General features: G+C 42.8%; 1 protein-coding gene and 1 long non-coding RNA gene across 2 annotated transcripts; both read right to left on the bottom strand.

Annotated features, from left to right (window-relative positions):
- Positions 1–42562: 42562 nt before the first annotated feature.
- On the bottom strand, positions 42563–198779 carry dnah9 (dynein, axonemal, heavy chain 9). Its single transcript, XM_039787828.1, is given in 79 exon segments — positions 42563–43589; positions 45370–45505; positions 45589–45842; positions 49622–49804; positions 52765–52935; positions 56610–56801; positions 56942–57133; positions 59245–59472; positions 64134–64261; positions 69659–69807; positions 70522–70715; positions 73782–73904; positions 74066–74236; positions 75417–75557; positions 77720–77884; positions 83346–83550; positions 84992–85114; positions 85198–85433; positions 85970–86158; positions 88311–88430; positions 89419–89613; positions 91191–91421; positions 91968–92147; positions 92445–92525; positions 100909–101142; positions 101406–101567; positions 103477–103619; positions 106286–106409; positions 106848–107010; positions 107984–108026; positions 108029–108182; positions 109520–109681; positions 121901–122140; positions 124094–124196; positions 124845–125010; positions 125602–125809; positions 126582–126755; positions 127578–127752; positions 128885–129032; positions 129295–129403; positions 129598–129725; positions 129806–130016; positions 133098–133385; positions 135109–135247; positions 136430–136587; positions 139723–139827; positions 140883–141039; positions 147460–147620; positions 153305–153544; positions 160803–160928; positions 161361–161513; positions 161899–162025; positions 162124–162254; positions 162579–162856; positions 163778–163910; positions 166851–167006; positions 167100–167259; positions 167424–167567; positions 168804–168970; positions 169137–169359; positions 170908–171069; positions 171752–172014; positions 172382–172578; positions 175222–175357; positions 175808–176049; positions 180303–180411; positions 181766–181912; positions 182626–182752; positions 185099–185167; positions 185350–185464; positions 186321–186471; positions 186685–186801; positions 188870–189037; positions 189191–189424; positions 191997–192208; positions 192415–192545; positions 194943–195101; positions 195263–195459; positions 198257–198779. Coding segments are annotated over 79 exon segments (13398 nt in total). The 5' UTR covers positions 198611–198779; the 3' UTR covers positions 42563–43361.
- Positions 116779–118663, bottom strand: LOC120550901. The gene is made up of 3 exons (XR_005637801.1): positions 118176–118663; positions 116982–117133; positions 116779–116825 (listed from the first exon to the last, which is right to left on the bottom strand). It is a non-coding gene; the product is annotated as an uncharacterized LOC120550901 (long non-coding RNA).
- Positions 198780–233317: the final 34538 nt, after the last annotated feature.

Raw genomic sequence — 233317 nt, 5'->3', positions numbered from 1 at the left:
CACTGTGAGTCCTAGCTTCACATTCTGCAGCCGTTTGCAGTGAGGGACAAAATACTTCACTGGTTGAGTATAAAACCAGTTTTCCTTGATAAAGGGAAATTAGACAGAATCACTATAAATAAGGCTGGAGGTATTAAACGTGGTACATTACACAACCTAATGGTGTGTTTGCGGTCTAGGTAACCCCCAGCTTACCAAGGTTTTACTGACGTGTCTCAATGGTCAGAGGAAGACACGGCAGCAACCCTAGCCCACAAAAAACATGCTTGGTTAAAGGGGTGATAAAATGGTTATATTGGGTATTTCACGCTGTCCCTTAAGGTCTCCTAATAGGGTATGTAACATTGGCTGAAAATTACTCTTTTGCTGTTTTCTTTGGCCCTTCTCTGACCCTGTTAAATGGGACTGGACTGAAACGAAAGCTTTTCTGCCTTATATGGTCTGCTCATGAATATTTTGATGAGCTCCACGCTGATTGGTTGAGCTTAGAACGCACACACACACACACACACACACACACACACACACACACACACACACAGACACACACACATCCAAACTACAGACGTAGTGTCCAGGTATGCCCGCTATGCCGCTGGCTTCAAACTTGATTTCTGCCCTGAGTCCCTGACACATAAACTCATCAACTAATCTTACTGTACAAAGCACCAGATACAGAGTTTCGTTACAGTCTATTCATCCTCCTGTGTGTTGCGCGCACACACACACACACACAAACACACCTATGCTTTCGGCACTGTTCGCTGAGGATCCATGTTGGAAAAAAAATTAACGTACCGTGAACCGCTGCCGGCAGGCAGCTCCTGCACACCGCCCATTCGAGTCCACTGTGCCACTGATTTAAATCCACACTCCCGCTCAATTGTCCGATATCTACTCTTTTTCTCTGGGCCAGTGTTCCGTATCTCCTGAGAGAGCTCCAGCCAGCGTGCAGCGGGGTCGGACAGTCCATGCAGAAAGCCAGCGATCCGGGAAAGCACAGCGCCGCTGTCACGGCAAACTGTGGAGCTCCTGAACTCCGAAACAATCTCACTAAATTTGCAATTAGCCATCAATTTTTGTAAAACGGCCCATATTTGAGCTTTATATAGTTGATTTCTCGCATAAAAAAGTCTCAGAAGTGAATTTAGTAATGCAACAGCAGATGAACAATGTATAAAATGTCTGAGATTTGCGCGAACGAGATTTAGAAGACTAAATGGACTGGACTGTTTTTATATACGTTTGCACCAAGATCCTGGTTGCAGCTGTCGCCGTGGTCCTGCTGCACGCCCTGCTGAGCTCAGCGATGCCCTGCAATGTCATGCTGCGTCCTGCTGAACCCTGCAGCTTCCCGCTACATCCAGTCACTGTTCCATTATTAATGTGACTACTATCGCCACTGTTCATCACACCCCCAACCGGCTCGTCAGACACCGCCTACCAAGAGCCTGGGTCTGTCCGAGGTTTCTTCCCAAGAGGGAGTTTTTCCTCGCCACTGTCGCACTGCTTGCTCTTGAGGGAATTACTGGAATTGTTGGGTCTTTGTAAAATATAGAGTGTGGTCTAGACCTACTCTATCTGTAAAGTGTCTCGAGATAACTTATGTTATGATTTGATACTATAAATAAAATTGAATTGAATTGAATATAGCGCTTTTCTAGTCTTAACGACTACTCAAAGCGCTTTTACATAGTACAGGAACCATTCACCATTCACACACATTCATACACTGTGGCCGAGGCTGCCGTACAAGGTGCCACCTGCTCATCAGATAAACATTCACACACATTTACACTCCGATGGCGCAGCATCGGGGGCAACTCGGGGTTCAGTGTCTTGCCCAAGGACACTTCGGCATTGAACTGCAGGGTCAGGGATAACTGACCTCAGAGCAGTTAGTGGTCTATGTAAATTTTGGGGCGTTACAAAGATAGAAGGTAGAGCCAAATGAGGAGGATTTGAGGTAAAGGAAACATTGTAATCATTGTTATGAAAGAAATGAATGTTAACCATTTGTAGGACAGAATATGGTGTTACTTCGACTTAATTGTAACCAGGCTTACTTGGCCTGGTTGGGCTGAGAAGTAATGTTCTTTAGAGGTTTAGGTTACATTGTTTCAGTGTTTCAATTTCATTATGTAGGGCCTGCTTTCCATTTAAGTGAAGTACAGGGTTAATGAAATGGAGCTTGGCTACCAACTTAATGGTAATGTCCAATTATATCTGTGTGAATGCTGATTCAGCAGAATTCACAGTTTCACAGACATTATCTGATTCTTTCGATTTTGGGTCGCCTACCACTTTCAGCTACGAAAAACCATTCAAATAACATGTTCAGTTCTTTAAGGACATATGTGCTTTTATTCGTATTTTTTCTACCATTTATACATTTTAAAATATTAAGCTTTTTTCTTTTTACATTGAAAGTCAATGGAGCAATCTATAAATCCTCTTCAGGCTTTTTCCACTTTGAAATGCTACTCCAACATACTTTCACCTACAGACATCATTCAAACAATTCACAAAACCTTCAGCTATTAGAATGATTCAGCTTTTTGATATCTTTTACAGTTTTTGTGTTATCACTGTTTAGGTTTAGATCTTCTTTAGGCTGTTTCTGCATTTTTAAGGTCTGCTGAGTGTTCGTGATGTCACAGCTACAGTGCAGATAAGATAGAACATTGTCTTAAAACTTTCTCTTTAACTTGCTCTCACAGCCACAATTCTTACTTCTCATACACCATTTTTATGTCAAAACTTGGATATATTTGTGTACTTTCAGCCAATATGTCATTTAAGCAATTTGCCTTATACATTTGGCTCAGTGAGCCTTCAAATGACAAGAGCCACAAGGATTCCTTCTTTTACAGTTTTTGTGTAATCACTGTTGAAATTCAGTGATTCTTTCAGGCTTTTTCTGTTTTTAATGGGTTTGAATTGCTTAGACTTTTTGTGTGGAGTTTGGATGTTCTTCCAGACTTTCTATGACTTTTTTTATGACTTTTTTCAACATACTATACTATGACTTTTTTAGACATATTTTACTATGGCTTATTGCGATATACTACACTATGAATTCTTTATCACTTTATTCGACATACTACACTATGACTTTTTTCAAGACTCTGACCTTTGGTTTGAGTTTGCACGTTCTTCCAGACATTCTTTGACATACTATACTATGACTTTTTTGTCACTTTTTTCAACATACTATACTATGACTTTTCATATCACTTTTTGGACATAATATACTATGACTTTTTATATCACTTTTTGGACATATTATACTATGACTTTTTATCACTTTTTTGACTTTCTATGAAACAACTTTTTAGTGGCTTTTTTCCGACATACTATGCTATGACTGTTTTCAACTAACTATTTGGTAGCATGGTGGCGGCAGATTGGTTAGCACTACTCCAACTAGCACCAGCACGTAGGCACTGTAGACTCTGACCTTTCGTTCGATCCCCACTCTGGGCAGGGCCTTTCTGTGTGGAGTTTGCACGTTCTTCCAGACTTTCTTTGACATACAACACTCTGACCTTTTTCATCACTTTTTTTGACATAATATAATATTTCAATCAGGAGAGACTTCCTTGCAAATATGAACATGTTTATTGTACAGGACAAAATATGATAAATGAAATGTGCAAAGTCTCTGGAGATTAGACTCCATCGAATCCATATGTTATAAAAGGGGTAGTGAACCCAAACATATCCCACGATGGAGTCCAGACACTGGTGGTGGTGATGAAGATGCCCAGGAACCAATTAAGAATGCCATTCAGCTGACGATCCCGTGGGTGAGACGACCGGTGGTTGAAGGGGAGGAGGCGGGACACACTCTATTCCTGAAACGACAGCTGACAACCGCAGAGGAGAGAGAAGATTTAAAACAGGATGTCATGCTGTGATTGGCTTGTGATACATGGCTGAATCTGATTGGTTTAACTACAATGAAACAGCTGAATCCGATTGAACAGCTGATCAATTAGGAGTGATGAAAAAAGAAATTTGAAGTCTTCCTGAAAGAACTTACGCTGAGCTTCATTACTTTTTATGTCAATTTTTTGACATACTATACTATGACTTTGTAATGTTTTTTTTTTTCAGTATGCTATACCATGACTTTTTATCACTTTTTTTTCGAAATATACTATACCCATGACTTTTTAATGGATTTTTTTGACATGCTATAGTATGATTATTTTTGACATATGACTTTTTAATGTCTCTTTTCCACATGCTATACTATAACTTTTTATCACTTTTTTCGACATACTGTACTAGGACTTTTTAATGGCTTTTTTTGACATGCAATCCTATGACTTTGTATCACTTTATTCGAAAAAACTAACAATAAAACTAAAGCATAGCATAGCATGTTGAAAAAAGTGATAATAAGTCACAGTATAGTATGTCGAAAAAAGTGATATAAAATCGTATAGTATGTTGAAAAAAGTCATAGTATACTGTATAGTATGTCAAAAAAGGAAAAAAAAATGAATAGTATAATACCGGTATGTCGAAAAAAGTAATTAAAAAGTAATAGTATTGTTTGTTTGGGGAGGTAGTATCTCAGTCCGTAGGGTGTTGGCTTGGGAACCAGAGGGTTGCTGGTTCAAGTCCCCGTATGAAGTGTTGACTGGAAGGTAGGCAAAGTGCTCTTAGGCACGCCACAGAATGTATAGGGCATGTGTGTGTATTTCAGGTGTCTGTGTAGGTGGGTTCTAACAAACAGTAAAGTTTCTCCACTGGGGATCATTAAATTATAAAAAAAAAAAGTTATCAAAAATTAACAGTATAGTATGTTGAATAAAGTGATAAAAATTCATGGTATAGTATGTCGAAAAAAATCATAGTATAGTATTTTGAAAAAAAGCTCAGTCCGTAGGGTGTTGGGTTGGGCACTGGAGGGCTGCTGGTTCAAGTACCCGTATGGACCAAAGTATGGAGTGTTGACTGGAAGGTAGGCAGAGTGCTCTTAGGCAAGGCACAGAATGTATAGAGCATGTGTGTGTAGGTGTGTTCTAACAAATAGAGTAAATTGTAATTTCCCCACTGGGCATCATTAAAAAGTATAAATTAGATAAAAAGTCACACTTCCATGAGAAGTAAGTTTGAACATGGCTGGAGGTATAAAAAACCACAGAGTTTTTAGTTCACACCTACATATTTCCTGCAAGAACACCGATTTCCTATTGGCCAGGTTCCTTGAACGCCACAGGGGGCTCCGACTAGGTGACCTAAGGAATAAAAGTCCCTGTCACCCAGTTCTAATTGTCATTCACTGCAACTTAAAGTTGCATGACAACATGGACACCACTCTGTTTTTCTTAAGTCAACTGAGCTGCATTCTTCACTGCCTTTGAAGAGAGACCATCTTTTGGTTATAACTGACGAGTGATACGGATCCATTTGTTTTTCCCATGGGGCATCTATGGGACCAAACAAGCGGAAACACTCTAAAAGTAAGGAGGCTTAAGTTCTGGGCAGAGAAATATTTGTGTTCTTAATGTCAGTAACCGCTTCTGCTGCAAAATGTTACTACATTGAGGGCTAGATTTATCAAGCCGTTTGCGCCTGTTTCCAGGCGCTAATTGGTCGCAAAGACGGACGTAACCGATGCGGGCTATTTACAAACGGGGCGCACTTGGGTAAAATCGCAGATTGCCTGCCACATGAGCGAGAAAAGACAAGTTGCGCTTTCAATATGCGTTCGTGGGAGGGTCATGGGGAAAGTGGGAGTTCCACCCAAAAAGGTGGGAGGATAAGCGCAAAGTGCGCCTAATTATATATTCTGTGGTATTTACAAAGACTGTCAGTAGGAGTGCGCCTCTATTCTGCGGGGGAAATTCTCCGCCTCTTAAAAGCAGGTCTGAACCAGAGAGCGCATTTCCTGTGTGTTCAAATTTACCTCAATGGCAGCAGTGATCCGAGCAAGGCGAAGAAATAGGCCAAGACGGCGAGCAGACAGGATTTATGCCACGAGATCACTCCTCTTTTACTAAGCGAACAACAAATCATCCGACGTTACAGATTAAGCAGCGATGCAATAATTCAATTACTGGACGAAATCAAAGATGACCTGGAATCTCTCACTCAGCGCTCACATTCCATCCCAGCACACGTTAAACTCCTGGCAACATTACAAATATTGGCATCAGGATCATTTCAAATGGTCAATGCATCAGCTGTGGGAATATCGCAGCCTTCACTCAGCCACATACTCACCCAGGTACTCAACGCATTACTACGGCGCACTGGTCAATACATACATTTCCCTACTACTGACGCCAAAATAAGACGCATCAAAGAAGATTTCTTTCACATTGCAAACTTTCCAAACATTATAGGAGCCATTGATTGCACTCATATCCCTATACTCCCACCTTCAATCAACGAGCACGTTTACAGAAATAGGAAGCATGCATACTCAATGAATGTTCAAGTCATATGTGATGCCAACATGTCAATCACCAACGTCGTCGCCAAATTCCCTGGGTCGGTCCATGACAGCTTCATTTTCCGTCATAGTGCTATCTATCTCATTATCATTACTTTCGTAGAATGTGCTATATCTGTAATGTTATATATTTTGCTGTAGGTGATGGTGGGTATCCCTGACAGCCATGGTTAATGACTCCAATTAACCCCACAACTGCAGCACAACAAAATTACAACAAAGCACACATACAGACGAGGGGGGTGATTGAGCGCACTTTTGGCGTTTTGAAAAGCCGGATGCGCTGCTTAGACAGAACAGGTGGAGCGCTGGCATACGCACCGGAGAAGGTGTGCAAAATTGTGGTGGCTTGTTGCATAGTGCAAAACATAGCCATCCGCCAGGGTATACCCCTGGAGGACATGGAGCCACCGGAGGACATCGCGCCGGCAGAGGACATCGCATTCCCCCCCCAACAATATGACATGGCCGAAGGCAGACGTCTACGACAAGAAATTATTGGCAGATACTTCAGTTAATCTTTGTTAGGTAGAAATTGAAAATACAAAAATGGAGTAAATAAATCAAGCCAGACTGGAATAATTGCTTTTTGTGTTCTTATTTTATTTGACAATGTTTTAACTGGGACTGTTTGCTTAGTTAGGCCTTTTTCTTTTTCTTAGAACACGTGTGGGCATAGATTTGGCTGGAAGAGGCTCATGTGTCACTGGGGTGAATGGCGGATTGTGCCATGCCTGGAGGGTACAGGTGTAGGTGGCGCAGAGCGTGGAGGCTGCACATGTGGATGCTGCAGGTGTGGATAAGACGCCAGAGGTCCCCTGCAGACCACCAACCATGCCTGCAGCAATGGTCCTTAGGCAGTCGTTGGTCTGTTGCTGGTGACGACATAATCTGGTTACTGCCCTGGCCAATCCATTCATTGCACTAACCAGTTCCTTTACCTGCCCGTTATTCCGTCTCATTTCACGGTTCATCTGCTGCACATTACCAGATATATGTTGAAGGGCCTTTGTCTGGGCGCATTGCTCAGTCAACAGCATTTCATCAATATCATCTATCCTGCGTGCAGGACGCTGAGAGCGAGGCAGGTACACAGGAGGCTGAGACAGGCCAGGCGGTGCAAGTGGTTCCCCCTAACGCTGTGACAGGACAGGTTACAAACATAGCATCAAATACACTTGGCACAAAGAAAAAGCCTCCATGTCTGTTCCATTTTTGATAAGCAATTTTGCGATTATTTAACTATATAACACTCTTTGATTACGTAACCCCATTGGTTGGGTTGAAATATTAACGATATAGGCTAAACATATGCATTTATACCCAACGCCAACACAACCGTATCATAACAGACCACACATACCTTCAATCTCTACAGAGACCTCAGCAGTATCTATGCCGTCAACACCTTCCACCTGTTCGGCAACGAGTGTTTGCTGCACCACCTCTTCTGTAGTAGTTAGCGTGTCTATATCTGGTGGACCTGAACCGGTTCTCCTCGATTGTGCCCGGGTTGTAGCGAACCTTCTCTTTGTCCGCGGCTTTTATGTCTTGCCACCGTTTTTTTACCTCCTCCACTTCACTCCGTGTAGATGATAACGAGTTGATTTTATTTGTTATGGTAATCCAAATTGCATTTTTTTCCGAGGGTGTGGATGTTCTGCCCTGTAATATGTTCAGGTTTGCGGTTACTTCATGCACTAAGATGTTAATTTCTTCTTCACTAAATTTAAGCTTGCGCTTTCTTTTTCCCGTAGGAAGATCCATGATAGATACATACGGGCCCATTGTTTGCTCTTTTAGAGGCGCGCTAATGGAGGGCGGAGTATGCGCTGATTGCCTGATGGGTGTCAGGGTTGATAAATACTACGCAAAATGTGGAAGCATAGCGTGCGCTATTACCGAACTCGCATAAACAGACGCAGCGCAAACTGCGCCAGTGTTAGTAAATCTGGCCCTGAATGTGATTTTGGACCTTGTGTCCTCTTATTGCTGTGAAAGTATTTGATCACGGTACTGTTGAATGTTTTCTGTTTGATACTGAATTATATTATATATATATAATATAACGTTACCCCCCGCCGCAGAGACCACTGTTGGCGGAGTTTATAACTTTCTTTCAGTCATTCAAAATGTTAACACTATTGCGGCAACACAACCTTGCAGCGGAGCTTTTAAGTAGACTGAGAGAGAGATTATTTTTACTGCTAGCCAGAAGTCAGATGTTAGCCACCAGAGGTAGAATAATAAACATTCCTCCCGTTTGTCAAACATCTCAGACCACTGACCTAACGTCACGTTGGGTGGGCAGCCTGAGTGGACGCAGAGATTGGTTATTATTGCTCCTCCCGAAACCAAGATTCCAAGTGTTTCTCTTTCTCTAAAGTGTGCTTTTCTGTCCTCTTAAAACACTAACCTTACATACACCGTACACACGCACACACATACACAGATCAGCTGACGGCCACCATACAGTCACGCGGTATTGCAACCAAGTTTCACTATCTGAATCTTTGGGTTAAATAGCCAGTTTGTGTATTTCCTCGAGTAGCCACTTTGTGTCTTGTGCTAAAACTACAAAAAGCCTAAAATCTTGCGGCATTTCATCCGCCATCTTAAGCTCACGTTGCTTAGCTATCCACATGATCTCGTCATCTCCCTCTCTCTCTCCCCCTTTCACACACACCCACACACACACACACACTCCTACCAAGTTTGCTTGTTTTGCCTTTGTTGTAGTGGTAGCAAGTAAATAGATGATTATTGATTGAAGAACTATTGATTGACAATTAATATTACTGAAGTTAAATAAATTCTATTATACTTTAAATAGAAGTTGTTTGTGATTATTTGTGTATATGTTGTAATAACAGTTGGTTGCATAGGTCAATGCTCAAATTTCACCCTTCACCACAGTTCAGTTAATGGTCCCTGATTCCAGGATGGTGCCCCGTTTTGATTGTTTGTCAATTTGATAAAGTTATGCATACACTTATGCATAACTTTACTAATATTACTCATATATTAACTAATATTGATAAAATATCTTTGATACATTGATAATAATTTAATATGGACCTTCATAAATCCCAACAATAGTATGTTGAAAAAAGTGATAAACTAGTCACAGTATAGCATGTCAAAAAAAGTCAGAGTATCGTATGTCAAAAATAGTCGAAAAAAAGTGATAAAAAATCCATTAAAAAGTAATTCTATAGTATGTTGAAAAAAGTCATAATATAGCATGTTAAAAATAGTCATAGTATGGCATGTAAAAAAGTGATAAAACATCATAGTATAGTATGTTGAATAAATTGATATGAAACTCAGTACAGTATGTGGGAAAAAAAGTCATAGTATAGCATGTTAAAAATTTGTCATAGTATAGCATGTAAAAAAAAGTGATAAAAAGTCATATATAGTATTTGGAATTTATAAAAAAAAGTCCTAGTATAGCATGTTAAAAATAGTCATAGTATAGTATATCGAAAAAAGTGATAAAAAGTCATATATAGTATTTGGAATTTATAAAAAGAAAAGTCATAGTATAGCATGTCCAAAAAAGTGATAAAAAGTCATACTATAGTATGTCAAAAATAGTCATGGTATAGTATGTCAAAAAAGTCCTAGTAAAGTTTTATGAAAAAAGTGATAATAAAGTACTAGTATAGTATGTTGAAAAAAGTGATTAAAAAAAGTCCTAGTATAGTATGTCAAAAAAGTGATATCAAAGTCATAGTATACTATGACGAAATAAATTGATAAAATAGTCATACTATAACATGTCGAAAAAAGTGATTAAAAAGTATAGTATGTCAAAAAAGTGATAAAAACATCACAGTATAGTATGGCGAAAAAAGCCATTAAAAAGTCATAGTAAAGTATGTCGCAAAAAGTGATGAAAAAGTTATACTATAGTGTCAAAAACAGTATGTTGAAAAAAGCAATTAAAAAGTCAGAATTGTGTGTCCAACAAAATGATAAAAAATACTTTAGAATGTTAAAAATAGTCATACACATAGCATGTGGGAAAAAGTGATTAAAAAGTCATAGTATAGTATGTCCAAAACAGTGATAAAAAATCTATAGTATAGTATGCCGAAAAAGTCGTAGTATAGTGTGTTGAAAAAAGTGATAAAAAAGTTATAATATAGTATGTCGGAAAAAGTCATAGTATAGGAAGTCAAAAAAATGTGATAAAAAAAGTCATAGAATAGTATGTCGAAAAAGATCATAGTATGTCGAAAGAAATAATGAAAAAGTCATAGTACAGTATGTTGAAAAAAGTGATAAAAAAGTTATAATATAGTATGCCGGAAAAAGTCATAGTATAGTATGTTGAAAAAAGTGATAAAATAGTCACAGTATAGTATGTCGAATAAAGTCATGGTAAAGCATGTCAAAAAGTAATAAAAAGTCATAGTATATGTAGAAAAAGATCACGGTATACTATGTTTAAAAAAGGGATAAAAAAGTCATAGTATACGATGTTGAACAAATTGATAAAATAGTCATACTATAACAAGTCAAAAAAAGTGATAAAGTATAGTATGTCAAAAAAAAGTAATGCAAAAAGTCATGGTATAGTATGTCGAAAAGAGTGATGAAAAAGTCAAAGTATATTAAGTCCAAAAAAGTGATAAAGAAGTCATAGTATAGTGTTGAAAAAGATCATATTATAGTATGTTGAAGAAAGTGATAAAGTCGTAGTATAGTATGTTGAAAAAGGTCATAGTATACCATGTTACCAATAGTCATAGTATAGCACATCAAAAAAGTGATAAAAAAAATTCATACTGTAAGTATGTCCAAAAAAGTCATAGTATAGTATGTCCAAAAAAGTCATAGTATAGTATGTCCAAAAAAGTAATAAAAAAGTCATAGTATGTCCAACAAAGTCATAATATAGTATGTTGAAAAAAGTCATAGTATACCATGTTAGTAATATTCATAGCATGGTATGATGAAAAAAATTATGAAAAAGTCATAGTATAGTATGTCGGAAAAAATCATATACCATACCATGAGTTTTTATGACGTTTTTAACATTCTATACCATACCATGACTATTTTGGACATACCTAGGACTTTATCACTTTTTTGAAATGCTATACTATGACTAATTTTAACATGCTATACTAAGAATATTCGACATACTATACTGTGACTTTTTCATCACTTTTTTCGACATACTATCGATATACTATACCGTGAAATTTTGTATCCCTTTTATTTGACGTACTATACTATGACTTTTTTATCAATTCATTTAACATACTATACTATGATTTTTTTTGTATACATTTTTAGACATGCTATACTGTGACTATTTTTAACATACTATACTATCTCTTTTTTAATCACTTTTTTGGACACAATATAAAATGACTTTTCATCACTTTTTTGGACATACTATACTATGACTATTTTTAACTTGATTTAATATGACTTTATCACCTTTTTCAACATACTATACTGACTTTTTTATCACTTTTTGGACGTAATATACTATGACTTTTTTATGACTTTTTTCGACATACTGTTCTATGACTTTTTATCAAATCATTCGACATACTATACTATGACTTGTAATTTTTTAAAGACTATTTTTTTGGCATTTTAGTCCTTTATTTATATAAAACAGCTGAAGACATGAAAGGGGACAGAAAGGGGGAATGACCTGCGGCCGCTGCGTCGAGGAGTAAACCTCGATATATGGGCGCCTGCTCTACCAGGTAAGCTAGCCAGAAGCCTGTGCTATGATTTTTTTACCACTTTTTCGACATAATGTAATATGGCTTTTTTATCACTTTTTTGACATACTACACTATGACTTTTTATCAATTTTTTCAAAATACTATACTATGACTTTTTGTATCACTTTTTTCGACATAGCCTTTAGTAGACAGGACAGCTGCAGACAGGAAAGCGGAGAAAGAGAGGGGGAAGACATGCAGCAAATTCACAATTTTATTTATAGTATCAAATCATAAGAAGAGTTATCTCAAGAAACTTTACAGATAGAGTAGGTCTAGACCACACTCCATAATTTACAAAGACCTAATAATTCCAGTAATTTCCCCAAGAGCAAGCACAGTGGTGAGGAAAAACTCCCTTTTAGGTAGAAACCTTGAGTGGTGAGGAAAACTTCCTTTTAGGGAGAAACCTCAGACAGACCCAGGCTCTTGGTAGGCGGTGTCTGACGGTGCCAGTTGGGGATGTGATGAACAGTGGCAATAATAGTCACAATAAAGATAATGGAACTATGACTAGAAATAGTAGTTGTAGTAGTTCATGGCGTAGCAGGGCACTGCAGGGCGTTACAGGGAGTAGCAGAGCGTAGCAGGGCAGCAGGGCGGACTCTAACCCTGAGCCGCTGCGTCGAGGACTGAGTCTCTGCATATGGGCGCCTGCTCTATCAGGTGAGCTACCCAGGCGCCCACTATAGTATAACTTTTATAATTTTTTTTGACACACTATACTTTTAACTTTCAATGTTTTTTTTCGACAAAGTATACTATGACTTTTTTATCACTTTTTTCAAAATTCTGTACTATGAGTTTATCACTTTCTTCGACATACTATACTATCACTTTTTGTGACTTTTTTAGACATACTATACAATGACTTTCATATCACTTTTTATCATACTATACAATGACTTTCATATCACTTTTTATCATACTATACAATGACTTTTTTTATCACTTTTTCGACATACTATACTATGACTTTTTTCGACATACCATATTATAACGTTTTAATATCTTTCTTTGACATTTCTTCGGCACTCTAAATAAAGTCATGAAAAAGTCACATGACTTTTTCATGACTTTATTTAGAGTGCCGATGTGCTGCAATAGCAGCGATTTCGGCACAATGACTATTATTCCTCAAACTTAATAATATTCTTATTGTGTGCATGCTGATTCAGCAATATTCACAGTACTGTTATCCGATTCTTTATTATTCCCCTTCCGTATGTTTTTCGGTCGCCTACTACTTCTGCATACTTTCAGCTTCAAAGACTATTCAAATATAAAAATGTTCTTCCACTTCAAAATGCTACTCTTCCTACATACTTTCACTTACAAACGTCATTCAAACTTTAAACTTTTCGCTCTCTCTTTTCTACTAATTCATACTTTCAGCTAGAAAATAAATTCAGACCATACAATGTTTTACATCTTTTGGCATTATTGACCTTTTAAAGCCAATAATTCAGTCCCCATCTTTTCCCATGTTGCAACCATTTTTAGTATTACTGTTAATGCAAATGCAATGCCTTTAAAATAAATATATATTTCTTTATTTTTTTTATTCAAATATTTCTTTATTTTTTGCTCCCCCTGTTTCTTAAATTCATTCAATGTACTGTCACACTACAAAGGTGGATGGGAAGTGGTGGGAGGTTGGGAGTTATGAAAGGCATTGTTAACTGCAACCAATATGCTATTTGAATTATCATTGAACTCTTTTCCATGTTGCCTAAAACAATAAAAAGATCATTAAAAAAAGAAAGAATGAACAAACTGCAAACCTACCACATTTGGCTAGAGTTTCTAGAGATTAGGTTACATATACTGTAACTACAGATTGATAGAAAACACAAAGCTAGCTTTAAAAACTGGAGGTGTGGATTTTAAAAGCGTGAGTTGCATCATGGGTAGTGTAGTATTTATTGGAGCTTGACCCATAGAGACCTTATGGAAGTGAAATACTAAATCTCTGGAGTACCCTGTAAGATATTTGTAGCAGTATGGAAAAACGTTTTTCCATCTTCTCTAACCTGCTAGATTCCCCCAGTCCACTTCCTCCCTCCTCCCTCCTACCAACCCACTTTGTCAACTATTTTGTAAAAAAGATAGATGACATACGCTCTTCATTCTCCACCACACCTTCTATCACCTTACCATCTGTCACATCCAGTATTCTTTCCTCTTTCACCCCTCTATCTCCAAATCAAATTCTTACTTTGATTACCTCTGTCCGCCCAACCACCTGCCCCCTGGATCCTATCCCTTCTCACCTTCTCCAGTCCATTGCTCCTGACCTCCTTCCTTTCCTTGCTCATCTCATTAACATCTCCTTGTCAACTGGCCTTTTCCCCGATGCCCTCAAGGAGGCAAGAGTGACCCCACTACTCAAAAAACCAACACTTGACTCCTCTGATGTCAATAACTATAGACCCGTCTCCCTTCTTCCATTTCTATCTAAGACTCTTGAGCGTGCCATTTATAATCAACTCTCTACCTATCTCCACCAGAACAACCTTCTTGATCCCCACCAGTCTGGCTTCAAGTCTGGCCACTCAACAGAAACTGCCCTCCTTGCTGTCACTGAGCAACTTCACATCGCTAGAACGACCTCTCTCTCTTCCATCATCATCCTTCTGGACCTTTCTGCTGCCTTTGACACAGTGAACCACCAGATCCTCATTTCGACACTCCAGAATCTGGGTGTCTCAGGCTTTGCGCTCGCATTTCTCACATCTTACCTGGCAGACCGAACCTATCGGGTAACTTGGAGAGGATCTAGCTCAGATCCTTGCCCACTCAAAACTGGGGTTCCTCAGGGATCAGTCCTGGGTCCCCTCCTCTTTTCTCTGTACACCAACTCTCTCGGGTCTGTCATTCAGTTGCACGGCTTTTCTTATCACAGCTACGCAGATGACACCCAACTAATTCTCTCCTTTCCTGAGTCTGAAACTCAAGTAGCAGCACGTATCTCGGCCTGTCTGACTGACATCTCTTCTTGGATGTCCGCACACCATCTGAAACTCAACCTTGACAAGACTGAGCTCCTTTTCCTTCCAGGGAAAGTCTCTCCTACCCAAGACCTGACTATAACAATTGACAACTCTGTGGTAGTCCCCACCCAGACTGCTAGAAACCTGGGTGTGACACTTGACGACCAACTCTCCTTCACTGCTAACATTGCTGCAACCACCCGATCGTGTAGATACATGCTGCATAACATCAGAAGGATACGTCCCCTTCTAATGCAGAAGGCGGCTCAGGTTCTGGTTCAGGCTCTAGTCATCTCACGTCTAGACTACTGCAACTCCCTCCTGATTGGCCTGCCTGCATGTGCCATCCGACCCCTGCAGCTCATTCAGAATGCAGCAGCTCGGCTTGTCTTCAACCTCCCCAAGTTCTCTCACACTACTCCGCTCCTCCACTCTCTTCACTGGTTACCAGTTGCTGCCCGCATCCGCTTCAAGACACTAGTACTTACAGGACCACAAACGGATCGGCCCCAGCCTACATCCAGGACATGGTTAAACCATATACCCCAACACGCCCACTTCGCTCTGCATCAGCCAAACTGCGAGGAAGAACTAATCACTCAACGAAATCCCGACTGTTCACTGTCCTGGCTCCCAAATGGTGGAACGAGCTCCCCACCGATATCAGGTTGGCTGAAAGCCTACACATCTTCCGCCGAAGGCTAAAAACACATCTCTTCCGACTACACCTCGGATAAAAAAAAATAAATAAAAACCTTGAACCTGCACTTTCATTTGTCTCTTTGTAGCTTTGCTTATTTAAAGCTAATGTACATGCACTTACTACCTGTTGTCTGGAGTTTGAACCTTCACAGTTGAAAGCACTTCATTGTAGCGTCAGCTATATGACATGTGATGTAATGTAATGTAAAAGTATGAGAATGTGACGTACTTCCTGCTTTGAAGCTAAACATAACAGGTTGTTTTAAGGTTCTGACACGCCAACCCGACGGCAGACCGTCAGCAGAAAACTGACTGATCAGTCGGCTCCCTTCTTCAGAAAACACTGAAACGCCGACTTGAGCGTACGTTCTGCGCGAGACGTAATAGGTCTCCATAACAGCAGGCGGCGCTAATCTGTATTGTCGCCCCAAAAAATGAAAACCAGAAATGACGGAACATCTCTCTAGACCTAGTAAACATAGAGCACGCTATTGTCAGTCATTGTTTTCATTAGAGAGTGTTGATAGCAGTCAAGAAGGATCGTTGTTGTCATTACTTGCTGAACGGAAGAAAATGGCTAGTAATAAGAACATACTGGCGTTGTCAGCTCTCGGGCTTCTTCTTGTGGAAGAAGCACTGATTCGCTAGTCAAGGGCTAGCACTGGTCATTGAGTCCGACTGCCCACTGGCCGATTCAACAAGTAAAATCGGCCAAAATGGATGCTGACGGCTCCTCTGGCTGACGACGGCACAGAACACACCGAACAGACTCGAGTCACCGACCCCGCCAGACTGTTCGACGGCCGATAATCGGGTTGGTGTGTCAGAGCCTTTAAGCAGCTTGACCAATAACCTTTTTAATGAGGATAGATATGAAGATTAAATTCAATTTATTATAAATATAACTTCTTCATAATTTCCAGGTAACGAGCTTGCAGGGTGTACGCATCCTTTTTGTCCCCGCCCACTGAAGTGTTACGCAGCCACTGAGATATTTTCTGCCTCTGTTGTACCCTTAAAAAGGGGAATAGTAACGGGAGAAGGATGAGAAAAACACACACGCAGCTCTTTCCTTCACTCGTCTGTATTGAATACATTCCAAACAACACACACAAAACAACAGACAAATGTATATATAATGTATATATGCGCACACTCAGCTCCAGGACCACAGGCACAATGAATGCATCCCCAACATGCTCCAAATTGTCCAAACTACTGCTTCAACCAAACAAACATGACATGCAAATTACATCTCCAACAAGCCAAACCATCATGGAACCTTCGAATAAGGAGATGCATTCAATTTTTGTCATTATGACGTGAAGCAGACACAAATATACACATATACAAATGAACGACGCAACTCCCCAACATCAACGTCAACACTCAGACTCCCGCGGTTATTACGGGGTATCCGGCTACTAGCTTACTAGCGTGAGTTAGCAAGAAATTCAATAACAAATAAGTCCCACAAAACGTATTTTCCATGCATTTAAAACCACAGTAACATAAAGAAAAATACTATCAACATGTGTTCATAAGTATACAGTGCTTTGCAAAAACGCTAATTACCTTAAAAGGGGGAATAGTAACGGGGAAGGATAGAGAAAACACACAACGCAGCTCTTTCCTTCCTTTCGTCTGTATTGAATGAGGGAAGAAGGAGCGATCCCCCTACTGGAGCCCCTAGGCATTACCAACACATCGACGATACACACAAAGGATCTGAATTAGCTATCTGCATACAAATGAAACCACACATTTTGAAAACACATACTATGTTCAACTCAAAACAAATTGTATGTCTGAATACGTTGTCATATACAACCTGTCACATACTCCCCCTCAAAACAGATGTTGTCCCCAACATCCAACAACTTTGACCTTTAGTGCAGACAAGGCGTTAAACCGTACAACATTAATAGATACACAATGCACCACTATTTCAGACCAACAATTCAGCTGCATTTTCTCTTATATAGTGCAATATTACAGACTGGAACTCTTTTCAAACATTCTTTCATATTCGGATAAACATCCAGTGTCCCTCAGTGTCCTAGTTCTCTGTTTCGGTACTTGTTCTGACCTACAGTGTCCACGTAGTTACACAGAGTTCATTGCCGTCTTGTTGACGGTTCTTATAGTATGTCCAAGTTAAGTGCACTTGCCTTTAATACAGGTCCATGAATGTGCTGTGACTGACAGCAACAATGTCATATAAATGTGTATGTTGAGTGTAACCACAGTCCATCTCATGTGCAACAGTCCATTTAAATGTGGATTCTGTGCTGAACAGTCCATTTTGAGTGTAATGTGTATGTACTAACTCAATTCAGTGGCGTGTAATGTTTCTGTCTTCCACATCTTTAATGTCGGAAGTGCTGGAAGTGGTATGGCTGCACAGTGCATGTCCAAGGCACCATACAGTCTTGCCGCTGTAGTGTCCTAAGGTTGTAACAGGCTGGTGAGCCAAGCCGGTCATATGTGAAGATCTTAGGCTGTCTGTGTTGACGTCTAGGCCGCTGACGCTCCTCACCACTGAGATCACTTGGCACAGGCGAAGGAGCAGCGTCCTCCAGTTGCAGGCCCTCAACATAACTGTCCTCTTTCTCCTGTGAGCTTTCCATTTCATCCAATGCTTGTTCTTCCTCAGGCGGCATGTTTTCTTCAGATTGTATGCGTTCGAGCTTGGGAGGTATACTAGTACGCATAGGATTGATTGTCTCAGAAAGGCACGGTTCAGATTGGTGCTGAAGTGGAACTGGATAATACTCGTCATCGTCCTCTTCCTCTGACTGCTCTGTTTCCTTGATTTCCTCCACATTTCTCTGCCTCGCTCGTGGCTGTACTGAGGTTTCCAGTGGCAGGTGGTCACATGGGAGGAGAAGATTGCGATGCAAGATCCTTGATCTCCCTTTTCCTTTCTCAGGCCTCAGTTCATAAACAGGGATGTCCTTACTCACTTGGCGCACAACTGTGTGGATAGTATCCTCCCAGTGGCTCCTCAGTTTTCCTGGACCACCACGAGGTGTCATGTTCCTGATTAAGACACGATCACCAGGCTGTAGTACTGAGCTTTTCACTTTACTGTCATAATGTCTCTTACTCCTTACAGCAGCTTTATGAGCATTTTCTCTTGTGATCTCATAGGCTTCTTCCATGCCTTGCTTCCACTTCTCCATGTAGTTACTGTGATTACAGTTTCCTTGTTCCAAGGTCAAGTTGAACAACATGTCAACTGGCAGTCGTGGGGAACGCCCGTACAACAGGTAAAATGGCGAGAAACCCGTCACTTCACTGCGAGTACAATTGTACGCGTACATCAGTTTGTTTAGTGAGTCTTTCCAGTGAGTCTTTTGTCTCTCTGTGAGGGTCTTCAACATCTGGAGTAATGTTCGGTTAAACCGCTCTACCTGTCCGTTCCCTTGAGGGTGGTAGGGAGTAGTCCTCGACCCAGCAACTCCACAGTACTTTTTCAGTTGTGTAAACAGTTGATTTTCAAATTCACCACCCTGATCGTGGTGTATCCTTGTTGGGAAGCCAAATTTCAATGCATAGTCATTAAATATTTTGTCTGCCACTGTTTTGCCTGATTTGGAAGTTGTGGCGTAAGCTTGTGCAAAACGTGTAAAATGGTCAATGATTACAAGAATATATTCATAACCACCTTTACATTTATCAAGGTGCAAGAAATCCACTGAGACAAGCTCAAACGGTTGAGTGGTGACAATGCTCGTCAGCGGTGCTCTTGTCTCATGACTTGGCTTCTTGTGTTTGAGGCACACACATCTTCTTGCAACATAATCCTCTATCTCTCGCTGCATGTAGGGCCAGTAAAATCGGTCTCGTATCAGTGATGTTGTCCTGTTTACACCTTGGTGGCCCATTTCATCGTGAAGTTCCTTTAACACTGTACTTTTATGTTTTTCAGGAAGAACCAACTGTTTTCTGTTTGCAGTTTTCCTGTACAACACTCCACTTTCATTAATTTCCAGTTTGTCCCACTCTCTGAGAAGACATGTGATCTGTGGACTGAGTTGTTTTAGTTCTTGACCTGATGGCTTTTTGTCAGCCAGTTTGAACTGAACCACCGATCCAATAGTGGAATCATTCCTCTGGTCGTGTTTAATTTGTCCTGTTGTTAGTGGAATGAGAGGTGTGCCTGTAGCAACTGCCGCGCATTCAACTGAAATGCCCATGGACCAAAAACCGCGTTGGATTCATCCTGATTTTCCACTGCCTGTGTAGCTGCACCAATCACATCATATGCCATTTCCTCTGAACACTCTTTCATGAATGTCTCCACATCCAAAGGCATTCTGGACAGACTGTCTGCGTCAATATTTTCTTTACCAGGGCGGTATTTGATTGTGAAATTGAAATCTGCTAGTTCTGCTACCCACCGGCACCCTGTTGCATTCAGCTTAGCAGTGGACAGCACATAGGTAAGTGGATTATTGTCACTGTAGACGGTGAAGAATGGTGCATAGTATAGATAATCACGGAATTTCTCTGTGATTGCCCACTTGAGAGCTAAAAACTCTAATTTGCCTGAATGTAGATGGTAATTCTTTCGGCTGCAGTTAAAGTTCGGGAGCCATAGGCAATTACACGAAGCTTCCCATTCTGTCTTTGGTACAAAACTGCACCTAGTCCTTGGTTGGAAGCGTCAGTATGGAGGATAAAGGGCTGTGAAAACTCTGGGAAGCCTAGAACGGGAGGCTGAATGAGACAGTCTATCAACTGTTCCAGTATTGACTGGTGTGCATCAGTCCACTCAATGGGTGTGTTGGATGGCATTCCTTTGCTATTTCGTTTAGTTTGCCACTTCCTCTTTTTGTTTTGCAGGGTCTCAGTCTCTAGAGGTTTTTAAACAGTTCATACAAGGGACAGGCAATACGTGAAAATCCTTGATGTACTGCCGGTAATAACTCAACAGTCCTAATATTGCTCTTAGTTCACCGACAGTACCTGGCTGCTTGTCTTTCAGGGCCCTTACTGCAGCAGTATCAGCAGAGTCCATCCTGTTTCCCTCAGCAGACACAATCCTCCCAAGGTACCGTACTTCCGCTTTAAACAGGTCACATTTCCTGGGTTTCAGTTTTATCCCATGTTCCCTCAGTCGCGCGCGCACCCTTCTGACATCACTGACATGATCCTCAAAGGTTTTGCTAAACACAAGAACATCATCGAGATAAGGCACACATATTTCATCCCTTAAGCCCTCTAAGCAATGTTCCATGCAGCGCTGGAATGCTGAAGGTGCGTTCATGAGCCCAAACGGGATTCGGACCCACTCATACAGGCCCCAGGGGGTCACAAAAGCTGTTAAGTGTCTACTGTCCTTTGACATGAACCCCTGGTGATATGCCTTACCCTGGTCCAGCAGTGAAAAGTGGGTGTTTCCCCCCAGAGTGTCCATAATGTCCTGTACTCTGGGGATGGGGTGGCGATCTGGGTGAGTTTTCTTATTGAGCTCCCTGTAGTCAATACATAGCGCCAGAGTCCCGTCTTTTTTCTTACACATACAACTGGGGAGGAGTAGGAAGAGGTAGACTTTTCAACCCACCCTTGCGCTATCAAGTCCTGTAAGTAGTCTTTCATCTCCTTGTACAAAGGCTTTGGAACAGAGAGATATGCTTTTGACACCGGTTCAACATCTTTTAGTGAAATGTCCATTTGTAGGTTTCCGACACAGCCTATGTCATCATCAGACCTGGAAAATGACTCTGATTCTTCTCTTAACATCTGACTGACTATTTGTCTCTGATGTTCCTCAAGGTGAGTCAGATCAACAGGAGGATCCCACAGTTCATGTGCAGAGAGGCTTTCACTGGAACTCTGGGCCTGGACGTGGTGAATGGATGTGGTTGGTAGATGATCTGTTTTGAATATGTTGGCAGGATACACTGACCTCACTGACTGTACAGTTCCAATAACAGACCTTCCTGGCAGTGTAATGTCATGACCTGTAGGGTTTTGCACACTAACAATGATTTTTGGAGCCACGCCTGCCTTCACTGACACAAGGGTATCACAAAAGTCCAGTCCTTCAGGCCACTGTGGATTCTCATGAGGTTCGAAAATCAGAGTCTTGTCCTCTTTGAAAGGCGGGGCCTGTACTCGACACTCAATTTGGATGGAGCTCTGTTTAGGCACACTGATTCTCTCATTTGCTGTCCTTACATTATGATCGCATACCTGCCCTACACTCACTGCATTAATAAAGGTTTTTGCTTTGTTCTTCCTGAGATGAGGAAAAGCCATTTTTACAGCCTTCACAAGTTTCTCTTTGTCTCCTTGCTTTGTCTGATCTTGCAGGCTATCTAGGACAAGGTGTTCAATTACATTAAAGCCAATAATAGGACACTGTTGTTGGTTGCCTTTCAGCACTAGCATAGGTATTAGCAACTCATGATCACTAGCGGTAAGCTTAAAGGACACTTCAAGCCAGCCAACGTATGGCATTTCTGTCCCATTGGCTGCTTCAATTTGTAACGGATCAAGTGGGTTGACTAGCTCTGCTACATCTCTGAGTGGCACATCAGGTAAATGGCTTCTTTTCCATTGTTCGTCTATAGCACAAACCTGTGAGCCTGTGTCCCAAAGCGCCTGAATCTTTTGTTTGTGCAGGAGACACCTGATTAAACACTTCTTCCCTACTAGCTCTCTTACAGTAGGTGTTTTCTCCAGAGCACTATTTTCTTTGCATTTAATTTTCTCGCATAACTGTGTTGTCTTTTTCTTAACATTTGAACATGCATAGGGCTTACAGTGTCTTTTGTGTGCTGGCCAATGGGTTTCCTGGCACTCTTTTGAGCAGTACAGTGTGGTTTTACAAACTGAACAACATTTTAGTTCCTCATTTCCTTTTTCTTTTTCACAACTTGTGCAAGCTTGGGACTTATCTATGTTACTGGTCGCTCCATGTCCCGTGGGAGCAACCCCTCTTAGTTTAAAGGACTCTTCCTAACTGGCTCTACTGGTCTCTGTGCTTTACAACCCTCTCGGAAGTGTTCACTGCTTCCACACTTAAAGCAATGCTGACAGTACTCTTCACCTGCTTGCATACAAGAGAAACACCTTGGGCGAGAGCGTGGTGCTGGGTAGAACCGCTGAGGTGCAAACCTTTGCTGAAACTGAGTTGTCTCCCTCATTCGCCCAGGACCGAATGCTGGACGGTACTCCTGTACCACTGTTGGTGACTGCTGTCTGTAAAAGGGCATGGGATCTGATTCATTGTTACGATGTGGGGGCTGTGGGGGCGAGAAAACTGGATATGGGGCAGGCATATTTGCTGGTTCTCTGCTTGGTTGGGGATATTGTGGGGGTGCAGGTGTGGATCTTTGGATGGTTTCCCTGATCTGGGAGACCTCAGTTCTCAAGTCCTTCAACAGGACCATGTCAGAGCGCATTTCTTTTATCTCAGAAAGCAGATCCGGAGGGAGTGTAGCTGTGCGTTGTGGGATGGTGCTTTTCTTTTCCACTGGAAGTTCATTTGACTGAACTGTATTCACATTAGTTACACGTGATGGAGCAGCATGTTTCTTTTTGTCCTGCCTCTCTTTTTCGTTGCCACATGCAATGTTTAATTTCTCCAGCAGCAGCTCATCTGAAGTGTTCGTTTGCAGGAGGTAAGGCTGCAGGTCACTCTTAATGTTGTCACTCTGAAGGCCAGTTAGGACAGTGTGCATGAATAGACTCTGGACTAGCGCTGGGTCATATTTTAGACTTGAATCAGCTTCCTGAGAAGCAAACAGGATCTTCTGTCTCAGGTCCATTGTTCTTATCAGGAAATTCTGAGGGGTCTCCTTACCGTTTTGGACCTCAGAGGTGAGTTGTTTATATAACTCTGTGGCACCTTTCTCCTGGTAATGGGATCTGAGGATCCTCGCGAAGGCGAGGCAGGGTAAGTTTGTCTTTCCCTTCAAGGTAACTTCGCAACTGCAGACCTGGTGTGATGGCGTGGATTACAGCATCAATAATCTCTGACTCTGGATAGTCCTTGTTGAGCCCACTTTCAATTTGTCGGGCTAAACTAGAAAAGGTTAGCCTATCTTTTTGCCCTGGCTCACCTATCTGGCCAGAAATCTTAAAATCTTTGCGCCACATGGAACCATTAGAGGGTGCTGGGGCCATATTCTTTGCTGTTTTGCTGGGACTGGCAGGGTTCTTCGTACTTGATTTCATTAGGCCATGCATTGCATCCTCTTTTTCTTTCAGTGACAGCCTCAACGCGCCTCTACCTCTTTCTGGAGGTTTTCCTGTTCATCAATTTGACTTAGGATTTCACATTCACTTAGGTTTGTTGCCATATGGATTTTGTCTATTATGTCCTGAACATTAAGGAGGTCTGACATGCCCTCATCCTCCAGGTCGGCCAGTTCTTCCGGCTCAAGATACTCTATTACATGAGAAATTAACTGACTGCGAGGTTTTACCAGCCACATGTTCTGTTCCTGATCCCAAAATCTGAAGTGTGTTGCATAATTTAATCAGCTGTTTGACAGTCAGTTGGTACAATTTTCCTTTAATCTCCAGTTGCAGCTTCTCCAATTCAGACTCCATTTTAGCAGAAGAGTTGGCACAAGCAGTAAAGTAAGTGTTTATCTGACTTAATTGGTTTTTTTTCTTTTCCCTAGTGGTCACTTTTGCTCACTTCAGGATACAAGTTGCCAGTATATGTCCGAAGACCACCTTGACCGCCTTGTCAGACTCTTCTCTCTGATGCCTGGGTTGTTTTATGGGATGATGGATGCGAGGATTCCACTTAGAGCTCAGGGATGGTCCTCAAGCCAAACATCCCAGCGGTGCCTCCAAATGTTGTACCCTTAAAAGGGGGAATAGGTAACGGAGAAGGATGAGAAAAACACACACGCAGCTCTTTCCTTCACTCGTCTGTATTGAATACATTCCAAACAACACACACAAAACAACAGACAAATGTATATATAATGTATATATGCACACTCAGCTCCAGGACCACAGGCACAATGAATGCATCCCCAACATGCTCCAAATTGTCCAAACTACTGCTTCAACCAAACAAACATGACATGCAAATTACATCTCCAACAAGCCAAACCATCATGGAACCTCCGAATAAGGAGATGCATTCAAATTTTTGTCATTATGACGTGAAGCAGACACAAATATACACATATACAAATGAAACGGCAACGCTCCCAAACATCAACGTCAACACTCAGACTCCCGCAGTAATACGGGGTATCCGGCTACTAGCTTACTAGCTTGAGTTAGCAAGAAATTCAATAACAAATAAGTCCCACAAAACGTATTTTCCATGCATTTAAAACCACAGTAACATAAAGAAAAATACTATCAACATGTGTTCATAAGTATACAGTGCTTTGCAAACGCTAATTACCTTAAAAGGGGAATAGTAACGGGAGAAGGATGAGAAAAACACAACGCAGCTCTTTCCTTCACTCGTCTGTATTGAATGAGGAAGAGGAGCGCGATCCCCTACTGGAGCCCCTAGGCATTACCAACACATCGACGTATCACACAGATAAGGATCTGAATTAGCTATCTGCATACAAATGAAACCACACATTTTGAAAACACATACTATGTTCAACTCAAAACAAATTGTATGTCTGAATACGTTGTCATATACAACCTGTCACACCTCCAGAGCAGTTCTGCCTTAGACAATTGTTTATATAATTACTCCAGGTTTGATTCCACACACACACACACACACACACACACACACACACACACACACACACACACACACACACACACACACACACACACACACACACACACACACACACACACACACACACACACACACACACACACACACACCTTATCTGACAGTATGTCACAGCCAGGAACACATTTTAAACTGACACTTTCACCATAATATTTGGCACCAACGTTGGCCGGGTCAGTATTTCAATTTGACATGTGAATTAATACGTTTGACTTTAATGCTGGTCAATGCAATTTCAGACCTTCTATAAATTCATGACAATACATAGGTGTGAACGACAATTCTCACAGCAAACAACGGTGCCTGCAATTGCACTCCTCCACAAACACACAAGAAAAAAACTGAATAAATTTTGTTTTCCAATTTACACTGATCCTCAAGCCCATCAGCATTTAAATGAAAATATGAGTCTGCAATCTAAAAGAATCTACGACTGGGAGAGCAGCTGAAGCGTGAGAGGTAAGATGGATACGATAGCATGGGACAAGCACTGCAACTCAAGCTGAGGGAGGAGGAGGAAACTGGCCAAGAACAGGGCTTTCCATTAAATAATCAGCTACTTCTCATATGGCATGCGTTTCCTCAACAATGTATTTCATTACCCATCTCTTCCACTTTTACTGCAAACATGACCTCGGCTTATTTGTTGGTTAAAAATTTAGTTTGCCCTCTGTAGTTTTCCATTTGTCTCTTGCTTTTGTCAGAGAGACTGTCATGTCTGGATTTAAAATAGAAATAAATCTTTCAGTTTTGATCCTCAGAAGGTTTCCCAGTGACATTCAGAGGATGTGGTTTTGACAAACAAAGAAGAAATGCTGTTCCATTCTGGATTTTACCTTCCTCATAGAAAGTTAACATTCTCGTCTGGTTTGGCCTGCAAACTCAAGGAAGGATGAACAAGGTTGAAAAGCATTCTGCTGCACTAAGATGACAATAGAGGGAAACATTAATGCTTTTCAGGTTTTTAAAAAGCTGCTGTGCATACCTTGCAAAAAGTGAAAAGAACATTCCAGTGGCCCAACCCCTGCCAACAGACATACAGTGGACTGCAGTATGCTCAAGTGCATCATTTCTTCAGTCTCTTGAACCTGCATTTTAAGTGCTTGTCACTCTCTTCTCGTGCCACTTCTTCCTCAAACACTTCTACCTGCTGCACTTGAGAATGGCTAGCATCGAAAATCTTTCTTTTTAGTGCAACACACGCTGACCCTGCATCGTCTAGTGCCGAATGACATCAGTAGCACAACCAGACGCATCACGCAGACAGAAGTAGTTAAAGCAACACTTTTTGTAACTTAAAATAATGTCTCCAAAATCGTTTCAGTGGTTCATCAACTCGTAACAGAGTGAATGGCACTTCTGCATTCGCTTTGCGGCTCTCTACCGGCTATAACCGCACTATGCAAGTTTGCCAGATCGGGTAGAGGATCTGTAGTTCAAATGAGACATAATAGGACAATTCTACTTCCAACCTACAGGGGGACAGAAGCGTGAAAAGTTCTCTAGTGTTGCTTTAAGACAAGGCATTGGCAATCTTATATAGTTGCTTTACATAACGAAGCTTAAAAGAAAAACACCGGTTAGGGTACAGTAGTCAGGATGTGCCAATACAAGGAGTGAGTGGGACAAGATTTCTGCTTTTCTGAAGCATGTCACTGGTGTGTTGAAACTAGAAATGTATCCCCAGGGGAAATTGCACTTTGCACATTGAGTCGATTTGGACAGGTAACTGTAGCTTGATGGTGCAATCGACCATCATGTCTGTTTGACTACGATGTAGTGATGTGTACTCTCATGCTACTTATTCCAGCAAAAAAGTACATAATGCAGGTTGCCACTCTGTCCTGTGTTCCATTACAGCAGATCCATATCATACTCATGAAAAGGTAGGCTGGTACTCAGTAGCAAATACATCACCCCCCTCCCTCCAATTTAAAACTACTGTTGATCAGAGCAGATCCCTCATAACCCACCAGTAGATACTGAGCCTGGGAAGACTGCCTTCAGCACTTTAGAAATGGAAAGAACTTCAAAGGACACTGAAAGTTGAAAGCCTCATCTCTTCGGATGAATTTGCTGCGTTTTTGCGTGTATTATCTCTCTTCTTATTTTTCTTGCTGTGCCCTGCCTCTCAGGAGCTCAGTGAGGTTACCTGGTCAGAGAAAGGTTACATAGCTGAACAGCAACATTTCAGGTGGCAGCAACCAAAAACAAGAGCTCAGGTCAGTTTGAATTAAACTAAAGGTGTTATTTTAATAGATTGAAAATTCAAAATCAGACCAAAAAATGAATAATTGCAACTATGCTATTCACAAAAATGTCAATGTGCGTGTTGGAGCACAAGTGGCAGCCTAAATGTGAATAAAGCTGATCATTGGCATTATGACATGCACACAGTTATCTCCCTGCATGCAGGACCTGACCACAGTTATTTGTGATAATGCACAGATTGTAGGCAGCTAACAGACATTTGCTTTACGACAGATGCCAGATTCAGATAAACATGTAATTAGCAACTCATCAGCTCCGTCAAAGCCAATTAGCCCAGTCTCCAGCCCCAGCCAGAAACTGCTCCTCTTGCAGTTTTTGTGCACAGCAGCTGACTCTCATAGTGGACCAGGATTGAGAGCAGCTAATCCAGCCATTCTGCCACTGCCGACTCTGGTGGGTCAGAGCAGTGAGGAGAATGGGTTAGCTGGAATTACAGGCTGAGACAACATTGTGCTATTTATCAGCATTCTACATGCCTGCTGTGAGAACAAGTGCGAGCGAGGTGTCTCGCCAGCGCTTTTGGTTGTCATGACGGCACATTTCTCAGCACTCTGGGGGAGTGTGATGTGAATTTTGGAAGGCATGGCAGACACACTGTTTGGCTGACAATTGATCTCTGGGAAGTGTAGTGCAAAAACAGCACAGAAGTGACCGCTTAGGAGGAAAGAGGTTGTGTATTTTTGGGCTACCATTAGATCCGTAGTTGAGATACACCTGATGGTGTTAGCCATGCTGCTGTAAAGGGTTGGGCTAATAAATGGTTAATATTCCGTCGTAGTCTGGATTTTCATTGTTATATCTATTAACATGAAACAGTGAAGAATATAACAAAAGATTCAGCTGATTCAAGAAAAAACTGAAAGTGGTGATGACAGTCTCTCCTACACCAAGTGACCGCGAAAAAGAATTACAAACCCCAATTCCAATGAAGTTGGGATGTTGTTTAAAACCTAAATAAAAACAAAATAAGATTTTCAAATCCTTTTCAATCTATATTCAATTAAATACACCACAAAAAAAGAAGATATTTAATGTTCAAACTGATAAACATTATTGTTTTTAAATATTCACTAATTTCAAATTTGATGCCTGCAAAACGTTCCAAAAAAGCTGCAAAAGGGGCATGTTTACCACTGTGTTACATCAACTTTCCTTTTAACAACACTCAATAAGTGTTTGGGAACTGAGGACACTTATTGTTGAAGCTTTGTAGGTGGAATTCTTTCCCATTCTTCGCACTGATGTACGACTTCAGTTGCTCAACAGTCCGGGGTCTCCGTATTTTGTACTTTATAAGGCGCCACACATTTTCAATGGGAGTCAGATCTGGGGCCTCATTTATAAAACTGTGCGTAGATTCTATTCTGAAAGATTTCGTGCGCAAAAAGTAAACAACAACCTGCTTGCGTTGTTGTTGTTACAAATAAGACATACCAGAATTTTCACGCACACCAGTGATGCGGTGCGTGCTGCGATGTCTCAAAGTGCGTACTGGTGTGCGTGAAAATTCTGTTATGTCTTATTTGCTCTAACTAACAACAAACGCAAAAATGACACAAAACATACAATGCGGCAAAGCATACATGTCGTGCACAGCAGCAAACAAAGCGCGATATATATGCAATCCATTTAAAGCGTAACTCTCGCCACAATGCAACCTAGGATCTTTTTGTGAATGTACCAGAGTCAAACTTCGTTTAAAAGCATAATTAGGACGGAAACGCCACTTTTAAGATTGATCGTACTGTCGTTTTCAGGTCAAATGGCCCTTTGAATGGGAGAACTAGAGGCTACTTTTATCGCATCAAAATCACTATATGTAAAACACTAAGAAGGCTCGACACAACATGAAACTTTGCACAAAGTCTCACCAGGGGATTTACACATGAACTCCAGCATTGAGAACATTGTTTGTGCACAAAGAGTTTACCAAAAATAAAATATTTTGAACAAGTCGCTGCTTGACTGGCAAGATGGCGACGAGGGGAAAAACAAATGCTGAAGTGAGTTGTTGAACCTTTTTTGGTCAACCTGATTAAAACCGGAATATAACAAAGCATTACGAGGGAAAGGGCTAACGGTTAAACCCAAACCGTTGCATTACAACCATAACATCATGAAACTGTAACGTATTTCACTTACTTTTTGTGGAGATCGTTTGCGAAAGCAAATAAAATCTTCTTTCTTTGTCCGTTGGTGTATCGTATCAAACGCAAACGGAAGTCAGGAGGACAGGACTTGAATCGGTCACCTGAGAGCAGAGGCACGGTCTTCCCCTACTGGCGGGGGGGTGTAACGGTTGGATTTAAACACTGAACTGATTGAGCCACTTGTTAGATGTGAAATGGAAGAAGTGAATTGTCTTAGTTGTGAAAATCGATAGATTCTTGTTTTAAGTATTTTCACCTAATACAGTTAAAACAACGAAATCAAGCACAAAAGTATAGTTTTTAGCAAAATTGATTTCAGCCTAAAAGTAAATATATTATCTTGCTATGTTGTTTATCTTACTTAGATTTTATAAGACCAATAATTTTTGAGTGAATCTAAATCAAGTGACTGCAAACCTTTTATATGCTACTTCAAAAACGTAAATGGAGCTGGTTTAAATAAACATTTCAAAACCGCACTCAGAACAACCAAAGGGCCCTGACCGCAGGGCCCTAAAGTATAATCCGTTTTTCGTTTTAAACCAAAAACCAAAAAACGGAAATATGAGCTCCGTTTTCCCGTTTTTTCAATGTCCATGCAATTTCAAAATTAAGTGGAAAATTGCTCGTTTTTCAACTGTTGCTTTTTTGTTATTTATCTTTCCGTTTCAACCCAAGAGCGAGAATACGGGCTCATTTTTATAATGTGCATAATCATTGAAAATCTGATGGAACACAGGTCTCGTTTATAATGTTATTTTGGTCTTACGTCTTAAGATCAAAGTTGACTAAAAGAAATCCGCTCTGGACAGGAAGTAACATTAACGTGTCAAAATAAAAGTATAAGAGCTTTAATAACTGCCAGAAGAACAATGTACTTTAGCTTTTGCCTGTAGCTTGTCAGATTAAGCTACAGTTAATTATTTAGGGCTATATAAAGTATTTAATTGAGCAACATTCATTAATATAAGCCACAAAGGGAGTAAGAATGGATATTGTTTTAAAATAGAAATAGGATTATAATATTTTTTGCCAGAAGAATGAGGCACTTTATGAATACATTGTTTGCCTGTAGCTTGTCAGATTAGGCTAAAGTTAGCTATTTAGGGTGATATAAAGTATTTAATTATTAAATAATATTTTTTAAATCACATGAAATATGCATTCATATATTATTAGCCTATGTGTGGCAGTTATTGACTAGTTACTCTAATCTTACACCAGCCAGTAAAAAGGCATCTAACACTTGTGTTGTCTTCGGGTTAAATTTGTCGTGTTTTCAAAGTTTCTTATAAGAAATTTGGGTTTCTTTCAACCAAATTAACCAAAAATAACATGCATTGTTCCCTTCCAATGCACTTTGCAAGTAAATTAATATTCACAACTTTCATAACATTTTGGGTGTTTTATTCAAATTTATAGTAGATATGGTCTTCCCGGGTGAATTTTGACCTGGTAGTGCAATAAGGCACTATTGAGCTTTACAGAAGATATATTTACAAGATACAAGACACAGACAGACACACACACACACACACACACACACACACACACACACACACACACACACACACACACACACACACACACACATACACACAATTGTTGGGTCTTTGTAAATTATAGAGTGTGGTCTAGACCTACTCTATCTGTAAAGTGTCCTGAGATAACTCTTGTTATGATTTGATACTATAAATAAAAGTGAATTGAATATACCAGTCTGTTATAATCCAAAACAACTAATAGTATATCCTCATCTTACTTAGAAATTAGGTATAATTCATGTAAATGAGGTCTGTTGACCATGAATGCAAAAAATAAGTAAAAAATAAATAAAAAATAAACTAATGAGTGGAATGAAGTTGGATAAAAGGGGTAACCCAGAATTGAGTGATAAATTACTTCATGCTTTATGAAATGGTCAATTTAGTTATGCCAATAACATTTATAATGACCCAATTTATAAGACAACACAAGGGCTAAACCACTTGACCACTTAAATGAAAAGGCTTCTTTTTGCAACTCTGCAGAATATTCATGTGACATGGTTGACCAACTTAACTGCCAATACAGTTTTTTACAATCACTTTGGCACTAATTTCAGAACCTTGACGTCACTCTAGACACAAAACTCAAAACCAATGATAATTTTTCAAAACTCTAACACTTGTTTCAATTGCTTGCATACAATACACATAAACCAAAGATCATTTGTTCATTTAACAAAGATCATCTGTTCAATATGACACAACTTAACATCAAAGTACTACTATTTCAAAAAGCAATTCACACATTACAGTTCAGATGATTGTCTATTCATTCCATTACAATCATCTAACTATCAATTGATCCAACTACTCAAAATGATAAGTAACTGTTTAATTATCATTACAGTTTTTTACAATCACTTTGCTACTAATTTCAGAACCTGGATGTCATTTTTCAAAACTCTAGACACAAAACTCAAAACGGTCATCACTTGTAACACAGGCTGTCCAATGTTCAAAACATTGCATTGTGCATTCATATCTTTAAAGAAATATTGCACTTGCACAATCACTGGTTCAAAAAAATATATATTGTGAAATACCATTGAAACATTACTTTAGATCACCCACACACAAGCTACCCATAGTTTCACTGGGTCATCGTGTCGTACAATCATTAAATATTGTAGTACAAAATAGGTGATACATGTTTCATTATGGTACTACAAGTAGAAGTAGTACTGCGCAGTAGTAGAGAGAATACTACAGACCAATGTGGTACAAGTATGTATATATATATATATATATATATATATATATATATATATATATATATATATATATGCCCACACACACACATACAGTACTTTATATATAAAGTATATATAAATTATATATCTCAATCATCAGTAACAAGTTGCGGGAATTGGACCAGCAATTCCAAGGGCCTGCATCCATACAGTGCAATACTGTCAATACAGTCAATAGTCTTAAAGGTGGTACATGGGAGCATAGCAACAGTGTCTGATAAACAGTAGTATATTACAGTAAAGAAGGATGATGAAAATTTACATCCATAAATAATGTAGTCTAATTGGTTCATGCTCCACGCTAAGTGGTGACAATAAATCTTGTTATCTAGAAACTTTCATGATCTAAACATGGAATATTGTTTGTCTGTTTCCATACAACTATGCATTAAGAGTAATGCAACAGTTACTTATCATTTTGTGTAGTTGTATGAATTGATAGTTAGATGATTGTAAGGAAATTAATAGATAATCATCTGAACTGTAATGTGTGAATTGCTTTTTGAAATACTTTGATGTTAAGTTGTGTCATAATGAACAGGTGATCTTTGTTAAATGAACAAATGATCTCAGCTTTTGTGTGTTGTATCCAAGCAATTGAAAAGGTTTAAGAGTTTTGAAAAATGTGCATTTTGATCATTGGTTGTGAGTTTTGTGTCTAGAGTTTTGAAAAATTACGTCAAGGTTCTGAAATTAGTGCCAAAGTGATTGTAAAAAGCTGTGATGATTGTACAAACGATGACCCAGTGAAACTATGAGTAGCTTGTGTGTGGGTGATCTAAAGTAACGTTTCAACAGTATTTCACAATCAATTAGTTTTTTGAACAGATGATTGTGCAAGTGCAATATTTCTTTAAATATATGAATGCACAATGCAATGTTTTGAACATTGGACAGTCTGTGTTACAAGTGATGACCATTTTGAGTTTTGTGTCTAGAGTTTTGAAAAATGACATCATGGTTCTGAAATTAGTGATTGTGAAAAACTGTAATTTGAGTGTGATGAAGAACTCTGTGATGCAGATACAACTGGGCCACATTGCAAACTTCTCAACATATTAGTGAGGAAGCTGCCATGTTGCTTCTCTCATCCTGGTCTCCTCAAGCCCTGCAGACTGGACCACACTTGTGGTTTACTTCTAGAATATTACAGTAGGCCACTTTGCTGATTCAGATTTGCCACTTGAGTCCACAGCACCATACAATATATGATAAACATGCACCAGCCTTTGTGAAAGTGTATGTTCTGAGAGAGAGAGAGAGAGAGAGAGAGAGAGAGAGAGAGAGATCTCGGTTGTAACATTAAACATTTGCATGATTCTGTGCCATCTGCTTCTCCTCCAACAATACAATGGCAGTAAATATTTATATTGCTTACGAGGAGATGTCAGTTATCTTGATCAGAAAAATAATGCATTGCAAAGTCAGGACTGGTACCAATTATTTAATTTACAACACACAAAAGCACATAAGCAAACAGCAGCACATCGTTTTTGTTATTTAGTTCTTTGAGTTTTATGTTATTACGGTGTTATGTTCTAAGTCTTATTATATGTGCTTTAGTTCACTTGTTTATTTCTATTACATTACATTAAATGACATGTCATTTAGCTGGTGCTTTTATCCAAAGCGACTTACAATTAAGTAAAAGGGAGAGGGAAATCGGAGCACCTGGAGAAAACCCCACGCAGACATGGGAAGAACATGCAAACTCCAAGCAGAAAGGCCCCGGGCCACCAGGGTTCCAACCCAGTAGCTTCTTGCTGTGAGGCCACAGTGCTTACCATTGACCATTCCTTATTGTAATTCAACCACACAATACCTATCATGAATTATATTTTATTATCCAATATTGGCCAACTACTGTTTCAAGGGCTTAGTATGAGCAGTGAACATCTAACGAGCAGGATGATCCAGGCACAGGTCCAGCAGTGAGGAGGTCTACCATGCTCACCATGAACTCTGGTCCAGTCTGCAGGGCTTGAGGGGACCAGACGAGGATGAGAGAGTCTCCAGTACACTTTAAATTGTTTATTTAAAAAATGTTCTTCATCACATTGACATGTTCACTGGTAACTAATGTGGTCAACCATGTCACATACAATATTCTGCAGAGCAATTTATAAAAGCCCTTATATTTTTTGCCTTTTTTTTTACTGGCTGATGTAAGATTAGAGTAAAACTAGTCAATAACGCCACACATAATGCTAGGGGAATGCAGATTTTATTTAAAATGTGATTTAAAAATTATTATAATCCTATTTCTATTTTAAAACAATATCCATTCTTACTTAATTTGGTTGAAAGAAACCCAAATTTCTTATAAGAAACTTTGAAAACACGACAAATTTAACCCGAAGACAACACAAGTGTTAGATGCCTTTTTACTGGCTGGTGTAAGATTAGAGTAACTAGTCAATAACTGCCACACATAGGCTAATAATATATGAATGCATATTTCATGTGATTTAAAAATTATTATTTAATAATAATATACTTATACTAATATACTAATAATACTTTATATCACCCTAAATAGCTAACTTTAGCCTAATCTGACAAGCTACAGGCAAACAATGTATTCATAAAGTGCCTCATTCTTCTGGCAAAAAATATTATAATCCTATTTCTATTTTAAAACAATATCCATTCTTACTCCCTTTGTGGCTTATATTAATGAATGTTGCTCAATTAAATACTTTATATAACCCTAAATAATTAACTGTAGCTTAATCTGACAAGCTACAGGCAAAAGCTAAAGTACATTGTTCTTCTGGCAGTTATTAAAGCTCTTATACTTTTATTTTGACACGTTAATGTTACTTCCTGTCCAGAGCGGATTTCTTTTAGTCAACTTTGATCTTAAGACGTAAGACCAAAATAACATTATAAACGAGACCTGTGTTCCATCAGATTTTCAATGATTATGCACATTATAAAAATGAGCCCGTATTCTCGCTCTTGGGTTGAAACGGAAAGATAAATAACAAAAAAGCAACAGTTGAAAAACGAGCAATTTTCCACTTAATTTTCAAATTGCATGGACATTGAAAAAACGGGAAAACAGAGCTCATATTTCCGTTTTTTGGTTTTTGGATTTAAACGAAAAACGAAATATCGACCCGTTTTTTAGTTTTTTCGTTTTTGGTTTAAAACGAAAAACGGATTATACTTTAGGGCCCTGACCCCTGGACTGCAGACAGGCCAGTCTAGTACCTGCACTGTTTTACTATGAAGCCACGCTGTTGTAACACGTGGAGGCATTGTCTTGCTGAAATAAGCAGGGACGTCCTCATCTGTGATGGTATGGGCATTGACATATATATTAATGGACCAATAGACCCTGTTGCTCTGGACGGAGACCAGTGAAGGCTATTAGAAGCACTTTTCCAGTGATCCCTTGCTTTACTGCGCAGCCTCCAACTGACAGAGACAACGTAAATGTGACGTGAGCAACGTGTCTGAAAGTTGTAAGTCTTCTGGTAGCTGTGCCAAGAGAAATCTCAATCATTCCCAATCTTACAGAGACGGAGAGCGTAGGTATATGTAAGGAGATAACATAAGCACAGGCTAATTATTGCTAACTAACATGCTAGTTAACATTCGTAATTAAACCTAAACAGCTAATGTAAGTCGAAACTGGCTGCGAGCTTCTCCTGTACTATACGGTAATTCCTCTACTGTGCGACAGTAAGTCACTTGGTTATGACACAATCGTTAGCGTATTTTTACAAAAACGTCTGCTACGGAGCCATAACGTGAGGTACAAGGTAATGGAGCCTTTTATACATTGTCGTGTTTCTTTAGAACTAAACAACGGACAAATAGAGTCTTTAAACGCTTCAGATGTAAAGTTATTCGCAGTCAAGTGACGTAAAAAAAAAATGGCGGTCAGTGGAATGCTAACATGAGGTGATACTTTTGTAGCAACTAAATGGCGCCATCGGAGGTTCGCGTTCAGAAGCGAAGCTTACCCCCTTGGGTATGGGGGTCCATATGTCAGTACCCGATCCGTTCCACCGGCACGATCCATTCTGCGCATGCGCAAGATGTTCACGCATGCGCAATGGTACGATGATTTACGACACTACCCAATCTGTTCCCACGCTAGCCTCCAGCTAACGTTAGTTTAGCTAATAGCTAATTCGGCGGACCGCTAGGTGATTATAGCGGTCTGCCGTTAGCCTCCACAGTTAAGCTAACGTTAGTTTAGCTAACAGCTAATTCGGGTAACCGCTAGCTGAGACAGCATGTAAACTTTAAAAGACCCTCAAAATAAAACTTGAAAATAAACGTTAACATATATAACAGCTGTTACGTCAGTTCTACTTGTGCTCATTTAAAATACAATCACTCAATACTTGTCTTTATTGTTATAACTGTAAAGTCTTAATTTAGCTGTAGCCTGCTTTTCCCATTATGTTTGACTTAACGTTATTTTAGACTGAATCTAGCTGTACGTTCTGCCTGCACGATCCGTTCTGCGCATGCGTTATTTTAGACTGAAGGCTGTCGGCTAGCGGTTAGCCGAATTAGCTGTTAGCTATCCCGGTGGAGGCTAGCGTGGAACAGATCGGGCAGGTCGTAAAACGGTATTATCATCTGCGCAAACGTCATGGCATACGTGTCATCTTGCACATGCGCAGAACGGATCGTGCCGGTGGAACGGATCGGGTACAGACACCATACCATCACAGATGCTGGCTTTTGAACTTTGTGCTGATAACAATCTAGATGGTCCTTTTCCTCTTTGGCCCGGAGGACATGACGTCCATGCTTTCCAAAAAACAATTTGAAATGTGGACTCATCAGACCACAGCACACTTTTCCACTTTGCGTCAGTCCATCTCAGATGAGCTCGGGCCCAGAGACGTCAAGTGTTCCTGAGCCCAGGTGGAATATCCTGTACATAATGATGTCGATTTTTAACGCAGTGCAGCCTGAGGGATCGAAGGTCACGGGCATTCAACGTTGATTTTCGGCCTTGTCACTTACGTGCAGAGATTTTTCCAGATTCTCTGGATCTTTTGATGATATTATTGACTGTAGATGATGAAATCCCTAAATTCCTTGCAATTGAACGTTGAGAAACGTTCTAAACGTTCTTAAACTGTTGGACTATTAGCTCACGCAGTTGTTCACAAAGTGGTGAACCTCACCTAATCCTTGCTTGTGAACAACTGAGCCTTTTAGGGATGCTCCTTTCATACCCAATCATGACCAATTAACCTGTTCACCTGTGGAATGTTCCAAACAAGGGTTTTTTGAGCATTTCTCAACTTTCCCAGTCTTTTGTTGCCTCTGTCCCAGCATTTTTAGAACGTGTTCCAGGCGTCAAATTAAAAATGAGTGAATATTTATAATATAGTTTGAACATTAAATCTGTGTTTAACTAAATATAGGTTGGAAAGGATTTTCAAATCATTGTATTCTGTTTTTATTTACGATTTACACAATGTCCTAACTTCATTGAAATTTGTACACTTCCTTCTGTGAGATGGTCACTGTGTAGGTGTATGAGTAGAACATGTGATGTGGTGGATAACACATGTAGTCAGAAGCGAAGGTGGGATTTCAAGGCATCCTCTTCATGGTTATTAGTTATTGTTGAGCGCTGCAATAGCATTATCGCATCTCACTGAAATTAGGTCTCTGGATGCTTACATATTATGCACACCAAGGCATCTCTACAGCATTCGCATTAGAAGCTTCTCTGCACTGACCTGTAACCTAGCAACCGCCTGACGTCTCACCCAAGCAGATGATTAAAGGTACCTTCTTTTCCATTCCGAGCATGAACCCTTTGATAGATTCCCTCCTTCGACTCCAGCATTCTCACCTCAGTAGCGTGCCACAAACACTCGTATTACCTACAAATACATAATATGAATCACCACACAGTTTTTAGCGTTTTGAGACCAGGGTCTGTAGCTGGCGTAGTCTGCAAAGCCCCATCATTAACTGCTCCAAAGCATCTGGTTTTTCATGTTGTACCGGGACAGCGCAGTCGGTCTGCAGGGGCAGATATTCTGGGCCTGAAACACTCCATGAGCACCAATAAACGGCACACATGGCAGCGATAACAAATTAGGAAGGTGGTCTTTTTTTAGCCTTTACAAAACCAAAAGCACAGACGCAGATTAACAGATTAAACCGAAACGTACGATACAAACGGCAGCATGCAACTAACTAGTTACAGTAGTAATATATGTGGACCGTATCTTTAGCTACCTACATTATTTTGTGGGATTATATGTCACTTTATGGCTGGAACAGGAGTGGAGATACTACTATATCAGAGCTTAAGCTAACGTAAACAGATCTGTGCTCTTCATTGGAGCTGAGACAGCGTTGTGTTTGCCAAACACATTGGTTCATCCTTACAGCCTTACGAATAATAAAGTATAATCTGTGTGTTTCTTGTCCAAGTATTCTCATTAGATATTAGATTAGAATAAATCACACTAATTACGTAGCCATGGCTCTATGGACGGCCAACGGTCAGTGGGTCAGTCCACCATTTTGGTCCAGACTGAAATATCTCAACAACTATTGGATGGATTGCCATGCAATATGGAACAGATATCCATGGTGGAGATGATTCATCCTAATGATTTTGGTGATTCCCTACTTCATCTCTAGTGCTACCATGAGTTCCAAATGTTATTTAGTGAAATATCTCAACTATTTAAAGGATTACAGTGACATTCATGTTTCTCTCAGGATGAATTGTAATAACTTTGTGATCCCTGACGTGTCATTTATCTCCATCATCAGGTGTACTGCACATTTTAAGTGTTCCAGTAATTGCTAATTAATTCCTGCAAAACTAATGACATTCCCATCAGCCTCTGCTGTAATTTGTCTTTAGTGCTATTCGCAAATGTTAGCATGCTAACACAGTAAACTTCATTTATAATACTAACTGGCTGCAACACAAGAACAAGACTGCTCCTTTATTTCCATGTCTTATACACGGTTCATCAACTGGTGATGATGGGACACGTAGACTCTTTTAGCATGATCCCATGTATGTAACTGTCAGGTGCATTTAAAAGGGCTTTTTACTGGGCTTTCTCCTTTAAACCTGGAAACACTAAAAAAACAGCTGTAGGAGGACTTAGGCAACTAGCTAACGCTGGCTACACATCATTTCAGATGGTCACCAGCTGGAAATGAAAGACTGCTTTTGTTTACTTATGTGCAAAATACTTTGAGAAGTGAATCTGCCACCATTATCATTGTAAATATCTCTCTCTCTCTCCCAACCGGCAACGGCAGATGGCCGCCCACCATGAACCAGGGTCTGTCTCAGGTTTCTGCCTGTTTAAAGGAAGTTTTTCCTTACCACTGTCACACCAAATGCTTGCTCTTGGGGGGAATCGTTGGGTTTTTGTAAATTATAGTCTGGTCTAGGCCCACTCTATCTGTTTAATGTCCTGAGATAACTCCTGTTAGGATTTGACGCTATAAATGAAATTGAATTGAATTAAATGGCATATATGCCGTGCTAGGACATAGCAACAGTAACTAAGGGAATCATGGCTTAGCAAAGGGTCAATTGGAGGAAGGTATTAATACTTGAACACATTAGTTTTGCTGCACTACAGGCCAGAATATGTCTCCTGTGCAATGCCACACTACAGCTGCATGTGTGCACAAGCAAAGCTATTTTCATAACGCCACCTGAAGGAGTCATTTTGGAGTTCTACATAAATTGCCTCACGCTCCTTTCCTCCTCCTACTTCCCCTCACCTCCTCCTCACACCTCTTTGTTAAGGCTGTCCAATAACCAGATAAAGGAGACGCCGGGGAGCCTGGGCTGGGGCAGCGAAGAAAGAGCTGGCTTATACTGTACTGTTCGTGCCGTTGAGGGATAAATCTTTGAGACTCCACACTTTCTGATTTGCAGAGGGTTGTTTCATCTCAAATGGGGGAGGAGGGAGAAAGAAAGGAGAGAAGTGGGAGGAGGGGGAGAGAGAGAGAGAGGAGGCAGCATTTGGAGACTGGAAACAGGAGATAGAGGATGAGTGCATATTGGCACTTATATGGATATATTATGTCTATCACATAGTTATTGCATTATGTGAAAATAAAACCAAATGCATAATACTGCAATGATGAGATAAAACATCTTTACTGTGGAGGTTTTTGGGAAGAAAGTAGAAATGTAAAATGATTTGAATACATACAAAAATATATACTGTATATGATCAATTAAGACATGATTAGAAAATGTGCACATGGCGTAGGTAGTTTTACAGATTTGGATTCAGCTCAAATGTGTGAAATCACCCAATAGTTAAATGTATTCTGTGATATTCCACAATCAGCTGCAGCGTCATAACACCTCCTCATAAAGTGACTCACAGATACATGATATCGCTCAAATTTCTCCTCAAACACATACAGATAATTAACATTTTAGTAACTTACACAATACACTTACATACAGTAGTTCAAACAAAGTTTACAAACTAGTCATGGATGATTTAATGGTCTTCAACTACGCAATGTGACATATTGTATTTTGATGAGTCCAGATTTCCTGCCACTGGACATGACACCAGAAATGAATATGGGCAAACAGAGAAAATCTACAAGTTCTGAATCTACAAGTGAGATGTCATTTCACCAGTATTTTTGTTTTGCGGTAATTACAGGATATGGCACATTGCATTTCTAAAGACAATCATTAGGTGAACAGGGTGGGTGGAATGAGGAAAGTCACTATCTGTGCCCGGCTGCATAAACTTCAGTGTCTCCCTGATGCTAAATACTCCCCTCAGCTCTGCAGGATTCATTTAGGAGCATAAAGCCTTAACATATTGTTAGCTATGGTTGGGCGATTGGATTGGCTATCGGTGATCAGATGATCAGCAACTCTGGTTTGATAAAATAAAATCCTTAATTCTTATCCTTATTCCAGCTCTACACACTGTTCTCCCATCTATCACAGGTCGATGTTTTTGGGCAATTTCTGCCTGCTCGGTGGGCAGAACAGTGAGTAGAGACGGAATATTTTCACATCTAACTTGGTGAGTTAAGGATTTTATTTTACCAAACCAGAGTTGCTGACTGTTGGAACAGAGGAAAGACCAACCAAGACAGGTTTGTGGAGTTTTATTTTGTTTCTGTCCACTTTGAATAAAGTGTGTTTTACGATGAGTAACAAGGTAATTAAGTTAGTCTTAGTCTGGTGAAAGAGACATCTCCAACCGACTGGAGTCCCTCATGCAGAAACCTCAAGGCAATCAACACTTGCAGGGCTGCTGGTGAGGCAGGGCTCCTCCTAGTTTGGTGTTTAAGGTCCGGTTCATGGTTGTAGACAGTTTGAAGATCGGTCTGGTAAACTCTTAACAAGTTAAGCAGCGCAGGGTGTCCAGTGCAACACATCAGGGAACACTGAAGGAGCTGAAAGCAAACACTTAGAGGTCAACATCCTAAATAAATCCTTATGGGGATTTTGGAACTCATTTTCTTCTGAGGCATCGTTGGAGGAGGCCAAGGTGGAATTAGGCCACACAGCATTCCTGGATGGAAGAAAATCGTGCTCTGGTTTATTGGCATTTCTTTAAACCAATCACAATCGTCTTGGTCGGTGCTAAGTGCCGGACTCAATGACGGTGCCTCTGCAAAATAGCTTCGGGAAGGAACTTGTTTTGGTGGAAGATGTGTATGTTCAAAAGTTAGTCGTGCAACAGAAAAATCAGATTGGAGTCTAGCTAGCTGTCTGGATTTACCCTGCAGAGATCTTAGGAGCAGTTTACCATGGAAGGTCCAGCCGAAAATGAGGGACATCCGGCGGGATTTCCGGCGGCACCTGAACAATCCCGGAAATGGAACGTCGTGGATATAGACTAGGCACTGATTAACTAGACTAACTGTTCATGAAGGGTATAATAACAATAATATATATAATAATCATATTGTGGAGAAAGGCTGGCTTGCTACATTTCTGTATTAGTTTGTTTCTCTCATGAAAATAATTTGAATGGATTTGAAACTAAGCGATAAGGTGCTGCTTTGTCTAAAGTTAATCGAGGTGAAAGATAAACATCTCATCTCACCAGGTGTTTCCCTTTGGCGTAGTGACTTTTAATAATTTTTTCAAGTACAGTTGTGTTGCGCGATTCTACACTAACTACATTCTTACAGTAAGTAACTGAACTAGCTTCCTACTGATGCCTTCAGCTGTCCGTCATGCTGCTCCCACAGTGGAATGGTACCACAAGAAACATGTCTCCCCAATATTGAAAGCTACAGTGTGTTTACATCTTCTTTTACTTTGGTCACATGCTAAATGTGGAGCCATAAAGTCAGAACACTGACTTAGTAATCACTGATTACTGATTATCAGTCAGTCATGCAGCAATATCTACCATTGGCCTCCATAAGCTGCTGGTCATTGAGTGTATGGAGTTCCGTAGTCTCTGCCCTGTTGGCACCACAAGAAAGTTCATCAAATCTGGCTAGATCTGCAGAAGCAAGGCCACTCCAGCTAAAGTCCACTTGGAGGGATTTTCTTTGGTCTTCAGGTTGAAGGTCCATACGTAGGTGGGTCCCCTCTGGCGGGTCTTATAGACAGGACACTGGTACACATTCCTGCTGTCCTGTTTGTCCACAGGAATGGCCCTGATGAAGATGACAGGAACGGTCGGGGTGAGCTCTTTCCGGCGGGCGTCTACAATCATGCCAGTCTGAAAGAGAAAGGAAGTTTGGAGGAGAAAGGAGAAGGAGGGAGGGAGGGAGAGAGGATGACAAACCAGTCAACCACAGACATAAACATTTCACAGAGCTGAGGGAAGTTAGGAATTGGTTTGAGGTGCAGTGAAAACGTCGTCCCGACACTGTACTTGCCATTGAGGCTGCCATTTAATAATGTTCCTTTGTGAGAGAAAAGAAAAGGTGTTTGACTAATCTTGGTCAGCACAAACGGTGTTAGACGTCCAGTTTGCAGAACACAATGTTGTGGTACCCTTGAAGAGTGGTGAAAGTCAGCAGAGTGTGAGTGGAAGTCGAAAACACACCGAAACAGAGCGGTCCGTCTCATTAATTAATCCTCCTACGCTTAGCGCCTGACAAACACAAGTTTCACCATGCATGCACAGTGACTTTCAGGAATAAATATAAATCCCGATGACTTTGGAAAAAACTCAGAGGACAAAGCCCTAATTACATCTGCATTTGCTATAAACTTTAGAGAGCTGTTAAACACCATAATGTCTGTTTGGGTAAATACACATAATGGTATCTTACATCAGGCCATGTGAGCTCAATGAGATTCATTGGATTAGTTAAATGATAATGTTACTATGGTAACAGATATCTACTTTTATTGTATAACCTAATATACATACTGAGAGAATAACAATGTATTACTCAGCTGGAGTATTCATCACTATTCATTGGTGTCCATCACACAAACACAGTGTCATGTCTGCGTTCTGTCATATCGTTAAAGGCTTTCGAGTCAAAAATGAAAGAATTCCGTGAGATATCTACAAACTGACTCCCTCCTCTAATGTGCCTTCCCTTTGCTTGATTTCTAGCTCCTTTTAATGTTCTTTAATGTGTCTTTTGTGTTTTCTGTCTGTAGCTATGTGTTTGTTTTCATGCGGCTGCCTGTCTCGACCCGGTCTCCCTTGAAAAATAGAATCTTAATCTCAATAAGACTCTCCTGGTTAAATAAAAACAATATCCTTTCAGCACACAAGGTGTTTATCACGTAGCTGTTTTTGATGTCTGAAACCCCTCTGAATAAACGGCAAGCTTCATTAATAAAGATGAGCAGGTTTATCACAGATCTGTGACTTGTATGGCTGCTCAGAGCTGTGTCCAGATGGAGCACTGCTTTCTCTCCGCGGCGCTCTCGGCTACTCGCCGCCAGTGATCTTAAGGGCTGAGTGGAGGACATGAGGAGGAGAGGAGGAGGAGGAGGAGGAGGAGGAGGAGGAGAAGGAGTTGTGAGGAGCAGCTCGTCTGTCCGCCTGTCTCTTTGCCTGTGTCTCCAACTTTAATGAAGTAAAAGGAACCACTCCTCTAAAGGGTGATCTAAGTGTTCAAGTGTACACTCTGCACTTTCCCTAATTAAGAAGTCTACAGGGATGCTCCTTGAAAGACAGGCGCGTATACAGTAGCTGTATGTATGTAGATAGATAGAGCCCTGGGAAGCTGGGTAATGCACTGCGCTCCGACAGCTGAACGCAAGCAGGATGCAAAGCAGAAAATTAAACCACAAAGGGATTCTGGAAAATATCAAAGTTACTTTACTTGACTCAGTTTAAAGATGCATTTTGAGGTGAGCCCACCTTATGTTCATGTGCTAGTCTGCCATCCATCATCACAAGTGGTGTGTAAAGGGATATTTCTGTGTGAGGTGCCTGTGAATCAAAGTTTGCTGTTGTGGATCTTGTATCCACGCCTTCCCTGGAGACGAGGCGTCAGCTGAACAAAACCATCAGTGAAGAACTTGTGTACCTGTGTGTCCCAGCGTGCGCCCTCCATGTACAGCCCATGCACGTAGGCCCCTTCACGGGGCGGTAGAGTGAAGTCCTCGCGACTCTTCTTGGTGACATCACACTGCAGACACATCCTGTCCAGAGGCCACTCATTCCTGCCATTCAAAGAGAGAGATTTAATGTGGTTACTCATCGTCTACATTTACAACCTCCATGTCCTAGTGCACCACAGCCCTACCTGCGAGCCATAGCCTGCATGATGGCTGTGAGGAAGGACTGTGGGTTGAAGAAGCCAGCCAGCCACACCGCAGATGGTAAGGCAAAGTCCGTGGACCAGGCTTCCAGCTCCTTGATCCTGGCCAACAGGTCGGTGAACCACAGGACCAGGCCACACATGGAGGGGTAGGCCCGCTTGGTCCAACTGTCTGGCACCATGTCCAGGAAAATCGCATCCTGAAGGTTCTCCATGTCACTGGTCATGGTTAACTCTCCCTGGGGGGGGGTGGGGGAGAATATTCAATAACCAACTGAAATCATCCATTTTGCAGCCAAACATCATTGCCCAGGCGATTGCCAAGTTTATTGTTAATATTTGTATTGCTGAAAGGACAAACGATCATCAGCAAGGATCCTTTATTCCCTGGTACAGTGAATCTCATCCATGTGTCCTCATAGGGCTAGTTGATTAGCTGCTGTGGATGGAGAGCTAACTGCTAACATGCAAGCCAGCCTGGAACATGCTAGCACTAGTCTAAGCTAAGGGTAGCACAAGGCTAAGCTACAATGGCTTTAAGCTCTCCGGCTTTTACGTTCCCTCAAAGGTTCAACGAAGTTAAAAGATTTTCATGGATCCATCAGAAATGACCGTCCACGTCATCCCAGAGAATATAGTTTACTTGTGGCACTGACGTCTCCGTAGCATTTAAAGGTCCCATGACATGGTGCTCTTTGGATGCTTTTATATAGACCTTAGTGGTCCCCTAATACTGTATCTGAAGTCTCTTTTATATAGACCTTAGTGGTCCCCTAATACTGTATCTGAAGTCTCTTTTATATAGACCTTAATGGTCCCCTAATACTGTATCTGAAGTCTCTTTTATATAGGCCTTATGGTCCCCTAATACTGTATCTGAAGTCTCTTTTATATAGACCTTAGTGGTCCCCTAATACTGTATCTGAAGTCTCTTTTATATAGACCTTAGTGTCCCCCCTAATACTGTATCTGAAAGTCTTTTTATATAGACCTTAGTGGTCCCCTAATACTGTATCTGAAGTCTTTTTTTTATATAGACCTTAGTGGTCCCCTAATACTGTATCTGAAGTCTCTTTTATATAGACCTTAGTGGTCCCCTAATACTGTATCTGAAGTCTCTTTTATATAGGCCTTAGTGGTCCCCTAATGCTGTATCTGAAGTCTTTTTTATATAGGCCTTAGTGGTCCCCTAATGCTGTATCTGAAGTCTCTTTTAATATAGACCTTAGTGGTCCCCTAATACTGTATCTGAAGTCTCTTTTATATAGACCTTAGTGGTCCCCCTAATACTGTATCTGAAGTCTCTTTTATATAGGCCTTAGTGGTCCCCTAATACTGTATCTGAAGTCTCTTTTATATAGACCTTAGTGGTCCCCTAATACTGTATCTGAAGTCTCTTTTATATAGGCCTTAGTGGTCCCCTAATACTGTATCTGAAGTCTCTTTTATATAGGCCTTAGTGGTCCCCTAATGCTGTATCTGAAGTCTCTTTTATATAGACCTTAGTGGTCCCCTAATACTGTATCTGAAGTCTCTTTTATATAGACCTTAGTGTTCCCTAATACTGTATCTGAAGTCTCTTTTATATAGGCCTTAGTGGTCCCCTAATACTGTATCTGAAGTCTCTTTTATATAGACCTTAGTGGTCCCCTAATACTGTATCTGAAGTCTCTTTTATATAGACCTTAGTGGTCCCCTAATACTGTATCGGAAGTCTCTTTCCTGAAATTCAGCCTTGGTGCAGAATTACAGACACTAGAGCCAGTCCCACAATGAGCTTTCCTTAGTATGTGCCAATTCTGAGAGAGAGAGGGGGGGGGGGGGCCTTGACCAACTGCCACTTTGCTTGTTTGAAAGCCATGATGTCTCTCTCTCATGGGTGGGCTAAATTCTCTGGGCGGGCAAAGCAGAGAAAGGGGAGGTAACCTTGCTCCTTATGACCTCATAAGATGATTCCAGATCCTTTCATTTTCTCAAAGGCAGAGCAGGATACCCAGGGCTCGGTTTACGCCTATCACCATTTCTAGCCAGGCTGGGGGAACGCATATTAATGTTAAAAAACTTGAAACATGGCATGAAAAAAACTGAAATTTTCATGCCATGGGACCTTTAAAACATATACTAATTCCTTTTGAATAAACCTTTTTGGGTCAAAATCAACAGTTTGTTGCCAAATTGGTTTGGTTGAAGTTAAAGTTCAGGTTGGTAGCTAATATTGTACAACAGCACTGCCCTTATAAATAAAGATCTTGCCACAATAAAAAATGAGAACAGAGTGAACCTCTCACCTTGGCAACACACCGTGCTTATATGAAGCTGCATCATCTCACTGAGGCAAACTTTCTGATAGCTCCTATTTATTCCACTATAAAGACCAAATATGATTCCGTTTGCTGGTACAATAGTCTACAAGGCTTTTAAATCACTGATCTGATTTATTGAGGCTTGTAGTGTCGGCAGATCCAAGCCTCATAACTCCCGACAAACACTTTTACACATTTCCTCCTCTTTCTCTTTTCGTCTCATTCCTCTCTGCTCCTCTGCAAGCCAAATCTCTGACTCATTCTGACGAACAACAGAGAAAAAGGTTTAGTTACGCAGGAACACTAATGCAGCAGCCCGTCGCCGAGCCAACGGGTGGGAATCATAGGGTTTGAGGAGAAGTGAGGGTTTGCGCTGGATTTTGAGGGACAGTTCACTTGAAGTTCATGACCATGCTCTGAACAGCATCCCTGCTGGGTCAGTGGTTCTCAGGATGGGATCTGTGGACACCCCCGAGGGTGATTTAGGGTCGAAGTCAAACGTCTAAGTAAACTTTATTACCCCACAAAGGGAAATTCATGTGGTCTTACACATCTCCTTAAACGAAAAAGACACTTTAAAATATGGTCAGTACGCACAATACAATATACAACACATACATAAAACACTAGAACAATAAAGCAATTCATAACTAACACTAAAAAAGACTATCTAAAGGGCAATAATCACAGTGATAAAAGAAAAGGTAAAGTGCCAGAGAGTTGCATTATTGTGCAAAGACACTTTCAGTCGTTCATTGTTCTTATAGCTGTAGGCACAAATCATTCGCTGAACTTCGTAGTTCTGATTTTCTGCTGCAGAAATGGCCCGTTTGACCTGCTGCTGCTTCATGAATTTGTGATGTAGAGGATGAGCAGGCTCATTGAGGATCTGATCTGTCTTAGAGCATCCTTAACAAAATAGGAAATAAGACCCATTCGGTCTAAAAAAAAGCTATTGTCAGCCATGTCAGTGTGGTCACAGTGGTTACCAACACAGTCCATGCAGTTACCATGGTGATTATGGCTGCACAATATAGGCCTATCTTTTCTTTAAATCGTCATCGCAATATCAACTGGTGCAATAAACACATCGCGAAAGACGCAAAACTGATTTTTTAGATGGTTGAAAGAAGAAAATATCAGTAGAAAATGGCACTTTAAAATGTAACTGTCTCTTTTTTAAGTGCTGCCTTTTATGTTCAATAAAAGAAAAATGGAAATAATTCGCTTTAAAAAGGTCCAATGTGTAGGAATTTCTCCCACCTAGCGTTGAGAGCATATATCATCAACTCTCTCGCGCCACGCAGTTCAAAGTACGTATTACAGCTACAGTATCCTTCACGCTTGGAGCGTCTCCCCCAGTTCATGCAAATGCAAATGTAAAATTTCAATCCAAAAGGAATACTTGGAAGTGATGGTGGTGGTAAATATTCATTAAAAAGGACAAGTTTGTGAACACAGATTTTGATAATGAACAAGTAAACACGTTACACACTGGACCTTTAATTTGTTTTAAATTCAACAAGCAAGTTTGTTGTATTTCAGCAGAATACTGAAAGCAGCAGAACCGAGAACACTTTAATATCTGTTTATTTATCGCAAGTAATATTGTTATTGCAATATTCAACAACGTTATCGCATGTTGCATATTTTCCTCCTATCTTGCAGCCCTGCTGGTGATCATACCAGTCACCATCACCATCCCCTGTTCTCACCTTGAGTCCCAGGCTGAGCTCGCTCAGGGAGCGTCTCATCTCCTGTGTGAGCAGGTTCATGCGCTCACACTCCTGCAGCGCCACCACCTGGTATGGAGTCCTCTCCTCCGCCTTCGCCAGCAGCTCGGCCATGTTGAACTCCTCCGGGAGCTTCTCCAAGATCTCCTCCAGCACCACACGCACCTGATAGTGTGGGAGCGAGGGATTTGTTTAATTCATCTTACTGTTACGAAGATACTCAGGTAAGACCCAGAAGAGGAGAGAATGCTCCATGAAATCAAAGACTCACGAGAGATTGGGGTTATCTGTGTCAGATGAACTCAGTAGTGCCAACGCTGACAGCCTGAGAAAGCGTTACAGTTTGAAATAGACAGTTTCATAAATATTCATGAAGATATATTTTGCAAGGCAGCTCTTTGTTTTCAATAACAGTCTAATCCCTCCAGAAAATCAATGCCCACATCATATTTTTGTGGGTAAGTGATGAAAGCTAATGCCCGTGTCAACATTTTCCCAAGGCAGCCAGCATTAGCGATCAATCAACGGATTAGGTGCCCAACAAAGGATATGAGGTCATCATATCTATGGATTTTTCAGTTCAAATATCTGATCTTGGTTTGGCAGCTACTGGGCATGCAGAATACAAAGTGAGCCTCGTTGGTAAGCATGGCTGTCATCACACGCAGGCACACAAATTTAGTGGTTACCATGGAAACTTATTGTGAAAAGTCTTAAATAAACCAAACAAACTGAACCAGGATGAAGCTTAAATCTGACTCAGAGCTAATGAGACCAAGTCAAGTCTGTTTATGAACTGATTGTTCGTGCGATGTTCACAGAGCACCACATATAGTGTTTAAATGTACAGTGATAATACTTTTGAACAAAGGGTGTTTGCATGAGGTTGGAAAATAAATAGTCACTATACGTTATTTGAGACAGTGTTGCTATTGGAACGTTAGCAGGAGGAACAGAGTGAGCAGTGCGGCCAAACTTGCATCTTGAACCTGGCCGATAGAAGCAGCTGCCGGCCGGGTATAGAGCTCTGCTGCGCTCTGCCTTTATTTAATGCTGTGAAGGTCATGGATGTAAAATAAGACCAGTGACAGAAACCGTCTCTGGTGACAGCAGGCTCTCTGATATACAGTATGTCAGTCTTGCCATACAAACTAATGCTAGACTAGGCGAACTGTGTCAAATGGTGTGTTATTTAAAAAAAAAAAAATCACATTTCAGCATGATTCCAAAAATACCATTAAAGTGCCCATATTATGAAAAAAAAAACACTTTTTCTGGGATTTGGGGTGTTATTTTGTGTCCCACACACATACAAACTTTGAAAAAAATCCATCCATGCTGTTTTGAGTGAGATAGCCTACGGTTTCTGAATGTGTCCTGCCTTCAGTCTCCTGGTGAGCTGTTCAAAATCGGCCCGGATTGTGACGTCACAATCTGAAACGAGCTGGCTAACCACAACAGTTAGCTCTTAGCGTTAGCACGCTAACACTAGCATGCTACCTCGTTCTCAATAGCAAAGCACTGCTACAACACACACAAGTTCACTATATTCTACAAAAGAACTACTTACATGTGCGCCCTCATTTAGAAGAAGTCTCCCAGCTAATCCTGCCTTGTAACTGACCGAAGTTGGAGAAACAACCTTTCTTTTACTGTCTCTAGAGTTAGCTAGCTGACATGATCTACATCTGAGCTACTGCACATGTGCGAGTGCAATCAAAGATAGTACAGAAGGAGAAGATGAAAAGAGGTCTCACTCTGTAGCTAAAACAGAGACCAGGTGAAAAGAGGATCTGCAGCAGTGAGAGAGAGCTGTGCAGTACAACAAAAATATGGTGTTTTTTGAAAATTAAACCATGTAAACCTATTCTGGTACAACCTTAAAATACAGTTATGAACCTGAAAATGAGCATAATATGGGCGCTTTAACCTTGATGTTGTTCTATTATGTTTTTGCTGTTCTGCATTAAACATATAATAAAGATGTGTGAAACAAAAATGAACCAAACCACTGTAGATGAACTCTGTTAGCTTGTAATCATGGCATCATGGGTTCAAGTCTGACATTTCCTTGTATCATTAGTGCTGAAACATTCATACACAAATAACACACATAACATTTTCTAGGAACTAATGCTAGCAACATACTTTAAGACTTGTCTGCTCCGCTGGTGTCATTTAGTGATTTTTAAAGATGAAAATCACAGTAAAACATCAGCCATTGGCCAAAGTTGTTTATTGGCGTTATTTTAAACTGCAGTGCATTCAAAAGGACAGTGTGATGTTCACAGTGCAGAGATATAGAGGAACTGTTGGGGAGGTTTTCAGGATGAGAGGGGACTGAAATGTAAATGTAACCTTATCACCAGTAATTTACACTGAAAAAAATACATTCACAAGCATAATTGCCTTTATTAAAAATAAGGTTCAGAAAAGAAATCAATCCGATGGTAAGAGAAGTAAAAGAAAGCCTGATACATAACTCGCATTGTGCAGCTTGTTTCAGGCAACAGTAAGCAGGAATGACTTTTTAACAAAGCTAACACTACAACCAAGACCCTTATTCATGATATTAAAAAAGTGACACTTGCTCCATTGAGGGAGTGCACAAGGCTGCACTCTCTCTGACAGAACATTTGTTTAAGCTTTTACACTCAAATAAGCTTGATTTCAGAGGAGTACTGAACCAGAAAACGCCATCCTCTGTAAAATCACCCTGGGTGCTGCCAGAGGCCCCAAACAGTTGGTCTGCAATTTATTTTCTATTCAGTATGCAGCAGCTACAGAGAATGTCACCTGTTGTCAGCATACATTTAGGATTTGGTGCTCAGCCCAGAGTTTAGAGAGACCGTCGGCTTGGTGAAAGCCTTTGGTTTACGTATCTGTGGCGGTGTGAGGGGTGAATATCACATCAGAATCATAACTTTAGTTCAAATGCCACCATTTTACCCCCGAAACCTCACTGACCTGTGAGTGGGTGTGTCATAACATTCACACCCTTAGCGGTAACACTGGCTGCAACAGCAGCAGATTTATGCACATGGATTTGGAGTGAGATGTTCAACAATCACTCATGTTTGGTTGTCTGCATACTTTTGGACATGTAGTATCCAATAAACACTAACCTTTTCCTCACGCGTGGTCCCACCACCCTCTCCGACTCCTCCGTCCCTGGGCTGCATCTCCAGCACCGTGCGGAAAAGCTTCTCCGAAGTTTGTGTGAGGAAGCCGATCTCTGCGTTGGGATGAAGGCCATACAGGTAGGGCGACTCGGCAGGAAGGGTGTGATCAATGTACTGGAGCAGAAGAAAACCCATGTCAGAACTCTCGTGTCATCAAAATCAATCCTCACCTACACTTTATGGATTTCTGTGTGAACCTCAAATTCAGAACTTGTAACTTGAAATGTTGTGAAGCCTGAAAATGACAACAACATACTTTTTTTTTTTTTTACATTTTTTTAACACTAATCCTAATTATTTTTTTGAAAGCATACAGTTTGGCAACTAAATTACTTTGTGGCAGAAGAGTAGTCTTTTTCTCTCTCAGATGTTTTTTAGTACTGCTGACAAAGGACAAGAATGGAAGTGTATACATGATGAGATAGTTCTGGGTGAGAAACAAACACTCAGGATCAATTGACAGACTGTTAATGACCACAACAAGAAGGAAATGTGGCATTTCCCATCTGCTAGTCCATAATGAATTTCAATATGCTTTTAAGTTAGTGCAGATGAAAGTGGAAGCTCAACTGAAAAAGGCTGCTTTTTGTGGGGCACTTACATTATACAAAAATCCCTTTAATCATAATGTCCTGATTAAAGTTTTGATGGAAAATAGATTGGCTTTTAATACAGAAACACTTTGTAGTCAGCTGGTTTGATCTCCTCTGTACCTGCTGGCTAACGTTTGCCGATTGCATACACCTGTATATTGTTGAAAGAGGAGTAAAACTGCTGAGTCACCTTCCTTCTTGGTGCCCCTCCCACCCCTCTCCTCTCCTAAATATACTGTAAGTTTGTTTCGGATGGTTGTGAGGGAGGCGATGGCCTAACAGACCCCCGGGGACCCACAGGCCTTTACGGTCCCTGTTCTTCGGCCAAAATCTGAGCCACTCTGCCCTCGGCTTGGCTGTGTGGTGACAGCCAAATGTAAAACGCTCCAGTGCTTCCCACCGGAGCCACTATGACAGCCAGGATGTGACCGTCGAGTGCCCGAATTTGGGGGAAATTGAAAACAAGTGGTACACCCCACTCCCTCTGCCTCCCCGGGGACCTCATGCGGGAAATCTGGACTGTCTGCAAGATCACTTTTTCTGAACCACTGTTATTCATGGAAATGTTGGCAGTTGGCAGTTTTTCTTAAGGGACACCAGTAAAACTGGTTGCAGCTGTCAGGAAATGAAGTGTTAAAAAAAACAAAAAACACTCCGAATTCAAAAGTGAAACGACCACAGAATGTCTGGCCTTGCTTCTTTATTCATCTCCGAGAATTATACATAACATCTGACAGTGTTTCCCGGGCCCGCCCCCCCTGAAAGAATGACAAAATTATATAATGATGCTATATATTCCACATAAAAAAAAGTGAAATTCATTTTAACTTTATTCGCGCAACCTTGCCCCCATTTTCACCTGTTGCTGAGTAACTTACATTAACATTCCATGGTCTCGTGCAGGATCCGAAACTAACACTCGCCAGTCGCCGAATGCGGGCAAATTTTCCGCTTGGCGAGTTCATTTCAGAGGACTATCCGCCACATGACGAGTAAATGTTTGTACCAAAATAGTTGTCAATTTTCAGTCTTCATTTAGGTCAAGCTGCAGCTACTTTCTTCTGTTTCTCTGCACGTCGGTGCTTCACGGGAGTGGGCCGACACGCACAGACACACACTGGCGCACACACCGGAATGCCAGCCACCACGTCACTTCTGTTTACCTCAGGTAGCATTTAATCAAGCTTTGTGTTAACTGATAAATAACAATATCTGATGGACAAGGTGAGGCGAAGCAGTAACCTGATGTTGCCAGGAGCTCAAGCTCATGAATGTGCAGAGATTGTAGGAAGCAAGAATTTGACAAAACATAGGCACTGTTACAAAACACTGTTATAGAATGTAATATATGGTTTATTATAGTGAAGATCTTGTTTGGGGATAGGGTGGAGTGACTAGGGGAGGGGGTTGTGCAGTGGCTAGCTCCATTCATGGCATAATTGATAAGAAGAGGAAAGAACTATTGGCATTGAGCTTTAAAGTTCATTCTTGACTTCGGAAATACAGAAGCAATTAACTAAACAATATTAAGTCAAGGTCCTCTTACTAAATTGTTTAATATATGGTACATATATATATGGTCTTCATCAGCAAATGGAGGTTGCTCAGTTGTCATGGAGATGGCACTGCGGTTGAAAACTCCAGAATAAGCAGATAAGAGGATCTTGAGATTTTTTACAGTAACTACAGTTAGCACTGCTTCTTGTTGGGCAGAGCAGGGTTATATAAAATGTCAACTAATAAGATACCTGAGCAGGTAGAGTACAGAGTACCTGAGCAGGTAAAGTACAGAGTACCTGAGCAGGTAGAGTACAGACTACCTGTGCAGGTAGAGTACAGAGTACATAGGCAGGTAGAGTACAGAGTACCTGAGCAGGTAGAGTACAGACTACCTGTGCAGGTAGAGTACAGAGTACCTGAGTAGGTAAAGTACAGAGTACATAGGCAGGTAGAGTACAGAGTACGTGAGCAGGTAGAGTACAGAGTACATAGGCAGGTAGAGTACAGAGTAAGTGAGCAGGTAGAGTACAGAGTACATAGGCAGGTAGAGTACAGAGTACCTGAGCAGGTAGAGTACAGACTACCTGTGCAGGTAGAGTACAGAGTACCTGAGTAGGTAAAGTACAGAGTACATAGGCAGGTAGAGTACAGAGTACGTGAGCAGGTAGAGTACAGAGTACATAGGCAGGTAGAGAACAGAGTAGCCGAGCAAGTAAAGTACAGAGTACCCGAGCAGGTAGAGTACAGAGTACCTGAGCAGGTACAATACAGAGTACCTGAGCAGGTACAGTACAGAGTACCTCAGCAGGTAGAGTACAGAGCACCTGACAGTAGGGTCATCAGAGTGGATTTAGCGCTGAAAGCAGCTGCCTGCGGCTCTAGATGGGTTGATACGAGCAGTGAGACGAAACTTAAAGATTAAAGTTGCGGTCTGTCAAACCAAAACAATGAGAATTGTCTACATAAATGATAGCGCTGTAATGGACTGGTGTTGTTTGTCCTAAGGCATACTGGGATAGGCTGACCCACCTTCCATAGAGTCACATAGCTGCAAGCTCAAAATCTACAGCATTTTGTGCTGCATCTACATCAATATTATGTGTGTTCCATGACTCATCTCGTTCCACTTATTGTTATTTCATCTTTCCCTGTTAGATGACTTTGTAAGAGTTTGCCAGTTAGACTTACAGGCACACTCTTTCCACCCACAGAGCTGCTCCACCTCACAGAAACATTTATACAACAAACTACAAGCTGTTATGTCCCAGGCACCCATATGGGAAGAGTTTTATTATTATTGATTTAGCATTGAATTGTAAAACTCTACACTGTACATGGGGAATAGTGATGGTAAAAAAAACCTCTCAATTATAGTGATTCAATTTTAGCAATATTAAACCACCATTAATTTTGGTGGAGGCCACATAGAAGCCCCTTGGGGGGAAACACCTACTGCTGTAATCCTTTCTAACATTGTAACTATGGGTTATATTGTAGTTACTGCCTGAATTCACCTTTTATCAATTTTTCTTTTTCTTTTCTGTTGTATCTGATATCAATTACATTCCTGTTTTAATCTAGTACTTTAACCGAGTATTCTTTAACTTTTTAAAAAACTTTTTGTAGCTTAAAGAATTTTAATTTCCTTTCTATGTAATGAAAGGCTAGGATTTGCCTGATCTGAGTGCACCTCACCTGGTGGTAGCTGTTGTAGTCCATGTTTCCAGGCAAGGGGAAGCCAGGTGCTAGGTGCAGCTCTCCCTCCATCATCTCGGGCTTGATAAATTCTTCCAGGTAGGTCCGACACAGACGGCGGTCCCAGTCATCCGTGATGTGACCCCCATACATGATCTCACCGAACAAGTAGCGCAGGTCATCATATGGCACCTGGGATAAGAGACAGGGGAGATGGTGGCTTTGTGTTGTTTAGCTAAGGTCACATGTGTTTAGATTTCCAATTAAGATTACAAACGGTGTTTTTTGTAATCCTTTGCAAAGGAATTAAAGTAAAAGAGAAACACATGTACCTTAGGATTGGCCTCCAGGTAGTTGTAGAGGACGTTGATAGAAATGGTGAGGTCTCCAGTGTTAAAGGGGTATGATCTGTTCCAACCCTGAGGACCAAACTTCCTCCTCTCTGCCACCACCGCATGGAAGTAGCACAGGGCAAACAAAATGCTCTTAAACTCATTCTCGCGCGCACACATCTCCAGCGTGTCCTGGAAAACAACAAAGCAAAGAGCCTCCTGAACTGTGCAGCCGCATTAACTGAGCCACGGCGGTGTGTTGCAAAAGTTGTGGCAGGCAGCGCTGTGATCTGTTTTATTTTGTCAAGTCCCCAGCCGTGCCGCACACTAACAGACAGACAATGACAATGACTAGATAGCAATAAACCCAACAATGAGATTCCCTTTTAATTGTCACAACTTGTCAAGCGCTTTCAGCCTCCAACTGTCTCCTGGGCTCATTATTCCAGACAAGCAAATAAAAAAAACTGGACGTAAATGTCATTGTAATCCTTGGGGGGAGAGATAGTTAAATAAGCATGCCAATAACCCCTATGGAAATAGGAAGACTAAATTCTCTTTATTCCTGCATGTGTCATGGCGAGTGCTACACTGAAGGCCCTTTAACTTCCCCTGCTGCAGTGCCCTGGGGAGCTGACTCCTACCGCACACACACACACACACACACACACACACACACACACACACACACACACACACACACACACACACACACACACACACACACACACACACACACACACACACACACACACACACAGAGATTTAGTTAATATTCTGCACGGGACTCCTCTGCTCAACACAGCTGAAAGAGATGCATAGCCTCCCTATTCATGACCTGTGGACTGGAGAGAAACAACATCCAGTGAGACTGCAGCGAGGACACAAAAACACACACAGGCATGCCCATGCACTGAAAACACACCTCAATATGTCTGAACTGACAGAGGTCCAAGATTAGCATCAGGGTATGTGTGAGTCTGAATAACTAGAACATTTGACGGATAAACTGAATCGATCAGTTTCAGCAAACTGAATTGCAAATCCATAAGAGCTTTTTTCACAACAGTATTATTCAAGTGTTATCTCAGCAAAAAGCTAAAGCATTGTGCCTGACGTTAACTTTAGCACGCCCAGACTCCATCTCAGAGGCTTCTGGGGGGGAAATAGGCAGCAGAGCTATACGCGTCAGTCATTTCTCTGGCTTAGCGCTGGCTTTAGCCACACGGGTGGGCTATTACAGAGAGTTAGCCTAACATTGATTAGCTTTCACTGAGTGCACACGATTCAGGAATATTCCCCCATCCTTACCTCAGTGGACGTCGCTATGGGTCTGCACAAGGCAGGACTCACAAGCACGTAGCACTTATCAGGCAGATAGACATCAGCGAACTAAGGATCATGGAAATGGACTGGGAAGAAACCCGAGCACTCAGGTAATGGTGCGGAGGAAGATGCATTGGCAGCGAAGCACTGTGGTAATGGTAAGGCTTAGATAGAGAGGAGAACTGATAAGGTAGAGAAAGGGAGAGGCCACTGCAGCACACAGATCCATTCCAGCTATAGAGGCAGCAGCATGATATTGTCTCTCCACTAACAAACAAAAAGTAGCAGATAGACTTGGTTGTGCTCTCAGTAACGCACCAACGTCTCCATGCAGAATGGAACCGCACAAACGTTTGGTGTTAGCATGTGCTACGTTACGTTCACATCTGTCCTCCATGGGTCAGAGGCAATTCCAGGGTGAGTGAAAGGTGACTCTCCCCATCTGCCGGCTCCTACTTTTCTGCAAATTGGCAACTTGATGAGAAATCCGGAGTGAAAATTGGCATGTGTTGTCTCAGCTGCCACTCATGGCAACAGTCCTTCAGAGGAAGGCAGCATGTATCAACACGAAGTATCCGTAGCCCTGATATACTAAAGATACCATGAAATGGGCTCTTTAACTGTTACTGGAGTCACTTCTTGCGTCTTCAGTTGTGACCTAATCTTTTGTACACTAGTGGGAATAACTGAAATATTATCCCTGAACTGTCTCCTTTCAAAGCGTTCTATCAAATTAAATTGTATGATTTCACACAGGAAATACTCATGTTAAGGAAGTAATGACATCATTTGATGGGACCTTTCAAATCAAAAAGCCCCTTTCAGAGTGCTATATTGAAATACATACATTGGAATATAATTACGAACAACTTGTAGGCAGCATGTTAAAGTATGTATCTGACATCATTGATGGATTTTCTTTGTGAGTAAATGGTTTCAGTTCTTATCAGATGACGTGCAGAAATGCCTCTGGGTACCTGGTTGAAGTTGTCCAGGGCCTTGTGCAGGTTGGCGTGCATGCCAGTAGGCGGCTCATTGGTGATCTTGATGGAGTTCTCCAGGATGCCCTGCGGGATGATGTGGCCCTCAGGGGTGGACGAGGGCTCAGCACTGACAAACACCCTGAAGTTGCGATGGCTTCCCTCTGCGTGCTGCTCCAGAAGTTTCTCTAAAGTACCCAGCCAGCGAGCCACCAAGTGGATGTTCTACAAGCAGCAGAATCAGCAAGTATAGGGTTAAGAAGGAACATTGCATGATATTGGTAGGCAGCAGGCTTGTTGTTAATTCTCCTCTGTGAGGGTAGAAAGCCTAATCTACACCTAGATGATGTTTTCTGTTGGATATCTGTGAAGGTCTGTGCTTTAATGGATAGTACATAATAGCTTAATTTGGTACTTGATGCTGGAATTGCCCATATGATTTATGTTTGCAATGACAACTAGCAAAAAGGAGCAATTAAAATGTTGCATATTCTCCTCTCTGCACTGTGACTTTGATGTGGCACCAAATTATATGGTACATAGCACTTGAAACCCATTTCTAGGTTGCTGACATTAAGCAAGCTTTCTCCGGTGTAACTTCAGCCGGACTTTTCTGCATATTCATCTCTCAGTGTGGTGCAAGCAGTGGAGCTGACTTGTACTATCACACAAGCATGGTTGAGCTCAATTTTCCATCTCAACTGTCCTGACACTTACAGGATATCCTGTGAATGATAAGGAGTCAGCCAAGCCCCCCACATCTTACCATGCAGCACTGCCCATTCCCTAAATCTAATTACAGCACTAATAACTCCAGTCATTAATTCATAAGCCTCTTTACTTTCTCATTTCCCTTTGCTCTCCATATTTAATCTTCCTTATGATGGCTGAAGTTAGCCCTCTTTCCGAAAGACGGGACATGACAGGGAGAGGAACGTCAATTTTTGGGAGAGTCGTTGAAAAAGAAAAAAAGAAACAATAGAAAAAAGTTTTACATTCTGTGAGAGAGAAAGTCCAGGAGGAGCTTGAAGCTGAGACGGGGATAAGTTAGTTTGCCTCTTGAGAATAATGAATGGTATACAAATTAAAAGTCTAAATTCAAGCGCTTTTTCATCAAGCCAGTACAACCCTTCCTCTTGGCATGTAAATAGCTTGGCAATAAAGAGAGCCAACAGAGGAAGTCAGAGACTGCCTCAGAACTTGTCACTGTAATGAAACCATTCATCCTCTGGCTGCAGGGGGAGAAGAGCGGGAGGAACAGAGAGAGAGAGAGAGAGAGAGAGAGAGAGAGAGAGAGAGAGAGAGAGAGAGAGAGAGAGAGAGGGAGAGAGAGAGAGAGAGAGAGAGAGAGAGAGAGAAAAAAAAAAAAAAAAAAAAAAAAAAAAAAAAAAAAAAAAAAAAAAAAAAAAAAAAAAAAAAAAAAAAAAAAAAAAAAAAAGAGAGAGAGAGAGAGACCAGCAGGCCAACAGACAAACAAACAAGACAGAGGAGCAGCCACTTTTTTTATGGCTTTTTAATTAACTTTCAGGTGCAACATTTTTTGTTCCCTCAATGTCTTCTTGATAAGGGCCTTCCAGCCCCTGTGATGACTGCGCTGATACTACATCAAACAGCCACCTATTTACATAATAATATAAAAGTTGAATCTAAAACCCATTAGAAGACACAACTGGCAAGGTCTTTGATGCATTGCTATCAAACACAACCTGAGGGAAAGCACAATGGCACATTGGACTGCCTGTCACAGTGCCCGTGCACACATACGCTGGCTCCTAAACAAGCAAATACCAACACAGGCTGGTGCGCGCACACAATATTTCTCTTTCGCACACGCAAAAACACATTCATCAAGGAGCAGCGCTGAAGACAGCTGCACAGCTGGGCTCCAGCACTGAAGAGGCGGCCCTGCAGGGGAGGAGCAGTCAGACTCCAGACTGATAGAGGAAGACAACCAACACCACTGAGGGACAAACAGGACTGAGGGACAAACAGGACTGCATCACACCGCAGGACTGTATGAAGGTAAATATGATGCAAAATGCTAGAGCTTGTAGACCTGACGTGAGCACTTGTAGAATACGATGTGAGAACTTGCAGAACAAAAATCTGAAATTGTATGTTAAAATTTTCACTTCACCACCCGCTTCCTATCCAGTGTTTCAGTTTCACTATTGAAGAGTGTTTAAATGATTTAATTAAATTTATTTAAAAGCCAACTGGCTAGTTAGCTAACGTAATAATAATAATAATAATAATAATAATAATAATAATAATAACAACAATAACTTAGATTTATATAGTGCCTTTCATGAAACCCAACAACACTTTACACAAGTACAGGGGAACAAAAAGAAAATAGGAGATTAACTCCTATTTTCCACCAGGCATGTCTGCGCTGCGTTCCATAGGCGCCGCGGCCCCCACGAGCAATCGCAAACATTCAACTCAATGCTTGATATTCCAGCTCTCCGCTCTCTACTCAAGTCTGTTTTCCCATGAGCCGCGGGGCGTGAAAATAGACAGACCAGATTGTAAAGACTTACAAAGAATATATGTTTAAGGCATTTCCTCTCTAACAGGGATGTGCAGGGATGTTTGCCCCCATTTTCCAAGCATGGCCCATCATCTGCAGCTAGTGAGGGTAATGTTAAACACAGAGACATGGTGTAAAAGATAATTGAGGACCAGGTAAAAACCCTGCATTCAAAGGGAGGGAGGGTAGCTTGCAGCTTAAACCGAGCAAGATAAAGACAGACAAAACAATTTCTTCTGGCCAGTTCTCCATCGTATACGGTTCACAAGAAACATTCGTTGGCAACGATAGATCGAGAGCCATCCTGCAAATGACAATGTTTTGGTACCAATGGGCAGGGATTGCTGTGGACGAAGTACACACAGCGATACACTGGTAAGAGCAAATGAGGTATGTATTCAACTAATTTAAATAGCTCACGTTACTGCATTGTGTGAACAGTTAACTTCTTTTAATACGGTATGTTCCACCAAAACAAGCCAGAGCGTTTTTTTCTTAATGTATGGTGTAGCCAGAGCTTACTGCCCAGCGCTGTGGAGATAGATCTGGCAATGCAAGACCAATGGTCACTGCATCAGATTAGGCAATTATAGAGTCATACATTCTTGGCGTGACTCAGCCAGAGACATTACAGACCAATCACAGAATCAATAATGCAAACAAACAATGGCATCCAAAGCAGTGTGTATGATATTTGCTGTCTTGTGTTAAGAAAGCCTATAAACTGAGAAAAGGAGAATCTTGGTAGCCCAATGGTTACAGAGCATGCCAAATAACTGCAACGTTCCCACTTCATGAAATCCTGTAGTCTGAAACTGGCATTCCAAAGTACAGTGAAGTAAGGACATTGAGGGAGAGGATTTTCATCAAATTGTCTCTCCTGCTTTCTCTGCTACAGTATCTGCACTTCTTTCTGCCACCGGCTGCAAATGGGGTGGCTTTAGCAGTAAATGTGCAAAGAAGGTTTAGGCCACTTGATTGACCCACTGCCTGGTCCATGTGGGATTTTCAACTCCAATCTGCGCGATTGATTGCCTCTCCATCTCTCCCCCTCCTCCCTCCCAATGGGCTTCTTTCAAAGTTTCTGCATCTCTGTCTCCAAAGCCCATCTGAGCAGAAGCTGCTGTTCTGCAGTATAATTACCCGTCAGCGCAGGGGAACCTGCCATTGAACTGGCTCTCCACTGATGGAGCCGGGCCTGGCAGCGGGATAGTAAAGGTGGACTGTGAGATGAGGTGGGGGAGGGGAAGATAAAGGTGGGTACACGTGAGGATTGATAAGAGGATAGTTGGGTATGAGAAAAGTATGAAAGTTATGTGGCGGAATGAGAGAGTGTGAAAGGCAATAGAAAAGAGAAGATGGAGCATTATATCAGGAGAAGACACTGTTGGTAAAAACAGGAGAGAGACAAGAATATGATAGCTCCCCTCGCCTAGATTTCCCTCTCCCTGCCCGGCCGGTGCCGGGGGTGGCTCTCAGCGGGCAGACAAACAGACAGCTGATGATGAAGCGAGTGGGAGGTTTGTTGCCAGGGGGACAAGGCCTTTTTAAGCATATCGATCAAGATTCTTATGCAAAAGGTAATTAAACAACTGCTTGTCTTTGCTATAATGGGTCTGGAGCAGAGAGTGATGGCAACCCAATCTTTTTTCCTTTTTTTTCTACCAGCTAACATTCACACAGAATGAAAAGAAGAGTGTCCTGCAGTGCTCGGTCACGGTTCATATCTGTCGATACTTCCCATTAGAATTCCATCGAGGTTTCCACTTAAAATGCAAACGCCAGCCTTGCCCTCCAGATAAGAGAACAGACACCACATAGAGATTGTACTGTATAATGCCCTTTCAGTTAGGAAATTTCTGAAGAAAATTTAATTTTCTTTTCCATGCAGACAAACCTGGGAGGAAAGCAAACATCCCATTGAGTGTGCAATGAAAAACAATGTGATAATAGACCTCATTCACAACATGCACAGATAAAGGAAAAGCCACCTAAAACCACTACTGAATAGAAAATCCTTGACACAAAAATGAACCCTGTGTTCATTCTGCAAAATGTGTTTGATTAACCATTTTTGTGTCTGTATGCCATTTTGTATCACAACCATATTTCTTTTATGATTTGGCACTTTTGTGCAAGGTGGATGGGCATGGGACACTGAATAGACAATCAAATCCCTTCCACCCGAAATAACTCTAATTGGATCTACTTAATATGCATATTCTCCCATGTGTGGTCTATCTGTGAATAATGAATTTATGTGGCAAGCATAAAATACTCAGCAGTATTTATTGTGCATTATACGTGAGATCTTTCTGTCTGTGTACAGCATATGTGTATGGTTATACCGTACCTGTAATATCACCCAGTGGCCGTTCCTAGCTGCCAAATCGAGGGCCTGTTCTGCTATAACCTCCTGACCCTGACCCAAAGAAACATTGTGGAAGTTCTTGTCGTCAAATGTGTAACCCAGCCTCTTCCCTGAAAGAAAACACAGAAGTAACATTTCAAACACATTGTTGAATACAGTGGTATGCAAAAGTTTGGGCACCCCTGTAAATTTTCATAATTTTCCTTTATAAATCATTGGTTGTCTGGATAAGAAATTTCAGTTAAATATATCATATAGGAGACAAACAGTGATATTTGAGAAGTGAAATAAAGTTCATACGATTTATGTAAAGTGTGCAAGAATTATTTAAACTAAATTAGGCATGTGCATAAATTTAGGCACCCTTGTCATTTTATTGATTTCAATACCTTTAGCACTAATTATTAGAACTCAAAATTGGTTTGGTAGCCTCAGTGACCCTTGACCTCCATACACAGGTGAATCCAATCATGAGAAAGGGTATTTAAGGAGGCCAATTGTAAGTATTTCTCCTCTTTGCATCTTCTCTGAAGAGTGGCAACATGGGAGCCTGAAAACAACTCTCAGATGACCTGAAAACAAAGATTGTTCAACATCATAGTTTAGGGGAAAGATACAGAAAGCTGTCTCAGAGATTTAAGCTCTCAGTTTCAACTGTGAGGAACATTGTGAGGAATTGGAAGACCAGAGTCACAGTTCTAGTTAAGGCCCGAAGTGGCAGACCAAGAAAAATCTCAGATAAGCAGAGGCGCAGGATGGTGAGAACAGTCACAGTCAACCCACAGACCAGCTCCAAAGACCTTCAACATCATCTTGCTGCAGTGGTGTCACTGTTCAACTATTCAGCGCACTTTACACAAGGAGATGCTGCATGGACGAGTAATGCGGAAAAAGCCTTTTCTCTGCACACGCCACAAACGGTGTCGCTAGAGGTATGCTAAAGCACATTTGGACAAGCCAGCTTCATTTTGGAATAAGGTGCTGTGGACTGATGAAACTAAAATAGAGTTATTTGGGCAAAACAAGGGGCGTTATGCATGGCGGAAAAAGAACACAGCATTCCAAGAAAAACACTTGCTACCTACAGTAAACTTTGGTCCATCATGCTGTGGGGCTGTGTGGCCAGTGCAGGGACTGGGAATCTTGTTAAAGTTGAGGGTCGCATGGATTCCACTCAATATCAGCAGATTCTGGAGAACAATGTCCAGGAATCAGTGACAAAGTTGAAGTTGCGCCGGGGCTGGATATTTCAACAAGACAACGACTCTAAACACTGCTCAAATTCTACTAAGGCATTCATGCAGAGGAACAAGTACAACGTTCTGGAATGGCCATCTCAGTCCCCAGACCTGAATATTATTGAAAATTGTGGTGTGATTTAAAGCGGGCTGTCCATGCTCGGAAACCATCAAACCTGACTGAACTGGAGATGTTTTGTAAAGAAGAATGGTCCAAAATACCTTCCGCCAGAATCCAGACTCTAATTGGAAGCTATAGAAAGCGTTTAGAGGCTGTTATTTATGCAAAAGGAGGATGCACAAAATATTGAGTTAATTATTCTTTTGTGGTGCCTAAATTTATGCACATGCCTAGTTTAGTTTAAATAATTCTTGCACACTTTCCATAAATCATATAAACTTTATTTCACTTCTCAAATATCACTGTTTGTCTCCTATATGATATATTTAACTGAAATTTCTTATCCAGACAACCAATGATTTATAAAGGAAAATCATGAAAATTTACAGGGGTGCCCAAACTTTTGCATACCACTGTACATAAGCTTCAAACTGTAATCTGATATTTTGGAATTTAGATGAGAAGATTAATATAATTATTATTTTGTCAATGAGTTTGATACAGCGGTGTCTCTGAGACATGCTTAGTCAAGCTGAGCACTAGAAGCTGTGGTAAAGAGCTAGCCCTGATCAAACACAAAGCGGTCTCATTTACATGTTGCAGGCTACCTTGTTAGCTAGCTAGCCAACCCACCACCAATACACAGTCAGGAGTCCCTGGGCAGTGCACACATCAATCATGACAACAGGACTATTTAGATGTAGCATGGCTTCAGTGAGTAAGCTAAATATTTGTCCTTTTTTTTTTTTTTTTCCTGTTTCTACATGTGTTACACACTTGGAGTTGTTGTTTAGAATTACGCCAGGGGTTTCCCCATAATGTGCTTCCAGTCTCTGTGATAAGCTAGGCTAAAACTGTGGCTGCTAAGGGGGGTCAGTACATTTACAAACCAGTATTTAACACAATGCCCTAGCTTTAATAAGCGTAGGCTACAGAATATTCAGCTTTATGGCCAAGCTAGCGGCGCTAGCATATGTTACTTGTACTTCCTGGTTAAAAGCCCAGTGAAAGACTATGAAAGCCACAAAAGGGATTATTATGAGCTAACTCTGGTTGGTGACTGTTAAACAGTGCTTATTCAGGCATTGCACTGAACTTAATAAACATACTGAACTGAAAAGAGTTAGAAACACGCCAGGGGTGTACGTTCAAAAGTTATTTTAGTCATGCAACAGAAAACTCAGATTGGACAGATAGTCTAGCTAGCTGTCTGGATTTACCCTGCAGAGATCTGAGGAGCAGTTAACCATAGTCCTCACAAATCCACCGCAGTTTAGAATGCCAACACAAAGGAAGAGGAAGGTAATGGACCGAAAATGAGGGACATCCGGCGGAATTCCCGGCAGCACCGGGTCAATGCCGGAAATGACACGTCATTGATAAAGACTACAGTTTTTCTAATGTGATACTTCAAAATGTGCATTAAAATACTTGAAAAAAAACAAGGCTAGTATCTTACCATCTAATTCTCATAAAGACATTAAATAAGCTGATTTTCTCAAAAGTCACAGTCTGCGTTTAGCATCATAATTAGCAGATGGTCAATGACTTGGCCTTCCTTGCCCACCTTGAGAATTTACTCAGACAACACATTATTATTTCTGTCTGTGTCATTAAAGCTCCAACCTGAAACCAGGCAGACAGTGAGGTTTTGTCTCAGGGATATTAGTCCCCTGCAGAGCATACAAAATCACATCATCTATCTAATGGAAATCTAATTGAATCCTAATACCAATGAGAAAGCCAATAGTCACAGCTATAATGGAAAAGCAGCTCTTTGTGCTTCAGTGTAATGTGGTGGCGGTTACTCCTCATCATCACTGTGCTCTCTCTACAGCAGCAGTTTGATTGGTTACTTTAAGCTTTGATGTGATTGACTACGCTCAAACCGAGGGTGTTGATAATCCATAATCACACCCCTTACAGGCAGTTCCAGTAGGAGTGCTCCTTCTTATCATATTAGGAGAGGATGGTGGATTTCACGTGGGCCGAAGGTCTGTCCATGGTTGATTTCACCACCTGCTGCTGCCTGGGATCCAAGTTTTTATAAAAATGAGGCATCTAAAATACTCACAAATGCTCGCTGCTGTGTATTCTGGATAAAACCAGCTGCATCATGTTGAAATAAATCTATGGCATGGATTTATTTGGTTAAGACAGACTTTCAAGCAGAACCAGAAATCAAAGAAAGTCAAATTGGACAAAAACAGTAAATGAATTATGATGAATTACTTAAATGCAAAAAACACTGAAAATGAATGTTCCAGTAAACTGATACAATCCCTGCAATCTGTATATTTCATAAAGCTGACTTCAAATATCCACAGACTGAATTATTTGGTGGCAGATTTAGAAGAGTCAGGCCGTGATGGCGCCCTGTTCCAGGTCAGTACAAAAGCTTCAGTTTTGGCATATTTCTGTCAGGTCCATAAAGTCAAGAACACACATGACAATAAAAATGATTTAGGACATTTTTATTGAATAATTGCATTTCAGCTAATAAATTCTGAATTAAATTCTGGCGGTATGGCTCTGTTCAGGGAGTCCTTTGACCTTTCATGAGCACCATGAAATAGCAGAGAGTCAGAGGACAGCAGCAGCATTAGGGAACGCTCACACAGTTTAGGACTGTGTGAGCTGAACTATTCCCCCACATGAACAGAGCAGCAACGATGACATAGAAGCAAATGCCACGTTAGACACGACAAGGAGGAGCTGGGGAGGTGGTGGGCGGCAGAGAAGCGAGCAGCAAGCAGGTAGGAGCAAACTGAATCTGCTTTAAATAGGGCGTCCTGTTTGAGAGTAGCCATTGAGCAGCGAGGGGTGTTGACCAGCTGATGCGCTAATCCAGATCAGCTGATGCAGCTCACCTGGAGCAGATCAGCTGATGAGACCGTGTTGATGGCCAATAGCGTTAGCAGCGTCTTGACTACCTGGCCTGCCAGAAGTGACGTTGACGCTCAATTTGTGGTCACAAATCAAAACACTATGTCCTGCTGCCATCCACATTATTCAAACAGGGTTTTAAAGTAACTCTAAAACCAATGACATTTACTTTCTGCTGGCCCTAATACACCAGTGGTGTCGTCTCATATATTTGTGACCTTTAGCATAATCCCTTCAATCTACCAAGAGCCTGTTGTGCATTGGCTGTGATGGCGGATATCACAGCAGAGACACACAGCAGATGTGTTGGGATGACTGATAATTATATGAAGTACGAATCAAAGCGGAAAACCATGCATGTAGGTATGCCTGTTAGTGCTGGGTACTGAAATCAGTACTTTTTAGGCACTGACCGAATTGCCTCGAGCATCGAAAAATGTCATTCAATACCTAAGGAGTAAATTGCATCAGCGTCAGTGAGCCAATCAGCATGCTTCTACCAAGATCTAATAGTGTCTGTGATTGGCTGTCTAATGTTACACGTAGAGCTGGGCAATATATCAATATTATATCGATATCGTGATATGAGACTAGATATCGTCTTAGATTTTGGATATCGTAATATGGCATAAGTGTTGTGTTTTCCTGGTTTTAAAGGCTGCATTACAGTAAAGTGATGTCATTTTCTGAACTTACTAGGCTGTTGTAACTGTTCGGTTATTTGCCTTTACCCACATTACTGATGATTATTTATCAAAAATCTCATTGTGTAAATATTTTGTGAAAGCACCGATAGTCAACACTACAATATTGTTGCGGTATCGATCGAGGTATTTGGACAAAAATATCCTAATATTTGATTTTCTCCATATCGCCCAGCCCTAGTTACACGTCGTAGAGACACACAGGAAAAACTCTACGTTACAGGCTCAAGTAGTAGGAGCTGAAACATAAATAAAAAGATTTGTGCCATATGTGTAATGTTGTAATTTCTTAATGTTTTATAAATTTGGTATCGAAAAAAGTATCATTTAGGAACTGGTATCAAAATCACGGTATTGATATCGGTACCCAGTATTGAATATTTTTTAACGATACCCAGCCCTAATGCCTGTACTTGCCTTCAGTAGGCTATTCCATGCAAATCCTGCACGTTCCCACGACATAAAGAAATGACAGAAAAACTGGTAATATGAATGCTCTAATAAAACTCCAGAACACAGTCGTACAGCTTATTAAACATAAAACAAGCAGAGCGTTACCATGTTTCTCCACATCCTTCAAAGGGTCAACTCCAGGAGAGAGGATGAAGAACATGGGCGTAGCTGGAGCCGACTCTTCAAAGGAGACGGCAAAGTCCAGTGATCTGCCAATCACATACTTGCTTCCCAGCTTCTCCTCTACAAAGTCTCTGTGGGGAGAATACGACTCAGTTCTCCTCAACACTTTTTTTATGATCTTTGACCGACATGCTGGACAACTTGAAGAGAGGGAATCTTAGTAGTACAGAGATATAAACCCTAGTCACGGCTGTGTTGGCAGTGGCTCGCTAACATCTGTGCATTCAATCCTTTAGCCTTTCAAACATCAGGATTTTCTTACCCTATACAGCGCTGATGAGATCAATGAGAGTGAACCAAAAGAGCAAAGTCGGGGATCATAAAATCCAAACAATGAGAGCTGAGGGGGATTTTTAGAATACTGAATTATTATAGATTTTTTTTATTTATTTATATTATTGGTCACTGTTACACATCCAGTCATTCTGTCTTTTGTTCCATAAACATTTGGATTAGCGCAGCTTTAATATTTGTTCTCCAACGTTAAGATATTAAGTAAAACATATTAGTAGATCCAGGCATTGCTTTATCTCCTTTTTGTATGTTTTACGTAATATCCAGAAAAGATATCCGAGTAGAGATTGCATGTTAACACCAGGTAGAAATGGGATCTGAGTTTGATACAATGACGTTGGTTGACAGGGCTACTAATGAGGCTCATCGATTGTTCTTTCTGAGCTGTGTAACAGACTAACGCCTTGTCAACTCAAACTATAGGCCAAAGGTTAAGACCTTTACCAGGTCAGATCACAGAGCAAAGGGCAAGCTATGCTTCCAGCTCTCACCTGACGGCGTACGTCATGCGGTCAGGCCTCAGGGCCCTCATCATGCACAGTCTCTGAAGAGAGCTTTTGTTCTTCCATTCCTGTGGGAATTTCTCTTTTTCTGGACACTCAGACTCCACAAACTTCTTCCAGCGTTTGGCCGAGCCCTCGATGTCTCGGTCCAGGTTCCGGAACTCTTCCATGGAGCACAGGGACTGGTGGTTGCGGAAAGAAAAATTATTCATATAGAAAACCTAGTGTATTTTAAAAAGTGACCCGTGATGCACATTTAACAGTTTGACCACTTCAGAAACATTTCACAATACACAGCAAAAGGACTAACTTTGTTTGCAAAAGTTTGGGAGAAAAAAAAGAGACAAAAAAACTTAAAAGGAGTGCTTATCTTTCCTCCCGCCAATAATTTCTTTCTTTTTTTTCAAACGGAAATGCTGAGTAAACACTATCCTTTCATAACGGGACGGGGGGTTGGGGGACGACTGAATATGCATCCGCTGCAGAACTAGTAGGGGGGCTTTATTGTAACGGCCCAGCTGACAGACACCTTATCTCATCTGTGGAGAACGCAGTGTCACGCAGCACACGCACGCACACACACACACACACACACACACACACACACACACACACACAAAGCACTTGATACCCAACCAGGGGTCTGTACATGGAAAAAGTGTGGAGCGGAATTTGAAAAAATATTAATTATGATTTGATTAAAAGAATATATCAGCTGTAGGACCTGAACACAGGAATGTTAAACAGGTAGCTAAAAGTCGATTCACCCCGAAGTAGTAGTAAGATTGCTGACCAAACCAACCTAAATATTGACAGTTCAGTTGTATGACTTTTGTTTTTTTTATAATGAAGTGAGTTATATATTTGGAACACATTGGACATTGATGAAGGGGTACGTGAGTTCATCTGACAGGGCTGTGGGGGAAACCACTGACATTGAGTACAAGGAGTCATGGAAAAACTATCCATGTGAATCCATAAAATCTGCTTTTCCACAACTGCTCACCGCTGGGCACGAGGTGGTAAACTGGAGTGAGATGAAGTTGCTCAGCACACCGCCCATCACTCCAACTCACTTTGTTTAATTACCACAGGAGGTCGGCGAGCCCTGAGCCCCGGTGAGGGGAGATACACTGGGTCTCATGGGATTCATGCTCTGCTAATATCATCAAGAGAGCCAAACAATCAGAGGATCTTACCCTCCTTTAAAGCTATCCAACTGATTATGTTTCCAATTGCGATAAGAAAATCGAGTGACAGAATTTGATTAGCAGGGCCTTGAACATCCACAGGAGGTTGAGTGCAGTTGGGGAAAGGCCGTCTCCAGACCCTCAGAGGGGTTTAGGTTTAGTTAATATTCTAGGCGGTACAGACTGAAAAATTCATGAGCACCAGAGAGGCTAAAAAAACATGCTGCCGTTAGGGTTTAATTTGCTACTAAACTGATCTGACAAGAAAGGGAACCTCTGCTGCTTGACGTCCACAGGGCTGCATCGCCAGGCACCTGTTCTTTAAGATGGAATACGGGAATGCAGAGTTGTTCTGGTGCCCTTTCAATGTTAAAACGCACCGGGGTCTCACTTTAATGCAAAGTAGTTGTTGGGAGACTGGCATGCAAAAAATGCATCATAAGAAGCAACTCAAAGCAGCTACGTAAGTGCTAAAAGCACTTACGGCCATTTCTCAGGTGACAGGCTGATGAAAACTATGGAGCCCCCCTGGGGTCAGCTGATAAAAAAAACAACCAAACTGTGCGATTCATAATCTGTGCTCTCGGTTTTATAAACGTAAGCAAAATTAGAAAGATATTCACAGATTTGAACTTCTGGGATCAATTCTCTATAGCGAAATGTTATTAAATCACTAACGACGCATCTTTCCTAAAGTAGTAAGGTTAACAACAAGCTACAAACTAATTTTCATCAAAATGAGCCATCCTCCGACCTGGAGAAATAACATTATTGGTCTTATGAGCAGCCGGTGGTGCGACGGCAGTCAGTCAGACCGGGGCGTGATCTATTATTATTTATTTATTTAGTTTTTTTGAGATTTCAACATTAAGGAATGGGATTCTAAAGATAGAGCTGGTGTACAATTTAACACTCTTCATGCATGTTTCAATACATCTCTATAAATCTAAAGAGGACACTTCTGTCTTTATGAAAAATGGTGTGAACAACTAAACATCTCTTTTGTACTGATTCTTTGGCGAGATGGTTTGCAGTCGCACCAGCATTTCAGTCAGCCAACTCATATAGCATGAGTTGGCAGATAGTCACTCCCCAAAAAAAGCCGGCTAGCTGAGCACAGCAGGGAGAGCTCTCTGACTGCCTTCATTAGAACAGCAACGTTGAGAACTAAATTCATCCATTTCAACTGCAGCAATCAGTGGGTTTGGTGAAGTTTATCCGCGCAGAGCTTTCTTGTAGAAATAACTTTAACTACAATGGTGACCTTTGACAGTGCTGACCTTTAAGGGGACGAAAAGCCGAAGAGTCCAAAATGAAGTATAAACACTTTTTCATAAAGTAGGAATTGTTTGCAGGAGTTACGTTCTTATTAGTCTCGCTTTGCCAGACCTTCCTCCACAGTGCTGCGGAGGAGGGTCTGGCTAGTCCACACAGCATTCCTGGTTTATTGGCATTTCTTTAAACCAATCCCAATCATCTTGCGCGGCGCTAAGCTCCGGTGCCGCTGCAAAATAGGCTCGGGAAGGAACTTGTGGAACGTGTACGTTCAAAAGTAGTTTTAGTCGTGCGACAGAAAACTCAGATTGGACAGATAGTCTAGCTAGCTGTCTGGATTTACCCTGCAGAGATCTGGGGAGCAGTTAACCATAATCCTCAGAAATCCACCGGGACTCAAAGAAAGAGGAAGGTGACGGACATCTGGACGAAATTGAGGGACATCCGGCGATGAAATTTCGTCGATATAGACTATGTTCTTGTAAACATGCCAATGTGGTTAACTAACAGTTACTTTCATTAATCTGCTTCTTATCTTTGTGATTAATTGACTCATTGTTAGGTCAAAACAATTAATGTTATCATCTTCCTTGATCAATGACCACAAAAAGATTCATACAACCTTCAAAGTCTTTGAAGCCTAATTCTGTCAATTCAAAGAACCACCTGATTTTTTCAGCTGAGCTGTACTTCTGCTTTGATCACACACTGAGAATACATGGGAGCTAGCTCTTTGAATTCCACAGCATTACACTGGAGTAGCAGAAAGAATCTAGTCTGTACCTTGACCCCTCCCCAGGAGAAGTTGGATAAGAAATCCACTGGTGATATCACACCTGGTTGGACAGGGTACCTCAGGAGGAAGTCCAGCTCTGCAGGATCTATTTCTTTATTCATCAGAAGGATCTAGGGACACAACAAACAGGAAGGACTTTGAATTGTTCTATTTCCAGCACAAACCACATTTCCTTTCCACTTGATTAGATCCAAACCGGGCCACTGGTCTCTGGAGCAACTGATTCAACAAAACAAACCATGCAGAAGATGAAAGCTGCTTTCCTCCCTACCTGGAAGGCCAGCTGAGCGATGTACGTGAGCTTGTCACATTCAAACAGGCCTCTGGTGGTGTACTGGAACACTGAGGACGTGATGCTGTCAATTAGGTTGGACACCCGCTGCTTCAGAGCCTCGTCCGGCTCCGCCTTCAGAACTGCTTTCTGGAAGACCACACTGAACGCCTGGGGACGCAGGACAGGTACCACACATACAAGTCTTACTAGCAGCAATGGAACAATGCAGAGTGGACCAATGCTCAAACAATATTAACCAATATCTGGCTCATATGAGCCTTTAATTATAAATCAGATACCCTGATTATTGGCGATTATTTTCTGGATGAATGGATTAGTTATTTGGTCTCTAAAATGTGGATCAGTGTTTCCCAAAGCCCAAGATGACGTCTTCAAATGTCTTGTTTTATCCACAACTCAAAGATATTCAGTTTACTGTCACAGAGGAGAGAAGAAACTAGAAAATATCACATTTAACAAGCTGACATCAGAGAAGTTTTACTCTTTTTTTTGCATAAAAATGACTCAAACCAATTAATTGATTATCAAAAGAGATGGCGATTAATTTAATAGTTGACAGCTAATCAATTCATCTTTGCAGCTCTAGGACAAATACAAGAGATTTTCCAATATTCCTAATTGTCAACACATCCCGTAAAAGACCAAAGTCTGCTATATCTTTTCTTATCAATAAGCACGCTGTTGTACAGGGTGACATGTTCCTTCAGCACCATGGACACACACACACACACTTTAGTTTACACTGTCCTGAGTATTTACAGGATAAGGATGTTCCTAAACAGGCTCTGAAAAGAATTCACAAGATTCAAGCTGACCGCTCTGAGCCTGTGATTACTACAGAGAATGAATTCTATACATCTAACTACTAATCAAAGTCTAGTCAAACTGTCACGCTTTGAAAAACTGGAAGGGACCGTAAATTGAAACGCTACAATAATAATTGTCATAATCTTCTTCTCTGGTGTCATTTCTGTCACACTTTGCTGTAACATTTTGTGAAGAACAACATATACTCGGCGTGTGTTTTCATTCGATTATGTTGGGAGATACCATGGGCCAGGGCAGCTACCTGCCGAGTTGGGAATGATTGCAAACCATATCTCAGGCTGCCTCCTCTCAGTGCTCGCTGGCTGACAATATGAAAGACATAATGCTCTACATAACCACATTAGGGAGCCACAAACACAATGAAAGCGGGGCAAAGAGCATAAAATACGGTGAGCAAATGGAAGAAAGAGGGGGGGAATGGAGGAGTGAGCGTAAAGAGGGCTCTCACTGGGGGCCGGTGAGGCGGGGAGGAAACATGGCATGTCAACAGACAGGCTACCTTGAGAGAGAACTGGTACATGGGGTGGATTTTATTGAGGTCGTTCATTATGAAGTACAATAAGGAAGCCCGCGCTGCTGCTGGCCGGTAGTGCTCCCGAGCCTCGTTGATTTTGGCCTCTGTCACTTTGGCTTCTTTCACCTACAGTAAAGATAGTGCAAACACAATGAAGTCACACTCACAGACAGCAGCATGCATGTGCTCGGACATGCACACACTCAGGGTTCATTGATCAGCTGATGGGGAAACTGCACCATCCAATAAAAGAGCAGAGCTGTTCCAATTTCACGCTTCCGGACAAAATGTTCTCACACTGCACCCAACGCGACAATTATGTCACATTTTTTCTAAGGAAATATCTAGGCAATTATGCTTAAGGATGAACATCTGCAGACACTCTCACATCATCAGACAGCTACTCCTCGCAAGAAAGTAACAATCTGGCATGCTGAGCAAAGAAAGAGAAACAAAGTAAGGCAGAGGAGAAAAGGGATTACACTCTTATCTACTGTGTACATATGGATTGCCCATCAAATACTTACTGTACCTGCAATAGGGACAAGGGAAGAAGTACAGACAAGAAGGGGTTAACATGTTTGTGTTAAAGGGATACTTCACCAATTCAGCATTAAGCTTTGTATCAGTAGAAACCCGGCAGTATGTTCGAATGACCGTGCTTCCCTCCCTCATGTCCACCTGAGATGAGAGATCTCTGTATTGTGGGTCTGGAAAAAATCTTCCGATGACGTAAAATGTTGATTTTTGCGTCATCGGAAGATTTTTTTGCCCAGAGGCAATGGACTACAGCCAGTAGTAGGAGCTACTTCCGCATGTTTTCAACCCGCCAATAAGGAGTTGGACTGTCGTCTTCTGAAGCAAAACGAGTGTCAGCCATCTTGAAGCCTCGCTAACAGGCTCCGTCTTTTCAACAGAAAACTGCAATTATGTGCATTCAAACTACCGCACGTGTACCACCGGGAAACATTGGTACAGATCGGAGAATATGCAGGACACTTTATTACAGACGGAATACTCAACACACTACCCGAGCTTCGCCTGCTACGGAAACCAGCACCTCAGCCTGGGGAAAGGGACCTCGACAGCGGTGTGCAGGAGTGGCAAGCAGCTAGGTGGAAAGCTAACGCTAGCCGGCCACCTGTTCCATCAATCCTGCTTGCAAGTGTCCGCTCATTAGACAAACTGGACTACATCCAACTTCAACGAAACTCAGTTCAGTGACTGCTGTGTTTTTGTTGTTGGGGAAACATGGCTGAACAACAGTGTGCCGGACTATCCAGCTACCAGGCCAGCTGCTCTGTCGCTGGGTAAGACTAGAGGAGGTGGGCTGTGTTAACACGGACTGGTGCAGAAATGGGGTGATTTGTATCCAACTAACTGCTAACTGCTGGTGGAGTTTGTGACTGTTAAATGCCGACCATTCTACATTCCACGCAAATTTACGGCTGTGTTTATACTCTGTGTTTACAGCCCACCAAACGCTAATGCTAGTGAACTTTACGGAGCATATAATGTGTGTGCACTAAATGTAGTCTGTTTTGTATGTTGTTTTTATATAATGTCGTTTTTTATATATTTTAAATGTGTAACAACACTTGAGCCACGGTGAAACGTTGTTTCGTGTATATGGTTGAAATGACAATAAAACACACTTGAGTTGAGCTCATTCTGGGATTTGGTGTCTTTCATCCATATGAGCCAAAAACACATTTTATGGCTTATCTCGGCCTAGAAGGCACCAATTTAAAAAAAAATATATCACATTTCTACTACATAAGTGACCCAATTTAAAGATATATTCGTCTTTCCAACGGTGAAATATCCCTTTAAGGAGGAGCTTAGAAAAAATTGACACTGTAAAAGTACTTTTTTTAAATGACATAATAAATAATTGCAGGGTACAGACAGGCGATCAGCCAATGTGTCCTCTTACAACAGCTCCATGGAAGACATCTATGTGCGGCCCTTTCACTTACAGAGAATCTCTGTTGCAGGAGTGTGTGCGTGTATGTGTGTGTGTGTGTGTGTGTTACACCAGGGACTATCTTCTTACCCAGTAACATTATTTTTTGTACCCTAAATATTTACAGAATAATTATTTTTTAATAATATAATAGCAATTAAAATATAATAATAAAATAAGTATTCTCATCTGCCGCTGTACTTATATATTAGTTCCGGCATAGACAGAAATATGTTCTCTGCAATCTAAAGAGTTACTAGAGAAGTGATGATGAATAAACAGAATAAAGAGTAGTAAAGATAAAAAAAACAAAAAACAGGACCTTCTCTTCGATCTCGGCTGCGGTGCGTTTGGTCGTCTCCAGGTTTTCCACCAGCTCTGTGTCCCCCAGAAAGTTTCCTGAAGCTGAGGACAAACGGGACAGCAGGTTGTCCTCCAGCGTCTTCAGAGTGATCTTGAAGCCATTTTGCTGCTTCGTCAGGTCGGACTAAGAAACACAAAAACACAAACAAGACTGCACATGTCAGTGGGTTTCTCAGATCTATGCTTGTTGTCAGCTTCCTTTCTGGCCTCATCATCATATCGGAGGCAGTGGGAGATGTTCAAGGTGTGGGTCAATATGAGGACATGAATAGTGAAGGGCACGTCAAAGGCAGAACTGATCAATATGCTCTGCATTGACCGTCTGACCCATGAAGGGAGTGCTCTGGGCGGGATTAGCCAGCTTCTGTCTGGCAAACATCAAACCTCTGTTGAGCCACCTCACCTCCATGTGATGACACCGTCGATTCCAGCTAGAGGGGAAGTAGCTTTGATGAGAGGCACGCACAAACGCACGCATGCACGCACGCCCACGTCTCTTTGTTCTGGCTGAAAAACTAAACTTTTCACTTTTCAAAGTGATGCGTTTGAGAGGCGTCGGGAGAACAAAGCGGCGATGGCGCAGCTCCTTCTCTTTATTGCTTTGTCCTTCATTATAGTCTGCTGCCGCTCCTTGTTTCTGCTCGATAATAACTTTGCTTTATTGAAGTTTCCCCTAACAGAAGCCTCTGTGACCCTTGAATGGTTGGAATTACGGGAGGGGGGGCAGTTGTGAGATTTAAGTGCTCCGGTGTTGTCGCTGACTGATAATAGCTGAGGGCTTCTGAGTGGCATGATCCCCGACAGACGCTGGTAATACGGCTCTGGCGCTGGCGTTTTTGCCAGCGTGTAATCGCTGGGGGAGGGGGGGGCTCCTCCCTGTGGCACAGTGTTCCCATGACAAAAGACATACTTTGCTCAGATCGCGCCAGGGGAGCAGATAGTTTAAGAGATCACACTGCTTAATTGCTCTCTTTATGACAGTATTTCCTAGTGTGGTGATGAGAAGTCTTTTACACCACTGTTAAAACTAATTGAGCCTCTGCCTTGTTAAATCTTGTATCTCTGAATTTGACGTTATTACCAACTCGGTAGTTGAAAAGTTCTTCTCCAACAGCACAGGCAAAAAGATGATGTGATTGGTGGCATTTCGAGGAATGAGCTGACAAGCTTTGAGGAGAGAGGAGAATCCCAGAATGGGTTGAGTGGTGTGAGTCAACTGTGACCTTCTACTTGCCCACACTCGGGAGCTTTTGAGAGGAAAAGCTATCCACCCTTTAAACACTCCCAACTGGAGCCAGTAATGAGTCGGTTTAACGATTAGCTTTCCTCTGGCACATTGTACTTGTAATTACCCTTGCTTAGAAAAAAACAAACAATTAACCAGTCAGCAGAACACTCTAATTGGGATTAAAATGCGGTAATACATGTATCATTTTTTCAGGCAAATGATTACTGAGTGCCACAGAGCAGCCCTGTTAAGGTAATTTGGGTAGTGGAACATTTGAGTTCTCATTAACGCCGAAGGTCTCGGTAAGAAGTTACACACACAAGGATGTAGACATGCACACTCATATGCGCACAGGGAGGAGCAGAGGGGCTAGTTATTGTGCTAAAAGGTTGTAGAGCGCTCCCCCTGCGCTCTCTCCAAAAAGGCAACTTGACATTTTAAGCTCCTTAGCCGTCTTTGGTTCGGGTAAATGAGAGCTCTTTCAGCTGCCGTCATCTTACGGCTGAGCGGCAACGCTCACCTCATTAAAGCTATAATGGGACCGAGGCATTCGGAGAATAGAAACAGGTTTTAACTGATTGTTATCAGTCCGGGCTGTTTACCTGCAACAAAATCCGTTCAGCACTCCATTCTACGGGCCGCGTTTTGACAGGAGTGTGCCCCACACACACACACACACACCCACCCACACACACCCCACCCACATTCAACTCTCACTGTTAATTAAAATGATAAGTGAGTTCCAGATCTTGTTTTTTTTTCCCTTAGCCTCCAATCTCAGTGAAATGCTAATTAAACAAGCTTCATTAAATCACATTTCACTTCTCCGTTGGATTTTGCTGAGGGGACACAAGGCTTAAAATAACTCTCCATTTATCAAAAATGCTGATTTGTCTGTGAAGAAAGCCTACAGGTCTGACTGAAGCACTGCCTACAGAAGCCCAGCGCAAACACGGACAGCTCCAGGAAACCATCAAAAAATAGCAAATAGCATTGAGTTAGAGTAAATCTGCCCGACCCGTTCACGGAGTTCCCACGTTATCTTCCGTTGTGATCTCTCAGAGACGCCGCCGTCAGCCAGACGTGTTCTGGACCGAGAGGGATTTCGGATTTTCCTCTCCCCTCCACTAACAAGGTCCACGTTTAAGGAACAGTGGAAGTGTGTCAATGTGTTGTCTAATTGCTGTGGGACAGTGGCGCCACCGGCTAATCCATTTCAAACAGCTGACATGAAAAGCACAGATTGTCCAGGAGATGAGTGCGAGGCATCATTAGGCGCTGGAGCTTTGATCAAGTGAGTTTTTCGCTTAATTGTGAACATTTAAATTCACAGCATACTGTGGATATATATCTGTAACTATCTGCTGCTCATTACTTCCCAGCAGATGCCAGGAAGCTGCTGTACTGTACAGGGTGTAGCGGCCATGACAGCGACAGCTCATCAACAGTCCAGAGTCCACACAACAAAGACAGAGATTTACACTGAAAAGGAGAATACAGCTTAAAGCGTCTCCTATCTGCCTCTCCTTTGATTTTAGAGAGGTGGATGTGTGATCATAAATGAGTCTGCCAAAGTGATAAAGAAAGATGAAACTCCCTTCAGAGGATAGCATCAAGACACAATTACACAACTCCTGGAGCACGGTGATAAATGGAACAGTATCCAGGCTGAATGCGACACAATGGGGGAGTGTCAGTGTTTCAAAAGGTCGTTTGATTTTTTGGGGGATTAATGGATTATTGCCTTTATGGGTTATTGGTCACGGATGCTACGGAGTAACAATCCATGACATTCAATTATAAATAATTGATCTTTTGATATTGCCTTTCATTATTAAAGATGCTGATACTTCAAACTAACCAGTTGATGAAAGCTTTAGGATTTTCTTTTACAGCTGTTTGTCTGGTAGGTCGTGCACTGTAAGTAATGTGTTGTAATTACAGGAAGTGTTTTACTAAATGCCTAACGTAGTAGGTAGTATGGGAAGGGATGGTCAACATGGCTGAACAGAAATAATGACCTTTTAAGATGTTGTGTTGTTCACATCAATCAAGAAATGAAATCATAGCCAAGACAGTTGGTTGACTTTGGTTTAGCAGCAGCAGTAGTTTTTCCCATAATGCTTCAGTCTGCACTGGCTTCACTAAGAGCCACTGTGCTGTAAAGCAGTCCAGTAGATTTCCAGCCAACAGTTAAAGCTGCACAGACATGTTTTATTACATCAACTATTAGCTAACTAAAATACTATTCTTGTCCTTCAACTCATAGTTCTGGTTCAGTCCCACAGCTATCCACACTCTGAGAAAGTCTCTGTAGCGAGTGCTTTGTTGTTGCAGAAAACATTCTGCTATACCTGGGCAGTTCAGTGCTTGTGTCAGAGGCACTATCACTCTGAAGTGAAATGAGTCTGGCTAAACAGGAGGTTTCGTTTTTAGAGCAGCCTGAAAAAGAGTTAAAATATAGCTTGAATTAGCAGCCTGAAAAAGAGTTAAAATATAGCTTTAAGCGATAGAGGCAGTGAGGTTTCCTGTTTCCTGTACGGGTCTCTCACACCGCCTCAAACCATAGCTCAAAACACACCGACATGTCTGATCTCCGGTTACATGATTGGCCTCCGCAGCTTGACGTGGGGTTGCGTTTCTCCAAAAGTTGAGCCTGTCTCAACCGCATGCCCGCTGTGTTTTTTTCCATGCCCCCCCTGCGGAAAGCACACTACCGCCGTTTTTGCCGGACCGTCAGACGGCCGACGCAGGTTGTCTGAAAGCAGCCTTAGAGACGAGCAGGTGAACATAGTGGAGCATTTAACAGCTAGAGAAGATATTTTCTTAAGGAGCAGCTGGACACCAAAATAAAGATAAAACTAGAAGGGCACTCGGATATGCAAACCTCCGCCAAGGCATGCCCTATCTCGCAATGTTAAAAAAGGGAGAAATGATTTGTGTATCTGCCCCGTGATGTAGAACTGCTCCAAAATCTAGTGGCTTCTTCCTCGGCCAATGCTTAACCCTTCCACCAAGTTTCATGCAAATGGGGCCAGTAGTGTTTGTGTAATCCTGCTGACAGACAGACAGAACCGCACTGAAAACTTTGAGAGGAAAACAAAGGCATATATTCCCATGCAGGGCACAAAGGCTCACCGATTGTTTGAGGAGAATGAAAATGATAAGAATCACATGTGGCAGCCTTCACAGTTCCAGATCTCAAGTGAACGCCTAAACAACCTAAACAAAACAGAGGCCAACCTCAGAGAAGCAGCTCCACAGCGCTACCAAAGGTCAGACACTCCACAGGGCACCTTTGGTTCAACAACAGCTCATTGGAATATACAGTACAGGCCACACTTTCTCATTCAATGCATTTCCATTTATTTTTTTATGACTATTTACATTTTAGATTCTCAGTGAAGGCATCAAAACTATGAATGAACACATAGGGAATTATGTACTTAACAAAAAAGTGTGAAATAACTGAAAACATGTCTTATATTTTAGATTCTTCAAAGTAGCCACCCTTTGCTTTTTTTATTAATAAAAGGGAAAAACTTCCACTAATTAACCCTGACAAAGCACACCTGTGAAGTGAAAACCATTTCAGGTGACTACCTCATGAAGCTCATTGACAGAACACCAAGGGTTTGCAGAGTTATCAAAAAAAGCAAAGGGTGGCTACTTTGAGGATGTTTTCAGTTATTTCACACTTTTTTGTTAAGTACATAATTCCATATGTGTTCATTCATAGTTTTGATGCCTTCAGTGAGAATCTACAATGTAAATAGTCATGAAAATAAAGGAAACACATTGAATGAGAAGGTGTGTCCAAACTTTTGGCCTGTACTGTAGAAAACTTAAGAAATCATGGATAACTATTCAAAGTAATTGTTATGCCACGTGAACACACAGACACACTTGCACACACAGCCGTGCAGTGTCACTTTCTCCCTTAGTGAGGGATAACAAGAATCAGAAAAGGTTTTTTTTAATTATCACACATCCACTCAGTTTGCCGTTAATTAAAAGGCACCGGCTGATTGTTTTGGAATCAAAGAGCCCGGATCTGCAGCCTCTTGTGATGTTTCGGGCAGACAGCGTTTTTCTTGCAGAAGTGTAGCGTTAAAGGCGCTAATGAGGAGCGAGAGTGCTCCGCCCGGCTCCTGGAGGCCCCTGACTCCTCTCATTGTTTCTTTTAATTACGCTTGCACAAAAAAAGAAGATAGCAGCGGAACGTGGACCGCTTGTTTGTTCTGTGATAGACACCTGACAGAGACTGCTTTCATGTCGGCTCAGGTTCACTTTTAGATTACGTCAGATTCCTCCTTGCAGTCAAATACCTGTATGTGTGTGTGTGTGCCTTCCTCACCTTGAGCTGCTCCAGGTCCGGTCTCTCCATGCTGACCACCGCGGCCAGCAGCTGGTCCTCCAGCCCGTCCCTGGTCACGGTGAAGTTGATCAAGGTGCACTGGGCCTGCAGCTCGGGCTGGTAATGAGGGCTTGCCAGCTTGGTGTGCAGGATGAGGCGGAAACTGGGGTTGTACTCGCACTCCTTGTCTCCGATCTTTATGTACCTGTTTAGGGCAAAACGAGGACTGGAAGTGTTCTGATCATTGAGAGTGGCTAAATGGAAGTAAAGATTCTAAAATGGGAAGATGTTCCCAAAACAGAGAGTAGTTAAAGGGTAATTTTGCACCCCATTACCCCATGCATTGGTGTCTAATAGACTCAAGTGAACAAACATCTTACAAATTGGTCCAGTATTGAGCCAGATCACAGTGACGAGCCGGTGTGAACCGAGCTGCAATGTAAACTAAAAGGGAACCCCCGATTTCTGTCCACTAAAAGTGATTGTTTTTACCACTGGACAGGCTCAGATTGTAATTAAAAGTGTCTGACAACATTATCCATCTCAAGAGGTGACTTCTTGTCCAAAGACAAGAAGTTGAGTGTGGAACGCGAGTCGGGTGAAAGGCATTCTGGGCAACCCGGTCTCACGCCAGGTCGTGAAATAGTCACGTTATTTTGATTTATTAATTTGTGTACAGGTCATGATTTTGACGTTTATTTCGTGTACACGCCACGAATTTTGAACGTGTACAGGTCACAATTTTCGAACCTGCTCTGGGGGACGCAACAACGGGGAAATCAGGCGCCACACGCCGGCCACAACAACAGGCCGGACCGCAACATGTGGGATGCGATCCCCGGGCGCATCCCCAGACGCAGGGGCACACAACAAGCGCCCGAGTAGCAGTGCTTCAGCTGTAGCCTTCCACCAAATATAGTCTCAAGTCTTAATCTGCCTAGGAAATCATCTAGTCTTAATCTGCATTGCTATTTGTACTCGTTGTGAATACGCAGGCCACAAGAAGTAATTAGGTTTTGTTTTTGTTGTTGTTGGGACACTTTTACTCACGACATGCTAACCGGCAACATAGGATTCCATTCACTACGCTAAGCTAGCGGCGGCGCTGCCGGACTAAGACAATGCATGCACTGAGACAAAAATTTGCCCACCTATATAAATATAGAGGAGACGGTGAATAACCCTATTTTGACAAACGGTATTCCTTTAAATGATTTTGAGAATGTGGATGAGGTCATAATAATTGGATGGCTGCCAATGACAAAGAAAGAAAGAGAGAGAGAGGCTACAGCTGCGGAGTGTTTTGTGCAGTCAATAGGCTATAATACATCCATGGTTTCGTGTTATCTAAAAGATTTTTAATAAAAAAACAATGGTTCATATTTGCTCATGTCTCTATCACAGCCCTGTTGATTAGAGGGGGCAAATCCTCTGAGGTGGTGACACAGTGTTATGAAGTGTACGAGGTATATCACTGGACACATCAAGACCAGAGATATCTGGCGGCAGCAGGTCCCACTCCTGAGAACATAGGATCTGTAAAGTGTCCTGACTGAACTTGTGTTAAATGTCTGACACTATAACGAAAATTGCATTGAATATCCGGGTCTGACTCACAACGTAAAGAAGTGAAAGGTCTTCTTTACCTGCCCTTCTTAATGGTTTCTCTGCCCAGCAGAGGTCCAAGAACTGGATCCAATGTTTCCTCCAAGTTCTCGATCAGAACCACATCACCTGCTGCCAGTGCTCTCTCTACGGCATCCAGGTAGCTGAGGACAGGACAGCAGAACCCCTCTGTCAACATCTTCTCCAAAATATGACCATGAGCACATTTCACCGTAAAGCCTCTTACCCTCTCTGTCCGATGCGGATAACGCGTAAGTTCTCGCCGTATTTGGTTTTGATCCACTTGATGCCTTGCAGCTGGGGGTCCACCATGAGGGGCCAGCGCTGGCAGGAAGTGAGAATTGTGGCGTTCTCAGTAGACATCCTGTCGGCGGGCAGCCCCTCGTTCTGCCATGCCGCGATGTCGGCGCCGTCTGTCAGCATGGTCAGAGGGTCCAGGTCAGGGGTCACTGGGATGGGAACCTTAAAGATGATAGCGATGGTTACGTATGAAGTTTTAATTATTTTTACCACAGTGGCTAAGTCTAAAGAGTGGAACAAGTTTATGTTAAGCAAGTTTTACATATAAAACAGTGGGTGGGTCTCTCTCTCTCTCTCTCTCTCTCTCTCTCTCTCTCTCTCTCTCTCTCTCGGATTGTTCAGGTGCCGCTGGAAATTCTGCCGGATGTCCATCATTTTCATAAACCAATCACAATCGTTTTGGCAGTGCCAAGTGCCAGACGGAGCCACGGTGCCTCTGCAAAATAGCCTTGGGAAGGAACTTTTGTTGTGTACGCTCAAAAGTTGTATTTTAGTCGTGCAACAGAAAACTCAGATTGGACAGATAGTCTGGATTTACCCTGCAGAGATCTGAGGAGCAGTTAACCAGAGTCCTCATAAATCCACCGGAGTTTAGAACGCCAACACTAAGAAAGAGGAAGAGGACATACATCCGGCGGCACTGGAGCAATCCTGGAAGTGGAACATCGTTGATATAGACTAACTTTATGGCCACCCACCTCCAGCTGACTGAGATATGGCCTCCAGGTGTTGTCCATGAGCTGGAGCCGGTAGTGTTTGGTGAAGTATCCCAGGTAGGAGATGAAGGCGGTGATGAGGAGCACGTCCCCACACAGAGTCCTCTCCTGTTTCTTGAAGTTTTCTACGGCCTCCGCCCAGCGCACATTTTCCGATGCTAGACCCCCCACCTGAAACACAGGGACAATGTTTTCCATTATCTATTCCTCCTGGGCATCCTGTCAAATTAGATCTAAAGGAGCTTTACGGCTGCCGTCATCGATGCGATACACAGCCTTGTGAACATCAGGAAATCTCCAGAACAACAATGCCTTCCTACCTTCAAGTCCATTTTTATTAGGTTTTCATATTCTTTATCACCTCTCTGCTCGTGTACCAACACCTCTACTCTTTACTGCAGCAATGATCCTATTTCCCTTCAGGGATCAATAAAGTTCACCTTAATATCCCATCTCTTCCAAACTGGAGAGGCCCTGCACTTTACACATACTGTAACTTCGCAGCATACATCACAGAGACACTGCACACTTCAGCACGTTGACTGCATTTGCAATGATATTTGTGACTGACAAGCAGACGTGCACAACCTTTGTGCTTTTGTTGCTCCCGTCAGGCCTTTTGAAATCTTCCTCAGAATAATTTAGATTATCATACTAACCGTGTCAACAATCTTTTTTGCTGTGATTTACACACTGCACGTGGTGGTCAGATTAATGTGTGTGTGTGTGTGTTTGTGTGTGCGTGCGTGTAAACATGTGCACCTAAGAAAGCGACAGCTGCACTAACAAGCAGATATAAAAATAGCTTTTGGGTATGGTGTGTATAAATGCCTGGCCGTATTTATTTTTCTGTTCAGAATTATGCGGTGGATGTGTAAGGAAAGCTGCTTACAAAACAACATGTATGACATAATATTTTCCCCATGTACCTACATTCATTTTAATATTTCTTTGACACATACATAACATACTGTAACAGTTGTTGTCTAACCACCACTTACAACATGATAGACTTATATATTTTAGTTTTCTTCTGGTAAAATGCTACGCACCATGTGTGTATTACAATTATGGGTGCAAATACGCAATTGTGCGATTATTAATTGTGTAAATATCTGCAAAAGCGAAAGGTGTATATAGCCACTTTATTTTATTTGTATTTTTGTCTTTGTCTTTTATCAATCAGTCCCTTTTTTCCTTTGCTTTTTGACTCTTGAGTTGCTGTAACAACGTGGGATCAATAATGATCTCATCTTAGGTTTGAATATCAGCCAAGCTTTATCCTGCACTGCACAACAAATGGTGAAGAAGACTGGTGAAAGTTATTGAGGATAAACATTGTGAAATTTCTGAATATTTAACGGTTTAACTATAAAAGGTCCAGTGTGTAACGTGTTTCGTTGTTCATTATCAAAATCTGTGTTGCCCGTTCACAAACTTGTCCTTTTTTCATGAATATTGACCACCACCATCAATTTCAAGTATTCCTTTTGGCTTGAAATTTTACATTTTCATCCGCATGAACTGGGGTAGGCGCTCCACATTCATGCGCCATCTTGAAATATGTTAGCCGGTAAGGGACATACAGGACATACTGCTCCGCCTTTCGCGTTTTCGCTGTCACATGATAAACTCACAGGTGCTGCTAATGCTGCTAATGGGTATCGTAGCTTCCCGGCCCCGGGAAGTTTGAAGAAGGAAACAAGGAAACATGGAGGACTACACATATTCAAAATCCAAAATCTTCTTCTTTGCCCAGAAAAAGAAAAAAGGACATTGAAAAGAGCAAGAGACCGGCTTTTTGAAGCGTGAAGGCTACCGTAGCTGTAATACGTACTTTGAACTGCGTGGTGCGAGAGAGTTGATTGCGATATATGATTGAAATTCCTACACATTGGACCTTTAAAATCATATGTTTAAAATTGGAAAACTCTGGTGATGACTGTGAGCCAAGTTATGAGAGTGCGTTTTTGCATCTGTGGACAACGGCGAGCGTGACAACACTGTAAAGGAGCATGATGCCAGTGCGTCTGGATTTGACTGAGACTCTGAAGAGCTGTACGATTTTTAGAATTTCATCAGAATGCATTTTCTTTTCATAACAATGTATTCATATTGGTTTTCACCCGTACATAACATGTGCATTTAGGAAAGAGAGAAACAAGTTTGTGGGTATACCTGTGTATAAATACTGGTTTGTACCCATCTACATTATATCTATCTGAGGGAAGGAGCATGTGGGTCGGATGGGAAAGAGAGAGTGTGTGTGTGTGTGTGTGTGTGTTCATGCGTGCGTGTGTGACCCCGCTGTTGCCCCCCTCACCAGGCGGTTGGCCAGGGAAATGGTGCGTGCGGTTGACTCGGCTTCCTGTTGGCACTTCAGCTTGTCTGCAGTGGCTTTCTCAAACTTGGCTGTCAGCTTGGCCAGGTTCTCATTAAGGTGCTGATAGGCCACAAACACAGACACAGACACACACACACACACACACACACACACACACACACACACACACACAGAAAGAGAGACAGCGTCATAAAGAATCCTCAAAGACAAAGAACAAACATAGCTAAAGTCTCCCTATGAAAGAAACTTGGGAGTGTGCAAAAAGTTGGAAGCAACTTATCATTCCCTCTGCTATGGATTTATTTGGCATATGGAAGCAATTAGCACAAGGACAAACAGGATTAATCGGTGGAGAGGCACACAGGTTCAGTAGATTAGTTTGAGGATTGCTAATTCCCCTTGGCTCCGAACCCACTCTCCACTCAAGTAATCTGAGTGAGGGCTGAAAAATGACAGCGACAAGTCATGCTGGATCTTATTAGGAGGAGTCCTCACTCGGCAGAGTTTGATGTGAGCAGCCGATGCAGCACCCCGAGCGCCGCACTCTGCTGGGGCTGATGTGCTGAATGTCAAACGCCAATGAGGAACAATTATTTACAGCTGCTTTTATCAATAGGGGTTTTAGGTCGATGGGTTGGGTTTTAGATTAATGAACAGTAAAAGGTTTTGATAGCACTTACAGTAGCGTTGTATCGATGAAAAGATGCTGGTCTATCATTCACTACTGGCAGAGCTTGTGGGTCAACTGTCACTCAAATAATTCATATCCTGAATCTATCTTTAACTTATTGCCTTTGGTTGTTTTTATTTTATTTCTTTTTGAACGGCACATCTTGTGGGTTTAATAGAGTTGGCGATGTAGCTAGGTGCTGACATTTCTGGCTCCCACAAGTCATTTGACAGCCCACATTGTGTTCTGTACAAATGTCGGCCCACCAACAAAGATTACTCTTTAGTGTTAGTGTCAGTGAAGAGCAGCAAGTCCTTTGTTGAATGATATATCCTCAGGATTTTAGATATTTAAATTGCCATTATTTAAAATAGATACTAAAATTTCCTGTATCCTCAATCCAATGTGAAGGCTTACGTTGATCTTGCTCTTGATGGCGGCGAGCTTCTCCTGTGCAGCATCCAACTCTGCGTTGGCCTTGCTCAGAGCCTGACGCTTGGGCTCCACCTCGCAGTAAACCTCGTAGAACTTGACAATGTTTAAAACCCAGGAGCACAGGCCGGCCGCTGCGTTCGACTTGGAGGCCACCAGGTCTGGCTGGAACTCTGGATCCTGGAGAAGATCCAACAGATCAACAAATACAAAGTTAAACACGGATTAAACCCTCCACCGGTACCCAGAATCTGGCTTTCTAACATTTCTTCTACGGTATAAAAATTATTATGCAACCGCACTCTCAAGAAGGTTCCAACTGCAGAGCTCACATTTAGGGACCCCAGCTCTGTGAGCCAATAGGAGGAGAGCAGGGTCTCCATAGGTGAGATGTGTCACTTCCTTTAGGGTCCCCATACGCGAGATGCGTCCATAGACTGTAAAAATAGGGGACATAGCAGCAATGACTGTTTTTGGACTGCCGTTTTGAAGCCTTGGGTTTGGCAATTTGGGCGTCACCATCTTGGTATTTTGAAACCTTACGTGACGTTTTTGCGAGAGGTTGGAGCTGGGGAGGACGACGCATCCAAGCCAGTGTTGTTTATGTTTAAACTTTCCCTTAAGTTACCAGCTAACGCTTGGCAGAACGCTAATGCTTGGCAGAATGCTAACGGTTGGCAGAATGCTGAACAAGACAATTCTAGGCGACCAAAATGTTCCAGTTAACTTTGCTGAAGTGAAAACACACAGTGAGAGGGTCAAAGTTTAAGACGAAAACACGGAACAACAGCCAAAAACAAGTTGAGGTTTATTTTAAGATTATTTTTTGGGGCCTTTTTAGGCCTTTATTTGACAGGACAGCTAAAGACATGAAAGGGCTGCAGGTCAGAATCGAACCCGGGCCCGCTGCATCGAGGAGTAAACCTCTACATGTGGGCGCCCACTCTACCGACTGACGGTTTAGCTATCCAGGCGCTGTTGAGGTTTATTTTAATGTCCCCAGTGTTAGCATAGCTAGCATTGCTAATCCTCTGTCCTGATTGGCAGGTCCTAAAGCATCCACTGCTTTATCTTTATTTTTAAAACAATTGGGACCATCATTTACTAAATGAACATCTTGCTGAATTGAAGAAGACTTCAAACTAGCGATTGAGACCATAAACTCATTATGAAAATGTTTACTGAGGTAATAAATCAAGAGAGAAGTAGAGTCATTTTCTCATAGACTTCTATAGAAACAGGAGCCAGTGGAGTGTCCCCCTGCTGGATGTTAGAGAGAATGCAGCAGACCTGGAAGCTTTGTCTATTTGTTTTACATGGATGTGTCACTTTCTTCCTTTCACCAGATTTCAGTCATGTTTCTCTACTCAACTTCTCTGTTTTTTGAAAATGAGCTAAATATTCTTTCTTGTAGTGTGATGTTTGTTGTGTGATGACCTGGATTTATAAAATCCTGCTACATCGATAGTGTGAGACTGAATCAGTGTGGCGCACATAGTGGATTTTGGCTCTCTGCTGCAGTGACATACCTACTATCTGCTTCGTTGAACTTCATAATCAGGGTGGCTGTTAAATGTGCCGCTTAATTACCGAGACATTATTAAGGGACATTTGGCAGCTGTAATGTGCCACTGTCATGGTAGTCACGCCCCTGCTAAATGTATGACTTATTAGTTGAACTTGCCAAGCGGCAGACATTCACACTGTGCGCTGTTAGCGTCTAACTTTAATGAATCAGGGCTAATTGAGACGCTCACCTGCAGGTAGGGCCTAATAGCTTTCAGGCAAGCCTCTGGGATGTTCTCCTTGTTGAAGTTTATCAGAGAGTCCAGGAACGTGTCCACTTTGGCCATCATCACCTTTGCAGCTTTCCAGCTGCGGTCCTTTGGGACTTTGCCGCCGGGCGCAGACAGTACCATGACTGCCGCTGTAACGTTGGTCACTGCCGCCACCGGAGAGCCGAACGACTTCAACTCTGTCAGGTTGTTCTGTGGTAGAAAAGATAGAGGGAATAACGGATGGAAAATGAAAGAACTATGATTTAATTGAGTTTAAACAACTGCATATCTCTGCTGCCTGCTGGGGGGAAATAAGAGAGAAAAAAGGATAGGATTAGACTAAGGGAAGAAGAACCTGTGCTGACTTTGAGAAGACAACAGAGACTTCTAATTAGGGCATCTTTAGAGAGCTCCACGCATGGATTGAACCGTCTGTTCTGCTTGTTTGAACAGAGAGCACCTTTTAAACACAGAGGGTGTTTTTTTTTAAATCCCAGAGGCTGCTCATAAACCTACAGGGGATGCGAGGATGAAGTCAAATACCCACAGAACATAGAGAAGACATTATTTTAAAGCCTGTGATTCAATAAGCTAATCTCCAGTTCAAGGCTGTGTGGACAGAACTTATTCCACTGACGCTGAAAACTAAATCAAACAAAGAGAAAAGAACACAACTCTGAAAAAAGAAATAAACTAAGAGAGGAGAGTCTGATGGAGCAAATCAATAGTACACGGCGGGATATGAGAGTAAGTGACCTTATTAAGAGTGTTGAGGGCATCCTGAGCAGCGAGCAGAGCTGGTTCAGCCTTGGCTAAGTCCTCCTCGCAGTCTCTCTGTTTGCCGCTGACCACCACAGCAATTGCCGCCACTTTTTGCTCTTCCTCATCTGCTACTGCCTTCTCCTTGGACACCTTCTCCGTTTCTATCCCAACCACCTGGGGACAGCACACCGGGTTAATATCAGTGGCGTACTGTAGCTTTCACAGCAACATGTCATCTAGTGCTCAGTTAAAAGAGTAGAGTAGAACTACAACTAAAGTTTGCACAACACAACTTTAAATGCTGATCAATTTCCAGTGGCAGCAACAAAAGTACAGCATGCAGAAGATATAAATAAATCCCAATAGAGATGTTAACCTATGTGCATGTACCACGAGCGCTACTGTATTTTAAGTGAGAAAATATTCAACAATGATATATTTTGCAGTCTAAAAAGGAGCACGGGTTCTTGCCTGGATCAGCTTGTCAGCGTCCTCGTTCTTGTGTTTGAGTTCCACTTCCTGAGCAGCCAGCTTGGCCTTGAGCTCATCCACCTATCAGAGGACAGACAGGTCAGGGGGCGGGGCCTGTACATTTGGGTCAACTGGGGATCATATTCACTGGAACACAATCAAATCTCAGGCTTCCCACTTCAAACTTCCACGTGTGTGTGTGTGTGTGTGTGTGTGTGTGTGTGTGTGTGTGTGTGTGTGTGTGTGTGTGTGTGTGTGTGTGTGTGTGTGCATGCGTGCTTGCATTTAGGTGTGTGCGTACGTGTTTGTGTGTAGGCTCATCAGTCAACCAGTATGTACTTGTACTTTACTTTAGCATTTTCATGTTATGCTTTTTTTCATACTTCTGCTCTTTTTTTTAGAGGGAAATATCGACTGTTACTTTATCAATGTTATATACAAAAATATGATCTACTTACAAAGAATGACGTATCAATACACTTAACTAACCAACAGTATAGAAAGTATGCTTGATCATTAAATGCTGTTTAAATCATTGCTGCAACAATAACCAAAAAACTATTATTTCCTTCCTCATGCATCTGTAACCTGCATGTTTCCATCAGTTTGCCTTGCCTTTGACAGAGGTCATATAGTTCCCTTGTTTATTATTAGCGATTACCTGACTGGAAGAAGAGGCAACAGTATCAAAATTACACTATGAAGACAAACACTTTTTAATATGATTTAATGTTTATTATGAACAAAATCAGAAATGTGAACAGCTGCTGGTTTTAAGGGAAATTCATACTGCATTATTTAAAAAGGGAGGTGGTACATGAGACAGGATAAGATGCTAGTAGACTTGGCAACCCAGCTGCTGTTCACACAGAAACACTTCTCTCACTGCACTCATTACACCACAGTCATTGTGTTAATGTATTGTGGTAGTTTTGTTTGTTGTATTCTGAAGTTTGGACAGGAGAGCATTCTCCCTGCCTATTCTGTTCATGCTAAGCTACGCTAACCACTTCCCCACACCAAAGACCTGAGCTATATATTCATTTCCTCATCTCACTCTCGGAAATAAAACAAGATAGCAAATTCCCAAAACATTTAAGGTCCCATGGCATGAAAATTTCACTTTATGAGTTTTTTTTAACATTAATATGCGTTCCCCCAGTCTGTCTATGGTCCCCCAGTGGCTAGAAATGGTGATAGGTGTAAACCGAGCCCTGGGTATCCTGCTCTGCCTTTGAGAAAATGAAAGCTCAGATGGGCCGATCTGGAATCTTCTCCTTATGAGGTCATAAGGAGCAAGGTTACCTCCCCTTTCTCTGCTTTGCCTGCCCATGAGAGAGAGACATCATGACTTTGAAACGAGCAAAGTGGCAGTTGGTCAAGGCCACACCCCCACCCTCCACCTTGCCCTGCTACTACTGCAATTCTATTTTCACCTGTCTCAGCAAATCGTCACAGGACCGTTTACAACTAGTCCAGAATTCTGCTGCAAGGCTGCTAACCAGGTCTAGCAGGATGTCACACATTACTCCAGTTTTATACTCATTACATTGGCTTCCGATTAACTACAGGATCAAATTTAAAGTTTTGGTTCTGACTTATAAAGCTTTGCATGGTCAGGCTCCGTATATATCTGGGACCTGCTCCATTCATACACTACAAATAGGCCCCTCAGGTCTTCTAACCAGGGATTACTGGTTGTTCCACGCACCCGTTTAAAGACTAGAGGTGACCGTTCCTTTGAAGCGGTGGCTCCAAACCTGTGGAATGCGCTTCCTATTGCCTTACGTTCTGCAGTCTCTGTTGAAGCTTTTAAAAAGCAGCTGAAGACGCACTTGTTTAAATTTGCTTTTGATTCATTCATGTAAAATGTTGCCTTTTAATGACTGTTTTTATTCTTTTATCTTTATTGTTGTATAATTCACTATGTTTTGTACAAATTTTTATCTTGTGAAGCACTTTGTGATTCTGTCTGTGAAAGGTGCTATATCAAATAAACTTATTATTGGGGGAATGCTGTTCTACAGCATTCCACCTATTGTTATTCGGTTCTTTATTTATTTTTAATTTTAACTTTATTCCGTACGTTTTTTGGCTCTCCGTAACTTCTGCATACTTTCAGCTATTTAAACCATTAAACTTTTCAAATGTTCAGCTCTTTCAGCTAATGATGGGACTTCTTCAACTTTTTTTCTACTATTTATACTTTTTTAAATTTTAAGCTTTTTAACACTTTTTTTTACATTGAAGTCAATGAGAGCAGACTTCAACCCCTTAAAATCTTCTTCTGCTCCCAAAAGTTTCAACTCCTTCATACTTTCACCTACAGACGCCAAACAAACTTTAAAATGTTCACAAAATATTCAGCTATCCGGGGTCTACTTTTCAGTTTGATATCCTTTACAGTTTTTGTGAAAAAGCTGTTTAAGTTTAGTGATTATTTCAGGAAATTTTATCGATTAAACAGGGTGTGTATTGCGCTTGCTAGAGTGGATGATGTCATAGCTAGAGGGTGAAGCTTCGAAAAAATTATCTTAGTTCCTTGTCTGTAAACTGCTCTTACGCCCACAATATCTACTTGTCATACACAATTTATACATCAAAACGTAGGTATTTCTGTCTAGTTTCAGAAACTCTGCTCTATTAAGCGATATGTCTTATACTTTGGGCTCAGCAAGCTTCCAAATGACAAGAGTATCAATTTCTTCCCCATCCGCAGCAATGGTAAAACATCTTTATATTTTCCAGTGAAAGGCACAGAGAACCACTTTTTAAAATCGCTGATATGCCCACATTTTTACATTTATCCATATAAATTTTACACCCATACATTCACAAAGGCCTTGTGTCTCTAACGGTCAAGTCGCTGTTTCGATAGCATGTACTGTTGTGGATTTATTAAGGATTGTTTGAAGGGTTCTCTCACACTGTCTCTCACTAATCAGGTGTGGGGATTAATGATCAAAGAGAGGCTTTATAAATACTAAAGGAACAATGTTTGTCTGTTCTGAAGATGGCGCAGTGCTTATGGCACATGGCTAGGGTGTGGGGGGCCCGGGTTCAAATCCCACTGTGGCATATCAATCAGCGTGTCCCTGGCTAAGGTGTTATTTAACTTTTCAACTACTCTCACTACTTCAACTTATTTTTACGGTTTTAAGCTATTCATCCAGTTTAGCTTTAGCAATTCAGCTATTCATGTTTTATTTTGCCAACACACACATGCACACACGCAAACACACACACATATACACACACACAGACACACAAACAGACACATAAACACACACACACACAAACACACACACACAAAGACAGACACACATGCAAACACACACACAAACACACACACACACACACACACACACACTACTCAAAAACAAACACACACTCCTCACCCCCCCCACACACACACACAAACACACTCCCCACACACACACACACACACACACACGCCGGCTTGTCGTACACACACCACACTCTTCTCTCTTCTCATCTGTTCTCTTCTGCTCTCCTTTCTTCTCTCTTTCTCTCCCTCTCTCTTTCCTCTCTTTCTTCTTGTTCAGCCCCATTCTTTTCACCTAATATATTTCACATCTCATCTCAGCTAGATTGATGCTTTTTCGTTCTATGCAGTATATATCTGATAATAATAAAAATATTTCTTCTGCTCTCAGTGTCTGAAGTGCTGGCGTGTACTACAGGAGACATATTAAGAGCAGGTGCTATCGTTATCAGATCAAAGAGATGTTTATAAACATTGCCCAGGTCCTTAGTAACCATGACAACCCTTTCACAGACAGTCTACTGATTACTCCAGGCTTGCTGTAGGAGTCAACTAACTAGACTAACTATGATCATCAGTCTAGATCATTTGCGTTCCACTTCTGTCTGTCTGTCTGTCTGTCTGTCTGTCTCCTTATCTGTCTGTGTCTCCCTCCCTCCCTCTGTCTGTATCCCTCCCTCTTGTCTCCCTCTCTTTCTCTATGCCTCCCTCCTTCCTTCTTCTGTCTCTCCCTCCAGGGTCATTTGTGATTTCATTCATATAGCCCGTTTCTTTTCAGGCAATATATCCACCTCTCAGCTCTTTAGGGTCATGCTTGTTTGTTCTACGCAATGGATATGGCTGATAATAATACAAAGTCTTTAAACTTTCAGCCTTTTTAGTCTATTTTAGTCAAAGTTGCTATCTGTCTTTTCCTCTCCTCTCTTTCCTCTCTCTCTCCTTCTCTCTTTATTCTCTTTCTCTCCTCTCTCTTTCCTCTCTTTCTTCTTGTTCAGCCCCATTCTTTTCACCTAATATATTTCACATCTCATCTCAGCTAGATTGATGCTTTTTCGTTCTATGCAGTGTATATATCTGATAATAATAAAAATATTTCTTCTTTCAGCCTTTTCAACTTTCATCTTTAACAGTATTACAGTATTATTTTGTTTCATATTTCTGCATATGTGAGTCATTATCAGTTAGAAAATCTACTCACACCTCACAATGTTCTACACATTTTGTCATTATTCAACATTTAAAGCAAACAGTTCAGTTTAGCATAAAGTTTTAACTTTTTAATGAAATTCATACTTTAATTAAAACTATTTCGGCTTTTTCAACTATTTTGACTACTTCAACTTCTTCTTACAGATTTAAGCTATTCGACCAGTTTAGCTTTAGCAATTCAGCTGTTCAGCATTCCCACGCATTTTCCGCAGGAAATGCATTTTCTAGTTATTATTATTATTGCCCCCCCTCTCTCCTCCTCAACAGCATTAAAGCTACAGACACAGCAATGACACATACTAAGGAAAGCTCATTGTGGGACTTGCTCTAGTGGCTGTAATTCTGCACCAAGGCTGAATTTCGGGAAAGAGACTTCAGATTCAGTATTAGGGGACCATTAAGGCCTATATAAAAGCATCCAAAAAGCAGCATGTCATAGGACCTTTAAAATGTGAACTGACAGAGCGTGTGCAGTCTACATACGATGGAAGGAAAAAAAGAACACCTGCATTAATACAAAGCACAGGCTGGGCTTCTGACAATAATCTACTGCCGTCTCATTTAATGATAAATGTAGCAATAAGTGTGTATATCATGGCCACTAATGAATCTATTGCTATCATCTAATTGAATCTCTCAGGCGGATTTGAAGGGCCGATCGTTTTTTTTATTAGTAACACACTCACTGATTGAGCCCGGTGGCAGTTTTAAAGTCAGTTTTAATGAAACCTAAACATCGCCTCTATTCTTCACAACAATGAAGACAAAGGGCCTGAACCTGTGCACGGAACATTTATGTGCCTTGCTGGATTGTGCCATGGACCAACCATGTGACCATTTAATCCATTACTAGAAAAGAATCTTAGATAAAGGGGCAGAAAAAGATGGATGGCATGCATATCTGCACGCACACATGCCCCCCCCCACACACACACACACACAAATGCACAGACCAAGGTCAGTCGTAAAGATAAATTAAAGCTGTTACAAAATGCTCATAACTCCCTGACAAATAGGACTCTGCGTTAGTGTCAAACTCCATCACAATGTTGCACTGGGGAAATAAAAACAGACAGTTTTTCATGCCTGTCTTTCAGCTAATTAACAAACAGAAAATCAGGCCAGAGGGGAGACGGCCCTTTCGTGTTGCGCCGATTCCGTGCAAAAGATTCAGTCGAACATTAGACGAGCACCAAGTGAGCCATCAACATGATGAATGGAGGGGAGGACAAACTAATTGGTAGGAGACATGGGTGATATTCAATACATCTGAGCGGCTTCTGTGTTTATCCCCTGCAGATGGAAATCCATCTCTGCTCCTGACTGTAGAAGACAAGCTGCTGACATGTACATTAGAACAATTGTTTCTTAGGCAGGAAAAGAGACGGTACCCAGGCAGTTCGCGAAATAGTCACGAAATTGAACCTATTGATTCTTGTACGCTGACACGATTTTTCTGTTTTTTTCATGAGGCTCAGCACGATTTTTTATTTTTTTTTTCTGTCTGTCGGGACTGCAGCAGAGAAGCTGTATGACTTTGCTGTCATTGGCACTGTTAGTACTATAAATCTACATAACAAAAAATTTGTTCAAGAGATGTTATCATGGTTTTCATTTCTTTAATTTAATGTTGTTATGTCGGTCCAATTACCGGTGAAATATTACAGTATGCAGGGCAGCCTCTAGCTCACTCAGCGTGCGCCACATGTATGCAGCGGCGCAGGTTTGAATCCGACCTGCTGCCCTTTGCTGCGTGTCATTCCCCCGTCTCTCTCCCCCTTTCCTGTCTATCCACTGTCACTATCTAATAAAGGGAAAAGCTCCAAAAAAATCTTCTTTAAAAAAAAAATAAAAAAAATCTTACAGTATGCCGTAAGACAGAACACTACGCACGGAGAGCATTTATAGCCTATATCCCACAATGCAACGCGGTCATTCATATCAGAGAATCGGACAGCGAGCAGGCAGCTCTTTAACGCCAATATTGATTTAATGTTCATACTGAATGAGTGATTATGTCACCAGCAACCGTGGGACAAGTTGCTCAGTTTTTCCAGTAAGTTATGCACCGTGGAAACGTGTCCTCAACCCCCCAGGAAGGCTATCAAGAAGTGATGTAGTAATTACCGCTCAGTAGGATACGTCCAAAAGAACAAATAGTTTAGTTATAGTTTACTTAGTTTAAAAACTGTGCTGAGCGTCACCACAAAAAAAACGGGGAAAAATTGTGTCTGTGGACAAGAATCAAAAGATCAAATTTTGTGACTATTTCACGAGCTGCCGTGAGACTGGGTTGTTCATCCACATGTGTGATGGCTTATGGACTCGTGGAGATGAAGAATGAAAGAGACAAAGAGACATCTGGCTGTGTGTGTGCTTGAAGGTAAACAGTCAAATGGTTCCAGTTATAATTATATTAGGTCAGGGTGCAACTGATCCGGTTGAAGTGATTCCATTTAAACACCACTCTGGTGACTGAAACTGCTAATATTACTACTTGCACCTAGACTAGTATTGATAGGACTACTACTGCTTCTACTTTTTTGTAACTATACTTGTACAACTACATTGTCACAAAAAGAGAGGCGGGAGCATGTGTGTGTGAGTGTTTATGAGACGTTGAGTGGGCATGCGCTGTGATGCATTGAATCCACACACCGACACACCGTCTCACACACACACACACACACACACACACACACACACACACACACACACACACACACACATACAACCTTCACAAATTAAGGAGGACAAAAACATGGAACTAATGTGTCCTCTGGATGACTCATACAACCCGCACCACACACACACACACACACACACACACACACACACACACACACACACACACACACACACACACACACACACACACACACACACGCACTTTAACCCTCCTTGTTTACCATGTGCTACAGATTCTCTTGCACAGAATGTTAAATAACAGTTCTTAGAGTAGCACAGCCATCAGTGTGGATGCACCAACAAGCACAGGGTGCAGTAATACTGGCCTGCTGCTGTAAAGGCTGTGCTCTCTAATTAGAAGCCTTCTCAATTACCATACAGCCATTATACGTGTGTGTGTGTGTGTGTGTGTGTGTGTGTGTGCGTGTGTGTTTGTCTGTGTGTATGCACGTGCGTGTGTGTGTTGGCTACTTCCTACAGTAAAATGGCGATGAGAAAGAAAAACACAGGACACTCTGTGGCTCTCAACACATTGATGTCACTTATGTGTAAGGGGTGTTTGTGCATGTGTATGATTTTGTGCGAGTGGGTTTGTGTGGGCATGTTTATGCAAAGCAGTGGAGATGCACAATATGTAGGGGTGAAATGACGTGTGTGTGGTTTTCCATCCACTTGCACAGTGTAGTAGAGCCACTATAATTAGGGCTGCTTCACACTCAGACCTTGTGTTGCATTATTCATATAGCTCTCTTCTGCAAAGGTGTGGAGATGGTAAACATTTGGAGAAATGGATCCAGGTGTAGATATCCAAGTAGGGAAATATCAAATGATGCAGTCAGCCAGGTACTTTTCTGCTCTACGTATAGCTCAGTAAGGTGATTGGCTGCGTAGGGATAGATAACCCCTACTACTGATGATGCTATTATATTATATACTACGACAACAATTACTACTACTACTTTATTTCTTTTCTCTACGTGCGAGTCATGAAGTTGTAAATAAATGATAAATAAAATAAATGAACCTTGTATAGTTTAAAAAATGGTTACTACCATTATCACTACAATCACTACTACTATTAATAGTACTACCACTATTACTGCAATCCACTTCTACTGCTAGTCATGGGAATTCTGGGATGTAAATATGGGGTCATGGGTCCCAAATGCTAGAAATTAGAAAATGAATTAGGAAGGATAAAAAATAAATAGATTTTCAAAGACGTACAGTACAGTACAGTGCTACGGTGGGACAGGGTGGAGTGTGAGAAGTGCGCAGTACCTGAGCGGAGGTGCTGTTGAGCTTCTGCAGGCCGTTCTCCAGCCGCTCCATCTTGGTGGTGAGATCTTTGCTCCTGTGACCCAGCAGACTGCGGTACAGCTTGATCTGCTCCAGGAAAGACTTGGGCGTGGTGTAGTTGTAGCGTCGCTCGTTGGCCAGGTACTCCTTGGAAGTCTGATTGACACTCATGTGGACGTAAGCCATGAATTTACTGACTGACTCCTTCACCGGGGGCTGCAAAAGGTATAAATCACATAACTGGTTACTTCACATTAATAAAAGATGACAGTCCAGATTTGGCTGGAAAGCAATATTTCCTGATGCTTGGGCTCCGGAATTTAATTTTCAGGGCTTCTGGTTTCGGCTTTTGAAATTAATATCACATTCTTTGTGTCGTGGAGCCTGACGTTTGAAATGATATATTCGGAGAGTGAACATCTTTTTTTTTGTGGGTGGCTTCATCCCCGTGTGTATATTAACATATGATCTGTTCTCACTTCGATATTCTCCACTTCCTGGAGGAACTTGAAGCTGACCGACTCCAGCGCCTCCTGCGGCCATTCGTGGAACCAGTCGATCGCTGTACAGTTCACCACGGCAGGGAACTTCCTGCTGCGGACCCTCAGTTTACTTCCCACAGGAGAGAAACACAGAGCCACCTGCAACACAAGCACACCCAGATCACAGTCATGTTCTGGAGACACAGGCACACTGATAAAACAAAGACAGGGGATTCCTGCTCTGATTAGCACTTCTTTACGGTTGAGTCAAATCAATTTTATTCATGTAGCCCAATATCACAAATCACAATTTGCCTCAGTGAGCATACAGCATACGACACCCTCTGTCTTTTGATCCTCGATTCGGAGGAGGAAAAACTCCCCAAACAAACCCTTTAATGGGGAAGAAATAGCAAACTGTGAATTAATTATTTGCAGCTACATCATTAAGCAAATAAAGCCTCCAGCAAGCATGTGAATTAAAAGAGTGTTTTGAGCTGTGGGCTGCGTCAGACTGATTTTCACTGTTGGAGACTAACAGCTGGCTTGTTGAGAAGCTCAGCCAGATGCTCGATACCATTAGAAACAAACATGCAGAAGGTACACCCAAAGACACGACTGATGATAAGCGAGGAGCTGCAAACTTATCTTACATTTCCTGTGACAATGGCTTTACACACTGAAGTTGCCGTAAGGCTACAGCATTCTTTGTATTCAACCAGGGGGGCCCTGGAGCAAAAATGAGCTGTGGGCCCCTAGAGGCGCTGTGGAAAGGAACATTTTTCCTCGCCACTGTCGCACCAAATGCTTGTTATTGGAGGAAAGTCAAAACACTGAGTGTGGTCTAGACCTACTCTGTCTGTAAAGGGTTACAAGATAACTTCTGCTAGGATTTGACACTATCAACAAAACAGAATTGAAATTGGAACAGAGACGGACTATTTAATGTCCAGAAGACAGACACGTCAATTTACACAGAATTTGTTTGTGAGTCATTGTAGCTGTATCTCTGCCTGCTGTATACAGAATGTATGGGTTTAGCTTACACCCCATTGCCCCCAACTATCCATCAAGGGCAATGCCCACAGCTGAATACACACAGAATTTTAACATGTTCCCCACAGTACTGCTATACTACCTGGCAGTAGGTTTGCCATGTGTCAATTACTTTGTGGATATTTGAATAAAGGGAACATTTGTTTGGGATTGTGCACCTTTTAACCACAATACCACCTGAGGTTCCCCAGATAATGCAGAACCCATTTTAAGGATTTAGGTCATAATATGCTACCAAATAAGTTTCCAAATAAATAAATCATCACAAACCACACACTTCCTATCCAGTAATCATCTCGCAACTGCTTTAGAGTAATCTAACGACAGCCAGGTTGGGAACCACTGCTCCCAGGTCTGATTGTAATAGTTATTTAAATGTTTGGCTCAGGATTTAAACCTGTGCTCACCATGCACAGATAGTTCTGAATCAGATTACCGACATTACCCTGTCCATCCAGACAGCCAAATTGTTATAAATCCACTCTTTACAAGCTCGTGTCCATGGGATTTGCCTTCCAAATTTATTCCTCTCCAACCCAGGGAGGATTGATCTGGGAGCTAGGCGGAGGGGTGGAGGATGTGGGCGGTGGTGGTGCACACTGTAATAATGACAGGATGAACAACCCCCTGGAATCCCTCTCTCTCCAGGGAGAACAAGGCAGCTACACGTCGGTAAAATTATCTGCAGCTAAATGCCGGCTTTTCTGGTAATGCTGGTGAATTTTAATGTCGTCGACTGCCTCTGAAAGCAATCAAGTTCATCTGAAAATGTCAGCACCGAAACATGTCGAGGGAAAGGCTCATCACAAAGCCAGATGTTTATCCAGGTATGAGGATCTTTTATATTTTGGAATGGTCAATTACAGTGTGAGGAGGCATGCTATTGCTATATTAAGATCATATACAGGATCTGGAAGGAAAGCCAAGGATAACAACCTTTTCTGGATGATGAGTAGTGAAATGCAGAACACACACAGCTTGTTGTACTTGTCTGACTATCTGACTGGTTCACCTTGAGCTGTCTGCGAACCCGGTCGATGAAGAATTTCCAGCAGTTCTCCCTTGTATCCATCAGTCCCGAGCCGCGGACCTCTGGCCTCACGCTGCCAATAATGTTCTCCACCTCGTCGTCTGGGAACAGGTCAGGAATCTCTCCTTGAATTAATGAAATCAGCCACATTACCAGTGGGAAGACCACTGAGGTCGTGGGAAGCACTCATTGTAATTGGTTTCTGTTAGAGAGCTAAACTTGGGCGAGAACTCTCTAGAACTGACTTATCTTCTAAGGATCTGAACTGACACTAAGCTTAAGGCTACAGTTACACTGCTACGTTTTGGTTTAAAAAGGAATGTCTTCTGCTACGTTTCCCCCTCTCATTCCCCCTGCTCTGGCGTATCCGAGCCCCTAAACCAGAGACATTTGGAAACACTTCTGACCCGTTTTGGTTTGGAATCTGCGGGGTTGTGTTGCAGTCTCAACGGCCGCAAACGGAGACCGTTGGCAACACCAACACTGACGCCGACGTTTCTCCTCCTGACTGGGTCTTATCGGTCATGACGTCTCGTTCTCTGAGACTAAAGCTACTAACGTTACCATGGCAACTACCAGCAGTGGGCAGAGTCTCCACGCTGCCTCCTGTTTATGCCCAGTATACCAGAATGTTGATGAGATATGAGGTTTGGGCGTGTTAGTTTAAACAGAGATTAGTTCTTCTACTGGAGATAAAAACACTTGGTGCACGGAGATCGCTTTTGCCTATAAACTTAAAAACCAAAATGTAGCTGGTGTAGATGTAGCCTTTAAGACTCTTTTATCAAATCTAAGTGTGTTAATAGAGGTGGTGGCAGCAGGAGTTCATACAGAGGGCTTGTGCAAATGCAGAGATCTGCTTCGAGTCACAGCAGAAAAAGAACTGTCGACATATATACACCACTATCTCGACTGATCTGAGTTCAGATGTGCTCTTTTTTTGCATGTAGCCCTCTGGTTGGCTACATGCTGGATCTGGCGTAACATTAGGGCAAAAGATAAAACCCGACCTTTACTGTAACCTAGTCTGATAACCAGATTGCTAAGTTATTCAGTCTGACAGTGTTCAGGTCAGCTGGTTTCTGTTTGGGTAGCAGTGCTAACTGTCCCACTGACGTCATTTTCATTGGACACAGATGCTGCTGAGCTGCTGGCAGCAGTTCATTTAATCATTTTCACAACAATCAACGAAACATGCTGATTTAATAGATGATATTTCAACCTCTGGCACAGTAATTTCACAGTAATCACAGTATCTGGCCAATAATACTCTGAAAGTTGGTTGTTGGTTTAAACTGTAGTCAATGAGCACATAGAAAAAATTGTAGATATGAGCAGCTATTCCTTACAACTGTGGGGGTAGGCGAGCTTGTGCTGCTGCCGCCGAGCTAATCTGCTGGCATGTTTACTGTGCTGACTACTATTGGCTATGTGAGCCATTATTAAAATGTTATCTTATAGCCAACAGTGTACTGAATTTCTCTTATAATATTTTTTTTAACATTCGAAATGTTTTCACTGATTACATCTGAACAACTGCTATTACACCTTAATAGCAGCGCGTATCACTGTTGTTGATGGAACGTAGACAGACTGCAGGTTCATAAACAAGTCACTCTGCTGTGGAGTTTTTACTCTGTGTTCTGAACTTCTAGCATTAACTGTAGCATGTAGTGTAACTGTAGGAGGAGTCATAAAGTCAACAAACTGACTCAGTAATGTCAGTTACAGCAATATCAATCTAAAATTAGCCAACATTAGCCACCACAAGCCACTGGTCATATCAGACCAGACTGCTGTACTGTAATGTACTGAACTGAGGAAGTATTTTATTTATTTTTATTTATAAGGGGGAGATTGGATTCTTTTTTCCTTTTAGAAGTGCATGCTCTTGCTTTATGTCTTCAGATTTGAAATTGAAAGTAATGTGCTAAAGTTGTTGTATCTGTTGGTTTAGCCCATCATTTCCAGTGCTATAGAAAAATTATGTACATTCATTTGTGCATACTAACCAGTCCTTCCAGTTTTTTTGTGATTTTTGCAGGCAAAAATCCTTAATTATGCGGCATGTTTTCTTAAAAAATGCGATGGAATATGTGGGATATTTATGCAATTTTATACAATGAAATTGCAGGAACTTGCAAAAATTGCAGGAACTTGCAAAAACTGCGGTTTTATGAAAAAGAGAAAAAAAAAGGTGATTCCCCCAACACCCTGCTTTTTGATGATGTTCACGTCGTGTAATTACTTCATAACGTTCCCATGGCAACAGGGGAAAATGGCTGCTCTTGTGTGAAGTAAACGCAACATTTTTCAACTTTCTGCTAAGATATATGTGAATTTTTTGCAACGAAAATGCGGGGATTATGAAATCCTGCAATATTTTGCGTGGAAATCGGCAATTTATGCGGTGAAAGTGCGGCGTATTTGAAAAAATGCGGCCCCCGCATAAAAATGCGGACTTTGGCTGATTATGCATTGAATTGTGCGATCGCATAAACGCGTTGTTCTGGAGGGACTGACTAACTACCAAACTATTGTACTGCCAATATTAGTATATTGGGAATAGCTCTATAGTCATTTGCATGGTGCTATGTATGGCAGCCTTCAAATGTCAGGTATAAATCTGGATGTGAATCCAGCCTTGCTTGCAATTCTTCACAATGATGTGCTGTAGTTGATAGGTGAAGCTGCAGAAATGGCACCACAGTGATTTGTGGCCGTGGCAAAGCAAAAACATTTCTCTCTTGCAAAAACATGACACACAGTAATTAGGGAATCCGGCTGTTACCCGATGCCAACAGATCGTTGACCAGAACGAGGAACTTCTCGTCTGCCACTTGGGCGTCAGTCATTAGGAACACGGTGCCAATATTCTTCACGCCAGCTTTGATGTAGAGGGATGCCAGGTCACTCTGGGCGACAGGGAGAGAGAAAGACATGGAGTGGGAGAAAGACACACATAATGAGATTGAGCTGTTATTTTGCCTTGACACCTGAGTCACTTTGTAGATTACCAGGACAGGTATTTCACTCAGATACACCTAAATGTTTACATATAAATCTTTTTCTTTTTTTTTTAAGATAATTTGTTGGGCTTTTCCGCCTTTAATTGATAGGACAGCTAGGTGAGGAAGGGGAGAAGACATGCAGGAAATTGTCACAGGTCGGACTCAAACCCTGGACCTCTGCATCGAGGCCTCGAAGTATATGTGCGCCTGCTCTACCCACTGTACCAACCCGGCAACTACATTTAAATCTTTAAATACTTCATATGTGACTAATTAAGCTGTTCAGATGGATGTTTTTTTTTTGCAGTGTGGTATATCTTTGCAATGTAATCCCCCTCAAACCTTGAGGTCGGCGATACTGTATCCTTTTCTCAAGGTGATCTGAAAAACCTCCAGATTGGAGATGAAGGCGGCCAGTCGGGTCAAACTCTGCTTGCCGCTGCCGCCCACTCCGACCAGCAGTGCATTCCCCCGCGGAGACTCCAGGATTCGGTTTATACGGCAGCTACATGTGGAGGTGAAGACAGTCGGGGGAGGGAAAGATGGAAGGGTGAGATATCGTTAAAAAAGGAAGGGGGAGGCAAGCCAGATAAAGACAACCTCTGACTCATCAGACAAACAAACACAGGTAGTTTGTGTCTCCTCTCTCTGCCTTTATACCGCCTGTCATCACCATCTTCACCACTCAGATGTACCAGCACCAAATGTGTCAAAGATCACTGTGCTCCGGAGAATCTTTGTGCCTTCACTAAAACAAGATGAATGGTCCTCTTGTGTCCATTTTTAAAATGGATTGCCTTCATTTCATTTGTGTTGCTTTATTTGAGGTTGTTGCCAAATGCAATACAACACACTTCAGCTGACACAACTGCTGTCGCTACTCACGTCCTAACGTGTACAATCACACAAATCAACTTTCCACTTTTTTAACACTTCAACTGACACTTCAGCTAGTTTCATCTCTTACACTTCAGCTGCTTTTATCGCTGACACTTCGGCCGATTTTATCTCTTACACTTGAACTGCTTTCATCGCTTACGCTTCAGCTTACACTTCAGTCAGAGGGAGTTTGTGTTGAGTTTGCTTCAATGTTCAAATAGCTTCAATGTTAAGTGATAAAGAATAAATGATAATATCAAACAGTGTGCACAAGGGTTGCTTTTCCAATTTAAGGGCAATTTAAAGAAAAAAAGTAGACGTTAGAGGGGTTAATAGTTTGTTTTGTTTTAAACATTTTTAGACTGAAGCAGATCGAACCTGTCCTCTACATTTGTGTTAGCCATCATGATGCATGCTGGATTACTTTGAACAGATTTGTCTTTTGACAGTCTGTAAAATAGAACTGTAAATCCTGAACTAACTGGGAAGCCAGTTGAGTTCCTTGACAGACAATAAAGAAAGTGACAAAACACTTTTTCTTTACTACTTTCTTTACTCCCCCCCACACAGTCCCCTGGGGTTCCAAAACTTGCACTCACATGTGAGCCATGGCGTCCTCAAATAGCACCAGGTTTATGTTGTGGCGTTGACCTCATTGTAGCCATCCAGCACCTCCAGCAGGGTTTTATTCAGGCTGCTCCAGGACTCGGCAGCCATGTACCTGGCCTCCCCCAGCCCACGGGCAAAGTGGCAGAACAGGTTCATCTCCCTGGTCTGCTCCAGAGTCTCCTCCATGTCCTCAGGTAGGGACGCGCACACACATATTGCAGTGGTAAACATACAGACCTACACGCACACACTACCCCTGTCCGCATAACATTATTGCTTAGTGGAATTCTTTGCCTTTACATCGTTTGAATTGGTCTTCACAGCATTTAAAAGAGTCCTGAAAGTACTTATTTTAACCAACCAATATCTTCATTTAAATACATTTAAAGGCCTTTCATGATTATTGCTTGTTTTTTCTTTTTCTATGTGCATTTATTTTCTCCTCTGTCTTTCTTGGTGAAGACTCGGCCATGTCACATGAAGCTATGCCCTTAGTCTGCTAATGATGCTGTTTGTGTAGACTTGCATGTAATATGAATCAGGGTTATTGATGTGTGTGTAAAATTATTGATGGATACATCCAAGTTGTGTATATTACAGAGACGTGATTATTTTCTGTAATATGCTGCCTGGAGATTGCCACTTTTCAAGCCCCTGGAGGGTTTTTAAGGCAATTCTCCTTCACATTCCCTTGCAAATCATATATTGTATCTTTTTATTATACATGTAAATAAAGAAACAAAACAAAGAAGTCAGGAACACAGCTGAATATCACAGCTGTGCAGAGGGTGACCTAGTTCATTTTCTTCCTTAGATAAGAAAATAAACGTTATTGTCAACTAAACAAAGTTACGATACAATGACTCTGGCAACTGTTGGGTCCCAAATATTTCACATTGTGTGTGCCACTTAGTTAAAAATTCACATCTATATTGTGTTCCGGTGCAGTCTTCATTGTCATAGTATCAAGTGCACTTCCTCACAGTGCCACAGCATCTAAAGGCTTTCTTGTTTGCATGTAAAAATAGCATAAAGCGTGCTGCATATTGCTCTGTGGCACAGGGGCAAAGTGTCCTAAGTTTACGGAAGGTGAAAACTCTGAATAATATATTCTGGAGTGGTGGTATTATTCTATCTCCCTCTCCGTGTGTGGGTGTGTGTACACATATACATGTCAGGCTCTTCATTGTGGCATGACTAGTGTTCATGCCATAGAGCCAGTAGAGAGGTAGTGAGGGGAGCAGTGGACAGAAAACCATTAAAATGTTTTCCAATTTGCCGGGGTGACAGCGCAGACCCTGACAGCCAGACCCCATACCACACTGATTAATATTCTCTCCAACCCTCTACTGGCCCCCAGCATTCCTTTTTCTCCTCTCCTCTTTCTCCTCGCTGTGTTGGCCACTGATGTCCAGGTCCAGACACAAAGCATGCAGCCTAATGATTTCCCACTCCTCCCACTCCTCCCCCACATCCTCCAGCCTCCCCCTTTTGTCTTCCTCTGCTGAACTTTGTAAAACTCTCACCTCGTAGAACTTTTTCACTGTGTCCGCCTGCAGCTTATCAAATGCCTGGAAGTCCTGCTCCTCCAGCAGCTTGTCTCTGTAGACCCGGTTGGACTCGTGCAGATAGATTTTTAGCAGGTCTGGAGGGGCTTTCAGACACTCTGCGGTACAGAAGAGAATGCCCTGGGCGGAGAGGGGAGAAATGAAGGTTTGGAGTTTGATTCTAGAGGCTGATTTGGCCCTTTTACATTACAACAAGGAGGTAAACACAGCTCAGTCACTGTGGGTAAATCAATGGCTATTAAGTGAACTAGATGTTAGTAGGTGTGCCAAAGAAACTCAGAAAATAATGGCCCCATTGCAACCATAAACAACACTGGCTTAGCTGCCTCATCCTCCCCAGCTCCACCCTCTCGTCACATCTGTTGTCTTTTGCATGTTCTTTTTTGGTTTGGTCCGTTCTTTCTAACTTAACTAAAGGGCCATATAGCTTTGTGCTACATGGATGTATCGTAGGCAATTTCACTTGCCTTTCTCCAATGTATATTTTCTATTGCTGTATCTATCCATTGCTGCATGTCTGTATTCTGTTTGCAAAAGTATGGAAAAATAAAGTAAAAAACCAAGATGGTGACACTCTGGGCTTCAAAACGGCAGCCCACAAACCAATGGGTGACATCACTGATGCTATTTCCTCCATTTTTACAGTCTATGGTTCAACCACTTAGTTTAGGAAAAGATCGTGGGTGGGGTTAAAAGATGTACGTTTAGTGACACACAAGGACAGGAACCGTCAGTCAATATTGCACAGAATATAAAATATCATAAAATACAGCGAAAACTATATGTTTTTGGTGTGCAATATTTGCAAATCAAGTCCAATGGAGAAACGAAGAGAGAGAGTGTGCCTGACACTGAGAATAGGATTTATTATACAGAGTAGTAAATGAGTGATTTCGCACCAAACTAATGCTACATTTCGGAAGGATGCATGGTATGACTCAACTCAGTTTGACTCACTTTTTCTACCATTACTATGATTTCCCACTGGAGATATTACCCCCTCAGTGTAGGCGGGACTCTCAGCTGATCGTCATAGCGACGCCGCATGAAACTGCCGGGACATCATCTTCAACACGACACAAACACAGCGTGTTCTCTCTCTGGATCCTTTCATCAGCAACCAAACAGAGGAACGTCTGCACTTCCTCAATTGACCACAGCATGGTTTTAAAGGTCCCATGACATGGTGCTTTTTGGATGCTTTTATATAGGCCTTAGTGGTCCCCTAATACTGTATCTGAAGTCTCTTTTATATAGACCTTAGTGGTCCCCTAATACTGTATCTGAAGTCTCTTTTATATAGACCTTAGTGGTCCCCTAATACTGTATCTGAAGTCTCTTTTATATAGACCTTAGTGGTCCCCTAATACTGTATCTGAAGTCTCTTTCCTGAAATTCAGCCTTGATGCAGAATTACAGCCTCTAGAGCCAGTCCCACAATGAGCTTTCCTTAGGATGTGCCATTTCTGTGTCCGTAGCTATTGAGATGGAGGGGGGGGCAAGGTTGAGGGTGGGGGTGTGGTCTTGAACAACTGCCACTTTGCTCGTTTGAAAGCCATGATGTCTCTCTCTCATGGGTGGGCCAAATTCTCTGGGCGGGCAAAGAAGAGAAAGGGGAGGCAACCTTGCTCCTATGACCTCATAAGGAGAAGATTCCAGATCGGCTCATCTGAGCTTTCATTTTCTCAAAGGCAGAGCAGGATACCCAGGGCTCGGTTTACACCTATCACCATTTCTAGCCACTGGGGGACCATAGACAGACTGGGGGAACGCATATTAATGTTAATAAACCTCATAAGGTGAAATTTTCATGCCATGGGACCTTTAAGACATTTGTAAAATCTGGATTGAGTGACTAAAAATAATTTGTCGTGGCTATTGACGGCTATAATATTAATATAATAAAATCTGCTTTTCAAGGACCCTAGGGCGCTTTACATAAAGGCAAAACAATGAACACACAAACAGAACGAAACACAACTAATAAATGGATTAGTGGTTGCCATGTCTGATGGGAAAAAAACGGATTTAACTGAGTCTGTAGGCTGTGGTGAACAGGTGGGTTTGAGAAGTTATTGGAATATGTCCTGGGATGTGGCATTACAGATTTCTCCAAGAGAGAGTTCCAGATGTTGGGGGCTGCCACACTGAAGGCTGGTGTGGGGAGTGGTTAGCAGACCTGTGTACGCTATAATGCTCATATATATGATCATAAATGGTGGTTGAATTGGGCCGGGGCTGTCTGTGGCTTGTAGCTGTAGAGGACATAGTCCTAAATGAGGTGAAGAAAGAACTTGCAAACAACAGAACTTTTTCTTCAATGGATTTCCTAAAAGCTACAGAGCAGATCAGTGAGCTTAGTCTAGGTGGGGGTAATGCACCTTAACGTGTCTGAGAATAAATAGTGTTTTTCTGTTTGGAATTTATACTTCTCTCTATCCTTAAAAAAGCCTAAATGAAAAGAGAGAATGATGACAATGAGCAGATGAGTGTTTAGTGGATGATAGATGATTAATGTGTCTCTAGAGCAGGCCTGTGTGACGTGTCGGCTTTCCCACAGGGCCGTTTGTTATGCAGTCAGGCAGAACTCTGCAGTAATCTGGGTGCATCACATAACAGGTGCCGTATAGGATGAGGAAGGGGACAAAGAGGCGCCTAGGCACTGTTTGTTCCCCTCTGCGCACTGTCACCCAGGAGGCAGAGGCAAGCAGATGTTGTGTGCTTCCAGCCCCAGAAGTTATTCCAATCAACAGAACCATCTCTGGGGGTAAAGCCAGCTGAATCTGATCTGCCTTCATATCTGAGCTAAATCCACTGTGTAATGGTGCGGATGGGTGGTGTGCCTGTGTGTGTGAATATTTGCATGGTTGTGCGTATTGAAGATTCGATCTGAGCCAGAATTATCGCTACTCTAAATCTACAAAAGTCAAGATGTTTTCCAGAGTGTGTGTGAATGATCTGTGTCTCTCTACTCCATTTCATTGCTTAATGGTGTCAATCATGACATCCCACATTTATTGTGTAGTGTGCCTGAGCAAAACAAAACACCATATGGCAACTCTATATAAGAGTCGACTCGCAGGCTTAGCTGTTCGTTGTACCAATCAAACGGCACACTGACAAACTAAGAAGGAGAGAGAACTTTGTTTTCCTTCTCTTCAGCCGAGTTTGGCAGACTATCTCATCCTCTCTGTCCTGATCTTTCATTGCTTTGTTCAACTCAGAGGAGAGCGATTAGAGAGTTGTGGGTGTCGGCATGTATCCGTCTGTCTGTCTGTCTGTGGGGCCGTCTGCAGCGGGCGAGCTTCCCTTATACCCTGACAGATGCTCTGAGCCCCAAACAATGCTTCCCCTGCTAACAAATGCACCCAGCTGACTACCCATGGAACATCATACAGGCATATTGTTTAGTCAGTACAGTCAGAGTCTCTCTGCATCACAGGTCTCATGTACTGTCTTTCTTTCTTTCTCTTTCCCTTGTCTCTGTCCTCCTTTTCACTACGTCCATCTTTCTCCCATCTCCTCCTACGCCTCTTGAGCTTCGAGGAGCTCATTTAGGCTGACATGGGGAAGACAGGCTCTCGGATATGCCCGCTGGTCATGGCAGAGAATGAACATTGGCAAACAGAGCTCTTTGACAATGCTCCCAGTCGGATGCCAAACTGTTTGTCTTGCCCTTTAAGTGGAACGTGGGTACTATACTTCAGTTATAGTACGTCTAATTTAACATCCAAAGGGCATAATGATGTTCCCATTGGTGGAGAAGGTAGAGAGACACAGAGTATGAAAGAGAAAGTCAGAGTACTGCAACAAAGTAAGTAAGTGGTAAGAGACAAAGTAAAGAAAGTAGTGGAGAAAAAAAGCTTGGCATTAGCGTCATCTAACCTAGAAGAGAGAATTTTGTCAGCAAATAACAGCAACAATACTCTCTTAAAGATGCAACCTTGATGGTGTCTGGACCCGCTCCTTGTGTCACATTTAAAACACCTTTACAAGGTGTGTTGCAAGCTCACACAGAGTCTCTGAGCTCAGTTTCCTGGCTCGTTAGAGTTGATTATAATGAGACGGTTGTCTTTGGCTACTTCTCCAAGTTCCAAAGTTTTATAAAACCAAGTGAATCACAAAAAAGTCCCCCAATTATTTCAGCTGAGGCAAAGCATCTGATACGTCAAGCCAGAAAACACTGAGTGACAACTATTTAGGCCTCCTGCATGAAATTAGCAGAAGCGTTTGTACTGTCTCGCCACTTCTGAAGGTGCAAAGCACAGAGGTACGCTGGGGGAATAACAGCTGAGGCAGAGCTGTGAGCTGCGAGGCTGCTCACCTCTTCCCAGCTGTCCCGAGGTGTTAGAGCCAGGAGCTGAAGATGGTAGGCAGAAAAACTTCAAACAAGCACCAGGAGTCCCTTTCTGGCTTTATTTGTATTCTCTCTCTGGCTGGAGAGAGGAGCAGCGAGAAAGCTTTGACAATGTTTCCTCTCTGTGGTCTTCCGACGTCCAGTCAAGGTGTGCAGAGCCCGAAGAAAAACAAAGACTGAACGGCCTTTTGAAATGCTGGCTTCAAAGTGTTATGGTGCAGCTAAACTTCCTGTTCCTTCATGGCAGTGATGTGTGTGATCAAGGGTCAGGAAGGTAAGTCTCTGGGTCATCAGGGCTTAAGCTTTGGGATGGTAATTATGCTTCATCTCAAATGGCAGATGGCTCAAAACTGCAACAACTTATTACAATGGCTAACACCCAGCAGTCATACAGGAAATACTTCAAGACACAGTGAAATGGTGGTCTGACGGCCTAAGGCTACATCCACACTAATACCTTTTTGTTTTAAAACGCTTAACGTTTGCTATGTTTCCTGCCACTCACACTACTCCGACGTTTCTGAGCCCCTAAAATGGAGAAAACTCTGCTGACCCCATTTTAGTTTGAAAACTCCAGGGTTGCGTTTTAGTCTGGACGGGCAGAAACAGAGACTTTTGAAAACAATCAAGTAGACACCTACGTTTGCTCCCTGACTGGGTTTTATCAGTCAAGATGTGTCCTTCCCTGATTCGTCCCGCCCATCATGTGACCCTTTTACGGAATAAAGTCAACACAGATAACAAATACCAGCCGTTTCTGTATGGAGGACTAAAAATGACATAAGGAAAATAAATAAATAAATAAATAAAAGTAGAAATAAATAAATAAATGCAGAAATATAGTGAAAATAAATACATTTTGGTAACATAAATGGCTATTTCTGTATTTTTACATGTATTTATTTATTTATTTATGCATTTCTATATGTATTTATTTCTGTATTTATACATTTCTACATTTATTTTTCCCTGCGCCTGTATGCTAATTGAGTGGGGGGTGCCAACATCAGTCTGAAGGAGGATTGGTTAGAGCGATGTGATCGAATCTACTACTACTGCCTTGATTTCACTGGTACAAGGAAGCCTACTCTGCTGCTTATGCGCAGGTTGAACACCCCTATACAGCATAGTGTATATTAATGATAAACAACTAGTTTTTAAAAACTGGAGGAATATATAACCGCCATAAACGATATTTTGAGATGAAATTGTGATAAAATAACTTCCGCTGTGGAGTCCATCCAAGCCATGGATGTATTAAGAGAAGCAGGTTAGCACTAGCACATAATCGTTTTGTTGGCTAGGTGTTTGTGCGGACATTGTGAGGCTACGGCGTCGGCGGTGGACAGCATGTGTTGTCGAGAGGTGGATGCCTACTGGGCTCTAGTTGAGGGTTTAGTCCCGGCCACGGACATGACCTGCCTGAGGCTCCATCCCGGCTTTGATGCCTGCTGCCTCAACCCGTTCTCGCTGCAGGTAGCATACCTCAACTTCAGGCAGGAGTATGGCCAACAGACCAGAGTATGTTTAGATGAGAGTAATTTATAACACTATTATATTATTATACACTTCTATTATAGTCGTCAGTTTTCTACACAAATAAACTATCAAAATAATGTACATACTGTAACTACTTATATATAGCCATATTCTACTGCACTTCATACTATTCCTCCTGCACATACAGTACACTTATTCTTACGTTACCGTTTCTGCACTACAATGGTACTGTTACCACACTGCACATATCTGTCTGTGGTTCATACTGAATATCCATATTTATTTCGTTTTTCTTATAATATATTCTGTTAATACCCTGCATATATCTATATTCTTACTATGTTACTCCTACTACATTGCACATATCTGTACATGTTGTTCATTACTTACACTTAGTTATACATATTTGATTTTTTTTCAATTCTGGTTGGACGCAAACTGCATTTTGTTGCCTTTGTACTTGTACTCTGCAAAATGACAATAAAGTATAATCTAATCTACTAGCAGAATTTTAAACTCTGATGTGCATACATATCTTTATGGAATAGAATAACTGAAAATGTTACATCAAATAAGTATCACTCTTGATCATATTGACTATGTTAACAGGATTATCAATATCAACATTGCACCCCTATCATTCTCTAGGCAATTCCGATACACAGCCTACAGGCAGGTGGTCCGATAGACATATAGGTTTCTGGGCAGGGAGATCAGGAAGGCAATACCAGCTTGTGTTGAGGCAGCAATCAGGAGGCAGTTTGCAGAGGAAGGGAGGCAATCAATAAATATATTTTGTTTTCACAAAATGAACACAATCACCAAGTGTCTTGTTGTATAAAATGTATTCATAATTATTATATAATTATAGATTAATAGTTACTGTCATTTCAGAGTAATTAGTTATATTACAATATTACTGTCTCTGAATTGTAATCCTTTACACTACTTTTGCATTACTTTTAGAAGTTTGACTTGGCAGGTAGCTTGTGAATTTCACCACCAGATCAATAAAGTCTCATCTTTATCAACTTTAATACATCATAACAAGAGTTATCTCAAGACACTCAAGTCACAAATAGAGTAGGTCTAGACCACACTATAATTTACAGGGACCCAACAATTCTAGTAATTCCCCCAAGAGCAAGCATTCAGTGTGACAGTGGCAAGGAAAACCTCCATCAGGAAGAAACCTGGGACAGACCCAGGCTCTTGGTAGGCGGTGTCTGACGGTGTTGGTTGGGGGTGTGATGAACAGTGGCAATAATAGTCACAATAAAGATAATTGAACTACGACTATAAATAGTAGTTGCAGTAGTTCATGGCGTAGCAAGGAACTGCACGGCGTAGCAGGACCACGGCGACAGCTGCAGCCATGATTTAAGGGCCACCCAAGTCCAAGGAAAACTGCTAGGCAAAAAATAAATAAAAATAAAGAGAGTGGTCACAACACATGCACAACCTAATACGGTCCAGTATGAAATGTCTTATTCCTACCATTAGAAGTAATTTGTAAATGTTTATGTGTCATATACAGCTAATGATAGATACAAGTTACACTACCTGATGAGCATTGCAGACATGTGATGTTGCACTGTGACCCACGATGAAGCACTAATGGTCCAGGATCCTGTAGAGAGAAGCCCTCTGTCTCTTCAAAATCTACAGTGATAGGTGCATCTATCCCTTCATTACTGGCTGCACTCTGCCAAAATCTGAATAACACGGAGGTTCAAAATCACTCACAAAAATAGGATACAAGCTTAGCTAGTTACCAACTGGATCAGAAATAATAATAATAATAAAAAAAAGAGAAATGAAACCAAAGCAGCTCTGACGTGTAAAAACCTCTAGTGGCAAAATCTAGGAGATTTCAGCATATTGATTAATATATCAATTTGGACTTTAATTACCAGAGAGTAGCCTACTGGGATACAAAATCGTGCGGGAGAACGGTCTGAATTGAAATGCAGGGGAAACTGGAGTTTTGGGCTAGCTAGCTGCCTGCCAACAGCTCATAGCTAGCTTAATAAAATGCGGGGGAAATAGGGGTGTTTGTGCTAGCTAGCTGCCTGCCAACAGCTCATAGCTAGCTTAATAAAATACGGGGAAATCGGGGGTGTTTGGGCTAGCTAGCTGCCTGCCAACAGCTCATAGCTAGCCTAATAAAATGCGGGGGAAATAGGGGTGTTTGTGCTAGCTAGCTGCCTGCCAACAGCTCATAGCTAGCTAGCTAATAAAATGCGGGGAAAACGGGGGTGTTTGTGCTAGCTAGCTGCAAACAGCTCATAGCTAGCTTAATAAATGCGGGGGAAACGGGGGTGTTTGGGCTAGCTAGCTGCCAACAGCTCATAGCTAACTTAATGCAAACTGCATTGATGTCAAGGTAGAAAATTACGAAAACCTGTTCTAAAACTCACTCTCTCTCTCTCTCTCTCTCTCTCTCTCTCTCTCTCTCTCTCTCTCTCTCTCTCTCTCTCTCTCCTGAAGCCCTGATGCTAGAAATTTGCAGTCAGCGCATTTTTAATCCAGATGAGGGAATGATTTCAGACGCAATTTTAGCTACTCCTGTCATCAAATCATCAGCTACCAAATGTTTGCTAATGTAATAGCCAAGTTAACATGTATGTTACTAGTTAGATGGTGGATTGCCCAATACATACACGCTCAAATCACTTCTTTATTCAGAAATGATTAGGTTAAAATATTACGAAATCAGTCAAATTAAGAGTTACAAGAATTAAAAGTAAGACTTACTCTGCTAAGAGCTCTTTTTCGGTGCAGGAATTTCTGCAAGTGCTAGCTAGCTAGCATTTGGTCCTCCAGTCCTGCCCGCGCCAGATTCAGGTGAAAGCTTTGATGGTGGTGGACTTGATTCCATCGAGTGCACCGAGGGAACAGCATCGGTAATCAGCCTCACATTGTCCTTACTCCAAAATCCCATCCAAGACTCCAACAAATCTCCAGGTCTATAACTCTCCGGAGTGAAATGAGCACCACAAACGACCGAGTGTGTGGTGACAGACGCGGCAGTGAAGCCTGCTCACTTCACCTGCACAAAACGCACCCAAAAACGAAAAACCTTACTTTTCCTACAAGGAAAATGATGTACACGATTTCCTGACAGACTGGACTTTGTGCAACCAGCACAAACACAATAAATTACTATTAATTCAGTTATGAATTGAACCTGCACATTGCTCTTTAAGCACCGCCCGACTCATTACACCGTATTACACACTAGCTGCAGCATTAGGCTCGTTCGAGATGAGCCTGATCTGCGCAGAATCGATCACCGGCGATCGGCGCCCAATGCATGCCGGCTTGAGCCATTGTGCACACGTGAGCAACGATAATCTCACGGCCCCCAGCTAACCAATCCTTCAGATTGATGTTGGCACCCCCCACTCAATTAGGATACAGGCGCAAGGAAAAATAAATGTGGAAATGTGGAAATACAGAAATAAATACATGTAGAAATGTGGAAATACAGAAATAAATAAATGTATAAATAAATAAATGTATAAATAAATAAATATATAAATACATAAATATATAAATAAATATATAAATAAATGTATAAATACATAAATAAATACATATAGAAATGCATAAATAAATAAATAAATACATGTAAAAATACAGAAATAGCCATTTATGTTACCAAAATGTATTTATTTTCCCTATATTTCTGCATTTATTTATACTTTTATTTATTTATTTTTCCTTATGTCATTTTTAGACCTCCATATTTCTGACCTTGTTGTCGATGCTAGCAGATCTCGTGCAGGTAAATTCTGCATTTTATAAAGCTAGTACTGCCTACATGTGCAGGATGCAAGCTATTATTTGAGCGATTTGCAACAATACCCATGTCCAGGGAGTTATCAGCCTTACACCGTGTTTACACCGACACGCGTATGCCCAGTGTACGAGAATGGTCCGGCTTCTTAGTATGGACAGAGATTAGTTCTGAAATGGTGCTAAAACGCTCATTAGTGCAGTTGGTGAATGCTCGTTCCATAGCTTACTAAATGTTTATGCTAAATGACATCATCCGGTCTAAGAAGTTAGACTTTTTGTTTGTGACCGAAACTTGGCAGAGGAATATGGACTTGCTGCCGTGTTCAGAAGCAGCTTTTCATGACGGTCTGTGAGCACTGGGTCTTTCTCCTCATTTGAAATACAAAACATTAAAGTTGGACGTTCAAGCATGAGCATGTTAGCATAAGCATTTAGCTCAAAGTACACAAAGCTGTAGACTTTTTGTTTAAGGGCGTTATCACTCTTAGGGCCCTATCTTGCAGCACAAAGCCCAACGCAAGTGTCTTTGCTAGTTTAAGTCAATTTCCCTTCCAGCGCCCACGTCGTTTAAATAACAAATGCACCTGCATTTTAACAGCAAATTAGTTAAATGCGCCTAGGCTCGTTCACAGCGCACAGGGAAACGCAGCAGCACACAAACATGCAAAAGATTACAAATAAAAATATTACAGTGCAAATCCAACATCATAATAGCAGTGTACCAGGTTACACACTTGCCTGGCTTTTAAAGGTGCTGTAGGTAGGATTGGCAAGATCGAGGATTTAGCCAAAAAATTTGAACATCAACAACTTCTCAGTCCCTCCCCCCTTTCTGCTAAGCCCCTCCCCCCACAAGGGAGAATGAATACGTGTGCATGAGCAGTGATTGACACACAGTTAGACACCCCCCCTGCCCATGATTGGTGCATCTGAACAGGGAGCCATGGATTTTTGCAAATCGCACTACAGGCTGTAGGTGGTGCCAGAGGAGCCAGATTTTTTCTTTTTATTTACCTGCTTCATGTAGTTCTACTCGAACATAGGGTCAGTTTCAGCAAATATGACAGAAAGTTAGTTTTAGAAGTCTTACCTACTGCACCTTTAAAGGGAATGGGAGATGACACTCTGATTGGTTTATTGCATGTTACGCACAAAACACACCTATGAATTAATGAAGACACTAAGTACAACCCTTTTGAACCATGTGCCCGGCGCACAGACCCTTCTTTTTGCCGTCAAACTAGCAAAAGTGGATATGGACGCGCCCTAAACACACCTGCGCCATGCGCTTCACGCCGTGCACTTAGATCGTTAAAATAGGGCCCCTATAGTTTGTTTGCTTTGGTCCGAATCAGTTGATGAGTTTGTAAACTTGGAGAGGTTTCCCCTTGGTTTTGTTTGGTTTCACACCTGGAACATTACAAGCGAACCAAAATGTCTCATTACAAAAACCATGCGAGAACGTTCACTGTCTCCAACTTTAGCGACGGCTGGTTTGACCACAGAGATGCGAGTGACGGCGAGCTTGACCGCTGTCTGTTTCTGTGAGAGAAACACTGAAGCTGCAACAGTTTCCTGCTCTGCCGCTTGCTGATTGCTAAGCACACCTGACTACAGGAGACATTAGCTCAGACTTGCAGAGTTTATATAGTTGGTGCGGTCCGAGGTCGGATCATGTTCTCAACACAAATGAACCGCTCCAGGGTTGGATTGAAAGTGTACCGAAATCCCCTCATCAAGCAGGTCTCAGAACACTTGTTGAACACTTCGATTGCTGCATGCACACCTGCCTAAACGAACCGCACCAAGGGGGGAAAACAAACCATCGAACCAGGGGGCTTTCACACCTGCCTCATTTAGTTTGAAGCAGGTGTGAAAGCCCCCTAACTTTGGGGTATAGTTCTGATTGTCTTTCTGTTGTCACTCTCGGCCTGCACATTTGGCACAGCTCTCTTTGCTTTCAACCTACTGTGACCAACTGCTTTTGCATTACACATATTAATTTGATCCATTGTAATTTAAAAAATATTGATTAGTGCAGCTTTAAAAAGGTGAATATGAAATAGCACATTACTACACCTACTGTATGTGTTTTATACATTGTGTTGTAGTATAGTAAAAACTCTGAGCTGCCTTTCTAAACTCCAAGATGGAATTATGAAATTTTAAGTTCTTCTAGCTCACTGGCTTAAAGCATTAATTATACAACAGACTGAGTTAAATGAGAGAGCCTGCCCTCCATGAAACCGTGGAGGATTTTGACAGAAATATTGCCCCCAAAGCTTCTCCCCTGACAGCCTTTACGCTCTGATATTATATTCATTTAAATACATTAAATCATCACTAACACCCGTGGAAGTACAAATCCATTATATTTTCTGTTACACTTATTTCAGACTTATTTCTAGCTTTCAGACCAAGCTCTTAAATCAATAATAATTTAGATGAGAAATTAGTGACAGAAGCCTGGCTCTTTCCTCGTGGGAAGCAGAGCCTTGGAAATCAAGTCCAAAATATATAACTCTTGGTTGGAAATGGAAAGAGGAATGAAACGAAAAGAAAACTTTTTCAGTGTAACCTCTGCCATTTAATTGTGAAAAGATTAACCTGGGGTCGTTCTTCTGAAAGAACTTCTGTGTAGATAAATTCTTCTTGCATGTTTTGGATTTGTGTCTCACCTGGAATATGTTGGAGAGGTCTCGCAGGTTGAAGATGTAGTGGAACTTGACTGCGGTGGGGAGGAAGGTGGAAGAGATGCGCTGGTGCAGGGCCAGGGCTAGCTGGACCAGGGTGGAGCAGCTCTTGAGCAGGGCGGCGCTGAAGCCACCTCCTCTCAGGTGCTGGGACAGGATGGAGGTGTAGATGGTGCTCAAGGCCTCAGCTCCAGGAAAGGACAGGGCGAAGACAGAGAAGTGACGCTATGGAGAGAGATATACAGCATAAACAAGTTGTTCAAAACAAGGGTCAACCTAACCCTAGCCTAGTCTATTTCGCCAACGTTTCATTTCCGGGATTGTTCCGTACCGCCGGATGTCCCTCATTTTCAAACTACTTTTGAACGTACACGTTCCACCAGAACAAGTTCCTTCCTGAGACTATTTTGCAGAGGCACCGTGGCTCCGTCAGGCGCTTAGCAACACCCAAGATGATTGTCATTGGTTTAAAGCTTTAGTGCGTAACTTTTTATAATAATGAACGTCCGTTACATTCAAGCCATTGCCAAATGAGTTGCTACAAAGCTAATTAAGACTATCAGCTCCACACAACTCTCTCTGGATTTCTCAGTATGACTATGTTCAGAAGATTGTGTCATCCGGCGACTTTCGCATGCAGAAACTCGAGTGAAGATAATGACCTCTTCTGACGAGTCCATCATGTTTTTTTAATCCTCCGTGATGGGGGTGATAACGGAAGGCTTGTATCATGTGGACGTGCAGACTGTGTTGTTGTCATTATTAGAATTCTTCATGGAGGAGACAGAAACTACGCACTATAGCTTTAAAGAAATGCCAATAAACCAGAGCACGTTTTTCTCCTATCCAGGAATGCTGTGTGGACTAGCCAGACCTTCCTCCAAGGCGCTGTGGAGGTAGGTCTGGCAAAGCGAGACTAACCCTAACCCAAGACAGTGAGAATTGGCGCTACGGAGAGAGACATACAGCATAAACAAGTTGTTCCAAACAAGTGTCACCTATAATAATAAAATTAATAATAATAATAGAAAATGGTGCGTAGTTCTTTTGGAAAACATGTTTCTTTTAGAATATTTATCTCATTAATGATAAATGCATTGAAAAAACATATTTTGCATTTGTGATTAAAATAATGGTCATAGGCAATGTATTAGCAAGCCTACAGATGGGTTAGGCTTAGGTTTAACGTCAGTCCCAAAGAAATCTTGGAGTCAGTAGACGTGCTTCCATTTAACTGTCAAGCGAATTTAAAGCAAACTTGTAAATTGTCTCTAATAAGGAATGTGAATTAAGCGCCTTTCGAACAACTGGTTTGGAGCGAATAAACTGGGCTACATCGTAGTTTGGTCAGAAGTTAGGGCCATAGGTTAGGCATGGCTGTAATCCTCCAGTAAACAGAGGACAAGAAGTAGAGTTTGCTAACCAGAAACAAAACAAGAGGCCTTGGCCATCGAACCATCTCCGAGAGAAACATAAAGAGAAGACCTCAGGAATTAGTTTGAATAGTTTTTTCATTTCAGCTAATGCTGGCCATGTTTCATGCTGTCCGGAGATGGAGACTCGTTATGGGAATATCCGGGAAACAGCTGATCAGTCCTGGGAGTTAAATGTTCACTAGGTCAGAACGTATTCAGCAAAGCTGTTCAGGACCAGGATGCTTTAATCTTCTTTTCAACTTAATTTATTGACTCCATCCTTCAGGTTAGTGCTGGCTGACTCACAGTTCATTTTAAATTTAACATTTAATGAAAGTGAAAAAATCAATTTGTGTATCCGCGCCGTGTTTCGGACCTGCTCCAAAATGTAATGGGTTCTTCCTTGGCCCATACCCTTCCACCAAGGGTCATGCAAATCAGACCAGAAGTTTTTCTGTAATCCTGCTGACAGACAAACAGTCAAACTGAGCAGAAAACATGACCTCCCTGGCAGACAAGCAAATGATGTGCCAACACCCTTAGTCATTTCCTAAATGCTGAAGCATCATGTTGAGACATGTCCTAATAGACTTTTTGTCAAAGTTTCAACTGTGCATAAATGTCGGAAAAGAATGATCAACGAACAGAAAACAATGTAATTGTCCAAGGTTTTGGCCAATTAAGTGTGTGTGTGTGTGTGTGTGTGTGTGTGTGTGTGTGTGTGTGTGTGTGTGTGTGTGTGTGTGTGTGTGTGTGTGTTTACCTGCAGTCGTGGATTGATGGTGAAGCTGCCAGCTGTGGGGTTCATGCAGGACATGTATTGAACGTTGTGTATTTCTTTCAAAAGCAGCTTATTACGGTCATACCTGGGAGTACACACAGATAGAGACACACACACACACACACACACACACACAGAAAAAAACATTATTTAACAGTTTTGCATGCACCCAAACAGCCGGCCACACACGCATATTCCCCGATATGGACGCCTCAGCGCCTTAAGCTGGCGTGGCTCAGTAGTATCCTCCATCCTCTCAATTTCATACCTGAAATCCCCCCAGCATATCTGTAATGGGCTGAGTGTGTCTAAGCCAGTCAGCCTGTGTCCGACGCAGTGGAACCATGTTCAGAATGGCCTCACTGTGTCAGAGAGATGAGCAACTAAATCCTTTTAAGGGGAATCATACAACATTGTGCTCACATTTGACTTTTTTGGAAGTTGTAGCACACTGATACTGAGGCAGTCTGAATACTAAAGCCATTTTCACTAGAATGATAAACCTATTACACCTATCAGCTGCTGGCACTCTGTGATCTGAATTATCCTTTTCCATGTTCATTTTAATTGAGAAATTGTCTGAATAAATCAATTAAAGTGACAACATCATGTGGCATTTTCTGAAAATCATTTAGCATAATGTCATCCCGTTTAAACACCACAGGCATGTACTCATGTTTGCTCATACATATATATTGTATTGCATAGCTGCTTGTAAATGACAGAGCCCTACCAGTGGTTGTAGTCCATGTGTTGGCGTATGAGTGTGTGAGGTTGCACCGTTCCATATGCATCCACCTCGGGCATATTCATGTCGTCTATGAAGTAGATTAGTCTTCTGCTGCCTGGAGGTCCATAGTTGCGCCCTGCTTTCTTCTCAAGGGGCTTTTCCAACACAGCTGTGTAGCAGAGGAACACAGGAGCAGAGAATGAAAGGTGTAACTGATCAACAATTTTAATGTAGTAGTTTAGAGTCAGAGAGTAGGTCGGTGTGGAGACATTTGATTTAGTCTCGCATTGCCAGACCTTCCTCCACAGCGCACGGAGGAAGGTCTGGCTAGTCCACACAGCATTCCGGGGTGGGAGAATTGGCATTTCTTTTAAACAATCACAATCGTCTTGGGCGTTGCTAAGCGCCGGACGGAGCAACGGTGCCTCTGCAAAATAGCCTCGGGAAGGAACTTGTTTTGGTGGAACATGTGTAAGTTCAAAAGTTGTTTTAGTTGTGCAACAGAAAACTCAGATTGGACAGATAGTCTAGCTAGCTGTCTGGATTTACCCTGCAGAGATCTGAGGAGCAGTTAGGAGGAGAGTTTAGAACGCCAAAACAAAGAAAGAGGAAGACATCCGGCGAAATTTCCGGCGCCACCTGAATAATCCCGGAAGTGGAACACCGTGGATATAGACTACATTTGATTTAACTGGAAGAGTACATAAGCCAACCCCTGCAAGCCAATCAGAATCAAAGATTTTCCATGCACGGTTCCTACCTTGGAGCATAGCAGACGTGGTGTAATAGTTAAAGGGGACATTTTTAATCATGTATTTCTCTGCGTCCAACGATCCCAGTTTGTCCCCGACCAGAACAGACTTCCCTGTGCCAGCGTTCCCGACCAGCATGACGGGCCGACGGCGCTCCAGGAGGCGGTCCACGAAGTACCGAACTCGAATGGTCTCTGTAGTGTGGACCAGACACGCCTGCACACGGGAAACAAAAAATTCAGCATGTGCACAATCCCTGTTCGGATATCAATAGACTAACTACAGGGTTCGCAACTGCAACTCATGATTATTTTGATTTTCAAAATATCTGTCAAATGTTTGTTCAATGAATAGCTTAGTCTATAAAATGTGAAAATGCCATCACCAGCTCTCAGATCTGACAGGGACTTGATGACATGAATATTTTAGTCTTTGAGGAACATATCTGGGTCTAATGCTAAGAGCTCCACATGATAATGTGTATACTGTATAACCAGGGTGCGATTTTCTGTGGGGGATGTGTGGGATTTCCCCCTTTCTGGTCTACATATCCCTGCCTCTGCTGAATTATTTTTATCCCCTGTGGGGACAAAATTTACCCCACGTGTTGACACGTGTTCTATTTCATTGTGAGATTATTTTCCATTGGATATTGAAGTTCATTAATCAGTGTTTTGGCATGGCTGGCTCAGTGGCTCTATATCCATGGTGGTATTGGAAGAGGGATTTAATTCTTGCATGTTCTGTGTTGTTGTGTGTGATCAAACCCCCCCCCCTCTGTTTTTTTTTCCTCAAATCTCACCCTGTATATATGTATATGTGTCATTTTACCTGTTGTCAAATAACAATAGTGATAAGTGCAGTTTTAAACTATTAATTGGTTATTAAAATTGTATATTATGTAATTTAAGAATAAATCCAGTAGATGAAATCTGTGTAATTCCAACAAAACCCTGCAGATTGAATACTCTAACACAACCTGTTGTACCTGAAGAGGTGTGTCTGCGTCCATCTCAAACTTGGGCACCATCTTGGACCAGGGTTCAAACTTCTTGCTCTCGGGGTCGATGTAGTAATCGAACACGGTGCCCTGGGACGGGAACTTGATGCTTTTGAACTCGGCCACCCACCACTTGCTGAACTCCACTCTGTAGTCGACCAGCTACACTCACGCAGAGACACAGAGGGTAGGCGAGCAGTCAATACTCTAAAATGACTTTCTTTCTGCTTTTTCTGGCCCATACAGTAGCTATGGATCTGCAGGTTTGATTTACAAACCAGAGGAAGAATAAATGGCAACAACATAGAGATACAGCCACAGCAGCTAAAGGGTAGAAAATGAGAGATGGCAGGCCTATCTATCCATCTGTCGGATTCAGACAGTGAAGTAGCCTCATCACTCCTCGCCTTTCTCCCTGCCTCCCCCCCCTCCCCTTGGTACCTGTCTCCTCTATTCACTACCAACTCTCCAGTCAATAAAACCACTTAGCATTTAAATGCATCTGTGATGGGAAAATAAAGTGGAGTACATTTGTACCAAGGGGAGAGCAGTTTTATCCCATAACTTAGATGGACACGCTTACTGTACAGCACTAACTGGATTGCTTAGCAACTGCTGGCCACGGCTCTCCTGCTGATTTAAATTCAGCCAGCCTGGCTGTTGTTGAGCGGGAATTGAGTCCACTTCATTTTCAGATGGAGATCTCTGCCTTTTTCAAAACCTGCCATTTCTTCAACTGAAAATAACTTTCAAATGACTTTTTCATAAATAGAGACACAAAGTTGAGTTGCATAAGAGCCATCAGGGCTTGAATAATACAGAGGAATACCCATAATGCAATTGCAAAAAACTCTTTCAGTAAAGAGTTAGGAGGAGACAGGAAAAAAACAAAAACATTCAGCTGTTTCAGTTGTGTCCTATTCTTTTCCCTCTTTATGCAACCACTTAGTAAGTGTCTCACATGGCCAGAGGCCCACGCAGTACCTGGTCTTGGAACATGGCTCCCCCGAAGGCCCAGACTGCAGCAAAGACGAAGTAGAGCTCATAAAGTTCCTTGGCACAATCTGGCGGGGTGTTCTTGGGAGTCAGCAGACACTCCAGCAAATAGCACAGCATCTGGACCATGCTCTGCTCAGGGATAGGGATGATCTTCTTAAACCTGAGCAAAGACAGACACATTTCATCACTGGATTCAAGCATTACCGCTGACTTGTGTTTATTACAGAACGAGTGTTGTTGACAAATCTATAGGCTCTGCGGCATTATGGGACAGAAGAGCTTCTCTGGATTCCTCACATGAGGACAAAATAATCCTTTTCTGCTTCCTGTTTTTGTTGTCTGCTCCAACAGCCGTGGTGATGGAGGTGTTGGAGGAGGCGAGTGCTCCTGTACAATAGAATGCAGGATGGGATCCAGTTCTGCTGAGTCACTAACTGTTTGCCTCAGTCCAACATGTTATGTCACATCGCAGCCTCCTGCGTCAACTGTGACCACAGACTGTAACAAAGATGGACGGAGCTTCCGGCTCTGGGAAGTAGTGATGTTACATTCTGTGCCGAGGCTTTCGAAGCGTGACGAGAAATCCCAGAAGTTTTCCGTGAAGCGCCTATCGAGGCTTGTATCGCTTTAGACAAATGGCGTCATTGATGACATCCGAAGCCTCGCTGCCCGTCCACACGTGACTGGTTTATGAGGTGAATCTACATGGTTTTATTATACATCCATGATCTACACAAGCACATTCACGGCCCTCTGCCCAGTTAAACCACCGTCACTTTCCTGTTTTAGACTAGCCTACTAAAATTGCCCCTCCTGCTGTCATATTATGACCCAAAGGATTGATTTACACACGTTTTATGGCCTCGTTCCTCTCAAGGAAATCTGTTTATTACACAGTTATGTTAATTATATTATACCAACAGAAAATACACAGTATATTGATATATATGGATTACGTGGAAATTGATTTAGTAATTCTTTACTGACAAAATTCAGAGAAATTAACCCTTTTGCAAACCACTTTGCTGGAAAGCTTCAATGCTTCATGAGGCTTCATCTACCCATCACTACTGAGAAGTGAAGCCAAAACTGAAGCTTCCTAAAGCTGCATTCTCTCTAACTTCCAGCAGGGGGCGACTCCATTTGCTCCTGTTTCTATAGAAGTCTTTGAGAAAATGAACCTACTTCTCTCTTGATTTATTACCTCAGTAAACATTTTCATAATGAGTTTATGGTCTCGATCGCTAGCTTCAAGTCTTCTTCAATACAGCATGATGTTCATTTTGTGTTACCTTGATCTGAGGCCATCCAGGCAAGAGGGGAGGTACTTGTCAAACAGTATGGTCAGATTGGCCTTCTCTGATTGGACCTCCCTCCTGTCAATCCAGCTGGACACCGGCGGGTTCCAGCCGAGGTCTGCTGGGTTTATGTACAGGATGCCTGGGAGGGAAACAGGGAACACAACACATTTAGTGATTATAGTAACTGAGGGTCCCCCGGGGCAAACATGTGTCCTCCTTGGCTACTAGCAACTGTGTGGAGGAAGGGTGGGGGTGGTGCGTGAATACGGAAGGCTTGTATCATGTGGACGTACCGACAGTTTTGTTGTCATTACTTAGAATTCCTCAAGGGGGAGACAGAAACTACGCACTATAACTTTAAAAAGCCCATGTAGAGACAAAGAAAGGAAAGCGAGGACTACCTGCTCTAGATACTGTAGCGGGGGTAGCAGTGCGCAAGTGACTGATCTCAAACACCAGCCTCATGGTGGGGTTCAGAGGGATCCGCTCATTACTGGCCAGAGTCAGCACCTAACAGGAGCACACAGGGCATAGAGAGACACACAACATTACAGCACACACTGCCACTGTCTGTCAGATGTGAAAATGTGTAACCTTTGTCATGTTGATACTGAATAAAATACTTGTTTACACACACACACACACACACACACACACACACACACACACACACACACACACACATTCAGTCAATTCGCTTGCACCTTGTTGTCATCCATGACTGTGTTGAGTGACTCAATCCACATGGGGTCAATGTCTCCATCCAGAACGATCCACTTGGGTCCACTGTGACTGACGTTGGCCAGTTCCCGCATGATGTTGGAGAACAGGCCTGTGGGAAGAAGAGTTCACATGTTGGATATTTAACTCGGGTCAGTAAAGCGCGTTGCACTCAATAAACACTGGACTCACCATCTTTCCACTCTCTGGTTGCTGGGTTGATGATGCCAAAAAGCTCGTCATTGGTCACAGCCTTTGGGTTAAGGTCCGCCCACACAGGTCTGCGCTTCATGTTCTGATAGGTCCTTTGGAGTGACCTCATCACCTGACTCTTTCCGGTGCCTGCGTTCCCGATCACAAACACAGAGTGACGAACGGCCAGCAGCTCCTCCAGCTGCACCACCTAACAATCACACACACACACACACAAATTTTAGAATTCTGCTTTTATCTTACATGTTTAGATTTTTTTTACTACTAACTTATAGAGAGGAGAGGACACTGATTTTTCGCAGTGCGTAGTGCATTGCAGACTTCTGTGAGGACTACACAGTCCCAGTCAAAGACTGCATTATTATTATAAATTATTGTAAATGACACACCATGGTTAACAAAGCCATTAAGGCCATCCTGAATAAATAGGTGAGTTTTTTTTTGGTGATATGGAGCAGGTGAGGACATTACAAGAACCCCTGAAAGTGAAGATCAGGGAGGCTAAAGAGAAGTGCAGGAGGAGGCAGAACAACAGAAGAGAGGTCTGGTGCGACATGAAGATCATCACTGGTTTCAGGCCGACTGGCAGCAGAGGAGTTAAAGGCAAATTGGACAGAGCCAACTTACTGAATTTTTCAATAGACTTAACGCGATGGCCCTGCTAACCCCCCATTGACTCTGATCTAGTGTCTGCCCCCAACAATCACATTCTCCCCCTCCTTGCATCCTCCCATCCTCCTATGAGGGTCCCACTAACCCCACCCCTGTAGTTCCCGGGCTGACAGTCCTCTTCAACCTGACGACCCCCCCTCCCCTCCCCTCCCTCTAACCTCTGCAGTGTTCTTCACTGCTGACCATGTAAGAAGACAGCTGATGAGAGTCCACTGAACAAGGCTAGGCCCTGATGGAGTGAGCCCCAGGGCGCTCAAAGCCTGAGTCCCCCTGCTATGTGGACTGCTTCAGCAAGTCCTCAACATGAGGCTGGCTCTCCAAAGGGTCCCTCTGCTGTGGAAGATGTCCAGCCTTGTTCCTGTGCTAAAGACGCCACGTCGCAGTGGCTCCAGGGACTGCAGAACGCTGGCATTGACCCCCCACATCATGAAGACACTGGAGAGACACGTCCTGCAGCAGCTCTGGCCCATGGTCAGCCCACTCTTAGATCTACTCCAACTGGCCCAGCAGCCCCGCCTGGGAGTAGAGGATGCCACCTGCTAAACTGCATCCACGTCCACCTGGACGAGCCGGCAAGCACTGAGAGGGTTATGTTTTTTGACTTCTCCAGTGCTTTCAACACCATGAGAAGCGTACAGCGGTGTGGGTTGATGCGCCCCTCATGTCCTGGATTGTCAACTAGCTGACTGGCAGAGCACAGCGTGTGCACGTACATCACTGTCACTATCCTAACCTTGGTTGGTTTCTGGCCTGTTTGGCCTCTGGTGCGCACATAACGTTTTTGGTCAGCAACACTGGGGCCCCTCAGGAAACGGTCCTGTCGTGGGAAAACTTGTCACATGGTGTGAGCAGAACCATGGGCAGCTTAACGTGACAAAAACGTGATAAAAAGAGCTGGTTGTGGATCTGAAGCCGACCCCTATTTTCCACCAGGTGCGTCTGCGCTCCGGACGATGCTGAGGATGTTTGATGAGTGTGTGGAGGCCGCTGCTATCCTGTTTGCTGATGCGTGCTGGGGGAGCAGACGCCAACAGACTCAACAAACTGATCCACAAGGACAGGGATGTTGTGGGGGTGGAGCTGGACTTTATGGCAGCACTGTCAGAGAAAAGGATACGTGCCTTTCTGGACAATGTCTCCCACCCTCTCCTAGACACAATAATCCGAACACAGCAGTACATTCAGTGAAGACTCATTCCACCACGATGCACCACAGAGCGCCACAGGAAGTCCTTCCTGCCTGTGGCCATCAAACTCTTCAACTCCTCCCTCAGAGTGCCAGACACCGGGAGGCCCGCGGATCATTCAGAATTATTAAGTCATTATTTATAATCATTTCTATTATTTATATCTTCAACTGTGCAATATTGACTGTGTGCAATATTTAATGTTAACACTGCAATACATCTTCAACTGTTCAATACTCTTACTTTTACAAGACCATTGTATTTCATAAAATAAACTGAAGTGAATTGCCTTTAACCAACATGTTAAGAGTATAAAGAGCTTGCTCTACCTTCACACAGCTTCTCAAGTATGAAGGATGCCACGCTTCTCTACATTTGGAAGGTTGCACACACTTACACTTGACTTGTAGTGTAACATTTTCTGCTGTTCTCATTCAGGTATGAGAGATGACGAACAGAGTGTGTAACAGAGAGAAAAAAAGGGAGAAAGAGAGATTTCCACTCAAACCTCAATCAATGCCATCGACCGGCCCCTCGCGGCGCCTACTCGCCATCCATTCAGCTCAAAGGCCCCGGCTGATTACCGCTTTGATGTGGGGAGGACTAATGCTAGCACAGCCTAACGCCAAAGGTATGCAGTCTCTTTCACCCCCCCCTCCCCCCCCCTCTCCCCCTCATTGTCTGGAATCAAAAGGTTGGCCGCACAAACAAAGACAGTAAAAGTTCAGGCTCTGGGGGTGGATGGTTGTTATTGACCGCCCCGCCATTCTCACTCTCTCGCTTGCTGTGTTTCTCCTCCTCTTTGTTTATTTCCGTGGCTGTCTCTCACAATATCAGGGTTAAGTGGCATGGTGCAGCGCCAGCCTCCATTGATGGAGTGTTATTATGTGCTTCCTGTGTCTATTTGACCTGAGGCGGATTGCACTTATTTCCCCTGGTCCTGCGTTCATCTGTCTCTGACATATAATGCCTTCTATGGTGCGTGTGTTGTGTGTGTGTGTGTGTGTAATATAATGACCAGAATTAGGTCAGCAGCTTGGGCACCTGAACTCTCATCGCAGCTAACCGTTGGCTTTCTGAAAAATTTGCCCAATTCATCCCTATCCTGCAGACGTGTCTGACACTAATGTGTATTTCCCAGCAGAACATTATGACATGAGGTAAATAGCTTTTGGAAAGAACTACGATAAATCTAAATCAGATTGCTACAACTGTAATATCTGTCTAAATTGTTAAAGACGAATCCCCCATGTGGGGACTCTGCTCCTGCTTCGCAGACAACCTGTCATTGCGTGTTGCCTTTATCCTTGGCAACACTTGTGACATTTTTTGAGTTGTAATCTAAACAGAATCCGATAAACTGCAGCAGACGAGCATGTCGGGAGGAAATCCAGGAATCTGGTTTAACTTACCTTGAGGAGAAAATTGTCCTCGGCCTGCAACTTCAGGTCCAAAATGGACTCCTTCACGTGCTTCTCAAAGTCCAGGTCTCGTTTCCTGGGGACATCCAGGGCAGGGAACAGGTCACCTATCAACCCCATGAACACGGGCATGTCATCGGTTACGATCTTGGGGATGTTGAAGTCTCTAAGAGCTCGCATCAGCACCTGGTCCTCCGCTCGGCCGGGGTCTCCTCTCTTCAGAGAGCCGGCCACCACCAGCACAGACTTGATGGCTCGAAGGCCCCAGTCATAGTGGTCCTTCAGTAGGCAGAGGAACACACGGCAGAGCTCAACACGTATCCTCTACTGGCTATGCCATGTTAGCATGTCATTAGCATGTTAGCAGTGTTATTGTGAGCATTGTAGCATACTAGGCCTCAAAGATCTGCAAGCATAGTGGGACTGTGAATCATCGTCCTAACCAACGGCTCTCCAGGAATCACACACACACAAAAATCGGAACACTAATTCACTGACTTTATGGTTTCAAGCCCTGTTTAATATTATTCTTATTAGAGCCGTGTCTGGACGGAGAGCTTATCTAGTAGGATTTAGTGATTTAACAGTGAGCTTAACCTACTTTATATTCTTGGATGCCATTTCTTATATCAACATAATAATCCTAAAGTAACTTATGGTATCTCTTAATACAAAATCATTTGTAATGTGACATGAAAGTAGCTTACTAACTACTCAACAGTGAGTCGTAGTTATATGTGTGTCCAGAGGCTCTCCGGCTGACAAAGATTAGATGTGTCTGTCTTCAGAACACACAGCCACACACACACACGCACGCGCGCGCACACACACACACACAGTGAGAGGCAACAAATTATTAGAGCATTATTTCAGCTCCCTGCTAATTCTGAGAGAATGGGGTATGTTTATTTATAGAGTGTACTCTATATGCTCTGGTGTATACAGCATAGTCATTCTGCACAGGAATAGCAGTAGAACTTATGCAATATTTAATCCATAATTATCAACCACTTGTTTAATTAATTTAACAAGAAAGTAGTTCTCTGAATCTGCACTTTCCATTGATCTGCAGGCTCAGCCCTTGTGAATATAGCTTAGTGAAGCAGTCTGTTCATTATCATTTGATTTCATTACCAGTAAGTTGCTAATGTTGGAAAACCTGCAATGAAACTCCGGCAAACAACTTTGGAGCAGCCAAAAAAGTGTTATTGAGGTGATATTTAAAAATGTCAGAAGAACTAGAGCTTCATTAAACCGCCATAAAAAGGAAGTAGTGTGCTATGACACTTAAATGGGCCTGTGGTCACGGGAAATTCATCTAGAACTGAGGGCTCATAAAATCGCTTACCTAAGTCGAGGAGCTCTGCTGTAACTATTAGTCAGCACTGAGAGTGATTTTATTGCTTTTTTAAATCATTTAAATAATGGCATGACATGTAAAACAGGACTGGACTAGAAGAGGATGAAGAACATCGTAGATGGAATAACATCAGCTTCTTATTCACATGCATGTTAGACTTCACTCGGACCCTTCAGTGAGAAAGGAGCGATGCCTCGGGCTTGGAGTCCATCAAATAGAACAGGAGCGTCAGGTCAGCTGTTTCAGCATTTCTTTAAACCAATCACAATCATCTTGGGCGGTGCTAAGTGCCGGACGGAGCCACGGTGCCTCTGCAAAATAGCTTCGGGAAGGAACTTGTTTTGGTGGAACATGTGTACGTTCATAGGTTGTTATAGTCGTGCAACAGAAATCTCAGATTGGACAAATAGTCTAGCTAGCTGTCTGGATTTACCCTGCAGAGATCAGAGGAGCAGTTAACCATAGTCCTCATAAATCTACCGGAGATTAGAACGCGGAAGGGGACGGACATCTGGCCGAAAACAAGGACATCCGGCGGCACCGGAACAATCCCGTAAATGAAACGTCGTCGATATAGACCAGGGTATAAATGGTTTTTTCTAACCATACCACATGTGTAAGATCAAAGAAAGCAGATATTACCTGTTTGGACAACAGCTCTTTACACAGTGTGTAGAGGGTGATAAACTTCCTGGCCAGGACCCGGGCGTCCAGGAAGCCCTCGGCCACCAGCATGATTTCACAGATCAGCTCGAAGTCTGGCACGACCATGGCACACGGTCTGAGGAAAAAACAGGATCTCAGTAGTAGGACGTAATCATAACACCTGCAGTTCACTCAACTTGTGTGTCCATGTTAGCGGATTGTGAGATAGCACACACAGCAAACAGCAGAGCAACGGAAGCTCTGATCCAGGTCACAATCCATCCCAGTTCAACACATCATGCAGCGCTTTATTCCCACAATGGGTCCAGCTATCTTCCCCTTTTCAGAGAGTCGCTACTCGCCTAACTTGCTCTCTCTCTCTCTCTCTCTCTCACACTGGCCTGTCTACATTTATCTTGTGGTCTTGTGTCAGGTAGAACTTGCTCTTATTGCCAACAGCTTCTCATTGATCTACCGTGGCTTGGATTGTACCTCATTTCCGCGCTAATTTGAACAAAAGATAAGTGTTAATTCCATGTTAGTGTAATCTGATTGGGATGTTTTCCTGGTATGTTATACAGGGGTGTTCCAAGTTTTGATATCAACGTTGTTTTTCTATTATTATAATCTGTCCCATGACTACTTGATGGATTAAACCTTGGTTGATGGACCCAATCCTCTGAGGAATAAAGCATGGTTTGAGGACATAGAGCTGTGTGTGACACACTACCGCTAATGTCAAAACTGGCGCACGTGGTGTTCATTGTCCCCGCCAGCAGCAGCAGCAGCGAGCGCAGAAGGATAATCGAAGAGAGGACAGGATTAAAACCCTCCACTGTTGATGCCGTGCTCTTTTTGCATGCCGCAGGTGCTTTATAAGCTTAATTCTGTTCTACTGGTACAAGCAGCGGTGTAGTCTAGTTTATTGTAGTGGGTATACTACAATAGTCGTTCTGCATGTTCTGCAGCATTTGTTCAGTTTGTGGTCACATAACTTGACCCGTATTAGCGAAAACCAATAGCTGAAGTGAAAGTTCTGTCACAAAACTATGTTGTTACTTCTCATTGAACATTGTTAAGTGGGTATATGGAAAGTCTGGAGCTTTCTTAGTTGGTATACAGCGTATACCTACGTAAAAACGAGATATGAGCACTTTGCCATTATAAACTGAACTATGGCCAACAGTGTATCGGGAGAAAAGAAAAAAACACAGGCTGATAAACTATAGGTCAAGGGTCCGGTCGGGCCTGACATCTCGGGCCAGGGCCGGGGTAGGGCCAAAATTGTAAGCCTGTGCAGGGCTCTAGTGTGACCTACCTGAACAGAGCCTTGAGGTTCTCAGGAAGCTCCGTCCTGCCAGCGTAGCCGGGGTTCATCGTGATGAAGATGCCCACGGAGGGGCAAAGATTCACCTCCTCACCCATAAAGTTGAACCTCTTCTTCTTATCTCGAATGGCATCCTGGATGCTTTTGACCTGCATGCACAGAGTACAAACACAAAATACAGAGTACAATGAAATGATATCCAATCTGTTTTTGGTACTGTAACTAGAGATGTTCCGCTATTATTTTTTCCTTTCTGATCTAAACTTTTTGTGAAACATGAAGAAACACAAACAATAAACGCCATGGAACTTTCTTTTATTATCAGTCACAAAAAAAAAAAATCAGAAAAAGAACATGAATAAACTACTTTAAAGTAGATTTTCTTCTGGGCTAAATTATCTGGTATCATAAATGCCAGTACTTACCTATACAGATACTAGTATTTTAGGCAGTATCGGAGGCTTTTCTGAAACTGGTATCGGTATTGGAACATCTCTAACTGCAACCCAGTAAAATAATATAATGTCCTGTAACCTAGTGAGTGATAAGATTATTAGAATATATTGTTTTAAAATTGTTTATTATTCATTTTATTTTTTATTCCTATTCGCTAAAATAGCATGTCAATCAACGTCCGTTTTGCATTGAATCCTTTCATTGGTCAAGGAATGCAGATTCCTGATTGGATAGGGGAAATTAAGTCCCACCTCTGTGAGAAATAAGGAATATCGCAAAAGAAGAAATCGACACAGCATTGAGTGTCATAAAAACACACACAGCTCCCTCTGGAGACACAAAAGGCTTTATACAACTTTTTCACATACGCCGTCGTACTCCCCAACACCTGAACACTCTGATGTGTAGAACCAGTGCCTTTAAAGAACCTTTAAGGGATCAAAGTCATTACAATTCATACTACTATTCATACTACTAGTAGATAAAAAGATATTTTAAAACTAAAGTTCTGTATTGGCACCACTATCAAATCGTACCCAGTCCTGGTCACTGTCCATTAAGCATCCCAAAGGACGCTTCCAACTTGTGCAACCCTCACACGTGATGTAGCTTGAGAAAGTTGGATTTCACACATTAGCATATCATTAAAGTCACTAAGCACATACCAGAGTCAATTTGTAACAGTCTGTCAAATTGGTAAGCACTATGGCCCTTTTTTTCAGGGACACAATTTCATCAATAATATGAGCATGCTATCAGCCAGGCTTTACTGCATCAACTGCCAGGCTCCACTTGTCTACATTATGATGGAATGAGATATCAGAAATTAACTTTTGTGAGTGTGTGTGTGTGTGTGTGTGTGTGTGTGTGTGTGTGTTTGTGTATGTGTGTGTGTGTGTGTGTGTGTGTATGTGTGTGTCTTGGCCTAAAACTCTGTATCCCAGCCTGTAAGAGGCTTTATGAATTTAACATGCGTGTGGTAAAAGGGCGTAGCGAGTCGACAGCTGGAAAGAGGAGGAACATCTCTTCATGGATGAGTACTCGGCTACAGATCACTCAGTCATACTAACACAACAGGGGGATGCAAAAACAAACAGTGCAGCTGCAGCACACACAAAAAAAGAATACAAGTTTTCATGAGAACATCAGCGGGCCTTCTTTCTTATTTGAAATGACAGCGGCCCACCTCTGCTATCCTACAGAGATATTAAAAGGACATAAAACACCAAAAACACTTTCTTAAAAGTTCAAGAGCAGACACCGTCCTGAAAAGTGTGATCCAGTGGGGTCCGGCTCCACTCTTTGCTGTCTCTTTGAATGTACAGGCTGCAATATATTCACAGTACACGCCTGTGTTGGCTGCAACAGAGGCAGAGCTTCACCAATTTATCTCCATGTTGTAATGTCTGGCGGCCTTCTGTTTGTACCGGCTTTATTTAATGTAGAACTGGTCCAGCCACCTGTGTTAGCAGACCTGAGCAGCAGCCGAGTATGTTGCCAGGGCGATGCTAGCTGCTCCCACTTTGAGAGGATGGATTAGGTGCGTCTGCTGCGGTGAGAGATGGCTCAGTGGTTTAGCGCTGGAGCGGGCTGCCTGCTGTCACAGCGGGAGTCTGACACTCCTCTGTTCTCAAGGTCTACTTCTCCACGTATAAGCCACCATGATTTATTATTCATTACGCCACGCAACACCGATTCATTCTTCTGGCACTTTAAAATTCTCTAAATATTGTCAGCTTCCACAGCTTATGGAAGAAGTCTTGCATTGCTGCTAAAGAAAGAAGGAAGGACGGAAGGGCAGAGGAGCGTGTTGGGTCTTTCAAAGAATAATGATCCTTTGAGGAGCTCCAGAACCATTATCATCACGATCATGACCAGCATCCTTATCAACTGTGTGCATTGTGCAGTGACAGTACTGCACATGCATGAAAATACACCAGGATTTGAATACACCAGAGGGACTTATGAAACCACGGAGAGAGGGTCTGTTTGATGCGGGATAACAGAATGCAAGATGGCAGTAAAGCTAGCATCAGCTGAAACGCACAGAACATGGCTGAGTCCCGTAATCAAAGGGCTAGCTGCTGTAGGTCGCTCGGAGCATACACCGATCACATCCATTCAGTTCATCCACAGAGCTCCGACGTGTACAAAACAGGACCATCACAGGTCATACGCAGGTCAGGATTTAACTTTCATTAAGGCACAGACTTAAACCTGCATTGGTGTTTAACCACTTGTGGGCATCGCAAAAAGCTGTGAACAGACTGACATAAAAGCTATCCCAGAAATAGTACACTATAGCGGTTTTCTTAACACAAAGAAAGCGATGCAGTGTGTTTGTGTGTGTGTGCGTGTTCTGATTAAGCCTTGAACTAAGAACATTTTAAAAGATATAACTCAAAATTACAAATACAAATGTGCTGTACACGTTTGCAAATCCAACTAATTCCCCGTCCTACGGCAGCATTTGCTTTGAGAGTTTAGAGTTTGTCCATTCAGAGTTGCCATTATTAAAGATGTGAGCAGCGTGCTGGCGAGCAAAGAGGCCAGTTTTCCATCCCTAACTCTCAAATCAGACCAGAGGAGGCTCCAATTATGAAGGAGCTCTGGGGTGCTAAGGTGTCAGCCTCGTGGATTAGTCTTATAGCTGAAGCAATTTACGCGTGCAATCGGTGATGAAGAGGCTATTTACTTCTGCAGAGCTGTTTTTAAGGGCTTATTTTCACCACAACTTCAATAAATGAAAACTCACAGATTATCTGGCCTGAAGATACACACAAGCTGCGCTCAGCACCTGTGGCAGAGGGAACTGGAACGGTTCTTACCTGTACAGCCACCACAGACAGCACCTCCACTGAGATCCTGTTAAACTCGTCAAAGCAGCCCCATGCCCCCGTCTGAGCCAGGCCTTTGTAGATATCCCCACAGGACTGGTGGACACAGAGAGAGAGACAGATATTCAGATGGACACTGCGCGACAGGAAGTCAGGCAGGCAGGCTCAAAGGTGGACATCCTGTCTTACTGACTGATAAGGCATGTGTTGAGGCCAATTAGACAGAAGATTTATGGAGAAGCATTGATGGCAGTCAGCACAGCAGGCTGGGAGTAGGCGTAGAATAACAGGATGATGCTTATACAAAGCCTCGAGCGTTAATGGCAAAAAGAGAAAGGCTAAAATGTCTACCACCCACATTTCAGTTTTCCCCAACATCAACCTGAGAGCAGGTGAACAGCCCTCCGGAGAACAGCTGGACCAGGGTGAGGCTTGCAGCTGACTTCTCTCTCCAATTACAGGGCAGAGGAAACCTTCTCTGACACAAACCTTCTCTGACTGCTGGATTTATGCTGTGTGTGTGTGTGTGTGTGTGTGTGTGTGTGTGTGTGTGTGTGTGTGTGTGTGTGTGTGTGTGTGTGTGTGTGTGTGTGTTAGGAGGTGCAGCTGGAGGAGCTGCTGGGCGTTACATTACTACTGTGTGCGCATAACTAAATATGAGTAACAATGCGGGGCTCTGTGTTCCCCCTGGAGTACATTAGCACTTCTCTCTGACACCTTTCTGCGGAGTGTATGGTCGGGGGGGCTGTACGCCTCTGTACTGTAATGATGCCCCTGTCTGGGGGAAGCACGAGCAAGCTGGATCACAAGATTATGTTTATGTCTCCCCTGAGCACTCTATATGCAGAAAGTGAGTGTGAAAGAGTACACAGGAGAGTATAATAAAGCAAGGTGGAGGCTGGGAACATAGGGCATTTTGACAAGGGTTAGTTAAGAAATAACAATCAGTGTTTAACTCATCAGCTCTTCTTTATGAAGGAAGCAGGCAAAAAAGAAGATGAAAAGATGAAAAGAGAAGGGCATAAAAGGTGGGTTGACAACTGTAATGACAAAGGCAATGATGAAAAGAAACATGCACTATCTGAGCTGTGCCAATGCACATTAGCTACGTGCACGTGCTCAAATGCCAATGCCCATGCACGCTTGATCACCTTATAGTCCATCTGCTCAGAGCAGTTGAATACATAGACCATGATTCCGAGGGCTCGGCCCAGGTCTTTGGTAGTCTCAGTCTTCCCCGTGCCCGCAGGCCCTGCCGGAGCTCCGCTCATGATCAGGTGGAGCGACTGGGTCAGGGTGATGTAGCATCTAAACACAGAGGAGAGACACGCACATGCATCACTGATGAGGACTGGAGCCGGACAGCCACTGGCTGCTCTTGCATTCATAAAGATCCTTCCATTCATCCAGTGATCAGCTGGACTATGCTAACACGTTAGCTCATGGGTTAGCGAAACAAGTGCACTTTGACCTTTTCCAACTAAAATGTTCCACAGGAATTATTATTATTATATATAGAGCTATATAGAGCGCAAAAAACATAATACTTTCACCCAGGAAACGCTCGCTCGTTCCTCAGGAGTGTTTTAATCACAATCTTTTTCCTAAACTTAACTTTCATCGCTGCTTGACTGTCCACTTTACCTGGCTAAACTCCACTACCACGGCCCCTGAAAGGAACACACAGTCACCTATTGGCAGCTAAACAACTGCTGCTGCAGCCGGTGTCCCGGTGCTCTGTAGAGGCTAAATACAACCAGCAACTGCTGTAAGCATCGTTCTATGGTACTATAGACTATATATATATATATATATATATATATATATATATATATATATATATATATATATATATATATATATACACAAATTCTATCAAATAAAACATTTATACATTTTAGGAGCATGTGAAAGTTACAGTAGGTAACTTTTATAAAAATAACATTTTGTCATATTTGCTCAAACTGTCGCTACATCCTGACAGTACTACATCAATGAGATCACGTTCCTCCGCCTCCTCCTGGTGCTACTAATGGCATCAAGGAAACAACCAATGAGAGCCCAGGAGTTTCTAACACAGTGTCAACGACTGCTGATGAACTCCGATCAAACTGTACAACTTCAAATGTTTTCAGAAACCTATTTTAGTGAGAACGTCAGTGCTTGGTTTTGGCTTGACTTGGTCACAAACTTTTAAAACGTTGTGATGTTTTCACAGATGATCTGATTCATGTAGTCAGGAGATAGTGACAGTTTGAACAAATATGAAAAAAAGGGTTTTAAAGAGTTTTGTTGTTGCTGTATTTTGTTTGTTTAGTCCGTACACAAAAAATACACAACTTATGGTTTTGAAGGGAGTTTATTTTTACTTTTGTGCAGCGTTTCCACTGATTGCCTGGCAACTTCACTGCGACAACAACACTCCAGGAAGTCAAGCGCCCATATGTTGTTCGCCAAGAAATACTTTTGCAGAATGACAAAAAAGCTACAAATGCCCACAATAAAGTGCAAAGTGACGAGGCATGTTGAATACATGATCAACAGTTCCATCATAACACAAATTGTCCACATCAGCTGCACAGATAGATATCATCATTATCCTAATCTTCATCATCACCATCACCATCAACACGGAACACATCATATATCGCTTATTAAACTACACACTTTGACAAGTGAGTTGGGAGTTACTACCTCCTCTTCCCCCGGCCTGAGTTCACTAGTGAAATGGCTGTGGGGATGAAGGAGTGCTTGTACCTGTTACTCTTAATCACAGGTAATCTGAACCTAGAGCCAGAGGGCAAAATCTGAAACTCAGAGTAAAGGGGGTGGGCGCGGTCAGATACGATGGAGCATGGAGGGCCGAAGATCAGCAGAATGCAACTGTAACTGGATGAAAAACACCGAAACAGCATGGCTCCCTGCTGCTGCATGCACAAACTGGTAGCAAATATGCTGAAAACCTTTAGGTCAAATGTATGGTTGACATTGTGGGTTTTCTACCTAAGTGTACTTCCAAGAGTATTTATTGTTCTACTTCACTACCACATAATCTAATAAATATGGGAAGAAAATATATTAAACAACAATCTATGATTAATTATCTACGGTTCTGTGTGTGAGAAATCCCAGTTCTCCAAAGTAAAGTGATATATTATAGACCCAGAAAGGACTCATTTTAAAATGATATGCAAAAGTGGGAATGGCTCCAGCATGTACACAGCTCTCCATCTGGATGATCCAGAGTGACTTTATGGTTCCATTTCTACAGGAGCATTTAGAAAACTGCACACAGCCATAAACAGTACAAATGACAAACCGTGTTCTGACACAGTCTTATAAGCAGCACAGACAGTCAGCCATCATTGTACATAACCTCATTATACGATAATAGAATCTGCTCCTGTGCTTTGATTATCATGCAGGCTGATTAGGGACACCAGTGACAGAAGCCGTCAGGACTAACAAGCAGCGGGCCCATCTCGTATCAATAAAAACCAGCAGCATCATGGACGTGAACTGATGGAGACAATCAGGACTTTATTGATCAGGGCAATAAACACAATGCTTCGCCTTGAATGTTAACACAGCAATGATTTTAATGAGCTGCTGGTTAATAGATGATGTATGGAAGGGGATAATATTGGAAAGCATAACGAGAGACAGAAGCTCACAGAAGACAAATGATCCCATCTGTTTACAGTGTATCATCCCGATATCAGCGCCAACAGGCTTTATGGGCTCTCTGAAAATATGGCCAAACATCTCACAGTCAGTCGTCTCCGAGTAGGCCTGTAACAATTACTAAATAATTGTCTTACAGTACATTTTTTTCAAATAATTGCGGTTTCTTTGTTTAACCACAATTAATTGCTAACATTAGCTAAGGTCCTAAGGGGTATGACTGGTAGTTGTTGATTTTGTTTACATATGCCAAATTGTAATTACTAGTACAGTGCCCGTTGAAAATGGGCCTGTTTGGAACGGGCCGATTGCTTGGCCTGTGGTATTGTTGCTTGTAGAATTCTTCAAAACCAAATTGTACCCCAAAATGACTTACAGAAGGATCCCAAACCACTTCATATGCAACTCCACTGGATAGCCTACTACTGACTTACAGTCTACGTCTACATTAGAGGAAGACATTGTACTACTTTATTTACCTGACGAGAATGTGGCAGATTCAGAATTTAATCACAAAATATCACAATGAAAATGTGGAGAAATCAGACATTAGCCACATGGACTCATGGCAGTGTGCTACCCATCCGGCCCGTTATGAGATCTAATCAGCAAATATCTGCCTTAATCAACCACTAGAACCGGACTGTTTGTGTGTGTGTGTGTGTGTGTGTGTGTGTGTGTGTGTGTGTGTGTGTGTGTGTGTGGTGTGTGTGTTTGTGTGCACAGAGAAGGAGAGAGAGAGAGAGAAAGAGAGAGAGAGAGAGAGACAAACGGTGCTGTCTTGTGTTGATCGTTAACGAATTAAAGACTTCAGCAGAGGTGTTCATTTCCATACAGGTTTAGTGGCATGACGGTTAAATGTGAAGTAGGGGATTTGATTCGCGGGGGTATATTGGCGACGGTAATGTTATTAGTGTTGTAATTTAGCAGTAGACTTAATTAACCCGACCCAGGGTGAGTCTGATGAAAACTGCTGTGTCCGCCCGGTTCAGCTCTGAGATAATTTCGCATTGCACGGCGCTGTGAAGAAATATTCTCGAAATGATGTTATGTTGTGCCTGTGTTGTGTGAATGTGAATGTAGGCTACAACTCACAGCAATTTAATACGATACAGTGTCTGGCTTATATCCAGCAATAATGTAGCTAACGTTGTAAAGCGTTCTGCACGTGGCGTCTGCGTGTGACGTGCAGGTTACCTTCCCCCCAAACACAGACACGCATACAGATACGTCTCGCTGTATTAGATAGATATAAGTGATTATTGGTTGGACTATACACAATATTTAATATTATTTAATTGTTAGTTGTCCTATACATGTTTGTAGCAACACAAATGATAGGCGGGGATACAGTTAGAAAAAATATTTTATGATGATAATAAAGAGGCTTGGTTTACTTCATAGGCTGTGTACCTGTGTTACTACATTATCTGGGTCACATGACAGTGATATAACCAAAAGATTCCCACTGTTTTAGATCAGCGCGGGTGATCCCTTTAGCCTAATGATGCTGCTGCAGAAGGTGAACACACTATACTGACTACAGTCAGCCTGTGCTAAACAAGCACATCCAAACCTGTATTCATTACACATATTTTCACAGCAGCTGCATATGGATGGTTTGATGTTTCCTATATCACCGCTGTCATTAACATCTGTTCACATGATTCTTATTTTTTTATTTTCAACATTTAAAGCAGTGAATACATTCAGTACAACGGTCCAGACCTCTCAGGTCATCTGTTCCCAGCGTCAGAGAAGAAACAATCAGTTTCTACATATTACATGTTTTAAACAAACGCCCAGAAAACAACTCTTAGTTCTTCCAAATGTAGGCTCAAAATGTTTCTGCCTTCATTACATTTAGGGCTATTTATTCACATAGCTTTGCTTACTGCTTATTTTTAACTTCTATTTTTGTTTTATTCTATTCAAATCATATTTGTGTCTTTTATATATTGCCTCATGTATCTTTTATATCTTATTTAATTTTTTTCCTTTTGTCTGTAATGTATTCATACTGTCAAACTAAAAACAACTTTTGTTCGCAGCTACTGTGATGTTTGGTGACATCCAGTTTTCACTTGACAGCATCTTCTCCTACTGGCTCCTTTATAAAGAAACTTGTGTCACAATATCATGAAGTAAACATGCTTTCGCTGTTCTCTCAAGTAATGGATTAAAGGATTTGACACCCAGCCCCCTGGTTCACGGTCCATTGTTGAAATGAAAGCCAGTGGCAAACAGTGTGAGTTGCAGCGAGCCACAGCGAGGGCATGCACCATATGGTGACGTCTTGCTACACGGCTGCTGATCCGGCCATCAAAGCCCATTGTTTCTGCTTTGTTCAGGCTTCAAAGGGAATATTGGTCAGTCTGGAAAACCGCACAGTTAAACACTGCCAAAGGGATCTGGGAGGCAGGTATTCATCTCTGCGTAGTTCAAACTTTATCGGGAATCCTACAGAAACGTGCATGTGAACAAACAAACTGTTGGCAAAGTGCCCGAGCTGAGTTGCTCTACAAGGTTTTGCTTGTGGTAGGTATGAAAAATTATTCAAGCGAAGATCCTTAGAATGCGTCAGATGGTTATTGTTAAACGAGATGCTTGTATCTTTTAGTCAGTTTTTCAATTAAGGGAAAAAAACTAATTTTCATCAACACAGATTTTTAAAAATGTACTAATAATGGATTTCGAATGGGCTTCATGCAAACTGGCCTATTTGATTAATCTGCACAGGACTTCCTGCTAGATATTCCTACGTTTCTCTTAACCTTTTTCAGAAGTGAACTTTTTCCCCAAACAGAGATTGTCTAAACATAGCTTAACAACCGTAACTAGGTGGTGCCATGTCATTGTTCTGACATTCCATTATAATAGTCTGATAAATGTCCCATCAGACTGATAGCCTGTTATCCCTAAAACAAACACTTGTTGCTCCCTGTGGTTACACATTCATGGCCTGCATTGCTGCCTAATGTTTCACACCCTCTTTGCTTGATTGGGAGCATCTGTATATATATGGCTGTCGGAACTGAAATCCGGGAACCACTTTGCTGCTCCAAACATCAGACCTCCGATCTGACAAACAGTCCCCATGTGCGTCCATTAGGAAACGTGAGTAGCTTGTTCTTCTTAGGGCATTAAGCCCTCACTATGATCGTCATACTACCAATGCATGGAACACTACAGAAGGCCAACCACGAGGGAAGGTCTGATGACGTCATTCTGCATAATAATTAGCCATATGCTTCTTTTTGTTTGAGAAACGATGGAAGATTCAATGTGAACAATGGACATTAGAAATCTGTCTGTGACAGTAAAATTGCTTGAAATGTTTGGTGTAAGGCCAGCAAGGTTCAGCACGTTTGGATGATGCTACTATATCAGAGTTTGGTTAGCGGTAGCGGCTCTGCTCGTTTTTGGATTTGGAGTTTAAACTCCAAAATGCTTAATAAGATGTCTGTGAAGGTTCTCAGTCACCCAAGGAAGAGTTACAACCAACTGGACTTGGTTAAAGGTGCTTCGAAGATGTGCATGATTTGAACCCTTCCCTGGATAGTTTACACTCAGCAACTCCAGCCAAGCTTGTTCTCAGAGAGAGCGTTTCTGTCAGCACACAGATAGGGCTGTTGCCATATCACGATTACCGCGGCCAAACAAATTCACAATAACAAAATATCAATTTACAAATATCTATTGAAAATAATATACAAATGAATAAATAATGCTATCAGTCAAATTCATCTTAGCAAAGGATAATCTACACATTATTTATTACACTCATGATATTCTACTAATTATTTCGGTAGATGCCCTAACAGCACAGATTTAGAAGGACGGTGCATGTCATGTTATTTCCTTGCATGTGGCATTGGTAAATATGCCAGCATTACCATTGTTAACTGCATAGGCTATATGATGTGCAAGAATGGAAAGCTTGGTATAGCAACATCATTGGAAATAGCATCACCTAGTCAATTAACAAGCAATCATGACAGTTTGTTGCCTCTGAACAAATGCACAAAAATGAGCCCTCAGTACCTGTCTGTTAGAGGAGTGATGACTAATCGTGGCGTGTTGCCCAGGTATTCGTAGGAGTAGAGAAACTGGGCATCGCAAATGTTGGCAAAACAATGCTTCTCCTTCTCATCCCAGCGGTGTCTCAGCTGGGAGAGCCACACGAAGGCCTGAGAACTCTCCACCTTGAAAATAATAAAGAGAGAGTTATGAGTGAGTGCCTAGGCTTATAATGAAGCCAGAAATAATCAGAGCTTTGCCAGCCTCTAATTATGGTAATGACAAGTCTTGCTCGAATATCTTGAGTGCATTACTCACTGGTAATAGCCTCTCAAAAATACAGCAGCAGTCGTGGTGTCTACATAGGAATGTATACAGTACCAACACATTCTCACTCCCAGAGCGTCAAAAAGCGACACTTGGTCAGGTGCCTTTGGCATTTGTTATTGACGCAAAAAGTCTCCATTAGTGTCATATTTAGACACGCTTGGTCAGGACTCTTGGCATCACTTTTTGACGCTCTGGGTCGGGACCTACGTTTAACCGACAAGAACGAGACAGTTAGGTTTAGGAAAAGATGGTGGGTGGGGTAACAAAACGTTGATTCATTGAAATGCGGGACAAGAACGGGACATGAACCCCGGTCTCCTGGGTGAAAGTCCTGTGTTGTTTGACCCATCCACCAACCCAACCAATGTCCCTGTGCGGATTTTCAGTATTTCATACTACTCTGTCTCTCTACATAATATTCTCTACTGTTGACTCTCTACATAGTACTCTCTACTGTGGTCTCTCTACATACTACTCTCTACTGCTGTCTCTCTACATACTACTCTTCTCTACATACTACTCTCTACTTTTGTCTCTCTACATAATACTGTTCTCTATATACTACTCTCTACCGTTGTCTCTCTACATAGTACTCTCTACTGTTGTCTCTCTACATACTACTCTCTACTGTTGTCTCTCTACAGTTGTCTCTCTTAATACTACATCATCGCCGCGTTCAAGATGCTGCTCTGCCCAGTACGTTCCATTCAGACGCTGAAGGGTGATTTTTGCGTCGGTATCTGACGCTGAGGGACACTGACCAAGCATCAGTGTTTAACAAGTTGGGAGTGAGAACGGGTTGTATGGAGTTATATATCTTTAATCAAGAGCGCATTCTTTCAATTTGAGAGCATTTCTCACTGATATTACGTTCAGATTTTGTAATAATTTCCCTAAAAACCTTGCTCTCACACTCAAATAGTCACTGCTCGCGCTTGGATTTGCTCTGCTTGTGCTCAAAGTTTGTGCTCGCGCTTGGATTTTCTCTGCTTGTGCTCAAAGTTTGTGCTCGTGCTTGGATTTGCTCTGCTTGCACTCAAACTTTCTGCTTGGACTCAGATATGTTGTTGTTTGGACAGATTTCCTGCTCTCAGCTTTGAACCTTCTCCTGCGCACCCAGGCTGATTCTGCTCACTTGCAAAGTTTCTGCTCGGATTTCTCCTGCGCTTGGATTTTTGTGTGTTATAACCCTATCAAAAGTCAACAACCAATAGAATGCCAGCTGTAGTGTTGACCAATGAAATGATCCCAACCCCGGTGAGGGTGCGTTCACTTTACTTTAGAACGTCTGTTGAGGGCGGCTGCACTGTAACCTGACTGTAACCAAGTTTATATATCCCCGCCCCCGTTATAGCTTTATTATAAGTATATGTCAACAATGTGCACAGAATGGTCGACGCACTTTCACCTGCACCCATCAGGAAACGGGGAAAGCTTTGAAGTGGGACGTATGAAGTTATGTCCACAACTACGAGGGTGAGTAACATAACTTAAGCACCTAGCTAGCTAGCTAGCATATGGCCTAGCTTGATGTCCAGAAACAAATAGAGGTGGTTTAATGTACCTAAACAATTATCAATGATTACCAAATTTCTCTCTCATATTGCTCCTCATAACCACTGAAAACTGTCAAAAAAATCTAACCAAAGTCCAATTATTATGGACGTTATGTGACTGATAACTGATTGATATCTGATTAATCATTGTTTAGGTACATTAAGTTACCACGTTAAGCTTTTTCACGTTAAGCGTTAGAATGTCCCGGCTGCTGTTGAGGGAAACTGTAGTCTATAACTTCCTGAGCGACTGATCGTCCATTTTGCCTTGTTTACATAATAAATATGGCTATGAAATGGAACATGAAATACATAAATGAGGCAATACATATATAGGCATTAGTCATTATAGTTCAATAGCCTAAATACATATGTTTTACTTATATTTATTTCCGGGGACTTTTATTTATTCCGTCTATTTATATGCACGTTATATTCAAAGGAAGTTTAGTTATCTCACAGGCTCAGACTAAAAGCAGCAGCAGCAAGCCTGCCTGACATCAGTGCATAGCATATCACTGCAAAGTAAATAAAATATGAATAAATCACGAGCGCGGTAGATTCCCAGGTCAGCTAGAGTGGGTAACGCAGCTCTGCAGACGGACCAGAGTCAGTCAGCACTGGGGAGCGAACCGCGGGGACCAAGCTCACAGGGCTGGTAGCTAGCTGCTAGCTAGCTGCAGCAGCTAATATTAGAAAATTAGACCGAGCACCGGAGGTCTGATCCCCATGATTTAAAACGAAAATCAAATAACCATTTGTTTTTTAATACCTGTTTATGAAATGAAAATCAAATGAACGAAAACGTACACGGACCCAGTCTGTTAAGTACAATTTCACCACTAATAAAACAGATCTAGAGATGATATGCTTTATTTGCAACTTAAATGTAATTTTTTTAATTAATACAAAGCAAACTGAGCAGAAAGAACAAGTATTTTGTTGGTTTGTTTCTCTTCTTCCAGGTGTGACTGAAGTACCCGTTGAGCTGCATCACAGCTGCACTATGTGCATGGACCTGTGCCAGTCAGAACATCACTCACCTGTGTGCAGAGGACAGGTAGCAGTAGCACAAACCAAGAAGGTTGGCAAGTCTGATAATAATGCAATTGTAAAAATAATAATAATATAATAGTAAAATCATGTTACATACACTTATGTTTCTTGCTTAAATTCACAGGGTGCACAACCAGGCCTGGGAGAGAAAATTACTGATGTCCACAAAACCCAATCAGAGAAGGTAAGGTAAGATAGTAATGATGGTAAAGCAAGCTATGTACACCTAATATTATACGTGTTGATGTCTATGAATCTGTCTTTAATAGGAGCATACTATACAAAGACAACAGTGGAGAGTTCCTGGATCGGTCTGTCCTCAAAGTGCCAGAGATCTACAAGGACTTCACCCTTTTCTGCACCATCAGCGTATAATCAAAGTGATAAAAGAGAGAACAAATTATTGTTTTCTCTGTTGACATGAATAGGTGCCTGTAATGTCTGTCCATATATTCAATCAATTCAATAAATGTTGATAAGTATCACTGCTATTTCTTAAATCATTGTAGTTTTTCAGAGCAATAAGATACAGATTATTAAAACCATGTTCACATTTGCAACAAATTAAAACCCTGATCAAGGCAAATAGTTTTTTCATGTTCCATAACATTTATAAAAAAAAAACAGTACAATTAAATTTACCAGAGCTGACACTTGGTAAATAGCTTTAATTTACCTTGTCAAAACAATGAGTAATTCATAACAAATTGCACAATATTTGACACAAAACCTTAAAAGTGTATGGTTCATACTACGGTGAAGCAGTACAATGTGCCTATAGGATTTTTGTAGCAGGAACATTGATATTGGCAAACAGATGACCCAGGTTCAGGTGAGTTTGTGAGCAGGGTTATGAATAAAGATAAGATAGGCCTAGTGTTCACAAGAGGGATGATTCAGGTATGGCAACACAAATTAAGAATAATTCAATTAAATAGGAGGTATGTACAACTAGTAGAAGATAAATTAACTATACAAGAGCAATTAAGGTAAAGTTTTGAGGTGGCAAGCTAAAGTATAGTCAATAGCATGGAGTCAAGTCAACAGTGTACACCAGAATAATATATACTGTGATTAAGTAATGATATTTACTGTTGTCTGTACTAATATAACACAAAAAAATAATATAGTGTTTGATGCAGTATGGAGAACAACCAAGTCCCATATGAACCCAAGAGACTTTAAGTGCAGCTGTTGATGATGTTCACTACAAACAAAACTTGCAGATGGTTGTAGTCTGTAGCCAGTCATACAGTAGGTAGATCTGGAGCAGATGGTTGTAGTCTGTAGCAAGCCGTACAGTAGGTAGATCTGGAGCAGATGGTTGTAGTCTGTAGTCAGCCATACAGTAGGTAGATCTGGAGCAGATGGTTGTAGTCTGTAGCAAGCCGTACAGTAGGTAGATCTGGAGCAGATGGTTGTAGTCTGTAGCCAGCCATACAGCAGGTAGATCAGGAGCAGATGGTTGTAGTCTGTAGCCAGCCGTACAGTAGGTAGATCTGGAGCAGATGGTTGCAGTCTGTAGCCAGCCATACAGTAGGTAGATCAGGAGCAGATGGTTGTAGTCTGTAGTCAGCCATACAGTAGGTAGATCTGGAGTAGCAGGGTGAATTCTAGCTATCATGGGTTGGTGATATGACACACAGATCAACAGGGTCAAACCCCTCAGCCCCACCTGGATGAAAAGAAAGTAAAACAAAATACTTGTTTTTTCAGTTCAGTTTGCTTTGTATCAATTAAACAAATAACTGATATTTAAGGAGCAAATAAGAAACCATATCATTTCTAGATCTGTTTTTATTATAGTGATAAAATTGAACTTAACATTACGTTTTATACAGATTGCTATGAATCTATTTTCAAACTAATGTCATATGAAGGAATGAAGACTAAATTCTGATGAACAACAAACAACAGTGATGCAAAAACTGACACAAACAATCCAGTTTCTTGTGTTCTTTCAGTTATATTACAGTTTATGTTTTACTACTGGCTCTAACATGAAATTAGCCAAATCCCAGGAACATGGTTAACCAAACGAGGAAAAAAAAAACAAAGTAGGGTCATCACATATACACATACTGTCCCGTTACTGTCGTTCAATCTAGCTAGCTATACAATAAAGAACATATATTTGTTTCTGGACATCAAGCTAGGCTATATGCTAGCGCCATATGCTAGCTAGCTAGCTAGGTGCTTAAGTTATGTTACTCACCCTCGTAGTTGTGGACATAACTTCATACGTCCCACTTCAAAGCTTTCTCCCGTTTCCTGATGGGTGCAGGTGAAAGTGCGTCGACCATTCTGTGCACATTGTTGACATATACTTATAATAAAGCTATAAACGGCGCGGGGATATATAAACTTGGTTACAGTGCAGCCGCCCTCAACAGACGTTCTAAAGTAAAGTGAACGCACCCTCAACGGGGTTGGGATCATTTCATTGGTCAACACTACAGCTGGCATTCTATTGGTTGTTGACTTTTGATAGGGTTATAACACACAAAAAATCCAAGCGCGCAGGAGAAATCCGAGAGCAGAAACTTTGCAAGTGAGCAGAATCAGCCTGAGTGCGAGGAGAAGGTTCAAAGTTGAGAGCAGGAAATCTGTCCAAACAACAACATATCTGAGTCCAAGCAGAAAGTTTGAGTGCAAGCAGAGCAAATCCAAGGGCGAGCACAAACTTTGAGCACAAGCAGAGAAAATCCAAGTGCGAGCACAAACTTTGAGCATAAGCAGAGCAAATCCAAGCGCGAGCAGTGACTATTTGAGTGTGAGAGCAAGGTTTTGAGGGAAATTATTACAAAATCTGAACGTAATATCAGTGAGAAATGCTCTCAAATTGAAAGAATGCGCTCTTGATTAAAGATAGGAATATAACTCCATAGGGTTGCAACAGTACATGTTCTCGGCCACACTGATCTCACCTTCTGAGCGATCATCTTGGCCACCACGTCCCTGGCGTGGACGTCGATGGTGCAGATGGTCATGACCTTCTGCCGATCGCCCGGCGTAAGCTGGCCAACCAGCATGGAGATGAGGGTGTTGAGCTGGGACACCTGCTTCTTGTAGTACTCCTTCATGGCGTTGTCGTAGCCCTCCTCCAGACGGGCGAACGCCATGCCGATGTCAGACGTCCACCAGATCTGAGTGCAGGTCAGCGCCACCTGGATCGGGGACAATGGAAGAAACCAAAGGCAGATCCCCGTTGATAAGATTTTATGTAGATGGATTCCTGTATTTAAAGGGGCAATATACAGATGTCAGCGGTTCCATTTGATGTGCTTGCTGCCACTTAAACACGTTACCACCTTTCACATCTACATTTTTTTTTTTACGCTCATTTTATAATGCAACCATAAAGGAATTGCTATATGACATTACATTATCCTTGATCGGAAAGGATGGACAGACAAATCTTATTTCACCAGCACCAATGTTGGTCAGTTAACAATTTATTTTACTGAGAAAAGATAGAGAGAAAAAGACCAAAAAATTAAGAAAAATAATAATAATAATAATAATAATAATAATAATAATAAACAAATACATTTATCTGGGAAGTTCTAATGTCTAATTTTCATTTCCCTTTACATTTTCTTGAACTGAAATATATTGATATTACCCTTGAAGTCATTATCCACAGAATTCCACAGTTTGACACCTTACTGAAATACACAGTTGTTCGTGCATACTGGTGCTTAATATTACATTTCCTTCTATGATCCTCATTTTCTGAACTAAAAACAAATTATACTGTTTATTATATTATTTATTTTCTGGTAATATTGTACTTTTTGCCTTAAACCTTGCTGGTAAGTGTGGGCTGTACTTGCTAGCTGTAGACGCTAAGTGGCAGCAGAGCGCCAGAGCATGAGGACATCACGGTGGACAGGTTTCAGGGCTTCAGAACACCCTCCGACATCTAGGGATGGGTATCGTTAGGTATTCGTTTTATAGATACTCTAGTCTCGCTTTGCCAGACCTTCCTCCACAGCACTGCGGAGGAGGGTCTGGCTAGTCCACACAGCATTCCTGGATGGGAGAAAAATGTGCTCTGGTTTATTGGCATTTCTTTAAACCAATCACAATCGTCTTGGCCGGTGCTAAGCGCTGGACGTAGCCACGGTGCCTCTGCAAAATAGCCTCAGGAAGGAACTTGTTTTGGTGGAACGTGTACGTGCAACAGAAAACTCAGATTGGACAGATAATCTAGCTAAATGTCTGGATTTACCCTGCAGAGATCTGAGGAGTAGTTAACCATAGTCCTAATAAATCCACCAGAGTGTGGATTAGAGAGAATAGAGAGGTAGAACGCCAACACAAAGAAAGAGGAAGGTGATGGACATCCGGGCGAAAAAGAGGGTGGATTTTCCAGCAACAACGGAGTAATCCCGGAAGTGGAACGTCGTGGATACAGACTATAGATACTCCTATCGTTTCTTCCCGGTATTCTGATTACTGAAGGTTGCTTTGGTCTGCATGAGGTCACTAAATCTCTTGTGATCCAGAGAAAAATAAGAGGTTATGTTCTACACACAATCTAGTTAACATCATATTATAGTTTAATTCATCCATATTTAACAAAGCTTTTAGACCAACTTAGTCCCTCCTTGATTTTTTTTAAATTGCAGTTATTGACTATCTTCGACATCAACATTCTTCAAATTTGTGTTTACAACAAAATATAAAATAAAAACAGATTTACTTTATCCATCCATCCATCTTTGTCCGCTTATCCAGTATCGGGTCGCGGGGGAAGCAGCTCCAGCAGGGGACCCCAAACTTCCCTTTCCCGAGCCACATTAACCAGCGAAAACTGACCGGTAGATTGAGAGCTTTGCCTTCTGGCTCAGCTCTCTTTTCGTCACAACGGTGCGATAAATTGAATGCAATACCGCACACGCTGCGCCGATTCTCCGACCAATCTCCCGCTCCATTGTCCCCTCACTCGCGAACAAGACACCAAGGTTCTTGAACTCCTTCACTTGGGGTAAGGACTCTTTTCTCCTCTGGAGTTGCCCAGGGTTTGAGGCGCCTGGCGGGTGTGGGGATACTCACAAGCCCCCGGCTGAGTGCCGCTACGTTGGAGTTTACCCCGGTGGACGAGAGGGTCACCGCCCTACGCCTGCGGGTTGTGGGGGGGAAAACTCTGACTGTTGTTTGTGCATATGCACCAAACAAGAGTTCGGAGTATTCGGCCTTCTTGGAGACCTTGAGTGGAGTCCTCAACGCGCACGTGGGCAATGATGGAGACACATGGAGAGGCGTGATTGGGAGGAACGGCCTCCCTGATCTAAACCAGAGTGGTTGTTTGTTGTTGGACTTCTGTGCTAGTCATGGATTGTCTATAACGAACACCATGTTCGAACATAGGGATGCTCATAAGTGTACTTGGTACCAGAGCACCCTAGGTCAATGATCGATTTTATAATCGTTTCATCTGATCTGAGGCCGTATGTTTTGGACACTCGGGTGAAGAGAGGGGCGGAGCTGTTAACCGATCACCATCTGGTGGTGAGTTGGGTCAGGGGGTGGGGGAAGACTCTGGACAGACCTGGTAAGCCCAAACGGGTAGTGCGGGTAAATTGGGAACATCTGGAGGAGGCCCCTGTCTGACAGACTTTCAACTCACACCTCCGGCGGAGCTTTTCGTGCATCCCTGTGGAGGCTGGGGGCATTGAACCCGAGTGGACAATGTTCAAAGTTTCCATTGCTGAAGCTGCGGCGAGGAGTTGTGGTCTTAGGGTCTTAGGTGCCTAAAGGGGCGGTAACCCACGAACACCGTGGTGGACACCGGTGGTCAGGGAAGCCGTCCGACTGAAGAAGGAGTCTTTCCGGGATATGTTATCCCAGAAGACTCCAGAGGCAGTTGCAAGGTACCGAAGAGCCTAAAGGGCTGCAGCTTCTGCCGTGAAAGAGGCAAAGCAGCGGGTGTGGGAGAAGTTCGGAGAAGACATGGAGAAGGACTTTCGGTCGGCACCAAGGTGCTTCTGGAAAACCGTTCGCCACCTCAGGAGGGGGAAGCGGGGAACCATCCAAGCTGTGTACCTCAACTGAGGAGGTAATAGGGCGGTGGAAGGAGCACTTTGAGGAACTCCTAAATCCGACTAATACGCCCTCTATGGTAGAGGCAGAGCTGGAGAATGATGGGGGGATTGTCGTCAATTTCCCTGGTGGAAGTTGCTGAGGTAGTTAAACAACTCCACAGTGGCAAAGCCCCAGGGATTGATGAGATCCGTCCAGAAATGCTTAAAGCATAGGTGTGGAGGGGTTGTCTTGGTTGACACGCCTCTTTGCGTGGAAGTCTGGGACGGTGCCTAAGGAGTGGCAGACCGGGGTGGTGGTGCCCCTTTTCAAAAAGGGGGACCAGAGGGTGTGTGCCAATTACAGGGGTATCACACTTCTCAGCCTCCTCGGTAAAATCTACTCAAAGGTGCTGGAAAGGAGGGTTCGGTCGATAGTCGAACTTCAGGTTGAAGAGGAACAATGCGGATTCCGTCCTGGTCGTGGAACAACAGACAAGATCTTTACTCTCGCAAGGATCCTGGAGGGAGCCTGGGAATATGCCCAACCGGTCTACATGTGTTTTGTGGATCTGGAGAAGGCGTATGACCGGGTCCCCCGGGAGATACTGTGGGAGGTGCTGCAGGAGTATGGGGAGAGGGGGTCCCTTCTCAGGGCCATCCAATCTCTGTATGACCAAAGTGCGAGCTGTGTCCGGGTTATCGGCAGTAAGTCGGACTTCGTTTCAGGTGAGAGTTGGCCTCCGCCAGGGCTGCGCTTTGTCACCAATCCTGTTTGTAGTATTTATGGACAGGATATAGAGGCGTAGTCGGGGTGGAGAAGGGTTGCAGTTCGGTGGGCTGGGGATCTCATCGCTGCTTTTTGCAGGTGATGTGTTCCTGATGGCATCATCGGCCTGTGACCTTCAGCACTCACTGGATCGGTTCGCAGCCGAGTGTGAAGTGTCTGGGATGCGGCTCAGCACCTCTAAATCGGAGGCCATGGTTCTCAGCAGGAAACCGATGGAGTGCCTTCTCCAGGTAGGGAATGAGTCCTTACCCCAAGTGAAGGAGATTTATTTTATAGTTTTAGATATTATTTTGTTACCACTTCACATTTCCATAATTCCCAAACTAGACAGACTAAGAATCTTTATTTGCAATCAGCTCGGGTGATGGCACCTGAGGCGGAACCCCAAAACTGAGTTACTCCACCCGGTCTCCAGTACATCCTCCCAGACCAACCAACCACACGACATCTCTTTTCAATCTCACCCACCATCCAAATATTTCCTATGTTCTTAATGGGGTGATAGAATGCAAAACCGATTTTACCCTGTCATAGTTGAATAACGACAGTTCGGTGGGTAAATAGGACATACATATTAGCTCAAAATCCCATTGACACCCCTTTACTATGAAAATCTCATATTTTGAAACTGCCGCTGAAAACGGGCGAATCTCAACAAAGCTAGTTGCTTGCGTAAGCATCTCAAAATCCGGAACCTTTGTCACAGCCATGGGTGTATTAAGAGAACGGTCACGCCCAACATTTGCATAGGCTACACAACTGACCTGAGATCAGTTAGTCTTCTGAATCTAGGTCGTGCAGATCTCAGAAAATGTATACATTGTTCATATGCTATTTTACCATTAAATTCACTTCTGAGACTTTTTTATGGGAGAAATCAACTACTTAGAGGTCAAATATGGACCGTTTTACGAAAATTGATGTCTAATTGCAAATTTTGTCCGACTGTGTGTCGGACTTCAGAGGCTGGTGCTGCCTGTGTTGCTGCCTCGCCGCCTGGCCTGCCTTCCTCCACAGACTCCGGCTTGCTGTGAGCTCGATTGAGCTCCGGCACGGCTGCTGCAGCCCACAGCACCTCATACCCGCGCAAAGTCACCGTTTGGGCTATTGGACTACTACCAAACGCCGCTGCTCTGACAGAGCTCCAGGACCTGCAACTCCCCTCTTCCTGCTAGCTAGCTAAATGCCCGGTGTATGTGAGTGAAAGCGCGGTCAGCGAGCTTGTTACGCCAGCATTCTCTTACCACAGATTCTAGTTAATCTTATAATGTGTGTAATTATAATGTGTTGAGTTATTTAAACAATTGATAGAGAGCGGCTGGATGGAGCTCTATCAATGAGAGCTAGCTAGCCTCCTCTTAGAATTCCTCTGGAATTCACAAATATTAATTAACTTGAAATCGTACACCGTTGTTAGCTTTATAAAACATATAGTTAGATGTTGTATAAGTGGCGTGACGAAATTCAAACTGTAAATATACTCGAATTACGACCAAAAATGAAGCTAACTAGCCGCAATCTGTACACATAGGATTGAAGGGACAGTCGCAGCTAACGAAACCCTTACAGCTCACAAATATTCATTAACTTGAAATCGGACACCGTTGTTAGCTTTATAAAACATATAGTTAGATGTTGTATAAGTGGCGTGACGAAATTCAAACTGTAAATATACTCGAATTATGACCAAAAATTAAGCTAACTAGCCGCAATCTGTACACATAGGATTGAAGGGACAGTCGTAACTACTGAAACCCGTTACAGCTCACAAATATTCATTAACTTGAAATCGGACACCGTTGTTAGCTTTATAAAACATATAGTTAGATGTTGTATAAGTGGCGTGACGAAATTCAAACTGTAAATATACTCGAATTACGACCAAAAATGAAGCTAACTAGCCGCAATCTGTACACATAGGATTGCAGGGACAGTCGCAGCTAACAAAACCCTTACAGCTCAAAAATATTCATTAACTTGAAATCGGACACCGTTGTTAGCTTTATAAAACATATAGTTAGATGTTGTATATGTGGCGTGATCGAAATTCAAACTGTAAATATACTCGAATTACGCACCAAAAATGAAGCTAACTAGCCGCAATCTGTACACATAGGATTGCAGGGACAGTGCACCGAGCGAAACCCTTACAGCTCACAAATATTCATTAACTTGAAATCGGACACAGTTGTTAGCTTTATAAAACATACATATGTTATATGTTGTATAGCTAAGGGCGTGACATGTGTGTAACATGTGGTAAGAGATTGCTGGTGTAACAAGCTCGCTGACCGCGCTCTACACACGGGCCATTTAGCTAGCAGGAAGAGAGGAGATGCAGGCCCTGGAGCTTTGTCAGGGCAGCGGCGTTTGGTAGTCCACCAGCCCAAACGGTGACTTTGCACGGTATGAGGTGCTGTGGGCTGCAGTAGCCGTGCCGGAGCTCAATCGAGCTCACAGCCGCAAGCGGGGTCTGTGGAGGAAGGGAGAGGGGGGGGGGCGCGCGGGCGGCGAGGCAGCAACACAGGCAGCTGAACTCCGCCACACAGTTTTACCAAATTTACAATTAGCCATCCATTTTCGTAAAACGGCCCATATTTGAGCTTTATATAGTTGATTTCCGCATAAAAAGTCTCAGAAGTGAATTTGGTAAGGAAACATTGCAGTGTCTGGAATATGAGATTCTGCTGTTTTAATGTCTGTGTATTGGGGATGCTCAACCATCAGCACACCAACCTCTATTGTGTTGTATGGCGAAGTCGCTCAACCAATCAGCTTTTGTGTCGCGTATGTGTGTGTGCGGGGCTAAGGCTCAACCAAGCAGCGCGCAGCTCATCTAAATATTCATGACCATACCATATTTGGAAGAAAAGCTCTTGTTACAAATAGGGCCAAAACACAGGGATGCATAAGGGCCAATAAAATATCAACCAGGCCATTTTCAGCCCAACTAATGTTACATACCCCATTAGGAGACCATAAGGAACAGTGTGAAATACCCTATATAATCATTCTATCACCCCTTTAACATTCTGTAATCAAGCATTCATTAAATCTTTAAATTACATATTGTTGTGGCGTGGTCGTTGCTAGTGAACAGTGTTACAATTTGCTTTACTGTGATTGGTGAGAGCAGTGTTGTTGTGAGGCTGCTCAGACTGTCTGTGGGGGCAGTTAGCCTCAGTACCAACTGACATAGGGGACTATTTTCTGTATTTGTTGCCTCTTAATTAATTAATAATGAGATATATGCTAAAGATAATTTAATAATAATTTGCTTTGCTTTGCTATGTTAACAGTTGGCCAAATCTGTTCCATTTGCTACTCTGTGTGGACTGAACCTTTCAGCCAGGTACCACACCACAGTCAGTGATGTCAGAGCATCAAATTGTACACGTTCCATTACCACACACACACACTTCTTCCCGTCCTTTCTGTTACCGTTGTAAATAATCAACACTATCTGGCTGCAAACTGTGTCTGTAAAGCATTGGTGAGTGTGTGCACTGGACTGCAATATGTAAGAGAGGCATGGACATTATTCTGGTACCAATCCATCAGATGTGGGATTGAGTATCGTCAGTTAAACATCCTGCTGAGCCGATTTACCTGCGCCGGATAGTCAAAGAGCCACTGCTCTCTGGGTTTGTCCTCATAGGCCAGCACTGCCTCGGTCATCTCGTGTCGGACAGTGGAGCGCATGCTGTGCAGAACCCGGTTCAGCCACACCTCCACCTTACACAAAAAACACAGACAGGCCCATGAATAGAAATGTAGAAAAACGTTGCAATGTGTGTCACGTGAGCACCGACGGCTCTCTTATCAACGGACCCTAATGAGGTCATTAATAAGCATTAGAGTGGAAGTGGAGTCAGGCAAATACTATGGGATGTAATGGAAAATTAATGGATTTAAAGGCTTTGATATGCAAAACCCCAGGGGCAATGACAGACTCCATTTCATTTCCTTCCTTTATTGTGGGTTGTGATATCTGTATTTGATATATATTTTCTTCTATTACAGAAAAGGGCAGGTAAAAGAGTTTCTTCATCCATTACATTCCTCTACAGACAGCCGTAGTGCCACTGTCAGCACTAAGTCCCATGAAGATTTAGTGATGGTAGCACAGTTTTAGAGACATGAATAAATGATGACGGGTGTATTTACCTGTCCAGTGCAGTCACAGGGCTCATTAAAGGAGACATACTCCTCCTCTTTGCTGTACATGCCCAGACCAGTCTGAGAAGGATTCCCCTGTCCGTCTGCTTCAAATCGCATCTTAGCCATGTTGTCAAAAAGCTTAGACAGATGCTTCTGGACCTAAGCAAACAAACAGGCACACTCCTTCAGCTTCATTACTGTTATTCAGAATCATTTATAGAAGGGCAGGACCCACTTTCTGCAGCATGCCTGTTAACTTCCTCTTTAAGGAGATTTAGTGGAAAGTTGTGCTTAACAGTGATTTATTTCTCCTCTGTGGAAAAGCATAAGACAATGTCCTGATGATGGAAATTGGAACAAACTGCAAAACTATGAGCAACATTGCCCCTGTGTGAACACTGCGGGTACTGCAGAAGTCAACAGCCCTCAGCTAAATAGCTGAACGGTGCAATCGAACACGGTTTATGAAGACTGTTAAAAAAACGAAAGTGAAGTAGAAAGTGACTCTGGGAACAGACTGAAGCCTAAAATACAGTGGAGCCACCTGGTGCGGGTTGGTCCCATTAGACAGGATGTCCAGCAGATCAGCCGAAGAGATGAAGTAAAACCTGGGGAAGGCCAGACGCTTGGTGTCCAGGTATTCTGCCAGAGCTTTTTCACATAGAGACAGCCTGTAGAGAAACACAGTCAGTGTGTGCATCCATGTGTGTGAAGTCTAAAGTCTGTACCAGAGTGCTCCTGATAACATACATTCAGAGAGAAGTCTCACCTGCTCTGGATGTCCTCCAGTTTACCAAACAGGCCCGGTTTATTGGTGGCCTCCACTACGTTGGGCGTTTGATGCACAGCGTTTGCCAGCTCTTTGAAATCAGCATCAATCCCCTCAAAGCGCCTGGAGTCCTGCAGAGGATTTCACAAGGGCCGGTGGATTTAGGTTCCCAAAAGAGAGAGAGGCGAATCAGAGGTTTAATAGCAAAAACCTGGGTTTAAGCACAGCCCCGACGTTGTGGGAGCAATTAATAAAAAGTTGTGTAATCTCAGCTCGCTAAACTGGGAGTATGAGCCAATTAATGCATTCTTAATTAGCAGCTATAACGGTCGCGCTATCTGGATTCATATGTATGGCAACGACAGGGCGCAGGTCAAGGCCTGCAGGCATCTGAGCTCGTCGGGGATGTAATTAACTGTGTGTGTGTATGTGTGTGCATGTGTTCAGTGTGTAACCTCTGGCAGCTGCGAGCGGATGTCCTCCGAGCCGATGAAGATGCTCTCCAGGTGGGTCCACGTGCGCTGCACCTCGAACCAGATGGAGATGACCGAGTCGGCCACAGAAAGCTTGCTCTGCCATGACGACACCTCGTCCAGGAAGTGGGCAATGTACTTGGAGGACCTGAGGTTCTGCAGCTGCACCTGGTTGTCCTCCAGCGTCTCGATCAGCTCCTCGTCTGTGCGCAGCAGGGGAACGAGGGTGCGGCGGTGGAGCTCATACTGGAACTGCATACCTGGACAGGACACACACACACTCAGCTATAGGTCACAGACTCTGGAAGGCAGGAGGGAAAAACTCTCATGCTGACCACACATGAGACGCTGGCCTGCGTTACATTTAAGACTTTTTTAATACCATTTAGAATGAAATGTAATACCAACTTCATGGCCATACTGGCAAAAGTATGTAGGATATAATCAAATATCAGAAAAGATTTTAGACTATAAAAATAATTGTTTACCAAGTACTTGAACTTAATACAACATTTTATTGTAGTATTCAATACATCCATGCTTTGGGACGAAACAATGAAGGAGTTGTTTAATACTTTGAAAGGACAATACATTTTGTGAACGAAATGTAAGACTTGTAAGAGTTTTAAGACCCCCTCTGGACAGGTTTCAACAAGTCAAATTTAAGACTTTTTAAGACCTTTTTAAGACCTTCATAAATATAATTTAAGACCTATATCACAACATTAAAAAAGAACAAAAAAATGTCAATGTCAGAGTCTGGAAACACTGCTAATCTTCCCCAGAGCTGAAGAATATAAAATCTGTAAAGAAAGAGACTCGCGCAGCCTTGCACTCTGCTGCAATATAAATTGCATGTTGGTCTCATTTGTAGTCGTATTGCAGCAAATTATATTTGGAGTAGCGAAGAAAGAACTACAACACCACAGAATAAAAAATAAAAAAAACATTGTAAAGCGCTGCGGAAACATTTCAATGAGAACATTTAGACATGTTTAAAATTATTTTAGACCTAGAACACAATTTAAGACTTTATAAAGGCCTAAAATTTAGATTTTGAAATTTTAGACTTTGTAAGACCCCGTGGAAACTCTGGTAAAGTGCCTTTGGGTTTTGTGAAAGGCGCTATATAAATAAAGGTTATTATTATTATGATTACAGCAGAATGTCTCTTCCTGTACCTGTCCATGTGGAGTTGAGCTCAGAGAGGACTTTCTCCATGCCCATCTCTTTAACAGCCTTGTCCACGATCCCTCTCACCTCCTCTTCAAAGCAGTGTAGCTTCAGCTGCAGCAGGTTAGCCAGAGTGGTGTCCTGCTCAGAGAAAACACACACTTCCTCTCAGCTACACTTAATCATATGATAACATTAGTAGCAGCATATTATTATTATTATGATGATATATGTATATATCATCATAATAATATATACTTTATTAATCCCACAAAAGGAAATTACAATATATAGGAGAATACATCTGCATATGTTTACCTATGTAAAGGTCCCATGGCATGAAAATTTCACTTTATGAGGTTTTTTAACATTAATCTGCGTTCCCCCAGCCTGCCTATGGTCCCTCAGTGGCTAGAAATGGCGATAGGTGTAAACCGAGCCCTGGGTATCCTACTCTGCTTTTGAGAAAATGAAAGCTCAGATGGGCCAATCTGGAATCTTCTCCTTATGAGGTCATAAGGAGCAAGGTTACCTCCCCTTTCTCTGCTTTGCCGGCCCAGAGAATTTGGCCCACCCATGAGAGAGAGAGACATCATGGCTTTCAAACAAGCAAAGTGGCAGTTGGTCAAGGCCACACCCCCACCCTCCACCTTGCCCCCACCTCCACCTTGGCCCCCCCCTCCTCCTCAATAGCTACAGACACAGAAATGGCACATAAGCAAAGCTCATTGTGGGACTGGCTCTAGTGTCTGTAATTCTGCACCAAGGCTGAATTTCGGGAAAGAGACTTCAGATACAGTATTAGGGGACCACTAAGGTCTATATAAAAGAGACTTCAGATACAGTATTAGGGGACCACTAAGGCCTATATAAAAGAGACTTTAGACACTGTATTAGGGGACCACTAAGGCCTATATAAAAGAGACTTTAGATACAGTATTAGGGGACCACTAAGGTCTATATAAAAGAGACTTTAGACACTGTATTAGGGGACCACTAAGGCCTATATAAAAGAGACTTTAGACACTGTATTAGGGGACCACTAAGGCCTATATAAAAGCATCCGATGAATTAATATCTTATTTATTCTTATTATACTTATTTCATTAATTTGCAGTCTTTTGTGATTTGATAAGGGCACAACGGCATAATGTGCTTTCGAGTTTGTTGACGGATACAAAACAACGTAAGAGAGCTTTTTTATTTACTTTTCTTTTTTTTACTCAGTAACGGATGTGATTTCAAATGTAGCGAAGCGCAATACTTCAAACTAAATTTACTTAAGTTAAAGTAAAATTACGGATTTTTTAAAAACTACTTTTAAAAGTACAGAAAAAAAACTACTCAATTACAATAACGTGAGTTATTGTAATTCGTTACTTTCCACCTCTAGTCAACATAGTCTCACGATATGTTTGCACCGAGCATCATCACTGACATATAGTATAAAATAATGCAGCTGCTTGTTGTTGAGGCCTGACTGACTCAACGACTCTACTTCAAAGTAAACTTGGCCAGTGTAGTTTACATTATTAAGATATTAATAACTCAGAAATATATAAAATAAGCATGACACTCAACAGTTTAATAGTTGGCCATTTATGTGTGTGTTTTTTTTATTTATTTTGAGGTATGACTGACAACTGATCCTTTTGACAGCTCTGCACTGGAGCTGCTAATCTTTGTTAGCGTCCCAGACCGGCAGGACGAGTCAGCCCCGAATTCAGAGTTTTTAACAAAAATATGAACAACTGCCACCTGCCTGAAAGAGAGCTTATGTAGAACCCAGTGGTGAATCTTTTTCAACACAATCATTTTTGTGTAAATAGTAAAATGGACACTGGAGATAAATCAGCCAATAGCCGGGGCTTCCTTTTTGTTTGGCCAACTCAGAGAATTCACATTCATTAGCTGCAGCTAAGAGTACATTTTTCCAACTCATCTGCTCCAGCTTAAACTTTCACCTGCTCCAGCGTGAGTAACCAAGGCACTGTTCATTATGTGAAAATGATTAATCACTGGATTATTCAAAAGGAATAATCCAGGTACAATGCATGGCAGAGTATCCAATCGAACCCTTTGACATATGGTGTCCCCTAACCTTCAAATAAATAAATCGTTCCAATTTCAATGCAAGAGCGCCGAACGCGGATGTGGTGTTACTGATGTGCTCTCTCCGATTTGTTGTCTATCAAATTTTCTATCTATTGTCTATCCTGATCTATGAAAACGCTGCTTCTCTTTTGTGCTTTAAACTTAAATGTCAGAGAAAAAGCCGCCAAGGAAAAACGCAACCCCCCCTGACGAGATAGAGGAGATCAAGAAATCTCTCGACTTCTTGTCCAATCCAAACACTTATGGCACAAAACATGTTAAAGGACAAAAAGATTCTGGAGAACTGAGTGGACGATCGAGAGCAATACTCCCGGATGAATGACCTCATCATCAGCGGTCTGAGGACCAAACCCCGGCGCTATGCCAGGGCGGCCGCGGCCCCTGGGGACACCACCGCGGGCAGGAGTTGGGTAGATGTAGGACGACCGTAAGTCGCTGGAGCAACAAGTGCTTTGATTTTGACAGCAAGGACATTTCTGTTAACAGCGGAGACATCGAAGCATCGAAGTCATTCCCTGCCTGGTAAAAACAAAACAGCCAGACCAGCAATAATAATCCGGTTCACTATAATCCGGAAACTAAAAGGGGCCGATGTTACATCAGATAAAAAATAGTCAATTGTTTCAGAGGACCACCCTCAAAGGGAGGTGGGTTGTAATTATAGGATTCAAATGGTGGCAGCTTTTACTGTCTTTCCCTGTAGGAAACAAACTAAACAGCTGGATCAGTGTGAACAGTACAAACAACCCTCATCTGATCTTCTTTCAGCAGAACAAACCGCCCAGTGAGGATGGGACAGAAAACATGGAAATAATCAGAGAACACTGCCTTGGGTGTATCCCAGCCCTTAAATAATCAACATGATATCAACACCACTGCTTGTAAACTAAAGAGTATGCAGCTGGTGAATACAGAACTCTATGTGCAGTATGTTCTTATAGCTTAACTGGAGAATCAAATGTAAACCTGGTCCATGGTGAAGCGGACTCCAGTAGCAGCCATCAGCTGGTGCCAGTGTCGGGCTCGTATGGCCGGGTTCTGGAGCTCTGCCACGGCCCGCAGGGAGGTGAGGAGGTTCTTCACCCTGCTGTCCAAACCGGTGAAGGCATCCCACGCTCTCACCTATCACGCACAAAGGCCAGGAATCAGTCTAAGGGCTTTGGACAGATGATAGCAGCTACGTTCTATCCTACCTTCTCCACTCTCTCCCCTCACCTCTTTATCCAGCCCCCGGATATCTTTAGAGAAGCGTTTACACTCCAGCTCCATGTCCTCCACGTAGATGTCTCTCCAGGGAGTCATCATCCATGCCGCCATGCTGGATTCCACCACGCTGATCATGTCCCACAGCTCCTTCAGCAGGCCCACCTCCCGCCTTGGGGACGGAGAAGAGCGGACAAAGGGAAGGAAACCAGCATGAAAATTGGAACTCTTCAGAGACCGACAGCGAAGTAAAAGAGCATCTCTGCTGTACTGGCTCGTTAGTTTGGAATTTGGCACGGGTCTGTGGTATTTTCTCCGTCCAGCTTTGGGCTTTACCTGCATTGTCGGAGCTGTTTGTACTCGGGGACAGTGACCTCGAACAGGCTGGCAGACTCCACCAGGGAGGCCATCACTGCCTCCCGCTCCTGGATCTGCAGCTGGAATGCGTCCAACATCTGGTTGGGACTCTCGCTGTCAAACCTGGATGAATGCATGATCCCACACAGGCACCCATCAACACACACATACACACACACACACACACGCACACACACACACACACACACACACACACACACACACAGGCAAAGGCAAAGGCACCCATCAACACACACACACACACCCATCAACACCCACGCGCACACACAAGCACACAGGCCCCCATTAAAACACACACACCCATCAAAACACACACACAATCGCACACGCACACACACACAAACACACACACACACACAGTATAAATCAGGCAGTGTTAAGGTAATGAAGGGCTGACTTGGCTGCAACAGAACCAGACCAGAGTCAAACTGCACACTGTGACAGTTAACAATGGCTTCCATGGCATTAATGGGAAAATAATCACCAGGTTATTAAGAGACCAATTACACACATAACTAATCTAACAATTAGACATTATGACGAAGCATCTCTTACCTATGAATTAATTATCATTATGTTAAGATTCAATTGGCCTTGTCGGACATGAGAGCCTTGAGATAACACTCTATAATCAGGTGAGGAGGCAGAAAGGTGACATTCTTAATCAATCAAAGGTTCTCGCTGAACTTGAGTGGCACACTTATGATTACAGCTATATTATAACGTGTAATCAGTTACAGCATGCTTCATAGTTATACACAGGGCTGTAGTCAAGTCCACCTTTGTCGAGTCCAAGACCAGGACTAGTCAAGACCGAGTCAAGACCGAGTCCAAACAGGTTTGAGTCCAAGTCAAGACCCACTCCAAATGAGAGACAGTTAAGACCGAGAAAGACAGGTTCCAATTAGGCCACATTATTTACTTTAAGTATAACAATTTAAACACTTAAGTCACATAAACTAGTAACAGTTTCCTGAACGAGCGCGCTTCATCACTGGTTTTGTTTTGAAGGAGGAAGTTACTTTAGAACAAAAGCATATAGTGCTGGACTTGGTCGAGACCAACTAGAATATTTGGTGAGTCCAAGTCCAAAGTCCAAGACGAGTCCGAGACGAGTCCGAGACAACAGAAAAACATCTCGAGTCCGGACTCGAGTACTACAGCCTTGGTTGTATATATACATAATACAAACATTAAAAGTGTTCTTGTATTTGCTAACAAATACACTATAGTGTTTAATAAACCATTTATTAAGTGTTTGTATACTGCTTATAAATGATACATGGGGTGTTAAATTAAAGTGTTTGCAAACAAACTGTCAGAGGCAAAAACCTGTACCTGAAGGGCCCGTTGTTGCGAAAGTGCTCCCTGAAGGTGTGTTGCTCCACATCGAATGTGGCACACTTCCGTCGCAGGCTGGCCACCTCGATGGCCTGCAGAGGTGCCACCTGCTGTTTGACTAACACAGCCTGCTTTTTCACATTGTTCCACTTCTCTGGCAACCCCTGCAGACAGACGAATAGATGTGGAGAGAGGGGGATAAAAGCAAGGAGGTTATGGAATGGCAGGAGGAAGAGCATAGAACAGAGATTGGTGATTGGAAGACACAAAGAAAAAGTGACTCAGCTGAAAGAATGTGTGCTAGTAAAATGACTCCCCATCAATCCTTACCTCCAGCTGTTTGTAGACCACGTCAGGCAGCTCCTGTTCGTAAAGCTTCAGCAGGCCGATGGTTTGCTGCAGCGGCTCAAACATGGCATCTGTGCTGTTTTGTCTTTCCTTAACAGCCAGCAGATGAGCCAGTACCCCCACCAGGCCACCGTAGTCCCCCTCCTCCACCTGCTGGGTCAGGCCAGCGTCCGCCACACTGATAAATCTCTCCAGATCTGACAGACTGTGAATAGACGACAAGGGATCATTACAGGGGACACTTATTGGAAATTCAACACACAAAGACACAATTAAGATCAGTTATGCACCATGAGGAGCATTGGACCTGTGAAACCAGAATGTCTTCTGTGGCTCTTGAGGAGCTTTCTGAAGTCTGAGTCACTGTAGCTGGCTAACTACCAGCTAACAGCTACCTTATATGCTAACCGAACCATACGTTTCAGGAGACATATTTGTACCTTCATCTACGGTGGCCTTGAGAGCTCAACGCACTGCAAAATGAAGAAAACATCTACACCAATTTTACAACACATGCACAGGATCCAGACAAAACGCTGATAAAAAAGAAAACGACACCAAATAGAGAAACACGCTGCGAGAAGCTCCCAACACAACAGAGGTGGTTTCCAGAGGACTCTAAAAAGTGATGCACACGGCTGGGACCCGCTGTTTGTTGCCATGAGGAAAGAGTGTTGAGCCGGTCTTGTGATCTGCACATGTGTATTACTATTACATCCTCTTATTAAGTCTTATTGGTGTAAAAAAAAAAAAAAAAAAAAAAAAAAAAAAAAAAAAAAAAAAAAAAAAAAAAAATTAAAAAAAACCCTCTCAATCTTAATTTGACCCAAAAAAGCCATCCTTTCATGAAAGAGCCAGATGTCCAGCTGTACAGGTTCAGGGTGTTCAGGTAGCACCACGCCCACTGCAACTGCCATTCAACAGCAGACAGGGCACACCTCCACCCTCAAACAAGGCTGGATGCTGTGCATGTGTTGTCAAATTGTTGAAGATGTATAGTATTTTCATGGTGCATGCATTGATTTAGTATGGGCAAATGAAACTTTCCATCTTGGATGTTCTCAGCTGACCAATTGGAAGCAGCACAGCAGGTCAAACTGACCCGTTATAAACTGCAAAATTGCGTCGGAGGCCGCAACAGCATGTCTGGAAATCATGTCTGGAAATCCCTACATGGCCCATATGAAATCCAGAAATGTTGTTTCCTATGAACTTTTATGATTATAATATCATCTACAGCCCTAGTGGATGAAATTAAGCTCGGTTGCTAAAATCTGCATTTTGGACAATGTTAGAAATTAGCATAATTAGCTCATTTAGGTTACACAGCAGAATTTCTGCGGTAGAGTGGCAGTTGACACAGCATGTGGGATAAGGGTGGACTTCGCATAATCAACTTGGAAAGTTCCATGTTGATATCTATTAGTTAATTTTTTTAGCCTATTCACCTGTGTGTCTACCCCTAAATGAGCTAATTATGCTAATTACTAACATTGCCCAAAATGGTGATTTTAGCAACCAAGCTTAATTTCTTCCACTAGGGCTGTAGATATTTCAATCATAAAAGTTCATATGAAACAACATTTCTGGGTCCAAGAAATTTCCAGACTATTTAGCTCTCAGGCTCTTGTTCTCTCGTTCTCGATTGTGGCAGTTTCATTGAAAACTGCTGCTGTGCCCAGGCCTTACAGAGCTCAGCAATATCCATCTAAAGTTTGCTATGAGGCTGCAGCATCAGAAGCCCTGACTCCACCTGTTGGTCACATGATCGATGAGGTGCTGTTTGAACATGAAGCTCCACTTTTTGATGATGTTGAGCAAGGCACTCTTCATGCTCCGGCCGTCCACCCTCATCCACCCGTGGAACACGTGCACCGGCTCCAGACCGTGCACCTCCTCGTAGATCTTCTCGTACCTGCAGCAGGATGACAAACACATCCCAGTCAGATAAGTAACCTGATCTTTAACCGAAACTTCATCTTCACTTAAAACAAAAGAACTGATTCTAAATCCAAAGCCAACCAAAACTAGCGCTGTCCTCAATTAAAGGAATTCTTAGTTGGCTAACACTCATATGATTTTCTCGACTCGTCGTTGAGACTGCAACACAACCCCGCAGATTCCAAACCAGAGCAGGGGGAATGAGAGGGGGAAACGCCAGAGCAGGGGGAATGAAAGGGGGAAATGCCAGAGCAGGGGGAATGAAAGGGGGAAATGCCAGAGCAGGGGGAATGAGAGGGGGAAACGCCACAGCAGGGGGAATGAGAGGGGCAAACGTAGTAGAAGACATTCCTTTTTAAACCAAAATGTAGCAATGTAAATGTAGCCTAATTGATTAGTTTATTTATTCTACAGATCTTTAAAACTGAGTTTCTCCACTGACAATCATGCAAAAGCACCACTTTAAATCTCTGAGATGTGCTCACAAGTTTCTTGGAAATAAAACATTCTGCATGAAAAAGCATAACAAATAGACTAAAGAAATCTCAGCCTACTGAGACCAAAATCGGCCCATTAGTCGAATGATGGACTCCGAGAGGGCATCCCTAACAAAAAAGGAGCTCAGACACACACAGATAGACATGGGCGATACCCACCCGTCCACCTGTTCTCTAAAGTTTTCCAGCGTCGGGGGGCTCTCTGAGACGCTGTCATCAGCGTAGAGCTCCGCCTCCCGGCTGCTGAGAATGTGGCCATACAGAAGGAACTGACGCATGAACTCCTTCCTGTCGTCCACATACAGGTAGCTGTAGCGCTCCAGAGAGTTGCGGAACTCGCAGCACGTTGCCATGACGCCCTGCACGCGTTCCATGAGGAGATGACGCATGTCTGCCAGATCAGCCATGTCCTCCATGTCAGCCTGGGGGGGGGGGGTTAGTTATTATGGAAGATATGTTGATTATGTATTTAACATGCCTGGTCACTTAGCACTTTTTGTGGGTATTTGTAGTTATTTTGTCATTCTCCTGCTTATATTTATTTTATTTTTAATTTTAGATGTTGATTGATGCTGTGCTTTGTACACTGGGAAATATCAAAGTTGGTGAAAGTCAGTGACTACTGACTATTGTTGGTCTTCTAGCCCACTGGTATTCAGGTCAACCCCCATCTCCTTTAGTATTGTATATCTCTGTTGTTTTTCATGTACTGTATACCTTGCTGTAAAACCAATTCCCAGCCGGGGACAAAATAAGTTGAGAGTTGAGGCTGCATCACAGCGGCAGTACCTGGTAGTGGGGGGAGGGGCAGTGCTGGGCCAGGCGGGGCACCAGGGAGGAGATTCTGAACACATCATTAATGAGGCTCTCCACCAGCTCGAAGAAACTGTCTCCCGCCCCAAACTCCAGAGCCGGAGTGAACACCATGTCGGGAACCTTCAGGTCCAGCTGAGCCTCAAACAGGGGGGCGGCGGCCGCTCTCGGGTCTGAAAGAAGAAAGGAACACCACCCCAGTCAAACGCATGGGTTGGTCATAATAACTGACATTTCCTTATTACTTAAAAAACTCTGCAAACGATTCAATTCAATTTTTTTTTCAGTGTTTAAAACCAGAAACATACCACTGTCATATGAAGAGCATGCAATATGACCAAAAGCTCCAGAACAAGGGAATAAGTAGACCTTGTGCAATATATTGATCTATTCAGTTGAGCTATGTCCATTTCCAGTACAATTTATTTCATCAGACAGACTGAGTCACTGAGTTTTGGGTCCTTGCTAATAATTTAACAGACTTTGGGCCCGATCTTGCACCTAGCGCAATTGCCTTTGTACACCGACGCATGTATCATTCCTATTTTGCACCCAACGCACAGCGGACTTTTCCCTCCACAGACGCACGTCGGTAAATTAGGGAATGTATTTGCGCTCCCGGGGGCGGTTCAGCGAAAAGAGGAGGCGTGTTCCGGCGCAAACGTTCCCCGGTGCTATTTTGCAGTTTCAGAAAACAATTCCGCCACTGACCAGGAAAAACCTGGTCTAAAGTCAGTGGCGCTAGTCTAAAGTAAGTGACGCGTTATTCAGATGCTATTTTAGGGGCGCATGCTTGGACATAATGTAGCGTGTGCACAACGCGCATACACTTCTCTCATCTAAATGGACGCAGCAGTTCCCATTTTTGCAAACCATACATAATTACAAAGAAAAATATTACTGAAAATGCGCTTCAGGTGTTTGGATAGAACAGGAGGCACTTTACACTACAGTCCTCAAAACGTCCCAGCATTCTTTGTGGCTTGAATCATGGTTGTGTTGATGACATAAATGAGGAAATATTAGAGGACTTAAGGAGACGTGATGTTGAACTACGGTGGGATTGAACACTCCGGCGGATTCTGGTCCGGGAGTGGCAATGCGCGATGCGCTCCTGGTGGAGCGGGTGGACAGAGATGGAGTGGGGGGAGGAGGAAGGGGCACAACAGGTGCAGGTGGTGCGTTTGGAGGCCCACGCTCCATGGCTGCAGCAATCCTCTCCAGACTTGAGGAGATGCGCCCGAGAGGCCGCAGCAACATCGCCACCTGGTCAAGACGGGCATTTATTACTTTGCCGCATCTCGGACAGCTCCCGCTCCCTGGCGGCAAGCAAATCCGCCGTCATAATAGCAATGGAACAAGCGCCCTGCTCTTAAAGGGAATGTGAGATGACGCTCTGATTGGTTATTTTCACGTTCCGCCCAAACCACACCTAGCTACTTCAGACCAACCCATTTAAGATTTGCATCGGGCGCAAGACTCATTTATCCCGCCGGTAAAAAAGCAACAGCGGCCGAGATCCGCCCACAAAGCTACTTGCGTTTTGCGTTTCATACTTGCGTTTCAGATTGTTAAAATAGGGCCCATGATGTAACATCGCAGCTGCTACAACATGGAGGGAAGGGATTCTCTGTTGGCTCTATACCATTTTTAAAAGTTAAACCAAAATCTTTGTAATAGGGCTGCACGATTTGAGGAACATGAATGTTGAATATCGTGATAGCAATATTACTTGCAATAAATGATGTATATAGATATTAAAATGTACTCAGTTTTGCATTTCTGCTGCTTTCAGTATTCTGCTAAAATACAAGAAATAGCTTGTTGAATTCAAAAAATTTTATTTAACAAACCTTGAATATAAAAGGCACCACTAAAACAGAACGACAGTTACATTTTAAAGCGCAGTTTTCTTTTTTTTTAAAAGATACTTTTTTGGCCATTTTAGGCTTATAATGTGATAGGACAGCTGAAGACATGAAAGGGGAGAGAGAGGGGGAATGACATGCTGCAAAGGGCCGCAGGTCGGAGTCAAACCCGGGCCCGCTGCGTCGAGACGTAAACCGCTATATGTGGGCCCACGCTCTACCAACTGAGCTATCTGGGCACCTTAAAGTGCAGTTTTCTACTGATATTTTCTTTCAACTAAAACAAAAAATCGTAGTGTCTTTTGCGATGTGTTGCAGCCTTTCGCGATGTGTTTATTATGTAAGTTGATACTGCAATGACGATAAAAAAAACAATAAATTGTGCATCCCTACTTTGTGGCAAATCTCGAAATGAATATAAAAAAGAATTGTATTAAATAGTATTTTATAAAAGACGGGACTGAAGGCTAATTCTTTAGTCTGGAGAGGATAGCTGTACTGTTCTCACATATTATCAGTTCACTCAGTTCAGAACCTCATCAGAAAGGAACCACCGACAGGGGGAGCGGAAAAAGAAACAGATGGAGGAGGGGTAGATTGAGAGAACATGCAGAAGCAGAACTGGACACAGCAGCAGTCTGGCAACAACCCACCAAATCTTGAACCACATCCCAGTGCATCTAAACTGCTTGACAAAAGTCATGCCAGCAACCATGTCCACATCTATTTTATGTCCACAGCCAATTGAGTCGGACACCCAACTGACACGCTAACCCCTGAGGAAGTGTTGCTAGGAAACTGTCCAAGTCAGTGCTGGCTGATGAGGATGTTTTTAATAAGTTTTGAATATTACATTTTTGGTTTGCCAGCAACATTGTGGCTGTGAGACAAGAGTCCAACCCACCAGTGACATCACTCCAGAGAGTAAGAGTGGTTGTATCGTCCTACCTGTGTTATCCAGGAAGAACTTGAGAGAGCACTCAATGCTGTTGAAGAATCCATCAATGATCATGTCGTCGATGTACTCGATGTAGGCCTTCCACTGGTCAGAGGCCGGCTCGGCTCGGAACAGCTCCAGATTGCTCTGTGAAATGACAAAGCCTGACACTCACACCGGACCGTCCTCCCCACCACAGGTAAACATCACTGTCAATGGGAGCAGGCTCAGATTTGCTTGGGGGGATGCGTGGGATTTCCCCCTTTCTGGTCTACATAGCACTGCCCCTGCTGAATTATTTTTATCCCCAGTGCTGACAAAATGTATCCCCCCCTCAAAGTGATCAATGTTACTTAAAAGTATTTTAAACTAAGTCTATAGTCTCTATAGTGCCATAGAACGGTTGTATTTAGCCTGTAAAGAGCTCCGGGATGCCGGCTACCAGCAGCAGTTGTTTAGCTGCCAATAGGTGACTGTGAGCCGGCTACAGGATGTAGGGGTGCATGATCAGAAAACACCCCTCACCCCCACAAATCGCACCCTGAATGTGAGTGACATGTCCCACACACCACCACAGGGAAACCTTTTCTAAATCACCTTTAGCAGGAAGTGGATCTTTTCTCCAGAGGAGCGTATCAGACTGTAGAACCGGTCCACCCTCTCGGCCCTGTCCTCCAGACTGAGCAGGGCATCTTTCTTGCCCTCCTTCCTGTCAAACATGGGGCTGGCCCAGGAGCTCATGCAGCTCTGGATCGCCTCCACATTGTCCTTGGTCCTCTGGAGACGGCTCTCCAGGTCACAGACCGAGTCTCGCACCTCCTGGATGTACTGCCACACGCCTGCATGGTCAGGGAGGAGAGAGGGCAGAAGGAGAGAAATATGGGAGTGGGATAGGGTGTGTGACTAAAAAAGATGTTTGACAGGTGACTCTCTCAGCTTTTCTTTCTTTCCTATGGAACAGGTTGTAAATATGTCAAAATTCCTGCATAAATGGGAACAGCGCCGACTGCTGGCGTCAGTGTCACTGACAGGCCGACAGGCCGACAGGCCGACAGACAAAGCAACATACAGCACTCAACATCAGTGGGACACACTTTAAAAAGTAAATTGGGTGTCTGACATTACAAAAAGTAATCTACTTGATATGATGTCAATCCATGTGAACCTGTTCTCAGCTTTAATACGTGTAGGCTTTAATGCCTACACGTGAGAATCTCACTTCAAATCCATTTACCCTGAATAATCCAGTACTGGTCAGGGCCAGAAGATGTACAAAGACACATTTACTTTCACCAAATAAATCCTCACAAGTTTCCATAGGTATCCAGAAGGCACGTACGCACATGCACACACACACAGACAGAGACACACACAGACATGGACACAAACACACACACACACAGCAGATAATAACTACTGAGTGAGTTTATCCCCACAGTCGAGTGCATCGGTGTGTACCATAAACACCCTTCTGGTTCTTCTGGGAATCCAGAGGCCTGTACTATGAAGCAAGATTTAGGGTTACCGAGGTAACTTAAGGTTCAACCTAGGATTTTGTGTATCACGACGGTGGATCACTTGTTACCGGGATAAATCGCCATGTTAATTTATGCTGAATATCCAACATAACCTGCTCGGGAGCAGGTTATGTTGGATATTAGAGATCAACCAATGTAAAAGCACCGCCTACTGACCAATCAATACTCGGGCGATAACGGCGTACCGTTCCTAGAATACCGGAGCTCGGTGCGCGGAGAGAGAGGTGCACTCATAAAAGTTAAAACATTTAGAGACCGACAACCCAGTTAACATTTCCTGATTGGTATTTTTGAGCCGTGTGTTGCCAATGCGCACATCGGTTTGAATTATGTTTTTATATTTTTTATTTGCTCTCACGATGTCAGGGTTGCAACTGAAATAATAGGCTAAAGCAACGACAGTTTATGGAAAGCACAAGCATAATTATGGTCAGATCTTGTGCCTGACTGATGGGGAAGTGATATTGATACCGTTGTGATTTATGCATAATACCGTCGTTTATTTTTTTGCCAGCTTTCCTTCCTGTTTTAGGAAGCAGCGACTGTATTGCGTTGTGCCTGTAAAACCGTGTCTTTGTTCTTCATATTTACGTAGTATTATAGTTTGCTCTTCTTATGTAAAATATGCGGCTCTGGTAGATGTTTGCGATTGGTCATGCTCTACAAACACCACCTCTTTTATGTGAACGTGCGCGTCGCTGGATTGGGAAACCCTAGGTTGATTGAACTAGTTGTTAACCACTGTCGTGTCACAGCTTATTGATGACTGAACACCTCTCCTACTCTTATTACTTTGTATGTTTTTCCCATAGGCGTCGATTTCGGTGGGGACGGTGGGTACGCGTACCTATCAGATTTCGTCATGAGTCATTTTGTTCCCATCACTTTTTTTTACAACCTCGAGCTCAATTTAGTTAAAAAAACTAAAGTTCATAACACATATAATTCTTGAGCGACAGATGCCAACAAATCCACAAAAATCTCTTTCCCCACAGGGCAGGCACAGACACAGCCGTTCTGCTGCTGCGCTGGCTACACGCTTCTCTGTTCACAACACTGCAACAACTGTAACATTGGGATACGTTCTAGGTTGGGGGAGGGGTTTTATTTTTCAAATGAACTGACAGCTTGGCATGGACAGGGAACGAGGAATTTTATGATCATATCTATAGGCTACCTAAAGTAAAAATACCAACGGTATCATAGACGAGCAAGTCATTTTTGCCTGCATACAGTATAAAGCACCATACCAGGTTGCTAGTGCCATGGACTATAACATATCAAAGTGATAACCTGTAGAACAAATGGATGTTGTTGTACACAGCATGGATCTGCAGACCACTGATACAAAGGTTAAGACGCAATATGTTTATTACTCAAGATTTGCTGGTATTGTGGCTAGGTCTTGTGCATTTGCACACAAGTGATCGGCTGTTTTAACTCTTCTCTTGCAATTAATGTTAGCCTTAGACACCAACTTACTTAGTTACGGTTTGCATTTGTACAGCGAGCATTGGTATAGTGGAGATGATTGTGGAGTAGTCAGTATCTTGTTTAATTATTGCTTGAATCTATTGCTGAATTCGGGAATAGTTATGATGATGATATTGATGATGATGATGATGATGATGATGATGATGATGATGATGATGATGATGATGATGATGATGATGATGGGGATTGCGTGCTTTCAAGTTTTGGTCAGAATGCCTGATGTAGATTGAATGGATGCATATTGTTGTGAATTGAGAGCAGTCAGCTCATGATGTGTGATATAGCGTTCATCTGTGCGACACATATTTTTGCTTTTTCAATCTTGGCGAAATTTGTAGTGCAGAACTTGCAGAAGTTGTGTTGTGTGTAGATATGGTCAATTGTACTGAGGATAAAATCAAAATTTTAGCAAAAGGCATAGCCACACATTTGCCACATCATGTCACATTGTCAACATGGGACATGGATACATAAAGCAGAACATCGTGGGTCATATGTCAAATGCTTTTTGAAAACGTAAGGCTTTCATCTTCATAAAACATGTCGCATTTTTCACATTTTTGTATACATTTTTATTCATTTACATTACTTTCAAAATATGACCTGCGCGAAAGAGAAAAAAAAATGAATGCGTCATGGTACCCAGCACTTCTGAAAATGCACTTCCGAATGCGTCTCTGTCCCCAGCACATTTCAAACCAAACTGACGCCCATGGTTTTTCCAAATGCAAAGCTCTCTGTTCATGCTACATGTCAGAGCAGCCTGCAATGCCCTACACATGAAAAAGGAATAATAATAACCTGTGAATTTTCATATAAATAAATATCAGTTCGACCTATGTATTGCTCTTTTTTTTTTTTACATCATAAACGCTCCTATAAAATAGCAAACACATATACAGTATGTATTCTGATAGCTATTACATTTGTTGTTTTAAACACAAACATGTCCTCTTGTTTCCCGAACAACATCATGGGTCCACAGTGACATCACTGTGTGCTACGTGCTACAGCAGAGCAGCGACAGACAAATGTCATGTTTCCATCAACGTATTTTTATGAGCAGTTTGAAGTATCGCATTAGAAAATATTGATGGAAACGGCAAAATTCGAAAAAACGTCCTAAAATTGGAAAAATGGGAGATGGAAACCGCTTTGCCGAATAAGTTGTGACATAGCGAACATGTAACTCACATGACTATAATCCTGGTATCCATCGGATTGGGGAAGGATCGGGATACAGGTCCCATCCAGGGCGGCATACACTTGTGGCGCAAGATGCGTAGTGGAGTTGCGGTGCGATATAGCCTGTGCCTCAGCCACGTCGTATGGCCCTGCACACACCGTATACACAGCGGTGAACGCTTGTCTTGCTGACACCAAATGTCTCTGCCGCAACCCTGTATTCTGCACAGGTGGCCAACTTGTACAATGCTACCTCTCTCCATTTAGCCAAAGAACTTAGCTTCTAAACTCTTTGATTTAGCAAGCCGGTTTGCAATCTACAACCATGCGTCAACTTGTGACGAAACTACAATTTGCGTAGTCTAGTTTATTCCCTCTAAACCAGTTGATGGAAACACTTCTAATTCACATTTCCTTTTGTTCTTTTCTTTTTTGCAACATTTTAAAAGTTCGCTTAAAATTTCGCTTGACAATTAGATGGAAACATGACTACAGTGGAGGAGGAAAAGAGTCACAGAGCTGGACTGGCTCTCTAAGTCGTGTGTGTGTTCAGTGTTTGTACAGTGTGATACACATGTGTGGTGTTCCTGATGTTTATAATGAAAATAGTTTACCAAAGTTGCCAGAGGACAAAATGTCCCCTTAGTCCCAGAAGGAGGACTGTGTCTGTCTTTGACTCTTTATCCGTCTGTTCTAAATACATGAAAACAAACAGATCTTGAGGACTATGCTTATCCCGTTGTGTCAAACCGTGACTCCTAAACCAGAGTATGAACCAAACCGTGACTTCAGTATACCATTACACACCTACTTGGATCCTACTCATCTTCCAGAATAACCCGGAATATCTGGTAATTATCAGTTAGAGTCCTGACCTTGGCTGTTCCAGTTCAGACTCTCCTGGGCCTTTTGGAGCTGAGCGTCAATGTCCCTGAGCTGGCCCTGAACCAGAGGATGCTCCACGTCCAGCACAGAGTGCATCACCTGCAGCCAGAGACAGAGAGAAAGATCCCATCCATTGTGCACAGATTAGAAATATCATTTGAATTTAACTTCTGTGTGGCCTGTCAAGCTCATTGCATGTTCCCGTGACTTTCAGCTACATGAAGCAATGAGAAGTGCAGTATATCTGGAGTGTAATCATTTCATTGAGGTAGCTGCGATGCGTGTGGTTGAGCTTTGTCCTCTGGGAATTCATCACATCAGTGATGGCTCTTGTTTTATGCTACATTATAGAAAATGCCAGTTTGTCCCCATGGCCAGTTCCCATAACAGTAAGACCAACAATACAACGATGTGTTTGATAGTGTCCGTGGCAAAGAGAACCATATTTATGCAGCCTGCTAATTCCTTCATTGAAGTCATTAAGTGAATGCACACACAATGCACACCTTCATTAGCACATCTCAGAATACAAGTCAAACAGCAATCAGTGTAGTTTGATTGAGTAAAAGTGATCTACACCATGATTTTGCGGTTTCTGAAATAGTGTAAGACAGAAAAACATCTGCAGACAAGGCTCTACTGCTCTTTACAATCCCAAAGTGATGAATGGATAGAAGATGTTACTACGACAACAAAACAGAACATGAGAATGGTGTTGCAGGTAAAGGTCAGTGTGGATTCCAGATATATTGTAAACACATGCAACTGTTGCTATGAAATAAGAGCAGTGGGAGGTGCTAAAGGCTAATGGAACAAAATCACTGAGATAATCCCCTGAGGAGCGTGATGACGTCAGGCTGCCCTCAGAACAATGAGTATTCATCCTCATCCTCACAACTAACTTGGCAGTCCATTCAATAGTTAGTTGGATTGACTAATAGCGCGATCACGAATGGCTTGTATCATGTGGACGTGCCAACAGTGTTGTTGTCATTACTTAGAATTCCTCATGGGGGAGACAGAAACTACGCACTATAGCTTTAAAGCAACACCAAAGATAATTTTGTACCTTAAAAATAATGTTTCCAAAATCGTTTCAGTGGTTAACTCGTAACAGGGTGAACGGCACTTCTGCATTCGCTTTGCGGCTCTCTATCGGCTATAACCGCACTATGAAAGTTTGCCAGATCGGGTAGCGGATCTGTGGTTCAAATGAGACATAATGAGAACATTACGACAGCGGTAATGGATAATTCCGCTTCCAACCTGTAGGGGGACTGAAGAGGAAAAGTGCTTTAGTGTTGCTCTAAGGTCTAAAATTTTGATTTAGAAATTTTAGAAACCTTTAGACCCCGCGGAAACCCTGGTATATTACATTCCATCTCTGTCAATAGATCCCCCTAAATCTTACACACTGCTTCTCTTCACTGCTTTTTGCCTATTCTAAACCAACCTTGTTGTATCGGCCCACGGTTAGCTCCAGGTTGGCCACATACTGCCACAGCTGCCCCCTGGTGGTGTAGATCTGCACCGCGGTGTCAGGGATGGCCTCGCTCCGCCCCATCTCCAGGTACTTCACTTCCCTGAGCACCGACGCCAGCTGGGAACAGGGTCAAAGGGAAATTAGAAGCACTGACAGTTATGACAAATTACGTTTTTTATCAGTACAGGCTGCCAATAGTGTTTTGCCAATTTCCAACATCGTTACTGTTAGGTCCAACTCCACAATAAAAAAAGATAACAAAATTAAATTATATACTCTACATGGGACCCAGGTTTCATTCAGCCCTAGATGATTTGTTCTGGGAGATGGGTCAATCCTAAGCGGGATGGATCAGCACATAAGAAGCTGGGTCCAGACTAGTTTAATGATAGCCAGCAAGATTATTTTGGATGGAAGAATGAAGGGATGCCGTCAATCCAGGAGTAGGCTTGTGAGATGGCTAGGGTGGCGGCGTTTGTTGGGTTCATGTTGCGTGTTGTTGGTTTTGTATAAAAAAAAACATAAATATTCACTACTAGAATTTGGCTGTTGGCAGTGGAAGACTTCCAACTAAAGATGAATGAGATGTAGGTTAGCACTTCTTTAGGGCAGCGTGATCCAACATTAGGGCTTTAAAATAAAAAATGTAAATACTGACCCAGCTAATTAAAAAGAAAGATTTATACTGTCTTGTGCAGCTGCAGGCAGGTGTACCACACTTATAGCAAGATATATCACCAAACTAATGAATCACTCAGATCCTGTCCCAGCTATTTAAAGGATTCCAGAAGTAAGTGACACATCTAGCAGCCTGTTTCTCTTCTTCAAACCTGCGGGTTGAAGTTGACTGAGATCAGCTGCGTGGCCGGGTCCCTGCAGATTATTGGCAGACTGAGGTTGTACTGAGAGCTCTCGCCCACGCTCTCTGTCCATGTCTCATACAGGCTGCTGGAGTATCTGGAACACCAAACACACAGAACACAATACAACACAAGTTATTATCACAGAAAAACAGTTTGTATCTCCCCCACCAGGGTACAACTTTGTTTCATATTCCCGTAAAAAGAGCCTGGGACTTTTATTTCACCAGGCCACGGGCGTGAAAATGGCACGCATCATGGAGATTAACATAAGCAAATAAAACGAGCAGCTAAAAGGCATATGTTTGAGACATTTCCCAATCCTCTGAGGTTGTAAACAAAATGAGAGGCGTGATTGGTTGGTCCATATCAAACAGACACTACAGGGAGAGGTAGCGGTGAAGCAGGGTTAGATGGAGGCGGGGTGTGTGTGTGTGTGGGGGGGGACGCTGAATCATCTACGAGAGACTGGGAAACAGAGAATATGTCAGGGCTCATACAGCTATATCAATCTGTAAATAGCCATGATTATGATGAGAACTTCAGTGCGCACTGTGTGCTCCTTATTGGATTTCTGCTGCGAGCTTCATTTCCTGATAGTGGCACCGCAGACGCAGAGGCAATCAAATGCCTCGGTCACGGCCATAAATCACGCTGCATTTTGTCTGCGGGGGTAATGAGTGAGCATGCCCGTCCTGTTCCTGACTGGAATATGTATAATAACGGCGGCATTCATCTGAGGCAGCGGCAATGATTATTACAGCATAACAAGGGCTCTAATTTCTGATGGGAGTAAAGTGAGGGCTAAGAACTGGTGCTGTTTATCATCCCATCACTGTGGCCAGGGGACAGAAAGTGAAGGAGGGTTATTAAGCGTGCAAAGCATAAAGAATGGCCGTTTGTCTGGGTGGGTGTGTAGGTGCATCTGTGTGTGCTCACTGATGTGCGTCTCATTTACAACACTGACTCACATACTGTACTTCTGGCTACTTTTATATCACCATACCTGTAAAGACTTCCACTGTCTATATTACTAATACATCATTATTGTAACCTAACACTAAGAATACTCTTAGTTCTAGTACAGCTCATGCACAGTACCTTCTGCTAACAGTCCCACAATGCAATGCATCATATTTTATTGATGCAAAAAAATGACAGTGGAGACTCTCAAGCCCAGTAAATCACAACAAGTGATGACAGTATGGAGACCTGACTACTGTAACGGTGTCTTTACAGGTCTCCCTATAAAACCAATCACACAGCTGCAGCTGATTCAGAACGCTGCTGCTCCTGTCCTCACTAAGAACAAGAAAGTCAATCACATCAGTCCAGTTCTGAAGTCTTTCCACTGGCTTCCTGTCTCTCAGAGAACTGGTTTCTAAATAGTACTGTTGGTTTATAAAGCACTGAACGGTTTATTTCTGATCAGCTGCTACATTCTGAACCCTCCAGACCTCTCAGGTGGGTCAGCTCTGCTTTCTGTCAGAGTCAGAACTAAACATGGAGAAGCAGCGTTCACGTTCTATGCTCCACACATCTGGAACTAACTCCCAGATAACTGCAGTTCTGCTGCAGCTCTCACTTCTTTTAAATCAAAGCTGAAGACTGTTCTTTTTCCAAGTAATTGTTCATTTCTTACACTGCACTGTAACTTTTATTCTTGTATTTTATACCTGTCTTATTCTATTTTAGCTCTTTTATATTCTCTTTAACAATTGTTGTGAACTTCTTGTTAATGCTGTTTTTTATGTAAAGCACTTTGAATTGCCTTGTTGCTAAACTGTGCTGTACAAATAAAGCTGCTTTGCCTTGCTTATGAAGTGTAGTGATGATGCAAAATGACGATGATTCAAAAGGATCCAAAATCTATATTTTCTAGTCATGATACTCACATTACCCCCCAAATCAAGTTGTAACCTTAGTCAGCTTGACTTGATACAGCTTTATACAAACAGCCCCCCCCCCCTCCATTAGTATGCTTCCTCTTGCAGGTTCTGATGCTGGATGTGGTCTAAAAGGCCATTTCTCACTTGGCATCAGTGAGCAGCGACAGAGCACATGGGATTATGGGAGTCCTGCGGGATAATCTGCAGAGCAGCGCCACAGTAATGAGAACATAAATCAAGCCTGGAGCTGCATGTCCTCGTGCTATTCCACAGCGACTTCTTCATAAATGTTATGCACTCAACTAACAGAATCACAACTGTTCCGTTTGAAAACAGAGCTGGTGTGAAATTACAGAGAAAAATAACATGTCAGAGACGAAGCTAATATCTGATTCATGTTGTCTTTTATATTTACAGTCCAATAAGGAGGCATCCTATTCTGTCATTGTTTAATCTTCCTTCCTGTTCTTTTTATTCAGCAATACATACACCTGAGCATGGTGAAATGTAGTGTAATACACTGAGGTAGGTACCTCACACCTGTACACACACACCTGTCCAGCAGTGTCATCATCTCCTCATACTTGTGGATGACCCTGGCTCCCTCTGCAGACTCCAGGCACCTGCAGACAAGATGGCATTTTACAACCCATGACGATCTTCCCAGTGGCCAATATGCCAAACATGTAATTTATCTATATATATAACACCTTTTTAATGAGGCCTTTAAAACAGCTCACAGAGCAACCCTGAATGCATGACCACACCAACATTCTTTTTTCAATCTGCTGTGTTGGAGACTCACGGGTAGGAGAGGTGTCTGAATTTGGAGAAGGGGGTCTGGATGCGCTGCTGTAGCTCCTGGGCCCATCTCAGCCCGCCAGCTACTGCTGGCATATTCTTATTCACTGGAGTCCAACCTGTGTGTGTGTGTGTGATGTCATTAATAGAAATTTATGTTCTTTTCATATTCTTTTATGCAAAGCAAATTCCCCCAGGGCAATTAAGGTTTCATTCATTCATTCATTCATTCATTCATTCATTCATTCAACAGCCAATGTGCCCTTTCAAAGTGTCCCTGAGGCGATCTAGGTATGAAGGTGTGTGACAGGAAGTGACAGACAGAGAGAAAGATGAAGGACATGAAACAATGCTCGACACTGTGGTTAAACCTCGGGGCAAACCCCTCACTCAAACTTAAAAAACACATTACCTCTGGTGCTATCTACTCACAAAGATGGTTTTGATTATATATCCCCAAGTTTTGAAATATTTGTCTCCGACATTTCTGCCTCTGGAAAAAGCTACATTAAAAAGATTTTGAAGGCAGCAGACAACGCTGTAATTAGTTTTCCAGCAGGGTCAACTGTGTCCTCCTTCAAACACACATTCAGTAGTGTACACACTAAGCAGCACATAAAGATTTCAGCAATCATGATCATTTTGCGTCATGTATGAAATGCAGAGCACTGTAGGCACAGAGTCTGCTCGTTCCATTGAGGGCGTTCCTTTTGAACAGACATGTTGCTGCTGACCTTTTTATGTTATTTTCAATGTTTAGAGACACTGCATTTATGCATCTCATAACCTGAACAAAGTATCTGCAAATGTTTGCTGTAGCCGCACTAAGTTAGCCCCACTCATCTCTAATCCTTACCTAAACATTACAATATTCATCTTCACAATCTAAATGTTGATTTATGCCTAAAGCAAACTGGTTTGACGCTCTGCAGAAGCTCTGCTCACTCATACGGCTCTCTGTTAAGTGTTGCTCACCCAGCTCCTCTACAGTTTGGATGTGTTTGTTGTAAAGGCGTTTACAGCAGTCCAGCTCTTTGTCAAACAGGGACACGAGGACAGGGTATCTGGCCACAGCATCTGTGGCAACTAAGGGGCGCTCCAGCAGGCTTCCAAACATATCCAGAACCTGCAGAAGTCAGATAAGTTTCAATAAATATGTGTGAATGCGTGTGTGTCTGCGTGTGTGTGTGTGCGTGTGTGTGTATGTGTGTTTGTATGTGTGTGTGTGTGTGTGTGTGTGTGTGTGTGTGTGTGTGTGTGTGTGTGTGTGTGTGTGTGTGTGTGTGTGCGTGTGCGTGTGTGTGACAGAGAGAAGCAGAGATAGATTAAGTTCTCAGACCTTGAAGGCGTGCTCTAGTCCAGAGGCGTCCTCAAAGGCCTGACAGAAGATGGCTCCCAGTCTTCGGTCTGTGTCATCCACCTTCAGTTTGAACTCCTTCACGTCTTCTTCATACTCCTGCAGGGCAGATAGCTCATCTAAACACCACACCAGCTAACGCAGAGCCAGCACAGCACATTCCTTTTTCACATCTCACTGACTCAAAGCCATCCAGCAGGAGCACTGGCTGCCTCTTACACACTAATAATTGCTTTAAATGCTATACTTTAGGAACTTCTTGCTTAAGCAACAATAAGCACTGAAAAACTTCACTTCATTTGGGCAGAGGTACACCAGGCTGTGGTGGTGTTTGCCAGCCTGAGAAATCAAGAGTATGTACTGAGAAGTATTCAGCGTATTTCATGAAACCTTTGTGAAAATGATCAGGGGTCTCATTTATAAACGTGGCGTACGCACAAAACGGGGCTGAAAACGTGCGTACGCCATTTCCCACGCAAAGGTTGTGATTTATAAAAAACAAACTTGACGGGAGAATGTGCGGTCCTCCCGCAAATTCTAAACCATGCGTACGCACATTTTGGAGACAAAATAGGAATTGGCGACGCAGATGGTGAGGTGGTGAACTGAAGTCAGACTGCAGAAAGTACATGTGGGAATAACGATTAGGCTACTCTTAATATGTTGAAGTATTAATGCCTCACGCACATTTCTTCACACCATATCATGAAAATTAAATCCAGCAGTGTTATTTGCGCTTGTACTTAGTGATACTTGTTCCATAAACACCTCCAACTCAAATCTTAAAACAAAGCTCGTTCTTATTATTTAATTGCCGCTGTTTCACCGTCACATTGTCCGCTACGGAGCGCAGGAGGAGGAGATGGCCCGACTGCATGGAATACAGGATAGCAACAAATACCCTAGCATTAGATAACTGCAGAACACAGTGTAAATAACTAAATATCTGTCTTCAAAACTGTGCATATATCATCAAATGTCAAAGTCTGGAAATACAGCCGTTAAGCTCTCGTGCAATCGTTAGACTTAATGTCCTCGTTATCGGTCCGAACTTTAATACTGTTCATAACAAAACCTGCATGAAGAAAAGTGTCTTTGCCTATTACATTTCGATTTCAAATTGTATCTCGGTGTGGGGGATACCACTAGTTGATGCTGTGATTTTAGCAAGGTGTTAACAATCACAAATTGTTGTAAATACTGCGGTGAACCCATGCGTAATGCTGCATGGTACTGCTGGCCCTGCAGGAGGACTGGAATGGAAGAATCAGGAGAGAAAAAGACTTCCGGAACCATGACGATGACTGGCTAATATGCCGATTTAAATTCCCTAATATAGCTGTAATAGTAATATAGTTGCGCTCTTGGATCTATGTACTGAATTGGGTCCAGTAGAGAGGGCAACGCGCCGGAACCGTGCCATCCCGGTCCAAGTACAGGTCCTCGCCACTCTGGGTGAAACCGGCTGTTTCCAGAGGGAAATGTCAGACAGCTAAGTGTTTTTTTAAATAAATATTATATATAATCTTCAACTTTATCACTAAGGCTTGTTTGGATATAATATATAGTTCTGTTAAATCTTATCATATAGGTCTGATATATGGAAGCTGTCCCCGAGTGCCGTAATGCCTACCGTTTTGGAAGATTTTATTACTACACTGTGCGACAACAGGCCGAAATTATAAATCATAAAATAAATTGGCAGCAATTCCCGAGCGTCTGAGAGGGTTTGTTTTTTTGTTTTTTTTCTCTCTGCCAGTCGTCATGATTCGGCATGTTTCAGTGTAACGAAAGAACAACTGCAAGGGTCATTAACATACTTATCAGCATTCACGAGGTGCTTTGCATTGACTATTTATGGTTAAAAATAGGCGTGTACAGAGCGGGATAAGAGGCTGATCCACGTACGCACGCTTGTAGGTAATCTCTGATTTATAAAGGGAACATTGCTTACAGGTGTGCGTACACACGGTTTTATAAATCTGACTTTTTTCGGCGTATGCCAATTTGGGCTTTTGGGCGCACGTACACTTCTAGTAAGGATCCTACGCACAGTTTTATAAATGAGACCCCTGAACTTTAAAGTTGCTCTACAAAACTACAGCCTAACTTTTTTTAGCAGGCAAGTGAACAAAAGCGCCATGCATGTGATACGAATACTCTGTACCCTGTTGTCGAGGTCCAGGCAGTCATAGGGCTTCTCTGTGAACAATCGGTAAGTGTCCATGAACTCTTGGTGGAGCAGCTGGACCTGCTGGCTGAGGGCTCGGCCTCGCACGCCTCCAATCTCCAATTTCTCAAGCTTCAGCAGGTCCACAGCTGTCAACAGGACGTCCTGTGGGAAAATAAACATGGAAAGGGGAGGGCAATCAAGCTAAAGTGCAGTTTCACTGTAAAGAATTAGGCAAGTTTAACTTTGGCATCTCTATCCACAGAGCAACGACTGCAGACATGTCTCAGTTATTATGAATCCTCTTTCCATACTCGCCTTTATGGTCCTGACTCTGTTAATAAAGCGGTCCAGTCTAGAGAAGACCAACAGGGGGGAGAAGTCCCAGGGCCTCACACCGCTCCCGTTCCTCTGATACTGGCTCAGATTGGCCCTCCGGTCCTCGTAGGTGCTCCTGAAGAGCTGCAGAATGTCCAGGCTGGTCTGCACCTTCAGGAGACTCTCTGAAGCCTCTCCTCTCAGAACCTCTTCTGGGGCGACATACACCTGGGCCTGGTGGTGCACAGCAGCACAGCTCAGGTGTTGTTATAGAAACAGATAACATGTTTAGCTAATAATTCCCATTTCATGAAACCTTTGTCATTTGTGACTGTCTTGGGGCAGCACAGACAGCGACCCAGTGACATCACTGCTGTGTATTTGTATAGTGCTACCATCCTGCCTGGGACATGTAGCTTTCGTCTCAGCTTCTAGTATGATATCATGTATAAAACTCTCAATTGCTCATTTAAGACCTGTTTACATGGTTCTCCTTGCAAAACAAGTAAGAGGAATACAGCGTTTCATCCCGGCTCACAGAAATTAGCTCAGTTGATTAGCGAACCAAAGCTGACATTTTGTCAGCTTTGGTTCGCTAATCAACTGAGCTACAGTGCCTTGCGAAAGTATTCGGCCCCCTTGAACTTTTCGACCTTTTGCCACATTTCAGGCCTCAAACATAAAGATATAAAACTGTAATTTTTTGTGAAGAATCAACAACAAGTGGGACACAATCATGAAGTGGAACGAAATTTATTGGATATTTCAAACCTTTTAAACAAATAAAAAACTGAAATATTGGGCGTGCAAAATTATTCAGCCCCCTTAAGTTAATACTTTGTAGCGCCACCTTTTGCTGCGATTACAGCTGTAAGTCGCTTGGGGTATGTCTCTATCAGTTTTGCACATCGAGAGACTGACATTTTTGCCCATTCCTCCTTGCAAAACAGCTCGAGCTCAGTGAGGTTGGATGGAGAGCGTTTGAACAGCTGTTTTCAGTTCTTTCCACAGATTCTCGATTGGATTCAGGTCTGGACTTTGACTTGGCCATTCTAACACCTGGATATGTTTATTTGTGAACCATTCCATTGTAGATTTTGCTTTATGTTTTGGATCATTGTCTTGTTGGAAGACAAATCTCCGTCCCAGTCTCAGGTCTTTTTCTGCTGAAGAAAAGCAGGCCCAAACCATGATGCTGCCACCACCATGTTTGACAGTGGGGATGGTGTGTTCAGGGTGATGAGCTGTGTTGCTTTTACGCCAAACATAACGTTTTGCATTGTTGCCAAAAAGTTCGATTTTGGTTTCATCTGACCACAGCACCTTCTTCCACATGTTTGGTGTGTCTCCCAGGTGGCTTTTGGCAAACTTTAAACGACACTTTTTATGGATATCTTTAAGAAATGGCTTTCTTCTTGCCACTTTTCCATAAAGGCCAGATTTGTGCAGTATACGACTGATTGTTGTCCTATGGACAGAGTCTCCCACCTCAGCTGTAGATCTCTGCAGTTCATCCAGAGTGATCATGGGCCTCTTGGCTGCATCTCTGATCAGTCTTCTCATTGTATGAGCTGAAAGTTTAGAGGGACGGCCGGGTCTTCGTAGATTTGTAGTGGTCTGATACTCCTTCCATTTCAATATTATCGCTTGCACAGTGCTCCTTGGGATGTTTAAAGCTTGGGAAATCGTTTTGTATCCAAATCCGGCTTTAAACTTCTCCACAACAGTATCTCGGACCTGCCTGGTGTGTTCCTTGTTCTTCATGATGCTCTCTGCGCTTTACACGGACCTCTGAGACTATCACAGAGCAGGTGCATTTATACGGAGACTTGATTACACACAGGTGGATTCTGTTTATCATCATTAGTCATTTAGGTCAACATTGGATCATTCAGAGATCCTCACTGAACTTCTGGAGAGAGTTTGCTGCACTGAAAGTAAAGGGGCTGAATAATTTTGCACGCCCACTTTTTCAGTTTTTTATTTGTTAAAAAAGTTTGAAATAGCCAATGAATTTCGTTCCACTTCATAATTGGGACCCACTTGTTGTTGATTCTTCACAAAAAATTACAGTTTTATATCTTTATGTTTGAGGCCTGAAATGTGGCAAAAGGTTGAAACGTTCAAGGGGGCCGAATACTTTCGCAAGGCACTGTAATTGTGCTTGTGACAGTTGTCATTTCAGCCAGCAAAATAGAAGGTCGCTAGCTCGAAACCCACAATTCAAAAAGTTCGATCTATTCCATCAATCTGCCAACGTTATCCCTATAAAGTGCGTTAGTGCCGTTCATAAACGGAAAGACAGTTACTAAGGGTAACTAACGGTAAAATGTCCTGCATTACTGTCTTAGTCACACAGCGATCTGAAAAGACGATTATTAACTTTAGACCACAGCCACAAACAGTCGTGTGCATTCCTGAGAGCAGTAGGCATCCTCTCACTCCGTCTCTTCTGTCATGTTCACACTGGAAACCACAGAGGCAATGGATTTACTTTATATATGATAACTGGATGCAAACAGCTGGCCTTGATCTACCCAGACCCAGGCCCAGGGCGACATCCAGACCCAGACTCAGGCCCAGACTCAGAGCAAGACCCAGACCCAGACCCAGACCCAGGGGACAGGATGTCTGCTACACTATACATTACTGGCAGCAAAAACAAAGGAGCCTTCATGGCTGAGAAGAATAAAAACAAACGTTTCCAGAAATCTCAGCAGCAGCCACATGATGACTGCTTACACCAAAGAAAAGCCGGCTCTTGGGATGGATGGCCACAGGACACAGAGCAGAGCATGCAGCTGACCTGCTGTATGAGGAGGTTGGAGGTCTCCTGCAGCAGGACCACCAGGCGGGCGGGGGTGTTGTAGTATCTGGAGGTGGCCCACACCAGGCACACGGTGTGCATCAGCGGGCCAATCTGAGCCCGGAAATCAGGGAAGTCAGCGGTCTCCATGTCCTCAAACAGACGCTGCAGGGGCCTCAGGTAGAGGCAGATGTCCTTCGCCTCCTCCAGGGCTGGGGAGGGACCAGGACATCACAGTCAGTTCAACCACAAAATATGAATAATTAGAGCGGTAACAATTACAAATGCTGCTGTACAATTAATTGTGGTTAAACAAAGACACTTAGACAATTATGTAAACCTTGTTACAGGCCTACTAATAATGATAGATCATCATAAGAATTTCTCTATATTGTCAGGTGTATAGGTGTATCGTTACCTGAAAGGACATCCTGTTGCATGTTAGTAAAAGCAGGGAAGTAGCTGCTCTCCATAGCCTCCAACAGCATCGCCATCTTATTCACCTTCGAGGACTGTAACTGGGACTGGATGCATTCCAGGTCTGCATATCTTTAAGGAGAACAAAAAGCTTTCTGTCACATCTGCAGGAGGCCACTGGTTTGTGATGCACTTGCTACTCGGAAGTCAATTTCTAAGTTTGTAAGTGAAGTCCTTCCTACGGTCTTAGGCTCTCAGGCAGTCTCTCGCTGTGCCCCAACTAATCTCATGGCAGTCCTCAAAGACCGATGTAGTTTTATAGGTTATAGAGGCTTTCTCTGCACAATGGAACAACATCTAAACATCAGACATTTTCCACATTTCAGCACCAAAAAAGAAGTGTGAGGCTTTGGTTAATGGAGGCGCGCTCATGTTGAGTTCACTTTGGGCTGCTGTGCACATTTACGCATGTGGCACCATAGCAGCAACTTCATTCATTATTTATAATTATGAATTATGGACATGGAGACAGGACACAGTCAGGATCGGACAGCAAGTCTGTACTTTCTACACTTCAACACACAGCATTATATGTTACACAGTGGAGTCCCAAGCTCCATCACAGCGTTACACGTTACACAGTGGAGTCCTGAGCTCCATCATAGCGTTACACGTTACACAGCGGAGTCCCGAGCTCCATCACAGTGTTACACGTTACACAGTGGAGTCCCGAGCTCCATCACAGCGTTACACGTTACACAGTGGAGTCCCGAGCTCCATCACAGCGTTATACGTTACACAGTTGAGTCCCAAGCTCCATCACAGCGTTATACGTTACACAGCGGAGTCCCGAGCACCATCACAGCGTTACACGTTACACAGTGGAGTCCCGAGCTCCATCACAGCGTTACACGTTACACAGTTGAGTCCCAAGCTCCATCACAGCGTTACACGTTACACAGTGGAGTCCCGAGCTCCATCACAGCGTTACACGTTACACAGTGGAGTCCCGAGCTCCATCACAGCGTTACACGTTACACAGTGGAGTCCCGAGCTCCATCACAGCGTTACACGTTACACAGTGGAGTCCCGAGCTCCATCACAGCGTTACACGTTACACAGTGGAGTCCTGAGCTCTATCATAATTTAACAACATCTCAATTCTACTTTACCATACTTAAATTATGGTGCACACGATATATCACAGCCTTAACTATCATTGGATGGAATCAAACTAACCCACATAAAGTGTAATAATAACCATATTCGGCGAATTTTTCAAAGAAAGAATGCAGTTGTGCCAAGGGGCAAGTTTTTGTGGAGATCTAAAATTGAGGACATAAACTGGAGAAGGGCTTGGCTTCTACTGTATAAGTATTGTGTTTCTAACAAAACTCAGGAAGTAAACCTCAAAATTTTACATAAAATACTGTATATCCTTAGCCTGGATGCCAGCCGAACTTAGCCCCGCCCACAAAATTTGAGGTCGGGAAGTTCGGTCTGGAGTCGCTCCGTTTATTGCCCGAACAGGATCTGTTCGGACCAATCAGATTGTCGGACAGATGATCAACAGTAACAGAATCAACCACGTCACCAAAGAACGCTTGGGTTGAATTTGTTGAGATGTGTAGATTCCACCATCGCGTCTGTTACAGAAGATATCGACAGCGCATTCATTTTAAAATCCTCAGCACACACGCTTCTAAAGTATTGAGTATCGAAAAATGCCTCGTCATTCAATACCCAATTTCAATACCTAAGGAGTTAATCTCATCAGCGTCAGTGAGCCAATCAGCTTGCAGCATGCTTCTACCAAGATCTAATAATGTTTGTGATTGGCTGTCTAACGTTACACATCGTAGAGACACACAGGAGCTAAAAAAATAAATGCAAAGATTTGTGCCGTCATGTGTAATGTTGTAATATATTTTTGTTTTATAAAAGTATTGTTCAGGAACAGGTATCAAAGTCACGGTATTGTTATCGGTACCGGTACCAACATTTTCTGAACAATACCCAGCTCTATCTCACCAAAAAACATGTATACCTTTATTGAAAAGCATCACTAGGGGCTGACACACAGCAGAATGAGCTGTCATAAGGAAATTGATCATTTACCCATTTTCCTCACATGGCAAGTGAAAATAGGCTATAAACAGTGCAAACACACATTCAACATGAAACATAACAAAAGCGCTTTGTGCCGCTCCATCCTGCTCCATGTCCGCTGCCTTACCTCCTTGCCCTGCAGAGAACAACTCTGACTTGTTTAACCACACCGCCCCCTGCTGCATATCTGATGTAATCCCATACATATCTGATACATTGCCTTCATTACTTCATTACCGCACCATGTTCAAATCACAGATGAACGATAATTCGACCGTAATGCGCCACGTGGATTATTAGTTGTGATGATGGAATATTTGAATTGTTGACTATTCTGTGAAACCCCTAGCACCAGCAAAACAACTGAAACAATTGAACTGTGAGTCATGTAGGGATGACTGTAACTAGGGAGGTGCTGACCTGTTCTTCCAGAAGAGCAGCTCCGTGTGTGGGGTGGGGTTTTTGCCCTCCAGCAGAGCCTCAGAGGAGTCTTTCTTCAGGACGGCGCTGATCTGATGGCTCCACTCAATCACTGCTGACTCCAAGGAGTGAATGATGCTCTTATCCACTATATCCCCCCTGTGAAGTTTTGGCAGGTAAGCGTTGCCTTAAGTCTTGGGAAAGGATGATTCATTGACATGCACCTGTGTGTGTGTGTGTGTGTGTGTGTGTGTGTGTGTGTGTGTGTGTGTGTGTGTGTGTGTGTGTGTGTGTGTGTGTGTGTGTGTGTGTTTGTTTACCTGTGCTCGGCCTCCAGGGCAGCCTGTTCCACTCGGTCGCAGCCTGCAGGCAGAGGCAACAGGGTCTTGCCTTGGACTTGGCCTGTCACCACAAATACATAGGTCTGGAGGGAGTGGACATGGCGTCTGACGTCCTGGGACACAACCTGGGGCCATTCACTGTGGTTCCTACTGTTGGACAGCAGTGGGGCCACAACCTGCAGGACAATGAGGACAGCGTGGAACATGTTTGCTTTGGAGGAAAACTTTGATACAGACATTGGTTGAAAAAGTATTCACATCATATTACTTCAGAAAGGTCTTGTATTCTAGCCGGCTCAACTGCAACCAAGAAAATGATAGCACTGTGTGTGTGTGTGTGTGTGTGTGTGTGTGTGTGTGTGTGTGTGTGTGTGTGTGTGTGTGTGTGTGTAGCACGCAGTGGGAGCATTTGCATATGTCTTTGCGTGCGTTTGTGTGTGTGTGTGTGTGTGTGTGTATGTGTGTGCGTGCGTGCGTGCGTGCATGTGTGACTGCCTGATCAGCATGACTAACTGTAGCTGACCCAAAAGAAGCAAGAAAATAAAAGGGATGACTATGAAACTATATTAATATGTAAACTACGAGTAAATATGGACTTGTGAAAGTCAAATATTTGACTTTAAGTTCTAATTTGTGTTCTTTCAGATTTCAGCAGCCCATGTGTGTTTTGTTGAACTACTTATCAATCGCCCCACCATTGAGTGGAACTTAACCTTTGTGAAGTGGACTCTTGCATTCTAACCGATGCCCCATGATGACAGCACTCAAACTCAGAAACTGAACCCTCTTCCTTAACTGTCTGCATCAACTACACTGGGAAGACGGAAGATTTCTTACAGGGGAGGTGGAACAGTCATGATGAGAAGAGAGAAGGCTTACACTGCAACCATGCATTCACTAAACATGTGTGTGCTTAATCCAGGCCTTTCAAACATACGGCCCGTGGGCAAGAAACGGCCCGCCAAAGGGTCCAATCAGGCCCGCTGGGTGACTTTGTGTGAAAATTCAAGAGAAGTTATTCATTCCAAATCCAAATTTACCACTTTGATCTCAGAGAATATCCAAGTTCTTTTTCCGTAAATGTACAACATTAATTTTACGAGTCTTTTCTTGGAATATTACCCCTTTCTCCTGGGTCCATAACAACAGCGAACTACGGGGGAGCTAGGAGGAGCTCGGCTCCCCTTAATAAGACATGGCTCCCCTGAAAACGTGATTTGTAAAATTTTGGGGGGTCTCTAAAAATATTGACAATGTGTCATTTTGACGTGCAATTTCAGTTTTGTGTAATGTGATCATCGTGGATTATTCAGCGTGCCCATGTGCTGCAATAGCAGCTCTCTCCCCTACAGTTTTCACTCTTCATACATCATTGTTGGTCAAAATGTAGGAAATTTTGTACCGGTCGCAGACATGTCACTATGGAATCCACCGGACTTAAACTTTTGGCTCTGTTCACACCAACTGCCGAAAGAAACAATGAACAAAAATATCTGGAAGGATGCAGACGGTTCCATGTTTGTTAACTGCTCTGCGTCGCATATATTTGATACCACAACATAAAAATCTATGCGTTCGCCAGACTTTTATCTCTCTTGTGATGATAATATTTTTGCTATTTGGACCCACGGTTTTGAATTACAGAACAAACTTCAGAGGTATAATTATCATAAAATGGACGTTTGACCCATTAAAGATACTCCACTCCCTCACTGCGGAAATCACCATAGCAACAAGTTCTGACACACACACCTCCTATCATAGAGACTCTTTACTGTAGGCCATGTTGTCCTCTCTTTTCAGGACATGTCAAACTGTTAGCCAGTGTTATTCAGATGTGCACCAAGTAGAAGGCACACTGTCAAAATTTCTTGGGGAATTTTCTAGTTATGTGTGCTATTGCAAAAATATCATTCATTCATGCATGGCGGAGATTTAAACCTAATTCCCTTCAATAAAGATAACTATACATGTTATTCTTGTCATGAACATCAAGGCGTGGCGGCACAAATTCAACTCAGCATGTTAACTCAAAGATTTGTAGAAAAAATATAAACGTTGGAGGCCATTAATCGGCGTGCAAAGTCCTTGAAATCTATTCTGCAGTAAGCATCGTATAGCAATGGCAAAAAGAAAACAAGGCAGTTTAATTAATTTTGGTTTTACTAAGAAATTGTGTAGCGATGACGTTAATAGCACAACTGATTCACCTGCTGCAAGCTCTGTTAGCACACCTCCCGCCGGGGTGACAACGCAAGAAGAAGCTGAAGAAATAATGTCCTCTCTGGCTGAAGATGGTGGTGGTAACAGCTCGTCCTAACCCCTCTTGCTCCTCTCTCCCGTTAAAGTGGAACAGCTAGCAGTGGAGAGACTGGAAGAGCCCATATACATGGCCGTTTGTGAAGGATGGAAGCTTGGGGTGCATCGCTTAGGCCTAATTGAACGGAGGAATTATGGTATTTTTCGGTAGCCTGAGTAACTAACCGTTGTTCATGTGAAATCTCAAAGACAGCCTGATGCTTTGTTTATAGACTATTTGTGGCTGGCTGTTTGCTGTTTGACCTATCAATTCCTGTCGATAAAGTATAATAGGTAAATCCTGTATAGTGCATACACTTGTAGCTGTTATGTATCTTTGTAAGTCATTGTAAATCGCAAGCGCATGTATTTGATTATCACATGTAAAAGTTGTGATTATGTCTTCTCTGGTGCTAACTACAGCTGTGAATATTTCCCTGTAGAAGTGTGAAGCACTTTCCACCACACTGTTTGCAAATGAGAAAGTGATGCACCCAACGCAAGTGCACAGAGGGAGGGAGTGTAGTGGAGTGCAAAGGTCAGTAGGCTATATGTGGTGGATGAATAGTGTAATGAATATAAAATACTCGAGTAAAGTTTCCAGTGCAGCTCCAGGTGGAGCACAGAGACATCACGTGGTCCTCCATCACGAACAATTATTAACAGTCTCCTTACCTCCTGAACCAGAGCAGAGAAGTGGTCCAGGGCAGCCGGGGACATATCCCCGCAGAGCAGCTGCTCCTGCATGCGGTGCGGCCGCAGCGCTGCCCCGCGCTGCTTCAGCAGGTACACCGCCCTGGTCCCGCTGCCGGCCGGGGGGAAGCCGGCTGTGGGCTGCAGCAGCCCGGCCGCACTCACCCACACCACCAGGCTCCTGTGCTCGGCTCGGTCCAGGAAGTCCTGCAGCAGCTGCCTGTTGTCCCCGCTGGAGACGCACTGCTGCCATTTGTCCTGATTGAGTCGGAGAGTCCTCAGCACATAGTCCGCTATGAAGTCCAGTCTGCTGTCCTCGGCGGGGGACTCCTCCATGGCTGCTGTCCCGCTCAGTGAGTGAGTGAGTGAGTGAACTGATTGTGTCTCGGCCTCCAAGGTAACGCAGTGTTTGCATTAATCAGGCCGTTGCTAAGGGGAGCGATCCTGAGCTGACCCATGACAAGGACATGCCTCTGTCTGTCTGTCTGTGTGTCTGTCCGTCTGTCTGTCTGTCTGTCTGTCTCTGCCTGCCTGCCTGTCTGTCCCCCTTCTGCCTGACTGACATTGTTCACTTTCAGGAGGAAGTTATGTTCAGCACAGATTTCTAACTCCTAGGATATGAAATGGTTTGTCAATTCATGTTGATAATGCGTTGATTAAACACATGTATAGCTCATATTTGAGATCGATTGACCGACAGGAAGTGAAAGTGAAATATAAAAAATGATGTATTAAGTTAAGCAGAGGAGATGAGAGAGGGAAACAGAATATATCCAGATCACAAAAGAAAAATGATTTAATTTGGTTTTAAGTCAAAATACTATATTCTTTTATATACTGTACATATATTTATTTCACTTTTAAAAGTTTATTACCCATCTTCTCCATGTTGACTCCTGATTCGCTGCATTCAGATGTCGGCGTAGACTGAAAGGTGGGAATCAGCTGAAGGAATGTATGAATGTAACCTGGATTGAACAGAAATCATCAGCATCACCCAAAGAGGTCCACTGCTGCACCACCTGCTGTGCTCCACCTGTGAGGAGATGGATCAGCGGGGCTCAGTTGAAAGTCAGGCCTGCTTTCACTGCTCAACTCCTCAGAAACGCCAGAGATCAGAGTAGCAAAGAGGAGTTACTCTGACCACAATTATTTATATTGTCAAATCATAAAAGAAGTTATATCAGGACACTTTTTATATATAGAGCAGGTCTACACAACATGTGCACAATATGTATATCATTTCCAGAGACCCAACAATTCCGAGAGCATTTACAGGCAGAAACCTGAAACAGAACCTGGCTGTAGTTGGGACCGGAGGGAGACACATCGACACCCTGCTGCTAACCGAAACTCAGCCAGCAGCTGAATGCTCTCTAAAATGTGGAGATGACAGTGGACTTCAGGGTGAGTCCCCCATCACCATCCACACCACCTGTGGTAAGCCTTCAGGTTTCTGGGATCCACAATCTCTCAGAACATGAAGTGGACATCCAACATCGGCACCATCAGGAAAAGGGTACTTCCCCCTGTCTCAGGAGCTGCTGATCCAGTTCTCCAGTCTGTTGTCTGCACGTCCATCACTGTGTGGTTTGGATTGGCCACCAAACAGGACAGGGACAGACTGCAGAGAAAATCATTGGGCCAACCTGCCCTCCATCCAGGACTTGTACTCCTCCAGACTCAGGAAACGGGCAGGAAGCATCACTACATACATACTATATACAGTATATATATTAAAGCAGGCAGGTGTGCCGCTAAGATCCAATCATTAGCTTTATCATCAGCACAAAGGACGTGATGATTAGACATAACATGTTATTAAGTAAATAGCAGCCTATTTTGTTGTTACTATTTATTTATTTAGTAAGCTTTTATCCATATCTTCTATCCATAAGTATGCATGAAGTTTTTGTTGATTGAGAAAATTATGTGATTGCCACAGGTGGCCAAAGGGTGGCACTACTGCACTGAAAGACATGGCCTGTTGCAGGCAGCAGTGAACTACCATCAGTGCAGGTTTCAGATCTGAAGGCTCCTGGTTGTTCTCAACAGAGATAGCCAGAAGCTCAGGAAAGCTGCTGCGTGTCTGATCTGAAGCTGTCCAGGCAGCTCAACATGCACGGTCCAGACTGGTCACAGAGCTGTGTCCAGGCAGACCATCACCATACAGCCTCCAGTTTACAGTAAAAGCATTGTGAGGAATCCTACAGTACTGACCTGTGACGAATGATGAAACAGAAAGTTTGCGTTCTGCTCCATCATGCTGCTCAGTAGAACTTGACTGAAGCAGACACAATGATTTTATTTTTTATCACCAATATTTTTCACAAATATCATGTGATCCAAACAATTTGCAGCAGACACAATGTGTGTTAAGTCTGTTTAGTACTCTGATGTAGCCAGAAATATCTGAAAAATTACAACAAATGTTCTCGTCGTTTGTCTTATTGAGGTGCGTGTGTGTGTGTGTGTGTGTGTGTGTGTGTGTGTGTGTGTGTGTGTGTGTGTGTGTGTGTGTGTGTGTGTGTGTGAGATGTCCAGAAGCAGCATCTGAGGAGCTTCAGCTGCTCTCAGTGACTTTGAAGATTAAGATGACAGACCAAAGAGAAGCATCGCAGCCAGACTTTCCATTTCAGAATCAAACAAGCAGCCTACTATATGACGGAGCTAAAATACATAAAGCAGGAATGACTGCCTGAGCATGATCGTCAGATAAGCCAGGGCGGTAAAGTAAGAATGACACAGCACAAACAGGAAGCAGCCTCCTTCACACAGCTGGATACAAGTTTGGTAATTTAATTACCAAACTATAATAATTATTTAACATGTGTTCACCTGCAGTTTTATCAGAGTTTGATGCATTGCAACATAAGCTTTTAATGCTCATCCTATCATAATGTCATTTTCTCCCATTGATCAGTAGTTCCACATGAGTTTATGACACTGAATGGAATCTGTTGAACTCTTAAATGGATATTTCACTGTTGGAAAGATGAATATATCTTTAAAATGAGTCACTTATGTAGTAGAAATGTGAATTTTTTTTAGAAATTGGTGGCTGCTAGCCCGAGAAAAGCCAGAAATGTTTTTGTTTTTGGCTCATGTGGATGAAAGACACCAAATCCCAGAATGCACTCGCTTCGCTGCTTTAGCGTCTACCCCCAAGCCACGCCTACCGTTTACAGACAGACAGACAGTGAGACAGTCAACTCAACTTAAGTGTTTTATTGTCATTTCAACCATATACACGAAACAACGTTTCACCGTGGCTCAAGTGGTTACACAATTAAAATATATAAAAACAATATTATATAAAAACGACATACGAAACAGACTACATTTAGTACACACACATTATATGCTCCGTAAAGTTCAGCTAACACATAGCTACTAGCATTAGCGCTTGGTGGGCTATTAACATTGGGCTGTAAATTTGCGTGGAATGTAGAATGGTCGGCATTTAACAGTCACAAACCTACCAGCAGTTAGCAGTTAGTTGGATACAAATCACCCCATTTCTGCACCAGTCCGTGTTAACACAGCCCACCTTGACTAGCTAGTCTTACCCAGCGACAGAGCAGCTGGCCTGGTAGCTGGATAGTCCGGCACACTGTTGTTCAGCCATGTTTCCCCAACAACAAAAACACAGCAGTCTCTGAACTCGCGTTGGGAGTTTCGTTGAAGTTGGATGTAGTCCAGTTTGTTGTCTAATGAGCGGACACTTGCAAGCAGGATTGATGGAACAGGTGGCCGGCTAGAGATAGCTTTCCACCGGACACTCGTTCAACATTCCCCGCTGATGATGTCCCTTTACTGGCCAGATGCATCGAGCAACACTGCTGGTCTCCATATGTGACGGTCGGAGTGATTGCCGCCGCCTTGTAGGGGGTAACACAGTACTTAGTCTGGGGAGGACTGAGCGAGACAGGATCTAGGTCCCCCACACCCAATACCTATGGCCTCAGTGTCCAAATAAATGAGCAGGTTGTCCACCGTTTAGCAGCCTGGACTAGCATCAGCTTCTTAGGTAGAGTAAAGTGGGCTTCAGATTATATGGTGGCCCTCTGAAGTGTATGCAGTGTATATAGGAAAAGCTGGGTGAGCCCAACACTGCCCCGGCTTTACGTAAACCTAGCTAAACGGGCGAGGCGCCCCTACCCCCAGGTAAGTTATATATATATAAATATATATATATAGGGTGATGAAACATGAAATAAAGTACCTCGTATTCCCTTAGAAATAAACACCTTTGTTTACTGTATGGGTTCACAGTTAACAACCATTAATGAACACAACCCTTTTCATGTAATGATAACATACATAATATGAAACAAGCATGCTGTTGCATTCAGTGACTATGTTCAGGCTACTTAAGGCCACAAAGTTAACCTTTTACACAGGCCAAAACTCTCCTCAAAAATATGATTACCTCAGGACAGGCATATAACATGAAACCATGGTCATTGTTAAATTCAACAGTGGTTAAACACAAAAAAAACGTTCCTTTCCAGTGTGGGTGTTGACAGTATGAATGAGCCGACAGTTTCTGTCTTTTTCCTTAATCTTCAGCAATATAAGGGCGTGTGTATATGTCGTGTATATGCACCCGTGTTACTACCAGCGCCACTGTACAGTCCAGTTCAGTTTAGTTCACTAGGCGCTGGTGTGGTGTATGGGTGAGTGCACAAGCGCAGCGTCAGTTAGTCCAGTTCACAGTTCGGCTCCGACTGCGCACAGTATCTTGTGTTGTGAGTGTGTATAGCAAAGTGTGGTGCAGATATTACCCACGAACAGCAGAGATCGCACCCGAAGGTTGTCTGATGGCTGGCAGGGTAAACGTCCTAAGGAATTAGTCGCACCAGCGGAGAAAAAGCCGCCGTTTCCCTCTGCATGCAGGATGGCCCACAGCTACAAACTTGAAATCGCGTCTTCCCACGCAGTTCACACACAGAGCGGGGAGGGGTGGTGGTAACGTTCCAGTCCGGCACTCCTCGATCCCCACGAAGTTCAAACTAGTTCTTACTAAACAAAACTCTTGTAAAACTAACTTTAGCACTTCTAGCCACCTAAACGATATGAACGCCAGCACTAGACTCACACTTGAATGCTCTTCCAGCCGTCTTCCTCCGTGTAGCTAGTCTGTGTCTGCACACCGCTCTGCAGCTCCGTTAGAAGCTAAAGCTAACACTCACTTTTGTTCACTAAAGCCTGGTTTCGGCCGCTCCCGCGGTCGAAGTAAACGGGAAGCCAAAACGTAGCCGCTTTACGGACTTTAGGACACGTTATATAACCACTGTGACCTTTTAAGTACGACTTTTTTAGTACGACTTTAGGCGCCGCAGTGTAGCTCCACACCGTTACTCTTCTGCCCTAGCCGCTCGTCCGTCACACACACGCACTGACTCTGCTCGAGCACCCCCCTCCTGCGCGTTCACCTCAGTTCCACTCTTAAAGGGCCAGCAACTATTTGTACCTGTTACATTCCCCCCTGCGAAACCCTGCCATGCCATCCAACCACCAAACGATGTGTGCGATCTCTGAAACAGGACAAAGGAAAGTACAACATGTTAGTCCATATAACAGTACCCACATGTAAGGTCTTAACACATACAGGAAGATGCCACAGAAAAGTGGACAATAATAGAAACTCTGCATTATAACACATCACTGCTTAATACTCTAATACATCAACATGCATCAATGTAAGCATGAAACATTCGCAGTTGCACACCTTACTTCAAAACATAATCACTCCTGAATCTACAGGGAAGTGTACCCCTGGTCTGTCTTTGAGACCGTCTAGGTTCGAACACACTTTCACTTTCACTCTCTGCATCTGACCCGCCTGTAGTTCCCTGCTCTTCATGCATGAGCCTAAAAGTTTCCCCTATGGACCCCCCATCAACCCGAACCTCATCACTTAAGTGCTCCTCCACTACCTCTCTATTCCCCATGTCTCTGTTTGTGTTGGGCGTGGGTGTAGTGGCAGGGATGCAAATGATGTTGGGACAGTCTGTGTCAGTGTCCGGGTCAGTGTCTTTCCTGGACTGGTGCCTGCCTAAGGGACGTGGTGGTGACAGGAAGGTACAGAGCCTGAGTTGGTTTCTGTGAACAACTTTTGAGGGGCCTCCTTTCTCAGGGCGGATGGTGTAAACAGGGATGTCCTCGTGGTTCTGTTTGACAACAATGTAGGGAAATGGCTCCCACTTGTCTCCAATCTTATTTCTGCCCCGATGGAGGTGATTGCGTAAGAGAACACGATCTCCAGCTCTCATTAGGGCCCCAGCAGCTCTGTGGTCGTAGGCCCTTTTCCTTCTTCTGGACACATCCTGCACCGCAGCATTAGCAATCTCCACTGCTGTTTTGAACTTCTCGTGGTGAGTCTTTACCCAGTCATCAAGATTATCCACTTCTTCGTCTTCTAGGTCCTTTCCCCCTAAGATGTCCATCGGCAGCCTGGGATCCCTGGCGAACATCAGATAGAAAGGGGAGTAACCCGTAGAAGAGTGGATGCGGCTGTTGTAAGCCATGGCGAGCTCAGGAAGGTGTTCGTCCCACCTCTTTTTCTTTTCAGCAGGCAAAGTCCTCAGCATTTCATGCATGGTTCTATTGAACCTTTTACACTGGGCGTTGCCCTGAGGATGGTAGGGGCTGGTGCGGCTCTTTCCTATTCTGTAGATCTTGCACAGCTCTTTTATCACATTAGCCTCAAAGCAGCACCCTTGATCGGAATGCAGACGTGCTGGGCATCCATAATGGACAAACCAGTGTTTTATGAGGGTCTTGGCTGTGGTGTACGCAGTTTGATTCTTGGTCGGCACAGCAACTGTAAACCGAGTGAACATATCGGTAAGGATACGTTCTCGTATCCCCCATTGGATCTCTCAAGCAGGGTGTAGTCCATTGCCACAACTTCAAGGGGCGCCATAATGTTGGTACAGGTCATGGGGGCCTTGATCTTGGGAAATACGTCTTTTGCCAGAGTACAGCGTTTGCATTCTTTAATCCAAGCCTGTACATCTTTGGTCATAGTCGGCCAGTAATAACTCCGCCTCATGAGTTCAAGGGTACTCTGTTCTGCGAAATGACCACTGTGTTCATGCTGACTTTCAAACACTCGACGCTGCAGACTCTCTGGGACAATTAACTGCCGAATTTCTTCCCCGTCTCTTGGATTATTGACCGACCGAAAAAGGACTCCCTTCTGAATGCTCATTCGCTCAAACTGTTTGGCGAGTCGGCTCATTTTTGGGCCCATGTTCCTCATTTCTGACAGAGTGGGCTTTCTGTGGTTACACACAGCTGAGTAGACAGGCTGGATGTCGGGATCCCGCTTCTGCTCCAGTTCTATCTCTGGCCAGCTGTAGCCACTCACAGTTCCCTTTATGACATTCTGTGTAGCCTTTTCCATCTTGAATACACCGGTCTTCTCTTCGGGCCCCGGCCAGAGACAGGCACGCACCTCATCCGATCCCATGCATATGAAGTCTTTCCCTGAATCTTCCTCATCTGGCTCTGTGGTCACCGGGATTCTTGACAAGATATCAGCGTTCGTATTTTGACGCCCAGGCCTGTAACAGACTTCAAAGTTGTACTCTGCAAGCTGGGCTACCCAGCGTTGCTCTACTGCTCCTAGGTTGGCAGAACCCAGGTACCGCAGCGGGTTGTGATCGGATACGACTGTGAACTTGGAATACATTAAATATTCCTTAAATTTTTCGGTCATTGCCCATTTAAGAGCAAGCAGCTCTAACTTGAACGCGCTGTAGTTCTTGTCGTTCTTTTCAGCCCCACGCAGACCCCGACTGGCGAAGGCAATGACATACTCGACTCCTCCCTGCTTTTGGCTTAAAACAGCTCCCAGGCCCTGGAGACTTCCATCAGTGGTAAGGATGAAGGGTAAGCTAAAGTCAGGGTAAGCAAGAACCGGTGGGTTCATCAGGCTACGCTTCAGCTCTTCAAAAGCATGTTGACAATCATCACTCCATCTGAACGGCTCTGCAGGACCAGCTTTACCTCCCTTGCCGACCAGAGCATGGAGAGGGCGAGCTAGGTGGGCAAACCTGGGAACAAACCTTCTGTAGTAACTCATGAACCCCAGAACCTGCCTCACTTCTCTCACTGACTTAGGGGGTGTCCACGTCTCCAAAGCTCGCACCTTCTCCTGATCCACCCGGATGCCTTGAGCGGATATTATGTGGCCGAGAAACTTCACTTCCTCCCTCAGGAGGTGGCACTTGCTGGGCTTAAGTTTTAGGCCGTGCTGCCTCAGCCTCTGGAACACGAGTTCAAGTCTCTCACAATGGGTAGCGAAGTCACTGGAAAAGACTATGACATCGTCCAAGTAGATGAGTAGCACTTCAAACGTGAGATCGCCGAGCACCACGCCCATTAGTCGTTGGAACGTGGCCGGAGCGTTGCATAGCCCAAATGGCATTCTCGACCACTCAAACAGACCAAATGGAGTGGTGACTGCTGTTTTAGCCCGGTCTGCATCGTCCATGGCCACTTGGAAATAGCCAGAGGTTAAGTCCAGGGTTGAAAACAGCTGTGCCTTCCCTAATGCGTCAAGCGATTCGTCAACACGGGGCAGTGGGAAGGCGTCTTTGCATGTCACCTGGTTTAGCCTCCGATAGTCACAACAAAATCTCACACTGCCATCTTTCTTCAGTACAATCACGGCAGGTGAGGCCCAGGGGCTACAACTCTCTTTAAGAACTCCTTGAGAGACCAGATCTTGGATGTGTTTCTTAAACTGCTGGAAAACCTGAGGTGGAACCCGGCGGTGCCTCTGCTTAATGGGCGGGGCATCTCCTGTTGGTATACTGTGGGTAGCAGAAGTGGTGTACCCAAAATCTGAATCGCTTTTTGAGAATACATCCTGATACTTGGCCAATAAATCTCTCAGCTTATGGCACTGGATGGGAGAGAGCCCTTCAAGGCTAACTTGAACTGGGACAGGTAGCTGCTCTGTTTCACCCCCTTCAGCCTGGGTAAGGGCCGTTTCAATAGCCTTCACATGCAGCTCTCCCTCTTTCTCTTCAAACTCTATGAGTTCCTTTGGCAGAACCTGCTGTGGCTTATACGCTACCGCAACCCGTGACCTTGGTTTCAGTCTCACTGGCTTCTCACTGGAATTCAGCACCCGGATGGGCACCCGACCACTAGTGGTTTTAGCAAGCACGTTAGCAACTAGGAGGCTCTTTGGCAAGCTCACCCCGGAAGTGGCCTCCACTAACACTTGACAGCTTGTTTTCGAGGGCACTCCGCAACGACCTTCGAGGATACGTTCACTGAATGGGGGAATGGTGACTATCTCGCTTCCAGCCACTTTCACATAGCCTATTCGGTCACTCTGTCCGAGAATCCTTGCCTCCTTTCTGATGTTCGCCAGCACTCTCTGAACTTTGGCCTCAGTTCCCCGATACTTATTCATCTTCTTCACTCCGTCTGTGGCCACAAAAAGGTCTTTCAGTTCACCCAGCACATTCATCCCCAGGATACCAGGGAGGCCTTTCATCTCTTCCACGTCTGGGTTGTCCTCTTTGAGGACAAAGATACATTTTCTGCCAACGGTCTTCCCCATGCACTCCACTTCAGCCTCCAGGCATCCAAGGAGGGGAATTTCGAGACCGTTTGCAGCAGTGAGCTGGACCCAGTTGGCTGAGGACAAAGTGACCTCTCCAAAATGTTCTCGAAAGTAAGACTCCCGGATTGTGGTCACCTCCGACCCAGTGTCCAAAAGGCAGTCCGTCTTAATGCCTGCTATCTTCACTTCAACGGCCAAGCAGTTTCCAAAGGCACTTTCATTCAGGGCTCCGGGAGTGTTATTGAACTGCATTGCCAGGTGACTCTTAACTACAGGGGCATCTGGACTTGGGTGCTCCGCCCGTACTGGGTTGTTTCCCACAGGCTCAGACAGCCCATCACCTCTGAACGGGGGGCGGGTCATGCCTATAGCTCCCCTGTTCAGAGGACAGCGTCTGCTCGTGTGCCCAGGCTCATTACACGTGTAGCAGATAAACTGCCCCTCTTGGTTCTTCAATGGCGGGCTTCTTTCCTTCCCGTCCTGCCCTTGTATCCTGCTACTGCCTCTGCGACCCATCATCTGGAACAGTTCATCTTGGCGGATGGCTATCTTTTGTATTGCTTCATGCAGCGCCTCCATTGTCAACTGTGAGGTAGCTTCATCGGTCGCCCTGGTAGCATTAACAGTGCCTTTGGCGCGGGTACCGCTCTTCGCCACATCAGAAGCCTGGACCTCTTCCTCCTCAGACCATGAAATGGCATCTTGCATTAGCTCAGCGAAGGTAAGGCTCTCCTTTTGCTTTAATCTTCTCTTGATTTCTCTCCTCAAAATGTCATCTTTGAGCCCAAGAGCAAGCTGTTCTTTCAGCATTCCATCTGCATCTGGGACGCGCTTAGCATCTCTGCGCTGAATCCGCATTAGTCTCTCTTGGATGTCATAGGCGTAGGAACGTATGGTCTCTCCAGGCATCTGCTTGCGGTCATAGAATTCTTTGAGCCGGGTGCCTATAGGGGCTTGGTCACCATAAGTCTTACGCAGTGCTTCAAATATGCCCGCTGCATCCTTACCTCTGTCTTCTGCCACATACTTGACTGTGAGTTTAGCTTCCTCTTTAAGATGCTGCTTGATGAACTCTGCTTGATCTTCTACGGGGATCTTCATGACTTGAAGGGTCGACTTCATCGATGAGATCCATTCCTCAACATCCACATCACCTGGCTTACCAGTGAAATCTGAAATTTTGCGATCTCTGGGGATATACACCGTAGCAGCAGGGGGCTTTTCTTTCTGCTGGTCTATGACCGATTTAGCTAAGGCCAGAGCTTCTCTTTGCTCGCTTCTGGCTTGCATCAGTGCCTGGGCTTGGTCATTGAACCTCTCCTGCATCTCCTCAAACTGTTTCCTAAGTTGCTCTAATTCTGTCATGGCTTCTGGCATAAAGAAAGTTTTGCTTATTCTATCCTGTTCGTGACGCCAATTGTGACGGTCGGAGTGATTGCCGCCGCCTTGTAGGGGGTAACACAGTACTTAGTCTGGGGAGGACTGAGCGAGACAGGATCTAGGTCCCCCACACCCAATACCTATGGCCTCAGTGTCCAAATAAATGAGCAGGTTGTCCACCGTTTAGCAGCCTGGACTAGCATCAGCTTCTTAGGTAGAGTAAAGTGGGCTTCAGATTATATGGTGGCCCTCTGAAGTGTATGCAGTGTATATAGGAAAAGCTGGGTGAGCCCAACACTGACCCGGCTTTACGTAAACCTAGCTAAACGGGCGAGGCGCCCCTACCCCCAGGTAAGTTATATATATATAAATATATATATATAGGGTGATGAAACATGAAATAAAGTACCTCGTATTCCCTTAGAAATAAACACCTTTGTTTACTGTATGGGTTCACAGTTAACAACCATTAATGAACACAACCCTTTTCATGTAAAGATAACATACATAATATGAAACAAGCATGCTGTTGCATTCAGTGACTATGTTCAGGCTACTTAAGGCCACAAAGTTAACCTTTTACACAGGCCAAAACTCTCCTCAAAAATATGATTACCTCAGGACAGGCATATAACATGAAACCATGGTCATTGTTAAATTCAACAGTGGTTAAACACAAAAAAAACGTTCCTTTCCAGTGTGGGTGTTGACAGTATGAATGAGCCGACAGTTTCTGTCTTTTTCCTTAATCTTCAGCAATATAAGGGCGTGTGTATATGTCGTGTATATGCACCCGTGTTACTACCAGCGCCACTGTACAGTCCAGTTCAGTTTAGTTCACTAGGCGCTGGTGTGGTGTATGGGTGAGTGCACAAGCGCAGCGTCAGTTAGTCCAGTTCACAGTTCGGCTCCGACTGCGCACAGTATCTTGTGTTGTGAGTGTGTATAGCAAAGTGTGGTGCAGATATTACCCACGAACAGTAGAGATCGCACCCGAAGGTTGTCTGATGGCTGGCAGGGTAAACGTCCTAAGGAATTAGTCGCACCAGCGGAGAAAAAGCCGCCGTTTCCCTCTGCATGCAGGATGGCCCACAGCTACAAACTTGAAATCGCGTCTTCCCACGCCAGTTCACACACAGAGCGGGAGAGGGTGGTGGTAACGTTCCAGTCCGGCACTCCTCGATCCCCACGAAGTTCAAACTAGTTCTTACTAAACAAAACTCTTGTAAAACTAACTTTAGCACTTCTAGCCACCTAAACGATATGAACGCCAGCACTAGACTCACACTTGAATGCTCTTCCAGCCGTCTTCCTCCGTGTAGCTAGTCTGTGTCTGCACACCGCTCTGCAGCTCCGTTAGAAGCTAAAGCTAACACTCACTTTTGTTCACTAAAGCCTGGTTTCGTCGCTCACACGGTCGAAGTAAACGGGAAGCCAAAACGTAGCCGCTTTACGGACTTTAGGACACGTTATATAACCACTGTGACCTTTTAAGTACGACTTTTTTAGTACGACTTTAGGCGCCGCAGTGTAGCTCCACACCGTTACTCTTCTGCCCTAGCCGCTCGTCCGTCACACACACGCACTGACTCTGCTCGAGCACCCCCCTCCTGCGCGTTCACCTCAGCTCCACTCTTAAAGGGCCAGCAACTATTTGTACCTGTTACACATACTTGGCGGGCAAAACTTGCGTAGTGTGTTGAGTATTCCGTCTGTAATAAAGTGTCCTGCATATTCTCCGATCTGTACCAATGTATTCCGGTGGTACACGGGTGCGGTAGTTTGAATGCACATAATTGTTGTTCTAAAATTTCCTTCGGGATGAATAAATCTATCTATCTATCTAAAAGTTTTCTGCTGAGAAGCCAGTAAGCAAGGATTCAAGATGGCTGACACTCGGTTTGCCTCGGCAATCTTCAGAGAAAGACGACAGTGCAACCCCCTATGGGCTGGTTGAAAACATGCGGAAGCAGCTCCTACTACTGGCTGTAGTCCATTGCCTCAGGGCAAAAAATCTTCTGATGACACAAAAATCGTTGTTTTACATCATCGGAAGATTTTTTCCAGACCTACAATACAGAGATCTTTAGTCTCAGGGGGACATGAGGGAGGGAAGCACGGTCATTCAAAAATACTACCAGGTTTCTACTGATACAAAGCTTAATGCTAAATTGGTGAAGTATCCCTTTAAGCACAAACTATGTATAGTTAGACACATAGTTGGTTTACTTTAATAAATGCTTATTCATTTGTAACAGTGATTATTTATTTACGAAACATTTCATTTAAAGTATGTATATTCATTTCCTTGGAAAGTTTCACTTGAGATATGTAAACCGTAATTTGACCCAGCTACTTGTTGGAGTTTAGGTGAGAATCAAAGCTCAGGGTGCCTGGTTAGCTCACCTAGTAGAGTGTGAGCCCCATGTACAGATGATTGGTCCTTACTGCAGCAGCTGCAGGTTCAATTCTGACCAGTGGCCCTTTGCTGCATGTCATTCCCCCTTCAAGTCTAAGCTGTCCTATTGAATAAATGCTTACAATGCCACAAAAGAATGAAAGCTCAAAGTGATGCTGTCTAATAAAGCCTCCCTTCATAATGCTCAGCTGATTCATCTTTATGGTCACTGGGAAGTGTTTCTAATATTTTGTCCACCACATTTGTATCAATAGGGAGTGGCTGTGGCTCAGTGGTAGAGCGATCGCCTGCCAATCGGAAGATTGGAAGTTTAATCCCTGTCTCTGCAGTCCCATGTCAAAGTGTCCATGGGCAAGACACTGAACCCGAACCTGAAAATGTTTCCTGATGTTGTACGTCCTGTCTGTCACCAGCTGAGGGCGGTACAGTTCTGAGCTTATCTCATGCTTCTGTTGGGATTTTAGGAAAACAGTATCATGATAGGACAGATTTAGTAGAAAGTCATATTAATATATTGTTAAAAGTACAAAATACATGTTCCTTCATTAGACGGCTCAGAGAACTTTTTGTCCTTTGCAAAGAACATTCGTTTTGAATGTTCTTTTCAAAACGAATGTTCTTTGCAAAGGACAAGTAGTTCCTCTGAGCCATCTGACAGTGAAGGAGACGGCTTCTTGTCCTCAGGTCCCCTGGCACACGTTCTGTGTCCAGGTTAGCTCAGAGTATAATATTCAAAAATGACATGTAGGACAAATAATTGTCCCTGGGGGTATCAAAGCTTTGTTTTGTGTATTTAAAAGGTATATAATAATTTCATTCATGTGTCCCTCTTGCTTCCTTGTTTTATTGCTTTTAGATGTGTGACAGCACCAGTATAAGAGAGCTGAGTTGGATTCAGTTCAGGAGAACTAATAGTGTTGGTATTTGTCCTAAACTATCCATTGACACATCCTCATTGGTCTAAAATTAAGCTAAAGTGAGTTCACAGGTTGGACCACGACCAAGCATCAAAAGAGCAAACATGTACATCATTGTGAGTCACTTATTAGCACACAGGCTAACTTACTCATACAATATCAACAGTCTGGGACTTTGCAGACATTCATCTTTGCCCAACTGAAGTTTGGAAATGATCCATGTCCAAGTTGTCTGCTTTGGACTGAGCAAATCTGATGCTTTCAGGTAGAAAAGACAACAGCATGTCTTCACAGTGGAGTCACCAACATGACATTAGCAGGGAGCTTTGGTTCAATCATAATAAAACAAAACCATGACCAATAAAAACCCAAGTTGCAGAACTAGCCTTTAAGCTTGATCAGGTTTGAAGCGTCTGTCCCATACGCAACTTATCTTCGTTAATGTACACACACGGCTGTAAGATAAACAGAAGTTCCATGCCTGTATCTGACAATGACCTCATACATGTGACGGTGTAATGCCAAGCCCAACCAGCTAGTCAGTGATGATAGTGAAACACACAGAACAAACTGGGACTATTTAATTTCAAAGAAAGCAACGCTCGAAACACCAAAACCACGCAGAGACCACAAGTGGACATAGAAAATGTAATTCATTTTGCATCCGGTTTCCTTCACTCCATCTGCAATTTAAATACACACTTCAACCCCACACACACACACACACACACACACATTTCATGATTTGTGTAGCTGGATAGCTTTTACCCTAGCCCAGTTCCAAGTCATTCCTGGCAAGACTGGCTAACCGAGAACTATGACGCAGAGTCTAGTACTGAGGATATGTCACAGTTCATAAAGGCTAGCATCAGTAAAAACATGGGTTCTGGTGCGTTGCCAGTGGCCGATCAAACCCTTCACAGCACCAAGCCTGGCATTCCTAGCGATGCTAACCTGCAACTGGCAGGACTGAAGGCAGCACCTGACACCTGATGCTGTTTGTGCATGAATGTGTTTGAGGCATCTCGCGAATATCTCAGCCTCTCGGGAATGCCAGTAATCCCCAATGTTCCTGAATGATGCTTTTCCTTCTTGGTTTGGATGGAGCTTGATTCATTTGTTCACTTCTTGTCAACAGCATCAGCGTTAATCATTCTGGAGCCAAGCTTTTCCTTTTGTAAAGTCAGAGAAAGAACTACTCATAACTTTGCTGTTTTTCCCTGTTATTTGTCAGTTGTGAGGCAAAGCTGCTTCTCTTGAAAGCCTCATTGAACTTTGGTGACAACCTATTATGCAGCACTCGAAGCACAAGTGGTCCTCCCGTCGCTGTCTGAGTTTACACATCTGTGAGCCACTACAATGATAGAAATGCATACTAGTAGCCTCTGGTGTCACAAGAAGAGAAGGAGAGCACACCCAGAGACGACATGTCAAGCTATTTCTGGGGCCTGACACTCCAGAGGGATGTGACAAGTTGAGCGAGGTGGGGGTAAAGCGCAGGCCAGCCAGTGTATGAGAAAGCTGATAAGAAGGCGAGAGGAAGCCGATGCTGTTTATCTGGGCTTTCTGCAGTACTATAATCGCCAGGCCTCGCGGCCGTTGAATTATGTGGCCTTACAAATGGCTGGAGACGAGCCTGGTTACTTTGTTCCTCCGGGGGGGAGGGGGTTGTGGTTGGTGGCGGCGGTGCTCTGCCAGTCAGGTCTGGCCTCTGAGCCCTGTGAAAGTTTGTCAAAAGGAACGTTGATGGCTTTTAAAGAGCTGCAGGACATGACTGGATGGGTCATTTTCATACTTTGAGATTTGGTGAGGGGCCAAAAGCAACATGCTGTAGGCTTACTCTCTCTGAAACAGGATATTGGGTTGATAATGGCCGTCAGGGGACCAGCAGAATGACATAAATGTTAGGCTTTTTTCACACATATTACTGAGAGCTAACAGAAGTTTTAGCATGTATGAAAATGGCTAAAAGTTTAGGTCACATTTGACCTCACACAACATAAAACTGCTTGTTCTCCAGTATGGAGAGGAAGCATGTAAGAACAGAAAATATCAACCCTGTCAATGTGTTGAACGTCTGCCTCCATGTTAAAAGTGGGAAATTAACCTTGGCTTGACTCTAGATAAAGACACTCATTTACCATTACATGTAACAAAATAAAAGAGGCCAATCTTACAAATGTTCATAAATTTGACTCTGGAGGATGTATATGTTTTCAAAAGATGGTTCCCCAAACTTTCCTCGATGCTTTCACTGAATCAATGTTGGACATGCCTCATCTTTTTCTAGATAACAAACACTGCAGGATACTTACTGTGATTAATGACTTTGCAAAGAAAGGAAGGAAAGGTTATTTTATTATCTCATGTCTCAATTATCTCATGTTTTATAGAGACATTAACTCGCAGTTTAACAAAGCTGTGGGTTAATGTTAAAGGTGCTCTAAGTGATGTGACGCGTTTTTTAGGCTAGAACATTTTTTGTCACATACAGCAAACATCTCCTCACTATCCGCTAGCTGCCTGTCCCCTGAACACACTGTAAAAAAAACGCGGTCTCTGTAGACAGCCCAGGCTCCACGAACGGCAACAAAAACAAACCGCGCCAACCTGCACAACGAACCATAACAAACAGTGTTCCAGCCAATAACCGACAAGAAGGAGCTGGTTGAGTCATGAATACGCATTGTGGAAGTAGCCTACGTGCTAACGCTGCTGCAGTGATGGCGTTCGTTGAGCCTGAGCTGTCTTCAGAGACCGCGTTTTTTTTTTTACAGTGTGTTCAGGGGACAGGCAGCTAGGATAGTGAGGAGATGTTTGTTGTATGTGACGAAAAATGTTGTAGCCTATAAAACGCGTCACATCACTTATGTCTGGCTCACATTACAGGAGTTTTAGGCCGATTTATGCCCGATTTACCCCTCCCGAGAATCTGAGAAAAAATCTTGTCGAGGACCTCGATCGGTTCCGATGTTCGGCGCAGATTATCTGGTAATGTGAGGCGTTCACAGATCGAATCTTGCACCTCCCGATCTGACACATCGGGGCCGCCCCGATAATATCAAACATGTTTGATAGCTAGGATTATAATCGGGCATGAAACGACTATGATTGCGTCAGTACTTCCACAATAGCCAATGACAGACAGGTCTGCAAGGAGACAGAAGTGACGGAAACTTTTGAAAATGTCCGCGAAAGCAGCTGTAGTACGGGTCCGGTGGACAACTGATTTGGAAGAAAGGATGGTGGAGATGTGGAAACAGCACGAGTGCCTGTTTAATGTATCATCAAAAGAGTATCATAATCGGAATGAGAAAGAGAAGAGCTGGGGAGAGATCGCTTCAGATTTGGACCTACCGGGTGAGTGTACAAAGTTGCTAGCGCACTAGCTAGCAAATGTAAACATTAGATCTAGGTCAATGATCATCTGCTACATTCAGGTCTAACAAAAGATGCATTGCACATACCGTATTTTTCGGACTATAAGTCGCTCCGGAGTATAAGTCACACAGAACAACTAGCAGGGCGTGGAGATGTAACTGCACCGTTGACAAGCCCCTCCCGGCAGCACGTTGTTCAAGCACCTACCTGTGGACTCTTTCCTCCAGCTCTGGCTGTCTTGCTTTCAGCCCGCGATTAGCTTTCTTTGATTTCTTCATTGCAGTAAGAGTCACCTTTTCTCCAGTCTCCCCTCACAAGTTTCTCCCTCATTTCAAACTTTCTTTCTGCTGTTCGATTACCGTTTTCGGCTGCAAATTTTACTACCTGCAGTTTATCTCTTTTCTTTCTCAGTTGTCTTTAGGAGCAGCATATAGTTGTCACAAGCCTAGAGCGCCCTCTCGCAGCTGTAGACGGTAATGTTTTCAGTATGAATTAACATTTAAAAACATGTTAAATTATATATATTTTGATATATAAGTCGCACCTGACTATAAGTCGCAGGACCAGCCAAAGTAGGAAAAAAAGTGTGACTTATAGTCCGGAAAATACGGTAGTTTGTTTGAATAATATTATCGTCCACGCTCGTTTTATTTTCTTTTGTTTTTTATTGGTATTGTTTTTTTATTCTTCTTCCCCGTGAGATCGCGTCATGTGAGGTGTTAAATCTGGCAAGATAATCTTAAAAATATCTTGTAGTGTGATGCCCCACTATTTTCAAATCTTTTAGTGTGAGCATGTTTAAGATTTGAGGGAAGAAAATCTGCAAAGATTCTCCTCAAGTGTGTGCTGCAACCAGATTTCAAAATCGGTTAGCATTTTAAAACTCCTGTAGTGTGAGCCAGGCTTTAGAGCACCTTTAATGTTAAGGACGGACAAAAATAGTCTACAGTGTTTCAGAGACTACCGTTCTACATCATGAGGTAGTTTTTAATAACCCTTTAAGAACATTATTTATTAAGTGATTATTCCTCTTTGTCTGCTTTTGAATTGCATTAAATTGCACTCAGGAATAGCAGTAATGTAATAGCCTCAATTTTAGTCCTAACTGGGCCCACTGGGTTTAGCCCTGCGATGACACCTTACTGGGCTTCATAACAGTATCTGGCTAACTCCAGCACAGGGCTCGGCCGGCTGCTTTCAGAGAACTCTTCCTCATAGCCGTGTAATCAAGCCCAATTAGGAGCCAATTAGAGGCAGGGTTTCACCGACGCTGACCTCATCGCTGGACAAGCTTATGGTTTTATAAATCATTTCTGGACTGACAACAAGCACGCGCTTGAGTAATAGTACAAATGATTTTCAACTTGTTTTCTCCAGTTGAACTGAATTACAGAGGCAGAACGGTGATATAGTATGTGCTCTTTGAGGCACAGATGTGTTATAAATCAGACTTCATGCTGTCAAGTTGTGAAGGTTTTGAAACACTTTCTAGTTATGTCACCCAACAGCCACAAATCAGCTCTGAGGCCACCAACATGTACAGTAGGAGGCTTTTCTCTCCGGTGAACAGAAAGGCTGTGCTGCTGATGAAAGGACATGACATTAAAGATAGTGTCTCTGGCACGGCTGCTGAGTGTCCTTTACCTCACAGATTCCTGTGATACGGCTAAAGTAAATTTGGGCCTTGTTGTATATGCCTTACAGAAGTATAATGTTTATTTAACATCTCCAGGGTGCTGAGTTATGACTAGTAATGATTACTCAAATGCCCAGTGTTTGGGCTATTGTACCAGGAGAGCTTCCAAACAGGCCCGCTGCTGTTTATTTGAATTTTCCATTTTATATTGCCACGTGTCATTAGGCTGTTTAGAGTTTACTGGGAGTGATGGATCATTTCCTTCAGCGCTCTCCACTCACGGAGAACCTGCTGGACAGCGCCTGCTCGTCCTAAAGGTGGAGACTGTGTGCATATGTGTGTCCACGGCTGGAGATAATGGCACCCAGAGTGCATGACAGATGTCCTATTTCATCACAGTACAGATCAGAGCCATGTCTGCAATAACATGGACATCGGCAGCCATGCAGTAAACACCAGAACTGAAAAGCTTGTCAAGTGTTTCTAATATTTTGTCTAACCCTAATGCTGTATGGGAGCCCCCTCCATAAAAATACAAAGTCAATATGTTTTTAATCAAAAACAGAAGGGTGTCACTGTGTCATTGCTGCTAACATGTTTCTATGTGAAAATAATGGCTCAGGCGGCCAAAGCTCTACCACACTGACATCACAATGATGCTAGTTATTGCAATACACTATTTTCATATTGACAGTGAGTCAGATAGTTACTTTTGTTTATTATCCTTTAAAATAGAATGGCAGACAAATTTAGCAGCTAGCTAGTGAAGAACGTGAAGCATCTAGCAGATATTTCCCTCGCGGTGGAGACCAAACCAGAGCTAATATAAATTTTTTAATTAATACTTTTTATTTATTGATTGAAATTACAATTTACACTGTATTTGTTAGAAATCACTGCACATAGGCCTGAAATACACACACATACTCAGGACCTATTCATGCACAAATGGAGAGATGTCAGAGTGAGTGGGCTGCTAGTGCTGGCTATGAACAGTTGGGGGGTACAGTGCCTTGCTCAACAAGAGGGGAACTGGCATCTCTCTAGCTACCAATCCACACTCCGTATGTTGGTCTGTACAGGAACTTGAACCAGCGACCCTACAGGTCCCAACCCAACTCCCTATGGACTGAGCTACTGCCACTTTCAATCATTATTATTAAAATTGTAGCCAGGGTGCGATTTGTGAAAAAGACATTGAAATGTGTTTTGATCATGCACAATAAAACAAAACATGCAAGAATTAAGTCTCCATTCCAATACCACCATGGATATAGAGCCACTTAGCCAGCCATGCCAAAACACTGATTTATGAACTTCAATATTTAATGAAAAACAATCTCACAATGAAATATCACTAAGTGGTGTCAACATAAAACACAGTGCTTTCAAGCAGGAAAACTGACTTAACTTCAAGGCGAAAACAAAATACTTTCACCCAAGAAACGTTCTTCTTCTTAGTTCCTCTGGAGTGTTTTAACCACGATCGAATCGTTTTGGTGCCTAAACTTAATTGTCAGCGCCGCATGATGCTCACTTTGTCTGGCTAAACTCCACTACCACGGCCCCTGAAAGGACCATCATCTGGCGGTTTCTGTAGCCGGCTCACAGTCACCTATTGGCAACTAAACAACTAAACTAAGCTCTGTACAGGCTAAATACAACCAGCAACTGCTACCTGGATTTTATTTTCCATCGCACTATAGACTGTTCACGTTACAGCGCTTTACTTAGTTTAAAATAATTTTATTTTAGGTATATAATATATGGTCTATTGGTGACGTAGCATTGATCACTTTAAGGGGGAGGGTGGGGGGGTACACAATAATTCAGCAGAGGCAGGGATATGCACCCATCCCACCCCCCCCCTCCTGGCAAATTGCACCCTGATTGTAGCTACTTACACTGGTCAGGTGGAACTCAAAATGTTGCTCGTGTCTGCTGGATGTGTAAATAGCTAATTGATTATTAACACGTTAGCCAGCTAGCAAGCTAGTTCTTCCCCTAAAATGCCAAAGGATAACAACAAATAGGTAACGAGCGTGATTAAGCTGCTTCAGAGTGATTGATGCAGTCTATGTTTCAGGATGTGTTCTCCTTGATTGACAGCTCCCAGCCGAGAATGCTGATCACTCAGAGCAGCAAGAGATACTAACACCATGTTCACACTGCTCAGGCCATGCTTCATTAGCATGAAGGAGTTGTAAATATGAATCAATATGTGAAAAAAGGTGGTACTTTAAACATATGTTGAACTACAGAAAATAGTAAAAGTGAAACATCAGGGCCTGTGCAGTGTTTCTCTTCAGCTCTGAAAGTAGTGAGAAAGGCAGCATAAATTAGTTTCCCTGTAATCTCTACACCCTGGCTGGCTGTCCCAAGATGTCCTCCTTGATTTAAAGCAACAGTGTAATGTTTATGTTGGCTGAAGAAGAGTATGCATCAAACTTGATGTGATGAATTAAAGACACTGCTGGATGCTGTTTACACACGCAGGTGAAAGCTTGCCGCTGTTTGATGTCAGCGCTTTGAAGGCAAAAATCAATCTTAAATCAAGATAAGAGTTTTTACATCTGGGGTTTGTGGAATCACTCAATACCATATTTTTGATATTTCTATGGGAAATGGGCTATAAATGTCTGATAGCATGAGTTCATAACATTTTGTACCCTTGCATCTCTGCATTTATTTTCAAACAAAACAACTTACTGTATCTCTGTAGGAAAAACAAGGCTTCATTTGATGGTAATAGAATCATTTTCTACGACTTTGTCATACTATCAGGGACATTGAAATGAGTAATCCTTTGGCTGCCAGTATTGCTGTAGATAACCCCGTAGGAATCCTTTCACAGCACTGTGTTTGAGCTGTTCAGGCCCCCGAACCCGGTTCATGGGAAATAGGAGCATGCTTATTTTGAAAGTCATGCCTGATTTAAGTCACACACTGGGCCTCCTCTGCTTCATGTGTGACTCAAGCCATGAAGTGGGATGAAATCCATTTTGAATGCTCATTATTCAAGTTAGTTCCTGAAATATTCATGTCATGTATGGAACGTGTGAACGATATGTTTGCTGTTGCTCTAAAAATAAAAGATTTAACTCTCCTGAAATGAAACAGCTTGATGCACACATTCCATTGGCATTATATCTACATGAATACATGTGACAAATAAAGATTGCTTGCTTGATTAATTGATTGATTGATAAGTGTGAAACGCAGTAAACATGCATTTTCATTAAGCTGTTTGAACATACAGTATAGTAGCTACTTACGATTTGTCCCGCATTGCCAGACCTTCCTCCACAGAACATGCTCTGGTTTATTGGCATTTCTTTAAACCAATCACAATCATCTTGGGTGATGCTAAGCGCCAGACGGAGCAATGGTGCCTCTGCAAAATAGCCTCGGGAAGGAACTTGTTTTGGTGGAACATGTGTATGTTCAAAAGTAGTTTTAGTTGTGCAACAGAAAACTCAGATTGGACAGATAGTCTAGCTAGCTGTCTGGATTTACCCTGCAGGGATATGTTAACCATAGTCCTCATAAATCCACTGGAGTTTAGAACGCCAATACAAAGAAAGAGGAAGGTCATCCGTCGGGATTTCCGGCGACATCGGAGCAATCCCGGAAATGAAACGATGTGTTCTCATTGCATTATAAGCACGTTTTAGAAATCAGGTGGATGGTGAGGGGGGAAGCATTAAAGCGCCCATATTATGCTCATTTTCAGGTTCATAACTGTATTTTAAGGTTTTACCAGAATAGGTTTACATGGTTTAATTTTCAAAAAACACCATATTTTTGTTGTACTGCACAGCTCTCTCTCACTGCTGCAGATCCTCTTTTCACCTGGTTTCTGTTTTAGCTACAGAGTGAGACCTCTTTTCATCTTCTTCTTCTGTACTATCTTTGATTGCACTCGCACATGCGCAGTAGCTCAGATGTAGAGCATGTCAGCTAGCTAACTCTAGAGACAGTAAAAGAAAGCCTGTTTCTCCAACTTTGATCAGTTACAAGGCAGGATTAGCTGGGAGACTTCTAAATGAGGGCGCACATGTAAGTAGTTCTTTTGTAGATTATGGTGAACTTGTGTGTGTTGTAGCAGTGCTTTGCTATTGAGAACGACGTAGCATGCTAGCGTTAGCGTTAGCCGGCTAGCGCTAGCATTAGCCGGCTAACGCTACGAGCTCATTTCGGACTGTGACGTCACAGTCCGAGGCCGATTTTGAACAGCTCACTAGGAGACTGACAGCAGGACACATTCAGAAACCTGTATCTCACTCAAAACAGCATGGATGGATTTTTTTAAGTATATAAGTTTGTATGTGTGTGGAAGCACCAGAGACACAAAAGAACACCCCAAATCCCAGAAAAAGTGTTTTTTTCATAATATGGGCACTTTAATGAAACAAATATAAGTCAGTGCAGCATGTGGACTGACCATTCTGATAATGTTGCCTACATTCTTTGATGCATGCTATGGAAAGATTTGGGTTTCTTCTGTCATTAGAGCCGAAGTGCTGAGTTCAGTCCCTGCTAAATGTATTAATACCACGCTGTGGAGAGATTCTGCCATCTGTGTTTAGTTAGTGAGTTTGGGGAAAGTTAGTGGAAGGCAGTGGGGTTCAGTCAGTGTAAGGAGAAACATCAGGGGTCCAAATCCACACAGTTAAAGGATAATTCTGATTTATTACATCTTTGGTCTTATTGAAGTAGTTTTGGCCTTCATTTCTGTCGGTTATGATAACACTGCACTCACTAAAGTAACTGCTGAGATCTGAACCGTCCAACATGGCCAATGAGCAATGAGACATGTAAATGAGCTAACAGTGTAACCAGATTATCGAACCACTTCATTTATTCTAGAAAGCTGTGTGCCCAACAACCATGGTATGTATGCTATGTAAGTATGAATGGGTATTCTTTGGGATTATTTATGGGGACGTTTCTGTATGTATTGTTTATTATATAATATTGTGTTTACAGGTGTGTCAACTGCAGTGGCTGTGCAAAAAGGAAACGAGATGAATGAGGACAGAAACGTCCACATAAATAGCTGGTGTGGTGCTCCATAAGGTCAGCGGTAGTTGGTGGTTCAGTTACCCCAGAATAGGTGACTGTGTGCTGGGTAAAGACCACCGCTGCTGCGGTCATGGTGCACTCTGTTCTGAATGTGATAGATAGGAACACCTCCTGATTTGCATATAAGAACGGGAAATAAATAGAGAGGGAAATAAATAAATGTGACATCATGTATTTATTCATTTATTTAATATTGAATAAAACGACATTCCATACAATCACTCTCCTCTAATTCTTGTGGGGTTGAGGTTATTAAGTCTGATATTTGTGCTGCTGCGCTTTCCCATAGGCTGATGATTTAGCTTTTGTAGTCCTTGCTGTAGAGAGCTCAAGCATAACTATGTCTAGAAAATATGCCAACCACTGTATTAGACAAAGCGAGTGAGGGGGGAGCCAGCGTTGAGCTATCATTTTCTTGGTTGCAGTTGAGCCGGCTAGCCACATTTTCCTCTGTCTCCCGAGCAGGTGTAATTTAGAGTCATCATTAAGTAACAAAACAATTGGGTCATTAGGAACTCAACATCCTATCACATCAGATATATTTTTTTTTAAATTATTTTTTGGGGCTTTTCCCTTTATTATAGTGACAGTGAATAGACATGAAAGGGGGAGAGAGATGGGGGATGACACGCAGCAAAGGGGTGCACGTCAGACTCAAACCCAGCACAGACCAATTGGCCAGATACCTTTGAACATTACTTAATATAGTTTCATAGTTGTCCCGGACAACTCGCTGTAGTGATGTGTGTATGATGATGCCCAAATATGTAATTTTGCTTTGGGTTGGTATTGCAAAACTAATGGCTGATGTCACATGCCTGTTGTTCAATAAAAGAAGATTAGATTTATTCCAGTTAATTTTATAGCTGGAGATTGAGCCAAATTCGTTGAAGATCTTAAGAATTTTTGGAATAGAGTCCTCAAGATCAATTCAATTCAATTTTATTTATAGTATCAAATCATAACAAGAGTTATCTCGAGACACTTTACAGATAGAGTAGGTCTAGACCAAACTCTATAATTTACAAAGCCCCAACAATTATATATATATATATAATATATACAATTATATTATATATTATATATATAATCATAATAAAGATAATGGAACAGTGACTACAATGGCACAGCAGGGCGTTACGGGGTGTAGTGTGGCACAGCGGCGCATGGGTGGACGCAGTGGACACGGCAGGACGCGGCAGGACGCAGCAGGACGCAGCCGGACACTGCAGGGAATCGCAGAGCGTAGCAGGGTGTAGCAGGTCCACAGCGACAGCTGCACCCAAGACCCTACTCTCTGCTGTTGCTGCTGCAAGTGCTTAGGGACGTCTACAAATTACACCGAAAAGAGATACAACAAAAATATTTATTAATTTAGTAATTTGTAGTATAACTAGCAGGAGACAAGTTATAATTGAGGTAAGTTTGGAGACATTACCTTATTTAATCATTAAATTAATAAATATTTTGTTGTAACTCTTTTCGGTGTTGTAATTTGTAGACGTCCCTAAGCACTCGGTAGCAGCAGCAGCAGAGAGCAGAAGCCAACAGGCAAGTGTTATTTACATAAACTTCTGGTGTACTTACAAACTTTCCAATCCATCGTTTTATGAGTGCATAACCTATTTGTACTAGTGTAGAAGTTTGGTATCATTTCGGGCATTATTAGTGGGGTTATTTACGAGCTACAAACGTGGATCCATTAGCCCCTGCGCTAAGCTATTCAGCTGATAACACTAACTCTCCCAGTGTTCCACCCAGGTGAAAAAAGCTTCTGGGGGGTTGTTTGGCTCGAGGTCATGGTGCAAAGGACCCTAGAGTGAAATTACTCCGAACCATCACTTTAAGGCATGACATTGAGTTAAATGCTGTTGGAATGTCTTCCTTAAATTTAGCTATAGCACTGTCAGATAGGCATGTAGTGTAGAAACTTTTATTTAGTTTCGTATAGTCTGGTACTAAGAATTCAAAAGTTAATAAAAAATGGTCTGATAATAAAGGATTCTGCGGAAATACTATTCAATCTTCCATTTTGATGCCATATTCTAGCACAAGGTCGAGGGTGTGGTTAAATCAGTGCGTGGCCTCATGCACACTCTGACTGAAACCAATTGAATCTAGGAGTGAATTGAAAGCAGTACTAAGGCTATTGCTGTCAACATCCATATGGATATTAAAATCACCTACAAAAAGTACTTTGTCTGATTGAAGGACTACACATGATAAAAACTCAGAGAATTCAGATAAAAATTCAGAATACGGACATGGTGCTCGACAAATATAATTGTCTGTACTGTTTTCCATGTTGGGTGTTGAAGATTAAGAACAAGACTTTCAAACGAGGCTTGAGTCAAATATGGCTGCAACTCCCCCTCCTCGGCCTGAGCCTCGTGGAATTTGAGTATTATTATGACTGGGAGGAGTGGCTTCATTTAGACTAACATATTCTTCATGGCCCAGCCATGTTTCGGTGAGGCAGAATAAATCAATTTGGCTATCTGATATCAATTTGTTTACCAATATTGCTTTAGACGACAGAGATCTAATATTTAATAGTCCACATTTGATTTTCCTATTCTGTTCTATCATTGCAGTGGTTGTTTTAATTCCAATTAGGTTGTTGAGTGTAGCACCTCTTTTGTTAACGTTTGATTTAATCGGTCTCAGTCGGGGGACAGACACCGTGGTTATGGGATTATGAATGGGTGATTGCTCCAAAGGGAGCACAGAGGGGCATGTAGCGCTGTATTTCTGATTTCTGATAATATTAATTATAACTGAAATGATATAGCTGGTCTGTGGGTTAGCAGAGTTATTTGTAAAGGAGTGAGAGCTTTTGGGAAAGTGTGTCTGGTCACTGTGCTTGTGAGTGTTTACAGAATGCAAACAGTCAGTCTTAGCTCTGATCAGAGATCAGAGATGTACAAAAAGATATCATCTGCAAATAATGATATTGAGCTGCTATTGGATTTAATCTGGACATTACAGATTTTACTTTGCCTTACGGCTTGGGCTAACAGTTCAAGAGAGATTGCAAACAGCATGGGGGAAAGTGGGCATCCCTGTCGCGAGCCCCGCTCGATGGGAAATGGCTGAGAATGCAAGCCATTGGTTGAGACTATGGCCATGGGATTCGCATTTAAAGTACGCACCATGTCAATGAATTTGTCCCCCAAACCAAGCCTCTCCATTACTTGCCACAAGTAGTTCTATTCTAGGCGGACAAAAGCCTTTTCCGTGTCCGTGCTGCCGTTGTTGGAAGGTTTTTGGCTTCTTCTATTACATGAAATAGTCTGCCTACATTGTCTGCAGCATGACGCTTTGGTATAAAACCTGATTGGTCAGGGTGGACTACCTTCTCGATAAAGCGCTCTAGGCGGAGTGCCAAGACTTTGGAATAAAGCTTAATATCAGTCCCATTGAGGCTGATGGGCCTGAAATTTTAGCAATCCGTAGGATTTTTGCCCTTTTTAAGTGTAACGGAAATTAGCGCAGTGTTGTTTTGTTGGTGAAAAGTACCCATCTCTATGGCTGAGGTTAAAGCTTGTAAAATGGTAGGTCCTAATATGTCAAAATACTGTAGAAGAAGTTCTGATGGAATTCTATCCAACCCTGGTGTCTTCCCTTTTTTAACTGTTTCTAATGCTGGTTCCTCTAACGTTATAGGTTGACCCAGTTCTTCTGCCTCCTCTGGGTCAAGAAGAGGCAGGTTTAGTTCTTTAAGGAACTCCTGGCACTATGTCGGATCTGGGTTGCAGGAGGACTCATACAACTTTGAATAGAAGGATTCAAAAGTGACTCTGATATCTTTAGGATTTGTTGAGATTCCTCTGTGCGAATGCTGTTGATAGTACCTCTGGATTCGCTTTGTTTTAATTTCAGAGCAAGCAATTTGCTTGGTTTACAACCATTAAAATAATAATTTTGCCTCACTCTGTGCATTATGAATTCAGCTCTCCTTCTTAGCAGATAATTTAGCTCTGTTCAACTTGTGACTAAAAGAGTATGTGTAGATTTAGAAAAACAAGTCTTAAGAGACTGCTCTAAAGATTTACAGCGTTTTTCCAACTACACAATCGTCTCTCTTGTCTCTCTTTTCCTCTTCAAGTTGACTGCGAAGGAAGATGTGAAATCTCTAATAAATCCTTTGGTTGCCTATCAAATAAATGCAGGGTCAGAAACTGAGTCAGTATTGATTGATGTAAACTCAGCCAGTTTGGCTCTAAATTCTGCATCAAAAGCGGTGTTTTGGAGAGGGAATTATTAAATTGCCACCTCCTAGATCTTTCGGTAACACTTTACTTTAAGTTTTCTACATAAGAGTGACATGACACTGTCATGAATACATGACACTCACATGACACTGTCATGACACAGTCATGACACATGAACCCTGACCCTAATCCTAACCCTAACCATAACCATAACGTGTCATGACAAAACCGAATGACACTTACTAAAAAAGAGTTATGTCATAAACGTTTATGACTTGTTTATAATGTTTTATGACACGTTCATGACAGTGTCATGTCAGTCTTATGTAGAAAAGTTAAAGTAAAGTGTAACCGATCTTTCTCCTAAAATATCACAATGGAATGTGGTTATCAGCGCAATGTGGTCAGACAGAATTGCTGGTTCTATTTGCTATCATGTGGAACATTGCATTAAGCTCACTGGAGCACAAAATATAATCAATGCGGGAGTGGGTGAGGTGACGTGTGGAAAAGAAGGTGTAATCCTTGCTAGTAGGCTTGTGCATCCTCCATATATCTGTAAGATGGTGGGATTCCACAACTACTTGGGCTATCAGTCTTGATCGCCTAAGACCTGAGCGATCAAGTCCAGGATTGCACTAGCATCAGTCGCTATGTTAGCCACCGCCCTGTTAGTCGCCGCCATTTTAGCAGATTACTGTGTCCGAGTAGGTAGCTTAGACGACAATGAGACCTGTTTTCTCGCACTTGCAGGCATTTCACTGAGTCACTGTGATAACAGATAAAACGATTTGGCGTCGAAGAAAAGGGAATAGACCTGGTTTTTCAATGAAATGCAGAGGTGGGTAAGGAGCTCTAGCTCTCTGTGACCATTGCGGTTGCTGGTCACGTGATCTCCTCCAATTGGTCCAGTATTAAGCGTGATTGCTGTAACCGGCAGCCACAGACCGGGCTGCAATGTAACCCTATAAGGCAAATGTGCATCATCAATTTGGTCTACTAAAAGAAAAAAAATGGTAGGTACCCTTTAAACCCATGTGTTGTGGGCCATAAAACCAAAACTAACGAAGATATTTCTCTTTGGGTCTTTCACTACGAGCGACTCCTTTCACATTACAGACAGTCTTGATATTTAGGATGTTTAATGCTTGTTGGTATTTTTCCATACTAAATGTGAACCACTGCTCCTGACTTTGAGTATGTGTATGCAGGGGCGTATTACAAAATTCTGGGCCCAGTAGAAAGGTATTCTCTATGGGCCCCTCCCCGCATCCACACTTATTCATTCTAGCATCTTTTTGGGCCCTCCTCACATGTGGGCCCTGGGTACTCAGTCCCATTTCCACCCCCACTCCGACACCTGAACACACTGTGTGTACGTATCCTTTGCTGAAATCAAACCCCCAGCTCAATAAAGGTATATGTCGCCGTCTCTCCTTTCTTTCATCACGTACATCAACCTGCAGCTCGTAACACAGAGTTGACCAGGAACATTTATCAGAATGCACATCCAGATGTAGGAGGAAACCCAGACCACCTGGCTCCTCCGGCCCTCTTTACCTCCCTGTGTGAACAGGCACCAGCACCAGCATGTTTTCAGTTTGCAGTAATATGTCTGAATGTGAACAACTGTGCTTGTTTAGCCGTTTCACTCCGGCTGAGCTCAGTTCAACAAACCAATCGTTGCTATTTGGGCTGGCTGACAGCAGCCTCTCTGCCCAGTCTTCACGCACACGGCACTCACTCAGAGCGGGCTGAGGTAATGCCTGGGTTGCAGGCCAGAAATCCCTGCTCAGAACAGGGATACCAAATCACATCTAAATTTAGAGGATTGTTAAGTAGACTCTGTAACAATTCCATCAATCAAACAGGCTGACTTCTCCCTCTCGTGTTTTACAAAAGAGGATTTTCTGCATTTTATTGCTGTGTTTCATGGGTTACGTCACGGCCGAGGCGCACAGGCAAAAAGTCACATTTTAGATGCCTAACTTCAACGTCATTTTGGGCATCCAGGTTGGTTTCTGTCTGAGCGCCGGCCGACCAACCACTGAACCCTGGCTGAGAAGCTGCTTCAGCGCTCATCCTCTCAGTGTTTGGATACCTTGCTGTGGATCGGAGGTGAACGCTATGAGCTTCTGGTAAATACCAACCTGACTGTAAAATATTAGCCCTTCACTTTCAGGGTATCACATGAGCCTGCCTCAGGGCGTCGCTGAAAGCTCTTAATGCCTTCCAGCTCGCTGCAATGCCACTTTTCCCAGGAGCTGGGCTGTCTGTCAAACTGCTTTCTTTGAAAGAAAAAGAATTGGGCAAGAGACAAAGTTTTGACATTACAGAAAGGCATATATAATTATACATTTATTGAAAACAAGTTCATCTAAATAGAAAGACAGACATTGTCTCGTTAAACAGCCAGGTCTCATAGATCACAGAACAGATAAGGAACTCCAGCAGGGCCAGAAATGCTTCAGGGTTCTGAGCTCATGTCTTCAACAACATTTGCAGGTTTTCTAGCAATCTTGAGGCCATTTTCATTTTTCTACAGTTCAAAACATGCACATCTTTAGGATTCCAGGATTCAGTGGTGTGGAGAGGGCATTTAGACCTTCATGATGGGAAATTAAACGTTGAAGCTTTATTTTATATTTAATAAAAAAAATTTTTAATAGTTTCCTCTGAAGTTTCCTATGACGTCTTATTATTAGGGAAATCAGAGACAAAGCTTAGGCTGCACCATTTAAATAACACTTTTAATACATCTAAGTGAACAGCTAACTAATGAAAAATCCAATTATAAAACTTTGAATAAGAAAAAATTTAAAAAAATCATCCAGTATAAAATAAAATATGGGAAGAGTAACAAATCTGAACATGGACTTCTATCAAATTGTTTGAATGTACCACCATCAACGCTTTTTCAACGTTTTTGTGTTTATATACGTTGGAAAAAGAGAGTATTAGAGGGTTCGAAATTATCAGAGCTGCCGCCACTAAAGAAGCTAAGTTGATAAGATAGTTTCTGTTTTATGATCCTCAGTTCACAGTATTTCCTCTCCGCATTGACCTGTGGCATCTGCAGCTGATCTCGGCAGTATTTACTCTGAAAATCAGAAGCGTTGTGTTTGTGTCCATAGTTGTGAGACTGAATGTCTTGGATCTAGTGGGTTAAAGGTTTCAGGTCTTTGATTCTTAAAGGATAGACATTTTGGGTCCGCAGGGTTCAACAATAAGGGTTGCCTTTTTTTCAACTTTTTAAAAGGATGATTTCTGCACCTTTTTTTGAACATTAACATGATAAATATCAATTGTAGGGGCGACCTCTAGCTCACCCAGTAGAGTGTGCGCCCCATGTAGGCTGAGTCCTTGGCAGTGGCCGTGGGTTCGTACGCCACCTGTGGCACTTTGCTGCTACGTCATCCCATCTCTTTCTCTCTCACTATCGAATAAAGGGAAAATCCCCCAAAAATAAACGTAAAAAAAAAACTTTTCTAATTCAAATATTAAGTTTTTACATTTTTATGTCGACACAGCTCTACTAAAGATTTGATCCTGACTCATTTACTCACATTTCCCTCATCATAGTCCTAATTAACTTCTAACGACTAAATGTTCCTTTCATTAGTGTATTAATACGCTACAAAAGACCCAAAATGACATAAAATAGATGCAAAACCACCACAAAAAGGGACACAAAACAACTCTCCTTGAACGTTGACCAGAGAGGTGACTCGACCAGACAGTTTCACCTGCAAACCAAATGTCCTCCACTGATGAGTGTGAACCTGCGCTGGTGTGAACACACAGTGTGAGATCCGGCCAGATAACATGAAGCTTGTCTGAGTGAAGGACCTCATCAGTTCTCACTTGCCGCACGCTCGTTTTGGTAGAAACCACTCCGTCCAATGAGCTCACTACTCTCAAATAACTCGGAGATAAGCGGGTGGAGGTAACAACCCAGCAAGCAAACAAAAACCTCCATTATAAATAGCCTTAAAGAGTGCTTCAGACAGCTGGGAGGAGGGAACACACACACACACTCACACACACACACACACACACACACACACACACACACACACACACACACACACACACACACACACACACACACACACACACACACACACACACACAGCTGTGCATGTGGAGCGGCAGCCGGGCCGGGTGGATCAGGATTACCCCGCTGCTGAATCAAGCCTCCAGCAACCAGTCAGTGTGACTTATGCAATATATCTTCTCTCATCTTCCCCGACAGGAGCCGTCCGAAGCTTGTTATAACACAACTACAAGAGCGTATGTATTTGGCTTCTTTTTATTCAGAGCTCCAGCTTTATAAAGTGAAGCAATCTGGAATAGCAAGAGCTAAAGCATAAATAACAGTGAAATAATATTGTGCTGTGTCATTCATAAAGGATTGCGAAGCTCGCCTGTCCTCTGCTTGACTTGTCCAATTCCAAATTCTCGTAACAGTTTTTGAGCTTCACTCCTACTTAGTGATCAAAGTGTGGGAGAAAGAGATGAAGATATTTCACTTAAGTATGCATTGTGATACTGGCTTCAAAGGCATGCAGTATTAAGATTCATAACTGCGGCCTTTGGATAGGTAACTTAAGAAGTTGATAATAGCCTGAGCAGACGTGGAGTGATAATGCAAAGGTGAACTTGTTTTTGTAACTCAAGGGGAGAGTTGGCGATTAGTCTATGTGTAGAGGAGAAACAGGTAACAGTAGAAAAAAAGAAAAAAATGTGTTTCAAAATAGAGTGAAAAATAAGTGAGAAGAGTGATTTCAAGCTCGAACATAAAACTAAAGAATATTTGCGACCGAAGACTAAAACCAAATAACATTCAAGACTCGTGATTCATAACTTTATTGCCATGCAAATGAGTTGCTAGGAATTTGGTGCAGTGTGCTCATTACAAAAAAACAAAGCTTTCATAGCAGGACAGTCCATACCCGTTAAAAGCACATGTAGACACATATAGGCACAACCCCCCACCCTTCCTCCCCCCACAAATGCATACCATTTATCCCAAAATAAGCAGAAACCTTTTGAAACAGAGCCATGATGAGCCATGAACATGTATGTATAAGCTAAACGATAATTTGTCAGGTGGACAGGTACAACTAGGTACAACTAATTGCTTTTACATTGTAATGCAAAGTCTAATTCAGTTAATTCACTCAGTCAAACAGTATCCTCTGCCAAAAATAGCAGCTTTGCAGAAGTTTCTTGACTTGTTGAATTTATCAGCAGATTCATGGACTAAACTGTTCTCTAATCCCACAGAAACATCGACAAACAGCAGCACAAAACCATGCTGCGACAAACCAGCATGTGAACATTTACAAAAAGGTCAGAGTAATGCAACGTTAGCTAACAAAACATTATAAGAGCTGTGGGTTTGGAAGTAACGCTAACATTACTTTCAGTTGGCTATCTTTTCGGCAGCAGAGAGCACATTGTGGTGATAATGCTAGGCAAGCTTGAAAAACGGGATGGAATTTGATTAAAACTTACAAAAATCCAAAGATGATATTAGGTGCCAAAATGTCAGTCAACAGAGCAGCGAGCAGCGAGACCATAGACGTTGGGGGCCAGGTCTGAGGCCCGTGTAGAGGTCTGAGGCCCGTGTAGACCTCGGGGCTAGGTGTGAGGCCCTGTAGATGCCGGGGGCCAAGTCTGAGGCCCTGTAGACACCGGGGGCCAGGGCCCTGTAGACGCCAGGGTCCAGGTCTGAGGCCCTGTAGAGGCCGGGGCCAGGTCTGATACCATGTAGACTCCGGGGACAGGTCTGAGGCCCTGTAGATGCTGGGGCCAAGTCTGAGGCCCTGTAGATGCTGGGGGCCAGGGCCCTGTAAACGCCAGGGGCCAGGTCTGAGGCCCTGTAGACGCCGGGGTAAGGTCTGATACCCTGTAGATGCTGGGGGCCAAGTCTGAGGCCCTGTAGACGCCGGGGGCCAGATCTGAGGCCCTGTAGATGCCGGGGGCCAGGTCTGAGGCCCTGTAGATGCCGTGGGCCAGGTCTGAGGCCAGCCCAAAACCAGAGGAGGCTTGTTTGTAGAAGCAGAGACGTTCAGGAGGAGCGTCTCTGCTGGGCTGATCCCAGGAGCCGGGCCTAATTAGAAACAACTGGTCCAACTTCACTTCAATGGCTACACAGATCTCTCTTTTTATGTTGCTTGGCTGGTCCCACGCGTTCATCAGCTGCACCTCCAGGCTCATCTCCATCTCTTAAGACTCCCCTGGCTGCGTGCTGTTTGTGGATTTCATGGATGGTAAAAAGAAATTTGAGGCCAGCCACCTAACTCCCCAGTGTTATCTCTCTTACACACACACACACGCACACGCACACACACACGCACACACACATACACACACACAGTAATGTTGCTATTTTCGGAGATCTCAACAGTTAA

Source organism: Perca fluviatilis, chromosome 21, assembly GCF_010015445.1.
Source record: "Perca fluviatilis chromosome 21, GENO_Pfluv_1.0, whole genome shotgun sequence".
Lineage (NCBI taxonomy): Eukaryota > Metazoa > Chordata > Actinopteri > Perciformes > Percidae > Perca > Perca fluviatilis.
This window is presented reverse-complemented; position numbering and strand designations above follow the sequence as displayed.